The sequence below is a fragment of the Triticum urartu genome, chromosome 3, assembly GCF_003073215.2.
Source record: "Triticum urartu cultivar G1812 chromosome 3, Tu2.1, whole genome shotgun sequence".
NCBI lineage: Eukaryota > Viridiplantae > Streptophyta > Magnoliopsida > Poales > Poaceae > Triticum > Triticum urartu.
Genome location: NC_053024.1, coordinates 270248670 through 270537027, shown reverse-complemented (window position 1 = coordinate 270537027; position 288358 = coordinate 270248670).

Here is a 288358-nt window from a genome sequence, read left to right as displayed (position 1 = left end):
AAAATTGATGTTTACATTAAATTACTAATGCTCATGAGGAGTTTCCGGAATTATTGTTCGTTGCTTCCGGCCTCTTTTAACCTTTACTAGATAGGTAGTTTTCTTTTGCTTCACCTCTTGCCATGCTAACAACATTTAATCTTGTTGGGTACATAAACGAGAGAGAACTAAATAAGTCATGTGGTTTTTCGTCAATATGCAACTCGTTGCATATTGAGCTCCACTTAACTTGTAGTGTTGTTTGTGCATTTTGCCATGCCATGTTTCATTAAACCGGACATGCATCATACTTGATTGTGCATCATACCATGTTCATGTGTTGGTTGTTTACTATGTTGTGTGCTTCTTTTCCGGTGTTTGCTTCTTCGGGTTGGTTCCGTTAACGTCGTGTTGTGAGGATTCGTTCGACTACATCCGTTTGTCTTCTTCATGGACTCGTTCTTCTTCCTTGCGGGATTTCAGGCAAGATGATCATACCCTCGAAATCACTTCTATCTTTGCTTGCTTAGTTGCTCGCTCTTTTGCTATGCCTATGCTGCGATACCTACCACTTGCTTATCATGCCTCCTATATTGTTGAACCAAGCCTCTAACCCACCTTGTCCTAGCAAACCGTTGATTGGCTATGTTACCGCTTTGCTCAGCCCCTCTTATAGCGTTGTTAGTTGCAGGTGAAGATTGAAGTTTGTTCCTTGTTGGAACATGGAGTTGTTGTTCCTTGTTGGAACATGTTTACTTGTTGGGATATCACTATATATCTTATTTAATTAATGCATCTATATACTTGGTAAAGGGTGGAAGGCTCGGCCTTATGCCTGGTGTTTTGTTCCACTCTTGCCACCCTAGTTTCCGTCATATCGGTGTTATGTTCCCGGATTTTGCGTTCCTTACGCGGCTGGGCTATAATGGGAACCCCTTGACAGTTCGCCTTAAGTAAAGCTCTTCCAGCAATGCCCAACATTGGTTTTACCATTCGCCACCTAGCCTTTTTTCCCTTGGGTTTCGCGGACTCAAGGGTCATCATTATTTTACCCCCCCGGGCCAGTGCTCCTCTGAGTGTTGGTCCAACCTGTCAGCTGCCGGTGACCACCAGGGGAAACTCTGGGCTGGCCTACCCGTACCTAGGACAATCTGAGTGTGCCCTGAGAAAGAGATATGTGCAGCTCCTATCGGGATTTGTCGGCACATTCGGGCGGTGTTGCTGGTTTAGTTTTACCCTGTCGAAATGTCTTGTTGTACCGGGATACCGAGTCTGATCGGAACGTCTCGGGAGGAGGTCTATTCTTCGTTAACCGCGAGAGCTTGTGATGGGCTAAGTTGGGACACCCCTGGAGGGATTTGAACTTTCGAAAGCCGTGCCCACGGTTATGGGCAGATGGGAATTTGTTAATGTCTGGTTGTAGATAACTTGAACCTTAACTGAATTAAAATGAATCAACTGCGTGTGTAACCTTGATGGTCTCTTTCCGGCGGAGTCCGGGAAGTGAACACGGTGTTGGAGTTATGTTTGACGTAGGTTGTTTAGGATCACTTCTTGATCATAGTTTCATTGACCGTGCTTTACCCTTCTCTTCTCGCTCTCATTTGCGTATGTTTGCCACCATATATGCTAGTCGCTTGCTGCAGCTCCACCTCATACCTTTACCTTACCCATAAGCTTAAATAGTCTTGATCGCGAGGGTGCGAGATTGCTGAGTCCCTATGGTTCACAGATACTTCCAAAACCAGTTTGCAGTGCCGATGAGTCCTTGCAGATGACGCAACCAAGCTCGGGAGGAGCTCGATGAAGATCTTGTCCTTTGTGTTGTTTCGTTCTAGTTGGTCAGTAGTGGAGCCCAGTTGGGGTCGTTCGGGGACCTTTGTCGCATTTGGGGTTCTTCTTTTATTTTGGTTCCGTATGACGGACCTTGATTGTATTTGTATGTTGTAATGCTTTATTCATGTAATTGTGTGAAGTGGCGATTGTAAGCCAACTATGTATCTCTTTCCCTTATGTATTACATGGGTTGTGTGAAGATTACCTCACTTGCGACATTGCTTTCAATGCGGTTATGCCTCTAAGTCGTGCTTCGACACGTGGGAGATATAGCTGCATCGAGGGCGTTACAAGTTGGTAATCAGAGCCTTCCCCGACCTTAGGAGCCCCCACTGCTTGATCGAATTAGCGGACGAGTTGAGTCTAGAAAAATGTTTTGAGTCATTTAGGAATTATATATCAGAGAGTTTAGGAATTCTTTTTACTTCCCAGTCTCCCCATCGCTCTGGTAAGGCATCCTGACGTAGAGTTTTGACTCTTCTCTTCTCAAATTTCACTAAAAAAAATTTAGGATCACGCGGGTATCTTGGAATCGTTCCGATGGTTTTATGACGAGAACATTGTCTTGGTGCCTCCTGTCAGGGGTTTTGTGGAAGTGTCCCGGGGAGTTGAGCTCTGAGGTGTTGTCGTCATAATTTTATTGTTGCAGTTCTGGAATACCTGAGTTTAGTACGCCGACATCGAAAATCTCTTTTATGCAGTCCATTGGTGAGATAACCTCGACGCCACCCAGTACTGGGGTAGGAGTTCGGGAGTATCGCCATAACTTGTATAACGGATGCTTTTCGAAGGTTGAGGTAGACGATTTTCGAAGGTTTCTTGGTTATGTGTTGAAGGATGGATACATCTGGATGTAGGATTTGCTAGATTTGGATGAGATATTATGCTTCCCCTGTATCCCCAACACCTGATTGCATAACCGGAAAGGTTCGGGAGTTTCATAGGTGGGAATTCAAGTAGCTCTTAGGATATCTTTCCAATAGATGTATGATTTGAAATTGGGGTTCGACGTCTAGTGGTCCGCCTATTCACGGTCGGTTTTATAGTGGTCTCGTTGTGTCTTAAAGAGTCCTTGGCTATGCCGACTCGGGGACGCTTTGTATGTCATGTGCACTGCCTTGTACATGATGGTGCTGTACGATCGAGCCCGTGTAGGCCCCACCACGAAAACTTCGGACGAAATCTCTATCATATGTCTGTTCCGGCTTATTCCACAAGCCAATCCTTTGTTTTTGTTTTGAGTTGTGGTATTCGAGTTGCTTCGAAGTCAAATGTGGATTCCATACCTTTCCTAAGCGGTGTTCTCATATTTCTTTGAGAATACAAATCCTTCTCGTTTATTGAGATTGTCATGTCAATCCTTTTTCACCGGTGTTTTTCTCTTCATGTGGATTCGATCACTTCAACATTTGCAAGATCCAACCTCAGCTCTTCTCAACGGTGTTCGTTTCATTCTCAACGGTGCTTTCCCACCCTCCCTCCCTTGTTTTCTTCAAGGACTCAGATTTCTTAATCGAGTATCTATCTTATTGATGTGAAGCCTCTCCATTCTTTTGCTTCAATATTCTTATCCGGTGATTCTCATGAAGATACTAACGGAGCTTCTAGTTCATCATTCTTCTTTCTTTTATCTTCTCCGGTGGTTTGAAGTCAAGCTTTGTTGACCTTACCCTTTCCTCATTTCAATGTTTTCTCATGCCGGTGCAATTCTTAATCGTTCACCTCTCGCTATTCTATTGTCCCGGAGTGCTCAAGATATCTCAGAAGGCTCGTTTTGTTCATTCAAGATCAGTTCAAACTATTCCGAGGTTGTTATCTCATTCAAGCCATTTAACTCAACCGGTGCATTCTCTCTTTTAAATCATTCTATGGTGTTTCTTTTCAGTGGGCCCTAACCCACAGGTCTTTCCCCAGGATCTTACCTGACTCTTCTTATTTCCCGGAGATATCCTCAAATTTCTTGTCAAAGTTTGACGTAAGAATGATTCATCATCAGTCAAATGTCTTCTCCAAGATCTTTCAAATTCTTTTCATCATTGGCTTAACCTCTTCGTTTTGATTCTTCTGGAGTGTCTCAATAATTCATGGTGGTGTTTCTTGTCATCATTCTTAACATTTAAAGACCAAGGAATAATTTTCTCTTCAATCATATCCATTCTCGTGAAGATTCGTGATTCTAGCTTGTTGCCTTCCTCTCATAATTGCTTTCGATTGTGAGAATTCTTTTCACCCAGCCGGAGTAATTCAAGAGTCTTTCTAGTTTGTTTCTCCGAAGCCCATCATTTTAGAAGATTTATTAATTCTCAGCTTTCAGTTATCATTCTCCAATCCTACCGGTGCATCGTTCAAGTGATCTCTAATCAGTTCATGATCCTTTTGTTCTCTGGTCTCTAAATTCTCTCAGGCATCTTCGTTCATTTGAAATTTTACCCGGTGTTTCCTTATTTATTTTCGTTCATTTCAAATTCCTACCGGTGGTTCGTTGAAGACCTTCCCAAGTTTATGTTATATCTCTCTTAATCGTTGCTACGAGAATAAGTTGTATGCAATCTGTTGCTTGTCATCAATTTAAATTGGTGAAGGATAAGCATAATATAATTCTTATTCTTGTTTCATCCTAATGATTAATTCTTTATTCCGAAGGCCCTTCAAATTCTCGCTTTCATTTGTTTCATTTTATATTTTTCCCGGGGTTCCAACCTCTTTCAACTATGTAATCACGGAGATCTATCTAAATCTTTACAAGGCTCCACCTTGTGTTTTCAACTACCCTTTCTTTCCGTTTGATCATTCTTTTGTTTAACAGAGTTCTTCGTGGAGGTTCTACATAATGGTCCATCAAGGATTTAATTCCTTCTCCAAATTTTTATCGAGATTCTTTCCTAAGAAGCTCACGCTTTTCTTCATATTGTAATTCGGAGTGCAATTCTTTCTTTCGTATCATTGGAGGTGGTATTATGTCATTCTTGATAATTTGAGTTCATGTTTCATGATTCACATGTTGTTAAGAATGAGATATTTTAAATCCATTAATCTCGTCATTGGAGTTATCTTGGGTTATATTTCACCTTAAAGCCTTCCCTAAGGAGTGTTGCTAATTATGGTGATTATAAGTGACCCAAGTTCTTCATTTATCCTCCTGGTGAAATAGCGTTCTCGTCTCCTTGTTCATTCCAATTCATTTTCCGTGAGTGGCAGGCTGTCACCTCATAATTTGAGTTGTATTCCATAAGACCATATCAAGCTTATTATTTTCGTTGTTGGTTTTCCAACAACTCCGTTCAACCCTTCTCCTAAAGATGCCTTTTCAGGCTCTTTTGTAGCAGAAGTTGGCATTGTCTTCTACATTCGTTTGTCTCAATTATCTTTACTCTACTCTTTCGTTCCGGAGGCATTTTCTTGTTGCTCTCTGCAACCCATCTTCTTGTTTTGTCAGGATCGTGTTCTTTTCGTCCTTATCCTTTTAACCGGAGTGTCGTGCCTGCTTTTCGAATTTTTCCCATTCTGCCAAGTTTTGCCTCCCTTCTCAGACGGAGTGCTGCTCAAATTATATCATTCTTAATCCTTCTCTATCTTGTTTTAACCGGAGTGGTTTCAATATACATCTTGCCCTTCAACCTCAAGGTTTTTCGCAATGTTCTTTGTCCCTCTTTTCTAACAGAGTGTTTTCAAATTTGTCATCTCCGTTATTCTTTTTCTCGAAATGTCTTAACCTTTTCAAGGTTCTTTGGTCTCACTTGTTTGTCAAAGGAGCAACTTAGTTTTACCTTTTCTCTTTCTCTTCCGTTTTTCCCTCCGGTGCTACTCTAGATCTCGGGACGATATCCTCTCGCAGTGGTGGAGTGTTGTAACGCCCCAAGACCGGACCTTCAGATGCCTTCCATGGTTTCCGAGTTTCGTTGTGTGATTTGTTTGGTTCTTTGCATTCATCATTGCATCATGTTGCATTTCATCATGTCATCATGTGCATTGTGTGTTTTTCATACATATTAAGTTGTTACATCTTCCATGCATGAATCTTGCTTCATCACCTTCTCCTTCCCTCTACATCCTTCTTTTGGCAAGTGTCACGTTCCCTTCTCTTTTAATGTTCATCTTTGCCTCAATATTCTAACACCATGCACCTAGCCTCTCTGTCAAATTTCATCTCTTTCGAAATTGTTTTGGTTAGGGTTTAAAATGGTTCAAGTTTGAATTTAATTCAAACTTGAATTATTTTTATTTCCTTTAAAATCTCCAAACCAATTTTGTTCAATAGAGCACATTTTCAGGATCATGAATATATTTTTATATTTCTCTAGCTCCTCTCCTTTTCCCCTGCTTTTCCTTGTTGTATTTCTGTCTGAAGAAATAGAAAAGCAGCAGCAGCAGCTACCTGGGCTTCGGCCACCCGGCCGGCCCATTAGCTCAGCCAGCGCCGGCCCATCCCTCTCCTAAGGCCCGGCCTCCCTCGCCCTATCTCTCCTAACCCTAGATGGCCCAAAGCCCAGCTCCTGCACCTCACCCCATCTCCACCTCGCGCCGCCAGGAGAGGATTGATCCCTCTTTTTCCTTCTTGCATCGCTCCAGAGAAACCTTCTCCCTCTCAATCCCTCGCGTTCTCCTAGTGTCGAAGCACGCAGAAGGACAGCGCCGCGCTCGAGACCTCTCTCTCCCTCGAGCCTGATCCCCTCGCTCGCCTCCCTCCTCCTCCCTCTCGCTCCTCTGCACGACCTCGTCCCCTGCTCTCTTCCACAATCGCCAGGAAGCTGCCGCATCGCCAGGAGGCCGCCGCATCGCCGGGGACGCCGAGCGCCACCTACCCCACTGACGACCAAAGCCACCGGAGTGCCGCACACCTCGCCCTCGCGTCTCCGACCTCCTCGTCGTACTGCTGTGGCGCCCGCATCTCCCGCCGTTCTGCGCCAACGACGCCTCCGGTGACCCCTTCCTCTACAGGTCGCCGCCGCCGACTAGCGCCAGCAATTGGCAGCAGCGCCGCCCCGGTGCACCTCGTTGCCGGAGAACCACCAACGACACCAACAGCGAGCCCATCTCCTCTGTCCATCCCCGTTGCTTCTCCTCGTGCCTCGTTCTAACGTTGTCCGCGATGTCCGACCCCCTGCATCACCTCCTGGCCCATCTCGTTCATATCCACCATGGCCACTTTGGCCTTGCTGGCTGTTCTGCTCGGTCGCATCAGCCGTAGTCGCCTCCATGTTCTGTTCCTTGCGGGCGGAAGACCCATGCCCTTTCGATCGCAGCATGCCTTCACTGGGTTGTCTCCGCAAGGCCCCTTTGCGAATCACTGCCAAGCCCAAGACCATCTCCGAGCACGAAGCCTCAAGTCCAAGGACTATCACATTCGTGGATCCCTTTCGCCAAGTACCACGACCGGTGAAGACCAAGACAGAGACCTCCTCGAGCAGGAGCATTTTTGGGATTGTCAGGACCACCTCAAGTTCGACTACGTTTTGCCGCCCGACCGAGACCGACAAGTACCACTATGACCGGAGACCTCGGACCCGCCAAGTACCCCTTCGACGCGTGTACCCCTACCGCACGGTTATGCCAAGTTCATCTACGGAACGTGTATGTCTCCAATGTGTACCACTACGGGCGTAGACGCCAAGACTATTTCGGGATTCACCAAGTACCACTACCGCCGTTGTAATTTTGACAAGAAATGTGTACCACTACCGTCGCCAGTACCTCTACCGTCGTCATGTACCCCTACTTCCACTACCGTCGCGAGAACAACTACTTCCTCTACGAACTCGAACCGCTCAGAGAATGCTCCCTTGTAAGGTATAACCGCCGAAACGACGCCCGTGGACAAATGCTTGTGATGTGTTGTATGATATGCTCCTATTTGGCCATGTTCGCACCGTGTCTGTTTTGTCACTCGTTTCCTTGCCACCGATACGTGGGAAACCCGGTATCCGGGATCACTCCCCGTACCTCTTTCACATTCCGCACATCTCACATTTGTTTCTTGCACCGGCATCTCAACTAGTTGTCGGATCATCGGAACATTGCCGTGGCACCGTTTCCGTTTTCGCCGCCAAGACACCCTTTTATTTCCGTCGTGGCGACCAAATGCCTCATATCTTATCATGTCGACTTTTTCATAAATTTTGCATATAAACTTGCAATGTCATCTGCATCATCATAACAACATCAAGAATGTTTAAAATTGTTGTTTACATTAAATTACTAATGCTCATGAGGAGTTTCCGGAATTGTTGTTCGTTGCTTCCGGCCTCTTTTAACCTTGACTAGATAGGTAGTTTTCTTTTGCTTCACCTCTTGCCATGCTAACAACATTTAATCTTGTTGGGTACATAAACGAGATCAAACTAAATAATTCATGTGGTTTTTCGTCAATATGCAACTCGTTGCATATTGAGCTCCACTTAACTTGTAGTGTTGTTTGTGCATTTTGCCATGCCATGTTTCATTAAACCGGACATGCATCATACTTGATTGTGCATCATACCATGTTCATGTGTTGGTTGTTTACTATGTTGTGTGCTTCTTTTCCGGTGTTTGCTTCTTCGAGTTGGTTCCGTTAACGTCGTGTTGTGAGGGTTCGGTCGACTACATCCGTTTGTCTTCTTCATGGACTCATTCTTCTTCCTTGCGGGATTTCAGGCAAGATGATCATACCCTCGAAATCACTTCTATCTTTGCTTGCTTAGTTGCTCGCGCTTTTGCTATGCCTATGCAGCGATACCTACCACTTGCTTATCATGCCTCCTATATTGTTGAACCAAGCCTCTAACCCACCTTGTCCTAGTAAACCATTGATTGGCTATGTTACCGCTTTGCTCAGCCCCTCTTATAGCGTTGTTAGTTGCAGGTGAAGATTGAAGTTTGTTCCTTGTTGGAACATGAAGATGTTGTTCCTTGTTGGAACTTGTTTACTTGTTGGGATATCACTATATATCTTATTTAATTAATGCATCTATATACTTGGTAAAGGGTGGAAGGCTCGGCCTTTGTCCTGGTGTTTTGTTCCACTCTTGCCGCCCTAGTTTCCGTCATATCGGTGTTATGTTCCCGGATTTTGCGTTCCTTACGCGGTTGGGCTATAATGGGAACCCCTTGACAGTTCGCCTTAAGTAAGCTCTTCCAGCAATGCCCAACATTGGTTTTACCATTCGCCACCTAGCCTTTTTTTCCCTTGGGTTTCGCGGACTCAAGGGTCATCATTATTTTACCCCCCCCCCCCGGGCCAGTGCTCCTCTGAGTGTTGGTCCAACCTGTCAGCTGCCGGTGACCACCAGGGGCAACTCTGGGCTGGCCTACCCATACCTAGGACAATCTGAGTGTGCCCTGAGAAAGAGATATGTGCAGCTCCTATCGGGATTTGTCGGCACATTCGGGCAGTGTTGCTGGTTTAGTTTTACCCTGTTGAAATGTCTTGTTGTACCGGGATACCGAGTCTGATCGGAATGTCTCGGGAGGAGGTCTATTCCTTCGTTGACCGTGAGAGCTTGTGATGGGCTAAGTTGGGACACCCCTGCAGGGATTTGAACTTTCGAAAGCCGTGCCCACGGTTATGGGCAGATGGGAATTTGTTAATGTCCGGTTGTAGATAACTTGAACCTTAACTTAATTAAAATGAACCAACCGCGTGTGTAACCGTGATGGTCTCTTTCCGGCGGTGTCTGGGAAGTGAACACGGTGTTGGAGTTATGTTTGACGTAGGTTTTTTAGGATCACTTCTTGATCATAGTTTCATCGACCGTGCTTTGCCTTCTCTTCTCGCTCTCATTTGCATATGTTAGCCACCATATATGCTAGTCGCTTGCTGCAGCTCCACCTCATACTTTTACCTTACCCATAAGCTTAAATAGTCTTGATCACGAGGGTGCGAGATTGCTGAGTCCCTGTGGCTCACAGATACTTCCAAAACCAGTTTGCAGGTGCCGGTGAGTCCTTGTAGATGACACAACCAAGCTCGGGAGGAGCTCGATGAAGATCTTGTCCTTTGTGTTGTTTCGTTTTAGTTGGTCAGTAGTGGAGCCCAGTTGGGGTCGATCGGGGACCTTTGTCGCATTTGGGGTTCTTATTTTATTTTGGTTCCATAGACGGACCTTGATTGTATTTGGATGTTGTAATGCTTTATTCATGTAATTGTGTGAAGTGGCGATTGTAAGCCAACTATGTATCTCTTTCCCTTATGTATTACATGGGTCGTTTGAAGATTACCTCACTTGCGACATTGCTTTCAATGCGGTTATGCCTCTAAGTCGTGCTTTGACACGTGAGAGATATAGCCGCATCGAGGGCGTTACAATCTCCCACATGTCAGGGCACAACTTAGAGGCATAGCCGCATGGTAGTTTTGTCGTAAGAGGGGTAATCTTCACACAATCCCATGTACTAAATAAGAAAGGGATAAAGAGTTGGCTTACCATCGCCACTTCACACAATATATAAATAATTCATACAACATCCAAATACACTCATAGACCGACTACGGTCAAATCCAAAAGAAAAGGAAGATATACCCCAAATGCTAGATCCCCGATCGTCCCAACTGGGCTCCACTACTGATCAACTGGAAAAGACACAAAACAACGATCAAGATCTTCATCGAGCTCCCACTTGGGATCCGTTGCGCCACCTACACTGGTATCATCGGCAGCTGCAACTGTTTGGAAGTATCTGTGAGTCTCGAGGACTCAACAATCTCACACCCGCGAGATCAAGACTATTTAATCTTATGGGTAGGAAAGGGGTAATGGGGTGGAGATGCAGCAAGCACTAAGCATATATGGTGGCTAACATACGCAAATAAGAGCGAGAAGAGAAACAACATAGCGGTCAAGAAGCTAGAAGTGATCAAGAAGTGATCCTGCAACTACTTACACACAACCATAACACAAGAACCGTGTTCACTTCCCGGACTCCGTCGGAAAGAGACCATCATGGCTACACACGCAGTTGATGCATTTTAATTAAGTTAAGTGTCTAGTTCTCTACAACCGGACATTAACAAATTTCCATCTGCCACATAACCGCGGGCACGACTCTCGAAAGTTTATACCCTGCAGGGGTGTCCCAACTTAGCCCATCACAAGCTCTCATGGCCAACGAAGGATATTCCTTCTCCCGGAAAGACCCGACCAGTCTCGGAATCCCGGTTACAAGACATTTCGACAATGGTTAAACAAGACTAGCAAAGCTGCCCGATGTGCCAACAATCCCAATAGGAGTCGCACGTATCTCATTCTCAGGGCACACCGGATAGGTCAAGCTACGAGTAAAACTGGACCTCAGGTTGCCCCAAGGTGGCCCCGCAGGTTGCCCAGTTCGGACCAACATTTAGAGAAGCACTGGGCCGGGGGGGGGGGGTTAAAATAAAGATGACCCTCGGGTTGGCCGACCCAAGGGAAGGGTAATAGGTTGTTAGGCAAATGTAAAACCAAGGTTGGACCTTGCTGGAGGAATTTTATTGAAAATGAATTGTCAAGGGGTTCCCATAACACCCAACCGCGTAAGGAATGCAAAATCAAGGAACATAACACCGGTATGACGGAAACTAGGGCGGCAAGAGTGGAACAAAACACCAGGCATAAGGCCAAGCCTTCCGCCCTTTACCAAGTATATAGATGCACTAATTAAATAAGAGATATTGTGATATCCCAAGATATCCATGTTCCAACATGGAACAAACTTCAGCTTCACCTGCAACTAACGACGCTATAAGAGGGGCTGAGCAAAAGTGGTAACTTAGCCAAACAACGGTTTGCTAGGAAGGAGGGTTAGAGGTTTGACATCGCAATATGGGAGGCATGATATAACAAGTGGTAGGTAGCGCGACATAATGATAGAGCAAACAACTAGCAAGCAAAGATAGAAGTGATTTCAAGGTTATGGTCATCTTGCCTGAGATCCCGCAAGGAAGAAGAATGAGTCCATGAAGAAAGCAAACGGACGTAGTTGAACGAATCCTCACAACTCCGGATCAGAATCAAAGCTAACGAGAGAAACAACCCGGAAAGAAGCAAGCAGTATAGTAAACAACCATCACATGAATGTGGCATGATGCACAATCAAGCATGATGCATGTCCGGTTTAAAGAGGCATGGCATGGCAAAGTGCAACAAACAATACTACAAATTAAGTGGAGTTCAATATGCAACGAGTTGCGTGTTGACGAAACACCACATGACTTATTTAGTTCTCTCTTGGTTATGTACCCAATAATACTAAATGTTGTTAAACATGGCAAGAGGTGAAGCATATGAAAACTACACATTTAAGCAAGTTTAAATGAGGCCGGAACGACAAGCAACAAGTCCGGAAAATTCCTCATATGCATATTATGAATTTGGTACTGTTCTTCCCAAAACCATATTTTAGAGTTGTTAAACATGCAAGATGAGTGCACCATGTTAAACTAGGCATTTTAATACCCCATTTACATATAAAGTTTATTAAATTTGGAGCTACGGTTATTTAGTTATGAAATAAAGCATTTTTACATGGCATTAGAGCAAAATTAATCAAACCACATTTTAAACGTTTTAAACATGCATGATAGTTGGATATTGTGAAACTAGATGAAATTGTAGTCATTTTACATATATAAATTATTTACATGCGATGCACGGTTTGTGAGTTTCTATATGAATGAAGTTTGAGGGCTTTTTTCAAAAAACAGACGTTCACTGGATAATGCTAAATTCGCAGATGTGAAAAAAATACTACACTGGGCCGAATCTGCTGGCCCAACAGCAGGAAAAAAATAGAGGGGCGTCGGCGGGGTGGACTCACCATGGGCCAAGCCCAGGCGGTGGAGAGGTAGGTCGGGGTGGACTGGACCGGCTCGCATGTTGGGCTGGCAGAGGCAAGGTGGAGCGCGCTGGGCCTAGCGAGGAGGAAGACGTGGTCAATGCTCGAGGCGTTCGTCGTCTCATGACGAATAGGAGGCGGTCGAGGCAGGGGGCCATGGGCGCAGGAACTTGGCGCTGGCCTCATCCTCGAATGAGAGTAAGCAGGTGCGCGACGGCGCCGGGGACAGCAAGGAGGTGGGCTCTGGCCGGTGGGTCGAGGGACTTGGCCGGCGGCGCAGCTTGGAGCAGATTTGGTGCGGGGATGAAGCTGCAGCGGCGCATCATGGGCTCCATGGAGGGTAGTGGCTGACACTGTTGCCTGAAGAAAGAAAATGCAGAAGTGGATTCAGAGAGGAAACACGGGGAGGAAAGGAAAGAGATACGGTGGGCAAGCGAGAAAGGCGACTCATCTGCTCGGTTTCGACGGCGACGGTTGGCCGGAAGGAGGCGGAGATGAAGGGACACGGGGCCATGGGAGGAGCTCTTACTATTCCCTCTCGAGAAGCTCGAGGGTTGCAGGGACGAAGATGACCGCATCTTGAGGCGCGTGCAGACGACGGGGACGGGGCCGAGATGGCGGGATCCGGGGAAGCTCGAGCAGGAGGCATGCTCGAGGGTAAGGAGTTCAGGTGGCTGCGGCTGGACGGGTGTATCGAGCCGAGGTCGGGTGATGGTTGGGTGGATGAGGAAGGAGGAGGCTTCTGCTTTGCAATGGTTGGGCGGCAGTGCAAATCGAGGGAGATGGTCGGAGCGAGGTGATTGGCCTGGTGGAGAAAAACAAGGAGGGTGGAGACGGCGCTGGTTGGGCAGGTGGATCGGGAGGAGATCCCAAGGAAGAGCGGTCAGTGGGTGGCTGCGGCCGCGGCTAGGGTAGGATCCCTAGAAATTATGTGGTTTGTCTAGATATATATAGTAGGTGGGTTTGACTTAGGGGTATATCATCCCTCCGATCGTAACCGGACGGGCGAGAAAAATAGGCTAGGGAGCCCAATTAAGAAAACGAAGATGTTTTACAGATGTTAGTGGATGATCCGAATGCAACGGTGATGACTGAGCGGTTCGGGTTCGGGGCAGTTTCGGACATGCGCGAGGGGTCAATTCACTGTGCAAAGAGGGGTTAGGTGAACGAGGTCAAGTGTGTTGTTGGGCTGAGAAGAAAGAGGAGGAATGCAACCCGGCAACCGTTTCCGGAGACCGAAAACGTCCGACGTTAGACCGGCTATAATGCTGCCATAGTTAACCGTTGGGGCCTCAAACGAACTCCGAATGCGATGAAACTTGGCAGGTGACCTACTAACAACATAACAACACCACACGCCAACTTTCACCCCAATCCGAGAACATTTTCCGGCCACTTATAAAATACTATTTCGGAGGTGCCGCGGGCGCGTGCAAGTGTGTCTGGGCTCAGAACGGACAACAGAAGGAACTAGGGAAACCCGGACAGATGCAAGTTTCAAAAACATGCAAATGCAATGCAGATGATGACATGGCAAGATGCAACATGCAAGCGAATGACAAGGCAACAACACGAATAACTGGAAGACACCTGGCGCAATGGTCTCGGGGTATTACAACACTCCACCACTACAAGAGGATCTCGTCCCAAGATCTCAGGATGGCACCGGAGGAAACGGAAGAGGATGGGAAGAGGTAAGACTAAGTTGCTTCTTTGACAAATGAGTGAAACCAAAGAACCTTGCGAGGTTGAATAAATTGAAAGAAATAAAATAACGAAGATGAACGAAGTTGAAAACACTCCGTTAGAAAAGAGGAACAAGGAACATTACTAGAACCTTGTAGGTTGAAAGACATAAGAAAAAAGGGTTGCAATGGACAAAAGGTACATTCAAGCACTCCGGTAGAAACAATATGTACAAGGAACGATAAAGATCAATTATGACAACACTTCAGTCAAAACAAGATAGAGAAGGAATAAGAATGATATAATTTGGACAGCACTCCGGTCAAGAAGGGAGACAAAACTTGATAGAATGGGAAGAACTTGAAAAGAGGGCACGCCACTCCGGTTGGAAATGGATAAGCATGAAAAGAACACGGTCCTCACAATCCGAGATGATGAGTGAAGAGAGCAACATCACAATGCCTCCGGAAGGAAGAATAGAAGATATATCATTGGAATCACAGAATGGAGAAGAAAAAGCCAGCTTCTGCCACAATTGAGCTTGGAAAGCACCCTTCCAAGAAGGTTAATACGGAGTTGCTGGAAAATGAACAATGAAAAGAATAAACTTGTTGTGGGCTTATGGAAAACACGTCGATATCTTGAGGTGAAATTCTGCCACTAACAAAAAACAATAGATTAGATTGATATGAACAAGGAGACGAGAACTTGGGTCCTTTATGAGCACCATAAATAGCAACAATCCCTAGGGAAAGCTTTAGGTGAAATATAACCCAATATAACTCCAACAAAAAGATTGATTAGTTGAAAAGATCTCTTGAACGAAGCAAAAATGATGGATTTAGAATATCTCCTTCTTGGTATTTGAGAATTATGAAACACGAAGGGAAATTATCAAGAATGACATAACACCACCTCACAAGATAAGAGAGAAAGAATTGCACTTCGGAATGCAAGATGAAGAATGCTTGAACTTCTCAAAGAAAGACATGTGTCGAACATCACGTTTATTTCAGAGTATAGCTTGGCGGATCTTAACTTCAAGAGAAATCTTGAAGAACAATTGGAGAATGAAAAGAATCCTTGACGAAGCACCATGTAGAGCCTCCATGAAGAACTCCGGTAATAAAAGGATGATAAAAAGAAAGAGAAGTTGAAAACACAAGGTGAAAACCTTGCGATGATTTAGATGGAGCTTTGCGACGGGATAAAGCGAAAAACTTGGAACTCCAGAAAATAAAAGATGAAGAGCTTGGAATAAGAGGGAATTAATTCATCTCGAGGAAATAAGAATAAGAATTATGTTATGCACATCCTCCACCAATTAAATTGATGGTACACAATGGATTTGACATACTACTCACTCTCATTGGAAAGGATAAAGGAGAGATATAGCGTAATCTTGGTAAGGTCTTCAACGTACCACCGGTAGGACATGAAAAGAAAAAATGAATTGATATGCTAACAAGAGGAAAGGAATCTTGAATGAACCACCGTAAGAATTGAAAATGAAAGTAGCAAGGCACAATTCAACGGAAAGAATTAGAAAATAAGAGAAAGATACTTGAGTGAATTTAGTTCCATGAGAACAAAGAGATCACAAACTGATTAAAGAGTACTTGAATAATGCACTGGAAGAAATTGAATATGAATGAAGAAATAACAATTTAGGAGAATTGGTGAACAAGAGATGAACGTAGAGGATGATTAAATTTTGGAATGATGGCCTTTGAATGATCAAGAAACAAAAACAACTCATGAAATGCTCCGGATGGGTATGAAAAAACATTCTCACAATTGAAAACAATTATGAGGATGGCATCAAGCTAGAACCATGAATCTTTGGAAGAACGGGTAAGGATTTAAGAGGAACTCTTCTTCAGTCTTCAAATGCAGAGAATGACGATGAGAAACACCACCACGAATTGTTGAGATACTCCAGGAGAATTAAAAACAAGGAGGTTGAGCCAACAATGAAAATAATTTGGAAGATCTTGGAGAAATACATTTGACTGATGAAATTAATTCTTACGTCAAACTTCGAAAGGATTTGGGAATAGCTCCGGATAAATTAGAAGAGTCAGGTAAGATCCGGGGAAAAACCTGTGGGTTAGGGCTCACTCAAAAGAAACACCGTTGAACGAATTTGAAGAGAGATTGCACCGGTTGATTTAAATGGCTTGAATGAGGTAATAACCTCAAAAGAACTTGAGAGAATTGAGAATGTAAACTTGAATCTTCTCAGATATCTTCAACACTCCGGAACAATTGAATAGCAAGCAGGGAATGATTATGAGGTGCACCGACATGGAATCGCATTTTAAACGAGGACAAGGATATGATCAACAACGCTTGAATTGAATCCACCGGAGAAGAAAACGAGTGAAGAGTGACGAACTTGAAGCTCCCTTAGCATCTTCATAAGAAACACCGGGTAAAACATTGAATGAAAAGGCTGAAGAGAATTCTCACAAATAAAACGATACATGATTAAGAAATCTGAATCCTTGAAGAAAAGGGTGGGAGGGCAGGAAAAACAAAGACAACTTGGACAGATGGAATGGATACCGTTGGGAAAACTTCGAATTGATCTCGCGAATGGGAAAAAAAGATAGGATCATCTTGAATAGAATCAGACCGGTTGGGAAGAATTGACATGACAATCTTGATGATCACGAAGGATTAGCATCCACATAGAAATATGAGAACACCGCTTAAGGAAGGTATGGAATCAACACTTGACATTGAAGCAACTCTAATACCACAACTCAAAACAAAACAAAGGATTGGCTTGCAGAATAAGCCAGAACAAACATATGATAGAGATTTCATCCGAAGTTTTCATGGTGGGGCCCCTACGGGCTCGATCGTATAGCGCCATCATGTACAAGGAAGTGCACATGACATACGAAACATCCCCGAGTCAGCATAGCCATGGACTCTTTAAGACACAACGAGACCACTGTAAAACCAACCGTGGATAGGCGGACCACTAGACGTCGAACCCCAATCTCATATCATGCATTTGTAGGAAAGATATCCTAGGAGCTACTTGAATTCCCACTTATAAACTCCCGAAACTTTCTGGTTATGCAATCAGGTGTTGGGGAGCAATATATCTCACCCAATTCTAAAGATCCCTACATCGAGCTGTATTCATCCTTCAACATATAACCAAGAAACCTTCGGAAATCGTGTACCTCAACCTTCGAAAAGCATCTGTTATACAAGTTATGGAAATACTCCCGAACTCCCGCCCTAGTTGTCACAGCCCTAGCTTTACCCTGGCCTTGGACTAGTTTGGTTGCTGCATCATGTTTAAATTCAATTGAAATTTGAATTGAGGAATTTTCCAAGCCTCAGAAAACCTCTAAAAATAACCAACATTTAAATCTCATCAAATGAGTCCAAGAAAAATGTTCCTGTTATTCTGTGAAAATATTGGCATGAGGTGAAATTCAAGCCAATATTTTGGGAGTCACAGAAATAATTTATTTGGGCCTTTGATTTAAATCAATAATATATTTGGGTTGGAATTATTTCTGTTATATAAGAAATAATGTCCAAATAATCCCAAACTGAGATGTTTCATGTTGGGTTTATTCCATATAGTGAGCATGAGCAGTTTGGTGATTTTTGGAAGTGTCTAAGTATTTTTAATAAAGCCACAAAGTTGCAGAATAATAGAAAACAGGAAATATAAAAAAAGAGAGGAACCTTACCGTGCAGCCCACCACTGTAGTGGCCTACTGGCCAAAGCCAGCCCGGCCCACCAGGGGCAGCACTGTCTTTTTCCTCCTGCCAGGAGAAGAAGCAGCTGCGTGCCCGATGGCCGGCGAGCCGCGCTGGCTCCTCTGTGCCTGCGTGCCCCCCCTCGACTGCCTGGTCGCCGCCACGCACACCCCCCGACCCCCTCGTCCTCTCCCCTCTCTCCCTGGACCTCTTTCCCCTCCTCTGTCTCCCTCTCCCTCTCTTCCCGAGCACACCAGAGGGCGCCGCCGTGCTCTACCACGGCCACTGGCCACCCCACGCCTCGCCGACGCGCCAAGAAGCCCTGCCTCATTTCCCTCTTCCTCCTCACCAAGGCGGAGGGCGCCGGAAGCCCTGTGATGCCGCCAACATCATCTTCTTCCTCGCCGGTCGCCGGAGATCCTCCTTGCCGCCCGATTGCTCCGGACCGTCTCCGAGCTCGCTGACCTCCCCGTCCGACTCTCCGTGAGCCTCCGACCCTGCCATCCCTCTCTTCTTCCCCTTAGGTCTCCGTAGCCACCAGACCGCCTACGCCCGAACCCGCCGCCGCCTACGCTCACCGCCGACGCGACTCCGGCGACCAAATGGTCCGCCCGACGCGTCCAACGCACTCACCGCGTCGTGTAGATCACGTAGGAGCTGGCCCCGTTCTTCCAGAGCCACCGCAATGATGAGTTCGGCCTCGCCCGAACTCCCGCAGCCGCAAGGCTCGTCGCTGGCGTCGATTCCGACCGTCCCAGGCCCGACAACCACCACCACTCGACACACCGTCGCGCCAGCTTTCCAGAGAGCCCAGCCAAGCTTCGAACGAAGCACCACAGCTCGACTCCGAGCACCTTCGCCGCGCCTGGCCAACGCCGGCGGCCTAACTCCGGCGAAGCCGACATGGCGATGTCATTAGCCTCTAATGACACCTTAACTAACACCCTAGTGCCACTGCCGTGTGGGCCCCGACGCCAAAAATTAATTAGTTTAATTTCTGTTTAGATTAGTGCTAATCGGTGTGGACCCCACATGTCAGCTTTGACTTGGTTAAGTCAACGTTGACCGGTCCCACCTGTCATAGACCCAAACCATCCTGAGACACTGACCAGTGGGTCCTAGTGTCAGGTTTGACCTGGGCTGATGCTTATGACTTGATGACATCATTCTGACGTTAGGCTGACGCAGTAATGCTTTCTGGATTTTAAATAAATCAGAAATGATTTATTTAATTCAAAAAATGTCCGAAACTTCAAAAAATCATAGAAATTCAACCGTAACTCCAAATGAAATAATTTATATATGAAAAATTATCAGAAAAATCCAATCTATCCATTTATACTACGTTCATGCATGTTCAACCAACTTATACCCACTGTATAAGTGAAAACATGATAATGGCATTTTAAATGCTAAATATGGAGTTTGCATATGAACCCTTGGTCCATATGGACTTCATTTAAATTGTTGCTAGATGCATTAGTGCAAAACACATTCATACTGCCATGTCATAGCATGCATCATATTGTTGCATATCGTCATGTGATGATTGAGTTCTTTCTCTGTTGCCGGTGTTTGTCCCCTCTCGATAGACGTTGTACCGACGCTGTGATCGTTGACACTGATGAAGACCCAATGATATCTTCAGAAGTGCCAGGCAAGCAAAACCCCCTTGTTCATTCTGATACAAACCACTCTCTCACTCCTGCTCTCTTTTACTGCATTAGGACAACAACGATTCAACTGTTACATGTTACGGTAGTTGAACCCCTTTCCTCTGCATGACCTGTCATTGCCACAGTAAATAGATGAAACCCACTAGCATGAGTAGGAGTTGTTTGAGCCCTGATGTGCCTACTCATTCATGCTTGTTTGTCATGCCTGCTATTGCATAGAGTTGTGTCAGGTCTGATTCATCGGGAATGAATCGGAGGTGTGTGAACATGTCCTACTGTGTGTGAGCTAAGTGTGTGAACATGTTTCGGTAAAGGTAGCGGTGAGAGGCCATGTAGGAGTACATGGTGGGTTGTCTCATTGAAACCGTCCTCAGGAACTGAGTTTTGTGTCTGTGATCCATGAACAACTACTACCACTCATTGGGATCCTTAATTGACCCTCTTGGCTTCTTAATCACCCTAGTACTCTGTCCAGGAGTTGCAACTAGTTTCTGGTGTTTGTAGGATATGTGTTGGCGGTCGTGCGTAGCACTGACCCCAGGGGTGGGCTATGTTGCGGTAGATACACCGTGGCACGGTGTACCGGGCGCCCGTTTGGTGTCTCGGGAACCCTGTTCACATCGTTCGGGGCCGTATGTGGAAACCTCAGCCGGACTCCCTGCGGATGGAACCTGGATAGGCGATAAACCTGGACTAGAGACTTAAGTGTTTAGGTAGCCCATGGCCGACACCCTTGTTGGGCTTCCACTTGAAGGTTGCCGAGTACATGTCGTGTAAACGATGGTAAGTGGTGGGAGCATGTGTGAATAAGTACACCCCTGTATGGTTATCATTACCTATTAGAATAGCCGGATTCCTCGGATATGGAAACTTGGACCACTTGCATAGTTCATAGACAAGTGAAAGTGGATACCCTAAAACTCGCAAGATAAGCGTGAGTGCTATGGATGGCCTTCTCGTAGGGAGACGGGAGCGGATCCATAGTGGTGTATTGAATGGTGAATATGTGGACTCGTGTGCGCCACCTCAAAAGAGTTGCTTGCAGTCGTAGTTCAGGTTAGCCACTGAGTCAAAGCTGGCTTGCTGCAGTTAAACTCCACCACCCCCCTTGTTGATACCGATGCATATGTAGCTAGTTCTAATGTAAGTCTTGCTGAGTACCTTTGTACTCACATTTGCTTAATTTATGTTTTGCAGAGAGAGACTTCAGTCTCGCTAGTTGTTCCGCGTGGACTTCAACATTTAGCTTGATACCTCAGCTACGATCTTGTGCCCTCGGCAGGATCTGGTAGATAGTCAGGCTTCTTACCTTTTTTCCATCTGTAGATGTCTGTACTCAGACATGTTAAGCTTCCGCATGTGATTGATTTGTATGCTGTGATTGTTGGGTCATGAGACCCATGTTTGTAATATCTCGCTCCTCGGAGCCTAAGGAATAAATACTTGAGTTGTAGAGTTATGTTGTGATGCCATGTTGTATTTACACATATCGAGCATATTGTGTGTATGATTGAAATACTTGGTATGTGTGGGATCCGACAATCTAGTTGTTTATCCTTGGCAGCCTCTCTTATGGGGAAATGTAGCCTAGTGCTTCCATGAGCCATAGTAGTCCGCTACAGCCCGGTTCACCGGAGTCTTGCTAGCCTAGCACTACTGCTCAGGACACTTGACTAGCCGGCACGTGTTTCACTTTGGTGTCTGTCCCTTTGGGGAAATGTCACGCGGTGACATCCGGAGTCCTGCCTAGCCTGCTACAGCCCGGGTTCCCAGAGTCCTGTTAGCCCAATGCTACAGCCCGGATTCACACGCTGCTAACCGACATGCTCGATGTGATTCATGTATGCCTGTCCCCATAGGTTGGTGCCGCTTTGGGTTCACGACTAGCCATGTCGGCTCGGGTTCTCTGTCATATGGATGCTAGCGACACTATCATATACGTGAGCCAAAAGGCGCAAACGGTCCCGGGCCATGGTAAGGCGACACCCGTGGGGATACCGTGCGTGAGGCCGCAAAGTGATATGAGGTGTTACCGGCTAGATCGATCTGACTTGGAATCGGGGTCCTGACACCAGTACTGGGTGGCTTCGAGGTTATCTCACTAACAAGTGCATAAAAGAGATTTTCGATGTCGGCAAACTCAGGTATTCTAGAACTGCAATGATAAAATTGTGACGACAACACCTCGGAGCTCAACTCCTCGGGACACTGCCACAACCCCTAAATGTCAGGAGGCACCAAGAACAATGTTCTCGTCACAAGACTATCGGAACGATTCCAAGATACCCGCGTGATCCTAATTTTTTTCGTGAAATTTGAGGAGGGAAAAGTCAAAACTTCTACATCAGGAGGCCTCACCAGAGCGACGAAGGGACTGAGGAGTAAAAGAATCCTACTCTCCAATATGTATAATCCTACGTGATACTTGAATTCCCATATTGTATCATGTGTCTGTTGGAAACATATCCTACGTGATACTTGAATTCCCACTTATAAACTCCTAAAACTTTCTGGTTATGCAATCGGGTGTTGGGGATACAGGGGAAGCATAATATCTCACCCAAACTAACAATCCCTACATCCAGCTGTATCCATCCTTCAACACATAACCAAGAAACCTTCAGAAATCATGTACCTCAACCTTCAAAAAGCATTCGTTATACAAGATATGCCAATACTCCTGAACTCCCGCCCCCGTACTGGGTGGCGTCGAGGTTATCTCACCAACAACTACATAAAAGAGATTTTCAATGTTGGCGAACTCAGGTATTCCAGAACTGCAACGATAAAATTATGACGACAACACCTCGGAGCTCAACTCCCCGGGACACGGCCATAACCCCTAAATGTTAGGAGGCACCAAGAACAATGCTCTTGTCACAAGACTATCGAAACGATTCCAAGATACCCACATGATCCTAAAAAAATCGTGGAATTTGAGGAGAGAAAAGTCAAAACTTCTACGTCAGGAGGCCTCACCAGAGCGATGAAGGGACTAAGGAGTAAAAAATAATCCTACTCTCCGATATATATAATCCTAAGACTCAAAATATTTTGTTCTAGACTCAACAACGTCAGCGATTCGATCAAGCAGGGGGCTCCTAAGTCGGGGATGGCTCTGATTACCAACTTGTAACACCCACAATGCAGCTATATCTCCCACGTGTCGGGGCACAACTTAGAGGCATAGCCTCATGGTAGTTTTGTCGCAAGCGGGGTAATCTTCACACAATCCCATGTACTGAATAAGAAAGGGATAAAGAGTTGGCTTAAAATCGCCACTTCACACAATGCATAAATAATTCATACAACATCCAAATACACTCATAGACCGACTATGGTCAAATCCAACAGAAAAGGAAGATAAACCCCAAATGCTAGATCGCCAATCGTCCCAACTGGGCTCCACTACTGATCAACCGTAAAAGACACAAAACTTTGATCTAGATCTTCATCGAGATCCCACATGAGCTCGGTTGCGCCACCAGCACTGGTATCATCGGCAACTGTAACTCTTTGGAAGTATCAGTGAGTCACGAGGACTCGGCAATCTCACACCCACGAGATCAATACTATTTAAGCTTATGGGTAGGAAAGGGGTAATGGGGTGGAGCTGCAGCAAGCACTAAGCATATATGGTGGCTAACATATGCAAATAAGAGCGAGAAGAGAAGCAACGCAGCGGTCGAGAAGTTAGAAGTGATCCTGCAACTACTTACGCACAACCATAACACAAGAACCGTGTTCACTTCCCGAACTCCGCCGGAAAGAGACCATCATCGCTACACACGCGGTTGATGCATTTTAATTAAGTTAAGTGTCAATTTCTCTACAACCGGACATTAACAAATTCCCATCTGCCACATAACCATGGGCACGGCTCTCGAAAATTTATACCCTACAGGGGTGTCCCAACTTAGCCGATCACAAGCTCTCACGGTCAACGAAGGATATTCCTTCTCTAGGAAAGACCCGATCAGTCACGGAATCCCGGTTACAAGACATTTAGACAATGGTAAAATAAGACCAGCAAAGCCGCCTGATGTGCCAACAATCCTGATAGGAGTCGCACGTATCTCGTTCTCAGGACACACCAGATAGGTCAAGATATGAGTAAAACCAGCCCTCGGGTTGCCCCGAGGTGGCCCCGCAGGTTGCCCGGTTCGGACCAACACTTAGAGAAGCACTGGCTCGGGGGGGTTAAAATAAATATGACCCTCGGGTTGGACGACCCAAGGGAAGGTTAATAGGTTGTGAGGCAAATGTAAAACCAAGGTTGGGCCTTGCTGGAGGAGTTTTATTCAAAGCGAACTGTCAAGGGGTTCCCATAACACCCAACCACGTAAGGAACGCAAAATCAAGGAACATAACACCGGTATGACGGAAACTAGGGCGACAAGAGTGGAATAAAACACCAGGCATAAGGCCGAGCCTTCCACCCTTTACCAAGTATATAGATGCATTAATTAAATAAGAGATATTGTGATATCCCAACATATCCATGTTCCAACACGAAACAATCATCTGCTTCACCTGCAACTAACAACGCTATAAGAGGGGCTGAGCAAAAGTGGTAACTTAGCCAAACAACGATTTGCTAGGAAGGAAGGCTAGAGGCTTGACATGGCAATATGGGAGGCATGATATAACAAGTGGTAGGTAGCGCGACATAATGATAGAGCGAACAACTAGCAAGCAAAGATAGAAGTGATTTCGAGGGTATGGTCATCTTGCCTGAGATCCCGCAAGGAAGAAGAACGAGTCCATGAAGAAGACAAACGGACGTAGTCAAACGAATCTTCACAACTCCGGAACGGAACCGAAGCTAACAAGAGAAGCAACCCAGAAAGAAGCAAGCAATATAGTAGACAACCATCACATGAACATGGCATGACGCACAATCAAGCATGATGCATGTCCGGTTTAAAGAGGCATCGCATGGCAAAGTGCAACAAACAATACTACAAATTAAGTGAAGTTCAATATGCAACAAGTTGCATATTGATGAAACACCACATGATTTATTTAGTTCTCTCTCGGTTATGTACCCAACAATATTAAATGTTGTTAAACATGGCAAGAGGTGAAGCATATGAAAACTACACATTTAAGCAAGTTTAAATGAGGCCAGAACAACAAGCAACAAGTCCGGAAAATTCCTCATATGCATATTATGAATTTGGTACTGTTCTACCCTAAACCATATTTTATAGTTGTTAAACATGCAAGATGAGTGCACCATGTTAAACTAGACATTTTTCTACCACATTTACATATAAAGTTTATTAAATTTGGAGCTACGGTTATTTAGTTATGAAATAAAGCATTTTAACATGGCATTAGAGCAAAATAAATCAAACAACATTTTGACGATTTAAACATGCATGAAAGTTGGATGTTATGAAACTAGATGGAATTCTTGTCATTTTACATATATAAATTATTTACATGCGATGCACGTTTTGTGAGTTACTATATGCATGAAGTTTGAGGGCTTTTCTAAAAAATAGACGTTCACTGGATAATGCTAAATTCGAACATCGGAAAAAAATTACTACACTGGGCCAAATCTGCTAGCCCAACAGTAGGAAAAAAATAGAGGGGCATCGGCGGGGTGACCTCACCATGGGCCAAGCCCAGGCGGTGGATAGGTAGGCCGGGGTGGACTGGGCCGCCTCGCATGTTGGGCTGGCAGAGGCAAGGTGGAGCGCGTTGGGCTTAGCAAGGAGGAAGACGCGGTCAACGCTCAAGGTGTTCGTCGTCTCCTGATGAATAGGAGGCAGTCGAGGTAGGGGGCCGCGGGGGCAGGAACTTGGCGCTGGCCTCGTCCTCGAAGTAGAGGAAGCAGGTGCGCGACGGCGCCAGGGACAGCAAGGAGGTGGGCTCTGGTTGGTGGTTGAGGGACTTGGCCGGCGGTGTCGTGGATCTAAGACTGACAGTAGAATGGGGGGTAAGTATGAGGAGGCAAGATCTTAGCTATGGAGGAGTTGTACGCACGAGTTTATGAGTTCAGGCCCTTCTCGGAGGAAGTAAGAGCCCTACGTCTTGGAGCCCAGAGGCAGTCGACTGAATATATGTGTGTGAATTACAGAAACTACGAACCCCTGTCCCAGAGGAGGGGGGTGGCATATATAGAGAGCACCAGGACCCCAGCTCCCCTCCGTTACACATGATTCAATGTTCATAAAGGAAGGCGTTACTGGTAACATCTACAGTAAAGCATCATAAATTCTCATAATGCTATGGTTTAAGTCCTGACCGTTGCAGAGTGGAGGGTTCCTCATCTTCTGGTGGTCGAGTGTCTTCAAAGTGGTCGAGTGAGTGCATCTCCACGGTCGAGTGGTTGATGGTTTCTCTTTGGCTGTTTCTGATTCTTTGTAGAGATGTCCTTGGGGAGGGGAAGTTGGACAGGTCCATGACCCTACCCTAGGTACATAGCTTCATCACTAGCCCCCGATTGGATCATGGTTGGAGTGAGGAAGGGGTTGAGAATACTTCCGACCCACTCTTTGTGCTATGAATATGCCTTTTCTGGAACAATGAGTTGAGGTGACGGCGTCGACTCCTTTCTCAATCGCCTTGGTCAATTCTTGGTTGTTGTCGAGTGAACTTTCATGGTAAAATTCCGAATGATGATGTAGAGGGTGTTTGTCTTCAATCTGACAGGTTGTTCTGCTCTCCACGAATCTCGCGTGATTCGAATTTTGGGAAGTGCGCCAGACGGGCGGAACCGAAGTTATCGGGGCGGATTGGGCAAGTCTCCTCGATCCCCGCACCACCTTTTTCGCCACGTACTATCCGCGCGACTATTGTGGGATTTGTTTAGATCGCTTGGGTCCACCAGTCAGCCACTCAGTGAAAAGCCTTATAAAAGGTCTCGGGCCAGGCCTCTGCTCCGCGTGCTCCCATTCTCTCTTCTCTTTCCCTCGATCTCTCGCCACTCTCGCTTCCGCTTCGTCGCCGAACCTCTGTTCGAGCTTGACTTGTCACCATGGGGAAGGAGAAGAAGGCCGCGCTGGAATGCGCAAAGAAGGCGACCGCGAAGGCGAAGGGCAAGCGGACCAGCCGGGGCGGATCCTCGTCGAGGTCCGGCCTGCTGGCGGGCTGGATCCAGGGCGACTGGATCCGCTCGGCAATCACGCAGGACGACCTTGACGACCTGGTGGAGGGGGGATTGATCCCTCACAAGTCGGCTCGGCTCCCGGGGGACGAAACCGAGCCGCATCCTAGGGAGGGTGAGTGTGTCCTCCTCGCAACCCACATAGATCGCGGATTCTCACTGCCTCCCCACCCTTTCTTCCGGGGTTTTTTGAACTTCTTTGGGGCTCAGCTCCACTATTTCACTCCGAACACCATAGTCTATCTGGACGCTTTCGTGTCCATGTGCGAAAACTTCTTGGGCTGTCGACCGCACTGGGGGCTTTTCAAACACATCTTCACTTGCCGTTCCCAGTCGATCAAAAAGGCCAAGTCGAGTGATGAGAGGACGCGGGTGATCCAGATGTGCGGTGGTCTGGGGATCCGGATGAGGAGCAAGAGTACTTTCCCAGCCATGATCCTTCCTGACTCGGTCCGGGGCTGGCAGTCGACTTGGTTTTACTGCAAGGATTAGCCAACCCCTGGCCAGTCGACTGGACTTCCTCCTTTTTCCTTGGCTCGAGTGGAGAAGCCTGCTCCCCTGAAGGTAGTTCCAGAAGAGAAGGTGCAGGTCAAGGAGCTGGTTGAACGGGTCGTCTAGCTTGTCCGCGACGGAGTGACGGAGTGACCGGGATGGATCTGCTGGAGGTATTTCTTGGTCGACGCATCCAACCTCTTCAGGCGCGCGATCATCCGATGTGGATGTACTCCGGGCTCGAGGATACCACTCGGATCCACCCGGAGGAGGTTAGCGAGGATATCTTGGAGAACTGGTTGAGGTGAATCACTGGCAACAAAGACAACCCTCGGGGATCTAGGAGGTGTTGGAAATATGCCCTAGAGGAAATAATAAAATGATTATTATATTTCCTTGTTCATGATAATTGTCTGTTGTTCATGCTTTAATTGTATTATCCGGAAATCGTAATACATGTGTGAATACATAGACCACAATGTGTCCCTAGTGAGCCTCTAGTTGACTAGCTCGTTGATCAACAGATAGTCATGGTTTCCTAGCTATGGACATGGGGATGTCATTGATAACGGGATCACATCATTAGGAGAATGATGTGATGGACAAGACCCAATCCTAAACATAGCACATGATCTTATAGTTCGTTTGCTACAGTTTTTACAATGTCAAGTATCTTTTCCTTAGACCATGAGATCGTGTAACTCCCGGATACCGTAGGAGTGCTCTGGGTATACCAAACGTCACAACGTAACTGGGTGACTATAAAGGTATACTACGGGTATCTCCGAAAGTGTCTGTTGGGTTGACACGGATCAAGACTGGGATTTGTCACTCCGTATGACGGAGAGGTATCTCTGGGCCCACTCGGTAATGCATCATCATAATGAGCTCAAAGTGACCAAGTGTCTGGTCACGGGATCATGCATTACGGTACGAGTAAAGTGACTTGCCGGTAACGAGATTGAACGAGGTATTGGGATACCGACGATCGAATCTCGGGCAAGTAACGTACCGATTAACAAAGGGAATTGTATACGGGGTTGGTTGAATCCTCGACATCGTGGTTCATCCGATGAGATCATCGTGGAGAATGTGGGAGCCAACATGGGTATCCAGATCCCGCTGTTGGTTATTGACCGGAGAGCCGTCTCGGTCATGTCTACATGTCTCCCGAATCCGTAGGGTCTACACACTTAAGGTTCGGTGATGCTAGGGTTGTAGAGATATGAATATGCAGTAACCCGAAAGTTGTTCGGAGTCCTGGATGAGATCCTGGACGTCACGAGGAGTTCCGGAATGGTCCGGAGGTGAAAAATTATATATAGGAAGTGCAGTTTCGGCCATCGGGAGAGTTTCGGGTTCACCGGTATTGTACCGGGACCACCGGAAGGGTCCCGGGGGTCCACCGGGTGGGGCCATCCATCCCGGAGGGCCCCATGGGACAAAGTGGGGAGGGGAACCAGCCCATAGTGGGCTGGTGCACCCCCCTAGGCCCACCCCATGCGCCTAGGGTTGGGAACCCTAGGGTCGGGGGGCGCCCCACCTGGCTTGGGGGGCACTCCACCCCTTGGCCGCCGCCCCCCTGGGAGTTCCCATCTCCTAGGGCCGGCGCACCCCCTAGGGGGCCTATATAAAGTGGGGGAGGGAGGGGGCAGCGGCACCCTTGTGTCTTGGCGCCTCCCTCTCCCCTGCTACACCTCTCCCTCTCGCAGTATAACGGCGAAGCCCTGCTGCAGTGACGCCATGCATCCACCACCACGCCGTCGTGCTGCTGGATCTTCATCAACCTCTCCTCCCCCCTTGCTGGATCAAGAAGGAGGAGACGTCACGCTGACCGTACGTGTGTTGAACACGGAGGTGCCGTCCGTTCGGCGCTAGGATCTCCGGTGATTTGGATCATGTCGAGTACGACTTCCTCATCCCCATCCTTGAACGCTTCCACGCGTGATCTACAAAGGTATGTAGACGCAATCCGATCACTCGTTGCTAGATGAACTCATAGATGGATCTTGGTGAAACCATGGGAATTTTTTTTGTTTTCTGCAACGTTCCCCAACAGTGGCATCATGAGCTAGGTCTATGCGTAGTTCTCCTTGCACGAGTAGAACACAATTTGTTGTGGGCGTAGATGTTGTCAACTTTCTTGCCGCTACTAGTCTTATCTTTCTTCAGCGGTATTGTGGGATGAAGCGGCCCGGACCGACCTTACACGTACGCTTACGTGAGACTGGTTCTACCGACTGACATGCACTAGTTGCATAAGGTGGCTAGCGGGTGTCTGTCTCTCCCACTTTAGTTGGAGCGGATTCGATGAAAAGGGTCCTTATGAAGGGTAAATAGAAGTTGACAAATCACGTTGTGGCTATTACGTAGGTAAGAAAACGTTCTTGCTAGAATCCTTTTGCAGCCACGTAAAACTTGCAACAACAATTAGAGGACGTCTAACTTGTTTTTGCAGCAAGTGATTTGTGACGTGATATGGCCAAAGTTGTGATGAATGATGAATGATATATATGTGATGTATGATATCATGTTCTTGTAATAGGAATCACGACTTGCATGTCGATGAGTATGACAACCGGCAGGAGCCATAGGAGTTGTCTTTATTTTTGTATGACCTGCGTGTCATTGAGAAACGCCATGTAAATTACTTTACTTTATTGCTAAACGCGTTAGCCATAGTAGTAGAAGTAATAGTTGGCAAGCAACTTCATGGAGACACGATGATGGAGATCATGATGATGGATATCATGGTGTCATGCCAGTGACAAGATGATCATGGAGCCCCAAGATGGAGATCAAAGGAGCTATGTGATATTGGCCATATCATGTCACTATTATTATTTGATTGCATGTGATGTTTATCATGTTTTTGCATCTTGTTTACTTAGAACGGCGGTAGTAAATAAGATGATCCCTCATAATAATTTCAAGAAAGTGTTCCCCCTAACTGTGCACCGTTGCGACAGTTTGTTGTTTCGAAGCACCACGTGATGATCGGGTGTGATAGATTCCAACGTTCACATACAATGGGTGTAAGACAGATTTACACATGCAAACACTTAGGTTGACTTGACGAGCCTAGCATGTACAGACATGGCCTCGGAACACAGAAGACCGAAAGGTCGAGCATGAGTCGTATAGAAGATACGATCAACATGAAGATGTTCACTGATGTTGACTAGTCCGTCTCACGTGATGATCGGACACGGCCTAGTTAACTCGGATCATGTTATACTTAGATGACTGGAGGGATGTCTATCTAAGTGGGAGTTCATTATATAATTTGATTAGATGAACTTAATTATCATGAACTTAGTCTAAAATCTTTACAATATGTCTTGTAGATCAAATGACCAACGTTGTCCTCAACTTCAATGCGTTCCTAGAGAAAACCAAGCTGAAAGACGATGGCAGCAACTATACGGACTGGGTTCAGAACCTGAGGATCATCCTCATAGCTGCCAAGAAAGATTATGTCCTACTAGCACAGCTAGGTGACGCACCCGTCCCACGGAACCAAGACGTTATGAACGCTTGGCAGACACGTGCTGATGATTACCCCCTCGTTCAGTGCGGCATGCTTTACAGCTTAGAACCGGGGCTCCAAAAGTGTTTTGAGCGACACGGAGCATATGAGATGTTCGAAGAGCTGAAAATGGTTTTCCAAGCTCATGCCCGGGTTGAGAGATATGAAGTCTCCGACAAGTTCTTCAGCTGTAAGATGGAGGAAAATAGTTCTGTCAGTGAGCACATACTCACTATGTCTGGGTTACATAACTGCTTGACTCAGCTGGGAGTTAATCTCCCGGATGACACGGTCATTGACAGAATCCTCCAGTCGCTTCCACCAAGCTACAAGAGCTTTGTGATGAACTTCAATATGCAGGGGATGGAAAAGACCATTCCTGAAGTATTTGCAATGCTGAAATCAGCAGAGGTAGAAGTCAAAAAGTACCATCAAGTGTTGATGGTGAATAAAACAACTAAGTTCAAGAAAGGCAAGGGTAAGAAGAACTTCAAGAAGGACAGCAAGGGAGTTGCCGCGCCCGGTAAGCAAGCTACCGGGAAGAAGCCAAAGAATGGACCCAAGCCCGAGACTGAGTGTTTTTATTGCAAGGGAAGTGGTCACTGGAAGCGGAACTGCCCCAAATACTTAGCGGACAAGAAGGCCGGCAAAATGAAAGGTATATGTGATGTACATGTAATTGATGTGTACCTTACCAGTACTCGTACTAGCTCCTGGGTATTTGATACCGGTGCAGTTGCTCACATTTGTAACTCAAAGCAGGAGCTACGAAATAAACGGAGACTGGCGAAGGACGAGGTGACGATGCGCGTCAGGAATGGTTCCAAGGTCGATGTGATCGCCGTCGGCATGCTACCTCTACATTTACCCACGGGATTAGTTTTAAACCTCAATAATTGTTATTTAGTACCAGCTTTGAGGATGAACATTGTATCAGGATCTCGTTTAATTCGACATGGCTACTCATTTAAATCCGAGAATAATGGTTGTTCTATTTATATGAGAGATATGTTTTATGGTCATGCTCCTATGGTGAATGGTTTATTCTTAATGAATCTCGAGCGTAATGCTACACATATTCATAGTGTGAATACCAAAAGATGTAAGGTTGACAATGATAGTCCCACATACTTGTGGCACTGCCGCCTTGGTCACATAGGTGTCAAAACGCATGAAGAAGCTCCATGCAGATGGACTTTTAGAGTCTCTTGATTACGAATCATTTGACACGTGCGAACCATGCCTCATGGGTAAGATGACCAAGACTCCGTTCTCAGGAACAATGGAGCGAGCAACCAACCTATTGGAAATCATACATACTGATGTGTGCGGTCCAATGAGTGTTGAGGCTCGTGGTGGCTATCGTTATGTTCTCACCCTCACTGATGACTTGAGTAAATATGGGTATATCTACTTAATGAAACACAAGTCTGAAACCTTTGAAAAGTTCAAGGAATTTCAGAGTGAGGTTGAGAATCAACGTGACAGAAAAATCAAGTTTTTGCGATCAGATCGTGGAGGAGAATACTTGAGTCACGAATTTGGCGCACACTTAAGAAAATGTGGAATAGTTTCACAACTCACGCCGCCTGGAACACCTCAGCGTAATGGTGTGTCCGAACGTCGTAATCGCACTCTATTGGATATGGTGCGATCTATGATGTCTCTTACCGATTTACCGCTGTCATTTTGGGGCTATGCTTTAGAGACTGCCGCATTCACTTTAAATAGGGCTCCGTCGAAATCCGTTGAGACGACACCGTATGAATTATGGTTTGGGAAGAAGCCTAAGCTATCGTTTCTAAAAGTTTGGGGATGCGATGCTTATGTCAAGAAACTTCAACCTGAAAAGCTCGAACCCGAGCCGGAAAAATGCGTCTTCATAGGATACCCTAAAGAAACTATTGGGTATACCTTCTACCTCAGATCCGAAGGCAAGATCTTTGTTGCCAAGAATGGGTCCTTTCTAGAAAAAGAGTTTCTCTCGAAAGAAATAAGTGGGAGGAAAGTAGAACTTGATGAACTATTACCTCTTGAACTGGTTAGTGGCGCTGCTCAAGAAAATGTTCCTGAGGTGCCTGCACCGACTAGAGAGGAAGTTATGATGATGATCAAGATACTTCTGATCAAGCTCCTACTGAAATTCGAAGGTCCACAAGGACACGTTCCGCACCAGAGTGGTACGGCAACCCTGTCTTGGAAATCATGTTGTTAGACAACGGTGAACCTTCGAACTATGAAGAAGCGATGGCGGGCCCGGATTCCGACAAATGGCTAGGAAGCCATGAAATCCGAGATAGGATCCATGTATGAAAACGAAGTATGGACTTTGACTGACTTGCCCGATGATCGGCGAGCCATAGAAAATAAATGGATCTTTAAGAAGAAGACAGACGCGGATGGTAATGTGACCATCTATAAAGCTAGGCTTGTCGCTAAGGGTTATCGACAAGTTCAAGGGGTTGACTACGATGAGACATTCTCTCCCGTAGCAAAGCTGAAGTCCGTCCGAATCATGTTAGCTATTGCCGCATACTATGATTATGAGATATGGCAAATGGACGTCAAAATGGCATTCCTTAACGGTCATCTTAAGGAAGAACTGTATATGATGCAGCCGGAAGGTTTTGTCGATCCTAAGAATGCGGACAAGGTGTGCAAGCTCCAACGCTCGATTTATGGGCTGGTGCAAGCATCTCGGAGTTGGAACATTCGCTTTGATGAGATGATCAAAGCGTTTGGGTTTATGCAGACTTATGGAGCAGCCTGCGTTTACAAGAAAGTGAGTGGGAGCTCTGTAGCATTTCTCATATTATATGTAGATGACATACTTTGGATGGTAAATGATATAGAGCTTTTGGACAGCATTAAGGCCTACTTGAATAAGAGTTTTTCAATGAAGGACCTTGGAGAAGCTGCTTATATATTAGGCATCAAGATCTATAGAGATAGATCAAGATGCCTCATAGGTCTTTCACAAAGCACATACCTTGATAAGATATTGAAGAAGTTCAATATGGATCAGTCTAAGAAGGGGTTCTTGCCTGTGTTGCAAGGTGTGAAATTGAGCTCGGCTCAATGTCCGACCACGGCAGAAGAAATAGAAAGAGATGAGTGTCATCCCCTATGCCTCAGCCATAGGTTCTATTATGTATGCCATGCTGTGTACCAGACCTGATGTAAACCTTGCCGTAAGTTTGGTAGGTATGTACCAAAGTAATCCCGGCAAGGAACACTGGACAGCGGTCAAGAATATCCTGAAGTACCTGAAAAGGACTAAGGAAATGTTTCTCGTCTATGGAGGTGACGAAGAGCTCGTCGTAAAGGGTTATGTCGATGCTAGCTTCGACACAGATCTGGATGACTCTAAGTCACAAACCGGATACGTGTATATTTTGAATGGTGAGGCAGTAAGCTGGTGCAGTTGCAAGCAAAGAGTTGTGGCGGGATCTACATGTGAAGCGGAGTACATGGCAGCCTCGGAGGCAACACACGAAGCAGTCTGGGTGAAGGAGTTCATTACCGACCTAGGAGTCATACCCAATGCGTCGGGCCCGATGACTCTCTTCTGTGACAACACTGGAGCTATTGCCCTTGCCAAGGAGCCCAGGTTTCACAGGAAGACCAGGCATATCAAGCGTCGCTTCAACTCCATTCGTGAAATTGTTCAAAATGGAGACATAGAGATTCGTAAAGTACATATGGACCTGAATGTAGCAGATCCGTTGACTAAACCTCTCCCTAGAGCAAAACATGATCAACACCAGAATTCCATGGGTGTTCGATTCATCACAATGTAACTAGATGATTGACTCTAGTGCAAGTGGGAGACTGTTGGAAATATGCCCTAGAGGCAATAATAAAATGATTATTATATTTCCTTGTTCATGATAATTGTCTATTGTTCATGCTTTAATTGTATTATCCGGAAATCGTAATACATGTGTGAATACATAGACCACAATGTGTCCCTAGTGAGCCTCTAGTTGACTAGCTCGTTGATCAACAGATAGTCATGGTTTCCTAGCTATGGACATGGGGATGTCATTGATAACGGGATCACATCATTAGGAGAATGATGTGATGGACAAGACCCAATCGTAAACATAGCACAAGATCGTATAGTTCGTTTGCTACAGTTTTTACAATGTCAAGTATCTTTTCCTTAGACCATGAGATCGTGTAACTTCCGGATACCGTAGGAGTGCTCTGGGTATACCAAAAGTCACAACGTAACTGGGTGACTATAAAGGTATACTACGGGTATCTCCGAAAGTGTCTGTTGGGTTGACACGGATCAAGACTGGGATTTGCCACTCCGTATGATGGAGAGGTATCTCTGGGCCCACTCGGTAATGCATCATCATAATGAGCTCAAAGTAACCAAGTGTCTGGTCACGGGATCATGCATTATGGTACGAGTAAAGTGACTTGTCGGTAACGAGATTGAACGAGGTATTGGGATACCGACGATCGAATCTCGGGCAAGTAACGTACTGATTGACAAAGGGAATTGTATATGGGGTTGCTTGAATCCTCGACATCGTGGTTCATCCGATGAGATCATCGAGGAGCATGTGGGAGCCAACATGGGTATCCAGATCCCTCTGTTGGTTATTGACCAGAGAGCCGTCTCGGTCATGTCTACATGTCTCCCGAACCCGTAGGGTCTACACACTTAAGGTTCGGTGACGCTAGGGTTGTAGAGATATGAATATGCAGTAACCCGAAAGTTGTTAGGAGTCCCGGATGAGATCCTGGATGTCACGAGGAGTTCCGGAATGGTCCGGAGGTGAAAAATTATATATAGAAAGTGCAGTTTCGGCCATCGGGAGAGTTTCGAGGTCACCGGTATTGTACTGGGACCACCGGAAGGGTCCCGGGGGTCCACCCGTCCCGGAGGGCCCCATGGGCCAAAGTGGGGAGGGGAACCAGGCCATAGTGGGCTGGTGCGCCCCCTAGGCCCACCCCATGCGCCTAGGGTTGGGAACCCTAGGGTGGGGGGGCGCCCCACCTGGCTTGGGGGGCACTCCACCCCTTGGCCGCCGCCCCCCTAGGAGTTCCCATCTCCTAGGGCCGGTGCACCTCCCTAGGGGGCCTATATAAAGGGGGGAGGGAGGGGGCAGCGGCACCCTTGTGTCTTGGCGCCTCCCTCTCCCCTGCTACACCTCTCCCTCTCGCAGTATAACGGAGAAGCCCTGCTGCAGTGACGCCCTGCATCCACCACCACGCCGTCGTGCTGCTGGATCTTCATCAACCTCTCCTCCCCCCTTGCTGGATCAAGAAGGAGGAGACGTCACACTGACCATACGTGTGTTGAACACGGAGGTGCCGTCCGTTCGGCGCTAGGATCTCCGGTGATTTGGATCACGTCGAGTACGACGTCCTCATCCCCGTCCTTGAACGCTTCCACGCGTGATCTACAAAGGTATGTAGATGCAATCCGATCACTCGTTGCTAGATGAACTCATAGATGGATCTTGGTGAAACCGTAGGAATTTTTTTTGTTTTCTGCAACGTTCCCCAACAGGAGGGTGATTCCATTCGACAACTCGCACCAGCCGGAGCAGGTATATTTCTGTTTTATCAAGTATCTTTCCGATTCACCATGTGATGTCCTGTTTGTGGTCGACTGAATGTCCTTTGATTGTTATCCTTTCAGGCCCTCATTGAAATGTACTCGATGCCCAACGGAGTGCAGGACCCGGGCGCTGAAGAAGAGGGGAGCGGGGGCGAGAGCGGCGAGGAGCATTCCGAAGCCGAGGAGGACGAGGAAAGCAATGAATCGACTGATGAGGAAGAAGTCGACTCGCCTCCTCGCAGGGAGAGGAGGTCCAACCACACTCATGACCCGGCAAGCGCTCCGGACTTGGTGGCTGCGCCAATCGGGCAGTCCTCGAAGCGCCCCAGGACGTCTTCCCCGACGCCGACTGAGAAGGCTCCAAAGCAATCTAAGGTCGCGCCGCCCCCAGCGCCGAAAGTGCCGAAATCCATCTCCTCCAAACTGCCAAAAGCTTTGCCCAGGATCAAAGTGACCGTTCCTACTATCTCCGGGTAACCATCTGACTTGTCCTTTATGTGGATTCGATTAACTTGGTGTAACCGATTGAATGCTGGCTTTTGCAGTGCTGCTACGTCAGGGACCTCTTCGTACCAGCACTGGGACGAGGAAATGGAGGATGCGGTAACCTCCAACCCAGGTATAAACTCTTGCGATTTCGATTCTTGATCCTTTTAGGGTCGAGTGGTTCACTTGGGGTCGAATGTTCTGTCTTGCAGCTCCACCCAACATCATTGATCTTCCGGATGACGACGAAGATATGGCTCCTAAGCCTAGGAAGAGCAAGAAGGTAACAGCTGGCAGGGTGACTCGGCAAGAACCTATTGCAACGCCTCCCGTCCGTCAAGCTGAAGACGCGGGCAGGGCCACTATGACATTCACTGCACCCTTGCCGAGTGGGCATCCCACGCGGTCGACCGCGCCTATGGTTCCTTCAACTATCCAGCTCCACACCATGGAGCTTCAAGCAGGCGCACCTGGGTCGTCTGCACACTTTTTCACCAGCTACCCCGTCCCAAACAACCAGTCAGAAGCGGCTGCAGAAGCCATCCAAAAGGCTGATATGATAGTGCATGAGAGCAGTCAGGCTGCCTACGACGCTAGTGCTGCCCTTCGGGCCAATGTCCAGGTGAGTAGACTTTCCGACAGTTTTTGTTCTCGAAAAATCTTCTTCTGCACAATCTCCTATTGTTAGCATCGAATTAGAGCACCCACTGGGTGTCGCTGTCGTTTTTGGTAGTTTTGCTCTTCCACTCGGTCTAGGTGAGTGGGATCAGAACTGGTGGGGGCACGCTAAGTGCACCCACTGGGTGTAGTCCCCGAGACCGCGGCCGACTACTGGTAGTCGACTGTGGTCTGAGTTCTTCTTTCTTGATGACGCAATTGTTCTTTCCGTCTCTTTTTTTACTCCTTGCACTCGACTCCGGCGGGCCGGTCGAGTCGGATTAGAACCGGTGGGGGCACGCCAAGTGCACCCACGGGGTGTAGTCCCCGAGACCGCGGTCGACTGCTGGCAGTCGTCTAGGGTCTAAACAGCTTGTTGCCCACTTCTTTAAGTTTTATTCACTCGGAAATGAACTGCCTTCGAAACTATCGAATGATCTATCTCTTGCCTCCTGCAGAAGTCTTGTACTCTTATCTCCAAGTTTGCCGAACTCGACGAGAAGCAGAGGCAACTCAACTTAGACTAGGAATTGGCTCAGCAAAATCTGAAAAAAGCTCAAGACGAGGCCGCTGGTATGGAAGGTAACTGATTGCCGACTGAATTTCAATATATCTCTTTGATCTCTTCTTTGATTCGATTATTCCTTTTGCAGAGAAAATGAAGATGGCTCTGGAAAAGAAGGACTCGAACCTCGCCGCTGCGCAAAAAGAAGCCCAAGACAAAACCGCTCTCGTAGACAAGAAGCTTGCTTCAGTCGGAACGCTTGAAGGAGAGGTGAATAGACTGAAATCTTGTCTTAATGAAGCTAACCGCGAAGTGACCAGCCTGAAGAAGGACAAGGTCGTCCTGAACAAAAAGTTGGAGTCTGCGATCCGCAAGAGGAATGACACAGAAGCTTATCTGAGGACCCTCGCCAAGAAGCTTTGTCTCATGCTGGAAGGTATTTCTTTTAATCCGACTATGTCGATGCTTGCAATTGGGTCCTGCTCGGTTCATGGACTGGCTTTTGGCTGCAGAACTCTGCCAAGACTTCGACGAAGAAACTGGAAGGGTCGAGACGGGTCTGGACCCGATCGCTTCTCCAGTCTGCGAAGAAACTGCGATGAACATGCTCCGACTGGAGTCCCGTATCGCCAGCACCACAAGCTACCTCGCACGCCTGAAGGAGGTTGTCTCTCAAATCGACTCGATGCTTTGGCCGGGGGCGACGCTTCAGAATGATCTGGAATCTCTGATGACTCGTCTGAACGAGATCCCTAACCAAGTGCAAGAATGGAAGAAATCCTCCACCCGGTGTGGTGCTGATGTGGCGCTGTCCTTGGTGCGAGTCCATTGCAAGGAGGCTCGTGAAGACAAGCTGGCTGCAATCAAAGTTGCTAACACCAAAAAGCATGACTTCCAGTCCTTCATGGAGACTTTCGTCGCTGCCGCCACTCGGATCGCTGATGGGATCGATCTGGACTAATTCGTGGAGCCTACCAGCCCTCCTCCGGCCGAGTGAACAATCTTATGAAACTTGGATATGCTTTAAATTTGCCTCGGAATGCCGGGTGGTTTCTGTAACTGTTAAACTCCTTCGGGCTTGGTGCCCAAGTACTTTTTATTCGCTGCTGGGAACCTTTTAGGATTTATTTGAATTTGGTTTATCTCCGAATGTGCTTGTGTTTGCGTCCGGATGGACTTTGCTCACTGCACCTCGTCGCCTTTGTGGATAGGGATGGAGCGGACGTTGTATTTGTGCATGAAGGAAATATGCCCTAGAGGCAATAATAAAGTTATTATTTATTTCCTTATATCATGATAAATTTTTATTATTCATGCTAGAATTGTATTAACCGGAAAGGTAATACTTGTGTGAATACATAGACAAACAAAGTGTCACTAGTATGCCTCTACTTGACTAGCTCGTTAATCGAAGATGGTTATGTTTCCTAACCATAGACATGAGTTGTCATTAGATTAACGGGATCACATCATTAGGAGAATGATGTGATTGACATGACCCATTCCATTAGCTTAGCACCCGATCGTTTAGTATGTTGCTATTGCTTTCTTCATGACTTATACATCTTCCTATGACTATGAGATTATGCAACTCCCATTTACCGGAGGAACACTTTGTATGCTACCAAACATCACAATGTAACAGGGTGATTATAAAGGTGCTCTACAGGTGTCTCCAAAGGTACATGTTGGGTTGGTGTATTTCGAGATTAGGATTTGTCGCTCCGATTGTCGGAGAGGTATCTCTGGGCCCTCTCGGTAATACACATCACTTAAGCCTTGCAAGCAATGCAACTAATAAGTTAGTTGCAAGATGATGTATTACGGAACGAGTAAAGACACTTGCCGGTAACGAGATTGAACTAGGTATTGAGATACCGACAATCGAATCTCAAGCAAGTAACATATCGATGACAAAGGGAACAACGTATGTTGTTATGCGGTCTGACCAATAAAGATCTTCGTAGAATATGTAGGAGCCAATGTGAGCATCCAGGTTCCGCTATTGGTTATTGACCGGAGATGTGTCTCGGTCATGTCTACATTGTTCTCGAACCCGTAGGGTCTGCACGCTTAATGTTACGATGACAGTTTCATTATGAGTTTATATATTTTGATGTACCGAAGGTTGTTCGGAGTCCTGGATGTGATCACGGACTTGACGAGGAGTCTCGAAATGGTCGAGACATAAAGATCGATATATTGGACGACTATATTTGGACACCGGAAAGGTTCCGGGTAAGATTGGGACAATACCGGATCACCGGGAGGTTATCGAAACCCCCCGGGAGGTATATGGGCCTTATTGGGCCTTAGTGGAAAGGAGGGGAAAGGAGCAAGGGAGGGGGCGCCCCCCCCAAGCCCAATCCGAAATGGGAAGGGGGCCGGCCCCCCTTTCCTTCCTCCCTCCTTCCTCTTCCTTCCCTCTCCTACTCCTAATAGGAAAGAGAAGATTTCAACTCGGGGTGCATTGTGGAGCAAGTCACTTGGCAGAACAGCCTCGGCTCCATAAACTAAGAAGAAAGGAGTTCTTCCAGTCGACCGATTAGGAATTGTCCTTAAGCCCCACAGAACTGACGAAAGTTCATCGACCCGAGCACCTGCTGCGTGTTAGAGATCACGCATCAGTCGGGGTTTTAGTCCTTTGAGAATTAGGCCATTGGCTCTTTCTGCTTGTCCGTTCGACTGCAGGTGAGCGACAGAAGCATAGTCGACTCGAGTGCCCTGAGAGGCGCAGAAAGCTCTGAACCCATCAGAATTGAAGTTCGACCTGTTGTCAGTGATGATGCTGTGTGGGACTCCATATCTGAATGTCAATTCCCTGATAAAACTGACAGCGGTGCTAACATCAAGGTTCTTGATAGGTTTGGCTTCGATCCATTTGGTAAACTTGTCGACTGCAACGAGCACGTCAGTGAAGCCGCTTTTGCCGGTTCTCAGCGGTCCAACCATATCCAGGCCCCAAATAGCGAAGGGCCAGATGAGGGGGATGGTCTTCAGGGCTGACTCTAGCTTGTGAGACATATCGGAGTAAAATTGACAGCCTTCACATCTGTCGACTATATCTTTCGCCATCTCATTTGCTCGTGGGCAATAGAATCCAGCTTGGTATGCTTTAGCCACGATGGCCCGAGAGGACGCATGGTGACAACAGGTCCCCGAGTGGATGTCATTGAGGATCATTCGACCTTCTTCTAGTGTTATGCACTTCTGACCGACTCCAGTCACACTTTCCCTGAACAGCTGCCCTCTTATCACAGTAAAAGCTTTGGATCGACAGACGATCTGTCGAGCTTCTTCTTCATCCTCTGGGAGCTCTTTCCTGAGGATGTACGCATTGTAGGGCACCGTCCAGTCGGGAGTAATGGCCAGAACCTCCATGATCAGGTCGACCACAGGTGGGACCTCGGCTTCAGTCGGATCCGTGGCGCTCGTGGGTTGCGGGGGCTCTTCAGTGAAAGGGTCTTCCTGAACTGTCGGTGTGTGAATATGCTCCAACAACACATTGCTGGGAATGGCTTCTCTCTTGGAACCTATCTTTGCCAATTCATCGGCTGCTTGATTTTTCAATCGGGGGACGTGGTGGAGTTCTAACCCCTCGAACTTCTTCTCAAGCTTTCTCACCACGTTGCAGTAACCAGTCATGGCTGGACTTCTAACGTCCCACTCCTTCATCACTTGATTAACTACCAAATCTGAGTCGCCATAGACCATGAGGCGACGGACGCCGAGTGAGATGTCCATGTGCAACCCATACAGGAGTGCTTCATATTCTGCTCATCGTTGGAGGAATCAAAGTGAATCTGGAGGACATATCCGAGCTTGTCTCTTCGGGGGGATACCAGAACCCCGTTAAACATTTTCAAAATCCCCAAAAACCTAACACAAAAAAGTTACGGCGCTTTCAAGATCTAGAGGCAAAAAAATTCAAAAAAAAGGTTTTGAAATTTTTTTTATTTTTTTTTTCAAAAAATGATACGTAATATGACCGGGAAGTTTGAAATATTTTTCAAAATTTCATCATAGTCATGAACATGAACAAAGTCCTAGACATCAACAAGGTATAATAGGATTGATATGCTAGATATACCAACAAGTGCCTGTGAAGTGAGCTGTTGCTGGGGTTGGATAGACCTCTGAAGTTAAGCGTGCTTGGGCTGGATTAGTGTGAGGATGGGTGACCTTTTGGGAAGTTTGACCACGGAGTGCGATTTGACCTGAGATTAAGCATATTGACCTGAGATTAAGACATAATGACCTGAGAATAAGAAAAAAATGAAAAAAAATTGAAATTTTTTGAAAAAAAATTAAAAAAAAGATCAGAAAAAAAGTTTGAAAAAAATTGTTACTAATGGCGCACTTCTACGTGGTGCGCCATTAGTATAGTAGATACTAATGGCGCATCGTGGGCCATACTAATGGCGCACCAGCGGTGCGCCATTAGAAAAATATTCTAATGACGTGATGCTAGTGGCGCACCAGTAGTGCGCCATTAGTAGCGAAAATAGGTGCGCCACTAGCAGCCCTTTTTCTAGTAGTGGCGGATCCTAAGGAGAAGGTTGCAGTCGACTTGCACCTCGTCGTCCTTGCGGATGGGGGTGGGTCTCAAACTTAGGCGAGTGTTGGACTGCCTTTAAGCCTCTTATTGAGAGAACTTAGGCGAGTGCTTGACTGCAGCTAAGCCCCTCGAGTGGGAGGATTGCTCTCCACTCGGTAGGATTTTTTCAAACTTAGACGAGTGCTGGACTGCTGTTAAGTCTCTTAGTGAGAGAACTTAGGCGAGTGCTCGACTGCAGCTAAGCCCCCGAGTGGGAGGATTGCTCTCCACTCGGTAGGATTTTTCCAAACTAGGCGAGTGCTGGACTGCCGTTAAGTCTCTTAGTGAGAGACTTTAGGCCAGTGCTCGACTGCAGCTAAGCCCCCGAGTGGGAGGATTGCTCTCCACTCGGTAGGATTTTTCCAAACTTAGGCGAGTGCTGGACTGCCGTTAAGTCCCTTAGTGAGAGAACTTAGGCGAGTGTTCGACTGCAGCTAAGCCCCCCGAGTGGGAGGATTGCACTCCACTAGGTGTGATTTTTCAAACTTAGGCGAGTGCTGGACTGCCGTTAAGTCTCTTAATGAGAGAACTTAGGCGAGTGCTCGACTGCAGCTAAGCCCCTGAGTGGGAGGGTTGCTCTCCACTCGGTGGGATTTTTCAAACTTAGGCGAGTGTTGGACAGCCGTTAAGTCTCTTAGTGAGAGAACTTAGGCGAGTGCTCGACTATAGCTAACCCCCGAGTGGGAGGATTGCTCTCCACTCGGTGGGATTTTTCAAACTTACGCGAGTGTTGGACTGCCGTTAAGTCTCTTATTGAGAGAACTTAGGCGAGTGCTCGACTGTAGCTAAGCCCCCGAGTGGGAGGATTGCTCTCCACTCGGTGGGATTTTTTCAAACTTAGGTGAGTGCTCGACTGCCTTTAAGTCTCTAAGTGAGAGAACTTAGGCGAGTGCTCGAATGCAGCTAAGCCCCCGAGTGGGAGGATTGCTCTCCACTCGGTAGGATTTTTTCGAAATTAGGCGGACCGGACTCGCGACTAAGCCCACCCACTGGGGGATTTCAAAAGTTAATAAGAACAACACAATCGAATGAGAGAACCGTAAGCTCTTGTCTTGGATAAACAAATTACAAAAGGTGTTGCTTATTACATTTTATTCAAGCGAGTGTTTAAGTATAAAAGGGGCGGAGCAGCTCCGCGTTCCAAGCCCGTGGCTCGTCTTTCTGATGCTTGATTCTGTAAAGATGATATGCTCCATTGTGGAGAACTTTGGTGATGATGAAGGGGCCTTCCCAAGTTGGAGTGAGCTTGTGTGGTTTCTGCTGATCCACTCGAAGAACCAAGTCTCCTTCTTGAAAGGCCCGACCCCTCACATTCCTGGCGTGGAATCGATGCAAGTCTTGCTGATAAATGGTCGAGCGGATCAAGGCCATCTCTCTTTCCTCCTCTAGGAGATCGACTGAATTTTGTCGGGCCTGCTCTGCTTCTGCTTCGGAGAAGATTTCAACTCGGGGTCCATTGTGGAGCAAGTCACTTGGCAGAACAGCCTCGGCTCCATAAACTAAGAAGAAAGGAGTTCTTCCAGTCGACTGATTAGGAGTTGTCCTTAAGCCCCACAGAACTGACGAAAGTTCATCGACCCAAGGACCTGCCGTGTGTTAGAGATCACGCACCAGTCGGGGTTTCAGTCCTTTGAGAATTAGGCCATTGGCTCTTTCTGCTTGTCCGTTTGACTGCGGGTGAGCGACAGAAGCATAGTCGACTCGAGTGCCCTGAGAGGCGCAGAAAGCTCTGAACTCATCAGAATTGAAGTTCGACCCGTTGTCAGTGATGATGCTGTGTGGGACTGCATATCTGAATGTCAATTCCCTGATAAAACTGACAGCGGTGCTAACATCAAGGTTCTTGATAGGTTTGGCTTCGATCCATTTGGTAAACTTGTCGACTGCAACGAGCACGTGAGTGAAGCTGCTTTTGCCGGTTCTCAGCGGTCCAACCATATCCAGTCCCCAAACAGCGAAGTGCCAGACGAGGAGGGTGGTCTTCAGGGCTGACGCTAGCTTGTGAGACATATCGGAGTAAAATTGACAGCCTTCACATCTGTCGACTATATCTTTCGCCATCTCATTTGCTTGTGGCCAATAGAATCCAGCTTGGTATGCTTTAGCCACGATGGCCCGAGAGGACGCATGGTGACCACAGGTCCCCGAGTGGATGTCATTGAGGATCATTCAACCTTCTTCTAGTGTTATGCACTTCTGACCGACTCCAGTCACACCTTCCCTGAACAGCTGCCCTCTTATCACAGTAAAAGCTTTGGATCGACAGATGATCTGTCGAGCTTCTTCTTCATCCTCTGGGCGCTCTTTCCTGAGGATGTGCGCAATGTAGGGCACCGTCCAGTCGGGAGTAATGGCCAGAACCTCCATGATCAGGTCGACCACAGCTGGGACCTCGAATTCAGTCGGATCCATGGCGCTCGTGGGTTGCGGGGGCTCTTCAGTGAAAGGGTCTTCCTGAACTGTCGGTGTGTGAATATGCTCCAAGAACACATTTCTGGGAATGGCTTCTCTCTTGGAACCTATCTTTGCCAATTCATCGGCTGCTTGATTTTTCAATCGAGGGACGTGGTGGAGTTCTAACCCCTCGAACTTCTTCTCAAGCTTTCTCACCGCGTTGCAGTAACCAGTCATGGCTAGACTTCTAACGTCCCACTCCTTCATCACTTGATTAACTACCAAATCTGAGTCGCCATAGACCATGAGGCGACGGACGCCGTGTGAGATGGCCATGTGCAACCCATACAGGAGTGCTTCATATTCTGCTCATCGTTGGAGGAATCAAAGTGAATCTGGAGGACATATCCGAGCTTGTCTCTTCTGGGGGATACCAGAACCCCGTTAAACATTTTCAAAATCCCCAAAAACCTAACACAAAAAAAGGTACGGGGCTTTCAAGATCTAGAGGAAAACCTAACTCATCAGAATTGAAGTTTGACCCGTTGTCAGTGATGATGCTGTGTGGGACTCCATATCTGAATGTCAATTCCCTGATAAAACTAACAGTGGTGCTAACATCAAGGTTCTTGATAGGTTTGGCTTCGATCCATTTGGTAAACTTGTCGACTGCAACGAGCACGTGAGTGAAGCCGCTTTTGCCGGTTCTCAGCGGTCCAACCATATCCAGTCCCCAAACAGCGAAGGGCCAGACGAGGGGGATGGTCTTCAGGGCTGACGCTAGCTTGTGAGACATATCGGAGTAAAATTGACAGCCTTCACATCTGTCGACTATATCTTTCGCCATCTCATTTGCTCATGGCCAATTGATTCCAGCTTGGTATGCTTTAGCCACGATGGCCCGAGAGGACGCATGGTGACCACAGGTCCCCGAGTGGATGTCATTGAGGATCATTCGACCTTCTTCTAGTGTTATGCACTTCTGACCGACTCCAGTCACACTTTCCCTGAACAGCTGCCCTCTTATCACAGTAAAAGCTTTGCATCGACAGACGATCTGTTGAGCTTCTTCTTCATCCTCTGGTAGCTCTTTCTTGAGGATGTACGCAATGTAGGGCACAGTCCAGTCGGGAGTAATGGCCAGAACCTCCATGATCAGGTCGACCATAGCTGGGACCTCGACTTCAGTCGGATCTGTGGCGCTCGTGGGTTGTGGGGGCTCTTCAGTGAAAGGGTCTTCCTGAACTGTCGGTGTGTGAATATGCTCCAAGAACACATTTCTGGGAATGGCTTCTCTCTTGGAACCTATCTTTGCCAATTCATCGGCTGCTTGATTTTTCAATCGGGGCACGTGGTGGAGTTCTAACCCCTCGAACTTCTTCTCAAGCTTTCTCACTGCGTTGCAGTAACCAGTCTTGGCTGGACTTCTGACGTCCCACTCCGTCATCACTTAATTAGCTACCAAATCTGAGTCGCCATAGACCATGAGGCGACGGACGCCGAGTGAGATGGCCATGTGCAACCCATATAGGAATGCATCATATTCTGCTCATCGTTGGAGGAATCAAAGTGAATCTGGAGGACATATCCGAGCTTGTCTCTTCGGGGGGATACCAGAACTACTCCAGCACCAGAACCGTTCAACATCTTGGATCCATCAAAGAACATGGTCCAGTTCTTAGAGTGAACTTGAGTCGGCAGTTGTTGTTCGATCCACTCGGCGAGGAAATCTGCTATTGCTTGGGACTTGATAGATTTCTTTGCCTCAAACTTGATATCCAAGGGAAGGAGTTCAATCGCCCATTCTGCCACTCGACCAGTTGCGTCTCTGCTGTGTAGAATCTCTGACAATGGAGCGTCGCAGACGACTGTAACAAAGTGATCTGAGAAGTAGTGTGCAACCTTCTTTGTGGTCATGTAAATTCCATAGACAAGCTTCTGATAGTGAGGATATCTCTGCTTTTACGGGGTCAAGACTTCAGAAATATAATAAACTGGGTGTTGCACTTTGTACGCTTTTCCTCCTTCTTCCCGCTCGACCGTAAGTACTGTACTGACGACTTGTCGAGTGGCTGCTATATAAAGCGGTAGAGGCTCTTTGCTGACTGGAGCAGCAAGCACTAGCTGGGTGGAAAGCAGGGCTTTTAGCTCTGCGAATGTTGTATCAGCTTCTGGAGTCCACTCGAACTTATCTGATTTCTTCATCAGTAGGTAAAGAGGCAGTGCCTTTTCGCCGAGGCGAGAAATGAATCGACTTAGGGCGGCCAAGCAACCCGTGAGCTTCTGGACATCATGCACACGCACAGGCCATTTCATTCGGAGTATAGCGCCTACTTTCTCTGGGTTAGCATCGATTCCTCGTTCGGAAACAAGAAAACCGAGTAACTTGCCGCCTAGAACTCCAAACATTCACTTTGATGGATTGAGCTTGATATCATACCTTCCGAGGTTGGCAAAGGTTTCAGCGAGGTCGGTCAGCAGGTCGGAACCTTTACATGACTTGACCACAATGTCATCCATGTATGCTTCCACATTCCGACTGATCAGAGTGAGAAGGCACTTCTGAATCATCCGCATAAATGTGGCTCCGGCATTCTTCAAGCCAAATTGCGTTGTGACATAACAGAAGCACCCAAACTGGGTGATAAAAGCTGTCTTTATTTTGTCGGGTCCGTACAGACGGATCTGGTGGTACCCGGATTAGGCATCCAAAAATGACAAACACTCGCACCCAGCAGTCGAATCGACTATCTGATCGATGCGAGGGAGAGGGAAGTGATCTTTCAAGCAGGCCCGATTGATATGCTTTAAATCAATGCACATGCGGAGTGAGTCATCTTTCTTTGCGACCATGACAACATTGGCTAACCACTCGGAGTGGTAAATCTCTCGGATAAACTCAGCTCCCAAAAGCCGAGCCACTTCTTCGCCGATTGCTTTTCTTTTCTGGACGGTGGACCATCGAAGATGCTCTTTGACTGGTTTCACTTTTGGGTCGACTCGCAAATGATGCTCAGCCAGTCCCCTGGGAACACCTGGCATGTTAGAAGGCTTCCATGCAAAGATGTCCCAGTTCTCACGGAGGAACTGGATGAGCGCTTCTTCCTATTTTGTGTCGAGTGTGGTCGAAATGTGGGTCGGAGCTGCATTGGGGTCCGTTGGGTGAATGTGAACAGACTTCGTCTCGCCAGATGACTGGAATGCTGAATCCGTGGATGGCTTCCTGGCTCGCAGCAAGTCACTCGGGTCTGCATTTTTCTGGTATTCTTGCAATTCTACCACGGCCATCTGGGCATCGGCGATCTTTGAGCCCTTCTGGAAACACTCTTCCGCCTTTTTCCGATTACCAGAGATAGTGATCACTCCTTTGGGACCAGGCATCTTCAGTTTGAGGTACACATAACAAGGTCGAGCCATGAATCGTGCATAAGCTGGCCTGCCCAGAATTGCATGATACGCACTCTGAAAATCCACGACTTCAAATGTCAACTTTTCTTTGCGGTAATTTTTGGCATCACCGAAAACCACGCCGAGTGCAATCTGACCGAGGGACGCAGCCTTCTTGCCTGGGATGACCCCGTGGAAACTCATATGGCTTTCACTGAGTCTGGACATCGGAATGCCCATTCCGTTCAACGTTTCTGCATACAGAATGTTCTGCCCACTGCCACCGTCCATCAGGACCTTTGTCAGTCGAGTGCCTTCGACCACCGGGTCGACCACCAGCGCTTGCCTCCCAGGGCTGGCGATGTGCGTTGGATGATCAGACTGGTTGAACATAGTGGCATTTTGCGACCATTTCAAGTAACTGGGTGTCACCGGAGCGACCATGTTCACTTCTCTATTGATGACTTTCAATCAACCTTGTTTTCAACATCAGCAAAAATCATCAGAGTGGAATTCACGTGAGGATAACCATCATCATCTTCTCCTTCACTCTCAGCCTTGTCTGCCTCCTTCTCCTTTTCCTTGGGCTGTTTCTCTTGGAATTGCTAGATCAGGAGCCAACATTGTCGAGTAGTATGCTTTGGGTAAATGAAATTACCTTCTTCGTCTCTTTTGGTGTGGATATGGCACGGCAGATCCAACACGTCATTTCCATCTTGATCTTTTACTTTCTTGGGGGTCCACGGCCCTTTGGGCTTCCCCTTGAACTTTCCTTGAACCACAGCCAAGGCCTCACTCGGAGTAGCTAGTTCGGCCTTGCGTTTTTGTTTCCGACTGGAGTTTCCTCCTCCGGTTTCATGGGCGACTGCTTTGTGCTTGCCGCTCTGCAGTCGCTCTTCTTCTTCACCATTGGCATACTTGGTGGCAATTTCCATCATCCGAGTCAGAGTCATGTTTCCTGTCCGACCAAATTTCAGATTCAACTCCCGGTACCTGACGCCTTCCTTGAAAGCACAAATTGCCTGATGATCATACACATCTTCCACCGTGTGGTGCAGGGTGATCCACCTCTGGATATAATCTCTCGAAGTTTCATTCGGTTTCTGGATGCAACACTGTAATTCTGTCAAACCTGCTGGCCGTATGAAAGTACCCTCAAACGTTGTAACAAACACTCGGGCGAGATCTTCCCAAGTATAGATGCTGCCAGGCACCAACTGATTCAGCCACGCTCTAGCCGAGCCCTCCAACATCAGAGGAAGGTGTTTCATGGCCACCTCATCATTGCCGCCACCAATGTGGACAGCCACTCGGTAGTCTTCGAGCCAGGTGTCAGGCTTGGACTCTACGGTGAACTTACTGACTCCATTCGCCAACCTGAAGTTGGGGGGAATCACTGCAGCTCTGATAGCTCTGCTGAAGCACTCTGGGCCAGAGACATGCACTCTATTGCTGGTTTGCGGGCCTCTGTCATGACCATCTCGGTGAGCTCTGTTCCTGTCGACCAAGCCCTGCATGAGAATAGATCTCGCATCAAAGCCTGGCTCCCTGGGGTTGACTGGAATACCTCTTCTGACGCTGTTAGGGCGTCTGTCTTCATGTGGCCGCGACACGTATGACCCACTCCTTGGAGGAGGCGTGGGCACTCGACGGCGACCATCGCGATCGGCTCGACGATCATACTGCTCCTGGTTTCTGTACTGATCACGCCGCTCTCCACGTCCCTCACGCCTTGGGGGCGATCTCGGGCTATGGGCCGACTGTACCGTATCTGCGACCACAGATTTGCTATGGATCCTATCCCGCGACTGAGACACGACCGTATTCTGCTCTCCCGCTGCCCGGAGCAAGGCCCTGATCTGCGCCAGACCTCGGCCAGCTTCTGACTGGGAAGGTTGAATCAACTCTGCTATACGGGCAGCAGCTGCTAGGTTTTGGATCGGTGTTTGGTATACCTGAGACGGAGGTGGAAAAAGTTGGCGTCGGCTGGAATCAGGAGCACGTTGACGAGCGTGATCGTCGAGTGCGCGCTGGAGGTTCTCCAGCCGAGTGCGCTCAGCCAGATTGGCCAGGCGAGCCTGCTCCACACTACTAGGGAAAAGCCTACCAGCAGCGAGGGTTTTGGGCCTCTCAGTAGCGCGGGCACCGGCGCTACTAATAAGGCGCTACAGCTAACGTATAGCAGTAGTGCCGGTTGTCCCACGCTACTGCTATACATGAATAGCTGTAGCGCTCTTTGGTAAAGGGCTCTACTGATATTATCTGGAGCACTGTTTGCTGGGACGCGCTACTGACAATGCGGCGCTAATGCTAAATTTCCCCCCTCGCTACTACTAGTTTATTTATTAGTTTTTTTGCTGCATATCTGTTTTGTATTTGTTTTGTATTTGAATAGGCTTTATACAATAATCTTTAGCATATCATACACATACAAATGTAATCATAGCATATACATACAATTAGTCTCATCGAATCAGGTCATCATCATAATCATCATCCAACACAAAGTGGTCTCTCTTCATCATCTCGAAAATAGCGATACAAGTCTCGAATGATATGCAAATACATCGTCATCCATCTAAACAATGATATACGCGAGAAGAGCTATCACTTTGAGAACATGAGTTCGTATCCCTCTTTCGCATTAGCGTGAACCTCTAAACTAACTACTGTCTGTCGCTCGGAAACCGGAAGGGCCTGACACTCCGGCCACTTGTCGTATATATACTCCTGGCATAGCACTTCTTCGCCATCTATGATCTATGCACCTGCATCATCACATGAGTCGATGATATGCAACATATATAGTTGAGCAACAGAAAGAGACATACTTGGCAAAAATAAAAACAACATATCATAAGCATAAATAACAAAGTTCATCGTACCCCAAAATGCCCTAACTAGAGTGATTTTCGCTAGTCGAGGAGGAGGACGGTTTAATTACATCACAAATAAAGTTTCACCGTGCATAACTCAAAGTTTTGTCATACAGAAAGTATGGACTAAACGGACACATTGTCGTTCCATCCATCCAAGTCAGGGAGATAGTCCCCGAGCCTAGTGAAAGGCTTCAGGTCGAGACGCTGAGAGGCTATCCATGTTCGGACGTCTTCCCGCGACATTTTTCCTTCTCCGTAGAACATCCCTGTTTTTCCGACGACCTCCTTCATCATGATTTGGGCAAGTTTGTGCTGGATGTTATAGAACTCAGCTCGAAGTCAATGATCCTCGATATCTCCTATGTCCTTTGCCCATTGAAGAATATGGGCATCGCCGGATCTAGGTGACATGCGAAGGTTCTGGTGATCCCGTCGGTACTCCAGCATGTGGTGTAGGACATAGAATTCATCATTAAGAGAATCGTTCGGTTGCTGAATGCAGCAGAAGTCGATCTTATGGCCGAAGGCGACCCTGCCGCCCCTTCTCTTCTTGTCCCTGACCTCTCCACCCTTTTCTTGGTAGTAAAACATAGCACTGTCGAGAACATCCTTGATGTGGGTGTAATCCTTTTCGTGAATGTTCTTCGACGAGTCCAAGTAAAGAGCGTGGGAGAATCGGGGATAGAGGATGATGAGGACGGCGCGCCCGCCGCTGCGCAAAATAAGTCCTCAAATTAATTAGCCTCCACCGTGCAAATGAATGATTGAAATCGAAGGAAGGATAGCAGCACAGATGACTTACACAGGATGATAAGGCACGAGAATCGCCTCCTTGTCCTTATTAGCGAGCATGAAATTGACGATGTAATCCCTCACGTATTCACGGTGATTTGCGCAGACTCCCAAGAAGCCCTCGTGCATGTAGTACGGGTCAGCGACACAGATATGAGATATCTTGTTATCCCCGATGATGTAGTTCATGTGCAAGGCATAAAGGCAGACAAACATAAAATCCAGCTTCTTCACGTGAAACATGTCGAATATGTAATCGAATCGGAGGAAGAACTTATCCGCGGGGAAGCTGTCGACGTAAGACATTTGCCGCGGAACGTTAACCACGTAGAGTGGGTATCCTGGATCTTTCGAGGCGATGAGGTCTTTCTCTACCCGCAGCACATCGTCATGAAGTCTGTTTAGATCGCCGAATCTGGCCCATAGCGCTGTTGCAGGTAGGATTGGTTGACCAGGGATATGCCATTTATCCGCACCGGGGATATCTATACGGTCCTGAAGCCGAGGCTGCTGAGGCGGCTGGATCATAGAAACAGCTATTTTGCCTTTCCTCGCTCTCTTCCTAAACTTCTTTACTACCGGAAGGTCGTCCATAATATGTGGAGACGGCAATTCAGGCACCGACTCATGACACTCAAACCCTGAGGAGGCGCCAGTAGAGACATACTATTCAGCAGCGGCATCGTCGTCCTCATCCTCATCCATGGCGACGTCATCAGCGACTAATGGAGCCTCCTCCTTACCCCGTCCGCTATCACCCAACCCGACACCCCACGATAATTGGGTAGGTGGGGTGTTGATGTTCATACCTTGCTGAGGCTGCATGCTCGTGGGTGTGCTCTCGGCCGCCTCCAGACGAAGCAGACTCTTTGGCCACAACAGGACCCACCCAGCATTGCAACAATCACCAAGCCGCCGCGGTGTCTCGTCGTCATCCCCCAGTAGTACTGGAGGAGGCAAATTCTCGTGGCCCGGTTTGACACTGGCAACGGAAACCTTGAAGACGTTCGGGGGGATCGGCTGGCTGTGGAACAATGGTTCCTTCGGCTCCATTATCGTCGCCTTCCCCACGTCCACTTTCTGTTCGCCGATGGTGTACAATATGGTGCACGGGGTTTCATCGGCCTGCAAAGAAAAGTCTGCGACGTGAGACATCCGAAAGGCAACGAAAACGGGAGACTATACATTTATATTGAAGGGGGCTGGTGTGACAGATACCGTGAGGGCGTCGAGCTCAGCCAAAGACGAAGCACCGCCTAGCACGTCCGGTGCGGGAGCCGGTGCGGGAGCAGGTGCAGCTGCAGGTGCTGGTGCAATGCTAGTCGAGCTACTCCCCGCCAAGAAGTCAGCAAGGGGAAAGTCCGCTGCATCTTTTTTTGGATTTTGCCTGGTCCAATTGAAAATGGCCGGAACCAAGGTAGTAGAAATATCTAAAGCCACCTGTTTTGCGGCAGCTACCGCTGTTGCGACTGTCTCAGTTGATTTCTTCTCAACCGCAATCTCAACCCTCTTGTCGATGTTTTCTTCATTTAACCTTTGTCTTTCCTTTCTCTCCTCCGTGGTCTCACGGTAGTACTTCTTCCACATGGCGCCGTCTCCGACACCGTGCACACATCCATACGACGGTCGAGTATCCATCGGTTGTTGTTTCAATATGTTCAATGCCCGGTTGAATGGAGTGTCCCACTTGGGCCTCGCCAATGCCTCAGACGGCGAGTCGCTTTCGGCCGCAATCCTGTGCTGCTCTCTTTGCAAAAGGCACAACGATCGTTTACAAATATGACTAACGTGTGCAGTCGAATTGATCAGAAACTAAAATTACCAGCAGTCTCATGAACTCCGTAATTACCGGTGTTGTCTCGTAAAACTTTTTCACTGGGTCCCAACGGTGCCGGGCCCTGAGGACGTCACGCTCCTGCGGGACGATGAACTCCGCCAAGGGGTCTGGGATGCCCAGACTCGTGGCTTCCGCGTCCTCCTTGGCCCATTTGGACCTCTTTCCGCCGTAACCACGACTTCCGAGGTGGTGGCTCCCAATGTTCCTCTCTTGAAGCCCCTTCATGTACTTAGACCTTTTTTTGGCATCTTCGGCCTCGCAAGCCTCCTTGAATATTTGAAACTGCTCTTCCGTGATTGTTGGATTATCCTTTACAATCTCGGAGTAGGGTTCCTTCTTGTCGATGATCCTTGCTTTCACTCGATTTTTCCAGGCGGCCAACACGTCGCTAAACTTGGTCATGGCGTGTTTGTTTATCTTCTTCATTGCCGGGTCCTCATATGGATCTTTATAATCCTTCTCATTCCGGCCCGTGAACAAGAATATCTGGTGAAACTTCTTTAGGAGGGAGCTCCTCATATTTTCTATCTTCTGTAGTTTCTCATCGTTGATGGTGGCGGTTGTCTGTACGATGCAGCCTATTTGATTGCCGTAGCATCGACGCGCTTCCTCGGGCGCCGTTGGCTCAAAATTGCCGTCGTCCACCTCCGTCACCACCACTCTAGTAGTCCTGAGTTTGTTAGAAACCCGTTGCCTCTTTGCTTTCGATTCTACACCGGCTCCGCTCCCCGAGGCAGCGCCAGTCTCGATGCCTGTCTGAGTTTGAGCATCGGTCTCAGTCTCAGCACTGGTCTGCATGTCGGTCTCAGTCCCCGATGCCACCGGTGGGCCCAACAATAACATCGGTTGATCATCGGTAAGGCTAAAAAATTCGTCTGCCACCCGGTAGGCGTCGTCGCAATCACCAGAACCCTGTCCTTCATCGTTGCTAGCCATGTTTCCTATGATTAAATCTAGTCAATTAATTCTAGACCTAATAAAATGAATAATGACATAAAAAAGGCCTATTGTTTTGCAGGAACGTTGACTCCTTCATGGTGCGGCAAATCACACGGGCACTTGATATGTCCTAGTTTGTAGCACAAGTCATGCCGAAATTCACGAAAAATTTCGGCATGACCTTTGCTAAAAAGTGGACAAATCGAGAACCTGAAATTTGCCGGAATGGAAATGAATCAACATTCCCGCAAAATATATATAGGCCACTCAGCTTCATTGAAACAACAAAGCCACTTGGGCACAAACAACATGACCACTTCAATGAAAAGATATAATCAACAATAAAAGTCTAGGAAGGGATCATCTTTAAAATAAAACTTGCCTAAATAACCTAGATAATTAACCTAATCAAACTAGTTAACCTGACTAGTTCTCTGTCAAAGCCCTAACTAAATTTTTGCACTAATCTAGGTAATTAACCTAATTAAACTAGTTAACCTAACTACTTCTCTGTCAAAGCCCTAACTAAATTTTTGCCCTAACTTAGATAATTAACATAATTAAACTAGCTAACCTATGCATGAGAGAGAGAGAGAGGAGGGGTGGGGGCTTACAGAGGATGGCTCCGGTGGTGGCGAGGGAGGCAGTGGTGGCGAGGGAGGCAGGGGCGTCTCCGGTGACGGCGAGGGAGGTAGTTCTGGCGAGGGAGGATCCGGTGGCCGACGGCGGCTCCGGTGGCGTTGATGAGGCCGCGCGGCTCTGTGGCGTTGGGGGCGGCTCCGATGGCGTCGACGGCGCACGGCTCTGGTCGCTCCGGGGGCGTCGACGTCGGAAGGAGACGGCGGCGAAGTGAAGCGACGACGAATCGGGGAGATGGCGGTGGGGTGGGTCGAGAGATTTGGGGGGCAAGTGGTGGCCGGGGGGAAACGGTTTTTTGGTTAAGTCAAAACTAACAGCAGCGCGTTTCGCAGAACGCGCTATAGCTAAGGTAGCGATAGTGCTTCTTCCAAAACGCGCTACTGCTATACATATGTAAGTTTCTCTCTTTTTTATTTCCTTTTCTGTTTCTATAGCGGGGGTCCTCGAAACGCGCTGCAGCTGCATTAGCTACAACGCCTCTTACTAACACACGCTACAGCTAAGCCTTTCTCTGTTTTTTCGCTTTTTCATTTATTTTGCTTTACATTTTATTTTTTTCTTTCTCCTTTTTCTGTTTCTTTCATTTTCATTTACTTTTCTATTTGTTTTTCATTTTATTTTATTTCCATTAGCAGTAGCGCTGTTACAGGGAAACGCGCTGCTACTCATGCCCTAGCGGTAGCGCGCTTCCTGCAAGGCCGCTGCTGCTATGCGTAGCCCATCGTTCCAGCAATGGGAATATTAGTAGTTGCGCTTTTACGGGCACATGCGCTACTGCTAGAATCATATCTGCAGCGCGGTTTATTTTGAACCGCTACTGCTATCTAGCACTAGCGCCCTTTTTTAACCCGCGTTGTTGCTAAATGTCTGTGTATAAGCTTTTCCCTAGTAGTGCCAAGGCCTGGGCCTCGGGTGTATCTCCAACTATAGGAGTATGCAAGGCATCCATGTTGCGGCGATGAAGTTCTTCTCTTTGCTGCAAGGGGAGAGGCTCGGGGCGGTACTCCTCATGAACGCGCGACGGATCGCCGTTCCCGTTGCCTTCGTCTTCACGATCGAAGCCAGGAGGGCTGCGTAGTCCATTGACCACCAGGACTTCTGTCGCCGAGTCATTGCTACCGCACTCGGATGCAGTCTCTACGAAGCCAGTCGACAGATCGAACAGGCCGTAGAGAGACTCGTCGGGCTCGATCGCCGCGACTTGAGGGGTGGCGGACTGGCGGGCCGCCGCATGCTTCACCCACCGTTGAAGCCTCGACCAGCCGGTGCGCTTGCTCCGGCGGGTCGTAGGGAGGGGGAAAGCCGTTGGAGTCGACTGGCACTGGGTCGACGGTTGCCGTAGGAGGACGCCGCAGACGCACGCATGAAAGTGCGTCGCCCCGCGGGCGGGGAGCACGTCGACGTCGAGTGGTGCCTCCTGAAGCCAACCGGAGTCGTCAGCGGCAAACACGAGCGCGCCGAGACGGATCTCGCGGCCATCAGCCAAACCTCCACCTGGAATCATGATGATGGGGATTGGAAAAATTGCAACTTCTCCAATAAGTCGCTAAGACACCTGCCCCACGATGGGCGCCAGCTGTCGTGGGTCTAAGACTGACAGTAGAATGGGGGGTAAGTATGAGGAGGCAAGATCTTAGCTATGGAGGAGTTGTATGCACGAGTTTACGAGTTCAGGCCCTTCTCGGAGGAAGTAACAGCCCTACGTCTTGGAGCCCTGAGGCGGTCGACTGAATATATGTGTGTGAATTACAGAAAGTACGAACCCCTGTCCCTGAGGAGGGGGTGGCTTATATAGAGTGCGCCAGGACCCCAGCTCCCCTCCGTTACACAGGATTCAATGTTCATAAAGGAAAGGCGTTACTGGTAACGTCTACAGTAAAGCATCATAAATGCTCATAATGCTATGGTTTATGTCCTGACCGTTGCAGAGTGGAGGGTTCCTCATCTTATGGTGGTCGAGTGTCTTCAAGGTGGTCGAGTGAGTGCATCTCCACGGTCGAGTGGTTGATGGTTTCTCTTCGACTGTTTCTGATTCTTTGTAGAGATGTCCATGGGGCTGGTAAGTTGGACAGGTCCATGACCCTACCCTAGGTACATAGCTTCATCAGGCGGCGTGGCTTGGAGCAGATCGAGCACAGGGATGGAGCTCTAGTGGCACGTCTCGGGCTCCATGGATGGCAGTGGCCGACGCTGTTGCCTGAAGAAAGAAAATGCAGAAGAGGATTCAAAGAGGAAACATGGGGACGAAAGCAAAGGGAGACGGAGGGCATGCAAGCGAGGCGACTCATCTGCTCGGTTCCGATAGCGACGGTTGGCCAGAAGGAGGCGGAGATGAAGGGACACGGGGCCACGGGAGGAGCTCGAACGATTCCCTCTCGAGAAGCACGAGAGTTGAAGGGACGAAGACGACCGTGGCTTGAGGTGCGTGCGGACGACGGGGACGCGGCCTAGACGGCGGGATCTGGTGAAGCTCGGGCAGGAGACGTGCTCGAGGCTGAGGAGTTCAGGTGGCTGCAACTGGACGGGTGTATCGAGCCGAGGTCGGGTGATGGTTGGGTGGATCGGGAAGGAGGAGGCTTCGGCTTTGCAGTGGTTGGGCGGCGGCACAAATCGAGGGAGATGGTCGGAGTGAGGGGATTGGCCTGGTGGAGAAAAACAAGGAGGGTGGAGACGGCACTCGTTGGGCCCGAAGGAGGCCGGAACAAACAGATGATAGATCCCATATCGTATCATGTGTGTGTTGGAAACGTATCCTACGTGATACTTGAATTCCCACTTATCAACTCCTAAAACTTTCTGGTTATGCAATCAGGTGTTGGGGATACAGGGGAAGCATAATATCTCACCCAAACTAACAATCCCTACATCCAGCTGTATCCATCCTTCAACACATAACTAAGAAACCTTCGGAAATCGTGTACCTCAACCTTCGAAAAGCATCCGTTATACAAGTTATGGCAATACTCATGAACTCCCGCCCCAGTACTGGGTGGCGTCGAGGTTATCTCACCAACAACTGTATAAAAGAGATTTTCGATGTCGGCGAACTCAGGTATTCCAGAACTGCAATGGTAAAATTTTGATGACAACACCTCGGAGCTCAACTCCCCGGGACACTGCCACAACCCCTAAATGTCAGGAGGCACCAAGAATAATGCTCTCGTCAGAAGACTATCGAAACGATTCCAAGATATCCGCGTGATCCTAAAAAAATTCATGAAATTTGAGGAGAGAAAATTCAAAACTTCTACTTCAGGAGGCCTCACCAGAGCGACGAAGGGACTGAGGAGTAAAAGGAATCTTACTCTCCGATATATATAATCCTAAGACTCAAAACATTTTGTTCTAGACTCAACAATGTCAGCGATTTGATCAAGCAGGGGGCTCCTAAGTCGGGGATGGCTCTGATTACCAACTTGTAACACCCACAATGCGGCTATATCTCCCACGTGTCGGGGCACGACTTAGAGGCATAGCTGCATGGAAGTTTTGTCGCAAGAGGGGTAATCTTCACACAATCCCATGTACTGAATAAGAAAGGGATAAAGAGTTGGCTTACAATCGCCACTTCACACAATAAATAAATAATTCATACAACATCCAAATACACTCATAGACCGACTACGGTTAAATCCAACAGAAAAGGAAGATAAACCACAAATGCTAGATCCCCGATCGTCCCAACTGGGCTCCACTACTGATCAACATCCAAATACACTCCTAGACTGACTACGGTCAAATCCAACAGAAAAGGAAGATAAACCCCAAATGCAGAGGCAAGGTTGAGCGCGCTGGGCCTAGCGAGGAGGAAGACGCGATCAATGCTCGAGGCATTCGTCGTCACCTGAAGAACAGGAGGCAGTCGAGGCAGGGGGCCATGTGGGCAGGAACTTGGCGCCGGCCTCGTCCTCGAAGCAGAGGAAGCAGGTGCGTGACGTCGCCGGGGACAGCAAGGAGGTGGGCTCCGGTCGGTGGGTCGAGGGACTTGGCCGGCGGCGCGGCTTGGAGCAGATCGGGCACAGGGATGGAGCTCCAGTGGTGCGTCTCGGGCTCCATGGATGGCAGTGGCCGACGTTGCTGCCTGAAGAAATAAAATACAGAAGTGGATTCGGAGAGGAAACACGGGGAGGAAAGCAAAGGGAGACGGCAGGCATGCAAGCGAGGCGACGCATCTTCTCGGTTTCGATGGCGACGGTTGGCCGGAAGGAGAAGGAGATGAAGGGACACGGGGCGACGGGAGGAGTTTGAACGATTACCTCTCGAGAAGCATGAGCGTTGCAGGGACGAAGACGACCGTGGCGTGAGGCGCGTGTGGACGACGGGGATGGGGCCGAGACAGCGGGATCCGACAAAGCTCGAGCAGGAGACGTGCTCGGGACTAAGGAGTTCAGGTGGCTGCAGCTGGACGGGTGTATCGAGCCGAGGTCGGGTGATGGTTGGGTGGATCGGGAAGGAGGAGGCTTCGGCTTTGCAGTGGTTGGGCGGCGGAGCAAATCGAGGGAGATGGTCGGAGCAAGGTGATTGGCCTGGTGGAGAAAAACGAGGAGGGTGGAGACGGCGCTGGTTGGGCCGGAAGGAGGCCGGAACAAACATATGATAGATCCTGAAAGTGCTAGTGATCGACTAGAGGGGGGTGAATAGGCGATTTTTATGAAAGTCTTCAAAACATGGAAGTTTCGAAGACAATCGATAGAAATGAACCTATTAACATGCAGCGGAAGGTAGACTACACTAGGCAAGCCATAGTCAAGTATTCAATGAAGTGAAAGCACAAAGATTAATAGCAGCTAGGCAGTATGGATCAGGATGGAAGATAGTATGAAGCCAATCAGAACAAGCAGTCACACAGTGAAGACAAATAGATAATGCAAAGAGGCACTGACTTCACAAGGACCAACTGTAAATAAAGAGATGGAAAGGATAGAACCAGTTGCTCGTTGAAGACAATGGTTTGTTGGACCAATTCCAATTGCTCTGACAACTGTACGTCTGGTTAGGGAGGCTGAGATTTAACTCAGAAGACCGTGTCTTCACCTTATTCCCCTTGAGCTAAGGACACCCAGTCCTCGCCCAATCACTCTCGTAAGTCTTCAAGGGAGACTTCCAAACCTTCACAGACTTCGTTCACCGGCGATCCACAATGACTCTTGGATGCTTAGAATGCTACGCCTAACAGGCTGGAGGATTCACAGTCCTCAAGTGTAACAAGTCTTCAGATCACACAGACAGGAAGACTTCAGTGATGCCTAACACTCTTTGGCTCTGGGTTTTTAGGGCTTTTTCCTCGCAAGGATTTCTCTCTCAAAGGCTTCGAGGTAGGTTGCTTTCAAACGACAAAAGTCGTGCACTAACTCTGACATGTGTTCCAACGGTCAGATTTCAAACACACGCGACAACTTTACTTGGGCTACAAGTAAAGCTGACTCATCCAGCTCTGGATAAGATTTTCTCTCATTGTCTTCGCTCGAAGACATAGGATTTTGGTTAAGCATCACTTCAGTCACTCTGACTTTGTTCACTGGGACCCCACTTAACAGTACGGTGGTTCCTATGACTCAACAAAGAAGAAAAGGAAACGACGAAATAGCTAAGTCTTCGCGCTCCATAGTCTTCACTCAATGTCTTCTCTTGTCATAGTCCTCAATGTGAATATCTGCACATACCACCTTTGTCTTCAACGTCTTCATACATTTGTAGGGGTCATCTCCGGTAGGAAAACTGAATCAATGAGGGACTACTACCTGTGTTATCCTACAATTCTCACAAGCACATTAGTCCCTCAACCAGGTTTGTCGTCAATACTCAAAAACCTACTAGGGGTGGCACTAGACGCACTTACAATATCCCCCTTTTTGGTGATTGATGACAAACTGGTTGAAGTTTTCAACGGGGATAAAAGTATGTGAATGTCACATCCCTAGCTTAGCCTTTGCTTGTCCTTGCATGATCATCATGTTAGATTTTCTCAGAAAGTTGAAATGGGGATGACAGAACCCTCGGCACCCCCTTGGAAACAACTAGGCTTTACTAAAATCTTTTTCAATGAATCTGAAATGCCCTTCTAAAAAGTCCACCCTTTTTGTCTTGGGTTAGAACCTCTGACAAAATGGGTTCACATTTTTCTAGGACAGATAAGTCATTGGATTAAAACTTTATATATTTGCATTCGGGCATTTAAATGCTATAAAATAATTTAAAGGCCGAAATAATTCTGGAAATAAGTGTGGGTTGTTGGAAATAATCTAAACAGAGCCCCTAATTATTTTCAGGATTTTTGAAGATGCCTAAGTATTTTTAATAAAGCCACAAAGTTACAGAAAAATAGAAAATAGAAATTAAAAGAGAGGGAGGGAACTTACCTAGACGCAGCCCACCAGTCGGCCCACCTGACGGCCCAGCGCTATGCTGGCCCATGCCAGCCAGCTGCTTCGTCCCCGCCAAGCAGGCAAAGAGGTGACGCTGGCGAGCACGAGCTCGCCACGGCGCCACCTGCTTGCCGCCCACGCCCCTGGACACCTGGGCGAGCCCCATGTCGCTGCCACGACCGTACAGACACCTCACTCGCTCCCCTGCCTCTCTCCCTCGCTCTCCCGCACCATGGCCGACGATGCCGTGCCCGCGCCACCATGAAACTCGTGTCCGCCGTTGTCCCCGTGCCGCGCTGCCGTGTCCAACAGCTTCGCCATCGTCGTCTCCGTCAAGAAGCCCGAGCCCCGAGCGCTCGCATGCCCTGCTTCGTCCTCTTCGAGCTCGACTTCACCAAGCACCGCCGCAGATCCTCTTCGACGTCACCGCCGCAACAGTTCATCCCCGGCCGCGCCGTCTGCTCCTACGTGATCGCCGGAGCACGAAACCTGCACTGCCCCGCCGCGTCTGGCCTTGCCGACGGCTAAACACCGGCGAGTTTGACCCCGTTTGACCCTGTTTGACTCCGTGTGGGCCCAGGTTGATTCCTCCCTGAGTCCATGACAGGTGGGGCCCGTCTGCTAATTAAGCTAGGCTTAGTGCTAACTAGAAATTAGTTAGGCTAATTACACTGACACGGGGGTCCCACTGGTCAGGTTTGACCTGGACCAGCTCCGTTGACCGCTGATGTCACCATGACGCACTGCTAGCGCAATAACTATTTTCTGGAGTTACTTTTACACAGGAAATTCTAGAAAATACTACAAACTTCGAAAATTCATAACTTTTAATCTGTAACTCAAAATGCAAAGATTTATATATGAAATTTGATCAGAAAAATTCAATCTTCCCATCTGTAATGGTTTCATGCATGACAGAACACTTTAACCTTGCTGTTTAGGTGATATAAGCTAATGCACTTATATGACTTCATAACATGAGCTTCCATTTGAATCCTTGATTCAAATAGACTCAACCAACATGTTTTACAATGTATTAGCCAGGACACATCATATTGCCATGTCATAGCATGCATCATACTGTTGCATATCGCCATGTGATGGTTGTGTTCTGTGGTGTCTTTCGTGGTAGGTTCTGCCTCCGAGGATACCTTTGATTATCCGACTGAAGGGAAGTACCCTACTACTACTCCATTAGGCAAGCAGCCCCATTGATCTTATCGATACAATCCCATGTTGTCGCTCCTGCTCTCATTTACTACATTAAGACAACAACATTTCAAACTGCTTTGTGCTGCGGTAGTTGAACCCTTATCCTCTGCATGACCTGTCATTGCCACAGTAACTAGATGAAACCCACTAGCATGTGTAGGAGTTGATTGAGCCATGTATGTGTTTCCTACCTTGCTATGCCTGTTATGCTTAGAGTTGTGTCAGGTCTGGTTCATATGGGTCATGGGCTAGAGTGAAATGATTACGTCGGTAATGTGAGGGTTGTGTTGAACATGATTTGGTAGAGGTATAGATGAGAGGCCATGTAGGAGTACATGGTGGGTTGTTTCATTGAGGCCGTCCTTAAGAACAGAGATCTATATTTGTGATTCAAGAATCAGTTACTACCATACATTGGGCCCGAAACCAATGGACCCTCTCGGCTTCTTAACCACCCTAGCTCTTTGTCCAGGAGTTGCAACTAGTTTCTGGTGTTTATAGGTTATGTCTTGGCGGCCGTGCGTAGCGCTGACCCTAGGGGTGGGCTATGATGCGATAGATACACCGTGGCATAGTGTACCGAGTCGCCCGTTTGGTGTCTCGGGAACCCTGTACACATCGTTCGGGGCCGTATGTGGAAACCTCGGCCGGCTCCCTGTGGATGGAACCTGGATAGGTGATAAACCTGGACTAGAGACTTGAGTGTTTAGGTAGGCCGTGGCCGACACCCTCGTTGGGCTTCCGCTTGAAGGTTGCCAAGTACATGTTGTGTAAACGACGATACGTAGTGAGAGCGTGTATGAAGGAGCACACCCCTTCAGGGTTAACATCATGTATTCGAATAGCCGCGTCCGCGGTAAAGGACTACTTGGTTGCCTATACAGTTCATAGACAAGTTAATGGTTACTACTAAAAGACTCAAGATAAGTGTGAGTACCGCGGATGGCCCTCTCGTAGGATGACGAGGCAGGATCCATAGTGGTGTATTGATATGGTGAATATGTGCACTCTGTGTGCCACATCAAAAGAGTTACTTGCAGTCATAATTTAGGATAGCCACTGAGTCAAAGCTGGCTTGCTGTAGTCAAACTCCACCACCCCCTTTGTTGATATTGATGCATATGTAGCTAGTTCTGGTGTAAGTCTTCTTGGGTACATTTGTACTCATGTTTGCCTATTTTATGTTTTGTAGAGAGATGTCAGTCTCGCTAGTAGTTCCGTGTGGACTTCGATGTTTAGCTTGATACGTCGGCTACAATCTTGTGCCCTCGGCAGGGTCTTGTAGATAGTCAGGCTTCTCAGCCTTCTTCACTTGTAGTTGTCTGTACTTAGGCAAGTTAAGCTTCCGCATGTGCTTGTTGCTTGCATTCTCTGTATGTTGGGGTCATGAGACCCATGTTTGTAATGCCTGGCTCCTCGGATCCTAATGAATAAATACTTGAGTCGTAGAGTTATGTTGTGATGCCATGTTGTATTTACACATATCGAGCATATTGTGTGTATGATTGAAATGCTTGGTATGTGTGGGATCCGACAACCTAGTTGTTTATCCTTGGTAGCCTCTCTTATGGGGAAATGTAGTCTTGTGCTTCAATGAGCCATAGTAGTCCGCTACAGCCCGGTTCACCGGAGTCCTGCTAGCCCAGCAGTACTGCTCCGGAACACTTGACTGGCCGGCATGTGATTCACTTCGTTCCTGTGTCTGTCCCTTCGGGGAAATGTCACGCGGTGACCTCCGGAGTCCTGTCTAGCCTGCTACAGCCCAGGTTCCCGGAGTCCTATTAGCCTAGTGCTACAGCCCGGATTCGTACACTGCTGACCGACATGCTCGATGTTGATTCATGTATGCTTGTCCCCGTAAGTTAGTGCCACTTTGGGTTCATGACTAGTAATGTCGGCCCGGGTTCTCTGTCATATGGATGCTAGAGACATTATCATATACGTGAGCCAAAAGGCGCAAACGGTCCCGGGCCATGGTAAGGCGACATCCGTGGGAATACCGTGCGTGAGGCCGCAAAGTGATATGAGGTGTTACAGGCTAGATCGTTGTGACTTAGAATCGGGGTCCTGACAGTGAAATTGTAAAGGATTTAGGTATTGTCTTCATAAGTAGTAGGAAGGCTCCCCCTGAAGATGTTCATATAAGTATTTTGCTTTTGAATGCAAATGCACATGGCAGGTTGTACTTGCCGAGCTCCTCTTCTACTTATGAAGACAATTCATCATGCATGAAAGAATATAACGAAGATAATGATATGCATAATGAGAAATGGACGACTGCAAAATGACTTCATGCGGAATTTATCGTCGCACATGCGGAATTTATCATCGCATCACATAGTGTCGAAAAGGTAGCAGACGACCATCAAGTTTAAGTGTAACAACTCAAAACGAACCAAATGTTTCAAAAGCGAGAGTTGTAAGCACTTGGCAAATGTAGCAAAAGTAAAGCAACCACCCATATGGACCCACTTGAAGACTATCAACTCATATGCTTCTCCCCCTTTTGTCAGTAATGACCAAAAAGGTTTGAAGACATAGAGCTTCTACTCGTTCCCATGAGGAGTAGGTGAAGCAACAGGGTCGTCGTTGAGGTTCGGTGGTGCAGAAGAACTTGGTGCAGTGTCGACACGCGCTGAAGTTGGAGGTGGTGAAGTAGCGTCATCTTGATCATCTATGACTCTGGCATTCACCGTTGCAGCTGAGGAGGAATAATCAGAATCTTCGAGTGAGGGAGTCCGACGTAAGTGAGCATTCCTTGGAGGAGTTGAGTCAAACTTGAATCTCTCTGTGAAGCCATCGTCTTGTAGATCAGCTTCAGCACTAATCAATGTCAAGCTCTTCCAAGACCTCTGACAGGTTTGATGTGCAACAAAGGCATTCTTGGTGGCAAGATTTCGAATGCGATTGACGTCCACCAAGAGGCTTTGCATCTGACGCTTAAGCCAGTCATGATGCTTATCATGTTTCTGATGTAGAGCGACGAGAAGCTCTCGGTCATTGAGAACACGAGATCGCTTCCGAGGCTATAAGTGCATCTAGTACCCCTTAGTGATTTTGGTGTATTGAAGACTTATAGGTTGAGGGACTAATGTGTTTGTGAGTATACACAGGTCGATAAGTCTATAAGGAGTTTGATATTTACAGAGAAAGTCGACCCCTAAAAATGAAGTTCTTCGACTGAAGACTTTGGTATTCTGAAGAGTTTGTGAAGACTTTGAAAGTGAAGAAATTGGTGTGACCTTCAAGACTTGGTATTCGTTCGAGGAACATGAAGCGTGAAGACTTTTGTTTTCATAGTTTCATTTTATCTTTTTTGAGTCATAGGAAACACCGTACTGTTAAAGGGGGTCGAGGAAATACTAAGGAAAAATTTCCATGTGATGCTCAACTCAAAATCCTACACCTACCAATCCCTTCGAGTGAAGCCATTGGAAATCTCATACAGTTCAGTCAATTTCTTCAGTGACAGAGACGAAGTTCTTCTGGTCTCTAAGGAATTTGTTCTGACTGAGGAGTTAGGAATTCGCTAGTGCGGATTGCCTACATAGTGAGGAACATGATAGCCCTGAGGATTTTGCTACTTAAAATTCCGACCGTTGCTGTGATATCCGCCAGCTGTCCCAAAATATCTATCCACCTAATGGTCATATCATTGAAGGGCATTTATGTCTTATCATGTCGGGCTGCTCCCTAGGCTATAAATAGCCGCCCCCTATAGCCACTAGCTGGTTGGCTGCTCCAAGAGAAACTGACACTTGTCATTTGAGAGCAACCCATCCTCCGAGGACTTTGAGAGAAAATCATCAGGTGAGGAAAAACGAAAAACCCAAAATCCAAACACCTACAAACCCCAAGTGATTGAGCATCACTGAAGAGATTGATCATGCATGGATCCGACGCTTGTTACCTTTGAAGACTGTGCTTCTTCCAGATGGTTAGGCATCATGGTCTAGAGCATCCAAGAGGAATTGTTGATCGCCGAGTGACCAAGTTTGTGAAGGTTTGGAGGTCGCCTGAAGACTTACCACGAGTGATAGGGCGAGGTCTGTGTGACCTTAGCTCAAGGAGAATACGGTGATGACCGGGTGTCCTGAGCTGCGTGTTCAAGACTAGGTGTCCGGGACTGTGTGTCCTCGAGTTAAATACTCAGCCGCTCCAACCAGACGTACAACTGAGACAACAGTTGGAATTGGTCTACCAAATCATTGTTCCTTGGCAGTCACAAAGTTGAGCAGACCCGCATCAGGGAAGCAGTCAAGAGCTTCTTCAAGGCCAGGTAATCTAGCAATGGCTTCGCAGTCTAGACGCATATGGGGGAAGATGCGCCCCTAATTGTACAAGATGGAAGAATAGTAGCTGCGCTGCTGATAACTCCATAATCGATCTGAGGAGATTCTTGGCCTTGTGTAGGGGTTCTTGTCACTGTCAAAGAATGTGTTGTGTGCCTTGAATCCATTCAGATTAAACGATCCTGGTGACATTGCAGTACCTGGAAACCGTGGTAGCCTTGGCTTTGGCTTCTGGAGCTGAGGCCCGTGCTCCACATGATAGTCAAATTGAGGTCTAGGATTAGGCGGAGGAACCAGAATTGGCCAGCAGACGGTAACAAGCTGACCACGATCATATGCTTGCTCGATGGTGTCTGGCCTAGGAAGTGGTACATGAGCAGAGGCATTGGCTTCAAGCTGCAGATTTGCATCAGGTGCAGCATTAGCTTCAGGTGCAGTGACATTTGGCACCACATTAGCATCAGGCGCCACATTAGCTTCAGCCATGACAACATCATTGGCTTCAGTGTTGATGTTGGTGGCCATCTCAGTATTGGTAACCGCCACTTCTGGAGCTGGAGGGTCAGTCACATTCTCCTCGAGTATAACTTCAGGGTTGGACGGGGGTGTAGCAACATGTTCTTCTTCTCTTGGTTCTTCTTCTTGGTCATCGGCTGATGCAGCCGGAATATCTTCAGCCGTTTTGGCTTCAGATTCAGGGATGTTCGCAGTAGGAGAGGCTTCATGCAAGACTTCGCGTGAAACGGATTGGCGCTCTTCTCCTTCTGGAACACTTGACAAAGTGACCTGTGGCCTTGGTCCTTTGCGAAGCCTGCGAAACGCTGGCGACGCCTGTGGAAATGGAGTTGGATGGACCTCAAGGTCTTCATTGTCAATCACCGGAGTGGTGACCTGGGTTGGGGGAGTAACTGGTGTTTCTTCATCACGAGGGGATTCTTGAGGGTGATTAGCCCATGAGTCATCCTGAGCAATTGGTGTCAATGGACGACCAATGCTGATGAGTTTGCTGTTCGTGAGAACAGGCGATGATACCAAATTATGCTCGATCTGAGGAAGGACTTCATCATCTTCAACATTATCTTGATGACCAATGTCTTCAGCTGCGGTGGGGTCAACAGCTAGAATGTCTTCAACTACTGGAGCCTCTGTGGAAGAAGGCTCATGAATGATCAACTGGTGCTCACGATGTTCATACGCAGGACGAGCCACTGAGATTGGCTCGACAACAAGGGGCTCTGTGGGAGCAGACCGGTCTCTCTTCTTTGTCTTTCGCTTCTTGATCGGTCGAGCATCATCAGTGGTGGCTTTGGACTTGCACTTTCTGGCTTTGACTTCAGCTGCTCTAGTTTTTTGGTACTCTGAAGCCACTGTGGGGACCTTAGGCTTCGAGCCTGTCATATTGGCCGGGAAGACAATGTGAGGTTCTTCCTGCCTTGATGCTTCTGGTTGGGCCATAGTAGGCTTCTTCTTATTCTTGGCAGCCATTCTGGGGTCGATGCCTGGTCACCCCAAAGCCTTGCGCTTTTCAGCTTCATTGTAGCCTTGAACACATTTGGCAGCAAGATTCTTCATGCGCTCACGAGAACCTTTTGCTTCTTCTCGTTTCTTGTGGAATGCCTCCTTGAGCTCATGCATCATGACCTTGAAGTTTTGAATGTCTTCAACATTGAGCTTGGCCATGTGCTTCTTGAACTAAGCCTTTTCATAATCAATCTTGTGCTTCAGCTCAACAATCTTCTGTGCAAGAGCCAGCTCAGGAGCAATGGCTCCATGGAAAGAGACGCTAAGGCCAATTGGGAGTTGAAGGTCATCAAAACTGAGATCTGGGCTGTCAAACCACTCATCAATAAAATTGTACAGGATTTCCACATCAAAGAGGGGAAGATCATTGAAGATTTCCGCCTCTTGCTTACTCTTTATCAATTGCTCAAGAGCATCATCACCAAGATCGTCGTCGCTACATAGATCAATGGCGTCATTCTCGTTTCTCAAAACAGCAGCAGCGGTCAATGCTTGACCAGTTGGTTGCATGGGCTTCTTCAACTTGTCAGACTTGGAGATGCGAGAGAGATCTTCGGACTGCACACTGGCTTCAGGAGGTGCAGTGGCCAGAGCCTTCGCCCGTGAGACCTTTGGTGCGGAGGAGGGCTTTGAAGCCTTTGGTTTCTTTTGCTTCACTGGCTTCGCTGGTGCAGGCGCTTCGTCAGATTCAGCGTCATCTGCAGAGTGATCCACAGCTGCCCCTTGAACCTGAATGTGAGTGATGAGACCTTCTAAGTTGTAGAAGGGCCCAACAAGATTGGCGTCAGCTTCGCGTGTGCCATCGGCACATGGCGCAGAGGGGCCTGGGTTGAAGTCTAATCCCAAAGACTTCTTGTTCTCCTTGGCCGAGTTCTTTGCAAACTGATAGTTGCGCTTGAACAGATTGTGTTCTCGACACCATAGCAATGATGATGGGTCGGCATCAGTAGGTTGTGGCCCTCGGACCATGCAAGGGTAAAATCCTTGAGAAATGGCTTCAGTTCAGGTCATGGGTTGAAGATTTTTATAGAGAATATCTCCCCAAGGACGCGTGATAGCATTCTTTTCAACATACTCCTTGGTGACGAATCTGTACTTGAACCATTGCTCGGCCCAGTATCTTTGAATCCATTGGATTTGTGTCTTGCGCTAACCATAGCTTTCTTCGGGGTCAGTTTTGTATAGTTCATAGAGATCTTCGGGCAGGTCCATTGATGTACCTCCACGGCGCTGTTTGCACCCTTCCTTGCTGATTTCTCTGTTGCCATGAAGTTTAGACTGAAAGCCTTCAACACTGTCAAAGTCTTCTTTCTGCTGGTCTGACAGGAACTGGCTTCAGGAGAATTTATGTGATGCTGTAAGAACTCACTTGAGGAACTGCTAGACGGAGTAGGAGATGAGGCCGAGCAGTTTGATCTTCCGTGCCCTAACTTGGCGACGGAGGACACCTACGGCGACGGCGAAGAAGACGATGTCCCCGGACGGCGTGATGATGGCGTCAATGAGGTCGTGGCAGCCAAGTGCTTTGTTGCCGGCGTCGTCGAGGGCTAGGGGTGGCGCTAGGGTTTGTGCGAGGAAGAGAAGTGGAAGAATAGATAATGACTGGGGTGTGGTGAGTATTTATAAGGACAGGGACGGTGCAACATTATTACGCAGGTGCCCCTGGCAGTTCACATCTGAAGGACACATGGCGATCATGCAACTTATTGCAGGTTGTTCCATGTTCCCACGTACGCCTGGGTTGTCGGGTGGTCGTTCCCGCTTCTCCGGGTTTTAGGCAAAAATGATTGAGCATTTAAAACAGATTTGATGTTTATTTCTGTATCTTTTGCTGACAAGGATGCAGCGAAGACATTCGGCAGTTTCAATAGAATGCATATGATTTTGGATAGATAGATTTGAGACGGGAGCATAGAAAGGTTAGGGTCCGATCACATTCACTTAGTTCAAAAGATTCAACGAGAAGACATAGCTATAAGTGAATGCTGTAGAGGACAGAACGCAATCATATGAGTATATCCGAATAAGACCAAATCAATATAGTGAAGGTAAACATGAAACCATGTTAATATTGAAGACACTCCAAATGCGAAGACTTCGCAAATGTAACGCCAATAGAAAATACTCCAAAGAAAGGTTTGGTGGTGGCGTTACCCACCGTATAGGAAGTATTAGACCCAGACACAGCGCACAATTATCGTGGCGCTCTGAAGTCAAATTCCGCATTAATGTATTCACACTTAGAGTGTAAGTCTTCATTAGTTGAAGATATATGTTGCTTCGTGTGTTGCACATCTAAGACATCAACATGCATAAGTGTTAGGATGTGTGCATGATCACATGACATTTGAGGATTCCAAGATATTTAGCTCACACCGCAACTTGCAAAACCTTTTCTCATCCAAGGGCTTTGTGAAGATATCTGCCAGATGCTCTTCAGTGTTGACGTGAATGATATCAATATCTTCCTTCATGACATGATCTCTGAGAAGGTGATGAAGGATTTGAATGTGCTTTGTCTTCGAGTGCTGAACTGGGTTGTTGGCGATCTTGATGGCGCTTTCATTGTCGCAGTAGAGTGGCACTTGCTTCAGATGAATGCCATAGTCTTTGAATGTTTGCTTCATCCATAGAAGCTGAGCGCAGCAAGATCCAGGAGCAATGTATTCAGATTCATCAGTGGAGAGAGATACAAAGTTCTGCTTCTTTGAAGACCAACACACAAGTGATCGTCCTAGAAAGTGACATGTGCCTGATGTAGACTTGTGATCCACTTTGTCACCAGCATAATCAGCATCTGAGAATCCAACTAGATCAAACTTTGAGCCCTTTGGACACCATAATCCTAGTGTTGGGGTGTAAGCCAAATATCGAAGAATTCGCTTCACAGCTAAGTGATGCGATTCCTTTGGTGTCGCTTGGAATCGGGCACACATGCAAACACTAAGCATGATATCTGGCCTAGATGCACATAAATAAAGTAAAGAACCAATCATGGAGCGGTATATCTTTTGATCAAACTCTTTACCATTGGCGTCAGAATCCAGATGACTCTTGGTAGGCATTGGCGTCGTATAACCTTTTGCAGTCTTGCATTCCAAACTTCTTCAAGCAATCTTTGAGGTATTTCTCTTGAGATATGAAGATGCCATTTCGTTGCTGTCGTATTTGAAGACTAAGGAAGAACTTCAGCTTACCCATCATGGACATCTCATATTGCTCTTGCATCATGTATCCAAACTCATCACTGTATTTCTGATTAGTGCAGCCGAAGATAATGTCATCCACATATATTTGGCACACAAACAGTTCACCATCATATGTCTTCACGAGAGTGTGGGATCCAAGGAACCAGGTTTGAAGCCTTTGCTCTCGAGGAAGACTTTGAGTGTGTCATACCAAGCACGAGGGGCTTGTTTGAGGCCATACAGTGCCTTGTTGAGCTTGTAAACCATGTCAAGATGTTTTGGATCTTCAAAACTAGGCGGTTGTGCAACATACACTTCTTCTTTAATCTTGCCATTGAGAAAGGCGCTCTTCACAACCATTTGATACAGAAGGATGTTATGATGATTTGCATAGGCTAGAAATATGCGTATAGCTTCAAGCCTAGCCACAGGAGCAAATGTTTCATCGAAGTCAATTCCTTCAACTTGAGTGTTTCCTTGAGCAACGAGACGAGCCTTGTTTCTGACAACTTGACCATGCTCATCTTGCTTGTTGCGATATATCCATTTAGTGCCTATGATATTGTGTTTACGAGGATCAGGACGCTTGACCAGTTCCCATACATTATTCAGCTCGAACTGTTGAAGCTCTTCTTGCATAGCTTGAATCCATTCAGGTTCCATGAAGGCTTCATCAACTTTCTTGGGTTTAGATATTGAGACGAATGCAAAATGCCCACAGAAATTTGCTAGTTGTATTGCCCTTGAACGAGTGAGTGGACCAGGTGCATTGATGCTATCAATTATCTTCTCAATATGTACTTCATTTGCAACACGAGGATGAACTGGACGAAGATGTTGCTCTTGCTGATCATTGTCATCGTGTGAAGGATTGTCTTCAGGCTGAGCATTGTCTTCAGGTTGATTAGGTGCAGAGATGATAAGTTCCTCTTCAGGTTGTACTTCAGACGGTATGATTTCTCTAGTTCCCATAAGCTTGATGGATTCACTGGGTGGAGTTTCATCTAGCACATTTGGCAGGTGCTCTCTTTGTGAGCCGTTAGTCTCATCGAACCGCACATCCACAGTTTCAACCACTTTATAGTGAAAGATGTTGAAGACTGTGTAGGAGTGCGAATCCTTTCCTTAACCAAGCATAAAACCTTCATGTGCTTTTGGTGCAAATTTTGAAGTGTGATGTGGATCCTTGATCCAGCACCTAGCACCAAATACTCTGAAATAACTCACATTTGGCTTCTTACCAGTGAGGAGTTCCTGGGATGTTTTTTTCAGAAGCTTGTGAAGATAAACACGGTTGATGACATGGCATGTAGTATCAATAGCTTCAGGCCACAACTTTCTTGGTGTCTTGTATTCATCGAGCATCGTCCGAGCCATCTCAATGAGTGTTCTGTTCTTGCGTTCCACGATGCCATTCTGCTGCGGCGTGTACGGAGCTGAGAACTCATGAGTGATGCCCAATTATCGAGATAAGTGTCGAGGCCGGTGTTCTTGAATTATGTGCCATTGTCACTTCTGATGTGCTTGATCTTGACGCCATATTTGTTCATGGCTCGATTGGCGAAGCGTCTGAAGACATCCTGCACTTCAGTCTTGTAGAGGATTATATGCACCCATGTATATCTTGAATAATCATCAACAATGACGAAGCCATAGAGACAAGCAGTAGTAGTAAGGGTAGAGTAGTGAGTAGGGCCGAAGAGGTCCACGTGCACCAGTTCGAAGGGTTGAGTCATTGCCATGATTGTCTTCGAGGGATGCTTGGCCCTCGTCATCTTTCCAACTTCGTAGGCATCGCATAAGTGATCCTTCTTGAACTTGACGCCCTCGATTCCTATGACGTGCTTCTTCTTTGCAAGAGTATGCAAGTTCCTCATGCCAGCATGCCCTAGCCTCCGATGCCAGAGCCAGCATTCTGAAGCTTTTGCAAGAAGACATACGGCAAGCTGTGGTCCTGCTGAGAAATCTACCATGTACAAATCATCTTTCCGATACCCTTCAAAGACTAGAGACTTGTCAGATTCCATTATAACAAGGCAACAATATTTTCCAAATATCACAATCATGTTCAAATCGCAAAGCATTGAGACAGACATTAAGTTGAAACCAAGGGATTCAACAAGCATCACTTTATCCATGTGCTGATCCTTTGAGATTGCAACTCTACCTAGACCCAATACCTTGCTTTTACCAGTATCAGCAAATGTGATGTGACTTTTATCAGATGTACGTAGGGTTGAGTCCATGAGAAGACTTCGTTTGCCAGTCATGTGATTAGTACATCCACTGTCAATAATCCATTATGAAGCAGCTGGTGTCATACCCTACAATGCAATTAGAGGGATAGGCTTCACGAAGAGCATTGTGAAGCATAAACATTTGACGAGCAAGGGGATTATTAAAGCTTAGATCGAGGTTAGTGCTGATAGGACAAGTAGAAAACGACTTAGGAACAAAATACATAATAAGACCATTTGGGCATTTGATCTTGCGCCCTACAAGATGTTTTAGGTCCCCAACAATAGCTTCAGACGCATTTGATTTTCGGCTGGAGACCTTTCCCTGCAAAAGAGAGTTAAGCTTTCTTAGCCACCCACGTCTTCAAGGGTGGCTTCGAAGCAATGAGTCTAAGTGTAGCATTTGAGAACTTTGGCTTTGGAGCCCTAGCAAATAGTCTTGCAGGTGGAGAATAGTACTCATAAGAATAAGCAGAGTAGTTCTGGGTCTCATTGAAGGAAATATGCCCTAGAGGCAATAATAAAGTTATTATTTATTTCCTTATTTCATGATAAATGTTTATTATTCATGCTAGAATTGTATTAACCGGAAACATAATACATGTGTGAATACATAGACAAACAAAGTGTCACTAGTATGCCTCTACTTGACTAGCTCGTTAATCGAAGATGGTTATGTTTCCTAACCATAGACATGTGTTGTCATTTGATTAACGGGATCACATCATTAGGAGAATGATGTGATTGACATGACCCATTCCATTAGCTTAGCACCCGATCATTTAGTATGTTGCTATTGCTTTCTTCATGACTTATACATGTTCCTATGACTATAAGATTATGCAACTCCCGTTTGCCGGAGGAACACTTTGTGTGCTACCAAACGTCACAACATAACTGGGTGATTATAAAGGAGCTCTACAGGTGTCTCCAAAGGTACATGTTGGGTTGGCGTATTTCGAGATTAGGATTTGTCACTCCGATTGTCGAAGAGGTATCTCTGGGCCCTCTCGGTAATGCACATCACATCAGCCTTGCAAGCATTGCAACTAATGAGTTAGTTGCGAGATAATGTATTACGAAACGAGTAAAGAGACTTGCCAGTAACGAGATTGAACTAGGTATTGAGATACCGACGATCGAATCTCGGGCAACTAACATACCGATGACAAAGGGAACAACGTATGTTGTTATGCGGTCTGACCGATAAAGATCTTCGTAGAATATGTAGGAGCCAATATGAGCATCCAGGTTCCTCTATTGGTTATTGACCGGAGACGTGTCTCGGTCATGTCTACATTGTTCTTGAACCCGTAGGGTCCGCACGCTTAAGGTTTCGATGACAGTTATATTATGAGTTTATGAGTTTTGATGTACCGAAGTTAGTTAGGAGTCCCGGATGTGATCACGGACATAACGAGGAGTCTCGAAATGGTCGAGACATAAAGATTGATATATTGGACAGCTATATTTGGACACCGGAAGTGTTCCGGGTGATTTCGGAGAAAACCGGAGAGCCAGAGGGTTACCGGAACCCTACCGGGAGAAGTAATGGGCCATATGGGCCTTAGTGGAGAGAGAGAGGGGCAGCCAGGGTGCGCCGCGTGCCTCCTCCCCCTGGTCCGAATTGGACTAGGAGAGGGGGGCGGCGCCCCCCTTTCCTTCTCTCTCCCCACTTCCCTCCCCCTCCTAGTAGGAGTCCTACTCCTACTAGGAGCAGGACTCCTCCTTGGCGCGCCTATAGGGCCAGCCGGCCTCCTCCCCTTGCTCCTTTATATACAGGGGCAGGGGGCACCCCTAGACACACAAGTTGATCCACGTGATCATATTCTTAGCCGTCTGCGGTGCCCCCTTCCACCACAATGCTTGATAATATTGTAGCGGTGCTTAGGCGAAGCCCTGCGATGGTAGTACATCAAGATCGTCACCACGCCGTCATGCTGACAGAACTCTTCCCCGACACTTTGCTGGATCAGAGTCCGGGGATCATCATCGAGCTGAACGTGTGCTAAAACTCAGAGGTGCCGTAGTTTCAGTGCTTGATCGGTTGGGCCATGAAGACGTACGACTACATCAACCGCATTGTGCTAACGCTTCCGCTGTCGGTCTACAAGGGTACGTAGATCACACTCTCCCCTCTTGTTGCTATGCATCACCATAATCTTACGTGTGCGTAGGAATTTTTTTGAAATTACTATGTTCCCCAACAGTGGCATCCGAGCCTAGGTTTTATGTGTTGATGTTATATGCACAAGTAGAACACAAGTGAGTTGTGGGCGATATAAGTCATACTGCTTACCAGCATGTCATACTTTGGTTCGGCAGTATTGTTGGATGAAGCGGTCCGGACCGACATTACGCGTACGCTTACGCGAGACCGGTTCTCCCGATGTGCTTTGCACATAGGTGGCTAGCGGGTGACAGTTTCTCCAACTTTAGTTGAACCGAGTATGGCTACGCCCGGTCCATGCGAAGGTTAAAACAGCACCAACTTGACAAACAATCGTTGTGGTTTTGATGCGTAGGTAAGATTGGTTCTTGCTTAAGCCCGTAGCAGCCACGTAAAACTTGCAACAACAAAGTAGAGGACGTCTAACTTGTTTTTGCAGGGCATGTTGTGATGTGATATGGTCAAGAAATGATGCTAAAATTTTATTGTATGAGATGATCATGTTTTGTAACCAAGTTATCGGCAACTGGCAGGAGCCATATGGTTGTCGCTTTATTGTATGCAATGCAATTGCGCTGTAATGCTTTACTTTATCACTAAGCGGTAGCGATAGTCATGGAAGCATAAGATTGGGGAGACGACAACGATGCAATGATGGTGATCAAGGTGTCGCGCCGGTGACGATGGTGATCATGACGGTGCTTCGAAGATGGAGATCACAAGCACAAGATGATGATGGCCATATCATATCACTTATATTGATTGCATGTGATGTTTATCTTTTATGCATCTTATCTTGCTTTGATTGACGGTAGCATTTTAAGATGATCTCTCACTAATTATCAAGAAGTGTTCTCCCTGAGTATGCACCGTTGCGAAAGTTCTTCGTGCTGAGAAACCACGTGATGATCGGGTGTGATAGGCTCTACGTTCAAATACAACGGGTGCAAAACAGTTGCACACGTAGAATACTCAGGTTATACTTGACGAGCCAAGAATATACAGATATGGCCTCGGAACACGGAGGCCGAAAGGTCGAGCGTGAATCATATAGTAGATATGATCAACATAGTGATGTTCACCATTGAAACTACTCCATCTCACGTGATGCTCATACATGGTTTAGTTGATTTGGATCACGTGATCACTTAGAGGATTAGAGGGATGTCTATCTAAGTGGGAGTTCTTAAGTAATATGATTAATTGAACTTTAATTTATCATGAACTTAGTCCTGGTAGTATTTTGCAAATTATGTTGTAGATCAATAGCTCGCGTTGTTGCTTTCATATGTTTATTTTGATATGTTCCTAGAGAAAATTGTGTTGAAAGATGTTAGTAGCAATGATGCAGATTGGATCCATGATCTGAGGTTTATCCTCATTGCTGCATAGAAGAATTATGTCCTTGATGCACCGCTAGGTGACAGACCTATTGCAGGAGCAGATGCAGACGTTATGAATGTTTGGCTAGCTCAATATGATGATTACTTGATAGTTTAGTGCACCATGCTTAACGGCTTAGAATCGGGACTTCAAAGACATTTTGAACGTCATGGACCATATGAGATGTTCCAGGAGTTAAAGTTAATATTTCACGCAAATACCCGAGTTGAGAGATATGAAGTCTCCAACAAGTTCTATAGCTAAAAGATGGAGGAGAATCGCTCAACTAGTGAGCATGTGCTCAGATTGTTTGGGTACTACAATCGCTTGAATCAAGTGGGAGTTAATCTTCCAGATAAAATAGTGATTGACAGAATTCTCTAGTCACCATCACCAAGTTAGTAGAACTTCGTGATGAACTATAATATGCAAGGGATAACGGAAACGATTCCCAAGCTCTTCGTGATGCTAAAATCGACGAAGGTAGAAATCAAGAAAAACATCAAGTGTTGATGGTAGACAAGACCACTAGTTTCAATAGAAGGGCAAAAGGAAGAAGGGGAACTTCAAGAAGAACGGCAAGCAAGTTGCTGCTCAAGTGAAGAAGCCCAAGTCTGGTCCTAAGCCTGAGACTAAGTGCTTCTACTGCAAAGGGACTGGTCACTGGAAGCGGAACTACCCCAAGTGATTGGCGAATAAGAAGGATGGCAAAGTGAACATAAGTATATTTGATATACATGTTATTGATGTGTGCTTTACTAGTGTTTATAGAAACCCCTCAGTATTTGATACTAGTTCACTTGCTAAGATTACTAACTCGAAACAGGAGTTGCAGAATAAACAGAGACTAGTTAAGGGTGAAGTGACAATGTGTGTTGGAAGTGGTTCCAAGATTGATATGATCATCATCGCACACTCCCTATACTTTTGGGATTTGTGTTGAACCTAAATAAGTGTTATTTGGTGTATGCATTGAGCATGAATATGAATTGATCATGTTTATTGTAATACAGTTATTCATTTAAGTAAGAGAATAAATTGTTGTTCTATTTAGATGAATAAAACCTTATATGGTTAGACACCCAATGAAAATAGTTCGTTGGATCTCGATTGTAGTGATACACATAATCATTATATTGAAACCAAAAGATGCAAAGTTAATAATGATAGTGCAACTTATTTGTGGCACTACCGTTTAGGTCATATTGGTGTAAAGCGCATGAAGAAACTCCATGCTGATGGGCTTTTGGAATCACTTGATTATGAATCAGTTGATGCTTGCGAACCATGCCTCATGGGCAAGATGACTAAGTCTCCGTTCTCTGGAACAATGGAGCGAGCAACATATTTGTTGGAAATCATACATACTGATGTATGTGGTCTGATGAATATTGAGGCTCGAGGCAGGTATCATTATTTTCTGATCTTCACAGATGATTTGAGCAGATATGAGTATGTCTACTTGATGAAACATAAGTCTGAAACATTTGAAAAGTTCAAAGAATTTCAGAGTGAAGTGGAAAATCATCATGACAAGAAAATGAAGTTTCTACGATTTGATCGCGGAGACAAATATTTGAGTTACGAGTTTGGCCTTCAGTTAAAAAACAATGTGAAATAGTTTCACTACTCACGCCACCTGGAACACCACAGTGTAATGGTGTGTCCAAACGTCATAACCGTACTTTATTAGATATGGTGCGATCTATGATGTCTCTTACCGATCTACCACTATCGTTTTGGGGTTATGCATTAGAGACAGCTACATTCATGTTAAATAGGGCACCATCTAAATCCATTGAGATGACACCATATGAACTATGGTTTAGCAAGAAACCTAAGCTGTAGTTTCTTAAAGTTTGGGACTGCGATGCTTATGTGAAAAAGTTTCAACTTGATAAGCTCGAACCCAAATCGGAGAAGTAAATCTTCATAGGATACCGAAAAGAAAATGTTGGGTACACCTTCTATCACAGATTCGAAGGCAAGTTATTCATTGCTGAGAATGGATCCTTTCTAGAGAAGGAGTTTCTCTCGAAAGAAGTGAGTGGGAGGAAAGTAGAACTTGATGAGGTAACTGCACCTGCTCCCTTATTGGAAAGTAGTTCATCACAGAAATCTGTTCCTGTGACTACTACACCGATTAGTGAGGAAGCTAATGATGATGATCATGTAACTTCAGATCAAGTTACTACCGAACCTCGTAGGTAAACCAGAGTGTGATCCGCACCAGAGTGGTACGGTAATCCTGTTCTGGAGGTCATGTTACTTGACCATGATGAGCCTAAGAACTATGAGGAAGCGATGATGAGCCCAGATTCCGCGAAATGGCTTAAGGCCATGAAATATGAGATGGGATCCATGTATGAGAACAAAGTATGGACTTTGGTTGACTTGCACGATGATCGGCAAGCCATTGAGATTAAATGGATCTTCAAGAGGAAGATGGACGCTGATAGTAGTGTTACTATCTACAAAGCTAGACTTGTCGAAAAAGGTTTTTGACAAAGTTCAAGGTGTTGACTACGATGAGATTTTCTCACTCGTGTCGATGCTTAAAGTCTGTCTGAATCATGTTAGCAATTGCCGCATTTTATGAAATCTGGCAAATGGATAACAAAACTGCAATCCTTAATGGATTTCTTAAAGAAGAGTTGTATATGATGCAACCAAAAGGTTTTGTCAATCCTAAAGGTGTTAACAAAATGTGCAAGCTCCAGCGATCCATCTATGGACTAGTACAAGCATCTCGGAGTTGGAATATATGCTTTGATGAGTTAATCAAAGCATATAGTTTTATACAGACTTGCGGTGAAGCCTGTATTTACAAGAAAGTGAGTGGGAGCACTACAGCATTTCTGATAAGTATATGTGAGTGACATATTGTTGATCGGAAATAATGTAGAATTATTCTGTACATAAAGGAGTGTTTGAAAGGAGTTTTTCAAAGAAAGACCTCGGTGAAGCTGCTTACATATTGAGCATCAAGATCTATAGAGATAGATCAAGACGCTTGATAAGTTTTTCAATGAGTACATACCTTGACAAGATTTTGAAGTAGTTCAAAATGGAACAGTCAAAGAAAGAGTTCTTGCCTGTGTTACAAGGTGTGAAATTGAGTAAGACTCAAAGCCCGACCACGGCAGAAGATAGAAAGAGAATGGAAGTCATTCCCTATGCCTCAGCCATAGGTTCTATAAAGTATGACATGCTATGTACCAGATCTATTGTATACCCTACACTGATTTTGGCAAGGGAGTACAATAGTGATCTAGGAGTAGATCACTAGACAGCTGGTCAAAATTATCCTTTGTGGAATAAGGATATGGTTTCTCGATTATGGAGGTGACAAAAAGGTTCGTCGTAAGGGTTACGTTAATGCAAGTTTTGACACTGATCCGGATGACTCTAAGTCTCAATCTGGATACATATGAAAGTGGGAGCAATTAGCTAAAGTAGCTCCGTGCAGCATTGTAGACATAGAAATTTGCAAAATACATACGGATCTGAATTTTGGCAGACTCGTTGACTAAGCTTCTCTCACAAGCAAAACATGATCACACCTTAGTACTCTTTGGGTGTTAATCACATATAGATGTGAACTAGATTACTGACTCTAGTAAACCCTTTGAGTGTTGGTCACATGACGATGTGAAGTATGGGTGTTAATCACATGGTCATGTGAACTATTGATGTTAAATCACATGACGATGTGATCTAGATTATTGACTCTAGTGCAAGTGGGAGACTGAAGGAAATATGCCCTAGAGGCAATAATAAAGTTATTATTTATTCCCTTATTTCATGATAAATGTTTATTATTCATGCTAGAATTGTATTAACCGGAAACATAATACATGTGTGAATACATAGACAAACAAAGTGTCACTAGTATGCCTTGCCTCTAGTTGACTAGCTCGTTAATCGAAGATGGTTATGTTCCCTAACCATAGACATGTGTTGTCATTTGATTAACGGGATCACATCATTAGGAGAATGATGTGATTGACATGACCCATTCCATTAGCTCAGCACCCGATCGTTTAGTATGTTGCTATTGCTTTCTTCATGACTTATACATGTTCCTATGACTATGAGATTATGCAACTCCCGTTTGCCGGAGGAACACTTTGTGTGCTACCAAACGTCACAACGTAACTGGGTGATTATAAAGGAGCTCTACAGGTGTCTCCAAAGGTACATGTTGGGTTGGCGTATTTCGAGATTAGGATTTGTCACTCCGATTGTCGGAGAGGTATCTCTGGGCCCTCTCGGTAATGCACATCACATAAGCCTTGCAAGCATTGCAACTAATGAGTTAGTTGCGAGATAATGTATTACGAAACGAGTAAAGAGACTTGCCGGTAACGAGATTGAAATAGGTATTGAGATACCGACGAACGAATCTCGGGCAAGTAACATACTGATGACAAATGGAACAACGTATGTTGCTATGCGGTCTGACCAATAAAGATCTTCGTAGAATATGTAGGAGCCAATATGAGCATCCAGGTTCCGCTATTGGTTATTGACCGCAGACGTGTCTTGGTCATGTCTACATTGTTCTCGAACCCGTAGGGTCCGCACGCTTAAGGTTTTGATGACAGTTATATTATGAGTTTATGAGTTTTGATGTACCGAAGTTAGTTCGGAGTCCCGGATGTGATCACGGACATAACGAGGAGTCTCGAAATGGTCTTGATATATTGGGCGGCTATATTCGGACACCGGAAGTGTTCCGGGTGATTTCGGAGAAAATCGGAGAGCTAGAGGGTTACCGGAACCCTACCGGGAGAAGTAATGGGCCATATCGGCCTTAGTGGAGAGAGAGAGGGGCAGCCAGGGTGGGCTGCGCGCCTCCTCCCCCCTGGTCCGAATTGGACTAGGAGAGGGGGGCGACGCCCCCCTTTCCTTCTCCCTCCCCACTTCCTTCCCCCTCCTAGTAGGAGTCCTACTCCTACTAGGAGGAGGACTCCTCCTTGGCGCGCCTATAGGGCCGGCCGGCCTCCTCCCCTTGCTCATTTATATACAGGGGTAGGGGGCACCCCTAGACACACAAGTTGATCCACGTGATCATATTCTTAGCCGTGTGCGGTGCCCCCTTCCACCATAATCCTCGATAATATTGTAGCAGTGCTTAGGCGAAGCCCTGCGACGGTAGTACATCAAGATCGTCACCACGCCGTCGTGCCGACAGAACTCTTCCCTGAAACTTTGCTGGATCGGGGTCCGGGGATCGTCATCAAGCTGAACATGTGCTAAAACTCGGAGGTGCCGTAGTTTTGGTGCTTGATCGGTCGGGCCGTGAAGACGTATGACTACATCAACCGCGTTGTGCTAACGCTTCTGCTGTCGGTCTACAAGGGTACGTAGATCACACTCTCCCCTCTCGTTGCTATGCATCACCATGATCTTGCGTGTGCGTAGGAATTTTTTTGAAATTACTACGTTCCCCAACACTTATGAACATGGCGGTTTTATGAAACACGCTCATATTTATAGGCCCGAGTATGGTTTCCCTGCAAAACATTTGTGTTAGTGCGATTCAGGTAAGTCCTCTGTCTGTATGTAGCCTTTGGACCAAATGAAGCCTGTGGTCTGGGGTTTGTCTTCTTCCCTTGTGGTGTCATGATGACATTCACAGGAAGATTCTCCAGACACCTTTTCGGCACCCAGACTTTCTTCATAGGTGGCCCATTCATGTAGTTAGTACCAATATACTTGGCAAACACTTCACCGTTCTGATTATTAAACAGTTTATAGTTTGCATCAAAGGATTCATTAATGATGATGGGATTAGCACAAGTGAAGCCAGATAGGGTGGATCGATCCACTGAAGGTTCCTTTGCAGCAACCCTTGTGGTTTTGGGGTACTACTCAGGTTTCCAGTAAGATCCATCAACATTCATTTTCCTTTCGAACCCAACACCCTCTTTCCTAGGGTTTCGGTTCAGAATCTGCCTTTTGAGGACATCACATAGTGTCTAATGCCCTTTGAGACTTTTGTACATCCCTGTTTCAAGAAATGTCTTCAACCTAGCATTTTCATCAGCAATAGCAGTGGCATCCTCAGCAAAGGGGTTAGTTACCACATCAACAGTTGAAGATATTGCAACAGTAGCAGCACTAGAACATCCAGCAACAGAAGTAGCATTATCACGCTCAAGGCATTTAAGACATGGTGGTTCAAATCCTTCCTGAGCGGGACTGATCTGTTCGGCGTGAAGTGACTCGTATTCCTTTTGAAGATCTTCATGGGCCGCTCTCAATTTCTCAAGTTATTGCTTCCTTTGAAGATAATCATAGGAAAGCTTTTCATGAGTTGTTGAGAGCGTTTCATGACGACTTTCAAGTTCCTCATACTTAACATGAAGATTTTTATGTCTTCAATTAAGGACTGAGATCGAGTCATTTCAGCGTCCAACAGGTCATCACTTTTGTCTAACAGTTTTTGAATATGTTCCATAGCTTTTTGTTGTTTAGTTGCAATTTTAGCAAGTGTTTTGTAGCTGGGTTTGGAATTATAATCAGAGTCATCTTCACTGGATGTTTGATAGTGAGTATTGTGTGAGTTTACCGTGGCACCGCGTGCCATGAAGCAATAGGTGGGAGCGTGGTTGTCCTTGTCATTAGCATCGGCATTGGTGACGAAGTCATTGTCTTCAGTATTGAAGATGGACTTGGCAACGTAGGCTGTAGCCAGACTTGCAACGCCAGAATCGGACTCCTCCTCAGACTCCACCTCTGCCTCCTCAGAAGCAGACTCCTCCTCTGAATCCATTTCCTTGCCAACAAACGCACGTGCCTTGCCAGATAAGCTCTTCTTGTGTGATGAAGACTTTCAGGAAGACTTGGAAGAAGACTTTAAGTATTTCTTCTTCTTCTTCTTGTCATCAGAATCATATTCTTTGCTCTTCTTGTTCTTGTTGTTCTCATTGTTCCACTGCGGACACTCCGAGATGTAGTGACCAGGTTTCTTGTACTTGTGGCATGTTCTCTTCTTGTAGTCATGAGCATAAGCTTCACCATTCCTTGAGCTGGATCGTGAAGACTTTCTGAAGCCTTTCTTCTTGGTGATATTTTGGAACTTCTTCACAAGCATAGCAAGCTCCTTTCCAATGTCTTCAGGATCATCAGAACTGCAGTCAGATTCTTCTTCAGATGAGGAAACAGCTTTTTGCCTTCAAGGCACGAGTTTGGCCATAGTTGGGACCGTAGATATCTCTTTTCTCAGAAAGCTGGAACTCATGTGTGTTGAGCCTTTCAAGTATGTCAGACGGATCGAGTGTCTTGAAGTCAGGGCATTCTTGAATCATCAGGGCTAGGGTGTCAAATGAGCTGTCAAGTGATCTCAGGAGTGTCTTGATGATTTCATTCTTGGTGATCTCAGTAGCGCCGAGAGCTTGGAGGTCATTTGTGATGTCAGTGAGGCGATCAAACGTAAGCTAAACATTCTCATTGTTGTTTCTCTTGAAGCGGTTGAAGAGGTTGCGAAGGACACTGATCCTTTGATCTCTCTGCGTTGAGACGCCTTCGTTGACCTTGGAGAGCCAGTCCCAGACTAGCTTAGATGTTTCCAAAGCACTCACACGGCCATACTGCCCTTTGGTCAGATGACCACAGATGATGTCCTTGGTAGTGGAATCCAGTTGAATGAACTTATTGACATCAGCAGCAGTGACACCTTCACCAGCCTTGGGGACGCCATTCTTGACGACATACCAAAGGTCGACATCAATGGCTTCAAGATGCATGCGCATCTTATTCTTCCAGTAGGGATATTCAGTTCCATCAAAGACGGGGCACGCAGCAGAGACTTTATTATCCCTGTAGTCGACATAGCTAAAACTCCAGGTGGTTAAACCGAATCACACAGAACAAGGGAGTACCTTGCTCTGGTACCAATTGAAAGTGCTAGTGATCGACTAGATGGGGGTGAATAGGTGATTTTTATGGAAGTATTCCAAACATGGAAGTTTCAAAGACAATCGATAGAAATGAACCTATTAACATGCAGTGGAAGGTAGACTACACTAGGCAAGCCATAGTCAAGTATTCAATGGAGTGAAAGCACAAAGACTAATAGCATCTAGGAAGTATGGATCAGGATGGAAGACAATATGAAGCTAATCAGAAAAAGCAGTCACACAGTGAAGACAAATAGATAATGCAAACTAGCACTGCCTTCACAAGGACCAACTATAAATAAAGAGATGGAAAGGATAGAACCAGTTGCTCGTTGTAGACAATGATTTGTTGGACCAGTTCCAGTTGCTGTGACAACTGTATGTCTGGTTAGGGAGGCCGAGATTTAACTCAGAAGACCGTGTCTTCACCTTATTCCCCTTGAGCTAAGGACACCCAGTCCTCGCCCAATCACTCTGGTAAGTCTTCAAGGGAGACTTCCAAACCTTCACAGACTTCGTTCACCGGCGATCCACAATGACTCTTGGATGCTCAGAACGCGACGCCTAACCGGCTGGAGGATTCACAGTCCTCAAGTGTAACAAGTCTTCAGATCACACAGATAGGAAGACTTCAGTGATGCCTAACACTCTTTGGCTCTGGGTGTTTAGGGCTTTGCCCTCGCAAGGATTTCTCTCTCAAAGGCTTCGAGGTGGGTTGCTCTCAAACGACAAAAGTCGTGCACTAACTCTGAGCAACCAACCAATTTATGGTGTAGGGGGTGGGCTATTTATAGCCACTAGGCAACCCGACCTGATTTGTCCGAAATGACCCTAGGTCACTAGGGAACTGACACGTTTTCCAACGGTCAGATTTCAAACACACGCGGCAACTTTACTTGGGCTACAAGTAAAGGTGACTCATCCAGCTCTGGATAAGATTTGCTCTCATTGCCTTCGCTCAAAGACATAGGATTTGGTTAAGCATCACTTCAGTCACTCTGACTTTGTTAACTGGGACCCCACTTAATAGTACGGTGGTTCCTATGACTCAACAAAGAATAAAAGGAAACGACGAAACAACTAAGTCTTAGCGCTCCATAGTCTTCACTCAATGTCTTCTCTTGTCATAGTCTTCAATGTGAATATCTTCACATACCACCTTTGTCTTCAATGTCTTCATACACTTTTACGGGTCATCTCCGGTAGGAAAACCAAATCAATGAGGGACTACTACCTGTGTTATCCTACAATTCTCACAAACACATTAGTCCCTCAACCAGTTTTGTCGTCAATACTCCAAAATCAACTAGGGGTGGCACTAGATGCACTTACAGATCCCATATCGTATCATGTGTCTATTGGAAAGATATCCTACGTGATACTTGAATTCCCGCTTATAAACTCCTGAAACTTTCTGGTTATGCAATCAGGTGTTGGGGATACAGGGGAAGCATAATATCTCACCCAAACTAACAATCCCAACATCCAGCTGTATCCATCCTTCAACACATAACTAAGAAACCTTCGGAAATCGTGTACCTCAACCTTCGAAAAGCATCAGTTATACAAGTTATGGCAATACTCCCGAACTCCCACCCATTACTGGGTGGCGTCGAGGTTATCTCACCAACAACTTCATAAAAGAGATTTTCGATGTCGGCGAACTCATGTATTCTAGAACTGCAACGATAAAATTGTGACGACAACACCTAGGAGCTCAACTCCCCGGGACACTGCCACAATCCCTAAATGTCAGGACGCACCAAGAATAATGCTCTCGTCACAAGACTATCGAAACGATTCCAAGATACCGACGTGATCCTAAAAAAAATTCGTGAAATTTGAGGAGAGAAAATTCAAAACTTCTACATCAGGAGGCCTCACCAGAGCAACGAAGGGACTGAGGAGTAAAAAGAATCCTACCCTCTGATATATATAATCCTAAGACTCAAAACATTTTGTTCTAGACTCAACAACGTCAGCGATTCGATCAAGCAGGGGGGTCCTAAGTCGGGGATGGCTCTGATTACCAACTTGTAACACCCACAATGCGGCTATATCTCCCATGTGTCGGGGCACGACTTAGAGGCATAGCCGCATGTTAGTTTTGTCGCAAGAGGGGTAATCTTGACACAATCCCATTTACTGAATAAGAAAGGGATAGAGAGTTGGCTTACAATCGCCACTTCACACAATACATAAATAATTCATACAACATCCAAATACACTCATTGACTAACTACGGTCAAATCCAACAGAAAAGGAAGATAAACCCTAAATGCTAGATCCCCGATCGTCCCAACTGGGCTCCACTACTGATCAACATCCAAATACACTCATAGACCGACTACGGTCAAATCCAACAGAAAAGGAAGATAAACCCCAAATGCAGAGGCAAGGTGGAGCGCGCTGGGCCTAGTGAGGAGGAAGACGCGGTCAACTCTCGAGGCGTTCGTCATCTCCTAATGAACAGGAGGCGGTCGAGGCAGGGGGCCGTGGGCGCAGGAACTTGGCGCTGGCCTCGTCCTTGAAGCAGAGGAAGTAGGTGCGCGATGTCGCCGGGGACAGTAAGGAGGTGGGCTCCGGTCGGTGGGTCGAGGGACTTGGCCGGCGGCGCGGCTTGGAGCAGATCGGGCGCAGGGATGGAGCTCCAGTGGCGCGTCTCAGGCACCATGGATGGCAGTGGCCGATGCTATTGCCTGAAGAAAGAAAATGCAGAAGAGGATTCAGAGAGGAAACACGGGGAGGAAAGCAGAGGGAGACGGCGGGAATGCGAGCAAGGGGACTCATCTTCTCGGTTTCGACGACGACGGTTGGCCGGAAGAAGGCGGAGATGAAGGGACACGAGGCCACGGGAGGAGCTCGAACCATTCCCTCTCGAGAAGCTCGAGGGTTGCAGGAACGAAGACGACTGTGGCTTGAGGCGCATGCGAACGACGGGGACTGGGCCGAGATGGCGGGATCCGGCGAAGCTCGAGTAGGAGACGTGCTCGGGGCTGAGGAGTTCAGGTGGCTGCAGCTGGACAGGTGTATCGAGCCGAGGTCGGGTGATGGTTGGGTGGATCGGGAAGGAGGAGGCTTCGGCTTTGTAGTGGTTGGGCGGTGGCGCAAAACGAGGGAGATGGTCGAAGCGAGGTGATTGGCCTGGTGGAGAAAAACGAGGAGGGTGGAGACGGCGCTAGTTGGGCAAGTGGATTGGGAGGGGATCCCGAGGATGAGAGGTCAATGGGTGGTTGCGGCGGCGGCTAAGGTAGGATCCATAGAAATTAGGTGGTTTGTCTAGATATATGTAGTAGGTGGGTTTGACTTAGGGGTGTATCATCCCTCCGATCGTGTAACGCCCTCGAAGCGGCTATATCTCCCACGTGTCGAAGCATGACTTAGAGGCATAACCGCATTGAAAGCAATGTCGCAAGTGAGGTAATCTTCACACAACCCATGTAATACATAAGGGAAAGAGATACATAGTTGGCTTACACTCGCCACTTCACACAATACATGAATAAAGCATTACATCAACCAATACATACAAGGTCCGACTACGGAACCAAAATAAAAGAAGACTAGCCCAAAAGCTACAAAGATCCCCAATCGACCCCAACTGGGCTCCACTACTGATCAACTAGAACGAAACAACACAAAGGACAAGATTTTCATCGAGCTCCTCCTGAGCTTGGTTGCGTCATCTGCACGGACTCATCGGCACCTGCAAGCTGGTTTTGGAAGTATCTGTGAGTCACGGGGACTCAACAATCTCGCACCCTCGTGATCAAGACTATTTAAGCTTATGGGTAAGGTAAAGGTATGAGGTGGAGCTGCAGCAAGCGACTAGCATATATGGTGGCTAACATACGCAAATGAGAGCGAGGAGAGAAGGCAAAGCACGGTCGAACAACTATGATCAAGAAGTGATCCTAGAACAACCTACGTCAAGCATAACTCCAACACCGTGTTCACTTCCCGGACACCGCCGGAAAGAGACCATCAGGGTAACACACACGGTTGATGTATTTTAATTAAGTTAAACTTCAAGTTTTCTACAACTGGACATTAACAAATTCTCATCTGCCCATAACCACGGGCACGGCTTTTGAAAGTTCAAATCCCTGCAGTGGTGTCCCAACTTAGCCCATCACAAGCTCTCACGGTCAACGAAGGATATTCCTTCTAGCGGGAAGACCCGATCAGACTCGGAATCCCGGTTACAAGAAATCCTCGACAATGGTAAAACAAGTCCAGCAACACCACTCAAATGTGCCGACAAATCCCGATAGGAGCTGCACATATCTCATTCTCAGGGCACACTCAGATGAGACTAGCTACGAGTAAAACCAACCCTCAACTTTCCCCGAGGTGGCCCCGCAGCCAGCTCGGTTCAGACCAACACTCAGAGGAGCACTGGCCCGGGGGGGTTAAAATAAAGATGACCCTCGAGAGAGTGACTCCCAAGGGAAAAGTAGGTGGTGGTGAGGCAAATGGTAAAACCATGGTTGGGCATTGCTGGAGGAGTTTTATTCAAGGCGAACTGTCAAGGGGTTCCCATTATAACCCAACTGTGTAAGGAACGCAAAATCCGGGAACATAACACCGATATGACGGAAAGTAGGGCGGTAAGAGTGGAACAAAACACCAGGCATAAGGACGAGCCTTCCACCCTTTACCAAGTATATAGATGCATTAATTATATAAGAGATATTGTGATATCCCAACCAGCAAACATGTTCCAACAAGGAACATCATCTCCATGTTCCAACAAGGAACAAACTTCAATCTTCACGTGCAACTAACAACGCTATAAGAGGGGCTGAGCAAAGCGGTAACATAGCCAAACAACGGTTTGCTAGGACGAGGTGGGTTAGAGGATTGGTTCAACAATATGGGAGGCATGATAAGAAAGTGGTAGGTATCGCAGCATAGGCATAGCAAAAGAGCGAGCAACTAGCAAGCAAAGATAGAAGTAATTTCGAGGGTATGGTCATCTTGCCTGAAATCCCGCAAGGAAGAAGAACGAGTCCATGAAGAAGACAAACGGATGTAGTCGAACAGGTCCTCACAAACGCGACGTTATCGGAACCAACTCGAAGAAAGCAACACCAGAAAGAAGCACACAACATAGTAAACAACCAACACATGAACATGATATGATATGCGGGATGTGGTATGTGATGCATATGCATGATTTGGAAAGGAATGATTGAACCTGGCCTCAACATGGAAATCCAAGAGTGCCACTGGAATGGTGAGGTGATTTCGGTTGAGATCGATATAAAGATCACCGGAATCGGATGCACGGTTTGGAAATGGCAAGCAAAACAAATATGGCACCGGTCTGCGATATTTAGCAAGTGACCAACTAAATGCAACAAGATACATATGCTACAGCACTCAAACATGGCAACACAATACATGGCAGGGATCCACTCAAGATGCTTGACAAAAGATGAACACTGAGCTACGGCTAATTCATCCATTAACAGGTTCAAACAGGCATGGCAAAAGTGCAAATGATAACAGGTTTCAGACTTGGTGAAATTAACACAAGTCTGGAATTCAACATCAGGAAGCACACTTTAGAGCATGAAAACTATATGCTACAGGTCCTTAACATGGCAAAGCAAGGCATGACATGAAGCTACTCAAAGCACTTAACAAAAGTCCCTTAGTGACCTTGAGCCAAAAGGGATCATAAAATACAAATGCAAGCATGTGAACATGGCAAAAAAATAAACAGATCTCAGACTTCGAGAAAAACTGGAGCATGCAAAACAGTTAACGAGTAGGCATGTTTACGAGCTCGATGCACTCACTACAGAGCATGGCATGACAAACTAAGCCTACACCCATCAAGAAGACATGGTATAGAAGCTAGACATGGCAAGTACAACATCATAGCATGCACGGATCAATAGCAACATCCTCAGCAAAATCGCTAAACAAGCTAACAATCTGTTAGGATCATTTTGTAGCAAAAGTAGAGCTCGATTGACTCAAGCTAGGGTGATCCATAATTGCAAACAAATACATGGATGGATAGAGCACAACAATATTAACAAAACATCCTTACTCATCATCCTCAAAAGAGGCACGGATCACTAGGAAACAACATGAACATATGGCATAACGACAAAATCAGGACAAGGACCTAGTGAAATTCTAAGTCCCTAAAATCGGCATTACAGATTACGCTACTTTGCAAGCTTGTTTAAGTCACCACAAATATCACAAAAATACATGGCAAGCACCACTGTAAAGATGGCATGGCATATAAAAAAACACATGTAGAGCTCAGGATCATATCATGCACACATTAAACATGGCAAAAATGACAAATAGCTATTTGATGAAACAGATCTGACAAATTCATCACATAGCCCTCTTCTAACAGCATTTCGGGCTTCAAGATGAGCTCAAATGAAAATGATGCAGTGAGATTAAATGATGTACTCGTCGAGACGAACATTTTGATATGCCACACGCCCAAATCGGATCTACGGATGCGGAGATACTACATGATGAAGATTGCCAAAAAAATTAGTGTTGTAGGGGAAAAAGTTAACCGGGAGATTTCAGATCTGAGATCCAGATCTAGGGTTCCTGTAGCTTCACGTGAACCGAGGTTCGCCGGCCAGAGCTTTGAGGTCACCGGACTTGGGGTTCACCGGAGACGAAGGAGAGGCGGAGAGGTCGCCGGGCGGAGGGGCTCGCCGGCTGGAGTCGAGGAGGAGGGGCTCGCGGCGGCGGCGCTTGCCTGCGTTGGCGGCGGAGGCAGTCGGCAATGACGCGACGATGCCAGGCAGCGGAGTGCGGCGCCGGTTGGGGGGGAAAAGGCGGCGCGAGGCGGCGGATGAGGCGGGGCGACGGCGGAGCGCGCCGGCGACGAAGGCTGAGACGCAGCAGGGAGGCGGGCGACGCGCAGGGGCTCAGGCCCGGTCGCGGCTCAGGCAGGCCGGCCTCGGGCCCCGTGGGCCGGCGGCGCGCGCGGTGAAGAGAGAGAGGTGGCCGGCTGAGGTGGCGGCGCGCGAGTGGAGGGGAGCGGCGGTGGAGTGACGTGGCGGAAGCTGATTCGCCGGAGTGAGGTGGCTGGTGGACACGTCCGGCGCGGACGGACATGTCCGGCGGCGCGGAGGGAAGTTAGGGTAGGGTTTGATCTGCGCGGAATTTTTGGGGAGAGCCACATATATATAGGTAGAGGGAGCTAGGAGAATCCAAATGAGGTGCAGTTTTCGGCCACGCGATCGTGATCGAACGACCGAGATGATGGAACAGGTTTAGGTGGGTATTGGGCCACTTTGGAGGGGTGTTGGGCTGCAACACACACGAGGCCTTTTCGGTCCCTCGGTTAACCGTTGGAGTATCAAACGAAGTCCAAATGACACGAAACTTGACAGGTGGTCTACCGGTAGTAAACCAAGGCCGCATGACAAGTCTTGGTCCAATCCGAAAACGTTTAACACCCACACACGGAAAGAGGTAGAAAGGGACACCGGATGACATAGGAGCGCCGGATTGCAAAATGGACAACGGGGAAAATGCTCGGATGCATGAGACGAACATGTATGCAAATGAAATGCACATGATGACATGATATGCAATGCATGACATGCAAGCAACGACAATGCAACAACAGCGAATAACTGGAGGACACCTGACACAACGGTCTTGGGGCGTTACAACACTCCGCCACTACGAGAGGATCTCATCCCGAGATCTAGAATGGCACCGGAGGGAAAACGGAAGAGAAAGAGAAGAGGTAAAACTAAGTTGCTTCTTTGACAAACAAGTGAAACCAAAGAACCTTGCAAAGGTTGAACAAATTCGAGAAAAAAATACAAGGAAGTTGAACAAAGTCGAAAACACTCCATTGGAAAAGAGGGACAAAGAACATTGCGAAAACCTTGAGGATGAAGGGCAAGATATATATTGAAACCACTCGGGTTAAGAGGATAAGCATGAAAAGATCATGATCTTCACAATTTGAGATGATGATTGAAAAGAGCAACATCACAAGGCCTCCGGAAGAAATAGTAGAAGATAGATAATTGAAATAAAAGAATGGAGAAGAAAAATGCCATCTTATGCCACAAAAGAGCTTGAGAAGGCATCCTTAGGAGACGGGTCGAGCGGAGTTGTTGGAAAACCAACAACGAAAGGATAAGCTTGATATGGTCTTGTGCAGTACATCTCAAATTAAGAGATGACAACCTGCCACTCATGGGAAAAAGAATTGGATTGGTATGAACAAGGAGACGAGCAAATATTTCACCGGGAGGATAAATGAAGAACTTGGATTATTGATAAACAGCATAAGAGCGACAATCCTTAAAGGAAAGCTTTAGTTGAAATACACCCAAAGATAACTCCAAAGAAGAGGTTGATGGATTTAAAATACCTCATTCTTAACAACATGTGGAACATGAAACATGAACTCAAATTATCAAGAATGACATAATACCACCTCCAATGATACGGAAGAAAGAATTGCACTCCGGATAGCAAGATGAAGAATACTTGAACTTCTTTGAAAATAAACTTGATGAACACTTCGAAAAGGAATTAAATCCTTGACGATCCATCATGAAGAACCTTCATGAAGAACTCCGGCAACAAAAGAAATGATCAAACGGAAGGAAGGAGAGGTCGAAAAACACAAGGTGAAACCTTGTATTGCTTTAGATGTATCTCCGAGATGATATAATTGCGAGAGCTTGGAACTCTGGAAAAGAAAGATGAGCTATTGAAACCAAGAATTTAATGAGCCTCCAGAATAGGGAATTGAGTTCACTCGATGAAACAAGAATAAGAATTACATTATGCGTATCCTTCACCAATTTAATTGTTGAGAAGCAACGAATTTGGCATACTACTTATTCTCTTGGAAAGTATTAAGATAGATATAGCGTTAAGTTGAGAATGGCTTCAACGAAACACCGGTGGAATCGAAACAACGAATGAATTGATATGATAACGAAGGAAGAGACATCTTGAACGATCCACTGTAAGAATTGAAAATGAATGAAGATAACATAAAGAAACACCGGGAAGAATTAGAAAATGAACAAAGGTGCTTGAGAGAATTTAGATACAAGTGAAACAAAGAGATCACAAGCTGATAAGAGAATACTTGAATGATGCACCGGTAAGATTTGGAGAGTGAGGGCTGAAAGCTGAGAATGAATAACTCCAAAATGACCGTCTTTGGGGAATCAAACTAAAAAGAATCTTGAATTGCTCCGGATAGGTGAAAAGAAATCTCACAACCGAAGAGAATTATGAGAGGATGACAACAAGCTAGAATCACGAATCTTTGAAGAGAATGGAGCAAGATTGAGAGAAAAGTCTTCTTCGGTCGTCAAATGATGAGAAAGACGACGAGAAACACCACCGTGAATTGTTGAGACACTCCAGAATAAAGAGGAATAGAAAAGTTGAACCAATGATGAAAAGAATTTGGAAGATCTTGGAGAAAGAAATTGGACTGATGATAACTCATTCTTACGTCAAACTTCGAAAAGAAATTTTAAGGATATCTCTAGGAGAATTTGAAGAGTCAGGTAAGATCCTGGTAAAAGACCTGTGGGTTAGGGCCCACTCAAAAGAAACACCGTTGAAATGATTTAAAAGAGAGGTTGCACCGGTTGAATTAAATGACTTGAATGAGATAACAACCTCGAAAGATCTTGAACGAATGTAGAGTGGAAAACAGGAATCTTCGAGATATCTTGAGCGCTCCGGAACAATTAAATAGCGAGAAGTGAATGAATATGAGGTGCACCGGCATGAGAAGGTATTTGAAACGAGGAAAAAGGGATATGAGATCAACACTGAAAGCTTGATTTGAAACCACCGGAGATAAAAGAATGAAGAATGACAAACTTGAAGCTGCATTAGAATCTTCATGAGAATTACCGGATAAGAACATTGACGGAAAAGGAATGGAGAGGCTTCCCATCAATAAAAGGATAGTTGAGTAAAAATTCTCAGTCCTCGGAGAAAACAAGGGAGGGAGGGCGGGAAAAAAACAAAGGCAACTTGGAGACGGCTGAAACAAACACCGTTGAGAAGAACTGAGAATTGATCTTGCTAATGTTGAAATGATCGGATCCACTTAAAGAGAGACACACCGGTTGAAAAGGAGTGATATGACAATCTCGATTATCGAGAAGGATTAGTATTCCCATAGGAATATGAGAACACCACTTAGACAAGGGATGGAATCAACATTTGACTTAGAAGCAACTCGAATACCACATCTCAAAACAAAACAAAGGATTGGCATGCAGAATAAGTCAGAACAAACATATGATAGAGATTTCGTCCGAAGTTTTCGTGGTGGGGCCTACACGGGCTTGATCGTACATCACCATCATGTACAAGGCATTGCATATGACATACGAAGCGTCCCCGAGTCAGCATAGCCAAGGACTCTTTAAGACATAACGAGACCACTGTAAATCCAACCGTGGATAGGCGGACCACTAGACGTCTGTAACACCCCGGATGTAACTTTCCCAATTTGTACTCCAACTCTTGCCGTTTCCGGCGTTAAGTTATATTAATATTCTCGGGTTCGGGTCTTTGTCTCCGTGTGTTGTTGTCATTGTCATGCATCTCATATCATGTCATCATGTGCATTTTATTTGCATACGTGTTCGTCTCATGCATTCGAGCATTTTCCCCGTTGTCCGTTTTGCATTCCGGCGCTTCGTTCTCCTCCGGTGGTCATTTCTAGCTTTCTTTCATGTGTGGGGTTTAAACATTTCCGGATTGGACCGAGACTTGCCAAGCAGCCTTGGTTTACTACCGGTAGACTGCCTGTCAAGTTTCGTATCATTTGGACTTCGTTTGATACTCCAACGGTTAACCGAGGGACCGAGAAGGCCTCGTGTGTGTTGCAGCCCAACACCCCTCCAATTTCGCCCAAAACCCACCTAACTCTGCTCCATCATCTAAAGCGTTCGATCACGATCGCGTGGCCGAAAACCGCACCTCATTGGACTCTCCTAGCTCCCTCTATGCCTATTTAAAGGCCCTCCGATTTTCGGATCTCCTCCTACCTCCGAAACCCTAAAAATCATCTCGCGCGCTGGACGTGTCCATTTCGGCCGGACACGCCGCCGCCGCCCGCCGCCAGTGGCAGAGCGCCACGTGGCCGCCGCCGCGCCACTCCCACCGCGGCCCGCGGGAGCCCGGAGCCGGCCCTCCCGGCCCGCCGCCGCCGCCGCCCCGCGTCGCCGCCATCGCCGGCCCCGGACCGGCCTCTCCTCTCCACTCCGGCGACGTCGGCGACGAACTCCGGCATGAACATTGCAGATCCGGCTGCCTCGGTTCACGTGCCTCGGGTCAAACCCTAGATCTGGGGTTGTTTTTTCTCCAAGTCCCTATATTTTTAGTACAAGTGCACATGTTCGAGGCCCCGTAACTTTGCATCCGTAGCTCTGATTCATGCATATAGCATATAAAAATGTTCATCTCAGATAGTACATCATTTCATTCCATTGCATCATTTTCATTTGAGCTCATCTTGATGCCCGAAATGCTGTTAGAAGAGGGCTACTTGAGTTAATTGTCAGATCTGCTACTCCGTTTAGCACTTTTGTCATTTTTTCCATGATTAATGTGTGCAGGCTATGCCCATGAGTTCTACATGTGTTTTGTTAAGGGTTTTGTCATCTCTCAAGAGGTGCAACCCATGTATTTTTAGGATGTGTGTGGTGACTTGTGCAAGCTTGCAAAGTGGTGCACTTGCTAAGTCTGTTTTCAGGGACTTAGTGATTTCACCAAGTCCTGGAGCTATTTATCTCATGTTGTCATATGTTCTCGTTGTTTCCTAGTGATCCGTGCCTCTTTTGAGGATGATCAGTAAGGGAGTTTTGTTAATATTGTAGTGCTCTATCCATCCATGTCTTTCTTTGAAATTATGGAGCAACCTAGCTTGAGTCAATCGAGCTCTACTTTTGCTACTTTGTGAATCTGGGCAGATTGTCAACTTGTTTGCAATTTTGTCGATGATGTTGTAGTTGATCCGTGAATGCTATGCTATTGTTCTTGCCATGTATAGCTGGAATTTTGTGCGTTCTTGATGGGTGTATTCTTGTCTTGCCATGACTTGCAACGTAGTGAGTGCATCGAGCTCGTAAACATGCCTACTTGAGTTATATTTCAGCATGTGCCAGTTTTCACTAAGTCTGTAAACTGATTATGTTTTTGCTATGTTCACATGCTTGCAATTGTATTTTCTGATCCCTTTTGGCTCAAGGTCACTAAGGTAATTTGTTAAGCTCTTTGAGTAGCTCCATGTCCATGCTTTACTTTGCCATGTTTAGGTCCTGTAGCATGTAGTTTTCATGCTCCAAAGAGGGCTACCTGATCTGAAATTCCAGACAAGTGTTAATTTCACCAAGTCTGAGATCTGTTTGCCATATGCGTTTTGCCATGGTTGTTTGAATCTGTTAATGGATGAATTGGCCATAGCTCAGGGCTAGACTTTTGTTAAGCAGCTTGTGTGAATTCCCTGCCATGTATTTTTTTGTCATGTTTGGGTGCTGTAGCATGTTCATTTCATTGCATTTAGATGCCTACTTGCTGTAAATCGCAAACCGGTGTCATTTTTGAATCGCTTGCCATTTCCAAACCGTAACTCCGATTCCGGCGTTCTTTATATCTTTTTCAAGCGATTTCGTCTCATCTTTCCAATGGCACACTTGGTTTTTAAGTTGAGGCCAGGTTCATGCATTGTCCTGTCATATCTTGCATTTTGCATCCCGCATCGCATCCCGCATAGCATATCATCTTTGCACTGTGTTGTTTGAGTTTGCACGTGGTCGATTGTATCCTTGTTGCTTGTTTGTCTTGTTTGGGTAGAGCCGGGAGACGAGTTCGCTAACGAGGAGCGTTGAGTTTGCTTTTGAGGATCCAGTCAACTCTGACAACTGTGCAGGCAAGATGATCATACCCTCGAAATCACTACTATCTTTGCTATGCTAGTTTGCTCGCTCTTTTGCTATGCCAATGCTACGATGCCTACCACTTGCTTTAAAGCCTCCCAAATTGCCATGTCAAACCTCTAACCCACCATGTCCTAGCAAACCATTGATTGGCTATGTTACCGCTTTGCTCAGCCCCTCTTATAGCATTGCTAGCTGCAGGTGAAGATTGAAGGCCGTTCCTTGTTGGAACATTTATTTGCTTGTTGGGATATCATTATGTTATCTTGCTATCTTAATGCATCTATATACTTGGTAAAGGGTGGAAGGCTCAGCCTCTCGCCTAGTGTTTTGTTCCACCCTTGCCGCCCTAGTTTCCGTCATATCGGTGTTATGTTCCCGGATTTTTGCGTTCCTTATGCGGTTGGGTTATAATGGGAACCCCTTGATATTTCGCCTTGATTAAAGCTTTTCTAGCAATGCCCAAACTTGGTCTTACCATATGCCACCTAGCCTCTTTTCCCTCGGGTTTCCGGAGCCCAAGGGTCATCTTATTTTAAACCCCCCCGGGCCAGTGCTCCTCTGAGTGTTGGTCCAAACTAGATTCCTGTGCAGCGCCCCCTCGGGGAAACTCGAGGTTTGGTTTTAGTTGTATGGAGCGCTCATCTGAGTGTGCCCTGAGAAAGTGATATGTGCAGCTCCAATCGGGATTTGTCGGCACACTCGGGCGCTGTTGCTGGTCTTGTTTTAACCTGTCGAAGTGTCTTGAGTAACCGAGATACCGAGTCTGATCGGAACGTCTTGGGAGGAGGTCTATTCCTTCGTTGACCGTGAGAGCTTGTCATGGGCTAAGTTGGGACTCCCTGGAGGGATTTGAACTTTCGAAAGCCGTGCCCGCGGTTATGGGCAGATGGGAATTTGTTAATGTCCGGTTGTAGATAACTTGAACATTAATTTAATTAAAATGAATCAACTAAGTGTGTTACCGTGATGGCCTCTTCTCGGCGGAGTCCGGGAAGCGGACACGATGTTGGAGTAATGTTTGCGCAGGTGGTTCTCTAGTTTCTCGCTCGTGCTTTGCCTCCTCTTCTCGCTCTCTTTTGCGGATAAGTTAGCCACCATACTTGCTAGTCGCTTGCTGCATCTCCACTCATATTATACCTTGCCTTACCTATAAGCTTAAATAGTCTTGATCGCGAGGGTGCGAGATTGCTGAGTCCCTGTGGCTCACATATTACTATTACACCAGATGCAGGGCCTGATGATTCCGCTCCAGGAGAGGCGTATGAGATCAAGTGGGAGTTCGACGAAGACTCTCAACGTTACTATGTTTCCTTTCCCGATGATCAGTAGTGGTGCCCAGTTGGGGGTGAACGGGACCGTGTCGCATGTTGGGTTCTCTTTTATTTTGGCGTCGTAGTCGGGCCATGAGTGTTTGGATGATGTAATGTTATTTATGTACTTGATTGACATGGCGAGTGTAAGCCAACTAAGTTATCTCCCCTTTCATTATTATATTACATGGGATGTTGTGAAGATTGCCTAACTTGCGACATATGACTTCAATGCGATTATGTCTCTAAGTCGTGCCTCGACACGTGGGAGCTATAGTCGCATCGAGGGTGTTACAAGTTGGTATCAGAGCCTTCCCCGACTTTAGGATCCCCAATGCTTGATCATTTTTAGCGGCCGAGTTGTGTCTAGAAAAATGTTTTGAGTCATTTAGGAATTATATATCGAAGAGTTTAGGAATTCTTTTTACTTCCCAGTCTCCTCATCGCTCTGGTAAGGCATCCTGACGTAGAGTTTTGACTCTTCTCTTCTCAAATTTCACTAAAAAAATTTAGGATCACGCGGGTATCTTGGAATCGTTCCGATGGCTTTATGATGAGAACATTGACTTGGTGCCTCCTGTCAGGGGTTTAGTGGAAGTGTCTCGGGGAGTTGAGCTCTGAGGTGTTGTCATCATAATTTTATCGTTGCAATTCTAGAATACCTGAGTTTAGTACACCGACATCGAAAATCTCTTTTATATAGTTCGTTGGTGAGATAACCTCGACGCCACCCAGTACTGGGGTGGGAGTTCGGGAGTATCGTCATAACTTGTATAACGGATGCTTTTCGAAGGTTGAGGTAGATGGTTTCCGAAGGTTTCTTGGTTATGTGTTGAAGGATGGATACAGCTGGATGTAGGGTTTGCTAGTTTGGGTGAGATATTATGCTTCCCCTGTATCCCCAACACCCGATTGCATAGCCGGAAAGGTTCGGGAGTTTCATAGGTGGGAATTCTTGTAGCTCTAGTTCTTCTTCCACGGATATTGGTTTGAGATTGGGATTTCTTACCGATTATTCGTTCTTGATCCGTACCTTATTGATTTATTTCTCTACCTTAATTCTGCGTGGCTTCTCAATTTATGGATATGTGACCATTTCAAGAGGAATGCATTCGTTCATTTTGTTCGGATGTGAAGACTATATGTTGCAATTTTCATTCCGTTGGTTTCAGCTTCAATATTTCTCTATCAATGTGCTAATGGACGTCAACCTCTTTAGGATGGCTCCTCCAACGCGCACAACTCCGAATCCTGATCCGCCACCACCTCCCCCTCCTCCAGAGGCATGGCAAGCTGTGATGGCTGCAACCAATGCAAACACACAGCTGATCATGCAAATTCTTGAAGAGCGCAATCAAGGCAACCAAGGGAATCAAGGCAGCAATCAGAATAACTTTGCTACACTCAACCAGTTCCTTGCTAATGGGCCAAAGACTTTCAGCAATTGTGTTGACGCAACCGATGCTGACGATTGGCTTGTGGATCTGTGCAAGCATTTCGAGTGCAGTAACGTCAGGCTTGAGGACTTTGTCAAGTTCGCTTCCTTCCAACTCAAAGATCAAGCTGCAGAATGGTTCCAGCAGTACAAGGATTCCCGAGGTGGACGTGTTATCACTTGGGATGATTCCCGTCTTGATTTCCGAGCTCATCATATTCCGCAGAGCATGGTTGAAAGCAAGCGTGAGGAATTCTGCAATCTGAAGCAAGGCTCTTTGTCTGTCTATGACTACAACAAGTTGTTTCAGAAGCTCGCCCGCTTTGCCAAGCAGGACGTCCCTGATGAGAAGAGCATGATATACTAGTTCAGGGGTGGTCTCAGAGAAGAAATTCAGCTAGCTCTTGTTCTCTTTGAGACCTTGAGATACGATGAGTTCTACAACATGGCATTGAAGCAAGAGGCTGCTCAGTTGAGGTGTGATGCTTCCAAGAAGCGATTCAGAGATGTTACTCCTTCTTCCTCTACTCAAGTGGCCAAGCAGCAGAAGTATTGGCTTCCTCCTCCTCCGTTCCGTCAGCCGTATCAGCAGAAGAGCAAAGGTGGAAGTGGTTCTTCCCACCCACCCAACCTTGGCCTTCAGAACAAGACTTCGTCTCAAGCTCCAAGATCGAGTGCTCCGTATCACCGTCCGCTTTCAGAGGTCACGTGCAACAAGTGCCAACAGAAGGGTCACTATGCCAACAAGTGTTTCAACCAGAGGCATCTTCCTCCTCCTCCTCCTGTCAGATCGGCAAGTACAGCTGTGGTCAAGCATAACCCCAAGTTCGCCAAGGTCAATATGGTGAATGCAGCTCAGGTAGAGGACTCACCAGATGTCATCATGGGTAACCTTCCTGTTAATGATATTCCTGCAAAAGTTCTTTTTGACACGGGTGCATCGCATTGCTTCATTTCCAAACCTTTTGCATCAAAGTATGAGTGTGATTATCAGTATTTGCAAAGTTCCTTGCAAATTGTGTCACCGGGCAAGCAGATGACAGCTAACACCTGCGTCCCGGAGGTTACTATCATATTGGGTGACTACAAGTTCCTTTCTTCCCCAATTGTTCTTGGTAACTCGAATATTGATCTTATTCTTGGAATGGATTGGCTTTCTAAGCACAAGGCTCAGCTTGATTGTGCAGCCAGGCAGATTCAATTGACTCATTCATCTGAGGATGTTATTGTCTTTGCCGCTCGGGATAATACCATCCGTCTATTTTCACTCAATGAGAAGGGTGAATTGGATGCTATCTCTCAAATTCCAGTCGTTTGCGAATATCAAGACGTCTTTCCAGAAGAGCTTCCAGGAATGCCTCCGCGCCGGCCAGTTGAATTCGTTATTGATCTTGAGCCTGGCACGGAACCTGTGTGCAAACGTCCTTACAAGCTCGGACCTGAAGAGTTGAAGGAGCTGAAGAAGCAACTCGATATTCAAGAGAAAATGGGTCTCATCCGGCCTAGTTCTTCTCCGTGGGGTTGTGGTGTTCTTTTTGTGAAGAAGAAGGATGGAACGGACCGACTTTGTGTTGATTACCGTCCAGTAAATAAGAAGACCATCAAGAACAAATATCCACTTCCCAACATCAATGAGCTGTTCGAACAACTCAAAGGTGCTCGAGTATTCTCCAAGCTTGATCTCCGTATGGGTTATTATCAGATTCGTATCCGTGAGCAAGATATTCCCAAGACGGCTTTCAGGACAAGCTTTGGTTCATATGAATACACTGTCATGTCTTTTGGTCTCGTCAACGCTCCTCCGACGTTCTCTCGCATGATGAACTTCATCTTCAACGCCTACACCAATGACTTCATTTTGGTCTATCTCGATGACATTCTGGTTTTCTCCAAGAATAAGGAAGATCATGCCAAGCACTTGCGTTTGGTTCTTGATAAGCTCAGAGAACATCAGTTCTACGCCAAGTTCTCCAAGTGTGAATTTTGGCTTGATGAGGTTCTTTATCTTGGTCATATCATCTCTACCAAGGGCATTGCCGTGAATCCTGAGAAGGTGTCTGCAATTGTGAATTGGGAACCTCCTCAGAACGTGAAGCAACTCCGTAGCTTCCTCGGTCTTGCAAGCTATTGCCGAAGATTCTTTGAAAACTTTTCTAAGATCGCGAAGCCTCTCTCTAATCTTCTTCAGAAGCACATCAAGTACGTTTGGTCTCCGGAGTGTGATATTGCTTTCAACACTTTGAAAGAGAAATTCATCACTGCTCCAGTTCTGACTCCGCCTGATGAAACCAAGCCGTACAAGGTCTTTTGTGATGCCTCTCTCCAAGGTCTTGGCGCAGTTTTGATGCAAGAGAAGAAAGTTGTTGCTTATACCTCTCGCCAGTTGAAGCCTAATGAGAAGAACTACCCCACTCATGATCTCGAGTTGGCGGCAGTTGTGCATGCTCTTTTGACTTGGAGACATCTTCTATTGGAAGAAAAGTGGACATTTTCACTGATCACAAGAGTCTCAAGTACATCTTCACTCAGCCTAATCTCAACCTCAGGCAAACTCGATGGGTCGAAATGATTCAATAGTATAATCCGAGTATCGAGTATACTCCAGACAAGGCCAATGTGATTGCTGACGCTTTGAGCAGGAAAGCTTACTGCAAAAGTCTGATTCTCAAGCCTTATCAACCCGAGCTTTGTGAAGCCTTCCGCAAACTTAACCTGCAAGTTGTTCCTCAAGGTTTCCTTGCCAACCTTCAAGTCTCTCGTACCTTGGAAGACCAGATTCGCCAAGCCCAGCTTCTTGATGCTATGGTGAAAAAGGTGAAGATTGGGATTGCCAAGAGCTAGTCCAAGTACAAGTGCTACCGCCTTGATGACAAGGACACTCTCTTCTTCGAGGATCGTATTGTTGTGCCCAAAGGTGACCTCCGTAAAGTGATCATGAACGAGGCTCGCAATTCTCTCCTCTCCATCCACCCTGGGAGCACGAAGATGTATCAGGACCTTAAGCAGGCTTATTGGTGGACTCGAATGAAGCGCGAGATTGCTCAATTCGTGAATGAATGTGATGTCTGCAGAAGAGTGAAGGAAGAACACCAAAGGCCAGCAGGTCTCCTCCAACCTCTTGCCATTCTAGAATGGAAGTTTGACCACATTGAAATGGACTTCGTGACTGGGTTTCCAAAGTCCAAGCGTGGCAATGATGCTATATTCGTTGTCATCGATAAACTCACCAAAGTGGCTCACTTTCTGCCTATCAAAGAGTCGGTCACTGCAGCTCAATTGGCGGAACTCTATACCTCTCGTATTGTCTCTCTGCATGGTATTCCTCAAGTGATCTCTTCAGACCGTGGCAGCATATTTACCTTGAAGTTTTGGGATTCTTTCCAGAAGGCCATGGGCACGAACATCCGCTTCAGCACAGCTTTCCATCCTCAAACTAGCGGTCAAGCGAGCGTGTCAACCAGATTCTTGAAGACATGCTCAGGGCTTGTGTGATCCCCTTCGGCATGAAGTGGGAGGATTGTCTTCCTTATGCTGAATTCTCCTACAACAACAATTTTCAAGCAAGTTCGGGCAAGGCCCCTTTTGAAATTCTGTATGGCAGGAAGTGCCGTACCCCTCTCAACTGGTCTGAAACCGGTGAACGACAGCTTTTGGGTAATGACTTAATCACAGAGGCAGAAGAAATGTGCAAAGTCATTCGAGATAACCTCAAAGCAGCCCAATCCCGTCAGAAGAGCTACTATGATAGTAAGCACCGTGATTTGGCTTTCGAGATCGGAGATCATGTTTACCTCCGTGTCTCTCCTATGAAAGGTACTCGTCGCTTCGGTATCAAAGGGAAGCTTGCCCTTAGATATGTGGGACCTTTCAAGATTGTCGGCAAGAGAGGCGACCTCGACTATCAACTCGAGCTTCCTTCAAACTTTGCAAATGTTCATGACGTGTTCCATGTCTCTCAGCTTCGAAAGTGCTTCAAGACGCCTGACCGCACAACCAACTTCGAGGACATTGAGCTCCAAGAAGATCTCTCTTATCGTGAGCACCTAGTTGCTATTCTTGAAGAGACTGAACGCAAGACTCGCAACAAGTGAATCAAATTTCTCAAAGTCAAGTGGTCACACCATTCCGACCGTGAAGCTACCTGGGAACGCGAGGATCACCTCCGTTCTGTGTACCCGGCGTTCTTTCAGTCCTAGATCTCGGGACGAGATCCTTTCGTAGTGGTGGAGTGTTGTAACACCCCGGATGTAACTTTCCCAATTTGTACTCCAACTCTTGCCATTTCCGGTGTTAAGTTATATTTATATTCTCGGGTTCGGGTCTTTGTCTCCATGTGTTGTTGTTGTCATGCATCTCATATCATGTCATCATGTGCATTGCATTTGCATACGTGTTCGTCTCATGCATTCGAGCATCTTCCCCGTTGTCCGTTTTGCATTCCGGCGCTTCGTTCTCCTCCAGTGGTCATTTCTAGCTTTCTTTCGTGTGTGGGGTTTAAACATTTCTGGATTGGACTGAGACTTGTGAAGCGGCCTTGGTTTACTACCGGTAGACCGCCTGTCAAGTTTCGTATCATTTGGACTTCGTTTAATACTCCAACGGTTAACCGAGGGACCGAGAAGGCCTCGTGTGTGTTGCAGCCCAACACCCCTCCAATTTGGCCCAAAACCCACCTAACTCTGCTCCATCATCTAGAGTGTTCGATCACGATCGCGTGGCCGAAAACTACACCTCATTTGGACTCTCCTAGCTCCCTCTATGCCTATTTAAAGGCCCCCCGATTTTCGGATCTCCTCCTACCTCCGAAACCCTAAAAATCATCTCGCGCGCCGGACGTGTCCGTTTCGGCCGGACACGCCGCCGCCGCCACCCGCAGCCAGTGGCAGAGCGCCACGTGGCCGCCGCCGCGCCACTCCCACCGCGGCCCGCGGGAGCCCGGAGCCGGCCCTCCCGGCCCGCCGCCGCCGCCGCCCCGCGCCGCTGCCATCGCCGGCCCCGGACCGGCCTCTCCTCTCCACTCCGGCGACGTCGGCGACGAACTCCGGCGTGAACATTGCAGATCCGGCCGCCTCGGTTCGCGTGCCTCGGGTCAAACCCTAGATCTGGGGTTGTTTTTTCTATAAGTCCCTATATTTTTAGTACAAGTGCACATGTTCGAGGCCCCGTAACTTTGCATCCGTAGCTCCGATTCATGCATATAGCATATAAAAATGTTCATCTCAGAGAGTACATCATTTCATTCCATTGCATCATTTTCATTAGAGCTCTTCTTGATGCCCGAAATGCTGTTAGAAGAGGGCTACGTGAGTTAATTGTCAGATCTGCTACTCCGTTTAGCACTTTTGTCATTTTTGCCATGATTAATGTGTGCAGGCTATGCCCATGAGTTCTACATGTGTTTTGTTAAGGGTTTTGTCATCTCTCCAGAGGTGCAACCCATGTATTTTTAGGATGTGTGTGGTGACTTGTGCAAGCTTGCCAAGTGGTGCACTTGCTAAGTCTGTTTTCAGGGACTTAGTGATTTCACGAAGTCCTGGAGCTGTTTATCTCATGTTGTCATATGTTCTCGTTGTTTCCTAGTGATCCGTGCCTCTTTTGAGGATGATCAGTAAGGGAGTTTTGTTAATATTGTAGTGCTCTATCCATCCATGTCTTTTTTTGCAATTATGGAGCACCCTAGCTTGAGTCAATCAAGCTCTACTTTTGCTACTTTGTGAATCTGGGCAGATTGTCAATTTGTTTGCAATTTTGCCGATGATGTTGTAGTTGATCCGTGCATACTATGCTATTGTTCTTGCCATGTCTAGCTGGCATTTTGTGCCTTCTTGATGGGTGTATGCTTGTCTTGCCATGACTTGCTACGTAGTGAGTGCATCGAGCTCGTAAACATGCCTACTTGAGTTATATTTCAGCATGTGCCAGTTTTCACTAAGTCTGTAAACTGATTATGTTTTTGCTATGTTCACATGCTTGCAATTGTATTTTCTGATCCCTTTTGGCTCAAGGTCACTAAGGGACTTTTGTTAAGCTCTTTGAGTAGCTCCATGCCATGATTTACTTTGCCATGTTCAGGTCCTGTAGCATGTAGTTTTCATGCTCCAAAGAGGCCTACCTGATCTGAAATTCCAGACAAGTGTTAATTTCACCAAGTCTGAGATCTGTTTGCCATATGCGTTTTTGCCATGCTTGTTTGAATCTGTTAATGGATGAATTGGCCGTAGCTAAGTGCTAGACTTTTATTAAGCATCTTGTGTGCATCCCTGCCATGTATTTGTTTGTCATGTTTGGGTGCTGTAGCATGTTCATTTCATTGCATTTAGATGCCTACTTGCTGTAAATCGCAGACCGGTGTCATTTTTGAATCGCTTGCCATTTCCAAACCGTAACTCCGATTCCGGCGTTCTTATATCTTTTTCAAGCGATTTCGTCTCATCTTTCCAGTGGCACACTTGGTTTTCCAAGTTGAGGCCAGGTTCATGAATTTCCTTGTTGCATCCCGCATCGCATCCCGCATGGCATATCATCTTTGCATTGTGTTGTTTGAGTTTCCACGTGGTTGATTGTATCCTTGTTGCTTGTTTGTATTGTTTGGGTAGAGCCGGGAGACGAGATCGCTAAAGAGGACCCGTTGAGTTTGCTTTTGAGGATCCAGTCAACTCTGACAACTGTGCAGGCAAGATGATCATACCCTCGAAATCACTACTATCTTTGCTATGCTAGTTTGCTCGCTCTTTTGCTATGCCAATGCTACGATGCCTACCACTTGCTTTAAAGCCTCCCAAATTGCCATGTCAAACCTCTAACCCACCATGTCCTAGCAAACCATTGATTGGCTATGTTACCGCTTTGCTCAGCCCCTCTTATAGCATTGCTAGCTGCAGGTGAAGATTGAAGGCCGTTCCTTGTTGGAACATTTATTTGCTTGTTGGGATATCATTATGTTATCTTGCTATCTTAATGCATCTATATACTTGGTAAAGGGTGGAAGGCTCAGCCTCTCGCCTAGTGTTTTGTTCCACCCTTGCCGCCCTAGTTTCCGTCATATCGGTGTTATGTTCCCGGATTTTTGCGTTCCTTATGCGGTTGGGTTATAATGGGAACCCCTTGATATTTCGCCTTGATTAAAGCTTTTCTAGCAATGCCCAAACTTGGTCTTACCATATGCCACCTAGCCTCTTTTCCCTCGGGTTTCCGGAGCCCAAGGGTCATCTTATTTTAAACCCCCCCGGGCCAGTGCTCCTCTGAGTGTTGGTCCAAACTAGATTCCTGTGCAGCGCCCCCTCGAGGAAACTCGAGGTTTGGTTTTAGTTGTATGGAGCGCTCATCTGAGTGTGCCCTGAGAAAGTGATATGTGCAGCTCCAATCGGGATTTGTCGGCACACTCGGGCGCTGTTGCTGGTCTTGTTTTAACCTGTCGAAGTGTCTTGAGTAACCGAGATACCGAGTCTGATCGGAACGTCTTGGGAGGAGGTCTATTCCTTCGTTGACCGTGAGAGCTTGTCATGGGCTAAGTTGGGACTCCCTGGAGGGATTTGAACTTTCGAAAGCCGTGCCCGCGGTTATGGGCAGATGGGAATTTGTTAATGTCCGGTTGTAGATAACTTGAACATTAATTTAATTAAAATGAATCAACTAAGTGTGTTACCGTGATGGCCTCTTCTCGGCGGAGTCCGGGAAGCGGACACGATGTTGGAGTAATGTTTGCGCAGGTGGTTCTCTAGTTTCTCGCTCGTGCTTTGCCTCCTCTTCTCGCTCTCTTTTGCGAATAAGTTAGCCACCATACTTGCTAGTCTCTTGCTGCATCTCCACTCATATTATACCTTGCCTTACCTATAAGCTTAAATAGTCTTGATCGCGAGGGTGCGAGATTGCTGAGTCCCTGTGGCTCACAGATTACTATTACACCAGATGCAGGGCCTGATGATTCCGCTCCAGGAGAGGCGTGTGAGATCAAGTGGGAGTTCGACGAAGACTCTCAACGTTACTATGTTTCCTTTCCCGATGATCAGTAGTGGTGCCCAGTTGGGGGTGAACGGGACCGTGTCGCATGTTGGGTTCTCTTTTATTTGGCGCCGTAGTCGGGCCATGAGTGTTTGGATGATGTAATGTAATTTATGTACTTGATTGACGTGGCGAGTGTAACCCAACTAAGTTATCTCCCCTTTCATTATTATATTACATGGGATGTTGTGAATATTTCCTAACTTGCGACATATGCCTTCAATGCGATTATGTCTCTAAGTCGTGCCTCGACACGTGGGAGCTATAGTCGCATCGAGGGTGTTACAACGTCAAACCCCAATTTCATATCATACATCTGTCGGAAAGATATCCTAAGAGCTACTTGAATTCCCACTTATAAACTCCTGAAATTTTCCGGTTATGTAATCAGGTGTTGGGGATACAGGGGAAGCATAATATATCACCCAAATCTAACAAATCCTACATCCAGCTGTATCCATCCTTCAACACATAACCAAGAAACCTTCGGAAATCGTCTACCTCAACCTTCGAAAAGCATACGTTATATGAGTTATGGCAATACTCCCAAACTCCCGCCCCAGTACTGGGTGGCATCGAGGTTATCTCACCAACAACTGCATAAAAGAAATTTTCGATGTCGGCAAAACTAATCTCAGGTATTCTAGAACTACAACGATAAAATTGTGACGACAACACCTCGGAGCTCAACTCCCCGGGACACTGCCACAACCCCTAAATGTCAGGAGGCACCAAGAAAAATGTTCTCGTCACAAAATCATCGGATCGATTCCAAGATACCCGCGTGATCCTAGAATTTTTTTTAGTGAAAATTTGAGAAGAGAAGAGTCAAAACTATACGTCAGGATGCCTCACCAGAGCGACGAAGGGACTGAGGAGTAAAAAGAATTCCTAACTCTCCGATATATATAATTCCTAAATGACTCAAAACATTTCTAGACTCAATAACGCCAGCGATTCGATCAAGCAGGGGACTCCTAAGGTCGGGGAAGGCTCTGATTACCAACTTGTAACGCCCTCGATGCGGCTATATCTCCCACGTGTCGAAGCACGACTTAGAGGCATAACCGCATTGAAAGGAATGTCGCAAGTGAGGTAATCTTCACACAACCCATGTAATACATAAGGGAAAGAGATACATAGTTGGCTTACACTCGCCACTTCACACAATACATGAATAAAGAATTACATCAACCAATACATACAAGGTCCGAGTACGGAACCAAAATAAAAGAAGACTAGCCCAAAAGCTACACAGATCCCCGATCGACCCCAATTGGGCTCCACTACTGATCAACTAGAACGAAACAACACAAAGGACAAGATCTTCATTGAGCTCCTCTTGAGCTTGGTTGCGTCATCTGCACGGACTCATCGGCACCTGCAAGCTGGTTTTGGAAGTATCTATGAGTCACGGGGACTCAACAATCTCGCACCCTCACGATCAAGACTATTTAAGCTTATGGGTAAGGTAAAGGTATGAGGTGGAGCTGCAGCAAGCGACTAGCATATAAGGTGGCTAACATACGCAAATGAGAGCGAGGAGAGAAGGCAAAGCACGGTCGAACAACTATGATCAAGAAGTGATCCTAGAACAACCTACGTCAAGCATAACTCCAACACCGTGTTCACTTCCCGGACACCGCCGGAAAGAGACCATCAGGGTAACACACACGGTTGATGTATTTTAATTAAGTTAAACTTCAAGTTTCTACAACTGGACATTAACAAATTCTCATCTGCCCATAACCACGGGCACAGCTTTTGAAAGTTCAAATCCCTGCAGTGGTGTCCCAACTTAGCCCATCACAAGCTCTCACGGTCAACGAAGGATATTCCTTCTAGCGGGAAGACCCGATCAGACTCGGAATCCCGGTTACAACACATCCTCGACAATGGTAAAACAAGTCCAGCAACACCACCCGAATGTGCCGACAAATCCCGATAGGAGCTGCACATATCTCATTCTCAGGGCACACTCAGATGAGACTAGCTACGAGTAAAACCAACCCTCAACTTTCCCCGAGGTGGCCCCGCAGGCAGCTCGGTTCGGACAAACACTCAGAGGAGCACTGGCCCGGGGGGGTTAAAATAAAGATGACCCTCGAGAGAGTGACTCCCAAGGGAAAAGTAGGTGGTGGTGAGGCAAATGGTAAAACCATGGTTGGGCATTGCTGGAGGAGTTTTATTCAAGGCGAACTGTCAAGGGGTTCCCATTATAACCAAACCGTGTAAGGAACGCAAAATCCGGGAACATAACACTAATATGACGGAAACTAGGGCGGTAAGAGTGGAACAAAACACCAGGCATAAGGACGAGCCTTCCACCCTTTACCAAGTATATAGATGCATTAATTATATAAGAGATATTGTGATATCCCAACAAGTACACATGTTCCAACAAGGAACATCATCTCCATGTTCCAACAAGGAACAAACTTCAATCTTCACCTGCAACTAACAACGCTATAAGTGGGGCTGAGCAAAGCGGTAACATAGCCAAACAACGGTTTGCTAGGACGAGGTGGGTTAGAGTATTGGTTCAACAATATGGGAGGCATGATAAGCAAGTGGTAGGTATCACAACATAGGCATAGCAAAAGAGCGAGCAACTAGCAAGCAAAGATAGAAGTGATTTTGAGGGTATGGTCATCTTGCCTGAAATCCCGCAAGGAAGAAGAACGAGTCCATGAAGAAGACAAACGGATGTAGTCGAACGGGTCCTCACAAACGCGACGTTATTGGAACCAACTCGAAGAAAGCAACACCGGAAAGAAGCACACAACATAGTAAACAACCAACACATGAACATGATATGATATGCGGGATGCGGTATGTGATGCATATGCATGATTTGGAAAGGAATGATTGAACCTGGCCTCAACATGGAAATCCAAGAGTGCCACTAGAAAGGTGAGGTGATTTCGGTTGAGATCTCTATAAAGATCTCCGGAATCGGATGCAAGGTTTGGAAATGGCAAGCAAAACAAATATGGCACCGGTCTGCGATATTCAGCAAGTGACCAACTAAATGCAACAAGATAAATATGCTACAACACTCAAACATGGAAACACAATACATGGCAGGGATCCACTCAAGATGCTTGACAAAAGATGAACACTGAGCTACGGCTAATTCATCCATTAACAGGTTCAAACAGGCATGGCAAAAGTGCAAATGATAACAGGTTTCAGACTTGGTGAAATTAACACAAGTTTGGAATTCAACATCAGGAAGCACACTTTAGAGCATGAAAACTATATGCTACAGGACCTTAACATGGCAAAGCAAGGCATGACATGAAGCTACACAAAGCACTTAACAAATGTCCCTTAGTGACCTTGAGCTAAAAGGGATCATAAAATACAAATGAAAGCATGTGAACATGGCAAAAACATAAACAGATCTCAGACTTTGAGAAAAACTGGAGCATGCAAAACAGTTAACTAGTAGGCATGTTTACGAGCTCGATGCACTCACTACAGAGCATGGCATGACAAACTAAGCCTACACCCATCAAGAAGACATGGCATAGAAGCTAGACATGGCAAGTACAACATCATAGCATGCACGGATCAATGGCAACATCCTCAGCAAAATCGCTAAACAAGCTAATAATCTGTCAGGATCATTTTCTAGCAAAAGTAGAGCTCGATTGACTCAAGCTAGGGTGCTCCATAATTGCAAACAAATACATGGATGGATAGAGAACAAAAATATTAACAAAACATCCTTACTGATCATCCTCAAAAGAGGCACGGATCACTTGGAAACAACATGAACATATGGCATAACGAGAAAATCAGGACAAGGACTTAGTGAGATTCTAAGTCCCTGAAATCGGCATTACCGATTACGCTACTTTGCAAGCTTGTTTAAGTCACCACAAATATTACAAAAATACATGGCAAGCACCACTGTAAAGATGGCATGGCATATAACAAAACACATGTAGAGCTCAGGATCATATCATGCACACATTAAACATGGCAAAAATGACAAATAGCTATTTGATGAAACAGATCTGACAAATTCATCACATAGCCCTCTTCCAACTGCATTTCGGGCATCAAGATGAGCTCAAATGAAAATGATGCAATGAGATGAAATGATGTACTCGTCGAGACAAACATTTTGATATGCTACATGCCCAAATCGGAGCTACGGATGCAGAGATACGATATGATGAAGATTGCCAAAAAAATTCGTGTTGTAGGGGAAAAAGTCAACCGTGAGATTTCAGATCTGAGATCCAGATCTAGGGTTCCTGTAGCTTCACGCGAACCAAGGTTCGCCGGCCGGAGCTTTGAGGTCACCGGACTTGGGGTTCACCGGAGCCGAAGGAGAGGCGGAGAGGTCGCCGGGCGGAGGGGCTCGCCGGCCGTAGTCGAGGAGGAGGAGCTCGCCGGGGCGGCGCTTGCCTGCGTTGGCGGCGGAGGCAGCCGGCGATGACACGGCGACGCCAGGCGGCGGAGTGCGGCGCCGGTTGGGGAGGAAAAGGTGGCACGAGGTGGTGGACGAGGTGAGGCGACGACGGAGCGCGCCGGCGACGAAGGCCGAGACGCGGCAGGGAGGCGGGCGACACGCGGGGGCTCAGGCCCGGTCGCGGCTCGGGCGGGCCGGCCTCGGGCCCCGCGGGCCGGCGGCGCATGCGGTGAAGAGAGAGAGGCGGCCGGCTGAGGTGGCGGCGCGCGAGTGGAGGGGAGCGGCGGCGGAGTGACGTGGCAGAAGCTGATTCACCGGAGTGAGGTGGCCAGTGGACGTGTCCGGCGCGGACGGACATGTGCGGCAGCGCGGAGGGAAGTTAGGGTAGGGTTTGATCTGAGCGGAATTTTTGGGGAGAGCCACATATATATAGGTAGAGCGAGCTAGGAGAGTCGAAATGAGGTGCGGTTTTTGGCCACGCGATCATGATCGAACGGCCGAGATGATGGAACAGGTTTAGGTGGGTATTGGGCCACTTTGGAGGGTTGTTGGGCTGCAACACACACGAGGCCTTTTCGGTCCCTTGGTTAACCGTTGGAGTATCAAACGAAGTCCAAATGGCACGAAACTTGACAGGCGGTCTACCGGTAGTAAACCAACGCCGCATGACAAGTCTCGGTCCAATCCGAAAACGTTTAACACCCGCACACGAAAAGAGGTAGAAAGGGACACCGGATCACATAGGAGCGCCGGATTGCAAAACGGACAACGGGGGAAATGCTCGGATACTTGAGATGAACATGTATGCAAATGAAATGCACATGATGACATGATATGCAATGCATGACACGCAAGCAATGACAATGCAACAACAGCGAATAACTGGAGGACACCTGACACAACGGTCTCGGGGCGTTACGGATTGTAACCGGACGGACAAGAAAAATAGGCTAGGGAGCCCAATTAAGAAAATAGAGATGTTTTACAGATGTTAGGGGATGATCCGAATGCAACGGTGATGACTGAGCGGTTCGGGTTCGGGGTAGTTTCGGACACGCGCGAGGGGTCGATGCACTGTGCAAAGAGGGGTTAGGTGAACGAGGTCAAGTGTGTGGTTGGGCTGAGAAGAGAGAGGGGGAATGCAACCGGCAACCGTTTTCGAAGACCGAAAACGTCCGACGTTAGACCGGCTATATTGCCGCTATAGTTAACCGTTGGGGTGTCAAACGGACTCCGAATGCGATGAAACTTGGCAGGTGACCTACTAACAACCTAACTACACCACATGCCAACTTTCATCCCAATCCGGGAACATTTTCCGTCCAATTATAAAATACTATTTCAAAGGTGCCGCGGGCGCGTGCAAGTGTGTCTGGGCTTAGAACGGACAACAGAAGGAACTGGGGAAACCCGGACGGATGCAAGTTTCCAAAACATGCAAATGCAATGCGGATGATGACATGGAAAGATGCAACATGCAAGCGAATGACAAGGCAACAATACGAATAACTGGAAGACACCTAGCGTAACGGTCTCGGGGTGTCATAGACCCCTTCTTCCTTGCCGCTGTACATAGTGTGGGCAGAATGGCCTCCGGTTGCCCACCGAACCACACCCCAAGAACCTGAAGTTATAATTTACTTTTTCCACATGCATTTCTCTAGCAACATGTGGGCTTTTTCCGCTTCTTCACTCGAATCTAGGTGTTGGATCAAACAGGAAAGTAGTGGGGAAAGTTGTATAGCATGAATCTAGGTCGTAGTTCAAAGAGGAAAGGAATAGGGGAAATTAGTGGGGAAAGTTGTATAGCATGAATCTAGGACGTTGTTCAAAATGGAAAGGAAGGGGGAAAGTAGTGGTGAAAGTTGTATGGCATGAATCTAGGACGTGGTTCAAAGAGGAAGGGGGGGGTAGTGGGGAAAGTTGTATAGCATGAATCTAGGACGTGGTTCAAAGAGGAAAGGAAGGGGGAAAGTACTAGTACAGACTGGCTATCCAACACCTACATTGGTCGAAAAGGGAAAACAATGACAAATGCAGTATGCACATCTGTAACGAACTGATATTTTTATTTTGGGGGACAAGGCTGTAGAGTTTGAGCAGGACTAGATTTGCTGCGCTCACATATGGAAGGGTGTCTAAAGATAACAAAACTGGGACCAACACAAATATGCTCCTTGGTTGTTTGTTCTTTGTTGCAAGAGACTATGCATCACCCCTTCATACATCGGTAGATGCACATGGTGCTGGTGTGTCCACTGTCCCATGCAACTCTTTAGCTATTGTTAATCTAAGGCCCTGCTTGGTTAAAGAGTCCTAGGAATTTTTTAGTCCCAACTAAAAAGTCTGTAGTCCCTACCTGCTCGGTTCAAGATACTAAACATGGACTAGAGGTTATTAAATGACATGCTAAAAGACCATGTTACCCCTAGTAATGAACAAATAGAGATAAGGTGCGATGTGGGGCATGGGCAACTGCTGGAAAAAGTCCCAAAAACACTCTCCCTCGGGGTCTTCTTTCTTTAGTCCCAAATTCCCACTTTTAGTCCCTAAAAGTCCCTCCTGTTTGGTTTAGATGGGACTGAAAGGGACTTTTTTTAGTCCTACACCAAAAGGTCGATGTAAACAAACACCCTCTAATAATGCCGCTGCAAAATTGATGCAATGCCATAGTTAAACAAAATTACATGTTTAATGAATTTTATTGTTAATATAATCTCTCTGCTAATATGAATCAATGCCACCGTTTGAGAAATGCTACTGTCTTGCTTTCTTTTCCATTTAGATAAGTTCGATGCTTCTTTTTATTGGCCTCTGTGTCATCCACCGTTATTGACCACTAGTTGTTTCCTTTGCACCTCTGTGTAAACATGGTTATCTACTTCACCCCGTTGCTATTGTGACCTTTTGTTGCACTGCACAAAACACTTTTGTTTTAAGAGTGTTTTGTGCAGTTCAACCAAAATGTCACACCAACAACGTTGCTTGATTGCTTGATCTTAGTGGAACTGCACAAGAGGAGATCTTACTTCCTATCCGTGTTGGCAAATTTGGTTCAGATTTTCTTCTTGTGAGTTGTTTGAATTACGTGTCATGAGAGGTCAGTACTAGCCTTCTTTCACATGATTGTGTAATGTGCTTTCATATGTTGTGCTACTTGTACACTAATATTGCTTGATTTTAGTGAATAGCACAAATGAAGACAAGACTTCCAATCTGTATGTGCACTGTAATATCCCATTGATGTAAGATAAGGATATTTCACAACTGTTGGCCTATATTTTGCCACTTCCATTAGAAAATTAATGTCTTTGTTTAGTACTATACTTGTGCTCCCTAATTGACATGCCAAATCTTACATTGAAGGCGAAGCTTGTCTGCTATTGAACCAAGTGATGAAGGGGAAGAACAAGCGGAAGAAAAACAAAAATCAACTCCCGGTGCTGTAATGAAGCACCCAAACTGTGATGACACAAGTAATGATATAGTTTTGCATCTTAATTTATTGCTATGGCTGGAACAAGCAATTGCTTTGCCACTGATTTGATGCCACTCTTAATGTAATATGTAATTATCTCTACTTTTGCAAACAGGGATCTTATTTGAAGATACCATATATTTTAGTGGAACTACACAAGAAGATGTTGGGAACATTAAACTAATCGAGGAGTATATAGTCCGCATGGCAACCATAGTAGATAACAACATATGGTTCCAGAGAAGTGCTTGATTTGTATGCTCTACACAATAAGACTCCAGACAAAGGTTGGTACTCGCCCACGGATTTCATCCATATGATTGAGCTTTGTCATCTCTATTGGGATTGTGCTACTGTTTAGATACCGTCATGAGAAAGTCGTATTGTCCTTGAGAAGTGCTTCATCTGTGTCGTTTTAAATATTTCCTTTACTTTTTTTCGAGCAAACAGGGATGCTAGCATTTAGTTGTCCTCTTGTCTTTGCACATCAGGATCAACCTCCTTTGAAGAAGAATATGGAGTACGTGAAGTGACTAGTTCTGATTATGCCAGGATGCAGAAGCCCTGTCTATCTTCTCATCAGAAGGAGCGTTTGAAGGATGGCTACATTACTCCCCACAAGACCAAACTAACTTTATCTCAGAAGGACTAACAGATCTCCATCCTTTTTGCTATGATGCGCAAGTACAATGTTGTTCTAGGATTCTTTCCGGTGAGTTCCATTTCTTAAAAGTGTTCTCTACATGGACCATGTAGGTGCCTGTTTAAATTGTCAATTCATAGTACACTTTGCTTTATACTAATCACTTATTTTGTATTTGTGCAATCAGGGGTGCTCAGCTTGATTTCAATGGGAACTACACAAAATGTTCATGAACACATCGAATCATTTATTTGCACCACAAGAAAGGAGGTTCCAATATGTTCAAGGCGTTGCAACATATAAAGGTGAAATCGTCCAAGCTACGCGCGAATTTGGTTGATTTTGGTGGAACTACACAGAAAGAACAACTAGTTTATTTAGCATGAGGTGCCATGTCAATGTCTGAACTGATGGCAAACCATGCCCATTCCCCAATCATAGGCATTTGATATTTTGGAATGGGAAAACTTTGTCATGTTTCCTCATTGATGTGTGGAAAACAACACACATTTGACATTTTGGTATGGGACAAGCTTGTCAAATTTTGATTAGTTGGAATGGGACGCCCAACATCGATCGATTTATCTTTATTCTTTAGTTGTGAAGTAAATATTGGCTCTGACATGTGAATCGCTAAGATGCATAATCATCGATTGTTTTGAATGTTCTCTATTAATTGCCAGGCATGTGTGTTTGAATGCAATGTACAGGAACGCTAAAAAGCTGCTCAAGCTCTTTGTACTCCCTTTGTTCCTTTTTACTTTGCATATTAGATTTATTTCATGTGAGTTGATTTTACATTGTGAATGTTCATACTTTTTTCGATAATATTGGTCAAAGTAGAGATACTTTCATTACAGACAAAACTTGTATGCAGACTAAAAAGGACCAGAGGGGGTACATGTGAAACTGTTGTAAACGAGGTGATCAACCTGGGAATAATGCTAGCATGTATTGTTTTGCATGTTCATCCAATGCCAGTGATACAAGAATTCGAACTAATCAAACTAAATTCATTCATACATGGTCGGATTTCATATAAACGTGCCAGATTTCATTACATTTCATACATTCTTGAACTAAAAAGGGGTGCGTTGGAGGTATAATTAATTAACCGAAGCTACCCACCTATGTCTGGCTGAGCCGAACAGAAGCTTCTTCTCCAGCGGACCGAGCTTCAGTTACTTAACTGCAGGTGTAGTTGCGTAATAGACATGTGGCCCATATGCCTATTGGGCCCACGTATCAGTGACCCAACTGCACCAGCAGTTAAGTAACTAAAGCAGCGTCCTTCTCCAACATAGCTCTTCGCCTCCATGTCGCCGCCAAGAAACTAATCGGCCGTCAATGGTCAACCCTCCTAGCTTGACTTGAACCAGAGGGTAGTAGCGGTGGCCTTACTTGGACCCGAGCGGCGGCGACCTACCATGTTCTACTCTTCCTCGTTTTCTATGTGGCGCGACATCGACGAAGCTAGTGATGTCCTCTGTCTCGCTGCTGGCGGGGTGTGCCTCGGCGGAGCAGGGGAAATCCCCCCTCGTTGCCGGCAAGGTGGGGCCTCGTCTAAGCCAGTGATGTCCTCTGCCTCGTTGTTGGCGCGGCGGATCCTCAGCAGAGAAGGGCCTCGCCGAAGCTGGCGAAATCCTTTGCCTCGGTGCCGGCGGGGCGAGGCATTGACGGAGCCGACGGTGTCCTCTACCTCATTGTTGGCTCCGCGGGGCCTTGGCTGAGCAGGGCCTTGTGGACGCGAGTGGAGCGGGGACTCATAGAGGAGATGGTGGCTGTAGGAAGCGTCGTCCTGTGCCTCCCGGAACTGCTCCTCACGCTTCTGCCTCACCGTGTCCATGTATTGGGCCCGGGCCTCGGCGATGGCCATGGTGCAATGCACCGGCGAGGATGGCGCGGAGGAGGGGGTTGGCGCCAAATCGTCGACTACCATGTTCTCCATTGGGACGTCATCATCCTCTGGCTGCCTGCTAGCTTGGTCTGTTGTCTGCCCGTCTCGAAGAGCGCTGGAGCGCGAGGAAGCCATGGTGGGAAATAGTGGTGTGGATAGGAGAAGGGAACGGAGGAGGATGATTGCGGCTATGGCTGGTGCAGCAGTTTATATAGAAATGGTTGGCGGCAGAGGGATGGACGTGTGGCACTCGAGTAGCTGCCTCGGCAACCACGTATCATTAATGTGGGTAGCAGACGGGCGGTCGGACGACACGTGTGTCGTTTGAAGGCGGAGCAATCGTCTGCACTGGGAAGCGGGGCGGGTGGCACTGACCGTTTCGGGCAGAAAGCACGCGCTGGCGAGGGAGGCGGTCTGGGTGGGCCAGGGCAGTCAGACTCGTGCATGGCAGCGGGTCGGCCCAATAGCTGGACATGCTGGCTCGCCAATGAGTTCCCCGAGCTGAGCAACGACAATCAGACGATGGACATAGCTTCTGACAAGCACTACTGGAATCAGCTACTTTGCCATCTGCCAGCTCTTTGCCGTCAGCTAGCAGACGGCAAAGAAGCTCTTTGCCACCAGCTACCCAAAAGCAGACGGCAAAGAAGTTGCTGATGGCAAAGACCTTCTTTGCCATCAGCCAGTTCTTTGTCGTCCGCTAGCAGACGTCATAGATTCTTTGCCGTCGGGTAGCAGACGGCAAAGAGGGAGGGGACCCCATTGACGAGGTGCTTAAAAAAACTTAACGGCCCCCCTCTTTGCCGTCTGCTAGCGGACGGCAAAGAGCCAAAAAGCGGACGGCAAAGGGGGGGCGGACGGCAAAGATTTAACATATCAACGGTCGCGCCCCACCCCGCCTCTCTCTCTGTTTCTCTCCCTCTCACACGCGCGCCGCCGCCCCCACCACTCGCCCGACCCGTCGCCCCACCACCCCGCCGCCCCAGGCCCCCCGCCCCGTGCCACTGCCGTCGGCGCCGTCGCCCTACCACCCGGCGCCCCACGTCCCTCTGTCGCCACCCGCCGCCCAGCCGTCTCGGCCCGCGCCCCACCGCCCTGGCCGGGCCTCGCCCCGCCACTGGCCACCGCCGTCGCCACTGCCGCCCGGCGCCGCCGCCCCAGGCCGCCCCGCCCCCCCTCCACCGCCACCTCCTCCACCGCCCTGCCCCAGTGAAGCTCTCCTCTCTTTTTCCTTTTTCTATTTTTTAGTTTTAGGTTTATGTTTTAGTTTAGTTAGTTTTAAGGTTTAGATTTAGTTTTTCTTTTTTCTGTTTTTTTAGTTTTAGGTTTATGTTTAGTTTAGATTTAGTTTTAGTTTTAGTTTAGTTTAGTTAGTTTAGGTTTAGTTTAGTTTTAGGAAAGAAGAAGAAGAAAAAAAGAGGAGAGGAGGAGAAGAAGAAGAGAAAAAGAAAGAAGAAGAAGAAGAAGAAGAAGAAAAAAGAAGAGAGGAGAAGAAGAAAGAAAAGGAGAAAAAAGGAAGAAGAAGAAGAAGAAGGAAAAAAGAGGAAGAAAGAGAAAAGAAGAAGAGGAAGAAGAAGAAAAGGAAAAAAGAGGAAAAAACCCCGACCCGACACGGCACCCCGACCCCCTGACCCACACCCCGACCCAGACCGACCCCGACCCCGACCCCGACACCCCGACCCCCGACCCCACCCCGAAACAGCACCCCGACCCCGACACGGCACCCCGACACCGACATGACACCCCGACCCCCCGACCCCGAAACAGCACCCCGACCCCGACATGGCACCCCAACACCGACACGATACCCCGACCCCCGACACCTCCCGAAAAGGTGTTTGGCCTTCCAGATGCCGACGGGGTCATATATTTGTGAATTATTAGTTAGGTCATATATTTTTCGATTTTGTTATGAAAAACATCATATATAATTGTGTCGATCGGGTAGTTTGAACTGTGCAGTTGTTTCATCGCTGCGAGGTTTGGTGTTCGACGACCTCGCCGTGCGTTTGACGAGCTCTGCCCCTTCATTCGTGGGTGAGCACAAATGACATGTCCTCCTCCCCCATTAATTATTTGATCTATTCCGAGGAAACTTGATAGCTAGCTATATATGTGTCTTGGATCATCAGTATGCATAACCAGATGTGTCTCCCGTTCGAAAGCGTCATACTTATAAATATGCATGCATTTGCATATTTATAACCTTGATTCTCTCAAATTGTCCAACGGTATCCATGGAGAGCCCGAGTATGTGTAGATTGGGTTCATTTTCCCATATGCTTTGCTCCGGATCCGACGCATAAATTTCGTCAGTTCCTCCCCTATTGTTCTCCGAGTACACATCCTCTCTGTTTATTGCAGAGACGTGTATCAGGAGAACAACGGGGAGGTGCTGCCGAAATTTTGCGTCGGATCCAGAGCATAGCATGGGAAAATGAACCTAATCTACACATACACGGGTGGGATTAGGACCTATCATTACCTATTAGAGTGTAGATTGCATGGACGTAATAAAATTGACAAAGTAGATCAACTGATGAATATATACATGGTGAATTACATATATAATTGTTGTGTGTCCAGTAGCTCTGAAAGTAAAGATGAGTGATCCTGCGTGGATGTATACCGGTCACACGGGTCAGAACAAATGGAGCGCTGAATGGTTCATAAAAACCAAGGGGTTTGTGCAAGCCGCATTTGCAAATGGTTAGAAGAAAACCTAGTGCCCCTGTTTCCGGTGCGGCAATTGGGAAAAGAGGACAGCGGCTGAAATGGGCAAACACCTGCAGAACAGTGGTTTTACGCCCGATTATACGGTGTGGACATTTCATGGTGTGTCTGCCCAACGTGACCGAGCTGAGGCGGATCGTCGTCGCACCGACGAGCATGGTACTGGGATGGAAAACATGGTGCAAGACTATGATGATGCTCGGAATAAGGACGAGGAGATGGAGGAATCTGCAAAGGCCTTCAATGAAATGTTGGAGTCTTCAAAACGTCCGCTCCACAAGCACACTGAGTGTTGTCAGTTGGATGCCATCTCACAAGTAATGGCTCTGAAGCCTCAGTTCAACTTGGGCAGAGAATGCTATGACGCAATTATGACAGTATTTGGACGATTTCTACCCAAAGGCCATGTAATGCTTGCAAACCTATACTAGTCGGACAAAATCCTGCATGCACTGAAGATGCCCTATGAGAAGATACATGCCTGTGAGAAAGGATGTGCCTTATTTAGGCTTGACTATGCGGACTTGAACTATTGTCCCATTTACATGTCTTCCAGGTATATTGTGGTAGACAACGGTATGGGTGAGAAGACACAGACCAAAATCCCCGTTAGTGTTCTTCGGTATATGGCAATCGTACCAAGACTTCAATGTATTTTCATGGTCGAAGAGACGGCCAGACAGATGACATGGTACAAAACAGGCAAAAGAACCGAACTAGATGCAGATGGGAATCTGATGATGGTACAAGCATTGGCTGGTGTTGCGTGGAAAAAGTTTGATGAATTACATGCTAACAAAGTGGCAGATCCGAGGCATCCTCGAGTCGGCATCAACACAGATGGGTTCAGTGTGCTTGGTATGACGGCAGCCCAATACAGTTGTTGGCCCGTATTTTTCTTTCCACTCAATCTCCCCCCCGGACAGATTATGCAAAGAAAGAACATTTTCCTGTCATTGATAATTCCATGGCCCAACTATCCAGGGAAAAATATGAATGTGTACATGCAGCCGCTTAAGTAATGGCTCTGAAGGCTCAGTTCAAGACATACGACGCCTATAGCAAACGGAACTTCATAATGCTTGTCTGGTACATGTACTCGACGCATGACTTGCCGGCGTATGCGCTATTCGTTGGCTGGTGTGTGCATGGAAGGTTCCCGTGCCCCACATGCAAGGGAGCTCTTGAGTTTCGTTGGCTTCAGGCTGGTCGCAAGTTTTCTTGCTTCGTCATGCATAGACAGTTCCTGGATCCTCGCCAGAAGTTCAGGAAAGACAAGAAGAACTTCATCAGAGGTAGAGTTGTCAAAAAGTCTGCACCACCTGCATTGACAGGCCAACAGACCCTGGATCAGTTAAACACTCTCAAGCCAGATCCACAGCGTCGAGGGTACTTCAAGGGGTATAATACTAAGCACGCGTGGACTCACAAAACATGCTTATGGGATCTGCCTTACTTCAAAGACCTCCTTTGCCCACACAACATCAACGTGATGCACACTGAGAAGAATGTCGCCGAGGCACTTTTTGGTACATTGTTCGGCATAGATGGGAAGTCAAAGGATAATACTAAGGCTAGACTCGATCTGGAGGTGCTATGTGATAGGCCGTTACAAAACATGAAAGAACCGAAAGCAAAGCAGAACTGGACGAAGCCAAAGGCATGGTTCAATCTTGGATGGCCAGCTATGAGGCAAATTATCTTGTGGGTGCAACAACAGTTGATGTTCCCCAATGGGTATGAAGCGAATCTAAAGAGGGGAGCGAATCTTGATAAATTGAAGATATTTGGTCTCAAGTGTCATGATTGGCACATATGGATTGAGCGGGTAATGCCGGTGATGTTGCGTGGCTTCATCCCTGAGGATGAATGGCTAGTACTGGCAGAACTCAGCTATTTCTTCCATGTTCTTTGAGCGAAAGAACTATCGCCTCATCCTCGGTCTCGCCGAACAGTGCCTCACCATCATGCGGTTCCACCAGTGGTTAAGGCGGCCCTCGCGGGCGGAGCGGTATGAGTCGAGCAGTGCCTCCTACTCCGCCCGCTCCACGGGGATCTGCTCCTCCGCCTGCAGGTGCTCATAGAGGAGATGGTGGCTGTAGGAAGCGTCAGCATGCGCCTCTTGAAACTGGTCCTCATGCTTCTGCCTCACCGTGTCCATGTATTGGGCACGGGCCTCGGCTATGGTCATGGTGCAATGCACCGGCGAGGATGGCGCGGAAGAGGGGGTTGGCGCCGAATCGTCAACTACCATGTTCTCCATTGGGACATCATCATCCTCCGGCTGCCTGCCAGCTTGGTCCGTTGTCTGCCCGTCTTGAAGAGCGCTGGAGCGCGAGGAAGCCATCGTGGGAAATAGTGGTGTGGACAGGAGAAAGGGAACGGAGGCGGATGATTGCGGCTATGGCAGGTGCAGCAGTTTATATAGAAATGGTTGGCGGCGGAGGGATGGACGTGTGGCACTCGAGTAGCCGCCTCGGCAACCACGTATCATTAATGTGGGTAGCAGACGGGCAGTCGGATGACACTTGTGTGGTTTGAAGGCGGAGCAATCGTCTGCACTGGGAAGCGGGGCGGGTGGCACTGACCGTTTCGGGCAGAAAGCGCGCGCTGGCGAGGGAGGCGGTCTGGGTGGGCCAGGGCAGTCTGACTCGTGCATGGCAGCGGGTCGGTCCAGTAGCTGGACATGCTGGCTCGCCAATGAGTTCTCCGAGCTGAGCAACGACAATCAGACGATGGACATAGCTTCTGACAAGCACTACTGGAATCAGCTACTTTGCCATCTGCCAGCTCTTTGCCGTCAGCTAGCAGAGGGCAAAGAAGCTCTTTGCCATCAGCTACCCAAAAGCAGACGGCAAAGAACTTGCTGATGGAAAAAACCTTCTTTGCCATCAGCCAGTTCTTTGTCGTCCGCTAGCAGACGGCATAGACTCTTTGCCGTCGGCTAGCAGAAGGCAAAGAGGGTGGGGACCCCACTGACGAGCTGCTTAAAAAAACTTAACGTCCCCCCTCTTTGTCGTCTGCTAGCGTACGGCAAAGAGCCAAAAAGCGGACGGAAAAGGGGGGGCGGACGGCAAAGATTTAACATATCTAACGGTCGCGCCCCACCCCGCCCTCTCTCTCTGTTTCTCTCCCTCTTCACACGCGCGCCGCCCCGCCCCCACCTCGCCGCCCCCGTCGCCCCCCCCCCCCCCCCCGCCCCCCCCCCCCCCCGCCCCCGTCCCCCCCCGCCCGCCGCCCCCACCGCGCCCCGCCCCCCCGCCCCCCGCCCCCCGCCCCGTCGCCACTGCTGCCCGGCATCGTCGCCCCACCACCCGGCGCCCCACCGGTCCCCGCCCGTCGCCCCCGCCGCCCTGCCGTCTCGGCGCCGCTGCGCCCCGGCGCCCCGCCGCGCCCCACCGCCCCGCCCGGCCCCCACTGCCGCCCGGCGCCGCCGCCCCAGGCCGCCCCGCCCCCCTCCTCCACCGGCCACCTCCTCCACCGGCCCTGCCCCAGGTGAGCTCTACCTCTTTTTTCCTTTTTTCTTTTTTTAGTTTTAGGTTTATGTTTAGTTTAGATTTAGTTTTATAGGTTTAGTTTTAGGTTTAGATTTAGTTTTTTCCTTTTTTCTGTTTTTTAGTTTTAGGTTTATGTTTAGTTTAGATTTAGTTTTTTAGTTTAGTTTATTTAGGTTTAGGTTTAGTTTAGTTTTAGGAAAGAAGAAGAAGAAGAAAAAAAGAGGAGAGGAGGAGAAGAAGAAGAGGAAAAAGGAAAGAAGAAGAAGAAGAGGAAGAAGAAGAGGAAGAAGAAGAAAAGGAAAAAAGAGGAAAAAAAGGAAGAAAAGGAAGAAGAAGAAAAGGAAAAAAGAGGAAGAAAAGAAGAAAAGGAAGAAGAGGAAGAAGAAGAAAAGGAAAAAAGAGGGAAAAAAACCCCGACCCGACCGGCACCCCGACACGACACCCCGACCCCGAGACCCCGACCCCGACACCCCGACCCCGACCCCGACCCCGACACCCCGACCCCGACCCGACCCCGACACCCCCCGACCCGACCCGACCCCGACCGACCCCGACCCCGACCGCCTGACCCACACCCCGACCCCGAGCCTGACCCGACACCCTGACCCCGACACCACACCCCGACCCCAACACCCCGACACCGACACGGCACTACCCCGACATCCCGACACGACACCCCGACCCCCCGACCCCGAAACAGCACCCCGACCCCGACATGGCACCCCGACATGGCACCCCGACACCGACACGATACCCCGACCCCCGACACCTCCCGAAAAGGTGTTTGGCCTTCCAGAGGCCGACGGGGTCATATATTTGTGAATTATTAGTTAGGTCATATATTTTTTGATTTTGTTATGAAAAACATCATATATAATTGTGTCGATCGGGTAGTTTGAAATGTGTAGTTGTTTCATCACTGCGAGGTTTGGTGTTCGACGACCTCGCCGTGCGTTTGACGAGCTCTGCCCCTTCGTTCGTGGGTGAGCACAAATGACATGTCCTCCTCCCCCATTAATTACTTGATCTATTCCGATGAAACTTGATAGCTAGCTATATATGTGTCTTGAATCATCAGTATGCGTAACCAGATGTGTCTCGCGTTCGAAAGCGTCATAGTTGTAAATATGCATGCATTTGCATATTTATAACCTTGATTCTTTCAAATTTTCCAACGGTATCCATGGACAGCCCGAGTATGTGTAGATTCGGTTCGTTTTCCCATATGCCTTGCTCCGGATCCGACGCATAAATTTCGTCAGTGCCTCCCCTGTTGTTCTCCGGAGAACAGCGGGGAGGTGCTGCCGAAATTTTGCGTCGGATCCGGAGCATAGCATGGGAAAATGAACCCAATCTACACATACACGGGTGGGATTAGGACCTATCATTACATATTAGACTGTAGGTTGCATGGACATAATAAAATTGACAAAGTAGATCAACTGATGAATATATACATGGTGAATTCCAGATATAATTGTTGTGTGTCCAGTAGCTCTGAAAGACAAGATGAGTGATCCTGCGTGGATGTATACCGGTCACACTGGTCAGAACCAATGGAGCGCTGAATGGTTCACAAAAACCAAGGGGTTTGTGCAAGCCGCATTTGTGAATGGCCAGAAGAAAACCTGGTGCCCCTGTTTCTGGTGTGGCAATTGGGAAAAGAGGACAGAGGCTGAAATGGGCAAACACCTGCAGAAGAGTGGTTTTACGCCCGATTATACGGTGTGTACATTTCATGGTGTGTCTGCCCAACATGACCGAGCTGAGGTGGATCGTCGTCGCACCGACGAGCATGGTACCGGGATGGAAAACATCGTGCAAGACTATGATGATGCTCGGAATTCGGACAAGGAGATGGAGGAATCTGCAAAGGCCTTCAATGAAATGTTGGAGTCTTCAAAACGTCCGCTCCACGAGCACACTGAGCATTGTCAGTTGGATGCCATCTCACAAGTAATGGATCTGAAGGCTCAGTTCAACTTGGGCAGAGAACGCTATGACGCAATTATGACAGTATTTGGATGCTTTGTACCCAAAGGCCATGTAATGCCTGCAAACCTATACCAGTCGGACAAAACCCTGCGTGCATTGAAGATGCCCTATGAGAAGATACATGCCTGTGAGAAAGGATGTGCCTTATTTAGGCTTGACTATGCGGACTTGAACTATTGTCCCATTTGCATGTCTTCCAGGTATATTGTGGTAGACAACGGTATGGGTGAGAAGACACAGACCAAAATCCCCGTTAGTGTTCTTTGGTATATGCCAATCGTACCAAGACTTCAACGTCTTTTCATGGTCGAAGAGACGGCCAGACAGAAGACATGGCACAAAACAGGCAAAAGAACCAAACTAGATGCAGATGGGAATCTGATGATGGTACACACATCGGATGGTGTTGCGTGGAAAAAGTTTAATGAATTACATGCTGAAAAAGGGGCAGATCCAAGGCATCCTCGAGTCGGCATCAGCACGGATGGGTTCAGTGTGCTTGGTATGATGGCAGTCCAATACAGTTGTTGGCCCGTATTTGTCTTTCCACTAAATCTCCCCCCCCGAACAGATTATGCAAAGAAAGAACATTTTCCTGACGTTGATAATTCCATGGCCCAACTATCCGGGGGAAAATATGAATGTGTACATGCAGCCGCTTAAGGATGAATTGCAAAAAGCCTGGGATAATGGGTTCAAGACATACGACGCCTATAGCAAACGGAACTTCATAATGCGTGTCTGGTACATGTACATGCGCTATTCGTTGGCTGGTGTGTGCATTGAAGGTTCCCGTGCCCCACATGTAAGGGAGCTCTTGAGTTTCGTTGGCTTCAGGCCGGTCGCAAGTTTTCTTGCTTCGACATGCATAGAAAGTTCCTGGATCCTCGCCATAAGTTCAGGAAAGACAAGAAGAACATCATCAAAGGTAGAGTTGTCAAAAACTCTGCACCACCTGCATTGATAGGCCAACAGACCCTGTATTAGTTAAACGCTCTCGAGCCAGATCCACAGCGTCCAGGGTACTTCAAGGGGTATAATACTAAGCACGCGTGGTCTCACAAAACATGCTTATGGGATCTGCCTTACTTCAAAGACCTCCTTTCCCCACACAACATCGACGTGATGCACACTGAGAAGAATGTCGCCGAGGCACTTTTTGGTACATTGTTCGGCATACATGGGAAGTCAAAGGATAATACTAAGGCTAGACTCGATCTGGAGGCGCTATGTGATAGGCCGTTACAAAACATGAAAGAACCGAAAGCAAAGCAGAACTAGACGAAGCCAAAGGCATGGTTCAATCTTGGAAGGCCAGCTATGAGGGAAATTATCTTGTGGGTGCAACAACAGTTGATGTTCCCCGATGGGTATGCAGCGAATCTAAAGAGGGGAGCAAATCTTGATAAATTGAAGATATTTGGTCTCAAGAGTGATGATTGGCACATATGGATTGAGCGGGTAATGCTGGTGATGTTGCGTGGCTTCATCCCTGAGGATGAATGGCTAGTACTTGCAGAACTCAGCTATTTCTTCCGTGTTCTTTGTGCGAAAGAACTATCACCTGGCATGCTAGAAGAAATGGAAGAGTTGGTGCCGGAGTTGATCTGCAAGTTAGAGAAGATCTTTCCATCGGGCTTCTTTAATCCAATGCAGCATTTGATTTTCCATCTCCCGACCGAGGCAAGATTGGGGGGGCCCGTGCAAAATCGTTGGTGCTACCCAACTGAGAGGATGCAGAAGACGCTTCGGGAAAAATGTAAAAATAAACGTAGAATTGAAGCATCGATGGCTGAGGCATTCATCATAGAGGAGGCGGAAAACTTCGAAACACCACACTACGAAGCCAAAAATCGTCATTTGCATAATCCGAAGCCTCGGTACAATGCTGACGACCCTAAAAAGGGTGGATCCAACCTCAGCCTATTCAAAGGGAATCTTGCACCAGCTAGTGTTTCACATCAAGTATCTTTGGATAATGAAGAATGGCGGACCATTTCGTTGCATATCTTCAACAACCTGATAGAAGTGTGGCCGTACATCGAGTAAATTCTCGGTACATTGTTTCGCAACTTCTATTTCCTTTGAACTGCTCTTATTCTTGGATATGTCATACAGTCGATATGTCGCCATATTCTCATATGGAGCGGAGATCCAAAAGGATTCTGTCGAAGAGTATGAGCTTCTCGCAAAGCAAGGAGGCGGCTATCCCGGTTTCATCTCTTGGTTCAAACAAACGGTAATTTCTATTAGACAATTTCATTTCATTCGCTAATTTGTGCATAATGCAACAATCCTTTCATATTAAACTTGTAGGCTAATTCAGAGTCTATGGACGCCGAATTGAGACGAGTCGCTAATGGTTTTGACTATAAGGTCCGTTCATTTGACAAGTACGACATCAACGGGTATCGCTTTCGTACGTATGGAAAAGAGCTATCTATGGCCGATCGAAAGTCTACAAATTGTTGTGTATCTGCTATCGGCGAAGGAGGTACCGAGTATTATGGGAGAGTTGAAGCAATTTATGAACTTCTGTTCTATGGTGAAAACCCGCCGAATGTCGTAGTCTTCAAATGTTATTGGTTTCAGCCAAAGGAGACTAGAAGGACTCATGAACATATAGGGCTAGCTGAAATCAACCAAAGCACCCATTTAGATGTTCCTGATGTCTATATTACGGCACAACAGGCGACCCAAGTATTCTATCTACTGTGGGCCTGCCAAACTAATCCAAATCTAAAAGGTTGGGATGTCGTTTATGAAGTGCCACCATGTGCTAGAATTTCTCCCCCAAAGGAAGAGGATTATGAACCTCACATTAACCCAGACACATATGCAGGAGAATTCTTCCAAGAGACACGTCTTTCCAAAAAGCGTTTCAAGAACCGCTATACTTCATCCCAAAACATTGAAGTAGACAGCGACAGTGAATCCGACATCACCCCAGAGGAGGAACAAGAAGAGCCGGAACAAGAAGAGGTTACTGTTGCGGATGACCTGTCAATGCTTGACCGATTACATCAAGGTGGCCTTGCACATGTTGATGCCAATGAACCCTATGAGCCCATCATTGATTATAGTGATGATGATGATTATGCATTTATTGATGATACTGATCGAGATTATTAGTAGTGTCAGGTATTCAATTTTTTTAATGTTGTACTTAATGATGATACACTCAAGTGATATACATATTATTATTCATGTTGGTACTTTTTTTATGTTGTACTAATTTCGTTTATTCTTTGTCATGGCAGGTGTTGAAAGATGGTGGGCGCTGGTCGGGAGCGCGCCGAGGCCCCTTCTTCATCGGCGTGTGGTGCGAGGTCTTCCATTCCACACGCACCTCTCCGCCGAGCGTTGCTGGACAGTATGGCGACACCGCCGGGCCCTTCTTCGTCGACCGCGGTGCCCAGCAGGGGACGAGGTAAGAAGAAGAGAGGAGGTGGAGCACGTGGTCGCGGGAGAGGAGGTAGGGTGACTCTTACGGTGCCTTCCTCGGCGCCGCCCCCAGCTGTTTCACCCGGGCACGTGACTGCTAGGGTGGACTCGTCTGAGGAGGAGGCTACACGGACTCCGGTCCATGGGTCTTCGGCCTACGAGCCTCGGGTTGACGGGCCTTCGGCCCACGAGAGTTGGGCTCACGAGACCCCGGAGGAGCACACGTCTGGATGGGGTACCTGGTCGGGTCAGCCTGAGGAGCCGAGTGGCCATGCTGATGATTGTGGGCAGCCGAGTGGCCATGCTGATGATGACAGGGAGCCGACTGATTTTGAATAGGAGGGGGAGGAGGGGGGCAACGTCTACCAGCATGGTGCTACACGGCTCCCGTCCGTGCCGGCGACCCGCGAGCAGAGGTGGTTGATTTTCCCTGATGGGGAGAGGTAAGTGCATTTAATCTTTTTGTACCTTCTGCATTCACGTTTCTTCAAATAACTAATGTGTTGGCCTTGTCATGCTGCAGGGGTTGGGACCACCATGAAAGTGTCCGCCGGCCCAACTCCGTCCTTGGAGTTCTGATTCGGCAAAACTTCCCGGGGTTTGTCACATTGCCTGGTGAGGGTCGGCTTCCAGGTTGGATTGAGTTGGGAGCACTACTTGGCTGCCCCGGCCCTGCCGGGTGAGATTATCGACGGTGTCTTGTGCAGGACGAGGGCAGACGTGGTGATCGGAAAGTTCTGGGTAATTTCTCCTTTACACAATTAAAAGTCTTCAACTAGCTAGTTATTAATTATACTAATCAATATTGTCTCATTTGATTGCAGACATTCTACAGGTGTGAGGAGGGATATGAGGAGGAGGCGGCAAATGTTATCGACAAGGAGTGCAAGCGCCTACTTCAGAACTTACGGCATGAGGCTCGGGTGCAGGCTGTTCGAGACTACTACGCCGGGCATGGTATCAAGAAGCCCAAGCAGGAGTGCCGCGATAAGTTCTTGAGTAAGGAGCAGTACATGAAGGTAATTCTTAAGGCCATGTACTTACTTCCTTCATTTAATAATTCATAGCCGTAGCGCTCAAGTTTCTATTTGCTAACTTAGGCCCCTCCGAGATGGTGTGCGGATCAGATGGATTGTTGGGAGGTGTTGGTCAATGCGTGGTGCTCAAAAGAATGGCGGGCCACCCACAACGAGGCCAAGGACAAACGTGCCCAAATGGAAGGTGTGCCACACCACCAAGGCAGCTCCAACTTATTTCAGTATGGGCGGAACTGGGTATGTGGTTTGCTTCATGATTCATGCAATTCATACATCATGCTAGCTTTAGCCCTTTAATTACTAATTTACTTTGTTTCTCTCTTTCAGGCACGCTACAATAAGGCGGATAAGGTGCCAGAGGTGTACGACCTGTATGCCATGGCCCACACTGGCCCTTACAAGAAAGTCAAGGCATTCTCTGCGTCTGACCTCGATGATCCAAAGAACTTCACCAACATCTCCGCCCACGACAAGCTCATGCAATATAGAGATCAGGGGAAGGTGAGGAAAGGGGAGGACTTTAACCCGAGCCAGGGTCCCATTGATACAGAGCTGCTGATGATATCTGGTGGCGGGAGGTCCCATGGCTCCATAGCCATGGGAGATGGACTTATCCATTGTCCTGGCACTCTCCCGGAGATCAAGGCGCGCCAGTCGAGCTCCGCTCCTGAGATAAGGCCTCGTGAACGGCCAGTCCAACTCACCTTCAAGGTTAGTTATCTTTCTCCATTACATTGTGTGCGCTTCCATCATTGATTACAAATGGTCATGTGAGTGGTGTTGCAGGCTGCTATATAGAGTGAGAGAGATAGAACGGAGAAACTTCTTGCGGAGGCGGCGGAGAGGTAGCGGGAGTTGGAGGAGAGGACGACAAAGATGTTGGAGGAGGAGAGGGCACGAAATGACATGCAGGCAAGGGCCATGTACGAGCTCCTTGTGGTAAGTTTCTTCTGCAGATTACTTGCTAGTCTTAACATTTGAGTCTCATTACTAACTAGTATGACTCTGTTGTGAAAACCAAATATGCAGTCTGTGTGCGAGAAGTCCGGTCAGACCGCTCCGCCGATGCCAGTGATTGCTCCTGGGAGCACGGTGAGTTTAATTTGAATGGACATTACTTGCTAGTCTTAACATTTGAGTGTCATAATGCTAACGAGACATTGGAAATGATCTTTGATGCAGCTTAACTCTAGAAACGCATCGCACGATCCTTCTCCAGCTAGCGGCGCGAGCCAGCCCGCTCCTACACCTCCCTGATCATGGTAAGTTTCTCTAGTGTATTGCTTAACAAATGCATAAAGACCTAGACTTACCTTTATTTCCTCCAATATTCTTACCATAATGACCTAGAGTTAGCTTCTTTTCCTCCAAAATGACTTAATAAGCTTACTAACTCATAAACCATCCATTTTACCTAAGTTAGCTCTGAAACGATATGTACTTAGCTTACTTATGTCAAAAATTGCATAATTAGCTTAGTTAGCTCATAAACGATCCATTTTACCTAAGTTAGCTCTAAAATGATTCATTTTACCTTAGTTAGCTTACAAGTCATCCAATTTATCCAAGTTAGCTCTAAAATGACCCTGTTTACGTATATTAGCTCCTAAATGATCCATTTTACCTACGTTAGCTTTAAAATGACCCATTTCACCTAGGTTAGCTCCAAAATGACCCATTTCACCTAGGTTAGCTCCAAAATGACCCATTTCACCTTCAGTTAGCTAAAAAACGATCCATTTCACCTTAGTTAGCTCAAAAACGTGGCATTTCACCTTAGTTAGCTCATAAACGACCCATTTCAACTAAGTTAGCTCCAAAATGATCCATTTCACCTAGGTTAGCTCATAAACGACCCATTTCACCTAGGTTAGCTCATAAACGACCCATTTCACCTATGTTTGCTCATAAACGACCCATTTCACCTAGGTTAGCTCATAAATGACCTATTTCACCTAGGTTAGCTCATAAACGACCTATTTCACCTAGGTTAGCTCATAAATGACCCATTTCACCTAGGTTAGCTCATAAACGATCCATTTCACCTAGGTTAGCTCATAAACGATCCATTTCACCTAACTTAGCTCATAAATGATCCATTTCACCTAAGATAGCTCATAAACGATCCATTTCACCTAGGTTAGCTAATAAACGATCCATTTCACCTACGTTAGCTCATAAACGATCCATTTCAACTAATTTAGCTCATAAATGATCCAGTTCACCTAAGTTAGCTAATAAATGGCATATACTTCTTCTTCTAGTCTTCTTCTTCTTCTATTCTTTTTCTTCTAGTCTAATTCTTCTTCTAGTCTTATTTTTCTAACTTTATTATTTGTCACTTTGCAGGTTTCATTCACTTCACGGAAGCCAGCTTGCTATGATGGATTGCTTGTTTTTTCCTTTGATGCACTTCTTGTATTCTGCTCGCTTGCTATGATGGAATTAACTTGCTATGATGAAACTAGATTGCTATGATGAAACTTTGCATATTGTAATATGTATGGATCGATGGAACTATGTGCAACCTACTATGTATGTATGGATGGATATATATATGTGCTGGATATTTATTATGTTGGATATATCTGTGCTGGATATTTATTGTGAAAGAGTCCTGTGATATATTTGCTGTGATAATTGTTGGATATAAGAAAAATAGAATAAAAAAGAGGCAGTGCAGGCTCTTTGCCGTCCGCGGCAGACGGCAATGACCCCTCTGCCGTCGGTGGCAGACGGCAAAGGGGGCACGTGGCGCCCACCTGTGCTTCCTGAGAGATGGGCCATTTGGCAAATTTGCCTACCGTGGCGGATGGCAAAGCTAAGCTGATGGCAAAGACTTCGCCTTCGCCGTCCGCCGTGGCAGACGGCAAAACACAGCGGGCGCTGACGCATTGCTGACGTCAACTGGCGGACGGCAAAGAGGCGCTCAAATTTGCCGTCAGCTGGCGGACGGCAAAGGCCGCCGTTAGCCACCTAACGGACTAACGCTAGTATTTTGCCGTCCCTCCTCTTTGCTGTCCGTCGCTGTACGCAAAGGACTCTTTGCCGTACGCCATAAAAAGCAGACGCCAAAGGACCTGTTTGCCGACCCTGTCTTTGTTGTTCCTGTTTGTCGTCTGCCGCTGACGGCAAAGCTCTTTGCCGTCTGCCGTCGGTGCCTTTGCCATCCACCGTGGCTGACGGCAAGATACTGGATTCCTGTAGTGAACGAGCCAGCGCCACTCTCCAAGCCGGTCCATGCTGTTTTTGCCATAGAGCAAGTGAGACCGCACTTTGACGCCCTAATGGGAGAAGAGCTACCAGCATAGGAGGACATGTGCTGCAACCACTGTCTCCTGAAACGAGCATCAGTGAACAAGTGAACGACAATGCCATCGCGGACATGTGGCCCTATCATCCTGGCTTCCCGAATGAGCAGCGGGCGCTGTATCAGACCATCCGTAGGTCCCACGATGCCCTCTCCATCGTCCTTCAAGTTGTTGCACTCACGGTGGTGCCACTATCTCGCGTTGTCAATATGGTCAACGGACATGAGGAATGAGGAGATGAATTTACTTGGAGAGGATGACAGTGGGGACCCAATAGGGCCATAGCCGCACGTACGCAAGTGCCTCCATATTATATACAACTATATTTTTTGCATCCTCATAGTTTCCTGACATCACGGTCCCACACCATTGTCAACTACGTAGTCAATAAACAAGAGAATTGCACAAGGAGAGTCCGACAGTTGCGACCAAGCAGCTCGAGCAGTATTTGTATTTTTGAGTTGTGAGCACTTCAGAGTTTTTCTTGAGCGATGTTTTCGTTGTTGTTCAGAGGAGAGCAGGGTATTAACTGGGCGGGCTGTGGCCCGTCTAGGCCAGCCCAGATATTAATCGTTTTCAAGCTGAAAATGGCTAGCCCAGCTATACTTTTTTTTTGAGGAATACCCAGGCAAGGTCAACTTGTTATTCTCCGCCCCGCTGGGCTGCAAATCTTTCCTAGGAGGGATGCATTAGGCTTAACAAGAAAATGGGCTTTAAGAAATAAGAAATGGGATGTAATTATAAAAACTGGGTAGTAACTATAAAAAATGCACCAAACACGTAATTAGTTTATAAAATATTATTTTTTGATTTTGAAAATTTTAATTTCATTAATTGTTTCGCGCATAATATTTCATTGGATTTTTACGTAATACAAATTTATATTGAAAATGTATTTAATCTGACTATTAATTTCGGGATAAAAATATTTCGGATCCCATCAAACTATGGGAAATTTTATTGAATTCTGTTTTGAACGGTTGGTTGAAATTATCAATCGTTGTCCTAGCTAGAAAATGGGTTGTACTTTTAACAAACTGTAAATGGGATGTAGTAAATTCCATTAGAATTCAAAAATGGGTTGTACATTCTTACAAATTGCAAATGGGTTGTACATTCTTACAAATTGCAAATGGGTCGTAGTAAATTCCATTATAATTCAAAAATGGGATGTACATTCTTACAAATTGCAAATGGGATATAAGTTCTCTGCCACACACTTGTGGGCCTACTAAGTTGATGAGTCCCCTAAAAAAGTAAGTTGACGCGTATGCAAGGCTTTGTCAACTTATAGTCAACACACGGTTCTAGCAGCAGTGGTCGTTGTATGTCGTGCTTCTTCTTCAATCTCGGATACTCTAGTTTCAGCCGCCCAAAAAATGATTCCTCCCCCTGACATCTAGGCGCACCGTTTTGGAGGCTGACCTGCGGGCCTACTAAGTTAACACGTACCAAGGGCTTTGTCAACTTAGTCAATATAAACGATTCTAGCTGCAGTGACCGTACGATGTCCATCCAACAGCCGTCGTGCTTCTTCAACCTCTAGTCTTCTTGCTCCAGCCACCGAAACCAGTGTCACTCGTGCTGCCTGCTCTTGCCTCTCGTGTCCGCCTGTGCTACCACCCCTGGCCATACCATCCCACTATACTCACCCACACCTCCTATTATTCTCCGGCGACGGCAGCCTCACACCGCAGCCGAAGCAATCAACCCACGTACTCCCCTCCGCGCGGGCATCCACTGTCGCGTCTTCCCCAGCTCCGCGTCGTCCCCTTCCTAGGCCTCGACATTGTCCACCGTCCTGTACGTGGAGAGGCTGGCATCTGGGTCGACGGCCGCAGCAAGGAAGTGCCTCCTTATTACGCAGAAAATAATGATTCCTCCACCTGACAGCAGGGACCCAATGGACGAGCCACCATATTACGGAAAAAAAGTTTCCCCCTGACTGCTGGGACCCACTAGCTACATATTCGCATGCCAGGAAGTGCGTCCATATTACGGGCAAAAAAATGATTCGCTCCCTGACTGCTAGGACCCACCAGCTGCATCTTCGCACGCAAGGAAGTGCCTGACAGTCAGGACCCACCTGGTCGAAGCGTACATAGCGTTGTCATTCTTGTCACGAACGTGTACGTACAGACTGGTCGATCGGTCTGTCTACAGGCTGCAGCGATGAACCATGGCAGTGTAAGGAAGGGCACGTGTCATATTAGAGGCGTGCACGTGTCGTAGTAGAGGCACTCACGTAGCATGTACACATACTTACATCGGCTAGGGTGCAAGAGAGTAAATACGGCCACATACGTATGTACAGGCAGGGTCTCGAGCGCGTACTCGCGCATATATATACGGACTGCTAGGGCTTGTGTACATGGAGAGGCAACAGACGGGAGCAATGTCGTCCTGTTCATCTCGCAGCGAACTGGCTGGGTCGGAACGGAGAAAAAACGTCGTGTCCATGGGGAGGCAACGGAATACGTGGTGTTCATCGGGAGCCAACCGGCTTGGATGGAGTAGCCGATGGAAACAAGGGCTCCCATACCGCAGAACAAAGGAAACAACCTTGTGTTTGACCGGCCATGGTAGAAATTCATCGGGAGGGGTCTGGCATACCGCAAAATAGAGGAAATAGACTTATTTTGGACCTCCTACGGTCGAAACGGGGTCCTATTTATCGGGAGGAGTGTGGCGTACCACAAAACGGAGGAAACAGACTTGTTTTGGAGTGCTACGGTCGAAACAGGGGTCTTGTTCATCGGGAGGGGTGTGGCGTACCACAAAACAGGACTCCACGAGATACTGTTCATCTCCACCGTCGACCTCCTCCAACCTCCATGGGCTACTGTACATCCACCGTCGACCTCCTCCAGCCTCCACCTGCGACTGTTCATCCACAGACTCATGTTCATCCAGCCTCCACCGCTGCTTCACTGGCTACTGTTCAACCAGCTCTCTTCACGGGGTCCTGTTCAACCACCTGTAACGCCCTCGATGCGGTTATATCTCCCACGTGTGGAAGCACGACTTAGAGGCATAACCGCATTGAAAGCAATGTCGCAAGTGAGGTAATCTTCACACATCCCATGTAATACATAAGGGAAAAAATACATAGTTGGCTTACAATCGCCACTTCACACAATACATGAATAAAGCATTACATCATCCAAATGCAATCACGGTCCGACTATGGAACCAAAATAAAAGAAGAACCCCAAGTGCGACAAGGTCCCTGATCAACCCCAACCGGGCTCCACTACTGATCAATTAGAACGAAACAACACAAAGGACAAGATCTTCAAAGAGCTCCTCCTTGAGCTTGGTTGCATCATCTGCACGGTAACCTCGGAACCTGCAAGCTGGTTTTGGAAGTATTTGTGAGTCACGGGGACTCAGCAATCTCACACCCTCGCGATCAAGACTATTTAAGCTTATGGGTAAGGTAAAGGTATGAGGTGGAGCTGCAGCAGCGACTAGCATATTTGGTGGCTAACATACGCAAATGAGAGCGAGAAGAGAAGGCAAAAGCACGGTCGAGAATCTATGATCAAGAAGTGATCCTAGGGCAACCTACGTCAAGCATAAATCCAACACCGTGTTCACTTCCCGGACTCCGCCGAGAAGAGATCACCACGGTTACACACGCGGTTGATGTATTTTAAATTAAGGTCAACTTCAGGTTTTCTACAACCAAACATTAACAAATTCCCATCTGCCAATAACCGCGGGCACGGCTTTCGAAAGTTCAAATCCCTGCAGGGGTGTCCCAACTTAGCCCATCACAAGCTCTCACGGTCAACGAAGAATATTGCTTCTAGAGGGAAGACCCGATCAGACTCGGAATCCCGTTTACAAGACATCCTCGACAATGGTAAAACAAGTCCAGCAACACCACCCGAATGTGCCGACAAATCCCGATAGGAGCTGCACATATCTCATTCTCAGGGCACACTCAGATGAGACTAGCTATGAGTAAAACCAACCCTCAACTTTCCCCGAGGTGGCCCCGGAGGCAGCTCGGTTCGGACCAACACTCAGAGGAGCACTGGCCCAGGGGGGTTAAAATAAAGATGACCCTTGGGCAGGTATACCCAAGGGAAAGAAAAGGCTAGGTGGCGAATGGTAAAACCAATGTTGGGCATTGCTGGAGGAGTTTTATTCAAGGTGAGCTGTCAAGGGGTTCCCATTATAACCCAGCCGCGTAAGGAACGCAAAATCCGGGAACATAACACCGATATGACGGAAACTAGGGCGGCAAGAGTGGAACAAAACACTAGGCATAAGGCCGAGCCTTCCACCCTTTACCAAGTGTATAGATGCATTAAGTAAATAAGATATATTGTGATATCCCAACAAGTAAATATGTTCCAACAAGGAACAACATCTCCATGTTCCAACAAGGAACACACTTCAATCTTCACCTGCAACTAACAACGCTATAAGAGGGGCTGAGCAAAGCGGTAACATGGCCAAAAAACGGTTTGCTAGGACAAGGTGGGTTAGAGGCTTGGTTCAACAATATGGGAGGCATGACAAGCAAGTGGTAGGTATCGCAGCATAGGCATAGCAAAAGAGCAAGCAACTAGCAAGCAAAGATAGAAGTGATTTCGAGGGTATGGTCATCTTGCCAGAGATCCTGCAAGGAAGAAGAACGAGTCCATGAGGAAGACAGACGGACATAGACGAACGGATCCTCCCAAACGCGGCGTTATCGGAATCAACCCGAAGAAGCACACCGGAAAGAAGCAAACAATCATGGTAAACAACCACCACATAAACATGGCATGATGCACAACCAAGTATGATGCATGTCCGGTTTAATGAAGCATGGCATGGAAAAATGCACAAACAATCCTACAAATTAAGTGGAGCTCAACATGCAACTCCGTTGCATATTGATGAAACACCACATCAATTATTTAGTTCACTCCCGGTTATGTACTCAACAATGTTAAATGTTGGTTAACATGGCAAGAGGTGAAGCATGAGTAAACTAAACGTTTAGGCCAGTTTAAATGAGGCCGGAACAACAATCAACAATTCTGGTAAATCCTCATATGCATTTAGCAATTTAAAGCAAACAACAGTCTTAACATTTTAAATGTTATTATCATGATGCGAAAGACATATGCAAGTTTTTAGCAATTTTTATGAAAATGTTGATAAGAGCATTAAGAAGCATTTGGTCGTCATGGCGGAACAAAAAGGGTGCCACAGCAACTACAACGGAAATGGTGCCACGGCAACATTCCGGGTGATCCGACAACTCATTGAGATGTCGGTGCAAGAGAAAATGTGGATGAACGGATCATGCGAGGATAGTGGGGTGATCCCGGATACCGGGTTTTCCCATGGGTCGACGGCATGGCAACCGAGGAGGAACGTGCAATGACAACTCAGACACGGTTCGAACATGAGCATCTCAAACATCGCAAGCATTCATTTCACGGACGTCGTCTCGGGTTATACCTTCGAGGTGTGCAAACGGGACGGTTCTCGTTCAGTGCCAAGTAGAGGAAGTAGTCGTTCTCGGGACGTTCGTAGTGGAAGCAGTGGGGTACACGACGACGGTAGAGGTACTCGCGACGGTAGTGGTACACGTTATCGTAGAAGGACTTGACGAATCCAAGTCACTAGGGGTCGACGGTAGTCGTTCACGTTTTCGAGGAGGAAGTAGAGGTTCTCGTGATCACGGCGACGGTAGTGGTATGTGTCATCGGTAGCTGAACTTGGCGATCTAGAGAGGGTACTTGCTGGTCCCACAACACTGTAACCGTTCATGTCAAAGAACTTGATGTTCACGGGTCTTCCAAAACGGTGTGGTACTTGGCGAAGTGCACGTCGACGGTAGTCGAACTAGACGGTTTTTGTTCATGGGTCTTCGGCGTCGGTAGTCGTTCTAGGCGCCGGGTGTCGAGGAACTTGGCGTTCTTGGGATTCCGAAAAAAGGCGGTAGAGGTACTTGACGCGTCACAATGTAGTCGAACTTGACGAAAAACGGGTCTCCTCGGGGACTTGATGCATCCAAGTTCTTATGGTTTGTAGATGTACTCGACGTTCTGAGTCTGGGTCTTGCCGGTCTTGATGGTCCGAAATGAACAAAACACAAATGACCCTGGGTGGCAGCATCAAGGAAGCGATGGTAGTGGTATGCGGCAGGAAGTAGCAGCGGGTCCTGGTGGCCGGCATCGCCGGATCTCGTGGATAGGAGGCTGGTGATGAAGCAACAGCGGCGGGCGTCGGGCCATGGACGTCTCTGCCGAAGCCAAAACCATGACAGGGCAACCGGGGATGAGGCAGAGGAGTAGTCAAGCGAAGGGGCGCTGGCTGGCGTTGGACTCGGCGGCCTGCAGGTCCCTGTCGCCCAGACCTTCGGTGCTCAACATGGCGGCGAGGAGGAGTCTCTCCGGCGAGTTGTGGGCGGCCAATGGTCCAGGAGAGGCCGCGGGCAGCAGGATTCAGCCGGAGGCGACGCCCTACAGCGCGGGGGTGTGGTGGTGGCGGCGGGAGCTTCAAGCTCGGCTAGCTGTGGCCATGGAGAACAGCGGCGCTGAGGCGAGGTGACGCGCGCGTAGAGGCAGGCGCGAACCATGGAGATCGGGCGCGCGGGACTCTGAAGGCAAGGAGGAGGCCATGGATCGGGCGAGAGGAGGTCGAGCAGGGAGCGAGAGAGGAGGATGGGATCGGGCAGCGCGGCGCTAGAGGGAAGGAGATGGGTTCGTGGGAGAGAGGGAGGTTGCGAACGAGGCTCTCTGGTGGCGGCGCTAGGAGGAGAGCCAGGTGCGGACTAGGGTTACCGCACGGCACGGCTGGGCCTTAGAGGCCGGCCCAGAAGAGAGGGGGGTGGTGAGAGGCCTGGCAGCTGTGCTTGTGGGAGAGGATGGCCTAGGTGGGCCAGTTTGGAGGGAGGCCCAAGTGGGCTGCGGCGGGCCTAAAGTTACAGTTTTCTTTTCTCTAATTTTCTACAAGGAGAAAATAAAGAGAAAAGCACAGGGGAAAAGGAGAGGTGCATGAGAAATATAAAAATATCCTCATGACCCTGAATTCATGCCCTATTTAACAAAATTGGTTTGGAGATTTTTAAAGGAAGTAAAAATAATTCAAGTTTGAATTTAATTCAAACTTGAAACATTTTTAACCCTAACCAAAACAATTTCAAACGAGATGAAAATTGACAGAGAGGCCAGGTACATGGTGTTAGAATATTGGGGAAGAGATGAACATCAAAAGAGAAGGGAAAATGGCACTTGCAAAAATGGAAGAAAAGGGAGGGAAGGAGGAGTGACGGTGCAAGAACCACACATGGAGCATGCAACAAAACAACATGCATGAAAATGACAATGCACATGACGCAAAAATGAATGCAACAGACGAAACAAAACACACAGCGAAACCAGGAAACCCTGGAAGGCATCTGAAACTCCGGTCTTGGGGCATTACAATACTCTACCACTACGAGAGGATCTCGTCCCGAGATCTAGAATGGCACCGGAGGAAGAACAGAAGAGAAAGAGAAAAGGTAAAACTAATTGCTTCTTTGACAAACGGGTGAAACCACGAGCCTTGAAAAGGTTAAGCCATTTCGAGAAAAGAATACAACGGAGATGAACGAAGTTGAAACCACTCCATTAGGAAAGAGGAACGAGGAAGAACAAAGTTGAAAGCACTCTAGTAGGGAAGAGTAATAAGGAAGAACAAATTCGGACAGCACTCCGGTTGAAAAGAGATGCAAGGCTTGATAAGGCGAAAAGAACTTGAACAAAGGGGCACAATACTCCGGTTAAAACAAGATAGGGAAGGAATAAGAATGATATAATTTGGACAACACTCTGCCTATAAATGGAAGGAATTGAACTTGACAAGATGGGAGGATACTTGAAAAGAGGACACAACACTCCAGTTAAAAGTATAAGCACGAAAAGAACACGATCCTGATAAAACAAGAACATGGGTTGAAGAGAGCAACATCACAATGCCTCCGGAACAAAAGTAAGAATGGAATGGAATGAACAAAGGGAACCAAGATCTTGAGAGAGCACGCTTACAACAAATGCTAGAACGGAGTTGTTGGAAAGAAAACCAACAACGAAAAGAATAAGCTTGATATGGTCTTATGGAATACATCTCAAATTATGAGGTGACAACCTGCCACTTACGGGAAAAGAATTGGATTGATATGATCAAGGAGACGAGAAAACTTATTTTGCCGGGAGGATAAATGAAGAACTTGGATCATTTAAAAGCACCATATATAGCAACAATCCTTAGGGAAAAGCTTTAGGTGAAATATAGACGAAGATAACTCCAATGATGAGATTGATGGATTTAAAATATCTCATTCTTGATAACTTGTGAATCATTGAACACGAAGGAAAATTATCAAAAATGACATAACACCACCTCAAAAGATAAGATAGAACGAATTGGACTTCGTATTACAAGATGAAAAAAACTTGAGCTCCTCTGAAAAAATCTCGATGAACACTTCGAGAAGGAACTAAATCCTTGATGAACCATCATGTAGAACCTCCATGAAGAACTCTTTTAAACAAAAGAATGATCAAACGGAAAGAAAGGGTAGTTGAAAACACAAGGTGAATCCTTGTACCAATTTAAATGAATCTCCGTGGTGAAATAATTGAAAAAGGTTGGAACTCCGGGAAAAAGAGAAGATGAAACAATTGAAACCGAGAATTTGATGAGCCTCCGGAATAGGGAATTGAGTTCACTCGATGAAACAAGAATAAGAATTACATTATGCTTATCCTTCACCAATTAAATTGATGACAAGCAACGGATTTGACATGCTACTTATTCTCGTAGAAAGGATTAAGATAAATATAGCGCAAACTTGAGACGGTCTTCGACGATCCACCGGTAGGATTTGGAAACAACGAATAAATTGATAGAAAAAAACAACGAAATAGAATTCTTGAATGGACCACCATAAGAATTAATAATGAACTAAGTAAAGGGGTGAATCAAGAAGCAAGATAACGAAGAGATCCCGAACTGATTAAAGAAAACTTGAATGATGCACCGGTAAGATTTGGAGAGCGAGAGCTGAAAGCTGGAATGAATAAATCTAAGATGCTGGGCTCCGGAGAAACAAACTGAAAAGAATCTTGAATTGCTCCAGATAGGTGAAAAGAATTCTCACAATCCAAAAACAACTATGAGAGGATGGCAACAAGCTAGAATGATGAATCTTTGAGAGAACGGATAAGATATGGATGAAAACCTCTTCTTCAGTGTTAAAAATCTGATGATTACGACGAGAAACACCACCATGAATTGTTGAGATACTCCGGAATGACGATTTTAAAGGTTGAACCAACGATGAAAAGAAATGAAAGATCTTGGAGAAAGACATTTGACTGATGACAATTCATTCTTACGTCAAACTTCAAAAGAATTTAGGATAGCTTCGGGAAATAAGAAGAGTCAGGTAGGATCCTGGGAAAATACCTGTGGGTTAGGGCCCACTCAAAAGAAACACCGTTGAATGATTTAAAAGATAGATTGCGCCGGTTGAATTAAATGACTTGAAAGAGATAACATCCTCGAAAGATCTTGAACGACTGCAGAGTGGAAACACGAATCTTCGAGATATCTTGAGCACTCCGGAACAATTGAACAGCGAGAGGTGAATGATTAAGAATTGCACCGGCATGAGAAAGCATTGAAACGAGGAAAGGATATGATCAACAAAGCTTGACTTGAAACCACGGGAGATGAAAAGAATGAAGAATGATGAACTTGAAGCTCCGTTAGAATCTTCATGAGAATCACCGGATAAGAACATTGACGGAAAAGGACTGGAGAGACTTCACAAGAATAAAAGGATACTTGATTAAGAAATCTGGGTCCTTGAAGAGAAAGGGAGGGTGGGCGTGAAAACAAAGGAAATTTAGGACGGATGAAGCAAACACCGTTGAGAAGAACTGATAATTAATCTTGCGTATGTTGAAAAGATCGGAACCACTTGAAGAGAGACACACGAGTTGAAAAGGATTGACATGATAATCTCAATTATCAAGAAGGATTGGTAATCACATCGGAGTATGAGCACACCGGTCTGGAAAGGTATGGAATCAACTCTTGACTTCGAAGCAACTCGAATACCACAACACAAAACAAAACAAAGTTTTGGCTTGCAGAATAAGCCAGAACAAACATATGATAGAGATTTCGTCCGAAGTTTTCGTGGTGGTGCCTACACGGGCTCGATCGTACAACACCGTCATGTACAAGGCAGTGCACATGACATATGAAGCGTCCCCGAGTCGGCATAGCCAAGGACTCTTTAAGACACAATGAGACCACTGTAAAACCAACCGTGAATAGGCGGACCACTAGACGTTGAACCCCAATTTCATATCATACATCTGTCGGAAAGATATCCTAAGAGCTACTTGAATTCCCACTTATAAACTCCCGAAATTTTTCCAGTTATGCAATCAGTTGTTGGGGATACAGGGGAAGCATAATATCTCACCCAAAACTAACAAATCCTACATCCAGCTGTATCCATCCTTCAACACATAACCAAGAAACCTTCGGAAATCGACTACCTCAACCTTCGAAAAGCATCCGTTATACGAGTTATGGCAATACTCCCGAACTCCCGCCCCAGTACTGGGTGGCGTCGAGGTTATCTCACCAACAACTGCATAAAAGAGATTTTCGATGTCGGCGAACCTAAACTCAGGTATTCCAGAACTGCAATGATAAAATTGTGACGACAACACCTTGGAGCTCAACTCCCCGGGACACCGCCACAACCCCTAAATGACAGGAGGCACCAAGAACAATGTTCTCGTCACAAAACCATCGGAATGATTCTAAGATACCCGCGTGATCCTAAAAAAATTTAGTGAAATTTGAGAAGAGAAGAGTCAAAACCTCTACGTCAGGATGCCTCACCAGAGCGACGAAGGGACTGAGGAGTAAAAAGAATTCCTAACTCTCCGATATATAATTCCTAAATGACTCAAAACATTTTTCTAGACTCAACAACGGCCGCTAATACGATCAAGCAATGGGGGCTCCTAAGGTCGGGGAAGGCTCTGATTACCAACTTGTAACGCCCTCGATGCGGCTATATCTCCCACGTGTCGAAGCATGACTTAGAGGCATAACCGCATTGAAAGCAATGTCGCAAGTGAGGTAATATTCACACAACCCATGTAATACATAAGGAAAAAAATACATAGTTGGCTTACAATCGCCACTTCACACAATACATGAATAAAGCATTATATCATCCAAGTGCAATCAAGGTCCGACTACGGAACCAAAATAAAAGAAGAACCCCAAGTGCGACAAGGTCCCCGATCAACCCCAACTGGGCTCCACTACTGATCAACTAGAATGAAACAACACAAAGGACAAGATCTTCAAAGAGCTCCTCCTTGAGCTTGGTTGCATCATCTGCACGGTAACCTCGGAACCTGCAAGCTGGTTTTGGAAGTATCTGTGAGTCACGGGGACTCAGCAATCTCACACCCTCGCGATCAAGACTATTTAAGCTTATGGGTAAGGTAAAGGTATGAGGTGGAGCTGCAGCAGCGACTAGCATATTTGGTGGCTAACATACGCAAATGAGAGCGAGAAGAGAAGGCAAAAGCATGGTCGAGAATCTATGATCAAGAAGTGATCCTAGGGCAACCTATGTAACGCCCCGAGACCATTGCGCCACGTGTCTTCCCGTTATTCACTGTTGTTGCCATGTCATTTTCTTGCGTGTTGCATCTTATCATGTCATCATGTGCATTGCATCATCATGTTTTTAAAACTTGCATTCGTCCCGGTCTCCTCGTTCCATCCGTTGTCCGTTCCGAGCCCAGACACACTTGCACGCGCCCAAGGCACGTCCGAAATATTATTTTCTAATTGGCCGGAAAATGTTCTCGGAATAGGATGAGAGTTGGCGTGTGGTCTTATTATAGTGTAGATAGACCGCCTTCCAAGTTTCATCGCATTCGGAGTTCGTTTGATGCCCCAACAATTAACAATAGCGACAATATAGTCGGTCTAACGTCGGACGTTTTCGGTCTCCGAAAACAGTCACCGGGCCTCTCTCTCTCTCTTTTCTTCTCTCAGCTCGAGCCCTTCTGCACCGCCCACTACCTACCGACAGGTCCAACCTAACCTCTCTCGTCAGCCCGCGGCCCTCCTCGCGCGCGCGTCCGAAAATTGTCGCGGACCCGACCCGAGCTGTCGCCACCGTTGTGTCCGGAGCATCCCCAAACGTCTACAAAACGTCAATGTTTTCTAATTTGGACTTCCTAGCTATTTTATTCGCGATCATTCGATTGCGATCGGAGGGATCCGATAGCCCCAACTTAATCCACCTGCCATATAAATACACAAGGTCCAACCCTAAAAATCAGGTACCTTGTCCCATCCTACCTAGCTCCGCCGCCACTCCCTCGGGATCCTCTCATTCCAAACTGCCCAACCATAGCGCTGCCTCCACCTACCAATCCATCGATCCACCCAACCAGAGCCCTCCCATGGCTCCCTTCGATTCCTCCTTCCTCCTGGCCGAGGAACCAGCGCCGCTCGCCGATCTCCTGCCCGATGCCTCGTCCCCGCCGACGACCAAGCCCAGCAACAGCTCCTCGCGCGCCCCTGCTCCTCGACATCCTCTGCTCCTCGACATCCTCTGCTAGCAGCCGCCTCCCCTCCTGACTCCCGTGCGGGTCTAGCACCAAAGGAGAGCAGCTCCTCGAGCCTTCGATCTAGCGGGCAGGTGCCGAGAGCCAACTCACCCCGCCCCCGTCAGCTCGCCGTACGGTCTCTGGAGACCTCGTTGCCGGCAAGCCTCGTCGGAGAACCTCCCAGGCCGGATCCCGCCGCCCTGCTCTGTTTTTCCTGGCCATCTCCTTCTCCTCCTTCCTCTAACCTCGCTCTATCTCCAGCCTTGTACAGGGACCCCCATGGCCACCGGATCTGGGTGCCCCCCGTCGTCCTGCCCGTTTTCGGCCTCCCCTACCGCTGCCTCGCCCAGATCAGGCAGATCCGGCGAGCTGTTCGCCGCTGCCGTCCGCATCAGCTGCCTGCTCATTCCTCGCTTCAGGGACGAGCCAAGCACTGCCCCGTTGACCGCCCTTTTCCTTCGCCTACGTGAACCGCGACCACGCCTGGGCCGCATCTCGCGTAAGGCCCAGCCATGCCCCTTCAACCATCCAGTCCACCAGATCCGGTCCACCTCACCACCCAAGGGGCCGAGGCCCATGGTGAGGCCAGCTGCGCGTCCAAGCCGGCCTCAAGGCCCAATGTGAGGCCCAGTCCGCCCCAGTTTCGGCCCGTAGTATTTTTTTTCCGTTGCTGCGAATTTTAGCTATTTTCCACAGGATTGTTGTTTTACAGAAAAGCCCTTGTTGATCATGCATTTAATAACTTCACAACCGTGCATCGGATCTAAATAAATTATATATGAAACTTGCTTAAAATTATGTGTAGATTAATAATATGCCACTTTCTTGCCATGTTAAAATGCTTAAAATGTTGTTTGTTTAAATTTGCTCAAATAACTTGTTAAAATGGTTTATTTCATAACTAAATAACCGTAGCTCGGTTTCTAATAAACTTTATATGTAAATGGGGTAGAAAAATTCCTAGTTTAACTTGGTTCACTTGTTTTGCATGTTTAATAACTCTAAAATTGTGTTTAGGACAGAACAGTACCAAAACCTAAATTATGCACATGGGGATTTTTCCGGAATTGTTGTTCGTTGCTTCCGGCCTTATTTAAACTTGACTAGATAGGTAGTTTTACTTTGCCTCACCCTCTTGCCATGCTAACAACATTTAATATTGTTGGGTACATAAATGAGAGAGAACTAAGTAAGTCATGTGGTGTTTTCTTCAATATGCAACACCGTTGCATATTGAGCTCCATTTAATTTGTGGGATTGCTTGTGCACTTTGCCATGCCATGCCTCATTAAACCGGACATGCATCATACTTGTTTGCGCATCATACCATGACTATGTGGTGGTTGTTTACTATGTTGTGTGCTTTTTCCGGTGTTTGCTTCTTCGGGTTGGTTCCGATAACGTTGCATTGTGAGGATTTGCTCGACTACATCCGTGTGTCTTCTTCATGGACTCGTTCTTCTTCCTTGCGGGATTTCAGGCAAGATGACCATACCCTTGAAATCACTTCTATCTTTGCTTGCTAGTTGCTCGCTCTTTTGCTATGCCTATGCTGCGATACCTGACACTTGCTTATCATGCCTCCCATATTGTTGAACCAAGCCTCTAACCCACCTTGTCCTAGCAAACCGTTGATTGGCTATGTTACCGCTTTGCTCAGCCCCTCTTATAGCGTTGTTAGTTGCAGGTGAAGATTGAAGTTTGTTCCTTGTTGGAACATGGAGATGTTGTTCCTTGTTGGAACATGTTTACTTGTTGGGATATCACAATATATCTTATTTAATTAATGCATCTATATACTTGGTAAAGGGTGGAAGGCTCGGCCTTATGCCTGGTGTTTTGTTCCACTCTTACCGCCCTAGTTTCCGTCATATCGGTGTTATGTTCCCGGATTTTGCGTTCCTTACGCGGTTGGGTAATAATGGGAACCCCTTAACAGTACGTCTTGAATAAAACTCCTCCAGCAATGCCCAACATTGGTTTTACCATTCGCAACCTACCACCTTCCCTCGGGTTCTGCAGACTCAAGGGTCATCTTTATTTTAACCCCCTCGGGCCAGTGGTCCTCTGAGTGTTGGTCCGAACTAGAGTCCTGTGCAGCGCCCCCTCGGGGAAACTCGAGGTTTGGTTTTAGTTGTACGGAGCGCTCATCTGAGTGTGCCCTGAGAATGAGATATGTGCAGCTCCTATCGGGATTTGTGGGCACATTCGGGCGGTGTTGCTGGATTTGTTTTAACTTGTCGAAGTGTCTTGTAGAACCGGGATACCGAGTCTGATCGGAACGTCTCGGGAGGAGGTCTATTCCTTCGTTGACCGTGAGAGCTTGTGATGGGCTAAGTTGGGCACCCCTGCAGGGATTTGAACTTTCGAAAGCCGTGCCCGTGGTTATGGGCAGATGGGAATTTGCTAACGTCCGGTTGTAGAAAACCTGAAGATTATCTTAATTAAAATGAATCAACCGCGTGTGTAACCGTGATGGTCTCTTTCCGGCGGGGTCCGGGAAGTGAACACGGTGTTGGAGTTATGCTTGACGTAGGTTGTTTTAGGATCACTTCTTGGTCATACCTTCTCGAACATGCTTTGCCTTTTCTTCTCGCTCTCATTTGCGTATGTTAGCCACCATATATGCTAGTCGCTTGCTGCAGCTCCACATCATACGTTTTACCCTTCCTATAAGCTTAAATAGTCTTGATCGCGAGGGTGTAAGATTGCTGAGTCCCCGTGACTCACAGATACTTCCAAAACCAGCTTGCAAGTGCCGATGAGTCCGTGCAGATGACGCAACCAAGCTCAGAAGGAGCTCGATGAAGATCTTGTCCTTTGTGTTGTTTCGTTCTAGTTGATCAGTAGTGGAGCCCAGTTAGGGTCGATCGGGGACCTTTGTCTCCTTTGGGGTTCTTCTTTTATTTTGGTTCTGTAGTCGGACCTTGATTGTATTTGGTTGATGTAATGCTTTATTCATGTAATTGTGTGAAGTGGCGATTGTAAGCCAACTATGTATCTTTTCCCTTATGTATTACATGGGTTGTGTGAAGATTACCTCACTTGCGACATTGCTTTCAATGCGGTTATGCCTCTAAGTCGTGCTTCGACACGTGGGAGATATAGCTACATCGAGGGTGTTACAACTTGGTATTAGAGCCTTCCCCGACCTTAGGAGCCCCCACTGCTTGATCGTTTTTAGCAGCCGTTGTTGAGTCTAGAAAAATGTTTTGAGTCATTTAGGAATTATATATCAGAGAGTTTAGGAATTATTTTTACTTCCCAGTCTCCTCATCGCTCTGGTAAGGCATCCTGACATAGAGTTTTGACTCTTCTCTTCTCAAATTTCACTAAAAATATTTTAGGATCACGCGGGTATCTTAGAATCGTTCCGATGGTTTTGTTACGAGAGCATTTTCTTGGTGCCTCCTGTCAGGGGTTTTGTGGCAGTGTCCCGGGGAGTTGAGCTCTGAGGTGTTGTCATCACAATTTTATCGTTGCAATTCTGGAATACCTGAGTTTAGTATGCCGACATCGAAAATCTCTTTTATGCAGTTCGTTGGTGAGATAACCTCGACGCCACCCAGTACTGGGGCGGGAGTTCGGGAGTATTGCCATAACTTGTATAACGGATGTTTTTCGAAGGTTAAGGTAGATGGTTTCTGAAGTTTTTCTCAGTTATGTGTTGAAGGATGGATACAGCTGGATGTAGGAATTGCTAGATTTGGGTGAGATATTATGCTTCCCCTGTATCCCCAACACCTGATTGCATAACCGGAAAGTTTTGGGAGTTTATAAGTGGGAATTCAAGTTGTTCTTAGGATATCTTTCTGACAGATGTATGATATGAGTTGGGGTTCGACGTCTAGTGGTTCGCCTATTCACGGTCGGTTTTACAGTGGTCTCGTTGTGTCTTAAAGAGTCCTTGGCTATGCCGACTCGGGGACACTTCGTATGTCATGTGCGCTGCCTTGTACATGACGGTGCTGTACGATCGAGCCCGTGTAGGCCCCACCACGAAAACTTCGGACGAAATCTCTATCATATACTTGTTCCGGCTTATTCTGGAAGCCAATCCTTTGTTTTTGTTTTGAGTTGTGGTATTCGAGTTGCTTCAAAGTCAAGTGTTGATTCCATACCTTTCCCCAAATGGTGTTCTCATACTCCGATGTGAATACCAATCCTTCTTGATCATCAAGATTGTTTTGCCAATCCTTTTTCACCGGCATGTTTCTCTTCAAGTGGATCCAATCATTTCAACATCAGTAAGATCAATTATCAGTTCTTCTCAACGGTGTTTGTTTCATCCGTCTCCAAGTTGCCTTTGTTTTTCCCGCCCACCCACCCTTTTTCTTCAAGGAATCCGATGTTTTAATCAAGTATCCTTTATATTCTCGTGAAGTCTCTCCATTCCTTTTCCGTCAATGTTCTTATCCGGTGATTCTCAGGAAGATTCTAACGGAGCCTCAAGTTTATAATTCTTTGTTCTTTTATCTCCCCCAGTGTGTTCAATGCAATCTTTCGATGGTGATCACATCCTTTTCCTCGTTTCAAATGCTTTTCTTATGCCGGTGCACCTCATAATCATTCACCTCTCGCTATCCTATTGTCCCGGAGTTCTCAAGATACCTCAGAAGGCTCGTCTTTTCATTCAAGATCAGTTCAACCTATTTCGAGGTCGTTATCTCATTCAAGCCATTTAATTCAATTGGTGCAACCTCTCTTTTAAATCATTTCAACGATGTTTCTTTTCAGTGGGCCCTAACCCACAGGTCTTTTCCCAGGATCTTACCTGACTCTTCTTATATTCCCGGAGCTATTCTCAAATTCTTTTCCAAGTTTGACGTAAGAATGAGTTATCATCAGTCAATTGCCTTTCTCCAAGATCTTTCAAATTCTTTTCATCATTGGTTCAACCTTTCTAATTTCCATTCCAGAGTGCCTCAACAATTCATGGTGGTGTTTCTCATCATCATTCTCAGATTTTGAAGACTGAAGAAGAATTTTCTCTCAATCTTGCTCCATTCTCTTCAAGATTCGTGGTTCTAGTTCAAGGCCATCCTCTCATAATTGTTTTCGATTGTCAGAATTCTTTTCACCCATCCGGAGTAATTCAGAGTATTTTCAGTTGGATTCTCCGGAGCCATCATCTCATAATTATTCATTCCCAGTTTTCAGTTATCATTCTCCTAATCTTACCGGTGCATCAATCAATTATCCTCTAATCAGTTCTTGATCTCTTCATTCTCAGGTAACCAAATCCCCTTAAGCTTCTTCGTTCATTTGCTAATTCTTCCCGGTGACTTCCTTATCTTTTCTTTGTTCATTTTTAATTCTTACGGTGGTTCGTTCAAGATTTCTCTTCCTCATCAATTCATTCTTGTTTTTCAATCCTTCCGGTGGTTCGTTGAAGACCTTCTCAAGTGTGCGCTATATCTATCTTAATCCTTTCAATGAGAATGAGTAGTATGTCAAATCCGTTCATTGTCATCAATTTAATTGGTGAAGGATAAGCATAATGTAATTCTTATTCTTGTTTCACCCAAGTTATTAATTCCTTATTCCGGAGTGGTTCATCATATCATATTCTCAGTTCGAGATGCTTTATCTTTTCTTTCCCAGAGTTCCAAGCTCTAATTATCACGGAGATCCATCTAAATCATTGTAAGGATTCACCTTGTATTTTCAATTTCTCTTCCTTTTTATTCTTTTGTTACCGGAGTTTCTTCATGGAGGCTATACATGAGGGTTCATCAAGGATTTATTTCCTTCTCGAAGCGTTCATCAAGATTCTTTTCTAAGGAGCTTAAGTTTCTTCATCTTGCAAATCCGGAGTGCAATTCTTTCTTCCATATTATTGGAGGTGGTATTATGTCATTTTGATAATTTGAGTTCATGTTTTAATGATTCACATGTTGTCAAGAATGAGATATTTTAAATCCATCAATCTCGTCATTGGAGTTATCCTGGGTTATATTTCACCTAAATCTTTCCCTAAGGATTGTTGATATCTATGGTGCTTATAAATGATCCAATTTCTTCATTTATTCTTTCTGGTAAGTTATACTTTCTCGTCAATTTCTTCATATCTATCCAATTTTTTTCCCGTGAGTGGCAGGTTGTCACCTCGTAATTTGAGATGTATTACATAAGACCATATCAAGCTTACTCTTTTCATTGTTGGTTTTCCAACAACTCCGTTCAACTTTTCTTCGTAGGCATGCTCTTTCAATTCTATTTGCGAGAGTTGTCATTTCTTTCTCCGATCTCTTATTGTGATGATCTATCTTCTATTCTTTCGTTCCGGAGGCATTGTGATGTTGCTCTCTGCAACCCATCTTCTTGTTTTGACAGGATCGTGTTCTTTTCATCCTTATCCTTTTAACCGGAGTGTCGTGCCCGCTTTTCGAGTTCTTTCCATCCTGTCAAGTTTTTTGCCTCCCTTCTCAACCGGAGTGCCGCCTGAAATCGTTCTTACCCATTGTGCCATTCTTTCAATAGTTCCGGAGGCAGCGTATTGTTGTTTTCATCAAGTATCCCCTCATCTTGTCAAATTCATGTTCAATTCCTTTCGTTTACAGTCGGAGTGCTCTCCAAATTATACCATTCTTAATCCTTCTCTATCTTGTTTTAACCATAGTGGTTTCAATATATATCTTGCCCTTCAACCTCAAGGTTTTTTTCGCAATGATTCTTTGTCCCTCTTTTCTAACGGAGTGTTTTCGACTTTCTTCACCTTCTTTGTATTCTTTTATCGAATTTGTTCAACCTTGCAAGGTTCTTTGGTTTCACTCGTTTGTCAGAGAAGAAACTTAGTTTTACCTCTTCTCTTTCTCTTCCGTTTTTCCCTCCGGTGCCATTCTTGATCTCGGGACGAGATCCTCTCGTAGTGGTGGAGTGTTGTAACGCCCCGAGACCATTGCGCCACATGTCTTCCCGTTATTTGCTGTTGTTGCCATGTCATTTTCTTGCGTGTTGCATCTTATCATGTCATCATGTGCATTGCATAATCATGTTTTTAAAACTTGCATTCGTCCCGGTCTCCTCGTTCCTTCCGTTGTCCGTTCCGAGCCCAGACACACTTGCACGCGCCCAAGGCATGTCCGAAATATTATTTTATAAGTGGGCAGAAAATGTTCTCGGAATGGGATGAGAGTTGGCGTGTGGTATTATTATAGTGTAGATAGACTGCCTACCAAGTTTCATCGCATTCGGAGTTCGTTTGATGCCCCAACGATTAACTATAGCGACAATATAGTCGGTCTAACGTCGGACGTTTTCGGTCTCCGAAAACAGTCGCCGGGCCTCTCTCTCTCTCTTTTCTTCTCTCAGCTCGAGCCCTTCTGCACACCCCACTACCTACCGCCAGGTCCAACCTAACCTCTCTCGCCAGCTCGCGGCCCTCCTCGCGCGCGTGTCCGAAAATTGTCCCGGACCCGACCCGAGCTGTCGCCACCGTTGTGTCCGGAGCATCCCCAAACGTCTACAAAACGTCAACGTTTTCTTATTTGGACTTCCCAGATATTTTATTCGCGATCGTTCGATTGTGATCGGAGGGATCCGATAGCCCCAACTTAATCCACCTGCCATATAAATACACAAGGTCCAACCCTAAAAATCAGGTACCTTGTCCCATCCTACCTAGCTCTGCCGCCACTCCCTCGGGGTCCTCTCATTCCAATCTGCCCAACCACAGCGCTGCCTCCACCTACCAATCCATCGATCCACCCAACCAGAGCCCTCCCATGGCTCCCTTCGATTCCTCCTTCCTCCTGGCCGAGGAACCAGCGCCACTCACCGATCTCCTGCCCGAGGCCTCGTCCCCGCCGACGACCAAGCCCAGCAGCAGCTCCTCGCACGTCCCCGCTCCTCGACATCCTCTGCTCCTCGACTTCCTCTGCTAGCAGCCGCATCCCCTCCCGACTCCCGTGCGGGTCCAACACCAAAGGAGAGCAGCTCCTCGAGCCTTCAATCCAGCGGGCAGGTGCGGAGAGCCAACTCACCCCGCCCCCGTCAGCTCGCCGTACGGTCTCTGTAGACCTCGTCGCCGGCAAGCCTCGCCGGAGAACCTCCCAGGCCGGATCCCGCCGCCCTGCTCTGTTTTTCCTGGCCATCTCCTTCTCCTCCTACCTCTAACCTCTCTCTATCTCCATCCTTGTACAGGGACCCCCATGGCCACCGGATCTGGGTGCCCCGCCATCGTCCTGCCCGTTTTCGGCCTCCCCTGCCGTTGCCTCGCCCGGATCAGGCGGATCCGGCGAGCTGTTCGCCATTGCCGTCCGCATCAGCTGCCTGCTCGTTCCTCGCTTCAGGGATGAGCCGAGCGCTGCCCGGTTGACCGCCCTTTTCCTTCGCCTACGTGAACCGCGACCACGCCTGGGCCGCATCTCGCGCAAGGCCCAGCCGCGCCCCTTCAACCATCCAGTCCACCAGATCCGGTCCACCTCAATACCCAACAGGCCGAGGCCCATGGTGAGACCAGCTGTGCGTCCAAGCCGTCCTCAAGGCCCAATGTGAGGCCCAGTCCGCCCCAGTTTCGGCCCGTAGTATTTTTTCCGTTGCTGCGAATTTTAGCTATTTTCCACAGGATTGTTGTTTTAGAGAAAAGCCCTTGTTGATTTATTCATTTAATAACTTCACAACCGTGCATCGGATCTAAATAAATTTTATATGAAACTTGCTTAAAATTATGTGTAGATTAATAATACGCCACTTTCTTGCCATGTTAAAATGCTTAAAATGTTGTTTGTTTAAATTTTCTCAAATAACTTATTAAAATGGTTTATTTCATAACTAAATAACCGTAGCTCGGTTTCTAATAAACTTTATATGTAAATGGGGTAGAAAAATGCCTAGTTTAACTTGGTTCACTTGTTTTGCATGTTTAATAACTCTAAAATTGTGTTTAGGACAGAACAGTACCAAAACCTAAATTATGCACATGGGGATTTTTCCGGAATTGTTGTTTGTTGCTTTCGTCCTCATTCAAACTTGACTAGATAGGTAGTTTTACTTTGCTTCACCCTCTTGCCATGCTAACAACATTTAATATTGTTGGGTACATAAATGAGAGAGAACTAAATAAGTCATATGGTGTTTTCTTCAATATGCAACTCCGTTGCATATTGAGCTCCATTTAATATGTAGGATTGCTTGTGCACTTTGCCATGCCATGCCTCATTAAACCGGACATGCATCATGCTTGTTTGCACATCATGACATGACTATGTGGTGGTTATTTACTATGTTGTGTGCTTTTTCCGGTGTTTGCTTCTTCAGGTTGGTTCTGATGACGTTGCATTGTGAGGATTCGTTCGACTACGTCCGTGTGTCTTCTTCATGGACTCGTTCTTCTTCCTTGCGGGATTTCAGGCAAGATGACCATACCCTCGAAATCACTTCTATCTTTGCTTGCTAGTTGCTCGCTCTTTTGCTATGCCTATGCTGCGATACCTAACACTTGCTTATCATGCCTCCCATATTGTTGAACCAAGCCTCTAACCCACCTTGTCCTAGGAAACCGTTGATTGGCTATGTTACCGCTTTGCTCAGCCCCTCTTATAGCGTTGTTAGTTGCAGGTGAAGATTGAAGTTTGTTCCTTGTTGGAAGATGGAGATGTTGTTCCTTGTTGGAACATGTTTACTTGTTGGGATATCACAATATATCTTATTTAATTAATGCATCTATATACTTGGTAAAGGGTGGAAGGCTCGGCCTTATGCCTGGTGTTTTGTTCCACTCTTGCCGCCCTAGTTTCCGTCATATCGGTGTTATGTTCCCGGATTTTGCGTTCCTTACGCGGTTGGGTAATAATGGGAACCCCTTGACAGTTCGTCTTGAATAAAACTCCTCCAGCAATGCCCAACATTGGTTTTACCATTCACAACCTACCACCTTCCCTTGGGTTCTGCAGACTCAAGGGTCATCTTTATTTTACCCCGCCCCCTCCCGGGCCAGTGCTCCTCTGAGTGTTGGTCCGAACTAGAGTCCTGTGCAGCGCCCCCTCGGGGAAACTCAAGGTTTGGTTCTAGTTGTATGGAGCGCTCATCTGAGTGTGCCCTGAGAACGAGATATGTGCAGCTCCTATCGGGATTTGTCGGCACATTCGGGCGCTGTTGCTGGATTTGTTTTAACTTGTCGAAGTGTCTTGTAGAACCGGGATACCGAGTCTGATTGGAACGTCTCGGGAGGAGGTCAATTCCTTCGTTGACCGTGAGAGCTTGTGATGGGAAAAGTTGGGACACCCCTGCAGGGATTTGAACTTTCAAAAGCCGTGCCCGCGGCTATGGGCAGATGGGAATTTGTTAACATCCGGTTGTAGAAAACCTGAAGATTATCTTAATTAAAATGAATCAACCGCGTGTGTAACCGTGATGGTCTCTTTCCGGCGGGGTCCTGGAAGTGAATACGGTGTTGGAGTTATGCTTGACGTAGGTTGTTTTAGGATCACTTCTTGGTCATACCTTCTCGAACGTGCTTTGCCTTCTCTTCTCGCTCTCATTTGCGTATGTTAGCCACCATATATGCTAGTCGCTTGCTGCAGCTCCACATCATACCTTTTACCCTTCCTATAAGCTTAAATAGTCTTGATCGCGAGGGTGTAAGATTGCTGAGGCCCCATGACTCACAGATACTTCCAAAACCAGCTTGCAGGTGCCGATGAGTCCGTGCAGATGACGCAACCAAGCTCAGAAGGAGCTCGATGAAGATCTTGTCCTTTGTGTTGTTTCGTTCTGGTTGATCAGTAGCGGAGCCCAGTTGGGGTCGATCGGGGACCTTTGTCGCATTTGTGGTTCTTCTTTTATTTTGGTTCCGTAGTCGGACCTTGATTGTATTTGGTTGATGTAATGCTTTATTCATGTAATTGTGTGAAGTGGCGATTGTAAGCCAACCATGTATCTTTTCCCTTATGTATTACATGGGTTGTGTGAAGATTACCTCACTTGCGACATTTCTTTCAATGCGGTTATGCCTCTAAGTCGTGCTTCGACACGTGGGAGATATAGCTGCATCGAGGGCGTTACAAGCTACGTCAAGCATAACTCCAACACCGTGTTCACTTCCCGAACTCCACCGAGAAGAGACCGCCATGGTTACACACGCGGTTCATGTATTTTAAATTAAGGTCAACTTCAGGTTTTCTACAACCAGACATTAACAAATTCCCATCTGCCCATAACCGCGGGCACGGCTTTTGAAAGTTCAAATCCCTGCAGGGGTGTCCCAACTTAGCCCATCACAAGCTCTCACGGTCAACGAAGGATATTCCTTCTAGCGGGAAGACCCGATCAGACTCGGAATCCCGGTTACAAGACATTTCGAGAAGGTAAAACAAGACCAGCAAAGCCACCCGAATGTGCCGACAAATCCCGATAGGAGCTGCACATATCTCGTTCTCAGGGCACACTCAGATGAGACTAGCTACGAGTAAAACCAACCCTCAAGTTTCCCCGAGGTGGCCCCGCAGGCAGCTCTGTTCGGACCAACACTCAGAGGAGCACTGGCCCGGGGGGGTTAAAATAAAGATGACCCTTGGGCAGGCCTACCCAAGGGAAAGAAAAGGCTAGGTGGCGAATGGTAAAACCAATGTTGGGCATTGCTGGAGGAGTTTTATTCAAGGCGAACTGTCAAGCCCATTATAACCCAACCGCGTAAGGAACGCAAAATCCGGGAACATAACGCCGATATGACGGAAACTAGGGCGGCAAGAGTGGAACAGAACACCAGGCATAAGGCCGAGCCTTCCACCCTTTACCAAGTATATAGATGCATTAATTAAATAAGATATATTGTGATATCCCAACAAGAAAACATGTTCCAACAAGGAACAACATCTCCATGTTCCAACAAGGAACAAACTTTAATCTTCACCTGCAACTAACAACGCTATAAGAGGGGCTGAGCAAAGCGGTAACATGGCCAAACAATGGTTTGCTAGGACAAGGTGGGTTAGAGGCTTGGTTCAACAATATGGGAGGCATGACAAGCAAGTGGTAGGTATCGCAGCATAGGCATAGCAAAAGAGCGAGCAACTAGCAAGCAAAGATAGAAGTGATTTCGAGGGTATGGTCATCTTGCCTGAGATCCCGCAAGGAAGAAGAACGAGTCCATGAGGAAGACAAACGGACGTAGACGAACAAATCCTCACAAATGCGGCATTATCAGAATCAACCCGAAGAAGCACACCGGAAAGAAGCAAACAATCATGGTAAACAACCACCACATAAACATGGCATGATGCACAACCAAGTATGATGCATGTCCGGTTTAATGAAGCATGGCATGGAAAAATGCACAAACAATCCTACAAATTAAGTGGAGCTCAACATGCAACTCCGTTGCATATTGATGAAACACCACATCAATTATTTAGTTCACTCCCGGTTATGTACTCAACAATGTTAAATATTGGTTAACATGGAAAGAGGTGAAGCATGTGTAAACTAAACATTTAGTCAAGTTTAAATGAGGCCGGAACAACAAACAACAATCCGGTAAATCCTCATATGCATTTAGCAATTTAAAGCAAACAACAGTCTTAACATTTTAAATGTTATTATCATGATGCGAAAGACATATGCAAGTTTTTAGCAATTTTTATGAAAATGTTGATAAGAGCATTAAGAAGCATTTGGTCATCATGGCGGAACAAAAAGGGGGCCATGGCAACTACAACGGAACAGGTGCCACGGCAACATTCCGGGTGATCCGACAACTCATTGAGATGTCGGTGCAAGAGAAAATGTGGATGAACGGATCATGCGAGGATGGTGGGGTGATCCCGGATACCGGGTTTTCCCATTGGTCGACGGCATGGCAACCGAGGAGGAACGTGCAATGACAACTCGGACACGGTTCAAACATGAGCATCTCAAACATCGCAAGCATTCATTTCACGGACGTCGTCTTGGGTTATACCTTCGAGGTGTGCAAACGGGACGGTTCTCGTTCGTTGCCAAGTAGAGGAAGTAGTCGTTCTCGGGACGTTTGTAGTGGAAGCAGTGGGGTACACGACAACGGTAGAGGTACTCGCGGCGGTAGTGGTACACGTTTTCGTAGAAGGACTTGACGAATCTGAGTCACTAGGGGTCGACGGTAGTCGTTCACGTTTTCGAGGAGGAAGTAGAGGTTCTCGTGATCACGGCGATGGTAGTGGTATGTGTCATCGGTAGCTGAACTTGGCGATCCAGAGAGGGTACTTGCCGGTCCCACAACACTGTAACCGTTCATGGCAAAGAACTTGATGTTCACGGGTCTTCCAAGACGGTGTGGTACTTGGCGAAGTGCACGTCGACGGTAGTCGAACTTAACGGTTTTTGTTCATGGGTCTTCGGCGTCGGTAGCCGTTCTAGGCGCCGGGTGTCGAGGTACTTGGCGTTCTTGGGATTCCGAAAAAAGGCGGTAGAGGTACTTGACGCGTCACAATGTTGTCGAACTTGACGAAAAACGGGTCTCCTCGGGGACTTGATGCATCCGAATTCTTATGGTATGTAGATGTACTCGACGTTCTGAGTCTAGGTCTTGCCGGTCTTGATGGTCCGAAATGAACAATACACAAATGACCCCGGGTGGCAGCATCAAGGAAGCGATGGTAGTGGTATGCGGCAGCAAGCAGCAGCGGGTCCTGGTGGCCGGCATCGCCGGATCTCGTGGATAGGAGGCTGGTGACGAAGCAACAGCGGCGGGCGTCGGGCCATGGACGTCTCTGCCGAAGCCAAAACCATGACAGGGCAACCGGGGATGAGGCAGAGGAGTAGTCAAGCGAAGGGGCGCTGGCTGGCGTTGGACTCGGCGGCCTGCAGGTCCCTGGCGTCCAGACCTTCGGTGCTCAACAAGGCGGCGAGGAGAAGTCTCTCCGGCGAGTTGTGGGCGGCCAATGCTCCAGGAGAGGCCACGGGCGGCTGGATTCGGCCAAAGGCGACGCCCTATAGCGCGGGGGCGAGGTGGTGGCGGCGGGAGCTTCGAGCTCGGCTGGCTATGGCCATGGAGGACGGCGGTGTTGAGGCGAGGCGACGCGCGCATAGAGGCAGGCGCGAACCATCGGGATCGGGCGCGCGGGAATCTCAAGGCGAGGAGGAGGCCATGGATTGGGCGAGAGGAGGTCGAGCAGGGAGCGAGAGAGGAGGATGGGATCGGGCAGCGCGGCGCTGGAGGGAAGGAGATGGGTTCGTGGGAGAGAGGGAGGTTGCGACGAGGCTCTCTGGTGGCGGCGCTAGGAGGAGAGCCAGGTGCGGGCTAGGGTTACCGCGCGGCGCGGCTGGGCCTTAGAGGCCGGCCCAGAAGAGAGGGGGGTGGTGAGAGGCCTAGTAGCTGGGCTTGTGGGAGAGGATGGCCTAGGTGGGCCGGTTTGGAGGGAGGCCCAAGTGGGCTGCGGCTAGCCTAAAGTTACAGTTATCTTTTCTCTAATTTTCTACAAGGAGAAAATAAAGAGAAAAGCACAGGGGAAAAGGAGAGGTGCATGAGAAATATAAAAATATCCTCATGACCCTGAATTCATGCCCTATTTAACAAAATTGGTTTCGAGATTTTTAAAGGAAGTAAAAATAATTCAAGTTTGAATTTAATTCAAACTTGAACCATTTTTAACCCTAACCAAAACAATTTCAAACGAGATGAAATTTGACAGAGAGGCTAGGTACATGGTGTTAGAATATTGGGGAAGAGATGAACATCAAAAGAGAAGGGAAAATGGAACTTGCAGAAATGGAAGAAAAGGGAGGGAAGGAGGAGTGACGGTGCAAGAACCACACATGGAGCATGCAACAAAACAACATGCATGAAAATGACAATGCACATGATGCAAAAATGAATGCAACAGACGAAACAAAACACACAACGAAACCCGGAAACCCTGGAAGGCATCTGAAACTCCGGTCTTGGGGCGTTACACGATCCCTCCATGGGCTACTATTCATCGAGCCCTCCAACGGCTACTGTTCAACCAGCCCTCCATGGGGTCCTGTTCATCCACCCCCAACCGGCTCGATCGGGGTCCTGTTCATCCAGCGACAATGACCTCTACTACCCCGGAGTCCTGTTCATCCAACCCCCAGTGGGAATTGTTCATCCAAACCCCCCAACAACGCTCACTGTTCATCTAGAGGCAGCATCGATGGGCTTCAGTTAGCACAAGTAGCGAAGGAATCACTTGGGTTTAGTTAACAACAACGGATCGATCACTCGGGTTCAGTAGCATAGCTAGTACAATCGCTAGGGTTCAGTTAGAGCGCAACGCCTCGCACACACGCGCATACGTACGAGAGCAACGCGCTTCGCTCGGCCCCCGACCACCCGCCGTAACCGGGAACTCCCCTGATATTTTCCTTGCCCTCGCTTCTATGCTGCTTTTTTCTATCAAGGACGGCCCAAAGAATGTCATGCAACTGCGTCTCCGGCCAGCCCAGGACGAAAAACCCATTTTCTGTCATGATTTTTTGTCATAGAAGTAGGAGCGCACCACATCTATGATGACACCGGGTTTTGTCAGAATTATCGTCATAGAAGTGTCACAAGCATGACAGAAAAAAATTCATTCAGCCCAAAATGTCACGGATGTGTCTTTTTATGTAGTGACACACACACACACGCACGCGCATGGTAGTTGTGTCTCTGTGCCTCGCTCACACACACTCGATACATCTTTATTTCTGTAGACCCCTCGATATGTAGACTTCTTGCACGCGCACAGCTGTAGTGACGATGACGCTGAACCCAGTGTGCCATGTTTTTACCGGCCTCATGTGATAGCGTTCACCATGTTTTCTATTAATTAACAAGTCAACCTTTTCTTCGTTAATACTTGTGAATTTGAGATCATTCGGGGTAGATATAAAATATATCACTTCAACCCAATTTTCGCAATAACCATTTAAAAAGAAACTAGCAACATGCCCATGCGTTGCACGGAACATCAAGATGCACTTGTATGAGTAGTTTATCTTGTGAGAGAAAAGGATGAACGAGGGAAGGCCTTATTTGGAAATGTGGAGAGGGGTGTGGGTATCTTTTGGGAAAATTTCGATAGTTTCCTTGCTATCTCTCAAATATAAATCGGACGACCTATATTGCAGGATGTCTGGCACACCATCATCGCTAAGGGAGTCCTGGATTAGGGGGTCTCCGGATAGCCGGACTATATCCTTTGGCCGGACTGTTGGACTATGAAGATACAAGATTGAAGACTTCGTTAAGTGTCCGGATGGGACTTTCCTTGGCGTGGAAGGCAAGCTTGACAATACGGATATGTAGATCTCCTCCCTTGTAACCGACTCTGTGTAACCCTAGCCTTCTCCGGTGTCTATATAAACCGGAGGGTTTAGTCTGTAGGACAACAAAAATCATGCCATAGGCTAGCTTCTAGGGTTTAGCCTCTAAGATCTCGTGGTAGATCAATTCTTGTAATACTCATATCATCAAGATCAATCAAGCAGGACGTAGGGTATTACCTCCATGAAGAGGGCCCGAACCTGGGTAAACATCGTGTCCCCCGCCTCCTTTTACCATCCGCCTTAGACGCATAGCTCGGGACCCCCTACCCGAGATCCACCGGTTTTGACACCAACATTGGTGCTTTCATTGGGAGTTCCACTGTGCCGTCACCTTAAGGCTTGATGGCTCCTTTGATCATCGGTAACGATGCGATCCAGGGCAAGGTTTTCCTCCCTGGACAGATCCCCGTATTCGGCGGCTGGGCACTGCGGGCCAACTTGCTTGGCCATCTGGAGTAGATCGAGAGCTACGCCCCTAGCCATCAGGTCAGGTTCGGAAACCTAAACTACACTGCTGACATCCGTGGAGACTTGATCTTTGACAGATTCGAGCCCATGTCAGGTGCGCCGCACGATCACGACGAGCATGATTTAGCTCTGCCATCGAACAGTGTTCGGGAGATCACACGTACAACTACTCCGGCCTTCAATCCGGAGAAAATTGCGCCATCCGAGGACGGAGGGATAGACCCCGCCATGGAGGCCGCACTCTCAGTGGCAATGGATCCGGATACTGACTTCACCCCTTACGAGAACTGTGTTGCCGAACCACTGGATTCGTCTCCGGTCACGGACTCCGAGCCGCCTGCATCCGTGCCTATCGAATTCGATTGGGCGCCGATCATGGAGTTCACCTCCGCGGATATCTTCCAGCACTCGCCATTCGGCGATGTGCTAAATTCACTAAGGTCTCTCTCCTTGTCAGGAGAACCTTGGCCGAACTATGTCTGGCTAGAATGGGATGCGGACGACGAAGAAATTCGCTGCCCACCCACCACCCACTTAGTAGCCACTCTCGACGATCTAACCGACATGCTCAACTTCGACTATGAAGACATCGACGGTATGGACGATGATGTAGGAGACGAACAGGAGCCACCGCCCACAGAGCGCTGGACCGCCACCTCATCATATGATATATACATGGTGGACACCCCCAAAGAAGGAAATGGCGATGAGACAATGGAGGATGACCCCTCCAAGAAGCAACCCAAGCGCCGACGTCAGCGGAACCGCTCTAAGTCTTGCAATAGAAAAAGTAGTGATACCGGCACAGGAGACAATAACACTCCAGATAGTGCCAAAGACAACAACAATCCCCTCCAGCACGATTTAGAGCGGGAGGGTGAACAAGCTAGCCCTCCAGAGCAGGCAGCAGATGGAGAATCGGAGGAGGACAATTACATGCCTCTGTCAGAAGACGAAGTGAGCCTCGGCGACGAAGAATTTAGCGTGCCTGAGGATCCCGTCGAGTAGGAGCGCTTCAAGCGCCGGCTTATGGCCACAACAAATAGCTTGAAGAAAAAGCAACAACAGCTTCAAGCTGATCAAGACTTGCTAGTAGACAGATGGACCGAAGTCCTTGTGGCCGAGGAATATGAACTCGAGCGCCCCTCCAAGAGTTAACCAAAGCGTAGGTTGCTACCTCACCTCGACGACGAAGCATTGAAACCTACATCACCTGTGTATGATGCGGCTGACCGGCCACCTCGTGGCCGATCCAGAGAGGCGTTTCAGCCTGAAGTTCAGCCCGCACCACACCGCCACTCAAACAAAAATACCAAGGCCCAGGGAAACACAGGGGACCTGCGAGACGTATTGGAAAACAAGGCAATACATGCAAGATCGATCTACGGATCACGGGGGCGTGCACCAATAGCGACGATGATCGTCATGCCGGATACACTAAAAGCAAATCCGGCCGAGACGAACACGGCAGACAAGACTCATATGAACCGCGTCGCGATATAGCCCGGCACAGAGGTGCCGCACACGCCTTATGCTTCACTGATGAAGTAATGGATCATGAATTCCTAGGAGGGTTTAAACCCGTAAACATCGAATCATACGATGGTACTACAGACCCCGCGGTATGGATAGAAGACTTCTTCCTCCACATTCACATGTCCCGGGGGGATGACCTACATGCCATCAAGTATCTCCCGCTAAAACTCAAAGGAACGGCTCGGCATTGGCTCAATAGCTTGCCGGCAAAATCCATCGGAAGTTGGGAGAACCTGGCAGAGGCATTCCTGGACAATTTGCAGGGCACTTATGTGCGACCACCGGACGCTGTCGATTTAAGTCATATAACTCAGCAGCCAGGGGAATCGGCCAGGAAATTCCGGACCTAGTTCCTAACCAGGAAGAACCAAATTGTCGACTGTCCGGATCCAGAGGCCTTAGCGGCATTTAAGCATAATATCCGTGACGAATGGCTCGTCCGGCACCTCGGCCAAGAGAAGCCAAAATCCATGGCAGCCCTCACGACACTTATGACCCGCTTTTGTGCGGGCGAAGATAGCTGGTTGGCTCGTAGTACCAATACAGCAAGCGAACCTGGTATATCAGAAGCCAGGGATAGCAACGGCAAACCACAACGCAACAAACACAAGCGCCGCAAATATGGTGAAAACGCCAAAAATATGGCAGTTAATGCCAGGTTCATGGGCTCAAAGGCTGGTCAGTGGAAAGGGCCACCCAAAAATACAAATCCGGGTCCATCCAATCTGGACTGCATAGTCACTCGCCAATGCCAAATTCATGGCACCCTAGAAACGCCAGCCACCCATACCAACAGAGAATGCTTGGTCTTCAAACAAGCCAGCAAGGCAGGCGCCAAAGACGAAGAGGGGTGTCGAAGTGACGATAGCGATGAAGAGCCCAGATCACCGAACACAGGAGGGCAAAAGGAATCCCCCCCATATTCAATCGGTGAATGTGGTAAATACCACCCAAATTACCAACTTGGACCAGATATGCACCCTTAGGGATGGCGGCTCAACGGAACTAGCCGTCCCATAATATAAGCTTGGGCCGGTCACCTTCAACCGCACGGATAGTCATGTTAACGCCGATCAGGGCAATCCAACCGCACTAATCCTCGACCCAATAGTAGATGGGTTCCACCTCACTCGAGTCCTTATGGACGGAGGTAGCAGCTTAAATCTGCTTTACCAGGACACAATGCGCAAGATGGGCATCGATCGTTCAGCGATCAAGCCCACTAAAGCCACTTTTAGAGGCATCATACCAGGTATGGCGGTTAGCTGTACAGGCTCCATTGCCCTCGAGGTAATCTTTGGATCACTAGAAAATTACCGTATCAAAGAGTTAATCTTCAAAGTCGCCCCTTTCCACAGTGACTATCAAGCACTGCTCGGGCGAACCACGTTCGCTTGATTCAACGCTGTGCCACATTATGCCTACCATAAGCTCAAAATGCCCGGCCCACACGGCGTCATCACGGTTCATGGCAAGGCCGAACCTTCCTTCGGCACCAACAAATACATCACTTCCTTAGCAGCAGAAACAACGAGCAGCACCTTGCAGCCGAACCTCGAGTCGACACCCAGGCTCCCGGACACCGTCAAGGGGCTCCGAACTACTTCGCGGAAGGATACCCGGGCTTGTCCAGAGCTCAACTAAACACTCCGGCGAAGGCCATGACATGCCGAACTCAGCGGTTCAACCGCCCTCCGGCACGCAAACATTTCTTATATTTCCTTCGCAGGTTCACCTTTGCACCGACTAGGATGGACTCCACAGAGGCAGCTTGAACGCGTCAGAGATCCTGAGACATTCCCCGCAGCAAACGTCCGGCTATAATACGTATCCGCACTCAACCTCTTCCCCCTGGTCACAACAGGTTCTGCTATCACAACTCCTTTTTTTATCACATTACTTGTACCCATAAGCATAGACGTATTATTCAAATACAACATGTGGATTTATATGACGTTTACCTGCTGATTATTTCTTATCAATATCATTTCGTCAAGTCACATCTGTACACAGCGATATGCCTTAAATATGCCAGGGGCTTCGTTTTTCCCGTAACACGGCAATAAAAGTCCGAACACGTTCATGGAAGTTCGGCACCCCGAACCTATAGCATTATATGCATCAGCTCCGAATCATGTCTTGGTTCAATAGTTGGGTTTGCCCGGCTCCCATGTTTTGGTACCTTTCGTTCTGCTATATCGGCTAAGGTAGAACTGGGCGAACTACTGCGATTGTGTCCCGGTTCGTCTGGATGAGCACCTCAGTAGAGAAAGCCGAGAACTGACTGTCATGATACCGCGAGAGCTGGTCAGCTGTTCGAGCGGTCACAAAATCTTTAAGGATTTCTCCCGCATAATGCCATAACCAATGCAGCGTGCGATGGATCGGCTTTTTCTCCGATCAGGGGCCTATAGAGCCCCTAGTACGATCTTCCGAACACAAAGGGCTGCTCCGACCATACTAAAGCTCCTATGGCAAAGTGAGAGTGATAAAGCCCTATAGTCCAATTGCCTGGTTCGTTGTGCTGAGGACCTCCTTCGGAGGACCCAAAACTGGGATAAAGAGTGCTCAGGTTTATCCCGAACACCCCCGTACTTCTTACATGGGGGCAGAAGCCGACGACAGGCCAACTCTCAGTCTTAACATAAAAACGGCTGCATAGGAGGGTAAACTTTTATATAACAGGCGACATATAAACGACCTTGTTCAAACATTACAAAGGACAACATGATCGGCATTCATGGAAATATAATGTCCTTGGTGCATAGCTCCGCTGCAAGGTAGGATCCTTTCAGGGCACTCTTATAATATAATTCGGGCTTGCGGTGCTCCTTCCCCTCTGGCGGTCCCTCATTCACTAGCTTTTCGGCATCCACCTTCCCCCAGTGCACCTCTGCAAGGGCGAAGGCCATTCGCGCTCCTTCTATACAGACCGACCGCTTGATGACGTCAAGTCTAGGGCAAGCGCTTACAAGCCGCCTCATGAGCCCGAAGTAGCTGCTTGGAATCGGCTCGGCAGGCCATAGCCGGATAACCATATCTTTCATGGCTAGTTCTGCCGCCTTATGCAGTTTGATCAGCTGTTTTAGTTGATCAACAAAAGGCACCGGATAATTCGGCACCAAATACTACGACCAAAAGATCTTATCTGTAGTGTTCCTTCCTTCAGCTCGGTAGAATTGAGTGGCATCTGATATGCTGTGAGGTAGCTCGGCAAATACACCTGAGAAGTCCGGATTCACAATCAGAAACATAGTTTTCCCTTCAAATACTTGCTTTACATGGGAAAATCCTTACCCGCCGCGATCTTCCTCGCCTCTTGGATCCCCTGTAGGGCGCTTTGGCTTTCCCCCCGGGCATCGCTCGTGGCTTGACGCGCCTTGGTGAGTTCAGACTCTTTCTCCGTTAAACTCTGCTCCAAGGTCTCGCATTTACTTATGACCTCTTTCAGCTCCTACTCAGCTTTAATAACTCTGGCCTCGTGTGTCTCACGAAGAATTCGCTTCGTGGCCGCCTTTTCCTCGGCATCGGCAACGACCCTTTTGAGGGCCTCGACTTCGGTCATAACCCCTAGCACAAATTATGCGGCTTATTTCATACTGAACATTTATTTCACAATAAATGCGCGCAACGCTTGTGCATACCTTGTTTATTCCTCAACTGCATTGTCAATTGGCCAATTTCTTCTATGGCTCGCTCCAGACTTTGATTCAGTCCGGAGATCTCCGCAGTACGAGAGGCAGCAGCCGCTATAGGTATCTTCTTGAAATAGAAGAGAAATCAATATCATTCAATGAGTCTTCCTGTGATCATCAATGTGATCCCCTGTCCAGTTCTTTCTTTCACCGAACAGTGTATCAGGGGCTACTATCTATACTATGACACTCTTCGGCAACTTGTAAAACATTCCTCAAAGCCTCTTATAAGGCTCATACAGGCTTCGTTCAGTCCACTCTCAGTTGACTGAATCTTCTCAACACCGCACCCATAAGGGCATGGTATTCGTCAACAATGGAGGCGTATCGTAACGCCACCAACAAAGCATCCGACACCTTTGGATGGACAGAGGTCACCGGCGGAACAGGCACGCCCCCTCCAGCCGAAGGAGGCTTCCTTCTTGATTCTGGAGCCGTATAGGCCTCTGGAATCGCATCCGGTGGGGAGCCGAACTCAGGATCGTCCCAGCCGTCAGACCCAATGGGAATCTTTTCCCCCATGTGTCCGGCCCATGCGGTTTGACCTCCAGGCGCCGCCATCACGGTTTCTTCCTTTCGTCCTTGGCCGGGGTCCTTTTGGGACGAAGCCTCGGTGTTATGCACCTATTCGGAGGAAGGAGCCTTTGGGGGCGTCCCGCTCTCCATAGAATTTGAGCTCAGCAGGTCCTCTAATGAGGATTGTTTGGTACGGGACCTCATCAGACTACCAAAAAATATGGCTTAAGGTTACTATACTAAGCCACGATGAGTCCGGACGCTTAAACATACTCGGATTTTATATACTTACGAGTTCACCAGGGGCTGGGCCCTGGGATCCCATGCCGGGCTGCTGTCGGGGGCGGCAGTGGACTCCTCCGGAAGAGAAGCCCTTCCCCTTTTGGGCAGTTCGGCCTCCAAGGGTGCGGAGGCCGTCCTCTTCCTTCTTCCCCCCGCAGGGGATTCATCTTCCTCCTCCTTTTCATCCTCTTCGGAGGAGGAATGGTTATCAGAGCTTTCGGGTATTTTGTCCAAAGTGCCGTGACGACGAAGGCCGCCCCGGGTCTTTTTGGCCTCTTTCTCGGCCGTCTTCTTCGGCACCTTGTAAGGCGCCGGGACCAGCATCTTCGTCAGAAGTGGGATGGCCGGGTCTTTGGGCAGCGGGGCTGGACAATGGATCCGCTCCGCCTTCTTCGTCGAGCTCCGGGATAGTTGAATAAACACACGTTAAGCGCTTCCTTTGGGTCATGCGGATAGAAAAGTTTGATAAACTCACCAAACTTGCAGGGTGGGACAGTTGGTACCCGCGGTCTTCGGCGGAGTCCGGCCATGATTTGCTGGACTTGAAAAGCACCTTCCAAATGTCCTTGTGCGAGGAGCCGAAGAACCCTCGCAAGGTTTAGTTCCTGGCCGGATCGAATTCCCATAGATTGCATGTCCGGTGTTGACAAGGTAGTATCTTTAACACGCGTCTGGAACACCGACAGTTCGTTGGACGAGGACTAGTCCAGGCCTTTCTTGACCGAGGATGTAAGCCGCAGAGGGGCCCCGAATCGAAACTCGGGCGATGTGGCCCATTCCTTGCCGCACGACTCAGTGATGTTAAACCAATGTTGTTGCCACTCCTTGACAGAATCATTAAAGGTTGCCGTTGGCCATATGACATTGGGCATCTTGCTCACCATAGCGCCCCCGCACTCGGCGTGCTCGCCGCCCACCACCTTGGGATTCACATTAAAAACCTTCAGCCGTAAACCGAAGTGCGGCGAAATGCGGAGGAAAGCCTCGCACACGACAATGACTGTCGATATGTTGACAAAGGAATTAGGGGACAGATCATGAAGATCGATCCCATAATAGTACATGATGCCGTGAACGAATGGTTGGAGGGGAAACTCTAGCCCGCAGACAAAGTGAGGGAGGAATACAACCCTCTCGTGGGGTTCCGGAGTGGGGACGATCTATCCCGCCGTCGGAAGACGGTGGCTGATTTTCTTGGCCAGATACCCGGCCTCCCGAAGCTTTTTGATATCCTTCTCTCGGACGGTAGAGGCCATCCATTTGCCTCCTGCTCCAGATCCAGACATCTTTGGAAGGCCTTTTGTGGGTAGAGAAGGTGAACGCTTGGGCGCTAGAGCCTGAGCAGAAGGGAATGAATCAGGAAGAAGGCGTGGGTGAAAAGAGTGAATCCTTGTCCCTATATAAGGGCAGAAGAGGCGGTGCACCTCCCCACTCACTTGGTAAAACCTCTTATTCCCCAAACACTGTAATTGGTGGCGCGGTTACCCACATCCGTATTGATAAGAGTCTCGTCATAAGTGGACACAATCTCTGCTTTGACTAGACGTGTCAAGAAAATCACCTCACGATATGTGCAGTGCTGGTTGAGAAAAATGGTTTGAATAATGATCGGGCCATGACATGATGTCATGTTGCTAAACGTGTTAGCAGATTAGATTTGTGGAAATATTATTCTCTCTACAGTGGTATGTGGAACTTATTTTGCAGAGCCGGACACTATCCTCATGTTCAAGATCTTCTATGGAGTATTCGGAGGAAGAACCCGTCTTGCAATGCCGAAGACAAAACTGTGCGTCGGACTCATCGTCATTGAAGCCTGGTTCAGGGGCTACTGAGGGAGTCCTAGATTAGGGGGTCTCCGGACAGCCAGACTATATCCTTTGGCCGGACTATTGGACTATGAAGATACAAGATTGAAGGCTTCGTCTCGTGTCCGGATGGGACTTTCCTTGGCGTGGAAGGCAAGCTTGGCAATATGGATATGTAGATCTCCTCCCTTGTAACTGACTCTGTTTAACCCTAGCCCCCTCAAGTGTCTATATAAACCAGAGGGTTTAGTCCGTAGGACAACAACAATCATACCATAGGCTAGCTTCTAGGGTTTAGCCTCTACAATCTTGTGGTAGATCAACTCTTGTAATACTCATATCATCAAGATCAATCAAGCAGGATGTAGGGTATTACCTCCATCAAGAGGGCCCGAACCTAGGTAAACATCGTGTCCCCACCCTCCTGTTACTATCCACCTTGGATGCACAGTTCGGGGCCCCCTACCAGAGATCCGCCGGTTTTGACACCGACAATCGCCAACTTTGTTTTCTATAAGAGGAGACATAGAGATATATCTCTAGCACCGTCCACAACGAACATCTGATGGACTGGTTAGCACCGGATGCTCGCATCGCGATGACCTGAGTTCGAATTCTATCCTAAACTTTAGATTTCTATATTTTTTTAATATATATACTTTTTTCGCTATTGTACTTACAGTGGAACCCATAGAGTACTTAGAATACAAGATTAAGAATGGATTTGTTTCTTTTCAACTTTCTATACGAATTTGTAGCCACCTTGCAAGTCATGTAAACTATACATGCAATTAACTTTTTATAGAGGGAGAATCATACATGCAACTAACTCAAATGGATTGGATACGACTCTATTATTTCGAGCACAAGAGCATTTCCAACGGCAACCGGCAAATTTCCTCCCACTTCCTTCTGCAGAGGACGACATCCAACGCCAGAGGGATATATTTTCACAACTCTAACCAACCAGAGAAAATTCATGCAAACACGGACTGATTTCATATAAGCATGAAGGATTTCGTATAAAAAAGTCAGTTCTTCATATAAACATGACGGATTTCATTACATTTACATGAACTAAGTGGTGCTAATACGGCTCTCGTGGTATAATTAATACCTAATTTAAATGGCTGCCCACAGATCCCTTTGTCTTCCTCAGTCCGGCAGACACTTGCGGGGTCGACGAAGGTCCTCCCAAGAGATGAAGCAGCCAAGAAACCACCTGTATATGCAGTCGTCGCCTCGACGGTGGCCTTCATGGGACCCAAGCGACGGCGGCCTCCCGTGTTCTACTTCTCCTCGATCATGGCAGCGGACACGAAGAAGCTGGCCACCGACTCGGCGCTCTCCATGCACCCCGCTTCTTTCTCTGCCTGCATGGCGCTATCGCAGGCACGGGAGGCATGCCCATAGAAATGGGAGGCGTGACCACCACAGACACGGGAGGCACGGCCGAAGACACTGGTGGCGTGGTATGAAGCGACAGCGATGATGCTCATGCCGCCGTGATCGCCACCGTGCTGGCATGGAGCAACTTGCCACTCCTCATCGAGCTGAAAAAGAGCGGCGAGTTGCTAAACCATGCGCCGGCTTGGGACGGCAACTGGCTTCGTCGGGCCAGGAGAGGTAGGTGAAGTACTGAGCGGCCTCACTCATATCCGCAGGGCTCAGCAGGCCACCCAGCCGGGTAGTATGCCGGAGAATGGCTCCTCGGAAGCCATCGGAAGAGTGGAGAAAATGGTGAAGGAGGAGATGGGAGAGCTGTAGAGGGGTGCAATTGTTGCCCGCTGTCTGGCCTTGTTTAAATAGAGGGCGGACGGTAGGAACTTGGCCAGCATCTGGCCTTGTTTAAACTAAGGGCAGACGGGAGGATCTGGGCCGGTGTTGCGTTTAATTTCGGCCCGCTCATGAATGGACGTGTGACCAGAGTAGGTTTCTTGGTTTGCATGCGGGTTTAACAGAGGCGTTTGATGGAGGCGAGGAGGCGTGTTCAGCCGGGCGTGCAGTGCGGTGCAGTACTATTCGATTTACAGCTACTAGTAAACCATGGCAGTTCCCAATACGGCTTTAATGTTAACGAGGGAGAGGGTAGAGATTCCTAAAATGTTGAACGAACAATGATCCATCCTCGTTCAATTAGCATCCTGAATGCATGAGGGAAGTAATGGCAGGAGGACGGGCAAAGAGGCAGCACGATGTGAACGCATAGTAGTTTGCACTCATATAAAGGCACCCCCTCCATTCCAATGCATCTACCACATCGTACGCACCTAAGCACCTACACTAAGCGCAAAAACTGCTCACCTCCAGAGCCGTGGCAGCAATGAGCATGATCGGCCAGCGGCTATGCCAGATGGTCCACGGCGCCGGCCTATGGCATGGCACCGAGAATCATCTCCAGAGGATGTTGGCGACCGGTTGGTTCATGGCCATCACTGACGCGAGCTAGGACTCTCAGTTGGACAAGATGATCGTTGCCACTATCAACAAGTTCACCATCATCAAAAAGCTCACAGACGACATCGTTGTACTCCTCCAGCCCGCGCACACGGGCTCCTCATTGCCTACCACCCTAATCGGCCTCCATAGCGAGAACCTCTTTCAAGCACTGGTGGCCCTGTGACTGCCCGCCGAAGCAACGGAGAATGTCCACCTGGAGGTCATGCTCGACCTACGCATGCACGTGTACGAGGAAGTCATGTACATAGCTATCTACAAGGCCGGTGAGGACGCTACGATGTTGGCCTTCGTCAACCGGCTGGAAGCCTTGGACACCATCATTGAGAAGCACCTTGACCTCGCCACAAAAGCCGCCACTCCTAAGCCGTCGGTTGGTGGCCCGGCGCACTGAGTCGAGGAGGAGGAGGTTGTACGTTCATGGATGCATCTTTCTTCTTGCCTCCTGTAACCACCACTGCGATCGCATCATCGTGGCCTGAATTCTTATTGTGCTATTGCATTCTCGTTCCAGTCAATACAAACATGTGTGATCCCTTTACTCAAATTTGGAGGCAATTATATGCATCACTGTAACTAGTACTCCATCCGTCAATTTATAGGTCTTGCTTACCTTTTCCATCAACTTTGTAATTTACGTTCGATGCTTGAACTGGCCTACGAACTACTCCTAAATTCAAAAACTGAGACCGAACCTATAAATTCAAAACTACTCGTGCAGCATGCCTGTCATGTTCACAAGTCCAAAACGAGAAACTGGAACACATACCTGAGGCATGTCCCTTCCCCGTCGCATACCACACCGTCGTTCCCCCGGGTCAATGTGCATTGGCTAGGCTTTATATCACTACAACATGTGGGACCGCATCTGACCAAACCGACGATGCGCCTACCTAGCTACTACCGTGCTTATCTGGCGGGAAAAGGCCCGCCCTAGCGTTTCCAATCGTTATTTCTATCTATCGATCGTGCCAAGGAGCAGAACCAAATGATACAATTTATACATGTTTCTCTACTCCCATAAAAGATTCACTTGGTGATGGTGGTGTGTCTACCATCCGTCATTTCTGACCATTAGATCTGCATCTAATGGATGTGAGGTAAGTTGTGGCATTTTTGCAACAATAGCCCACTTTTCTGCTCTAATTTGTAGAAAATCCATTATTATCTTGAAAACAACCACATCCCTGCGTCACCTCATCAAAACAGCTTGAGAAATATTTTTTGAGTGAAAAGTAATATATTTTTAGTGGTATATATGTATATCGAAACAAGAGTGTTCTCTTTCAAGTTTGTGATTAGGTACTATTCTACTTTGGATCTATTGAAATGCACAAGCACATTGCTAGTAAAAGGAAAATCCATGTCGCGTTCGCGTCGCACCCCCACACACCCAGGTATCGGGCGTACTCCACGGCCCGTCTAGCACGCCACATACCTAGGGAAGGCGTGTTGCCTTGCATTTTCACTTTGATGTGGGACCGCAGTGGACCAAGCCGATTATCGGCAAATCGCACCCCGCCCGTCGTGTTGGAAAACATAAACGAGGAGGGGAAGATCTAAGTGTAGCATGGAAGCCAAGAAATTTGGTGTCAGATGGGATTCATTAATAGAGTAGGAGCACTCCGTACTAATTCTACTACAAAGTTTGTCCTACTACTACTACAACCACTATACAACTAGGTACGTGCACGACACAACATAATAGGAACAAAAAACGAGAAGATCTTCTTTTGGGTGATTTATCTTTGTTTCAGTCAACGTAGTATGAATACTATGATGTGTGGGGCACCCATCAAGCCGCATGGCACGTCTGGAGGTCTTATTTAGATCTTTTTGTGTGGATCAATCACACTGTCGTGCTGGTCGTTCGAGAAGAACATGTATGGTTACTTATAGTAGATCTGAATCACAGCCACCTAGACCATTGGATCAACATCAATCAACAGTTTATATCGTGTGCGTGCAAATACATGCATTGACTCCAGAAAAATAATGAATATAGAATGTATAATACATATACCGCATATTGGGTTTCTCTAAATTTAAACTTTGTATACTTTCAACAATTTGTAGGAAAAAGTATTAACATATACACCACCAAATATATATCATTTGATTCATCATTGATTTTATTTCCACATCGTGTAAATTTGTTAGTGTAAATTTTCATATTGTTTTCACCAAATTCGGTCACGCTTTATAAAATTTGGCTGCAGTCAAATCTATATATGTGCAGAGTAAATTACAAACGAACGGAGTGGAATATATATATATATAACTATACAAATAAAAAATATACTAATATAGTCTATAGATATAAATAAGGCTACTACCCTTTTTCAATGTTAGAACTCGCATTGTTGTGTACACATTGTTTTGTTTTCGCTATAATTTGCATTTGCGGGGTGTGTGTAGGACTACCACCTTTTGTTCACTACCAGCAACCCCAACATTATCCTTAATTAATTCATATTGGTAATTAACATTGCATTATCTTAGTTCTAGACGATTCTTCGGTTGCTTGGAGGAACTCCATCTCGTTATTCAGGTTGATTTTGTGCATACAACAAGATCATCGTCCATCGAAGATTTTTTTAGTAACGATCGTCGATTTGTATCACCGCGTACGGTATAGCTGGATCATCAATGTCAAAATCCACCAAGTCGATACTTATCCCCACTCTCATTGAAAGATTGGGATCGTAAGACTACCACCTAGACAATTCCTTCCCTATAACATACACATGAGCACCCATCTCATTATTCAGGTCCACGCCTCCCTCTCTCTCTGGAAACACACACACCTCTCCACACGATGCGTGTCTCTTGGTCTCTTTTCCATCCCATGAACAAAAGGGAAACCACCATTCTCTTCTTCTTGCTACCCCCGTCTATGTAGTTAGGTCTCCTTGCAACAAACAAGCATTTCTCTATCTCTCTACTATCTCTTTCTACCACACATAACCTTCCACCCCTAGCCAATCATGCTGTCGAGGTCTATCCAGCTCTCTCACACGCAAACGGACAATGTTTGTGTGTCCCTTCATCGCACACACACTATTGCTCTCCCATATCCGCAACCTTGTAACCTTGTCGACCCCAATGTTACACGCACCTCTCTCTCTAATACACACACACACCCTCTTTCCCTCCCTTTCAGACACTCCTCTCTCTACGACACACAAAGTCTTCGAACACGCATATGCCCCTCTCTCATTAGGTAGCGCTGCCCCCACCCCCTCTTTGTCACACAAATTTTCTCTCTCTATATATATCTCTCTCTCAATAATACATGCATAGTCTATATTGAAACCAAGTACAAAAATGAGCTCCGATTACAAAAATAAAATCCGCTCCCAAACAGAATAAGAAAATAGGGTGAGATCATGCACACAAATGTTTGTTGCATGCATGAATGTCACTGATATGGATGTACTACTCGTACATCCCACAGACCCATTTCATACAAATTACATTAAACCCTTCTCAAAATATGGTGCACATGTGATGTGTGTTGTACTGCTCTTGCCAGCCTTCCTCTGACACGTTCCAACATATTGTGTTCCTTCCGATTCTATTTTTCTCTGCGGACCATGTGAAACCATGAAAAGGTCACCCCCCGCCCCCACTGGTACTATAGCTTGAAGCTCCCATACAGACACAACACTACTAGGAAAAGGCCTACTAATGGCGGACCAGTTTTGCCTACTAATGGCGCATCACTGGTGCACCATTAGTATCACGCCACTAGTATTTATTACTAATGGCGCACCACAGGTGCGCCATTAGTATCTGGTATACTAATGGCGCACCACCCAGTGCACCATTAGTATATAACACCATGCGCCATTAGTATGCCTCCCAGGGCCATATTTAACCATGTGCTTTGGCACACTAATGGCGCACTGCGGATGGATGCACCATTAGTATACTTGGCATACTAATGGCGCACTCTGTAGTGATGCGCCATTAGTATGAATATTAGGGTTTTTTTTTACTTTTCTGATTTTTGCACAGGTTACAAAATATATTATTTGACTGAATATAGACAGTAGCACACAGCAACAGCAGATTCATCGAATACAATAGAAGATTAGTCTCTGAATACAATTCATCATATTAGTCTCCGAATTCAAAAGACCAAACAAAGATAAAACACTACAAGTCTCGAGACCGCGAGTATCGAGTTTGTCGAAAGTAATACTAATCCTAAGAAGTCCTACTAATCATCATCATACAACTTCTACTCGTTATTCATAACAAGTCATACGATCATCATCTTGATAGTCATCGAACCAACCCTACTTAATTGTTCTTAGCACATGATCATCAGTATTAGGCAGGACCTAAATACCCTATTTAAGCTAAAATAGCATAAAACAATATAGACCCTGACTCTCCATTATGGAGAAGGGAGAACATCCTGTCTCCAATTCTTGCACTTCGCTTCCTTTTGCTTCCAAGAAGCTCCTTACGACTGTCCATACATTTTTTCCATCCTTTGATTTTCATGTCTCCACTTCTTTTAGAAATCTCGTATGGACAGTTGAGATTCGTAGGATGACCTGGCTGTATGTTCAAAACATTAACACTACCTTTCTGATACATCATATGAGGCACACAATTCTCTGGGATTATCTGTTGAAAAACATAGTAATAACTTCATATTTAGCAATGATGTACTAGTTTTAGAAGTATGCAAAAGATGCACGGATGTCGTAATAGTAAAAATCTTACCAGGGTATCTCCATGTTAGTTACCGTAGTTGAACACATGCACTAGTGGCACATATTTACCATAATGTTGAGGAGTTTGATTGTGGATAGCGTAATTCTCAATGTCAGTACAAAATCCGACCAGATGATTTTTCTCCTTGTAAGTTGTTAATTCGGAGCCATCGGTGTATTGGGTTTTCTCTACCATCTCCCGCACATTCTTTGAACAATAAAAATAAGCTGTCAATGGAAATAAGCTGTCAACTATTATGAAATAAACAATATAAATTTGCTAATAACTATGTTTGAGAAACTCACATAGCGGTAGAACTGGAGGCATATCAACAAGGACCCAAATGTCCATATTGTCTTGGTTGATGTCAGGATTACCAAGATCCATGGTGATAAGCATACCCTCATCAAAACCATACATCTTGCAAAATAATTCCCAATTTTTGCAAACAAAATGGGTTACGCTCCGAGAATTATATAGATTTACTTCAAAGTCCACATCGTGATGAGTCCTTAGGTGAATTTTCTTTGTTTCAGAAATTTCATGGTCTTCAAAATCCATCCTCTCCAAGACATAGCGTCTTGCATGGCATGGGATAAGCTATACTCGAATTGTAAAAGATGAAAATTACACATTGAAATAGTTGAAGTGATGCTTAATTATGAAAATAACACTTGTCGTCGTTGTGTACTGTTTCAACTTCGAAGGTCTCCTCGAGCTTAATGCTGAAGCTCCGATCATCGTCCAGGTGAGGCATGTTGCACAGACCTCAATTGTCGTGGCACCAGTCGCACTCCACTAGGAGAATTTCGTCGTCCGATGATGATGACGACATATCCTACGTTCATAATTCAAAACTACATCATTTAGGGTTTGTCGACACCGAGGCATCCTAAAAGCTAAGCTTTTATCATTTAGGGTTTGTCGACGTTGAGGCACCCTAAAAGCCTAAGCTTTCATCATTTTGGTTCTTATCGACACCGAGGCACCCTAAAAGCCAAGGTTTTATCATTTAGGGTTTGTCGACATCGAGGCACCCTAAAAGCCTAAGCTTTCATCACTTAGGTTTTGTCGACGCCGATGCATGCATTAGTCGTCAGTACCCCACATGTCCTATTTTTAGCAAAGTCATGCTAAAATTCACGGAAAATTTCGGCATGGCCTTTGCTAAAAATAGGACATATGGAGTACCCGAATTTGCCGGAACAGAAGTTAATCGACATTCCGGCAAACTCAAGGGCCTCTCGGGGTACCTGCAAATTCATCACGACACAATGGTCGGAGAAAAAACCCAGCAAACTAGCAAGATGATCATCATGTTTAAAATTCATTACTTGTCAAATACAGAAGAAGGAACAATTTATTTGTGACATAGTTGGCCCATACAGAAGAAGCAACACCCTGAACTAGCCTAAAAACAAGTGAAGTTTCACCCATATAAGAACAACTTTATAAAAACAGAGAAGTTGCTATGTTTTTTCTACTGCTAGAAAAAACATCACTCAATGGAAATGAAAATCTCAGTACCAGCATTTTGAACATTGAAATGAAATACAGTAGTAGTATTAGTAGTATATGGAGTAGTATCTTGTCTAGTAGTAGTATTAGTTGTATATGGAGTAGCAAGTTTCACCTCAGAGACCACAAAAGCTATGTTTTTTCTCAATTCAGATAGCTAAGTGGAAAACCACGTCAAGTCCTATTTTCATACTCTATTTCTCAATGCATGCAATTGGTTTCATCTGGACTACATCATAGAACCACCAATAAAGGACACTGAAAAAATATATAGAGATGCCTACGGTTCCTATCCTTGAGTAGCATGATTAGAGATGAGTGGATCTCCTAAAGGTGTCATAAGCACCTGTTGTTACTCTTGGAAGCAATGCAAACATGTAAAAGTTATTACTGTTGACAATACTACTCAAATATCCAACTATCAGGACACAAGGCATGATAATCCATCTAATCTAATGAAATCTGAACTCAACTTGATCATGGTTCATGCCCTCAGACACATCAGCACCTCAAGAATGCCATGACAAAAATGAAAAGGACCAAGACAATCACCACACAAGTGAACAGAGAACTCGGGGCCTCTTTGACAAAAATGAAAAGGACCAATACAATGAAAAGGACCAGTGAGATGAAAAAACTAAGGTAAGGGGGGACATCAAAACGCAGAAGTGCATAACACAAGCTCACTGACATAGACACACATAATAGCCGCACAACAGCATAGACATTAAACATGTGCAGAGATCACAATCAACAGAGGCATAATAGTAGAAATTACAGGTGTAGATTGCTCTGTTCAACAAACTTTCTATCAGTCCAACAATGTTTCTGAATCTAAACCTTTTCAGTTAACAGAACCTAAACCTGACAATGTTCAGTTAACAGAAAGGGAGGAGGGGAACCGGTGCAGCTCACCGAGAGGAAGACGATGGCGAGCTCGTGAGGGGATCGACAGTGAGGCCGCGGCGGCCAGAGGTGGAAGAAGGCGCAGACGCCCTAGACGGTGGAGGCGTCGGTGTCATAGAGGTGCCGGAGACCTTGCCCTGTGAGACAGAGAAGGGGACGTTAGCCCCGGCGCAGGCGGGGGGCAAGGGGAGGAGGAGGAGGGGAAGGGGAGGAGGAGGGTCGGGGGGCGTACGGTGCTGCGTCGCTGCTCGGCGCCGACGGCGAGGAGGAAAGCGAAGACGTTGAGGGTCGGGGCAGCGGGGGTGGGGGCGCGGGGGCGCGTGGGCGGCGGGGGTGGAGTCCGGCGGGGGTCGGGGCGGCGGCGTCGTGGGTCTGGCGAGGGAGAGAGGGACGAAAGGGGATCTCTGGCGAGGGAGAGGGAGGACTTAGCTATAGGGGGAAGCTTACTAATGGCGCACCACCCGTCGGTGCGCCATTAGAAATCTTTTTTTAGATAGCAATGGCGCACCACCACCGCTGCGCCATTAGAAGTTTTTTAGATAGCAATGGCCAGGCCGGTGCGCCATTAGTATATTTATTATTTTTTTTTAATAAATGAATATGAATATGAAACAGTAATATTTTTTTATAAAAACAGTAATAATTGTTGTTTAAAAACAATTGTAGTCTACAATTTTTTATAATTATTTTTTAGAAAATGAATATGAATATGAAACAGTAATAATTTTTTATAAAAACAGTAATAATTTTTTAAAAAATATCATCAAATTTGTTATTTGAAAATATCATGGCGGCGCGGTGGAGCGGGGGAGGGGGGGGTCGGCGGCGGTGGAGCGGGGGAGGGTGCGGTGGGTCATCGGCGGCGGTGGAGCGGGGGAGGGTGCGGGGGGTCGTCCGGGCGGGAGCGGGGGGAGGGTGCGGGGGGTGCTTCGGCGGCGAGGGGGATCTGGCGAGGGGGATAGCTATCGAGAGGGAGGGGGATCGAGATCGAGTGTCCTCATGAATATTCAATATTTTTTCATATGGAATATGAAAAAATATTCATGAATTCAAAAGGTGCCCATGAAATTTAAAAATATTCATGATATCATAAAGTAAAAAAAAGTGCCCATTACTAGTTTAAACTAGTAATGGCGCACTATGCAACTGTGCGCCATTAGTAGTTTTGAAAAAAGTAAAAAAAATACAGTAGTGGCGCACTCTACGGCTGGTGCGCCATTAGTAGTTCTAACTACTAATGGCGCACTCTGCCCGGATGCGCCATTAGTATGTTTGAAAAAATGAAAAAAAAACATTTTGTTACTAGTGGCGCACCGTGTGCCTGATGCGCCATTAGTGTCTTCCACACTAATGGCGCACCAACAGATGGTGCGCCATTAGTATATAGTAATGGCGCACCACATGTCTGGTGCGCCATTAGTGTCATTTCCATCTATAGCCATTTTCCTAGTAGTGCAACACCCACCAGAGCGAGCAGCCGTTGCCAAAGTGGATGGCTCCGCGGACCGGGAAGAGGGCAGAGTCTCCGTCATCGCTGAGGTGGAGCACGCCCTCTATGGCCGCGAGTACTGCGTGCTGACTATCCACGTGGAGGACAGTGTGATCTAGTGGCTCGCCCTCGTCGGCCACGAGGGGTAGTTGTGCTCCAGTAGCATGCCCTGGTCGGTCACGAGGAGGTGCATCACGTCCTCGCCGCTCACAATGTGGACTAGTAGGTTCTCCAGCAGCATGCCTGCGAGCATCACATCATCAAGAGCACGCCCGCGAGCATCGCAACATCACCGCTCTCAACGTGGACGAGCGCGTGCTCCGGCAGCACACCCACGAACATCGCATCCTCGCCGCTCACAATGTGGACAAGCACATTCTCCAGCAGCATGCCCGCGAGCATCGCATCATCGCCGCCAGCGAACATCACATCGTCGCCACTCTCAATGTGGAAGAGCGCGTGCTTCGGCAGCACACCTGCGAACATCGCATCCTCGCCGCTCAAGTGAACGAACATGTGCTCTAATAGCACAACCGCGAGCATGGCATCCTCACAGCTCACGAGGTGGTTGAGTGCGTACTCCATACAGTACCTCAGGAGTTGGTACGTGAGCACCGCGCCCTTGGCTACAAGGAGTACTGCATGGTGCCCATCATGGTTTAGGAAAATCCCGTGACTCTGCCGCTCCCTGGAGGAGCGCGAGCTATAGTGGGCGCTCGAGGAGTCCCGCGCCGATATGCAGGTGGCGGCGGACGTGCAAGATTATCCTTCGAGCTCACCTCCTCTTACGAAGACGCCTTCACCGCCCCCGTCATACGTCCTCTGCCTCGGCTCCGGTAGAAATTATAGTTTAGTTTTATGGAACATTAATATTTGGACTAATGCAAAAAAACAACCTATGACTAACATGCATAAATAGATGACGTGGAGGCATTGCATGATGGAGTATATTGCAATTTATTGATTGCATGCATGATTAGCTTATGTGTCTTGGTTGCATGACTAGGAAAGGCTAGAGAAAATAAGTAGATAATGTGTTTAGAGTGCAGTCCACTAAATGGGAGCATGTAAATATCTTTAGAGTGCACTCCACTTTTTTCAGACGCTTAGGTGCACCGGATGCCGTGCCATGCTACAAAATGTTAGAAAAAAAATCTATTATTATCTTGAAACTAGCCACACCCGCCCCTCACCTCATCAAACCAGCCTAATGAATATGTCGTCAGTGAAGCATAATTTATTATTACTGATATGTATATTAAAACTAGAGTGTTTATATTTCAAGTTTGTGAACAAGTATTATTCTACTACTTTGGATCCATTGCAACGCAGGGGCCGGCACATTGGTAGTAGTAAGAAACAAATTCCAGGTTTGCACGAGTTGATACTGCGGGAGCACCACAAGGCCTGGCGCAGGAGTTACATTTCCCTCTCGGGGCCTACGGGACCTAGTTTCGGCGGCTAGTGCACCTGCCTTTGAGTCATTGATATGTGGACCCTAAATGCGGCTGGCCCGCATGTCATTCTCATAAAATCAGAGGGGTGATGGGACTGAGAGGGGTGAGGCGCATGTCGGCGGACATGTGGTGTCATGGGTTCGAGCGGCGTCGTGGGAATCGAGTGGGAAGAGGCTTGCCTGCTCCCCTCCCTTGCTCCGATCTGTACTCCCGCACCACTAATTTTCATCCAATGGTAATAATAGATTTCCTCGTATGGGTCATCTATAGCCTCAAAAATAGGTAAACAAAGGTCGTATTTCCAGGAAAAATTTCCTGCATGAATCTGTACATGCATGCAAGACCCTTTCCTTTCTTGCTCGTCCTCTAAGCATGGCAACAGGTGCCTGCCTAATGCATGTAGCACACTGCGCCACCAGCGAGTAGCACCTCCTCCATACCAACATTGGCGTCTGGGGCATGCACATGCAGCTGCTCCCGTTGTATTTTACCCGCATGTTCGACTTCAGTGCCACATTGATCTTGGATGAGACCATGGATCTTGTGGCCAAGAAAAGTCTCTACCCGACCGACGCATGACGAGGTGCTTGTCTATTGTGACGTGACGCACGGCATTTACTAGCTCGCGCTCCGGATGAGCTCGGGCAGGAGCTAGTGATCTACCCGGGGCACATAGCTCGACTTGGGCTCGAGATTCCGACCGCTTGCACCGTACTGAGGACGTACCACTCAACGGTGAGGCTCGAATGCTGGATACATTTAGGCATGTGCTTGTGGGCGGGAGCAACCTGCTCAATGGATACCGGTTTGCGAATGTGATGTACTCGACGTAGTTGAGCTAGTGAGCCTGGAGGCATTCCCTCCGTCGTACGTTGAAGCACCGCTCAACGGCGTGCGGCCACAGGCTAGCGTAGGTTAGCTATGGAGAAGCAGCGTTGGTGTGGTTCGAGATGCCCAACTGGCCACTGTTGCAGCGGCGTTCGCGACTCACTCCTTCTAGATGAACCGGTCGGTGGTGGCCTGGCCGTGGGAAGGATGCCACAGCTGGAGTTCCGGGTGTTACGAGGCGTAGATGGCCACATGGGCGGGTAATACCAATATTACATAAGTAGAAGGCAAAGACTTGCCTTTATTTTATTTATTTTATTTGTGGCTGAGGAGTGATGCCCGGGACAAAATGTGTCACAGCCGCTAGATGAAAATTGGATGGTGCTAGAGTACGGATCGGAGCCAGGAGCCGAGCATGCAAGCCGCGTCCAATAGCGTGTGGTTGTGGTAAAAACTTGATGGTCACCGCAGTTCAGCTGGCCCCCATGTCATGCACAGAAAGGAAGAGGAGGGGTGGGGCCGAGAGGGGTGAGGCACACATCGGGGGACGTGGTGCCATGGGTTGGAGCGGCATCGTGGGAATCGTGTGTGATAGTGGTAGAAACGTGATGGTTTCCGTGGTTTACATTCCATGGATAAGTTGTCATGTCTACTAACACATCATTGCATACCGCTCACTGCAAGGAGTAGTAGTAGAGAAAACTAGGCGGATAAATAGTTCATTGTAGTCAAGCGGACCTATATCAATGTACACATAGTACACTTGTTCCAAAGATTATGCACACCAGTGAAATAGTTCATCTATATCAATGTAAACACAGAGGAAATAGTTCATCCATCTATAATGCCCTGCTACTCGTGCAACTTCTTCTTTCTTCTTCTTCTTCTTCTTCTTCTTCTTCTTTTTCTTCTTCTTCTTCTTCTTCTTCTTCTTCTTCTTCTTCTTCTCATTTTCTGTGGGTGACGGTTTCGCAACAAGCTCTTTCGACCTTGTAGCTATCTCGAAACTCACACGGGCATCGAGGGCAGCATATTTTATCTGCTCGTTGGACAAGTGATAATTCTCCCATCCAGACAACCTTAATCACAGCGTCTCATCACCCTTCTCAAGATTTGTTCCGAGCACAAAATTTGCTACCTCGAACAGGGATGGTGCTTTTTTATCACAATCATCTACAGGAATTTTGGTTTATAGGTCAGTGATGTTTTTCAAGTCAAGGTTGTACGACACCAGCTTCTCTTTGTACCCTTTGATGGCTGCCCCACAAAAGTATATGTCCTTCCAAGACATATACCTAGTATGGAGGGTGCGTGTATGATGTGATAGACCAAGACCTCATCTTCGAGGCATAGCTGAAGGGCGGCGGCGCGTTGGATCTTCCCAGTGGCACTCTCCATGTACTCTGCGTCGAGACCGACGACCTTCATCTCCACCTTTTGGAGGGATTTGGATGTATTGTTGATGCACTCCCAAACAACCCTTGGGTGGTCAGTGACAGTGGCAACTATGATCAACGAGCCTTCGGCGAGGACATGTTTGATGCTAAAAACCTGCATAGGGATCTCTTTCGCCATTTGGAACCGCTGGACTAGAGGGCTATGGTTTGGAGAATTAGGATTAAGATGGCTTTGGAATTACTCAAGGAGGATGTGAATCCAATGGGGTTTGAATGCAAATGAACGAGAGCTGAAGAAGCCGAGGAAAATCGGTTCTCGATGGAGAAGTAAATGGAAGAAGTGGCATGCAGGCAGTTGATTACACGGCTAGGTAGACCAACCTGCAAAAGGAAAAGGCTATGCAGATAGCGTACTGAGGAGTGGTCCATGTCCGTGTACGTGCCCATCCTTCTTCGCTACATATGCCACTGGTTAGTTGAGGTCACTCTTTCAAATCACCGCGGCGAAACATTTTATGATTACTTTTTATTACTGCACCCCTCCTGACAGGTGGGATCTGTGCAAAACCCACTTGGGCGGACGAACAGATATACAAACATATCCATCTCTTTGCACACACAAAATATGTCGTAGCTAGTTCGGATTGATATTGGCATGTGCATGCGAGACAAAACCTTTTCTGGTTAAGGAATATATGTGGTTATCCTAAAAAAAGAAAAAAGCCCTTCTTCGCACTTCCGCATGCACGAGAATTTGGTTCTGCTCTCAATTTGGATGCTAGCTGGAGGATGAAGTCAACCCAGAGGCATGCTTAGCATGGGAGACCTATTTTCCGCTATACTACAGTACTACTCTGTATGTTACTACTAGTAGTAGTACAACTGTGGTACACTGGTTGATCAAAATAATGTTCATCCGGTCCTCTCAGTGAAGTGACAAGACCATGCGCCCGAGGTGACACTAGTCCAGGCGGTGTGTTCAAGTTACCAAAGTAAGCCTCCCCTTGTGCATTGTGCAGTCACTGTCACCGCCGATGTATAGCATGCCTCGCCTCGTCTCCCTCTCCCCTAGCACCACTACATCTCCATCTCCGTCTCGCTGGAGATCCTTAGGTCACTCTTCATCATCTCACTGTGCCCCCGCATACCCTTGCCTTGCTTGCCTCCACCAGTACCACTATTCCCTCGCTTGCCGCTCAGCACCGAGAGCCTTCTCCGCTATAAATCAAGCCCCCAAAAACCCCACCTTCCAAACTCCACCGTGGCCGAATGCGAACCACGCAGCACCCATACGAACCGCAATTGGAGCAATATCCCAAGTGAAATCCTCGACCTCTTTTGTTCGTGTATGGATATCTTGAGCACCTGCGGCTGGCTGCAAGCTCGAGGGACATGCATGCGGCCATCGTCGAAGTGAGGTCTCAGCTTTTAAACACACCCTGCTTTCTGCTATCTAGTCTAGCGAGATTTCCTCACCATGATACAGAACTGTACATGATGCCCCTCGACTTCAATCTGACCTCCATTAGGCGAAACTTCTTTGCATGTATGTAGTGGGTCACCGTACATCATTTCCCTCGACTTCGATCAGAGCACCATCGCCCGAAACTCCTTGGCAGGTATGTACTGGGTCGGATCAACTCCCACTAGATGACTTCCGTCAGAGAAGACAGGAAAAATTTGTTGCTCGTGAACTTCCAGACCTCCCATGAGATTATCCTTCCTCCGTTGGAGTATGTGGAGTTTTACCGCCGCGGTCCAAGTCATCTAGATTACCACGTCAGTTGGACAGACATTGTTTTGTTGAAGATTGTAATATGCCAATTGCCCACACGACATGTGGATTACCCAGACTTCAAGCTAATTGCCTTGTTTGACCGCGGACTCGCCTGTCTATCCACCGGTCCCTTCTTTAGCTAGAGATGACTCAGCTCGCAGCAGATCGTCAAAGCTGACACATGCTTCTGTGGTTCTATTGAAAACAATGGCATCATCTACGCAATTGACAAAGCATATGGCACCATGTATTGCTAGGACGGTGCACGTAAGTTGTTTTCAAGTGATTTTAATGATAACGCCATGACACTGTTTGAACTTTTTGTGAGGATTGGCATATCCCTGTTTGAGCAGAATTTGAGTAGAACTATGGAAATGTATTAGAGACACCGTAAATCATCTATATTTGGAACGAGTTAATTCATGCGATGTGACCATGTCATTACAGCCAATTTGTACCCTCGAATAATCAAACGGTTAGGAAGATATGGATATTCTCCTTATTTCATAGTAATCTATATACTACTAAATATGAGTGTGTATCAATAGCCATGTTAGTTTCCTCATTTTCATGATGTAGAAACATACATCACATTGTTGGTTTCATCTAACCAAACATTAGGGAAGTAAATGTGCATATGGAGAACTCTATATTTGGAAGTAGTGAAATCATGTAATGCTTACCATGTGTACATACCTATATTCGCCCTTCAGGAATCAATGGATAGAACAATATCCTCACAAAAAAATTCCAACAGAACATGAGTATATAATAATGCATGGCCTGTTAGTTTCCCTGAAGAATTTGTTTGTGATGACAGAACATGATTACATAACATGCATGACATGGTAGTTTCCTGTGAAGAATCGATTGCGAGATAACATGAGTATAACCATGTATGTAACTTCTATATTTTCAAACCGATTATACATTTTCCTGTATTTTCCTCTCAGTTCCAACAAGGACATATCAATGTTGTTTCTTGCATTATCCTACTCATATTCTAAACAATGTTGATCTTAAATTAACAATACCTGTCCTTTTTGATATGATGCAGTGTCCCTACATTTACTGCCCTTTGTAATCACACCACCTTTGCTAAAAACAAGGAAGCACAACTGGTTCCTCTCTCGATCATACGACGGCAAAAGACTACTAACCATTCGCACACATGAGTCGGAAAAGTTATATTGCAAAAATCCCACTGTGTACAAGCACCGTGAAATACGTGAGTATCCTGACAGTGGCTGTTACATCTATGAGCAGGATACCAACTTGTTGGGGCCTTCAGGATTTTTGAGTTGGAGGCGGGTACACAGCCTTGGTTCACACTCTCCGTTTCTTGGACTCGATTATCTGATTAACAAGGAGATCACCGTTGGCAAGGACCTTGATGGCAGAGAGGCTCTGTTTGCTAGGGAAAATTGTGTCTACATGGCGAGCCCTAGGACTTTGGGAGCAGACTCCCTTGATTGTCAATGATACAACGTGCAGCCAAAAGAAGGTGAGAATGACAAAGGCATCTGGATTAAATTTGATCCTTGAATGTATCAAGTCCGACAGGTAGTGATGTGGTTCCTGCCTTCAGGTTGATAGGTAATTGGGTTGTTGCGTCGAAAAGGTGGAGTACTGGTGTCTCCGAATCACCGGTGGCTGAAGCGGAGCTGTAAATTATGATCGTTTTGGATCATCCCTCTTCGAATGACTTGTTGCCTTTGTTGCTTGTTCTGGCTAGGTAGTTCTCTCTTTTGTTATGCATATTCCTTGTCATTTGGTCATCCTTGTTTATGTTACTCTTGCAATGTAATAGTTTCCTCTATTTAGAATGTCATTCTCGTCTGGATCACGAGGGTCTGAGCGCTGCAGATGGGTGCGTTTTGGTGGTGTAGCAAGACTTCTTATGAACTATCATGTCTTGTTGTTTATGCTAGTAGTAGTCACTAGTTAGTGTTTGAACGTTGTATATGTCGTAGTTTCGAACTGTTTATTGTCTCGAACTACTGGTGGGCTAAATGAGGGCATCACCATTCTCAAGTGTTCAGAGTATATCTTCTTTTTTCAAGTTATAATTTGAACTCGGTGTCTTTTTAATGATGTACACTTGTTTGCGCCAATGAGGTGTCGTTGAATATGGGCCTAGTAGTAATGCAATGCCAAACATTTCAATTATGACTCTTAGGCCGGGCTCTCAAAAAATAAAGAAAGGGGACTCTTAGGCCGACATGTGGATGCCACCGGTGTTTAGGTGCTCTTGCGCGCCGAGAGCATATTGGCGCGTATTCGAAATTCATGCCACCTTTTAATCCCCAATCTCCCGCCCCTCCCCCACCTCTGGAATCTCGATTCCTACTCCAGTTCCCGAAAATCCCCCTCATGTACTCCCTATACTCAAACGCACTATCATGTCACCGGTCAACATGAATCTCCATGCCGGAGATCCTGAGGTCCGTCCTGCCTTCGGTTGTTGCGTGCTTTCGCTCAACAGTGGCATGGCGGCGCTTGACAAACAGTTTGCTCGCAAAGTGCTAATGGTAACCTTCAAAGGCAACCAGCCTCCCATCTTGTCGGACAACCTTGTCAAAGCTCTTGGCATTGTGCATGGCATCCAAATAAGTGACTTGCTCGTCGAAGTCTGTCTACCACCGGCTGATTTTTTGCCAGGTTCCGGATAACTTTCGAGTGCAGTCGTGTGTTAGAGTCTTCCTGGCGTTTGTTCTGTGATGGCGAGCTGGTGAGCTTTGATCGGCGGCACCCAGGATAGGGCCCGGTGCCCTCTGAGCTTGAGTTTTTAACAAAGGTTACCTTCCAGTCCATGCCTCGACGTTCTTGGAATAGTTAGTCCATGAATGAGCTTGTCAACAACCTGGAGGTGAGCTCCCAAGTATGTTTGTTCCTCTAGACAGCTGGTCTCAGATGGTTATGGCATGGATGAAGAAGCCGTCCACCATACCGAAGGTGATTGGTGTTGAGATAACGGGGCAGGAACCGGGGTTGTACTATTCATCGCCACCAAGGCAGCCACGGACCACCTTAGGGATGTACCTGTATCGAGTGTTCGTGCATGTCGAAGAAGTGGTCAATCCATCAATCGAAGTCCCGCCACTACCACTGGTGCCAGGGTCCATCGATGACGTCCATTACAGGAGTCAATGTCTGTCAGGACCCCGATTCCAAATCACATCGATCTAGCCGGTAACACCTCATATCACTTTGCGGCCTCACGCACGGTATTCCCATGGGTGTCTCCTTACCATGGCCTGGGACCGTTTGCGCCTTTTGGCTCACGTATATTATAGTGTCGCTAGCATCCATATGATAGAGAACCCGGGCCGACATGACTAGTTGTGAACCAAAGGGGCACTGACTTACGGGGACAGGCATACATGAATCAACATCGAGCATGTCGGTCAGCAGCGTGCGAATCCAAGATGTAGCGCTGGGCTAACAGGACTTCGGTGAACCGGGCTGTAGCAGGCTAGGCAGGACTCCGGATGTCACCGCTTGACATTTCCCCGAAGGGACAGACACAGGAACGGAGTGAATCACATGTCGGCCAGTCAAGTGTTCCGGAGCAGTAGTGCTGGGCTAGCAGGACTCCGATGAATTGGGCTATAGCGGACTACTATGGCTCATGGAAGCACAAGACTACATTTCCCCATAAGAGAGGCTACCAAGGATAAACAACTAAGTTGTCGGATCCCACACATACCAAGCATTTCAATCATACATACAATATGCTCGATATGTGTAAATACAACATGGCATCACAACATAACTCTACGACTCAAAGTATTTATTCATTAGGTTCCGAGGAGCGAGATATTACAAACATGGGTCTCATGACCCAACATTCAAAGCATACAAGTCAAAGCACATGCAGAAGCTTAACATGTCTGAGTACAAACATCTACAAATGAAAAAGGCTGAGAAGCTTGACTATCTACCAGATCCGGTCAAGGGCACAAGATCATAGCTGAGGTATCAAGCTAAATGTCGAAGTCCACACGGAACTACTAGCGAGACTGACGTCTCTCTACAAAACATAAAATAGGAAAACGTGAGTACAAATGTACCCAGCAAGACTTACATCAGAACTATCTAGATATGCATCGGTATCAATAAAGGGGGTGGTGGAGTTTAACTGCAGCAAGCCAGCTTTGACTCGGTGGCTATCCTGAACTACGACTGCAAGTAACTCTTTTGAGGTGGCACACACGAGTCCACATATTCACCAATCAATACACCACTATGGATCTGCTCCCGTCTCCCTACGAGAACGCCATCCATAGCACTCACGCTTATCTTGCGCATTTTAGAGTATCCACTTTGTCACACCCTAGCAAGTTCATGCATTAGAGTGATTGCATCATGTTTATTTTTCCCAGAAAGATGAAATGGGGATAACAGAACCCCCAGCACCCCCTTAAACCAACTAGGGTTTCAAAAAATTAGTTTCAATGAACCGACAATGCCCTTCACAAAATGTTCATCATTTCTGGTTTGGGCTAAAACCCCTGGCAAAAATGGTGCACTCCTTTCTAGGACATTCTAGATTCATTGGATTAAATCATAAGTATTTGCATTTGGGCATTTAAATCCTCAAATAATTCTGGAAATAAGTGTGGGCTGTTGGAAATAATCTAAAAGGAGCCTATGATTATTTTTAGGATTTTTGTAAGTGCCTGGCTATTTTTAATAAAGCCACAAACTTACAGAAAAATAGAAAAAGAAAAAAAACAAAACAGAAAACAGAGAGAGAGAGAGAAACCCACCTGGGCTTACCTCACCTAGCAGGCCCACCTGCGGGCCCCGCCCAGTCACCGCTCCAGCGAGCAGCTTGGCCTGGCCAGGCAGGGAGGCAGGTGCTTGACGCCGGCGCCTGCGCGCGCCACGCAGCTGCCCGCCGCCCTGCTTCCTCCTCTCGCAGTGCTGCCGCCCTGGATCGGTCACACACCTCTCCCCCGAGCTCGCAGACACGCCTCTCTCTCCCCAGCTCCTCTCCCTCGCTCCCCGAAGTCATGGCCGACGCAGTCGCCGCCGTCTTGCCGTCGTAGCCGTAGCCACCGTCGTCCCCGTGCCGCGTCACCGTGTCCACTAGCTCCGCCGTCGTCAACTACGTCGAGCAGGCTGAGCCCCGAGCGCTCGCCCGCTCTGGAGTCGCCGCTGACCCCGTCTCCCCCAACTCGGGCTGCGGAGATCGCCATCGTTGCCCCTCTCAGCTCCGGCCTCCCCCGAGCCCACTTCGACGCTTGCTGCAATCGCCGTGAGCCCAGCTCCGTCCTCCCCCTCTCCACTAACTCCCTCCTGCACCATGTGCACCACACCACGCTCACTCGAGCACCCACCACCGCCGAGCTCGTCGCCGATGTGGCTCCGGCCACCCACCGGCCACACCATTACGACCAGCGCACTCACCGCACTCGCAGGAGCCCGTAGCACCACTCCACGCGCCTCGTCGTGCCCCGTAGCCTCGGTTTCGACCTCGCCCGAACTCCGGCGACGGCCAAGGTCATCGCCGGTGACGTTTCCGGCCACCACAGCTCCACCCACTGCCACCACTCTATGCGGCTTGCTCCCAGCTACGCGTAGATGCTCTCGGCCGCCCGTTTGGTCGTCGAAGACGCAAACCCGAGCCCCTCCGCCGCGTTTGGCCTCGCCGGCAGCTAATCGCCAGTGGGTTTGACCCATTGACTTTGACTAGGTGGCCCAGGTTGACTCCCTAAGTCTATGACAAGTGTTCCCCCCCTCTGCTAATTAACCTAGGGTCAGCGCTAACTAATTTTAGTTAGTTTAGGTCACTGACATGCGGGCCCAGGCCCCACTGACAGTTAGTTAGTATTAACTTAACCCTGTTAATTTGCTATTTCACTGGCATGTGGGTCCTTGCCGTCAGGTTTGACCTGGGCTGGCGCCTTTGACTCGCTGACGTCACAGTGACGCAATGCTGATGCAATTATTCATTTTCTGGATTTATTCTTATATAGGAAATTCCAGAAAATAGCCAAAACTTCTAAAAATCATAGAAAATCAATCATAGCTCCAAATCAAACAAATTATATATGAAAAATGATCAGAAAAATTCAATCTTTCCATCTGTAATGGTTTCATGCATGACAAAACACTTTAACCTTGCTGTTTAGGTGAAACAAGCTAATACACTTATTATGCATAAGAACTTAAGTTTCCATTTGAATCTTTGATTCAAATGGACCCATTTCAACTTGTTTCACATTGCATTACGCAGGACACATCATTTTGCCATGTCATAGCATGCATCACATTGTTGCATATTGCCATGTGTTGATTATATTCTGTGGTGTCTTTCGTGGTAGGTTCTGCCTCCAAGGATATCTCCGAGTATCCAACTGAAGGGCAGTACCCTACTACCACTCCATCAGGCAAGCAGCCCCATTGATCATATCATACAATCCCATGTTCTCGCCTTTGCTCTCATTTAGTACATTAAGACAACAACGTTTCAAACTGCTGTGTGCTGCGGTAGTTGAACCCTTATCCTCTGCATGACCTGTCATTGCCACAGTAACTAGATGAAACCCACTAGCATGTGTAGGAGTTGATTGAGCCATGTATGTGTTTCCTACCTTGCTATGCCTGCTATGCTTAGAGTTGTGTCAGGTCTGGTTCATCTGGGTGATGGGCTAGAGTGAAATGATTATGTCGGTGATGTGAGAGATGTGTTGAACTTGATTTGGTAAAGGTATCGATGAGAGGCCATGTAGGAGTACATGGTGGGTTGTTTCATTGAGGCTGTCCCTAAGAACTGAGATATGTATGTGTGATTTAAGATTTAGCTACTACCATACTTGGGCCCGAAACCAATGGACCCTCTCGGCTTCTTAATCACCCTAGTACTCTGTCCAGGAGTTGCAATTAGATTCTAGTGTTTGTAGGTTATGTGTTGGCGGCCGTGCGTAGCGCTGACCCTAGGGGTGGGCTATGATGCGGTACATACACCGTGGTCGGGTATGCCGGGCGCCCGTTTGGCGTCTCGGGACCCTGTTCACATCGTTCGGGGCCGTATGTGGAAACCTCGGCCGGACTCCCTACGGGTGGAACCTGGATAGGCGATAAACCTGGACTAGAGACTTGAGTGCTTAGCTATGCTGTGGCCAACACCCTCGTTGGGCTTGCGCTTGAAGGTTGCCGAGTACATGCCGTGTAAACGATGATAAATGGTGAGAGCATGTATGAAGAAGTACAACCCTGTAGGGTATAAAACTATTCGAATAGCCACGTCCGCGGTAAAGGACTACTTGGTTGCCTATATAGTTCATAGACAAGTTAATGGTTACTACTAAAAGACTCAAGATAAGTGTGAGTACCGAGGATGGCCCTCTCGTAGGAAGACGAGGGAGGATCCCTGTTGGAGTATTGTGTTGGTGATTAGTGAACTCGTGTGCGAAAACTATTTTACTAGTGGTGTCTCATAGGATAGCTTAGCCAAGAGTCAAAGCTGGCTTGCTGCAATAACTCCACCACCTTCTTGAGAATGAGCATGTATAGTAGGTTCTAATGTAAGACTTGCTGAGTACCTTTGTGCTCATGTTTGCTTTAATTACTGTTTTCAGACGACAACACCGCCCCCTCCGATGGGTTTTATGTAGAGCTCGACGTCGATGAGTAACTTGCCACCCAGGTGGTGATCCTGGCCATGGAGGGCCCTATGTAGATACACAAGCTTCGAGAACCCTTCTTTCTTTCTAGTGTCTGTACTCAGACTATTTGATTCCGCATGTGATTGTATGCTTGTATGACTTGAGTGTCGGGTCATGTGACCCCTACCTGTATGAACCTGTTATGTATGGCTCTCTGGAGCCTTTAAATAAAGTACTTGAGTTGTATAGTTTTGTTGTGATGCCATGTTCTATTTGCACATATCGAGCATATTGTGTGTATGATTGAAATGCTTGGTATGTGTGGGATCCGACAGTCTAGTTGTTTATCCTTGGCAGCCTCTCTTATGGGGAAATGTAGTCTAGTGCTCCTCAAGCCATAGTAGTCCGCTACAGCCCGGTTCATCGGAGTCCTGCTAGCCCAGCACTACTGCTCAGGACACTTGACTGGCCGGCATGTGTTTCACTTGACTGGCCTGCTACAGCCCGGGTTACCCCGAGTCCTGTTAGCCCAGTGCTACAACCCGGATTCACACGCTGATGACCGACATGTTCGATGTGATTCATGTATGCCTGTCCCCATAAGTCTGTGCCGCTTTGGGTTCATGACTAGCCATGTCAGCCCGGGTTCTCTGTCATATGGATGCTAGCGACACTATCATATACGTGAGCCAAAAGGCGCAAATGGTCCCGGGCCATGGTAAGGCGACACCCGTGGGGATACCGTGCGTGAGGCCGCAATGTGATATGAGGTGTTACCGGCTAGATCGATGTGACTTGGAATCGGGGTCCTGACAGCATTGGCATCAGAGCCGGACTGCCTGTAGGTTCGTTGAGCCAAACTGGTCGATGTCAAGTCTACAAATGCTTTAGTTATATGTAGGGGAATTGATTGTGGGAGGGAATATAAGGCTCTTTTACTCCTTTACCTTATGCCCTCTGATCTGAGTCATTCTCTTCTCGTTGTACGTGGGTTAAGGACTAGGCTCTCTTCTTCTATCAGGTTCACGTGTTACAAATCCGTAGTCGCTTATAGGATTATTGTTACCAGCCTCAGTATAGTTTCTACTGCTTTTAGTATGTTGCCAGTTGAATTAGAACCTTGATATGATGTTGTTGAGTGGTACTGCAAACTGTTGTGGATGTCTCAAATCTTTTTCTGAGCATTTATAGCCGTTATGCTGTCCGATTTCCCCTAGCAAATTCTAACGCCCTTGCATTATTTCGTGCTTTCAGATGGCCACCCATTCGCAGAACCAAGTGGTTCGTCTGACCCGGTGCCTTGATGTGCCCGGCCACACGGCCATGTTGGTTCGAGTGATGGTCGAGTCAGGTTATCGGTGGTATCCGGAATATACCGTCAAGGAGCAGTTCAGAGACTTCAACCAGAGCTAGTACCTTTGTACCGTCAGGATATATCCCTCTTATCCTAGAGCCACTAAGCCTCTTCACTGTTCCTATGGACTTGGGGTCACTATTGAGATGTCTGTGCAGGATGCAGCCTATTCAATGATGACTATCATTCGAGCCAGGACTGCCTTGCTTCAGAACACCGACTTCCGTTACATGCCAGCCTCGCTTCCTGGAGCACAGGGGTACTATCAGGCTTTGTACTATGACTCTACACATGAGGAGTCACTACTCCGCACCACTGCCGAGATGCTCGAGGAGAAGGACCGTGAAAATCGGGCCTTGTGTATGGAGCTTTTCAACTCTCGTGCTGATCACTGGGCCACTTAGACTTGGTTTGCACCTGCGGTACAGTCAGGATACATGGACCTGAGGGACCTGTACCCTATGCGGTCTGGATTGCCAGATTGTATGGAGTGGCGTGATGTAGGAGGATTCACCCCTCCTCGTGGTCCCCGTCTGCCACCACCTGTGGGACCAAGGCCACATCTGAGTCCCTATGGTCCGCAGGCTCCGCAGGACCGTCTGTTCCCCGATGATCATGTTCCACTTCCAGGCTTTGGTGGTGACTTTTATGAGGATTACTACAGAGCCGTCTGAGCTAGTAGTAGTTTCACTAGTACGGTAATAGTTGTATTCTCCACAGTCCTGCGTGACCATGGGATACGATGAGATGTAATGTCTTTCACCGTAGTTGTACTCTAGCCTGGGCTTGTACTAAACTATGTACAGTGTGTATGACCAATGGTATATATATGGCAGTTTCTATATTACCATGTCGTGCAGTGAACATCTTAGCATTCCATGTTATGCATTACATTCTGCACTTCCTTGCTAAGTTTGTGCCATCCTTGTCTAAACTATTGTCTTGTTTTTCCTAGGATGGTCAACACCTCCAGCAACCCTACTGCCCTGGCGCAGGAAGAAGCCAGTGCAGCTAGGGGTGAAAATCTGCCTCACCCGCCTTCTCTGGCCGAAGTTATGCTGGAGGCGGAAAGAAACAAGCGTGAGACTAACCGCTTGCTGGAGCGGATTGAGCAGAACACTGCACGCCATCAGCGAAACAACTTGGTGTCAATCAATGACTTCATCAAGTTGTACCCACCAAAGTTTAATCATTCCGTCGAGCCCCTCGACGCGGATGAATGGCTCCGCAGCATCACACACAAGCTATGTTCTGCTAACGTAGCCGAAGCTGATAAGGTTACATATGCTTCCTATCACCTCGAAGGCCCTGCTAGCCTTTGGTGGGAAAACTTTGAGGCTATGCGCCCGGTCGGCCAAATCACTGCTTGGGCTGAATTCAGTGAGGCTTTCCGTGAGCATCACATCCTGGAAAGTCTCATAGATCGCAAGAGGGAAGAGTTCTGCAATTTCACCCAAGGAAGACTGACTGTGGATGCATATAGTCGTGAATTTAGGAATCTGGCATGATATGCTCCTGAAGAGGTATCCACCGACGCTAAGAAGCAGGCAAGGTTCCGCAAGGGACTTAGCCCTGAGCTTCGCCGCGATCTTCGTCTGCACGAGTGCACCTCCTTTCAGAAGTTGGTCAATAGAGCCATTAGTGCTAAGACAGGCCAGTCTGACTATGACGCTTCACGCAAGCACTCTCATGATTTTGGTTCTTCATCCGACTCTGGATCTCAGAAGCGCCGGGTGTGGATCCCAAGCACGGCACTGCCACCCAGGTTCATTTCGAGTCCATCCATTGAGGCGCCTCGCCCCAACCAGTAGTTTGCACCGTCTAAGCCCTATGGTGGCCCCGCTACTAATGCTGCTCCACGCCCCAATGTTGTGACATGTTTCAAGTGTGGAGAGCCAGGTCACTACAGTCGAGAGTGTCCCCAGAACAACAACCCCAATCAGTCTGGAAAGTCCGTTGGTCATGGTAAGCCAGCGGGAAAGACATTCTATGCCAAGCCAGCCACCACTGCACGTGGCGATGTCAACTATGTCTCAGCTGAGGAGGCTCATGAGGATCCTAACGTCGTCCTTGGTACGCTCCTTGTTAATTGCCATCCGGCATCTGTTCTTTCAATACTGGAGCATCTCATTCGTTCATATCTGAGAGCTATGCTCAATTGCATAACATGACATTCTGTGACATGCCCACTACCATGGAAATTCAAACCCCTGGCTCTAGATGGCAAACCTCTAGAGTAAGCCATGGGAATGAAATTCTTGTCGATAGACTCATCTTCCTTGCATCCTTAATAGCTCTCAAGTCCTCGGACATAAACATAATCTTGGGTATGGACTGGATGTCAGCTCATTATGCTAAGATTGATTGTGCCACTAGAACCGTTCAACTTACTCACCCATCGGGCAAGAAGTCAATGTCTTAACTCGAGTGGCAAAGCGCCATCTTTACTCCCTAAATGCCAACCCCCTTCCAGACCTCGAAGATATTCCGGTAGTCTGAGACTTCCCAGATGTCTTTCCAGAAGAACTGCCAGGTGTTCCACCTGACAGGGATGTCGAGTTTGTGATAGACCTTGTTCCACGAACCGTTCCAATTTCTAGGAGACCCTATAAGATGGCACCCTTAGAACTAGCCGAGCTTAAAAACCAACTCGATGAGTCCTTGCAAAAGGGTTTAACCCGTCCTAGTTCCTCTCCTTGGGCTTGCCCGTCCTCTTCATCAAGAAGAAGGATGGAACAGATCGGATGGTTGTAGATTACCGACCTGTCAACTTGGTCACTATCAAGAACAAGTATCCGCTTCCCAGGATCAAAGATCTGTACGACCAGCTCGCTGGATCCTTAGTCTTTTCCAAGATGGATTTGAGTTTGGGCTACCATCAAATCAAAATCAGAAATGGGGACATTCCCAAAACGGCCTTTGTTACTCGTTATGGCCAATACGAGTACACCGTCATGTCCTTCGGTTTAACCAATGCCCCAGCCACCTTCTATCGGTTAATGAACTCGGTCTTCATGGAGTATTTGGATAAATTCGTCGTAGTATACCTCGATGATATACTCATCTACTCCAAGAATGAAGAAGAACATGCCGAACATCTAAGGCTGGTATTGACGAAACTTCGAGAGCATCGCCTTTATGCCAAATTCTCCAAGTGTGAATTTTGGTTGCCAGAAGTGACCTATCTAGGCCATGTAATCTCTAGTAAGGGTATTGTTGTCAATCCCAAGCGAGTTCAAGCCGTCCTTGATTGGACTCCACCTGAGACGGTCAAGCAAGTTCGGAGCTTTCTTGGCTTGGCGAGTTATTGCCGCCGCTTCGTCGAGAATTTCTCCAGGGTTGCTAAACCTCTAACTGAACTCCTCAAGAAAGATAAAAAGTTCGAGTGGACCCCACAGTGCGAGTTCAGCTTTCAGGAACTGAAAAGACGCCTAACATCTGCTCCCGTACTGGTACCACCAGATTTCTCCAAGGACTTTATTATCTATTGCGACGCCTTGCAACAAGGACTAGCTTGCATACTCATGCAAGATCGTCAGGAAATTGCTTATGCTTCACGACAATTACACCCACATGAGGAAAATTATCCCACACATGATCTAGAGCTTGCAGCTGTAGTCCATGCACTTAAAACTTGGCGACATTACCTTCTCGGTAATCGTTGCGAGATCTTCACCGATCACCAAAGTTTGAAATATATCTTCACCCAACCAGATTTGAATCTCAGGCAAAGACATTGGGTCGAGTTGATCTTGGATTAAGACTTGGGAATAACTTACACCCCGGGCAAAGCCAATGTCATGGCTGATGCACTAAGTCGTAAATCTTATTGTAACAACCTGATGTTACAACAGAGTCAACCACTTCACCATGAGGAATTTCGTAAGCTTAATGTTCACATTGTTCCTCAAGGATTCCTATCCACCCTGGTGGCGAAACCTACCGTTACGGATCAGATCATCAAGGCACAGAAGGTAGATCCGGGAATCTCCCGTATTAAGAGAAACATTAAGAAAGGAGTCGCGAATTGTTTCTCCGTTGATGATCAAGGTGTCGTATACTTTGGAAACCGCTTAGTGGTTCCCAAGGCACGAAACCTGAGGCGGCTAATCCTTAAGGAAGCTCATGAATCCCCTCCAACCATTCATCCTAGTAGTACTAAAATGTATCAAGACCTACACCAGAGGTTTTGGTGGAGTAGGATGAAGAGAGAAATTGCTCAATATATTGCTAGTTGCGATGTCTGTCATCGTGTTAAAGCAGAGCATCAACGGCCTGCTGGCACCCTTCAACCTTTGGCTATTCCTGAGTGGAAATGGGATAAAATCAGTATGGATTTCATTACTGGATTTCCCAGGACCAAGAGAGGGAATAATGTTATGTTCGTCGTAATCGATCGTCTTTCCAAGGTGGCCCAGTTTCTACCTGTTCGTGAGAGTATCACCGCTAGCCAGCTAGCTGATTTATACATCTCCCGAATAGTGTCTCTTCATGGTGTCCCATTGGAAATTAACTCAGACCATGGGAGTCTCTCCACCTCTCGATTTTGGGAAAGTTTGCAAAATGCTATGGGAACTCATCTCTCTTTTAGCACCGCCTTCCACCCTCAATCAAGTGGTCAAGTAGAGCGAGTCAATCAAATTCTGGAAGATATGCTCTGAGCTTCTGTCATCTCATTCGGAATGGGTTGGGAGATGCCTTCCATTCGCGGAGTTTGCTTATAACAATAGTTATCAAGCTAGCTTGGGCAAAGCTCCTTTCGAAGTTCTTTATGGACGAAAATGTCGAACGCCTCTTAACTGGTCAGAAACCGGGGAAAGACAACTCTTTGGCCCGGATATGATTGAGGAAGTAGAAGAGCAGGTTCGCGTCATTCGTGAGAAATTGAAAACATCCCAATCTCGTCAAAAGAGCCAATATGATTGTAAACATAAGCTCATGACTTATGAAGTCGGCGAGAAGGCTTACCTTCGGGTTACTCCGTTAAAGGGAACCCATCATTTCGGTATCAAAGGCAAATTAGCTCCTCGTTACATTGGTCCGTTTCGCATTCTTGCCAAACGAGGAGAAGTTGCCTACCAATTGGAACTACCTCCGCATCTTTCTAGAGTTCACGATGTCTTCCACGTTTCTCAACTCAGGCGTTGCTTCGCGGATCCTATCCGTGGAGTGGACCACGAAACGCTTGATCTACAAGATAATCTCTCATATCGGGAATATCCCATTCGTATCCTTGATCAAGCCGAGTGTACCACTCGACGCCATAACATCAAGTTTCTCAAGGTTCAATGGTCACACCATTCCGAGAAACAAGCCACTTGGGAAAGGGAGGATCGTCTTCGACTCGACTACCCCGCCTTCTTCCCAACAGATCCTAAATCTCGGGACGAGATTCTTTTGAGTGTGGGTGAGTTGTCACAACCTAGCAAGTTCATGCATTAGAGTGATTGCATCATGTTTATTTTTCCCAGAAAAGATGAAATGGGGATAACAGAACCCCCAGCACCCCCTTAAACCAACTAGGGTTTACAAAAATTGGTTTCAATGAACCCAAAATGCCCTTCCCAAAATGTTCATCATTTCTGGTTTGGGCTAAAACCCCTGGCAAAAATGGTGCACTCTTTTCTAGGACATTCTGAATTCATTGGATTAAATCATAAGTATTTGCATTTGGGCGTTTAAATGCTACAAAATATTTTAAATGCTCAAATAATTCTAGAAATAAGTGTGGGCTGTTGGAAATAATCTAAAAGGAGCCTATGATTATTTTCATATTTTTGTAAGTGCCTAGCTATTTTTAATAAAGCCACAAAATTACAGAAAAATAGAAAAAGAAAAAAGACAAAACAGAAAACAGAGAGAGAGAGAGAAACCCACCTGGGCTTACCTCACCTAGCAGGCCCACCTGCCGGCCCAGCCCAGCCACCGCTCTAGCGAGCTGCTTGGCTTGGCCAGGCAGGTAGGCAGGCAGGTGCTCGACGCCGGTGACTGCGCGCGCCACGCAGTTGCCCGCCGCCCTGCTTCCTCCCCTCGCAGTGCTGCCGCCCTAGATCGGTCACACACCTCTCCCCCGAGCTCGCAGACACGCCTCTCTCTCCCCAGCTCCTCTCCCTCGCTCCCCCGAAGCCATGGCCAACGCAGCCGCCGCCGTCTTGCCGCCGTAGCCACCGTCGTCCCCGTGCCGCATCACCGTGTCCACTAGCTCCGCCGTCGTCGACTACGTCGAGCAGGCTGAGCCCCGAGCGCTCGCCCGCTCTGGATTCGCCGCTGACCCCGTCTCCCCCAACTCTGGCCACCGAGATCGCCATCATCGCCCCGCTCAGCTCCGGCCTCCCCTGAGCCCACTTCGACGCTTGTTGCAATCGCCGTGAGCCCAGCTCTATCCTCCCCCTCTCCACTAACTCCCTCCTGCACCGTGTGCACCGCACCACGCTCACCCGAGCACCCGTCGCCACCGAGCTCGTCGCCGACGTGGCTCCGGCCACCCACCGGCCACACCATTATGACCAGCGCACTCACCGCACTCGCAGGAGCCCGTAGCACCACTCCACGCGCGTCACCGTGCCCCGTAGCCTTGGTTCCGACCTCGCCCGAACTCCGGCGACCGCCAAGGTCGTCACCGGCGACATTTCCGGCCACTCGAGCTCCACCCACTGCCACCACTCAATGTGGCTTGCTCCCTACTACGCGTAGATGCTCTCCGCCGCCCGTTTGGTCGCCGGAAACGCAAACCCGAGCACCTCCGCCGCGTCTGGCCTCGCCGGCGGCTAAACACCGGCGGGTTTGACCCATTGACTTTGACTGGGTGGGCCGAGGTTGACTCCCCTGAGTCTATGACAAGTGGGCCCCCCTCTGCTAATTAACCTAGGGTTAGCGCTAACTAATTTTAGTTAGTTTAGGTCACTGACATGCGGGCCCAGGCCCCACTGACAGTTAGTTAGTATTAACTTAACCCTGTTAATTAGCTGTTTCACTGACGTGTGGGTCCCAGCCGTCAGGTTTGACCTGGGCTAGCGCCTTTGACTCGCTGACGTCACAGTGACGCAGTGCTGACGCAATTATTCATTTTCTGGATTTATTCTTATATAGGAAATTCCAGAAAATAGCCAAAACTTCTAAGAATCATAGAAAATCAACCATAGCTCCAAATCAAACAAATTATACATGAAAAATGATCAGAAAAATTCAATCTTTCCATCTGTAATAGGTTCATGCATGACAAAACACTTTAACCTTGCTATTTAGGTGAAACAAGCTAATACACTTATTATGCATAAGAACTTAAGTTTCCATTTGAATCTTTGATTCAAATGGACCCATTTCAACTTGTTTCACATTGCATTACGCAATACACATAATTTTGCCATGTCATAGCATGCATCATGTTGTTGCATATTGCCATGTGTTGATTATATTCTGTGGTGTCTTTCATGGTAGGTGCTGCCTCCGAGGATATCTCCGAGTATCCAACTGATGGGCAGTACCCTACTACCACTCCATCAGGCAAGCAGCCCCATTGATCATATCGATACAATCCCATGTTCTCGCCTCTGCTCTCATTCACCGCATTAAGACAACAACGTTTCAAACTGATGTGTGCTGCGGTAGTTGAACCCTTATCCTCTGCATGACCTGTCATTGCCACAGTAACTAGATGAAACCCACTAGCATGTGTAGGAGTTGATTGAGCCAGGTATGTGTTTCCTACCTTGCTATGCCTTCTATGCTTAGAGTTGTGTCAGGTCTGGTTCATCTGGGTGATGTGCTAGAGTGAAATGATTATGTCGGTAATGTGAGAGATGTGTTGAACTTGATTTGGTAAAGGTATCGATGAGAGGCCATGTAGAAGTACATGGTGGGTTGTTTCATTGAGGCCGTCCCTAAGAACTGAGATCTGTATGTGTGATTTAAGATTCAGCTACTACCATACATTGGGCCCAAAACCAATGGACCCTCTCGGCTTCTTAATCACCCTAGTACTATGTCCAGGAGTTGCAATTAGTTTCTGGTGTTTGTAGGTTATGTGTTGGCGGCCGTGCGTAGCGCTGACACTAGGGGTGGGCTATGATGCGGTAGATACACCATGGCCGGGTATGACGGGCGCCCGTTTGGCGTCTCAGGACCCTGTTCACATCGTTCGGGGCCGTATGTGGAAACCTCCTCCGGACTCCTGTGGATGGAACCTGGATAGGAGATAAACCTGGACTAGAGACTTGAGGGCTTAGGTAGGCTGTGGCCGACACCCACGTTGGGCTTGCACTTGAAGGATGCCGAGTACATGCCATGTAAACGACGGTAAGTGGTGAGAGCATGTATGAAGAAGTACACCCCTGTAGGGTATAAAACTATTCGAATAGCCGTGTCCATGGTAAAGGACTACTTGGTTGCCTATACAGTTCATAGACAAGTTAATGGTTACTACTAAAAGACTCAAGATAAGTGTGAGTACTAAGGATGGCCCTCTCGTAGGATGACGAGGGAGGATCCCTGGTGGAGTATTGTGTTGGTAATTAGTGGACTCGTGTTCGGAAACTATTTTACTAGTGGTGTCTCGTAGGATAGCTTAGCCAAGAGTCAAAGATGGCTTGCTGCAATAACTCCACCACCTTCTTGAGAATGAGCATGTATAGTAGGTTCTGATGTAAGACTTGTTGAGTAACTTTGTACTCATGTTTGCTTTAATTACTGTTTTCAGATGACAACACCGCCCCCTCCGATGGGTTTTATGTAGATCTCGACGTCGATGAGTAACTTACCACCCAGGTGGTGATCCTGGCCATGGAGGGCCCTATGTAGATAGACAGGCTTCGAGAAGCCTTCTTTCTTTCTAGTGTCTGTACTCAAACTATTTGCTTCCGCATGTGCTTGTATGCTTGTATGACTTGAGTGTCGGGTCATGTGACCCCTACCTGTATGAACCTGTTATGTATGGCTCTCTGGAGCCTTTAAATAAAGCACTTGAGTTGTACAGTTTTGTTGTGCTGCCATGTTGTATTTGCACATATCGAGCATATTGTGTGTATGATTGAAATGCTTGGTATGTGTGGGATCCGACAATCTAGTTGTTTATCCTTGGAAGCCTCTCTTATGGGGAAATGTAGTCTAGTGCTCCTCGAGCCATAGTAGTCCGCTACAGCCCGGTTCACCGGAGTCCTGCTAGCCCAGCACTACTGATCAGGACACTTGATTGGCCGGCATGTGTTTCATTTCGTTCCTATGTCTGTCCCTTCGGGGAAATGTCACGCGGTGACTTCCGGAGTCCTGCCTAGCCTGCTACAGCCCGGGTTACCCGGAGTCCTATTAGCCCAGTCCTACAGCCCGGATTCACACGCTGATGACCGACATGTTCGATGTGATTCATGTATGCCTGTCCCCATAGGTCTGTGCCGCTTTGGGTTCACGACTAGCCATGTCGGCCCAGGTTCTCTGTCATATGGATGCTAGCGACACTATCATATACGTGAGCCAAAAGGCACAAACAGTCCCGGGCCATGGTAAGGCGACACCCGTGGGGATACCGTGCGTGAGGCCGCAATGTGATATGAGGTGTTACCGGCTATATCGATGTGACTTGGAATCGGGGTCCTGACGCACTTTCACTTGTCTATGAACTGTACAGGCAACCCAGAAGTCCTTTACCGTGGACACGGCTATTCGAATAGATCATTTATAACCCTGCAGGGGTGTACTTCTTCACACACGCTCTCGGCACTTACCACCATGTACACGTCATGTATCTCGGCAACCTTCAAGTGGAAGCCTGGCAAGGGAGTCGGCCCCGACCTGACCAACCACACAAGTCTCTAGTCCAGGTGTATCGCCTATTTGGGTTCCATCCGCGAGGAGATCCGGCCGGAGTTTCGCTCACAGCCCCAAAGATGTGTGCAGGGTTCCCGAGACACCAAATGGGCGCCTGTTACACCGTGCCATGGTGTATCTACCGCATCATAGCCCACCTCTAGGGCCAGTGCTACGCACGGCCTCCAACACATATCCTACAAAAACCAGAAACTAGTTACCACTCCTGGGCAGAGATCAAGGCGGTTAATAACTCTAGAGAGTCAATTAAGGATCCCAATGTGTGGTAGTAGCTGTTCATGGATCACAAACACAGAACTCAGTTCCTGAGGACGGCTTCAATGAGACAACCCACCATGTACTCCTACATGGCCTCTCACCGCTACCTTTACCAAATCGTGTTCACGCACTTAGCTCACACACATTAGGACATGTTCATCACCATTCCAATTCATTCCTGATGAATCAGACCCGACTCAACTCTAAGCAGTAGCAGGCACGACAAACATGCATGAATGAGTAGGCACATTAGGGCTCAAACAACTCCTACTCATGCTAGTGGGTTTCATCTATTTACTGTGGCAATGATAGGTCATGCAGAGGGAAAGGGGTTCAGCTACCGCAACATGTAACAGTTGAATCGATGTTATCCTAATGCAGTAAAAGAGAGTAGGAGCGAGAGAGTGGGAATGTATCGGAATGAACAAGGGGGGTTTTGCTTGCCTGGCACTTCTGAAGATAGTATAGCTCTTCATCGGTGTCATCGAGCTCATCGTCGGAACTACGTCCACTCAGAGGGGACAGATACCGGCAAACAGAGAAAGAACACAATCAATGCAATGCAACAATATGATGCACGATCATGACATGGCAATATGCTGTGGTTTGAGCTAATGCAACTGGCAACAATTTAAATGAAGTTGGTTTGAATCCAAGATTCAAATTCAAACTCCAAATGTGAAATTCAAATGCCATTTATATGATTTGTCCAATTCAGCAACTAAAAGTTTTTCCAACATGCATGAAAATGGTACAGATGGATAGATTGAATTTTTCTGACCATTTTTCATATATAAATTATTTCATTTGGAGTTACGGTTTAATTTCTATGATTTTTATAAGTTTCAAACATTTTCTGAAATAAATAAATCATTTCTAATTTATTTAAAACTCCAGAAAACACTTACTGCGTTAGCATTATGTCTATGTGACGACAGCGGTCAACTAGGCGACCAGGGTCAAACCTGACACGTGGGACCCATCAGTCAGTGACTCAGGGGTTAATTAAGGTTAGAACTAATCCTAACCAAAATTAATAATGGCTTGGGGCCCACTGCGCTGGCGGTTAGACGACGGCCATGAACCAGAGCGGCGGTGGCTCGCCAGAGTTGCGCTTGGAGCTACGGCTTGCTGCGATGAGGGCATCAGAAAGGAGCCCTTGCTCGCCCGCATCCAGGGAAGCACGCGGCTGGGCGTGGGGTGGCCTGGTTCACCGGCGGCGAGCTCATCCACGGTGGCCAGAGCTCGGGGATGAGACAGGCGAGGTCGCAAGCCATGTGGACGCTAGATGAGGTGCTCTACGGGCTCCTAGGAACTCCTGGAGTTCGACTATGCACCCAGATGCGACTGGAACAAGCCCTAGCCGCATCGGCGACATCGCCGGCGGAGCCGAGCTCTCAGGCTCAATGGGAACGACGGCTAAACAGGGAAATATAGCACAGGGAGAGAGGGGTTCGGTGTATTGGCTCACGGCGAGTGCAGGGGCGCCGAAGCGGGCTCGGGGAAGGGCTGGAGCAGGCGGGGCGTCGGCGGCGATCTTGGGCATCCGAGGGAGGAAGAAGAGGTCGAGGACGACGCTCCGAGGGCCTTCCGGTTGCGTGGATCGGCGGAGACGACATAGAGGTCGATGGAGGAGCTCCTTGGCGCGTCGGAGAGGCGAGGGGTGGACGGTGTCTGTGGCTATGGCGTGCGGCAGCGACGGACCCGTTCGGGTGGGTGAGAGGAAGAGGTCCAGGGGAGGGGAGAGGCCATGGGTGAGGGAGAGAGAGGTCGGGGGTGCGTGGCGTCTTCCAGACGCGTCGGGGCAGCGACGGGAAGCAGGAGGTGGTCGGGCGCGTGCTGGCATGCGTCGGCCACGCGCGCTGCCTATTGGCGTGGGGAGGAAGACGACAGGGAGCCGGGAAGGTGGGCTGGGCCAGCCACTTGGGCTCCAGGTAAGGCCAGGTACTCTCTCTCTCTCTCTGTCTTTCTCTTTTATAAATCTTTCTGTTTTCTTTTCTTTTGCAGTATGTTTTGACTTAGTTTAAATCACTGTTCAAGAACTCGGCCGAGTTACCATTTAAATGCCCATTTAATCGTTACTCAGTGCCTAACTGAGCCGAATAGCACATACTCAGTTCATTAAATGGTCAAGCCGATTAACTGGCTTTTAATCGGTTGTCAGATGATTAACCGATTGTCAAACCGATCGGTTATGGTTCAGGTAACTGAAGCGGCATCCACAAAAAAGGGGGAATAACTGAAGCGGCAATCCAGGCCATTATGAGTTGTGAGAACTATTTGAGTATTTGTGGTCAGTGAACCTTATTACCTATTATGCTATTTGTGTTGAACCTTGTAGTGAATTATTCCATGTTCACATGTGTGGCTGCTATTTATCTTGTTATGTGTGGCTGCATGTTGCCAAGTTGTGTGGCTATCATTTTAATTTATCTTATCATGTCTCGTGTGTGGCTGCTTTTTCCCCTTCGGCTTCTACTGTTGTGCCTAGGAGGAGAGGGACAATAAAGGGCATTACGGGGCACTTATCTTTTTTGAATCTTAAACCTGTAGGCACTAGCCAAATTTGAGCTCAAATAATGTAATCCTTCGAGTCCATGTCAGTGTTCTGCAACTCTATCTATATGCATATGCAAATGCTTATGAAATGCTCTTGGAATGCTCATGCATGCATGCAACTTGATCAGGGGCCCCAGCGCTTCATTTATTTCTCTATTGCTCAGGGTCATCACCTGGCTTTGTACAAGGGGTTACATGCAACGAAGGCAAGGCCTGTACAAAAGGGTGTCTACCGGGTAGGGACCGACAGCCGCGCCTTATGGGTAGAACTTGTGGAGATGCGCAATGTTCCATGAGTTTTGCAATTGAATGCCATCTCCGGTCTCTAGACGTACTGCGCCAGGTCTGGTGACCGGAACTACCCGGTAAGGGCCTTCCCACTTTGGCATCAATTTGTTTGTACCCTTGGCGGATTGAACGCGCCCAAGGACAAGGTCGCCTTCCTCAAAGCAACAGGCAGGAACCCTGCAGCTGTGATAGCAACGCAGGGCTTGCTGATAGCGTGCAGCACGCGTAGCAGCCCGAAGACGGTTCTCCTCGAGTAGCACGGCGTCGTCACACCGGTGCTGATATTGTGCTAATTCATCGTAGGAAAGCACTCGAGGTGACCCATAAATGAGTTCCATGGGGATAACCGCTTCTGCCCCATAGACTAGGAAGAAGGGAGTCTACTTGGTAGCTTGATTTGGTGTCATTCTGAGGGACCAGAGAACTACCGGCAGCTCACCGATCCACCGATTGTCATGCTTTTGCAGCGTACCAAAACTTCTTGTCTTGAGTCCTCGCAGCACTTCAGTGTTCACCCTCTCATCTTGGCCGTTGCTCCTGGGATGTGCGACAGAGGCAAATGAGATCTTGCTTCTGAGGGCATGAACAAATTGCATGAAGGCGCGGCTCGTGAACTGGGTGCCATTGTCAACAGTGATCCTTGCCGGGACTCCAAAATGACACACCAATTCTTTCAAGAACTTGATAGCTGACTGAGAATACACCTTTCTCATGGCAGCTACTTCCAGCCACTTCGTAAACTTGTCGATAGCAACGAACCAGAATTCAAAGCCCCCAAAATCTTGGGGAAAACGGCCGAGGATATCGAGCCCCTAGACCGAAAATGGCCATGACAAAGGGATTCTCTGAAGAGCATGGGCAGGCAAGTGGATATTCTTGGAATGGAACTGGCAGGCTTCACATTTGGTGACTAGCTCAACCGCATCTTGGAGGGTTGTGGGCCAATAGAATCCTTGTCGGAATGCTTTCCCAACTAATGCCCTTGATCCAATGTGGGAGCCGCACATGCCTTTGTGTATCTCAGCCAGCAGTTCCTTTCCTTCTTCCCAGTAGATACATTTCAATTTCACACCATTGGGCCTCCTTCTGTATAGAGTGCCATCGATAAACTGATACATATTGGCCCTCCGGACTACTCTTTTAGCCTCATCTTGGTCATCAGGAAGTTCTCTGCTACCTCTTTTAGCACTGCGTTGGTTTTCCCCGAAGAGGAAGGGATGATGCAGCAAAGTAGCATAAGTATTTCCCCTCAGTTTTTGAGAACCAAGGTATCAATCCAATAGGAGTCTACGCGCAAGTCCCTCGTACCTGCACAAACAAATAAATCCTCGCAACCAACGCAAATAGGGGTTGTCAATCCCTATAGGGCCACTTACGAGAGTGAGATCTGAGACATATGATAAAGTAATATTTTGGTATTTTTATGATAAAGATGCAAAGTAAAATAGAAAAGTAAATAACTAAGCAGTAGGAGATTGATATGATAAAGATAGACCCGGGGGCCATAGGTTTCACTAGTGGCTTCTCTCGAGAGCATAAGTATTCTACGGTGGGTGAACAAATTACTGGTGAGCAATTGACAGAATTGAGCATAGTTATGAGAATATCTAGGTATGATCATGTATATAGGCATCACGTCCGAGACAAGTAGACCGACTCCTGCCTGCATCTACTACTATTACTCCACTCATCGACCGCTATCCAGCATGCATCTAGAGTATTAAGTTAAAAACAGAGTAACGCCTTAAGCAAGATGACATTATGTAGAGGGATAGACTCATGCAATATGAAGAAAACCCCATCTTGTTATCCTCGATGGCAACAATACAATGCGTGCCTTGCTGCCCTTACTATCACCGGGAAAGGACACCGCAAGATTGAACCCAAAGCTAAGCACTTCTCCCATTGCAAGAAAGATCAATCTAGTAGGCCAAACCAAACTGATAACTCAAAGAGACTTGCAAAGATAACCAATCATACATAAAAGAATTCAGAGAAGATTCAAATATTATTCATAGATAGACTTGATCATAAACCCACAATTCATCGGTCTCAACAAACACACCGCAAAAAGAAGATTACATCAAATAGATCTCCACAAGAGAGGGGGAGAACATTGTATTGAGATCCAAAAAGAGAGAAGAAGCCATCTAGCTACTAACTATGGACCCGTAGGTCTGAAGTAAACTACTCACACTTCATCGGAGAGGCTATGGTGTTGATGTAGAAGCCCTCCGTGATCGATGCCCCCTCCGGTGGAGCTCCGGAACAGGCCCCAAGATGGGATCTCATGGATACAGAAAGTTACTGCGGTGGAATTAGGGTTTTGGCTCCGTATCTGATCGTTTGGGGGTACGTGGGTATATGTAGGAGGAAGAAGTATGTCGGTGGAGCAACAGGGGGCCCACGAGGGTGGAGGGCGCGCCTGGGGGGGGGGGGCAGGCGCGCCCCCCTACCTCGTGGCCTCCTGTTGATTGGCTTGACGTAGGGTCCAAGTCTCCTGAGTTGTATTCGGTGAGAAAATCACATTCCCGAATGTTTCATTCCGTTTGGACTCCGTTTGATATTCCTTTTCTTCGAAACCCTAAAACAGGCAAAAAACAGCAATTCTAGGCTGGACCTCCGGTTAATAGGTTAGTCCCAAAAATAATATACAAGTGGATAATAAAGCCCAATAATGTCCAAAACAGTAGATAATATAGCATGGAGCAATAAAAAATTATAGATATGTTGGAGACGTATCAAGCATCCCCAAGCTTAATTCCGGCTCGTCCTCGAGTAGGTAAATGATAAAAACAGAACTTTTGATGCGGAGTTCTACTTGGCATAATTTTAATGTAATTCTTCTTAATTGTGGTACGAATATTCAGATCTGAAAGATTCAAGACAAAAGTTCATATTGACATAGAAAATAATAATACTTCAAGCATACTAACAAAGCAATTATGTCTTCTCAAAATAACATGGCTAAAGAAAGTTATCCCTACAAAATCATATAGTATGGCTATGCTCTATCTTCACCACACAAAATATTTAAATCATGCACAACCCCGATGACAAGCCAAGGAATTGTTTCATACTTTTGACATTCTCAAAACTTTTTCAATCTTCACGCAATACATGAGCGTGAGCCCTGGATATAGCACTATAGGTGGAATAGAGTGGTGGTTGTGGAGAAGACAAAAAGGGGAAGATAGTCTCACATCAACTAGGCGTATCAACGGGCTATGGAGATTCCCATCAATAGATATCAATGTGAGTGAGTAGGGATTGCCATGCAACGGATGCACTAGAGCTATAAGTATATGAAAGCTCAAAAAGAACTAAGTGGGTGTGCATCCAACTTTCTTGCTCATGAAGACCTAGGGCAATTTTGAGGAAGCCCATCATTGGAATATACAAGCCAAGTTCTATAATGAAAAATTCCCACTAGTATATGAAAGTGATAACATGAGAGACTCTCTACTATGAAGATCATGGTGCTACTTTGAAGCACAAGTGTGGTAAAAGGATAGTAACATTGTCCCTTCTCTCTTTTTCTCTCATTTCTTTTCTCTTTTTTATTTCTTTATTTGGGCCTTTTCTCTTTTTTATGGCCTCTTTTCTTTCTTTTTATTTTTATTTTTCGTCCGGAGTCTCATCCCGACTTGTGGGGGAATCATAGTCTCCATCATCCTTTCCTCACTGGGACAATGCTCTAATAATGATGATCATCACACTTTTATTTTTCTTACAACTCAATAATTACAACTCGATACTTAGAACAAAATATGACTCTATATGAATGCCTCCGGCGATGTACCAGGATATGCAATTATGCATGAGTGACAAGTATGAAAGAATTATGAACGGTGGCTTTGCCACAAATACTATGCCAACTACATGAGCATGCTAAGCAATATGACAGTTATGGAGTGTGTCATAAACGGAATGGTGGAAAGTTGCATGGCAATATATCTCGGAATGGCTATGGAAATGCCATAATAGGCAAGTATGGTGGCTGTTTTGAGGAAGGTATATGGTGGGTGTATGATACCGGCGAAAGGTGTGCGGTATTAGAGAGGCTAGCAAAGGTGGAAGGGCGAGAGTGCGTATAATCCATGGACTCAACATTAGTCATAAAGAACTCATATACTTATTGCAAAAATCTACAAGTTATCAAAGCAAAGTATTATGCGCATGCTCCTAGGGGGATAGATTGGTAGGAAAAGACCATTGCTCGTCCCCGACCGCCACTCATAAGGAAGACCATCAATAAATAAATCATGCTCTGACTTCATCACATGATGATTCACCATACGTGCATGCTACGGGAATCACAAGCTTCAACACAAGTATTTCTCAAATTCACAACTACTCAACTAGCATGACTTTAATATCACCATCTCCATATCTCAAAACGATTATCAAGTATCAAATTTATCATAGTATTCAACACACACATAAGAGAATTTTTATTATTAATCTTGCATACCAAGCATATCAGGATTTTAAGAAAATTACCATGCTATTAAGACTCTCAAAGTAATCTAAGTGAAGCATGAGAGATCAATAGTTTCTATAAAACAAATCCACCACCGTACTCTAAAAGATATAAGTGAAGCACTAGGGCAAAATTATATAACTCAAAAGATATAAGCGAAGCACATAGAGTATTCTAACAAATTCCAAATCATGTATGGCTCTCTCAAAAGGTGTGTACAGCAAGGATGATCGTTGTAAACTAACAAATAAAGACTCAAATAATACAAGACGCTCCAAGCAAAACACATATCATGTGGTAAATAAAAATATAGCTCCAAGTAAAGTTGCCGATAGAAGTAGACGAAAGAGGGGATGCCTTCCGGGGCATCCCCAAGCTTTGGATTTTAGGTGTCCTTAGATTATCTTGGGGGTGCCATGGGCATCGCCAAGCTTAGGCTCTTGCCACTCATTGTTCCATAATCCATCAAATCTTTACCGAAAACTTGAAAACTTCACAACACAAAACTTAAAGTAGAAAATCTCATGAGCTCCGTTAGCGAAATAAAACAAAAAACCACTTCAAGGTACTGTAATGAACTCATTATTTATTTATATGGGTGTTATACCTACTGTATTCCAACTTATCTATGGTTTATAAACTATTTTACTAGCTATAGATTCATCAAAATAAGCAAACAACACACAAAAAACAGAATCTGTCAAAAACATAACAGTCTGTAGTAATCTGTAGCTAGGGCAAGATCTGGATCCCCAAAAATTCCAAAAAAAATTTCTGGACATGAGGAATTTATATATTAGTCATCTGCAAAAAGAATTAACTAAATAGCACTTACTAAATAAAAAAGACAGCATTTCTCGTGAGCGCTAAAGTTTCTGTTTTTTACAGCAAGTTCAACAAGACTTTCCCCAAGTCTTCCTAACGGTTCTACTTGGCACAAACACTAATTAAACACAAAAAAACACAACCAAAACAGAGTCTAAATAATTTATTTATTACTAAACAGGAGCAAAAATCAAGGAAAAAAATAAAATTGGGTTGCCTCCCAACAAGCGCTACCGTTTAACGCCCCTAGCTAGGCATAACAAGCAAGAATAGATCTAGGTATTGCCATCTTTGGTAGGCAATCCATAAGTGGATCTCATAATAGATTCATAAGTTAATTTAATTTTGTTTCTAGGAAAGTGTTCCATGCCTTTCCTTAACGGAAATTGGAATCTAATATTTCCTTCCTTCATATCAATAATTGCACCAATCGTTCTAAGGAAATGTGTACCAGGAATAATAGGACATGAAGGATTGCAATCAATGTCAAGAACAATAAAATTTACGGGCACATAATTCCTATTTGCAACAATAAGAACATCATTAATTCTTCCCATAGGTTTCTTAATAGTGGAATCCGCAAGGTGCATGTTTAGAGAGCAATCATCAAAATCACGGAAACCTAACAAATCACACAAAGTCTTTGGAATCATGGAAACACTAGCACCCAAATCACATAAAGCATAGTATTCATGACCTTTAATTTTAATTTTAATAGTTGGTTCCCACTCATCATAAAGTTTTCTAGGGATAGAAACTTCCAATTCAAGTTTTTCTTCATAAGATTGCATCAAGGCATCAACGATATGTTTAGTAAACGCTTTATTTTGACTATAAGCATGAGGAGAATTTAGCATGGATTGCAACAAGGAAATACAATCAATCAAAGAGCAATTTTCATAGTTAAATTCCTTGAAATCCATAATAGTGGGTTTAGCAACATCTAGGGTTTTAATTTCTTCAATCCCACTTTTATCAAATTTAGCATCAAGATCAAAAGATTCAGAATTCTTGGAACGCCTTCTAGGTAAAGGTGGATCATATTCAGTCCCATCATTATCAAAATTCATATTGCAAAACAAAGATTTAATAGGGGACACATCAATAACTTTTAGATCTTCATCATTATTTTCATAGGAACTAGAAGAACACGCTTTTATAAAGGCATCTTTCTTAGCACGCATCCTAGAGGTTCTTTCTTTGCACTCATCAATGGAAATTCTCATGGCTTTGAGAGACTCGTTGATATCATGCTTAGGTGGAATAGATCTAAGTTTCAAAAAATCAACATCAAGAGCAATTCTATCAACATTCCTAGCCAAATCATCAATCTTAAGCAATTTTTCTTCAATCATAGCATTAAAATTCTTTTGTGAAGTAATAAATTATTTAATATTAGAATCAAAATCAGAGGGCATCTTATTATAATTTCCATAAGAATTGTTGTAGGAATTACCATAATTATTAGAGGGATTACTAGGATAGGGCCTAGGATTGAAATTTCCTCTATATGCGTTTTTACCAAAATTGTTCCTACCAACAAAATTCACATCCATAGATTCATTATTATTCTCAATCAAAGTAGACAAGGGCATATCATGAGGATCAGAAGAAACACTCTTATTAGCAAATAATTTCATAAGTTCATCCATCCTTCCACTCAAAACATTAATTTCTTCTATTGCATGCACCTTTTTATTAGTAGATCTTTCAGTATGCCAATGAGAATAATTAAACAAAATATTATCTAGGAGTTTAGTAGCTTCTCCAAAAGTTATTTCCATAAAAGTGCCTCCCACGGCCAAATCCAAAAGATTTCTAGAAGCAAAATTCAATCCGGCATAAAATTTTTGTATAATCATCCACAAATTTAAACCATGAATAGGGCAATTACATATCATTAATTTCATTCTCTCCCAAGCTTGTGCAACATGTTCATGATCAAGTTGCTTAAAGTTCATAATATCGTTTCTAAGAGAGATGATCTTAGCAGGAGGAAAAACTCAGAGATAAAAGCATCTTTGCACTTATTCCATGAATCAATACTATTTTTAGGCAAGGACGAAAACAAAGCTTTAGCATGATCTCTAAGAGAAAAAGGAAATAGCTTCAATTTAACAATATCATTATCCACGCCTTTTTTATTTTGCATGTCACACAAATCAATGAAGCTATTTAGATGGGTAGCGGCATCTTCACTAGAAAGGCCGGAGAATGGATCTTTCATGACAAGATTCAGCAAAGCAGTATTAATTTCACAAGATTCAGCATCAGTAAGAGGAGCAATCGGAGTGCTAATAAAATCATTGTTGTTGGTATTGGTGAAGTCACACAATTTAGTATTATCTTGAGCCATTGCGACAAACAAGCAAACTAACACACAAGCAAACAAAAAGCAAGCGGACAAAAAGGGCAAATAGAGAAAGAGAAGGAGGATAGAGAGAGAGGGCGAATAAAACAGTAAGGGTGAATTGGGGGGAGAGGAAAACGAGAGGCAAATGGCAAATAATGTAATGCGGGAGATAAGGGTATGTGATGGGTACTTGGTATGTTGACTTTTGCGTAGACCTCCCCGGCAACGGTGCTAGAAATCCTTCTTGCTACCTCTTTTAGCCCTGCGTTGGCTTTCCCCGAAGAGGAAGGGATGATGTAGCAAAGTAGCGTAAGTATTTCCCTCAGTTTTCGAGAACCAAGGTATCAATCCAGTAGGAGGCTACGCGCAAGTCCCTTGTACCTGCACAAACAAATAAATCCTCGCAACCAACGCAAATAGGGGTTGTCAATCCCTATAGGGGCACTTATGAGTGTGAGATCTGATAGATATGAAAAGATAATATTTTTGGTATTTTTATGATAAAGATGCAAAGTAAAATAAAGGCAAAGTAAAATAGCAAAGTAAATAACTAAGTAGAAGGTTTCACTAGTGGCTTCTCTCGAGAGCATAAGTATTCTACGATGGGTGAACAAATTACTGTTGAGCAATTGACAGAATTGAGCATAGTTATGAGAATATCTAGGTATGATCATGTATATAGGCATCACGGCCGAGACAAGTAGACCGACTCCTGCCTGCATCTACTACTATTACTCCACTCATCGACCGCTATCGAGCATGCATCTAGAGTATTAAGTTAAAAACAGAGTAATGCCTTAAGCAAAATGACATGATGTAGAGGGATAGACTCATGCAATATGAAGAAAATCCCATCTTGTTATCCTCGATGGCAACAATACAATACGTGCCTTGCTGCCCTTACTGTCACCGGGAAAGGACACCGCAAGATTGAACCCAAAGCTAAGCACTTCTCCCATTGCAAGAAAGATCAATCTAGTAGGACAAACCAACTGATAATTCGAAGAGACTTGCAAAGATAACCAATCATACATAAAAGAATTCAGAGAAGATTCAAATATTATTCATAGATAGACTTGATCATAAACCCACAATTCATCGGCCTCAACAAACACACCGCAAAAAGAAGATTACATCGAATAGATCTCCACAAGAGACGGGGAGAACATTGTATTGAGATCCAAAAAGAGAGAAGAAGCCATCTAGCTACTAACTATGGACCCATAGGTCTGAAGTAAACTACTCACACTTCATCGGAGAGGCTATGGTGTTGATGTAGAAGCCCTCCGTGATCGATGCCCCCTCCGGTGGAGCTTTGGAACAGGCCCCAAGATGGGATCTCATGGATACAGAAAGTTACGGCGGTGGAATTATGGTTTTGGCTCCGTATCTGGTCGTTTGGGGGTACGTGGGTATATATAGGAGGAAGAAGTACGTCGGTGGAGCAACAGGGGGCCCACGAGGGTGGAGGGCGCGCCTGGGGGGGGGGGGCAGGCGCGCCCCCCTACCTCGTGGCCTCCTGTTGATTGGCTTGACGTAGGGTCCAAGTCTCCTGAGTTGTATTCAGTGAGAAAATCACGTTCCCGAAGGTTTCATTCCGTTTGGACTCCGTTTGATATTCCTTTTCTTTGAAACCCTAAAACAGGCAAAAAACAGCAATTCTGGGTTGGGCCTCCGGTTAATAGGTTATTCCCCAAAATAATATAGAAGTGGATAATAAAGCCCAATTATGTCCAAAATAGTAGATAATATAGCATGGAGAAATCAAAAATTATAGATACGTTGGAGACGTATCATTCTCCTGTTTGGAGAAAGTGGATTATGTGCCTTGCCCAAGTTAGAGCCTGAGGCTCGGCAACAAGGACTAGCGGCACCTCCTCAACTGCGGGGGCACGTTCCTCGTCCGTGGGGACCATAGGCCCGGCTGGAGGGTGCGGTCCAGCAAGTGATGAGGAGTTGTTTCCGGCAGGGTCCCTGCTAATAGCCCTGTGGGGCTCTACCGGGAGAGGCTTACCGGAGACTATCTTTCAACTTTTCCAGGCCATTGTTGCTGGGGATACGGAGGGCTGTGTAAGATGGAAAACAAAAGTTCCTAGTTCCATAGGAAGCTTCTGCGCAGCACACTTTGACAGATGATCAGCTATGCTGTTTTCCGCATGGGGCACGTGCTCCGTTTGCAATCTGTCAAAGTGCTCCTCCAATCTTCTCACTTCCTCAACGTATGCCTCCATGAATGGACTTTGGTAATCCTTGTTGACTTGTCTCACAAAAATCTGTGAATATCCTCAAATGATCAGCTTCTTGATTCCCAATTCAGCAGCAATCCTAAGCCCGGCAAGGAGCCCTTCATACTCTGCTGTCTTGTTGGTCGCCTCTTCCCGGGCAAAGTGCATCTGGACGACGTACTTCAAGTGCTCCCTGGAGGGGGCAATGAGAAGCACGCCAGCCCCTACACCTTGTAGGGAAAAGGCACCATCGAAATAGATGATCCATTCCTGGGGCGCTTCCTTGTCGGGGATAACTGTTTCTAGCACTTCCTCATCAGGTGTTGCCGTCCATTCTGCAATAAACTCTGCCAAAGCCCTACTCTAGATTGTTCATGTGCTCTCAAACTTCAGGCCAAAGCTAGATAACTCCAAAGCCCACTCCACTATTCTGGCAGTAGCCTAGGGGTTTTTCAATGCATTTATGTGCATAATTCAAATTTCAGGGTTCGTTTGGACATTTTTATGCATTAACTGTGTTTTCAATGCATTTATGTGCATAATTCAAATTTCAACTACATGCACATTCTCAAGTGCATATAAATTGGTTTAAAAATCAAATCGTTGTCCTTGAGTGCATGCTTAAGTCCCATGCAAGAAATAGGAATGAATGCCAAACACCCTGCCATCGTCACTCGGCCGCAAACATTGAGATACCTGGTTTTTAAATTCTAGTAACTCCAAAACTCATCTGAAATTCATGAAACTTGGCATGCTATCATAGAGCGGCATCAACATGTCGTGGTAAATTTTTTGTCCCATTTGGGGCAGGTTTGGGTATATGCTTCTCACAAACCAGAGCTTCTCACGACAAGCATGATGGTTTCGGTAGGGTACGCCCCACCTTTGGGGGACGAAACTATATACATTGCCTCTTATTGCTTTCAAAAAGTTTCTCATGCCAACATAGAACAACAGGAGTGTTGTGTTATTTTTTGTGATTTTTCGGGGTTCGTTTAAACATTTTTATGCATTAACTGAGTTTTCAATGCATTTATGTGCATAATTCAAATTTGAACTACATGCACATTCTCCAGTGCATATAAATAGGTTGAAAAATCAAATCTTTTGTCCTTCGGTGCATGCTTAGGTCGCATGTAAGAAATAGGAATGAATGTCAAACACCCTGCCACCGTCACTCGGCGGCAAGCATTGAGATACCTGGTATTTAAATGTTATTAAATCTAAAACTCGTCTGAAATTCATGAAACTTGGCATGCTATCATGGAGCGGCATCAACATGTCATGGTAAATTTTTTGTCCCATTCGGGGCAGGTTTGGGTATATGCTTCTCATAAACCAGAGCTTCTCACAACAAGCATGATGGTTTCGGTAGGGAAGACCCCACCTTTGCGGACGAAACAATATCCATTTCCTCTTATTTCTTTCAAAATTTTCTCGTGTCCACATAGAACAACAGGAGTGTTGTGTTATTTTTTGTTATTTTTCAGGGTTCGTTTGAACATTTTGATGCATTAACTGAGTTTTCAATGCATTTATGTGCATAATTCAAATTTGAACTACATGCACATTCTCCATTGCATATAAATTGGTTGAAAAATCAAATATGTGTCCTTGGGTGCATGCTTAGGTCCCATGCAAGAAATGGGAATGAATTTCAAAGTCCAGGGCGCCGTTCATTGCCGGCAAAACATTGAGATGTCAGGTTTTTAAATTCTAGTAAATCCAAAACTCATCTAAAATTCATGAAACATGGCATGCTATAATGGAGCGGCAATCAACATCCCGTGGTAAATTTTATGTCCCATTTGGGGCAGGTTTGGGTATATCCTTCTCACAAACCAGAGCTTCTCACAACAAGCGTGATGGTTTCGGTAGGAAACGCCCCACCTTTGGGGATGAAACGATATCTATTGCCTCTTATTGTTTTCAAAAAAAATCTCATGTCAGCATAGAACAACATGAGTGTTGTGTTATTTTTTGTGAGTCTTCTGTGTTCGTTTGGACATTTTTATGCACTAACTGAGTTTTTGTTGCATCTATGTGCATAATTCAAATTTGAACTACATGCACATTCTCCATTGCATATAAGTTGGTTGAAAAATCAATTCTTTTGTCCTTGGGTGCATGCTTAGGTCCCATGCAAGAAAGGGGAATGAATGTCAAACACCCTGCCACCGTCACTTGGCCGCAAACATTGAGATACATGGTTTTTAAATTCTATTAAATCCAAAACTCGTCTGAAATTCATGAAACTTGGCATGCTAACATGGAGCGGCATCAATGTGACGCCCCCGATTTGACCGTACACTAATCATACACGCAAACGTGTACGATCAAGATCAGGGATTCACGGGAAGATATCACAACACAACTCTACAAATAAAATAAGTCATACAAGCATCATATTACAAGCCAGGGGCCTCGAGGGCTCGAATACAAGAGCTCGATCATAGACGAGTCAACGGAAGCAACAATATCTGAGTACAGACATAGGTTAAACAAGTTTGCCTTAAGAAGGCTAGCACAAACTGGGATACAGATCGAAAGAGGCGCAGGCCTCCTGCCTGGGATCCTCCTAACTACTCCTGGTCGTCGTCAGCAGGCAGCACGTAGTAGTAGGCACCTCCGGTGTAGTAGGAGTCGTCGTCGAAGGTGGCGTCTGGCTCCTGGGCTCCAACATCTGGTTGCGACAACCAGGAAGAAGGGAAAGGGGGAAAAGGGGGAGAAAGCAACCGTGAGTACTCATCCAAAGTACTCGCAAGCAAGGAGCTACACTACATATGTATGCATTGGTATCAACTGGAATAAGGCTATCATAGGTGGACTGAACTGCAGAATGCCGAAATAAGAGGGGGATAGCTAGTCCTTTCGATGACTATGCTTCTGGCAGCCTCCGTCTTGCAGCATGTAGAAGAGAGTAGACTGAAGTCCTCCAAGTTGCATCGCATAGCATAACCCTAACCGATGATCCTCCCCTCGTCGCCCTGTGAGAGAGCGATCACCGGTTGTATCTGGCACTTGGAAGGGTGTGTTTTATGAAGTATCCGGTTCTAGTTGTCATAAGGTCAAGGTACAACTCCAAGTCGTCCTGTTACCGAAGATCACGGCTATTCGAATAGATAAACTTCCCTGCAGGGGTGCACCACATACCCCAACACGCTCGATCCCATTTGGCCGGACACACTTTCCTGGGTCATGCCCGGCCTCGGAAGATCAACACGTCGCAGGCCCACCTAGGCACAACAGAGAGGTCAGCACGCCGGTCTAAACCTAAGCGCACAGGGGTCTGGGCCCATCGCCCTTAGCACACCTGCACGTTGCGAACGCGGCCGGAAGCAGAACTAGCCCCCTTAATACAAGAGCAGGCTTACGTTCCAATTCGGCGCGCGCCACTCAGTCGCTGACGTCACGAAGGCTTCGGCTGATACCACGACGCCGGGATACCCATAACTACTCCCGCATAGATGGTTAGTGCGTATAGACCAAATGGCCAAACTCAGATCAAATACCCAGATCTCGTTAAGCGTGTTAAGTATCCGCGAATGCCGACCAGGGCCAGGCCCACCTCTCTCCTAGGTGGTCTCAACCTGCCCTGTCGCTCCGCCACAAAGTAACAGTCGGGGGCCGTCGGGAACCCAGGCCCACCTCTACCGTGATGGAGCCACCTGCCCCTTCAGCCCCCAACTCCGAACAGTACCACAAGTAATGTAACTGTGTAAAGTATATAGTATATGCCCGTGATCACCTCCCGAAGTGATCACGGCCCAGTAATATAGCAAGGCAGACGGACAAGAGTGTAGGGCCACTGATGGAACACTAGCATCCTATACTAAGATACAGTAGGATAGCAGGTAATGGTAACAACAGTAGTAGCAAGGACAGGCTATGCATCAGGATAGGAATAACGGAAAGCAGTAACATGCTACACTACTCTAATGCAAGCAGTATAGAGAAGATTAGGCGATACCTAGTGATCAAAGGGGGGGCTTGCCTGGTTGTTCTGGCAAGAGAGAGAGGGGTCGTCAACACCGTAGTCGTACTGGGTAGCAGCGGCGTCGGTCTCGGTGTCTAGCGGAAGAAGAGGGGGGAAGAAACAATGAATATAATGCAAACAGATGCATAATGATGCATGACAAGACAAGTAACGGTGCTAGGGGTGCCCTAACGCGGTATTAGGTGATACCGGTGAAGGGGGATAACATCCGGGAAAGTATCCCCGGTGTTTCGCGTTTTCGGACAGATGAACCGGAGGCGGAAAGTTGCGTGTTCGCTATGCTAGGGATGCGTGGCGGATAAACGGGCTGCGTATCCGGATTTGTCTCGTCGTTCTGAGCAACTTTTATGTAGAAAGTATTTTCATCCGAGTTACGGAGTAAAAGATATGATTTTCTAAAGATTTTATTAATTTCTAGAATTTAATTAATTAATTAATTAATTCGAAAATGAATTAATGACATCAGCATGATGTCATGCTGACATCAGCAGTCAATAGAGTTGACTGGGTCAAACTGACGCGTGGGTCCAGTGGGACCCACCTGTCATACTCTGTTAGGTTAATTAGGGTTTAGTTAAACTAATTACTGTTTACTTAAGCTAATAGGTTAATTAGATTAATTAATTAAGGTTAATTAACTTAATTAGTTTAGTTAATTAATTAATTAATTAAATTTATTTTAATTTTAATTATTATTTTATTTATTTATTTTTAGTTCTTCTTCTTCTTTTTTTAATAAAGTTCTGGGGCGTGGGCCCCTGTGTCATTGGGCCAAAGGGGCCACAGCGGTTCGGGCTAACGGGTGCTGGGGTGGGGATGGGCACAATGGGTGTCCAGCACCCGTTCATTTGAGCGCACGCCAGTGCGGGCGGACCCGGCAGGGGGGCCGGTGCAGGGGGAGGCCGGTGGCCACGGCGCCGGCCGGGGCGGCGAGGAAGCAGCACAGGCGAGGCCACGACGACCTGGGGAGGTAGCGGCACGGCGGGTGCGGTGGGTAGAGGAGGCAGCAGCAGCCGTGGAGCAGGGGCACGGGGCGTGGGATGGTCGAGGGAGCGGGGCGAGGAGGCCGTGAGCAGGAGCGGGCAGAGCACCGTCTCGGGCGCGGGCGTCCGGCAGCGATGGCCGTGGGCGCGGGTGGGCGCGCACGGGCGCGTGTAGGGGCGCCGGTCCAGTCGCGGCGCGGGGAAAAGGTCCCGGCCGTGAGCGCGCGGTATGGGGTCATCCGGAGCGCGTGGTGAGCGCGTGCGGCAGGAGGAAGAGCAGCAAGACCGGGGCACGCGGTGTGTGGCACCAGGGTTCGAGCACGTGGGCGGGAGGAGGACGGTGCCTCACCGACGTTGCAGAGACGAGGGTCGGCGAGGCTCGGTGGAGCCTTTGGGGAGGAGGACGGGGACGCGGCGACGCAGGGGAGGAGCGGCGATGACGTCCGGCGTGGTCGTCCCGGTCGGTGGCGATGGTCGGTCCGGCGCAGGGCGGCGACGGTGGGGCAGCGCAGGCGAGGCGGCGCCTGGCGCCGGCGATGACGACGGGGTCGGGGGCGCGTCCAGATCGAGGAGAGGGGGCGGTGAGGGTTGGTGGGTGGATCGGGCGCGGGGAGCTCTTCCCCCAGGCACGATGCGTGCGTGCGGCGCGAGGTGGAGAGGAACGAGGGGAGCAAGCGGGGTGGGGCGAGTGGGGGGTCTCGTCCCCGGTCCAGATTGGATCGGGAGGGAGGGAACGGCGTGGGCGGGGAGTGCTGGTGGTTGGGTTAGGGTTTCCTGGGGTGGGGGGATATGGGAGGCCGGTTGGGCTAGGGAGGAGTTGGGCCGGATGGCCCAGTTGGCCTGGGGCTTTCCATTTTTTATAAACCTTATTTTCTTTTATAGTTTCTGTTTATTTGTTTTCTTTTATTTCTCATTTTAGTAAAATACTACAGTGGCACCAAAATAGAGGTTGCAAACTAAGCCACAGCCACAAACCACTTAGCACCGAAACAAAATAGTTTTGAAATTGTTTAACATTTTGGAAGCATTTAAATAATTATTATTGTTACTATTTTATTCATTTTAGAGTGTTTAAACATTTTATAAAGGTGTGCTTTCTCCACCATAATTACCTATGCAATATTTGGTTCACTCCGAACATTTTAGTTTTAAAATTTGAAAACTTTTATTCTTTGGTTGATTTTGAATTTGAATTTGAATCAGTTTCGAACTAACACGAGATTAGGAACAGTAATCGAGGTGACGTGGCATCATTAGCAGAGGTTCACTGTAGCTTACATATCCGGGCGTCACAATCAACATGTCACGGTTAATTTTTTGTTCCATTTGGGGCAGGTTTGGGTATATGCTTCTCACAAACTAGAGCTTCTCACAACAAGCATGATGGTTTCGGCGGGAACGCCCCAACTTTGGGGACGAAAGGATATCCATTGCCTCTTATTGCTTTCAAAAATTTTCTCGTGTCAACATACAACAACAGTAGTGTTCTGTTATTTATTTATTTTTCGGGGTTCATTTGAACATATTTATGCATTAACTGAGTTTTCAATGCATTTATGTGCATAATTCAAATTTGAACTACATGCACATTCTCCAATGCATATAAATTGGTTGAAAAATGAAATCTTTTCTCCTTGGGTGCATGCTTAGGTCCCATGCAAGAAATGGGAATGAATGTCAAACACCCTGCCACCGTCGCTCGGGCGCAAACATTGAGATACCTGGTTTTTAAATTCTAGTAAATCCAAAACTCGTCTAAAATTCATGAAACTTGGCATGCTATGATGGAGCGGCATCAACATGTCGTGGTAAATTTGTTTGTCCCATTTGGGGCAGGTTTGGGTATACGCTTCTCCCAAACCAGAGCTTCTCACAACAAGCATGATGCTTTCCGTAGGGAATACCCCACCTTTGGGGATGAAATGATATCCATTGCCTCTTATTGCTTTCAAAAAATTTATCGTGTCAACGTAGAACAACATGAGTGTTGTGTCATTTTTTGTGATTTTTCGGGGTTTGTTTGAACATTCTTATTCAATAACTGAGTTTTCAATGCATTTATGTGCATTATTGAAATTTGAACTACATGCACATTCTCAAGTGCATCTAAATTGGTTGAAGAATCAAATCTTTTGTCCTTGAGTGCATGCTTAGGTCCCATGCAAGAAATGGGAATGAATGTCAAACACCCTGCCACCGTCACTCGGCCGCAAACATTGAGATACCTGGTTTTAAATTCTAGTAAATCCAAAACTCGTCTGAAATTCATGAAACTTGGCATGCTGTCATGGAGCGGCATCAACATGTCGTGGTAAATTTTTTGTCCCATTTGGGGCAGGTTTGGGTATATGCTTTTCACAAACCAAAGCTTCTCACAACAAGCATGATGGTTTCGTTAGGTAATGCCCCACCTTTGGGGACGAAATGATATCCATTGCCTCTTATTGCTTTCAATTTTTCTCTCGTGTCAACTTAGAACAACAGGAGTGTTGTGTTATTTTTTGTGATTTTTCAGCGTTTGTTTGAAAATTTTTATGCATTAACTGAGTTTTCAATGCATGTATTTGCATCATTCAAATTCGAACTACATGCACATTCTCTAGCGCATATAAATTGGTTGAAAAATTAAATCTTTTGTCCTTGGGTGCATGCTTAGGTCCCATGCAAGAAAGGGGAATGAATGTCAAACACCCTATCACCGTCACTCGGCCGCAAACATTGAGATACCTGGTTTTTAAATTCTAGTAAATCCAAAACTCGTCTGAAATTCATGAAACATGGCATGCTATAATGGAGGGCCATCAACATGCCGTGGTAAATTTTTTGTCCCATTTGGGGCAGGTTTGGGTATATGCTTCTCACAAACCGGAGCTTCTCCCAACAAGCATGATGGTTTCGGTAGGAAACGCCCCACATTTGGGGACAAAAGGATATCCATTGCCTCTTATTGTTTTCAAAAAATTTCTCGTGTCATAATAGAACAACAGGAGTGTTGTGTTATTTTTTGTGATTTCACGGGGTTTGTTTGGACATTTTTATGCATTAACCGAGTTTTCAATGCATCTATGTGCATAATTCAAATTTTAACTACATGCACATTCTCCAGTGCATATAAATTGGTTCAAAAATCAAATCTTTTGTCCATGGGTGCATGCTTACGTCCCATGCAAGAAATGGGAACGAATGTCAAACACCCTGCCACCGTCACTCGGCCACAAACATTGAGATTCCTGATTTTTAAATTCTAGTAAATCCAAAACTCGTCTAAAACTCATAAAACCTGGCATGCTATAATGGAGTGGCATCAACATGCCATGGTAATTTTTTCTCATTTGGGGCAGTTTTGGGTATATGCTTCTCACAAACCAGAGCTTCTCGCAACAAGCATGATTGTTTCGGTAGGGAACGCCCCACCTTTGGGGACGAAACGATATCCATCGCCTCTTATTGCTTTCAAAATTTTTCTCATGTAAACATAGAACAACTGGAGTGTTGTGTTATTTTTTGTGATTTTTTGGGGTTTGTTTGAACATTTTTATGCATTAACTGAGTTTTCAATGCATTTATGTGCATAATTCAAATTTGAACTACACTCACATTCTCAAGTGCATATAAATTGGTTCAAAAATCAAATCTTTTTTCCTTGGGTGCATGCTTAGGTCCCATGCAAGAAATGGGAATGAATGTCAAACACCCTGGCACCGTTTGAGATACCTGGTTTTTAAATTCTAGTAAATCCAAAACTCGTCTGAAATTCATGAAACTTGGCATGCTATTATGGAGCGGCATCAACATGTTGTGGTTAATTTTTTGATCCATTTGGGGAAGGTTGGGGTATATGGTTCTCAGAAACCATAGCTTCTCACAAACAAGCATGATGGTTTAGGTAGGGAACGCCCCACCTTTGGGGACGAAACGATATCCATTGCCTCTTATTTCTATCAAAAATTTTCTCGTGTCAACATAGAACAACAGGAGTGTTGTGTTATTTTTTTGATTTTTTGGGGTTCATTTGAACATTTTTAAGTATTAACTGAGTTTTCAATGCATTTATGTGCATAATTCAAATTTGAACTACATGCACATTCTCTGGTGCATATAAATTGGTCGAAAAATCAAATCTTTTGTCCATGGTAATGAATGTCGAACACCCTGCCACCCTCACTTGGCCGCAAACATTGAGATACCTAGTTTTTAAATTCTAGTAAATCCAAAACTCATCTGAAATTCATGAAACTTGGCATGCTATCATGGAGTGGCATCAACATGTCGTGATAATATTTTTATCCCATTTGGGGCAGGTTTGGGTATATGCTTCTCACAAACCAGAGCTTCTCACAATAAGCATGATGGTTTCGGTAGGGAACTCCCCTCCTTTAGGGACGAAACGATATCCATTGCCTCTTATTGCTTTCAAAAAAATTCTCATGTCAACATAGAACAACAGGAGTGTTGTGTTATTTTTGTGATTTTTCGGGGTTCGGCTAGACATTTTTATGCATTAACAGAGTTTTCAATGCATTTATGTCCATAATTTAAATTTGAACTACATGCACATGGTCCAGTGCATATAAATTGGTTTGAAAAATCAGATCTATGTCCTTGGGTGCATGCTTAGGTCCCATGCAAGATCAGGGCACCGTTGATTGCCGGCAAAACATTGAGACGAGGGCACCTTTGATTGCCGGCAAAACATTGAGATGTCTGGTTTTTAAATTCTAGTAAATCCAAAACTCGTCTGAAATTCATCAAACATGGCATGCTATCATGGAGCGGCATAAACACCCCGTGGTAAATTTTTGTCTCATTTGGGGACGCTTTGGGTATTTCCTTCTCACAAACCAGATCTTCTCACAACAAGCATGATGGTTTCGGTAGGAAATGCTCCACCTTTGGGGACGAAACGATATCCATTGCCTTTATTGTTTTCAAAAAAATTCTTGTGTCAGCATAAAGCAACAGGAGTGTTGTGTTATTTTTTGTGATTTTTTGGGGTTCGTTTGGACATTTTTATGCATTAACTGAGTTTTCAATGCATCTATATGTGCATAATTCAAATTTGAACTACATGCACATTCTACTATGCATATAAATTGGTTGAAAAATCAAATCTTTTATCCTTGGGTGCATGCTTAGGTCCCATGCAAGAAATGGGAATGAATGTCAAACACCCTGCCACCGTCACTCGGCCGCAAACATTGAGATACGTGCTTTTTAAATTCTAGTAAATCTAAAACTTGTCTGAAATTCATGAAACTTGGCAGACTATCATGGAGCGGCATCAACATGTTGTGGTAAATTTTCTGTCCAATTTGGGGCAGTTTGGGTATATGCTTCTCACAAACCAGAGCTTCTCACAACACACATGATTGTTTTGGTAGGGAACGCCCCACCTTTGGGGACGAAACGGTATCCACTGCCTCTTATTGCTTTCAAAAAAATTCTCGTGTCACCGTAGAACAACATGAGTGTTGTGTTATTTTTTTGATTTTTCGGGGTTCGTTTGAACATTTCTATTAAATAACTGAGTTTTCAATGCATAATTCAAGTTTGAACTACATGCACATTCTCCAGTGCATATAAATTGGTTTAAAAATCAAATCTTTTTTTCCTTGGGTGCATGCTTAGGTCCCATGCAAGAAATGGGAATGAATGTCAAACACCCTGCCACCATCACTCTGCCACAAACATTGAGATACCTGGTTTTAAATTCTAGTAAATCCAAAACTCGTCTGAAATTCATGAAACTTGGCATGCTATCATGGAGTGGCATCAACATGTCGTGATAAAATTTTTATCCCATTTGGGGCAGGTTTGGGTATATGCTTCTCACAAACCGGAGATTCTCACAACAAGCATGATGCTTTCGGTAGGGAACTCCCCTCCTTTAGGGACGGAACGATATCCACTACCTCTTATTGCTTTCAAAAAATTTCTCAAGTCAACATAGAACAACAGGAGTGTTGTGTTATTTTTGTGATGTTTCGGGGTTCGGCTGGACATTTTTATGCATTAACAGAGTTTTCAATGCATTTATGTCCATAATTCAAATTTGAACTACATGCACATGCTCCAGTGCATATAAATTGGTTTGAAAAATCAGATCTGTGTCCTTGGGTGCATGCTTAGGTCCCATGCAAGATCAGGGCACCGTTGATTGCCGGCAAAACATTGAGACCAAGGCACCTTTGATTGCCGGCAAAACATTGAGATGTCTAGTTTTTAAATTCTAGTAAATCCAAAACTCGTCTGAAATTCATGAAACATGGCATGCTATCATGGAGCCGCATAAACACCCCGCGGTAAATTTTTGTCTCATTTGGGGAAGGTTTGGGTATTTCCTTCTCACAAACCAGATCTTCTCACAACAAGCATGATGGTTTCGGTATGAAATGCTCCACCTTTGGGGACAAAACGATATCCATTGCCCTTATTGTTTTCAAAAAAATTCTTGTGTCAGCATAAAGCAACAGGAGTGGTGTGTTATTTTTTGTGATTTTTCGGGGTTCGTTTGAACATTTTTATGCATTAACTGAGTTTTCAATGCATCTATGTGCATTACTCAAATTTGAACTACATGCACATTCTCCTATGCATATAAATTGGTTGAAAAATCAAATCTTTTATCCTTGGGTGCATGGTTAGGTCATGCAAGAAATGGGAATGAATGTCAAACACCCTGCCACCGTCACTCGGCCGCAAACATTGAGATACGTGGTTTTTAAATTCTAGTAAATCTAAAACTTGTCTGAAATTCATGAAACTTGGCATACTATCATGGAGCGGCATCCACATGTTGTGGTAAATTTTTTGTCCCATTTGGGGCAGGTTTGGGTATATGCTTCTCACAAACCAGAGCTTCTCACAACACGCATGATTGTTTTGGTAGGGAACGTCCCACCTTTGGGGACGAAACGGTATCCATTGCCTCTTATTGCTTTCAAAAAAATTCTCGTGTCACCGTAGAACAACATGAGTGTTGTGTTATTTTTTCGATTTTTCGGGGTTCGTTTGAACATTTTTATTCAATAACTGAGTTTTCAATGCATAATTCAAGTTTGAACTACATGCACATTCTCCAGTGCAAATAAATTGGTTGAAAAATCAAATATTTTTTCCTTGGGTGCATGCTTAGATCCCATGCAAGAAATGGGAATGAATGTCAAACACCCTACCACCGTCACTCTGCCACAAACATTGAGATACCTGGTTTTATATTCTAGTAAATCCAAAACTCGTCTAAAATTCATGAAACTTAGCATGCTATCATGGAGCGGCATCAACATGTCATGGTAAATTTTTTGTCCCATTTGGGGCAGGTTTGGGTATATGCTCCTCACAAACCAGAGCTTGTCACAACAAGCATGATGGTTTCAGTAGGGAACGCCCCACCTTTGGGGAAGAAACGATATGCATTTCCTCTTATTGCTTTCAAAAAATTTCACGAATCAACATAGAACAACAGGAGTGTTGTGTTATTTTTTGTGATTTTAAGGGTTTGTTTGAATATTTTTATGTGCATAATTCAAACTGGAACTACATGCACATTCTCAAGCGCATATAAATTGGTTGAAAAATCAAATCTGTGTCCTTGGGTGCATGCTTAGGTCCCATGCCAGAAATGGGAATGAATTTCAAAGACCAGGGAACCATTGATTGCCGGCAAAAAATTGAGATATCTGGTTTTTAAATTCTAGTAAGTCCAAAACTCGTCTGAAATTCATGTAACATGGCATGCTATCATGGAGCGGCATCAACATGTGGTTAATTTTTTGTCCCATTTGGGCCTGGTTTGGGTATATCCTTCTCACAAACCAGAGTTCGGTAGGAAACGCCCCACCTTTGGGATGAAACGATATCCATTGCCTCTTATTGTTTTCAAAAAATTTCTCGTGTCAGCATAGAACAATAGGAGTGTTGTGTTATTTTTTGTGATTTGTTGGGGTTCGTTTGAACATTTTTATGCATTAACCGAGTTTTCAATGCATCTATGTGCATAATTCAATTTGAACTACATGCACATTCTCCAGTGCATATAAGTAGGTTGAAAAATCAAATCTTTTGTCCTTGGGTGCATGCTTAGGTCCCATTCAAGAAATGGGAATGAATGTCAAACACCCTGCCACCATCACTCGGCCGCAAACATTGTGATACCTGGTTTTTAAATTCTAGTAAATCCAAAACTCGTCTGAAATTCATGATACTTGGCATGCTATCATGGAGCGGCATCAACATGTCGTGGTTAATTTTTTGTTCCATTTGGGGCAGGTTTGGGTATATGCTTCTTAGAAACCAAAGCTTCTCACAACAAGCATGATGGTTTCGGTAGGGAATGCCCCACCTTTGGGGATGAAACAATATCCATTTCCTCTTATTGCTTTCAAAATTTTTAATGGGTCAGCATAGAACAACATGAGTGTTGTGTTATTTTTTGTTATTTTTTGGGGTTCGTTCGAAGATTTTTTATTCAATAACTAAGTTTTCAATGCATTTATGTGTATAATTCAAATTTGAACTACATGCACATTCTCCAGTGCATATAAACTGGTTGAAAATCAAATCTTTTATCCTTGGGTGCATGCTTAGGTCCCATGCAAGAAATGTGAATGAATGTCAAACACCCTGCCACCGTCACTCGGCCGCAAGAGATACCTAGTTTTAAATTCTAGTAAATCCAAAACTCGTCTGAAATTCATGAAACTTGGATTGCTATCATGGAGAGGCATCAACATGTCGTGGTAAATCTTTTGTCCCATTTGGGGCAGGTTTGGTTATATGCTTCTCACAAACCAGAGCTTCTCACAACAAGCATGATGGTTTCGGTAGGGAACGCCCCACCTTTGGGGTTGAAATGATATCCATTGCCTCTTATTGCTTTCAAAAATATTCTCGGGTCAACATTGAACAAGACGAGTGTTGTGTTATTTTTTGTGATTTTTCGGGGTTCGTTTGAACATTTTTATGTATTAACTGATTTTTCAATGCATTTACGTGCATAATTCAAATTTGAACTACATGCACATTCTCCAGTGCATATAAATTGTTTGAAAAATCAAATCTTTTGTCCTTGGGTGCATGCTTAGGTCCCATGCAAGAAATGTGAATGAATGTCAAACACCCTGCCACCGTTACTCGGCCGCAAACATTGAGATACCTCATCTTTGAATTCTAGTAAATCCAAAACTCGTCTGAAATTCATGAAACTTGGCATGCTCTCATGGAGCGGCATCAACATGTCGTGGTAAATCGTTTGCCCTATTTGGGGCAGGGTTGGGTATATGGTTCTCACAAACCAGAGCTTCTCACAACATACATGATGGTTTCGGTAGGGAATGCCCCACCTTTGGGGACGAAACGATATCCATTGCCTATTATTGCTTTCAAAAAATTCCCATGTCAACATAGAACAATAGGAGTGTTGTGTTATTTCTTGTGATTTTTCGGGGTTCGTTTGCACGTTTTTATTCAATAACTGAGTTTTCTATGCATTTATGTCCATAATTCAAATTTGAACTACATGCGCATGCTCCAGTGCATATAAGTTGGTTGAAAAATCAAATATGTATCCTTGGGTGCATGCTTAGGTCCCATGCAAGAAATGGGAATGAATTTCAAAGACCAGGGCACCGTTGATTGCTGGCAAAACATTGAGATACCTGGTTTTAAATTCTAGTAAATCCAAAACTCGTCTAAAATTCATGAAACTTGGCATGCTATCATGCAGCGGCGTCAACATGTTGTGGTAAATTTTTTGTCCCATTTGGGGTAGGTTTGGGTATATGCTCCTCACAAACTAGAGCTTCTCACAACAAGCATGATGGTATCCATTTCCTCTTATTTCTTTCCAAATTTTTCACGTGTCAACATAGAACAACAGGAGTGTTGTGTTATTTTTTGTGATTTTTTAGGGTTCGTTTGAACATTTTTATGCATTAGCTGAGTTTTCAATGCATTTATGTGCATAATTCAAATTTGAACTACATAGACATTCTCAAGCGCATATAAATTCATTGAAAAATCAAATCTCTGTCCTTGGGTTCATGCTTAGGTCCCATGCAAGAAATGGGAATGAATCTCAAAGACCGGGGCACCGTTGATTGCCGGCAAAACATTGAGATGTCTGGTTTTTAAATTCTAGTAAGTCCAAAACTCGTCTGAAATTCATGTAACACGGCTTGGTATCATGGAGCGGCATCAACATGTCATGGGAAATCATTTGTCCTATTTGGGGCTGGTTTGGGTATATGGTTCTCACAAACCAGAGCTTCTCACAACAAGCATGATGGTTTCGGTAGGGAACGCCCCACCTTTGGGGACGAAACGATATCCATTGCCTCTTATTGCTTTCAAAAAATTCTCATGTCAACATAGAACAATAGGAGTGTTGTGTTATTTTTTTTATTTTTCGGGGTTCGTTTGAACATTTTTATTCAATAACTGAATTTTCAATGCATTTATGTCCATAATTCAAATATGAACTACATGCACATGCTCCAGTGCATATAAGTTGGTTGAAAAATCAAATATGTATCCTTTGGTGCATGCTGAGGTCCCATGCAAGAAATGGGAATGAATTTCAAAGACCAGGGCACCGTTGATTGCCGGCAAAACATTGAGATACCTGGTTTTAAATTCTAGTAAATCCAAAACTCGTCTGAAATTCATGAAACTTGGCATGCTATCATGGAGCGGCAACAACATGTCGTGGTAAAATTTTTGTCCCATTTGGGGCAGGTTTGGGTATAATGTTCTCACAAACCAGAGCTTCTCACAACAAGCATGCTGGTTTCGATAGGGAATACCCCACCTTTGGGGATGAAACGATATCCAATTCCTCTTATTGCTTTCAAAAAAATTCTCGTGCCAACATAGAACAACAGGAGTGTTGTGTTATTTTTTTGTGATTTTTCGGGGTTCGTTTGAGCATTTTTATTCAATAACTGAGTTTTTAATGCATTTATGTGCATTATTCAAATTTGAATTACATGCACATTCTCATGTGCATCTAAATTTGTTGAAAAATCAAATCTTTTGTCCTTGAGTGCATGCTTAGGTCCCATGCAAGAAATGGGAAAGAATGTCAAACACCCTGCCACCGTCACTCGGCCGCAAACATTGAGATACCTTGTTTTAAATTCTAGTAAATCCAAAACTCGCCTCAAATTCATGAAAGTTGGCATGGTATCATGGAGCGGCATCAACATGCCATGGTAAATTTTTTGTCCTATTTGGGGCAGGTTTGGGTATATGCTTCTCACAACAAGCATGCTGGTTTCGGTAGGGAACGCCCCACCTTTGAGGATGAAACGATATCCATTGCCTTTTACTGCTTTCGAAAATTTTCTCGTGTCAACATAGAACAACAGGAGTGTTTGTTATTTTTTGTGATTTTTCAGGGTTCGTTTGAACATTTTTATGCATTCACTAAATTTTCAATGCATTTATGTGCATAATTCAAATTTGAACTACATGCAGATTCTCAAGTGCATATAAATTGGTTAAAAAATCAAATATTTTGTCCTTGGGTTCATGCTTAGGTCCCATGCAAAAAATGGGAATGAATGTCAAACACCCTGCCACCGTCACTCGGCCGCAAACATTGAGATACTTGATTTTTAAATTCTAGTAAATCCAAAACTCGTCTGAAATTCATGAAACATGGCATGCTATCATGTGGCAGCATCAACATCCCGTGGTAAATTTTTTTTGTCTCATTTAGGGCAGGTTTGAGTATATCCTTCTCACAAACCAGAGCTTCTCACAACAAGCATGATGATTTCAGTAGGAAATGCCCCACCTTTGGGGATGAAACGATATCCATTGCCTCTTATTGTTTTCAAAAAATTTCTCTTGTCAGCATAGAACAACAGGAGTGTTGTGTTATTTTCTGTCATTTTTCGGTGTCCGTTTGGACTTTTTTATGCATTAACTGAGTTTTCAATGCATCTATGTGCATAATTCAAATTTGAACTACATGCACCTTCTCTAGTGCATATAAGTTTGTTGAAAAATCAAATCTTTTGTCCTTGGGTGCCTGCTTAGGTCCCATGCATGAAATGGGAATGATTGTCAAACACTCTTCCACTGTCATTCATCCTCAAACATCGAGATACCTGGTTTTAAATTCTATTAAATCCAAAACTCGTCTGAAATTCATGAAACTTGGCATGCTCTCATGGAGCGGCATCAACATGTCGTGGTTAATTTTTTGTTCCATTTTGGGCAGGTTTGGGTATATGCTTCTCACAAATCAGAGCTTCTCACAACAAGCATGATGGTTTCGGTAGGGAACGCCCCACCTTTGGGGATGAAACAATATCCATTGCGTCTTATTGCTTTCAAAAAATTTCTCCTGTCAACGTAGAACAACATGAGTATTGTGTTATTTTTTGTGATTTTTCGCGGTTCGTTTGAACATTTTTATGTATTTATGTGCATAATTAAAATTTGAACTACATGCACATTCTCTAGTGCATATAAATTAGTTGAAAAATCAAATCTTTTGTCCTTGGGTGCATGCTTAGGCCCCATGCAAGAAATGGGAATGAATGTCAAACCCCCTGCCGCCGTCACTTAGCCGCAAACATTGAGATACCTGGTTTTAAATTCTAGTACATCCAAAACTCGTCTGAAATTCCTGAAACTTTCCATGCTATCATGGAACGGCATCAACATCTCGTGGTAAATTTTTTGTCCCATTTGGGGCAGGATTGGGTATATGCTTCCAACAAACCAGAGCTTCTCACAACAAGCATGATGGTTTCGGTAGGGAACACCCCGTCTTTTGGGACGAAATGATATCCATTGCCTCTTATTGCTTTCAAAAAATTTCTCGTGTCAACATAGAACAACAAGAGTGTTGTGTTATTTTTTGTGATTATTTATGGTTCGTTTGAACATTTTTATGCATTAAATGAGTTTTCAATGCATTTATGTTCATAATTCAAATTTGAACAACATGCACATTCTCCAATGCATATAAATTGGTTGAAAAATCAAATCTGTGTCCTTGGGTGCATGCTTAGGTCCCATGCAAGAAATGGGAATGAATTTCAAAGACCAGGGCACTGTTGATTGCCGCAAAACATTGAGATGTCTGGTTTTTAAATTCTAGTAAATCCAAAACTCGTCTGAAATTCATGAAACATGGCGTGCTATCATGGAGTGGCATCAACATCTTGTGGTAAATTTTTTGTCCCATTTGGGGCAGGTTTGGTTATATCCTTCTCACAAACCAGAGCTTGTCACAACAATCATGATGGTTTCGGTAGGAAATGCCCCACCTTTGGGGACGAAACGATATCCATTGCCTCTGATTGTTTTCAAAAAAAAATGTTGTGTCAGCATAGAACAACAGGAGCGTTCTGTTTTTTTGTGATTTTTTGGGGTTCGTTTGGACATTTTTATGCATTAACTGAGTTTTCAATGCATCTATGTGCATAACTCAAATTTTAACTACATGCACATTCTCCTATGCATATAAATTGGTTGAAAAATCAAATCTTTTATCCTTGGGTGCATGGTTAGGTCCCATGCAAGAAATGGGAATGAATGTCAAACACCCTGCCACCGTCACTCGGCCGCAAACATTGAGATACCTGGTTTTTAAATTCTAGTAAATCCAAAACTCGTTAGAAATTCATGAAACTTGGCATGCTATCATGGAGCAGCATCTCCATGTCTTGGTTAGTTTTTCGTTCCATTTGGGGTAGGTTTGGTTATATGCTTCTAACAAACCAGAGGTTCTCACAATAAGCATGATGGTTTCGGTAGGGAACGCCCCACCTTTGGGGCGAAACGATTTAGAATGCCTCTTTTTGCTTTCAAATTTTTTCTCGTGTCAACATAGAACAACAGGAGTATTGTGTTATTTTTTGTGATTTCTCGGGGTTCGTTTGAATATTTTCATGCATTAAATGAGTTTTCAATGCACTTATGTGCATAATTCGAATTTGAACTACATGCACATTCTCTAGTGCATATAAATTTGTTGAAAAATCAAATCATTTTTCCTTGGGTGCATGCTTAGGTCCCACGTAAGAAATGGGAATGAATGTCAAACACCCTGCCACCGTCACTCGGCCGCAAACATTGAGATACCTGTTTTTTAAATTCTAGTAAATCCAAAACTCATCTGAAATTCATGAAACTTGGCATGCTATCATGGAGCGGCATCAACATGTCGCGGTAAATGTTTTGTCCCATTTGTGGCAAGTTTGAGTATATGCTTCTCACAAACCAAAGCTTCTTACGACAAGCATGATGGTTTCTGTTGGGAACGCCCCACCTTTGGGGACGAAACGATATCCATTGCCTCTTATTCCTTTCAAAAAAATTCTCGTGTCAACGTAGAACAACATGAGTGTTACGTTATTTTTTATGATATTTCGGGGTTCGTTTGAACTTTTTTATTCAATAATTGAGTTTTCAATGCATTTATGTGCATAATTCAAATTTGAACTACATGCACATTCTCCAGTGCATATAAATTGGTTCAAAATCAAATCTTTTGTCCTTGGGTGCATGCTGTCGGTGTACTAGGGGTACCCTAGTATCCCGAACTTGTGCACGGGCAGTCGCAGCACCCCGCGGCAAGGCTTGCCGGGTGACCGCCAAGACCCTCCGCGGCTACTTTGAAGACCATTCAAGAACAAAGTACTCAAACCAAGGCCCCGGCAAGAGGAGCTTGCCGGGAAGGCCAACCAAGGCCCCGGCAAGAAAAGCTGGCCGGGAAGAAGACAAGACCCCGGCAAGAGGAGCTTCCCGGGAAGGCCACTCAAGGCATACCAAGAAAGCTTGCCGCGACGCGCCGCGCTTCCCGGCAAGGCCCGGTGAGCGACAAGCTCCCGAATATGACAAGGCGACGACCGCGGCAAGGAGCTTGCCGCGGGAAACCCCCACTTCGTGCCCGCGCTCCGGCACACCTGCCAACGTGTTGCTCTGGGACCCTCCCAAGCACACGTGGCAGAGAGGCCGTGCAGCTAGGGGTGCGCGGTGGCAAGCAGGCGCTGACAAGATAACCATCGTGGCAAGCAGGCGCTGACAAGGTAACCATCATGGCAAACGGTGGCGTCCCTAGCGGTCCATTTCGGTACTGTTTAGGCGACGCAGACGGGCAATTAATGCCCTTGTCCCCTGCCGCCAGGGTTAGGTATGATAACACTATATGGGTAGCTGTACCAACCACCACTTTTACATTTTTGCCCCCCGTTGCTATGTTGGTAACCCCTTGAGCATATAAAAGGAGGCCCGAGTGCAACGAGGGAGGGGGGTTAGCCAGTTCATCCACCCACGCTCGGTCTTGCTAGCCGCTGGAGTGTACTGTAGCACTCCGCGCTCCCGAGCTAGAAATCAATACAACACCACAAAGCAGGAGTAGGATTTTACGCATCCTTGCGGCCCGAACCTGGGTAAATCGCTCGTGTGTCTCGCCTCGATCTGGTCTTTGCGCGACCTCCGCCCCCGCCGAACCAAAAGGGACCTGGTCCGCCGGTTCCCATAGGTGCCCGTGGATCTAGCAGCCCCGGCATCTCTGGCACGCCAGGTAGGGGGCGTCGAAGTTGTGTGAACCAGATCCGGCATTCTCGCGGGCTAGATCTTCATCATCTTCAGCAACATGCCGCCGAAGAAGAAAGTTTCGGAGGCAGCCGCTCCGTCCGCGCCGAGCCAGCCACCGCCAGAGCAAACGGTTGGTGGGGCGGGCGCCGGCGGAAGGACACGCGTCGACGAGGGAACTCACGGTGCTGCCAGGTCCCAGGGCAAGGCTGCGTTGCCCATCGGCGGCGTAGCCGGCTCCCACAATGACCGAGCACACTCCAAGACCTCGGCGTCCGTGCATGCACCGCGCCCATCTCAAGAGGCGCGGGACCGGCAGCGTCGTGGTACTCATGGTACCATGCGTTCGCTAGATCAAGATCGAGCTGGTGGATCTCGGAGCGCTCAGGACCACCATGCACGTCAACCTGCTGGCGCGAGCGAGACACGGTCGCCTGGACGAGATACTGCTCCTTCTAACGTAGTTAGAAGTCCGAGCATATCCCGCTCCTCGCACCGTTCGCCACCGCCACCCACCACCGCAGCAGAAGCTTTGGCGCGAGCTCAGCTGCTCCTAGACTACCCTCCAGCGGCGGACAAGGTCGACGACTGGAGGGCCACTATCCAGAGTCTCATCGGCTTCGCCAACGGCGACACTCCACGACAGCCGAGCGCGTCTCAGCCGCGGCAAGCCAGCCAGGCACGAGCCAGAGATGACAAGACTGGTGGGGGTGCAACTACTGTGCACTCTACACCCCGAAGGCCAAGATCGTCGACTCGCCGGGTCCACCTCGACAGCGACTCCACCGCGTCGTCAGATCCGCGAGCTTGTCGCGATCAGCGCCAAGTTCTTCAAGAACGACAACAAGAAGACGCTCGTACTCGCATCGAGCGCCGGAGAGAAGCGCGGCGTCAATCAGACCAGCGCGCTGGGCCCTCTGTTGACATGCATGCGCCGGAGGAGCCAGGCGACTTGCCGTACGCGGTAGGCTGCCCTGCGTTCACTCGTGAGCTGCGGCAAGTCCAGTGGCCCAGTACGAAGAACTTCAAGCCAGATGTACCAGAGAAGTACGACGGCAAGTCGCATCCGTCGGAGTTCCTCAGCATCTACCCCATCGCGGTGCAGGCTGCTGGGGGACGGGACGATAAGATCCTTGCCAACTACTTCTCGTTGGTGCTCAAGCCCAACGTCAGGTCTTGGCTCATGCACTTGCCGGACAACTCCATATCCTCCTGGGCTGATCTATGCCATCAATTTGTCGGCGCCTTCACAGGCGGCCACAAACCTCATGGCCAAGAGAGTGATCTTCATCTGCTCGTCCAGAAGGAAGGAGAGCCCCTGCGCAAGTATATCCAGAGGTTCAGCCGTGTACAGCACAACATCCCAAATATCCACCCTGCCGCGGTAATCAGCGCGTTCCATCAGAACGTGCGTAACCGCAGGATGCGGGAGGAGATGGCGATGTGCAAGATTCGGGACGTCAGCGAGCTATATGCCCTGGCCGACAAGTGTGCACGCGCTGAGGAAGGGAGGAAATTCCCCGGAGAGAGCACTGGAGCAGGGGGATCTGGCAGCGAGGATGCCGCCCCGGCAAAAAACCGGCGGCGCAACAGCAGGAAAAAGCAGAACAAAGAAGTGCTGGTCGTTGAGCAGTCCGGCAGCGACGGCGGCGCCAAGCAAGCCAAGGTCAGTAGCTCCGGCAAGGAGGTTGCCGCATGCGCCAACTGCCAGGCTGTGGCGGCCACCGACAAGCAGGACGGCTTCGACCACCAATACTGCAAGATTCACCGCACCAAGGGCCATGACCTCCGGAGCTGCAAGAAAGTCGAGCAGCTCGTCCAGCAGCAAAGAGCTGAGTACGAGCGGTGCGACAAGGAGAGGGCCCAAGGAGGTGCTGGAGAATCCGGGAAGAAGCGCGCCGGACCGGGAGGACGCCGCGGCAAGGCCAAGCAGCGGCAAGGAGACAGGCCTCCCCGTGGCCGCGACAGTGATGAAGATGACGACGACGAAGGCATGGATGATGTTGAGACCAGTGAGCAGGAGTTTCAGAAAGCCACAGAGGTCTTGTGCGTTGACGGTGGTGCTTCTCTGCACACTTCACACCGCCAACTCAAGCAATGGGCACGGGAAGTCAATGTAGCGGAACCGCCTGTCGAATCGCGCAAGCTTCTGAAATGGTCCAGCACGCCTATCATCTTTGACATTGAGGACCACCCTGATCGCACAACTGCGGTCGGGTGCCTGCCGATGTTGGTTTCACCAACTATCCGCAACCTCAAGGTCACTAAGATGTTAGTTGACGGCGGGGCCGTCTTGAACCTGATCTCCTCCGCTGTGCTCCGGAAACTCCAAATCCCTGACAGTGAGCTCGAAGAGACCGGCACATTCCAAGGAATCAACCCGGGAAGGAGCAAGCCGAAGGGGAAGGTCACGCTGCAGGTAACATTTGGCAGCGAGCTAAACTTCAGGACTGAGAGGGTCACATTCGACGTTGCCGATATCCCATTGCCCTACAATGGGATACTTGGCCGTCCAGCACTCGCCAAGTTCATGGCAGCCTCTCACTACGCGTATAACATGCTGAAGATGCCAGGCCCGATAAGCGTCATTTCTGTCCCTGGCGACAAGAAAGATGCTCTTATCTATGCCGACAAGATCTACTGGGAAGCAGCAGCCGCGGCGGATCGCAATCCACTTGCCGCTGAAGCTCCCGGGGGGAAGAAGACCAAGCCCGGCAAGAGTTCTGATGCCCACTCCGGCAAGCGCACCTCTTCGGAGTGCTGCGCTGCCGTCGAGGACGCACCATCGAGCTCCACCGGCAAGACCAAGTCCGGCAAGAGTTCTGGTGCCCACTCCGGCAAGCGCACCTCTTCGGAGTGCTGCGCTGCCGTTGAGGACGCGCCATCGAGCTTCACCGGCAAGTGCAAGAAGACGATGGCGGCTCCGCCAAAGACGAAGAAGGTGTCCGCCAAGGAGGACGGCACTGGTGGTACCTTCACCATCAGTGCCACGCTCGGCCCCAAATAGGAAAGCGCGCTCGTTACTTTCCTGCGGGCGAATGTCGACGTGTTTGCGTGGCAACCGTTTGACATCCCCGATGTTCCCAGGAAAGTGATTGAGCACCACCTTGCCGTTTGTCCTCATGCGCGGCCCGTCAAGCAGAAAGTCAGGAAGCAGGCAGTGGAGCGCCAAGAATTCATTGCAGAAGAGATTAAGAAACTGGAAGCAGCAGGCCTTGTCAGAGGAGTGCTCCATCCCACGTGGTTGGCCAATCCTGTCGTTGTGCGCAAGGCAAACGGGAAATGGAGACTTTGCATCGATTTCATCGATGTTAACAAAGCTTGTCCCAAAGACCCATTTCCTTTGCCGCGCATTGACCAGATTGTTGACTCCACAGCCGGATGTGATTTGCTCTCATTTCTTGACGCATACTCAGGATATCATCAGATCTTCATGGCAGAAGAGGATGAGGAGAAGACCGCATTTATTACTCCATGTGGCATGTACTGTTTCGTACGGATGCCTTTCGGATTAAAAAATGCTGGTTCGACATTTGCAAGAGTAGTCCATATTGCTCTTGAGCCACAGATACACAGAAATGTGGAAGCCTACATGGATGATATAGTGGTCAAGAGCAAGGACAGAGCAACCCTGACTCAAGATTTGGACGAGACCTTTGCAAATCTGCGCAAGATCAACCTCAAGCTCAACCCTGAGAAGTGCGTGTTTGGAGTTTCCTCCGGCAAGCTTCTCGGGTTCTTCGTGTCTCTGCGGGGAATTGAAGACAATCCCGACAAGATCAAGGCCATTGAGCAGATTGAAGCACCAAGGCGCGTCAAGGATGTACAGAAACTTGCCGGTTGCATGGCTGCTCTCAGCAGGTTTATCTCTCGGTCTGCTGAGCGCGCCCTGCCGTTTTTCAAATTATTGAAAAAGGCAGGTCCAATGAAATGGACTCCGGAAGCGGAGGCTGCGCTGCAAGACCTGAAGAGATACCTGTTTTCCCCTCCAATACTTGTCGCACCTAAGCCGCAAGAAAAGTTGCTGCTGTACATAGCGGCAACCAATCAAGTGGTTAGTGCTGCGTTAGTAGCAGAGAGGGAGGCCGATGATGAGCCAGCAACCGCGGCAAGCACATCCAGCGACAAGCAGGGGGCTTCCCCGACAAGCTCTGGTCCCGACAAAGATGGATCTGCGCAGATGCAAGAGGAGACACGGAAGAAAATGGTGCAGCGCCCAGTTTACTTCGTCAGTTCCCTCCCGCAGGGGGCTAGGTCAAGGTATTCTGGTGTGCAGAAATTGCTTTTCGGCCTTCTCATGGCCTCGAGAAAGCTGCGCCATTACTTCCAAGCTCATGAGATCACAGTCGTCACTCGCTTTCCGCTGAAGAGGATACTGCAGAATCCAGAAGCGACAGGCAGGATTGTCGAGTGGGCACTGGAACTGTCAAGCTTTGGCCTCAAGTTTGAAAGTACTTCAACTATCCAAAGCAGAGCATTGGCAGAATTTATAGCAGAATGGACGCCAACACCAGATGAAGAAATTCCAGAAACGAGCATCCCCGACAAGGAAGCAAGCAAAGAGTAGCTGATGTACTTTGATGGTGCCTTTTCGCTGCAAGGCGCCGGTGCTGGTGTGCTGCTTATCGCACCCACCGGAGAGCACCTCAAGTACATAGTCCAGATGCACTTTCCCAAGGAGCAAGCAACAAACAATACTGCAGAGTATGAGGGATTGCTTGCCGGTCTCAGGACCGCGGCAGACCTTGGGATCAAGAAGCTCATTGTCAGGGGTGACTCACAGCTTGTCGTCCGCCAAGTAAACAAGAACTATCAGAGTCCGTTGATGGAAGCTTACGTTGACAAAGTGAGAAAGCTAGAAGAGCGCTTTGACGGCCTACAAATGGAGCACGTTCCGAGAGCTCAGAACATCATTGCTGACGGCCTGTCAAAGTGCGCCGCACTTAAGCTACCTATGGAACCAGGGATCTTTGTGCTCAAGCTGACTCAACCATCCGTAATACCATCAACTGGACAGAGCAAGAAGAGGAAGTTGATTCCTGGTGACTATTTGCCGGCAGAGCTTCCCGAAGCCGCCGCCAAGAAGGTCCCCAAGATCAACGCCAAGAATGCTGAAGAGCAGTCTGCTCCGGCAAGCCCTAGGGTTTGTTCCGTCAGAGCAGAAGCTCCCGATAAGCTTTGCTCCGGCAAGCTTGTCGGGGAACGTCAAGCTCCGGCCGAGACGCAGCTTCTCGCCGTAGAAGCGGATGTTCCCGCAGCAGTCTCCAAGAACAACGCCAAGAGCGCTGAGGAGCAAGATGCTCCGGTAAGCCCTAGGGCTTGTTCCGTTGAAGCAGAAGCTCCCGATGAGTTTTGCTCCGGCAAGCTTGTCAGGGAACGTCAAGCTCCAGCAGAGGTGCAGCTCCTCGCCGTAGAAGCGGACGTTCCCATAGCGGCAGATTTGCCTTTAGTCCTTGTTGTCGAGCCACAAGCTCCAACATGGGCGCAGCAGATTGTCCGTTTCCTTCAGACAGGAGAACTTCTCGAGGAGCAAGAAGAAGCGGAAAGAGTAGCCCGGCAGTCAAGTATGTACCAGTTTGTCGACAAGACACTGTACAGAAGAAGACTCAATGGTGTGAAATTGAAGTGTATTCACCGGGAAGATGGAAAAAAGCTGTTGGCAGAGATACACGGAGGCATATGTGGTCACCACATTGGCGCAAGAGCACTTGTCGGCAAAGCGTTCCGGCAAGGTTTCTTCTGGCCAACAGCCCTCCAGGATGCAACTGCACAAGTAACCAAGTGTGAAGCGTGCCAGTTCCATTCCATGCAGATACACCAGCCAGCTCAAGCTCTCCAGACGATCCCTTTATCCTGGCCATTTTCGGTCTGGGGGCTCGACATCCTCGGCCCCTTTCCCCGAGCTGTCGGGGGCTTTGAGTACTTGTACGTCGCAATCGACAAGTTCACAAAGTGGCCGGAAGTGGAACCAGTGAGGAAGGTGACCGCACAGTCAGCCATCAAGTTCTTCAGGTCGATTGTCTGCCGCTTCGGGATCCCTAACAGGATAATCACCGACAACGGTACACAATTCACGAGCCGCACCTTCATGCAATACGTCCAAGACCTTGGCGCCAAGATCTGCTTCGCTTCTGTTGCTCACCCGAGAAGCAACGGTCAGGCGGAGAGGGCAAATGCTGAAGTGCTGGGCGGGCTCAAGACCAGAACTTTCGACAGGCTGCACAAGTGCGGAAGGAACTGGATCGAGGAGCTACCGGTGGCTCTTTGGTCGATCAGAACGACGCCAAATCGAGCCACTGGACAGACACCCTTTGCTCTAGTCTATGGAGCAGAGGCAGTTACCCCCACGGAACTCGTATACGGGTCACCTCGAGTGCTCGCTTATGATGAGCTCGAGCAAGAGCGGCTGCGGCAAGATGACGCGCTGCTCCTTGAGGAAGACCGTCTCCAGGCTGCTGTGCGAGCTGCTCGCTACCAGCAAGCTCTGCGTCGCTACCATAGCCGCAGAGTCAATGCCAGGAGTCTCGAGGAAGGCGACCTTGTTCTTCGGCGCGTTCAGTCAGCCAAGAATTCCAACAAGTTGACGCCGAAGTGGGAAGGCCCTTACCGGGTGAAGCGTGTCACAAGGCCTGGCGCTGTCCGCCTTGAGACCGAAGATGGCGTACCAGTGAGCAACTCCTGGAACATCGAGCATCTTCGTAAGTTTTACCCGTAAGGCGCGGTTGTCGGACCCTGTCCGGCAACCACCTTTCTGTACAAGTCTTGCCGCTGTTGCATGTAATCCTTTGTACAGAGCCAGGCGCAGACCCTGAGCACCAGTAAATGAAGCGCTGATCACCCCGGGGTTAGAGCATGCATGCTAGGTCGAGTCTCGTCCTTGGTTAGGGTTGATAGTGCCTAACAGCGGCTAACCCCTAGCTTAGAGGTCAAGAGTCCGTCCCTTCGCTTTTCCTTCATTCGCAGGGCTCGCATATCCTGGCCGGACCGCTCGAGGGAGAGAAGGAGAAGAAGGGTGCACCGGCACCTGAGCCCCAGCAAACCGGTGTTGCTGGGGGCTGCGGGTGCCAAGATTCATCCACGGCAAGCCAGAGTTGCCGGGGGCTGCGATATCAGATAAGTCTTTCGTCCCTCTTCATGCATCCTCTTATGGACTGGGGAATGCGAAACCACGTTTCTTCCCGAAAACTGCCGTGCTCCCTCAACTCTAGGCCCTGGGGCTCGTTCCCGGGGCCGAGTTTGGTCGTAGTCGCGGCAGCAAAGGGATGAAACGAGGAGGCCGCACCCGCCTCGTTCCCGCCTCCGTCAAAGGCGCGAGAAAGGTCGAGCGGCGTGGGAAGGCGGCAGGGCCTGTTGCCGGGAGATGAAATGTCTGTCCGAGGGACACCAAGGATTTGCTCCTTGGCGTGGGTTCAACCCGCGAGACAAGTAACCCGGCAAACATCCCCTTTTCATTAAAAAACATCCCACTCAGGTACAGTCCATAGAGGATGAAAAACATGAAAGAGAGGATTACAAGTTTTAGATGCAGCTAAGGCCCGAGGGCTTACAAATTAAAAAGATAAGATGCCCGTAATCCCTTTCCTGTCCCCCTCTTCAGGAGGTAGGTCAAGGAGGCGAAAAGGGCAAAAGGAGCGCCTAGGCGAGCTACGGGTGCCAGAAGACACCAAGAGAACATCCCGGGGGCCATCCGAAGGCTGGACGGTGATGGCGGCGCCGGAAGCGGGGCTCGAAGACGGGGCGGCAGGACATCAGCACGCTGTCGAGGGCACCACGCCCTCGTACCTCGACCTGACGGCCTTGTCACCAACCCTCTTCCCCTTCCGCAGCCTCCCTACACCAGTCGCCCAAGGAGACGGCCCCGGGGAGTTCAAGGAGCCGGCGACACGGATGATGGAGTCGCCGGTGCCGCGCGGAGTGGCGCCCGACACCTAGTCGGACCCGCCATCCCGCCGCCCGTTACCCTCCTCGTCGCTGTCGCTCTCCTCCTCGTCACTATCGCTCGAGGAGGAGCCTTCACTATCGGAGGAGCTGTCCACGCAGCACTTCGCCCGAGTGCCGAAGCACCCAAAGACCTTGACGGAGAGGAGATCGCCCTCCATCAACTTAAAATGGAGGGCGAGCCCCCCCGTCAAGCTGTGGATATGGGCGAACGTCTTCCACCCTCGATCCAGATACATCACATTAGGGGCTGGGAATACAACGCGGACTCGTGTGCCGCTGATCCCACAGCCCCTCATGTGCAGTCTCAGCGTCTCGGGCGGGTCCGACTCCATCACGCTCGCAAACGGAGCTGGAAGCCGGAGGCGACGACGAGGCGCCCGGCGCAGCCTGACGAAGAACTCGCAAGGGTCGTCCCCTATATGGACCGCCGTGGGGAGAGGAGCCGCCGGCGGAGGCGAAGCTAGCGCGCCGCCCCGTCCGCCTCTTCCCCGAGGGCCTCGACCTCGTCCTCGACCTCGTCCATGACCTCGCCCCCTCCCTCTTCCCCTTGTGGCTGGCTCTGCCACCACGGGCGCGGGAGAGAGAGGGGTACGCTGTCTGGCGGCGACCCTCGCCGCCACCGATGAAAAGCCAGGGTTCCTTTCTCCATGGCGAATGAGAGAAAGGGGAGCAGAAGCTGAAGAAAGGAGGAGATGAGCGAGTGCGGGTTTCTACGCTCCCCTCCCGCTCTTTATAAAGGAGCGAGGTGGGGGCTCGGCCGCCCCGCTCAGCGAATCAAGGCACGGGGAGAGCAGGGAATCGGGGCCAACCCGCTGCCTCTGCTCGCGACGGCCCAGATTCCCACTCCCACCGTCCACGACTCCAAGCGCATGGGAGCCGCGTGGCGGGGATGCAGAGCTGAGGCGACAGATGAGGCGGCCTCGCCCCACCCCGTGATCGCGGGGAGCCGGCGCCTCGAAAACCGCGCGCCGGCCCCGTCTAGTAAATGCACCACGCCCCCACGCCTACCTCCGTTTAGGTAGGAGGGCACGAACCGTCCCCTTCATCATGGCTTGACGCATGCCCACGGGGCTGAGCCCCGCGCACTCCGCCCACGTCACCCACGACGCCGCGTTTGACGTGTGCCGTTCTGGGCGTGCGCAGTGGAAGCGGAGAGATATGCGGCGTGACTTAGGCCGCGCATGCCCGTGCACTGTTTTGGGCCTGGCCCAACAGCGCTCGGCACCGTGTCTGGCCCAGGCCCGGGGGCTCCTGTCGGTGTACTAGAGTAGGGGTACCCTAGTATCCCGAACTTGTGCACGGGCAGTCGCAGCACCCCGCGGCAAGGCTTTCCGGGTGACCGCCAAGACCCTCCGCGGCTACTTTGAAGACCATTCAAGAACAAAGTACTCAAACCAAGGCCCCGGCAAGAGGAGCTTGCCGGGAAGGCCAACCAAGGCCCCGGCAAGAAAAGCTGGCCGGGAAGAAGACAAGACCCCGGCAAGAGGAGCTTGCCGGGAAGGCCACTCAAGGCATACCAAGAAAGCTTGCCGCGACGCGCCGCGCGTCCCGGCAAGGCCCGGTGACCGACAAGCTCCCGAATACGACAAGGCGACGACCGCGGCAAGGAGCTTGCCGCGGGAAACCCCCACTTCGTGCCCGCGCTCTGGCACACCTGCCAACGTGTTGCTCTGGGACCCTCCCAAGCACACGTGGTAGAGAGGCCGTGCCGCTAGGGGTGCGCGGTGGCAAGCAGGCGCTGACAAGATAACCATCGTGGCAAGCAGGCGCTGACAAGGTAACCATCGTGGCAAACGGTGGCGTCCCTAGCGGTCCATTTTGGTACTGTTTAGGCGACGCAGACGGGCAATTAATGCCCTGGTCCCCTGCCGCCAGGGTTAGGTATGATAACACTGTACGGGTAGCTGTACCAACCACCACTTTTACATTTTTGCCCCCCGTTCCTATGTTGGTAACCCCTTGAGCATATAAAAGGAGGCCCGAGTGCAACGAGGGAGGGGCGTTAGCCAGTTCATCCACCCACGCTCGGTCTTGCTAGCCGCTGGAGTGTACTGTAGTACTCCGCGCTCCCGAGCTAGAAATCAAGACAACACCACAAAGCAGGAGTAGGGTTTTACGCATCCTTGCGGCCCGAACCTGGGTAAATCGCTCGTGTGTCTCGCCTCGATCTGCTCTTTGCGCGACCTCCGCCCCCGCCGAACCAAAAGGGACCCGGTTCGCCGGTTCCCATAGGTGCCCGTGGATCTAGCAGCCCCGGCACATGCTTAGGTCCCATCCAAGAAATGGGAATGAATGTCAAACACCCTGCCACCGTCACTCGGCCGCAAACATTGAGATAGCTGGTTTTTAAATTCTAGTAAATCCAAAGCTCGTGTGAAATTCATGAAACTTGGCATGCTATCATGGAGCGGCATCAACATCTCGTGGTTAATTTTTTGTCCCATTTGGGGCAGGTTTGGGTATATTCTTCTCACAAACCAGAGCTTGTCACAACAAGCATGATGGTTTCGGTAGGGAATGCCCCACCTTTGGGGACGAAACGATATCCATTGCCTCTTATTGCTTTCAAAATTTTTCTCGTGTCCACATAGAACAATAGGAGTGTTGTGTTATTTTTGGTGATTTTTCGGGACTCGTTTGAACATTTTTATGCATTAACTGAGTTTTCAATGCATTTATGTGCACAATTCAAATTTAAACTACATGCACATTCTCTAGTGCATATAAATTGGTTGAAAAATCAAATCTTTTGTCCTTGGGTTCATTCTTAGGCCCCATGCAAGAAAGGGGAATGAATGTCATACACCCTGCCACCGTCACTCGGCGGCAAACATTGAGATACATGGTTTTTAAATTCTAGTAAATCCAAAACTCGTCTGGATAATTCAAATTTGAACTACATGCACATGGTCTAGTGCATATAAATTGGTTGAAAAATCAGATCTGTGTCCTTGGGTGCATGCTTAGGTCCCTTGCAAGGAATGGGAATGAATTTCAAACACCAGGGCACCGTTGATTGCCGTCAAAACATTGAGATGTCTGGTTTTTAAATTCTAGTAAATCCAAAACTCGTCTGAAATTCATGAAACATGGCATTCTATCATGGAGTGGCATTGATACGTCTCTGTCGTATCTACTTTTCCAAACACTTTTGCCCTTGTTTTGGACTCTAACTTGCATGATTTGAATGGAACTAATCCGGACTGACGTTGTTTTCAGTAGAATTGCCATGGTGTTATTTATGTGCAGAAACAACAGTTCTCGGAATGACCTAAAACTTAACGGAGATTATTTTTGGAAATAATAAAAAATACTGGCAAAAGATCAAGACCAGGGGGCCCACACCCTAGCCACGAGGGTGGGCGCGCGCCTGGAGCTCCTCCGACCTCAACTCCAACTCTATATATTCGTGTTCGGAGTGAAAAAAATCAGGGAGAAATAGTCATCGCGTTTTACGATACGGAGCCGCCTCCAAGCCCTAAACTCTCTTAGGAGAGCTGATCTGGAGTCCGTTCGGGGCTCCGGAGAGGGAAATCTGTCGCCATCGTCATCATCAACCATCCTCCATCACCAATTTCATGATGCTCACCACCGTGCGTGAGGAATTCCATCGTAGGCTTGCTGGACGGTGATGGGTTGGATGAGATTTATCATGTAATCGAGTTAGTTTTGTTAGGGTTTGATCCCTAGTATCCACTATGTTCGGAGATTGATTTTGCTATGACTTTGCTATGCTTAATGCTTGTCACTAGGGCCCGAGTGCCATGATTTCAGATCTGAACCTATTATGTTTTCATGAATATATGTGAGTTCTTGATCCTATCTTGCAAGTCTATAGTCACCTACTATGTGTTATGATCCGGCAACCCTGAAGTGACAATAATCGGGACCACTCCCGGTGATGACCGTAGTTTGAGGAGTTCGTGTATTCACTATGTGTTAATGCTTTGGTCCGGTACTTTATTAAAAGGAGGCCTTAATATCCCTTAGTTTCCGCTAGGACCCCGCTGCCATGGGAGGGTAGGACAAAAGATGTCATGCAAGTTCTTTTCCATAAGCACGTATGACTATATTCGGAATACATGCCTACATTACATTGATGAATTGGAGCTAGTTCTGTGTCACCCTAGGTTATGACTATTACATGATGAACCACATCCGGCATAATTCTCTATCACCGATCCATTGCCTACGAGCTTTCCATATATTGTTCTTCGCTTATTTACTTTTCCGTTGCTATTGTTATCATCACTACAAAACACCAAAAATATTACTTTTGCTACCGTTACCTTTTACCATCGTTACCACTACTATCATATTACTTTCTACTAAACACTTTGTTGCAGATATTAAGTTTCCAGGTGTGGTTGAATTGACAGCTCAGCTGCTAATACTTTAGAATATTCTTTGGCTCCCCTTGTGTTGAATCAATAAATTTGGGTTGAATACTCTACCCTCGAAAACTATTGCGATCCCTTATACTTCTAAGTTATCAGGCATCAACATGTTGTGGTAATTTTTTGTCCCATTTGGGGTAGGTTTGGGTATATGCTTCTCACAAACCAGAGCTTCACACAACCAGCATGATGGTTTCGATAGGAAACGCCCCACCTTTGGGCACAAAACGATATCCATCGCCTCTTATTGTTTTCAAAAAATTTCTCGTGCTAGCATAGAACAACATGAGTTTTGTGTTATTTTTTGTGATTTTTCGGGGTTTGTTTGGACATTATTATGCATTAACTGAGTTTTCAATGCATCTATGTGCATAATTCAAATTTTAACTACATGCACATTCTCCAGTGCATATAAATTGGTTGAAAAATCAAATCTTTTGTCCTTGGGTGCATGCTTAGGTCCCATATAAGAAATGGGAACGAATATCAAACACCCTGCCACCGTCACTCGGCCGCAAACATTGAGATACCTGATTTTTAAATTCTAGTAAATATAAAACTCGTCTGAAATTCATGAAACTTGGCATGCTATCATGGAACGGCATCAACATGTCGTGGTAAATTTTTTTTCTCATTTGGGGCAGGTTTGGGTATATGCTTCTCACAAACCAGAGCTTCTCATAACAAGCATGATGGTTTCGGTAGGGAACGCCCCACCTTTGGGGACGAAACAATATACATTGCCTCTTATTGCTTTCGAAAATTTTCTCGTGTCAACATAGAACAACAGGAGTGTTGTGTTATTTTTTGTGATTTTTTCGGGTTCGTTTGAACATTTTTATGCATTAACTGAGTTTTCAATGCATTTATGTGCATAATTCAAATTTGAACTACATGCACATTCTCTAGTGCATATAAATTGGTTGAAAAAACAAATATTTTGACCTTGGGTGCATGCTTAGGTCCCATGCAAGAGATGGGAATGAATGTCAAACACCCTGCCACCGTCACTTGTCCGCAAACATTGAGATTCCTGGTTTTTAAATTCTAGTAAATCCAAAACTCGTCCGAAATTCATGAAACTTGGCATGCTATCATGGAGCGGCATCAACATATCGTGGTACATTTTTTGTCCCATTTGGGGAAGGTTTGGGTATATGCTTCTCACAAACCAGAGCTTCTCACACCAAGCATGATGGTTTTGGTAGGGAACGCCCCACCTTTGGGGACAAAACAATATCCAATGCCTCTTATTGCTTTCAAAAAAATTCTCGTGTCAACATAGAACAACAGGAGTGTTGTGTTATTTTTTGTGATTTTTCGGGGTTCGTTTGAACATTTTTATGCATTAACTGAGTTTTCAATGCATTTATGTACATAATTCAAATTTGAACTACATGCACATGTCTTGATAACCCACAAGTATAGGGGATGAATTATAGCCTCTTTTGATAAGTAAGAGTGGCGAACCCAGTCAGGAGCTAAAGGTAGAACAAATATTCCCTCAAATTCTATCGACCACTGATATAACTCTACGCACGTTTAACTTTCGCTTTACCTAGAACAAGTATGACACTAGAAATACTTTGTAGGTGTTGTTGGATAGGTTTGCAAGATAATAAAGAGTGCGTAAATAAAAAGTAGGGGCTATTTAGATGAAGACACAACTAAGTTAGTTTTAGTAGAAAGCTTGTTGTCACACAAGAAAGTTATTTGTCCCTAGGCAATCGATAACTAGACTGGTAATCATTATTGCAATTTTATTTGAGGGAGAGGCATAAGCTAACGTACTTTCTCTTCTTTGATCATATGTACTTATGATTGGAACTCTAGCAAGCATCCGCAACTACAAAAGATCATTAAGATAAAACCCAACCATAGCACTATAAGGAATCAAGTCCTCTTTATTCCCATATGCAAACAGCCTACTTACTCAGGTATGTGTTTCTATCACTCACGCAACCCACCATAAGCAAATCATGAACATATTGCAAACCCTACAGCGGGGATCCCTCATGCTTGCGCGACATTGAGAGAACCATAGGACAGCACTAATAATAAAACATGCAACTCAAACCAATCACAATCTTCAATTAACCCATAGGACAAAACGGATCCCGTCTGGTCCATGGCCTCCATGGCAGCGGAGGGGCATAGCACTATAGGTGGAATAGAATATGATGATGGAGGTTGTGTGGAGAAGACAAAAAGGAAGAAAGTCTCACATTGACGCGGCTAATCAATGGGCTATGGAGATGCCCATCAATTGATGTCAATGTGAGGAGTAGGGATTGCCATGCAGAGGATGCACTAAGAGCTATAAGTGTATGAAAGATCAAACTGAAACTAAGTGGGTGTGCATCCAACTTGCTTGCTCATGAAGACCTCAGGGCATTTGAGGAAGCCCATCATCGGAATATACAAGCCAAGTTTTATAATGAAAATTCCCACTAGTATATTAAAGTGATAACTCAAGAGACTCTCTATATGAAGAACATGGTGCTACTTTGAAGCACAAATGTGGTAAAAGGATAGTAACATTGTCCCTTCTCTCTTTTCTCTCATTTTTTTATTTTTTTTCCTTTTTTGTAGGCTTCTTTGGCCTCTCTCTTTTTTCGGGGGCTTCTTTGGCCACTTTTATTTTGATAAACTCACATGGGACAATGTTCTAATAATGATGATCATCACACTTTTATTTACTTACAAGTCAATATTACAACTCGATACTAGAATAAAGATATGACTCTATAAGAATGCCTCCGGTGGTGTACCGGGATGTGCAATGATCTAGCGTAGCAATGACATCAAAAAACGGACAAGCCATGAAAACATCATGCTAGGTATCTTACGATCATGCAAAGGAATATGACAACGAATGCGCAAGTCATATATATGATAATGATGGAAGTTGCATGGCAATATATCTCGGAATGGCTATGGAAATGCCATGATAGGTAGGTATGGTGGCTCTTTTAAGGAAGATATAAGGAGGCTTATGTGTGATAGAGCGTATCGTATCACGGGGTCTGGATGCACCGGCGAAGTTTGCACCAACTCTCGAGGTGAGAAAGGGCATTGCACAGTACCGAAAGGGCATTGGAAGGGTGAGAGTGCGTATAATCCATGGACTCAAAATTAGTCATAAAGAACTCACATACTTATTGCAAAAATCTATTAGTCATCGAAACAAAGTACTACGGGCATGCTCCTAGGGGGATAGATTGGTAGGAAAAGACCATCGCTCGTCCCCGACCGCCACTCATAAGGAAGACAATCAATAAATACCTCATGCTCCAACTTCGTTACATAACGGTTCACCATACGTGCATGCTATATGAATCACAAACTTCAACACAAGTATTTCTACAATCCACAACTACCCACTAGAATGACTCTAATATCACCATCTTTGTATCGCAAAACTATTGCAAGGAATCAAACATATCATATTCAATGATCTACAAGTTTTATATAGGATTTTATGACTAACCATGTGAATGACCAGTTCCTGTCATCTCTCTAAATAAATATAAGTGAAGCAAGAGAGTTTAATTCTTTCTACAAAAGATATTCCCACGCTCTAACAAACATAAGTGAAGCAAAAGATCATTCTACAAATGACGGTTTTCTATGTGAAGAGAAATAGGCAATCCAAACTTCAAATGATATAAGTGAAGAACATGAAGCATTCTATAAAGCCATACTCAAAAGATATAACTAAAGTGCAAAGAGCATTCTATAAATCAGCCATGGACTATCTCATACCAGCATGGTGTATCAAAGAAAAGTGATAACTAAATGCAAAAGATGCTCCAAGATTTACACATATCATGTGACGAATAAAAATATAGCTCTAAGTAAAATTACCGATGATTGTTAGAAGAATGAGGGGATGCCTTCCGGGGCATCCCCAAGCTTGGTTGATTGTGAGTCCTTGAATATTTCCTTGGGGTGCCTCGAGCATCCCCAAGCTTAGGCTCTTGCCACTCCTTATTCCTTCATCCATCGTGATCTCTCCCAAAACTTGAAAACTTCAATCACAAAAAACATAACAAAAAGTTCGGTAAGATCCGTTAGTATAATAAAGAAAATCACTACTCTAAATACTGTTGCAAACCAATTCATATATTTTTTGCATTGTAGCTATTGTAATATAAATTTTCCATGGCTTCATCCACTGATAGAAATTGATAGTTCCATCAAAACAAGCAAACTATGCAGCAAAGACAGAATCTGTCTTAAACAGGACAGTCTGAAATAATCTGAACATTAACCATACCTCTGGTACTCCAACAATTCTCCCAAAATTAGGAAACATAAAAAATTTGTATAGAAAGACAGTGCAAAACTTTTCAAAACAGTTTGACATTCCAGCAAAATATGTAAAATCATGCACTACAGCCAAAGTTTCTGTTCTGCACCGCACAAACCAACAAGCAAAGTAAACATCCTAAAGGCAAACCTTGGCACATTATTTTTATAATACAATGGAATTGTACAAGTGGGTAATTATTTTTTTTGAAAAGTTTCTGTAATCAAGATTCAAAAAGTTTCCATGAGCATGAACAAAGTTCAAGGAGCTCCCCCACTTCAACAATGCTTATCTCTCTCACTTTCACTTTCCTTTTTGAAAAGTTTTGGGTTCCCTTCTTTACTTTTTTGTTTTTAAACTATATAAAAGAACTCAATAGAAATAAATGACTATCTAAAACTTCCTTGTTGTCTCCCTGGCAGCGCTTTCTTTAAAGCCATTAAGCTAGGCATAAAGTGCTCAAGTAACGAATCCCCCTGGATCCCAAGGTATATCAAAGCCAATTTGAATCAACAATGATTTGTAATTTAGTAGTGAGCACAAATTAACATATATCATGCGACAATGAAGTATAACTCTCTTCGTATGCATTGGCATGTCATAAAAGAACATTTCATGCACACATAGTAAATGCCAATGCATAGTATAAGAAGTTTCTTGCAATTTTATCGTATTGGAAACATAGAGAGGCAGAGATGTAGTTCCTCTCTCATAATAATTGCAAGTAGGATCAGCAAGTACATGCATATTATATCTATCAAAATTATCATGTGCAATAGTAAAAGGCGACCCATCAATATAATCCTTAATAAGTGCAAAATTCTCTGATATAGTGTAGTCGGGAGAATTTAAAAAGATAATTGGACTATCATGCGTGGGTGCAATAGAAACAATTTCATGTTTAACATAAGGAAATATAGCAAGTTCATCTCCATAAGCAGAATTCATATTGGCATCTTGGCCACAAGCATAGCAAGCATCATCAAAAAGGGATATTTCAAAAGAATGAACCGGATCATAACAATCATCATAGGAATCATCCTTCGGTAGGAACGAAGGGAAATTAAACAATGTATGAGTTGAAGAGTTACTCTCATTAGAAGGTGGGCACGGGTAGCTAATCCGCTCTTCCTCCTTTTGTTCTTCGCTCTCCTCATCATCTTTTTCATCCAATAAGCTCACAGTTTCATCAATTTCTTCTTCCATAGACTCCTGCAAAATATTAGTCTCTTCTCGGACAGCGGAGACTTTCTCAATAAATTCATCAATATCATAATTGTATTTATAATTCTCATAGCAATATTTAAGGATAGCTCAATTTTCAGGTCTATAAACTAAATCATCAAAATCTTCACACTCTTTAAACAAATATTCAATTTCATAAGCACCCATAAAAGCAACGAATTCTTCTATTTGTTCCACATCATAGTAATCATATATACCATTAGCATAAGAAGCTAAGGTTTCATTATCAGTAAATTCACATGAAAAGGGAAGGTGTGGAGCCTTCATCCTAGAGCAACAAGTATAATCATATCTCAAGCATAGTTGCCGAGCATACCAATGCAACATATGAATTTGATCCCAGAATAGTTTCCCTTTTTGAGTCAAGCGATAATCCCTAAAGTATTCACGTTGATCCAACGTTACTCCCATTATAAAGTTGAATGGGGTTTTCTCAGGATTATCAAAGTAGTACATAATATCTTTCACATAATGAGCATCGAGGGTTTTAGGAGGTTCCCCATCTCCATGTGTAGCAAGTAAACTAATTTTTTTGGTGTTTCGTGTTCCATATCCATAACTAAAGATAGAGAACAACTTAGAACAACAAATAAAAATTACTTAGTGATAAAGCAAACAAGCACACACGAGACTATTCACCCCACGCTATTGCTCCCCGACAACGGCACCAGAAAAAGGTCTTGATAACCCACAAGTGTAGGGGATGAATTGTAGCCTCTTTTGATAAGTAAGATTGTCGAACCCAATGAGGAGCTAAAGGTAGAACAAATATTCCCTCAAGTTCTATCGACCACCGATACAACTCTACGCACGCTTAACGTTCGCTTTACCTAGAACAAGTATGAAACTAGAAATACTTTGTAGGTCTTGTTGGATAGGTTTGCAAGATAATAAAGAGCACATAAATAAAAAGTAGGGGCTGTTTAGATGAAGACACAACTAAGTTACTTTTAGTAGAGAGCTTGTTGTCACACAAGAAAGTTATTTGTCCCTAGGCAATCGATAACTAGACCGGTAATCATTATTGGAATTTTATTTGAGGGAGAGGCATAAGCTAACTACTTTCTCTTCTTGGATCATATGCACTTATGATTGTAACTCTAGCAAGCATCCGCAACTACTAAAGATCATTAAGGTAAAACCCAACCATAGCAATATAAGGCATCAAGTCCTCTTTATTCCCATACGCAAACAACCTACTTACTCGAGTCTGTCTTTCTATCACTCACGCCACCCACCATAAGCAAATCATGAACATATTGCAAACCCTACAGTGGGGATCCCTCACACTTGCGCGACACGAAGAGCACCAATAATAAAACATGCAACTCAAACCAATCACGATCATCAATTAACCCATAGGACAAAATGGATCTACTCAAACATCATAGGATATCCATACATCATTGGGAAATAATATATAGCGTTGAGCACCATGTTTAAGTATAGATTAAAACAGGTTAAAGAGGGGTTACACCGCTGCATAGAGGGGGGAAGAGTTGGTGATGGTGGCGGTGAAGTTGTTGGTGTAGATTGCGGTGATGATGATGGCCCCGGCGGCGTTCCGGCACCACCGGAGGAGAGGGGGAGAGGGACCCCCTTCTTCTTCTTCTTCTTCTTCTTCTTCCTTGACTTCTCCCTGGATGGGAGAAGGGTTTCCCCTCTAGTCCATGGCCTCCATGGCAGCGAAGGGGCGAGAGCCCCTCTGATATTGGATATGTCTCTCTATCTCTCTCTTTTTCTACGTTCCTGATTCTACCCTTTCACCATTTCTTAAATTCCCGGAGATCCGTAACTCCGATTGGTCTGAATTTTAGGCACAATTTTTATCCAGATATTAGCTTTCTTGCGGCAATAGAAGGGCACCAACCGCCTTACGGGGTGGCGAGGAGGGCCAAGTGCACGCCTGACCCCCTGGGGCGCGCCCCCTGCCTCGTGGCCCCCTCGGGCATCATCCCGCATTAATTATTCTTCCCAAAAATCACATATATTCCAAAAAAATCTCCGTCATTTTTACCCCGTTTGGAATCCGTTTGATATGGATTTTCTGCGAAACAAAAAACATGCAACAAACAGGAACTGGCACTTGGCACTGGATGAATATGTTAGTCCCAAAAAATAGTATGAAAAGTTGCGAAAAGTATATGAAAGTTGTATAATATTGGCATGGAACAATCAAAAATTATAGATACGATGGAGACGTATCAACATGCTCTAGTGCATATGAATTGGTTGAAAAATCAAATCTGTGTCCTTGGGTGCATGTGTATCATCCCAAATTTTCAATTTGGAATGTTATACATTAGATCATCACTACATATCATATTTCATATTTGGTTTGATCCTAGAAATTCTACGCAACTCAAGGACCCTCGGGGAGAGTTGGGGATTTCGTTATTTTCATATTTGAGTTTTCTCAAATTTTGAAAATAGGATCAGTTGATTTTATTTATTTTATCTTCAAATATTTCTATTATAAAAATATGAGAGGGAATAAAATGACTTTCCCAAAATAAAGAAATATTGAGGATTTAATAATTAAATCAAATAAGATTTTATTTTGGATTTTTTGCTATTTTATTTGAATTTAGGAAAACCGCGCGTTTTTCAAAATTGCATTTAGGCCCCAAATAAATGTTCATCTAGACCGGCTTGATTTTAGAAGTCGGGGAAAATTTATTTCGGGATTTTTGGAGTCCGTTTAGTATTTCTTTTATTTGTTTTTCTACGCGTAATTATTTATAAAAAAACACGAAACCGACTTTGGGCCGTGTTCGCCCAGGACTCTGTCCGGCCAGCCTTTATAATGTGCCGCCCTGAGCCCGTTAGCCCATAAGCCGCGCCGCGCCTAACCCTAACCCTGGCCGATCTGCCGCCGCTGCCACGTGACGCCGCCGCCGCTGCTGCGAGCCGCCGCTGCCGCCAGACTCCGCCGCCCGAGCCACCGCCGCCCAGGAGCCCGCAGCTGCCGACCCCGCCGCCCGCCACCTCCGCCGCCGATGCCGGAGCCACCGCCCCCGACCCCGCTGCCCCGCCGAGGATGACCTAGCCCCGCCGCCGGCGGTTTTCCTCGAGAAAACCGTTCGGTTTTCCATTGGTTTTCCGTTCATTTTTTTAGATCCGTTTTTTTTGGTTTAGTTTATTTAGCGAGTGTTCGCTCATTCGTTTGTTTTAACGGACGCGTTCACCATTTAATTCCAGAAAATGAACGTTCGTTCGTTAATCTGTCCGTCGTTTTTCTTTTTCTCGGATTTTCCGCGATTATTTCTCATCGCGATTTCTCATCCGATTTTCGTTCTAGTATAACTTTTCGCTCGTTTATCGGAATCAGGCGATTCAAGCGCCTGGAGTATCGTCTCGAAACCCTCTTTCCGTTTAACTAACTCAAACAAGTATTTGCTTCTGTAAAATTTGGCCAAGGTCCAGATTAGTAAACGAACTTTGTTCCTTTCGTCGTTTGACTTTCGTTGCTTCGTTCGATTTGATTCTTTTTGCAAACCGGAGTTCTTAGGTTGAACTTTCTGGTTAGTTCTCTTATTTGAGTTTTACCTATGCATTAGATGAGTACTTATTGTATGCTTGTTTGTTTGCGATAGAGTACCCAGAGTGCGCCGCTTGCTAATTTGAATCGCTAGGTTTCACGGATCATCAGCAAGGCAAGTAACACTTTGATCATACCTCTTTCATACCCAGTTTTATTGCATTAGATGAATCCTCAAACATGGCATGATTAGGATCTAATTAAATTGTGTGTTTTGGGAAGTAGATGAGGTAGTACCTATTACCTGTTTTCTTATCAAACCTTTGGGAGTTACTTCTAAGTTTGCTTATTATGCCATGCTATGCTAGTAGACGTTGATTGGGTGAGTGTATCCATGACAGATGTGAGATTGTTAATTTAATGGTTTATTTAAGGTGGCAACTTAAACACACATCTGGGTGGATTGAGGCACCTAGGTATTCCAGCGATTGCCTGTTTTTCTTTATGGACCGCCACCCAGGCTCAAAGGGATCATGAGATTATTCATAGTAGAAACTTCCGTGTGCAGCCACAAGCTACTATGGGCTCTAGCATAGTTGATTAAGTTGTGCGAACTCTTACAGTGGTAGACTAGCAGATGTAGCGGAAAGTAGGTGTAACGGTCTACTCGTTCGTAAGGTTCTAGCGCTTCTGAAAGACTATGTCTTGGTCATCTGTTTCTCAAACATCATGTAGTGCGAGAATCCCAACGGAGGAGATCGAGTCTTGTGGGGAAAAGTGCGCAAACCTCTGTAGAGTGTATAAACTAATCATGGTTAGTCGTGTCCCCGGTTATGGACGTCTTGAGTATCTAGTACAGGGATTATCATGTGAAACTCACCATGTTACTTTAATTAATTTGTTCGGTTTTAATGTTAATGCTTAATTGGGATTGGGAGGGTGTCTACCTCTCAATGTTTAACAACCACCATGATAGTTAAATAAAATGTATTCCATTGCAATAGGGAAAAATTGGCTTTATGCAAAACTGTGACCATAGAGCTTTCCACCAGCCATATATGCATGTAGTATAGCCTATTTCTTTCATTACTCTCTATGTGTTACATTGCCAGCATATTCCATGTGTTGGACCATTTCGGGCTACAACGTTCATGTTGCAGACTTTTCAGACAACGAGTAAGGTGCCTTTAGGTCGTCGTTCTATACTCAGCGATGCCGTTGGAGTTGATGGACTCACTTATCTTCCAAGCCTTCCACTATTATCGTTATTAGATGGCCTTAAGCCATATTTATTGTAATAATTTCTATTTTGAGACATTCGATGTAATAAGTGTGTGATTGCTACTCTGTTATAAATCCTTCAAGAACTGTGCGTGTCAGCATTACCAATCTAGGGATGAGAAGCACAGAGATAAGACCGTTTGAGGTCTGGTCGCTACAAGATGGTATCAGAGCACACGCTAACTATAGGACATGACCACTAAGCTAAAGCCCTAGATCACTACTCACTCTTCTCATTTCTGACTCCTCGTCTTTTCTACTCTTTTCGGATGGCGGATGCAAGGAACAAGTTTACACAACCGGATGAAGATACACCCTTTGGACGTCACTTGAAGGAAGTCACTAGATACCTGAACATCGGAGTACCAAGCTTCACCGGAACCTACAATGCCACTTTACCTGAAGAGGAGCGCTAGATGATTCAAGTTCAATTCCAGGAAGGACGTTCATGCCAGTCACTGAGCCCATAGAGTTTTCCTTTGATGCACGAACCTGGAGTCTAGGAAAGAGCATGGCAGCTCACATCGCCATGGGACGTATTGGAGAAGTTTACCGCAATGATCTCAAGGATACTATCAACCAGATTTGTGGGCGCCGAGATGAGCACTGGGAGATGATCAGCACCAAGAAGGATAGATAAATCGCGGCTTTTATTCAGGAGTTAAACCAGCACATTCGACGTCAGGAGAACCAGATGTGCACAGACATGATAGATCTGAAGAAGATGAGGACAAGAATCACGGAACTGGAGGAAGAACTCAAGGCTACATGTGAAGATTATGAGGAGGAAATCGTCGTACTAGTGGAGAAGAATGACGACCTGATCAAGAAGATCGGAATATTTATGGGAGACCCTACACTAGTAGAAGAAGACAAAGAACCCAAGGAGATTCGCCTAGAAGACTACATCATCATCGACGACACCGACTCGGACCCAGACGATAGCGATGATGACTATGTTGATGAAGCTGGAGCAGATATCATGGAGTCTGCAACCGAAGAATATTTCTAGTAGACCACCCCATCAGTAGTAGTATTCCACCATGTAAATAGAGTAGTCCGAGCACTTTTTCGATAGTTAGACTGACTGCATGCCCTTGTTTGATTGAATGAATTGATTTGCTTGCTTTTGCGTCATGTGCATATGGGTAGTGTTTTCTCTCTAGACCCCTCTCTATTCTTAAATCTCATCTTTTCTAAACCCATCAGATGCCTCCGAGACGTGATAATGGATTTGCCTTTCCACCAGAGCTCACCCAGTTGATCTAGCAGCAGAATATGTTGATGCAGTTGCTAGTCCAGAATCAGAATCAGGGGAACAACAACAACAACCCGCCACCACCGCCACCACCTGTTGATCACTTAACCCGTTTTCTTAGGCTGAATCCACTGGTGTTCTCTAGTAGCACCGAGCCTATAGTAGCAGATGATTGGCTCCGCGAGATTGGAAGGGAGTTAACCACTACAGGATGTACTGATGCTGAGAAGGTGCGCTTTGCCGCACATCAGTTGGATGGACTAGCAACATCATGGTGGGGGAATTACACCGTCACCTACCCTATAGCCACGGTGACATGGGATCAGTTTCAGTAGGCTTTCCGTACTGCCCATGTTTCAGCAGGAGCTATGGCCATGAAGAAGTGTGAGCTTCGCAACTTGCGCCAAGGAGGACGGACAGTTGGCCAATATGTGGATGACTTTAATAAGCTAGCACGTTATGCCCCAGATTACGTTGCTACGGATGCAGCTAAGCAGGAGAAGTTTCTGGAAGGACTGAATGATGAGTTGAGCATGCACTTGATGGTAGCAAGCTTCAACAACTACCAGGAGTTGGTAGATCGTGCTCTTATGATTGAAGGGAAGCAGCAGCAGATTGAGAACCGCAAGAGGAAGTATGGACAAGGGAAGTACAATTCAGGAGCTCAGCAGAAGCCAGATTTTACCCCTAAATCGGGAGGACCTTTTCAGCATACTCATGGAGGAGGAAGTTCGCATAATCATAATGGCCCCAAGAATGGTAATGGGAATGGAGGAAGCAACGGCCAGAACCGCACCAACCCGTCAACCCCAGCCAAGAGAGACCTGAGCCAAGTGACTTGCTTTAAGTGCCAGAAGACCGTACATTATGCCAATGAATGTCCTAAAGCCCAGAATGAAAATGGAAATGGAAGCTCTAGGAAGAAGCTGAACCCTTTCAACAGGGGATAGGTGAACCACGTAAACGTGGAGGAGGTTGAAGAGCAGACGGATGCAGTAATCGGTAAGTTTTTGGTTAAGTCTTTTACTACAATCATTCTTTTTGATACTGGTGCATCACATTCATACATATCAAGGGGATTTGTGGACAAGTATAACCTGCCCACTATGGTTCTTAGAACACCTATGCTAGTAATCTCACCAGGAGCGGAGTATATGGCCAGCCGAGGATGTTTTCAAGTGCCATTGAGTATAGGTAGGCATGTGTTTCCCTCGGATTCGATCATTTTGGAATCGCAAGGTTTGGATGTAATTCTGGGTATGGATTGGCTGTCGATGTATGGAGGAAACATCGATTGCGCTAGTAAGTCGATTTTGCTTACCACCCTAGAAGGAAGAAGGATCAAGTATGTATCCCGACATGTGCCTAAGAGGACTCAAGTAAATTCCCTAACAGGAATTGTACTGGAGGAAGTACTGGTGGTAAAGGATTTTCCAGATGTATTTCCAGAAGAGTTACCAGGCATGCCACCGGATAGAGACATTGAGTTTTTGATTGAGCTTTTGCCAGGCATAGGGCCAATATCTAAGAGACCATACATGATGCCCGCAAAGGATTTGGAGGAGATTAAGAAGCAGATTAAAGAGTTACTGGATAAAGGTTATATTCGCCCAAGTTCTTTGTCTTGGGGATCGCCAGTACTTCTAGTGGATAAAAAGGATGGATCATTAACGATGGTTGTTGATTATCGAGGATTGAATGAAGTAACAATCAAGAACAAGTACCCACTACCGATGATCAATGATCTGTTAGATCGATTGCAAGGAGCTAAGGTATTTTCCAAGATCGATCTGTGATCAGGATACCATCAGTTGAAGATTCCAGAACAGGATATACCTAAGACGGCTTTTACCACCAGGTATGGGTTGTACGAGTATACCATTATGTCCTTTGGTCTGACTAACACACCTGTCTATTTTATGAACATGATAAAAAAAGTGTTTACGGAGTTTTTGGATAAGTTCGTCGTAGTGTTCATTGATGATATTCTGGTTTACTCGAAGAATGAAAAGGAGCATAAGGAGCATTTGCGTTTGGTACTTGAGAATCTCAGAGAACATTAGTTATATGCCAAGTTTAGCAAATGTGAGTTTTGGTTGAAGGAAGTGGGATTCCTCGGACACGTTATATCCGGAAAAGGTATAGCAGTAGATCCCACCAAGGTTGCCACTGTGACAAATTTGGAAGCACCAACAACAGTTAGAGAGATCCGGAGTTTTCTTGGACTCGCATGATACTACTGGAGATTTATTGAAAATTTCTCGAAGATTGCGAAGCCTATGACGGAGTTGTTGAAGAAGAATACCAAGTTCAAATGGACTGAGGAATGTGAGGCCAGTTTCCAGGAGTTGAAGAAATGTTTGGTTACATCACCAGTGTTGATTTTGCCGGATCATAACAAAGATTATGAGGTGTATTGCGATGCTTCACGTTGAGGACTTGGAGCAGTGCTTATGCAGGAGGGAAGAGTTGTTTCATATGCCTCACGACATCTTAAGCATCATGAGTTGAATTATGCCACGCATGATTTGGAGTTAGCAGCCGTAGTGCAGGCCTTGAAGACTTGGAGACATTTTCTCATTGGAAACCATTGTGAGGTGTACACGGATCACACGAGTTTGAAGTACATTTTCACACAGAAGGAGCTAAATCTCAGGCAAAGGAGATAGTTGGAGCTCATTAAGGACTACGATATGAGATTGCATTATCATCCCTGAAAGGCTAACATAGTAGCCGATGCGCTGAGCCGTAAGAGCCATGTCAATACCCTAATGACGAGAGATCTAGCGAAGGTGTTAGTCGAGGACCTTCGTGAGCTATGTCTGGAGATAGTTCCGAGAGGCTATGTAGCAGCATTGGAGATTCAGTCTACTTTGATGGATAAGATCAGAGAAGCTCAGAAGACTGACAAGGAGGTTGCCTCTATAAAGGAGAAGATGAGCAAAGGAAAAGTTAAAGGATTTCATGAGGATGAGCACGATACCTTATGGTTTGAAGACCATGTTTATGTGCCCAACGACCCAGAGATCAGGAAGTTAATTCTGCAGGAGGCCCATGATTCACCATATTCGATTCACCCAGGAAATACCAAGATGTATTTGGATTTGAAGGATAATTTCTAGTGGACCAGAATGAAGAAGGATATTGTGGAGTATGTAGCAGTTTGTGATGTATGCCGGAGAGTAAAGGCAGAGCATCAGAAGCCAGCAGGATTGTTACAGCCATTGCCAATAGCCAAATGGAAGTGGGATAAGCTAGGCATGGATTTTATTACAGGATTGCCCAGAACGCGTTCAGGCTATGACTCGATTTGGGTTGTAGTCGATCGTTTGACAAAGGTAGCTCATTTCATCCCAGTGAAGACTACCTACACCAGCGCTAAGTTGGCAAAGATATACATGAACAGGACTATATGTCTGCATGGAGTTCCAAGGAGCATTGTATCAGATAGAGGAACCCAGTTTACCTCAAAGTTCTGGAATCAGTTGCACGAAACTTTGGGTACCAGGCTAGAGTTCCGCACAACTTTTCATCCACAAACAGATGGACAGACCGAGAGAGTCAATCAGATTTAGGAGGATATGCTAAGAGCTTGCGCGCTAGATTACGGATCTAGTTGGGATGAAAATTTGCCATACGCAGAGTTCTCTTACAACAACAGTTATCAATCCATCTTGAAGATGCCCCCTTTCGAAGCCTTGTACGGAAGGAGGTGCAGGACCCCATTGTCGTGGGATGAAGTTGGAGACCGCCAGTTGTTTGGACCGGATTTGATTAAGGAGTCTGAATAGAAGGTGAAATTGATTCGCGATAGGCTCAAGGTAGCCCAGTCCAGGCAGAAGAGCTACACAGATTCTAAACGCAAGGAGACAGTTTACGAATTCAGAGACCGAGTTTATCTTCGAGTATCTCCACTTCGAGGAGTTAAGCGCTTTGGAGATAAGGGAAAGTTAGCGCCACGTTTTGTAGGACCATACAAGGTTTTGGAGCGTATGGGAGAAGTAGCCTACAAGTTGGAATTGCCCGAAGGATTGTCAGGAGTCCACGACGTATTCCACATTTCCCAGTTGAAGAAGTGCCACGCAGAGATGGCTGATATACCGCTGAGAGATAAAGTGCCGCTGGAAGCGATTCAGTTGGACAGTGATTTGACCTATGAGGAGAAACCAGTCAAGATTCTTGAGTATGCCAGCCGAGTCACCCGCAGCAAGGTTATCAAGTTTTACAAAGTTCGGTGGAGCCACCACAACGAGGATGAAGCCACCTGGGAGCGAGAGGAAGATCTGCTGAAGGACCACCCTCACCTATTTTCTAGCCAACCCGAATCCCGAGGGCGAGATTCATCTTAAGGGGGGTAGGTTTGTAACATCCCAAATTTTCAATTTGGAATGTTATACATTAGATCATCACTACATATCATCATTCATATTTGGTTTGATCCTATAAATTTTACGCAACTCAAGGACCCTCGGGGAGAGTTGGGGATTTCGTTATTTTCATATTTCAGTTTTGTCAAATTTTGAAAATAGTATCAGTTGATTTTATTTATTTTATCTTCAAATATTTATATTATAAAAATATGAGAAGGAACAAAATGACTTTCCCAAAATAAAGAAATATTGAGGATTTAATAATAAAATCAAATAAGATTTTATTTTGGATTTTTTTGCTATTTTATTTGAAATTAGGAAAAATGCGGGTTTTTCAAATTACATTTAGGCCCCAAATAAATGTTCATCTAGATCATCTTGATTTTAGAAGCCGGGGAAATTTAATTCGGGATTTTTGGAGTCCGTTTAGTATTTCTTTTATTTGTTTTTCTGGGTGTAATTATTTATAAAAAACGCAAAACCGACTTTAGCCCATGTTCGGCCAGGACTCTGTCCGGCCGGCCTTTATAATGCGCCACCCCGAGCCCGTTAGCACGTAAGCCGCGCCGCGCCTAACCCTAACACTAGTCGATCCACCGCCGCCACCGCTTCCACTAGCCGCCGCTGCCGCCGACCGAGCCGCCGCCGCCCAGGAGCCCGCTGACGCCGGAGCCGCCGCCGCCGCCGACCCCGCTGCCCCGCCGAGGTTGACCCTGCCCCGCCGCTGGCGATTTTCCTCGAGAAAACCGTTCGGTTTTCCGCCGGTTTTCCGTTCGGTTTTTTATAGATCCGTTTTTTTAGATCATTTTTTTCCGGTTTAGTTTATTTAGCGAGCGTTCACTCGTTCGTTCGTTTTAACAGACGCGTTCACCGTTTAGTTCCAGAAAACGAACATTCGTTCGTTAATCTATTCGTCATTTTTCTTTTTCTCGGATATTCCGCGATTATTTCTGATCGCGATTTCTGATCCGATTTTCATTCCAGTATTACTTTTCGCTCGTTTATCAGAATCAGGCTATTCAAGCGCCTGGAGTTTTGTCTCGAAACCCTCTTTCCGTTTAACCAACTCAAACAAGTTTTTGCTTCTGTAAAATTTGACGGTCCAGATTAGTAAACGAAGTTTGTTTCTTTCGCCGTTTGACTTTCGTTGCTTCGTTCGATTTGATTCTTTTTGCAAACCGGAGTTCTTAAGTTGAACTTTCTGGTTAGTTCTCTTATTTGAGTTTTACCTGAGCAATAGATGAGTACTTATTGTATGCTTGTTTGTTTGCGATAGAGTACCCGGAGTGCACCACTTGCTACTATGAATCGCTAGGTTTCACGGATCATCAGCAAGGCAAGTAACACATTGATCATACCTCTTTCATACCCAATTTTATTGGATTAGATTAATCCTCAAACATTGCATGATTAGGATCTAATTAATTTGTTGGTTTTGGAAAGTAGATGAGGTAGTACCTATTACCTGTTTTCTTATCAAACCTTTGGGAGTTACTTCTATGTTTGCTTATTATGCCATGCTATGCTAGTAGACGTGGATTAGGTGAGTGTATCCATGACAGATGTGAGATTTTTAATTTAATGGTTTATTTAATGTGGCAACTTAAACACACATCTGGGTGGACTGAGGCACCTGGGTATTCAAGAGATTGCCTATTTTTCTTTATGGACCGCCACCCAGGCTCAAAGGGATCATGAGATTATTCATACTAGAAACTTCCATGGGCAGCCACAAGCTAATATGGGCTCTAGCATAGTTGATTAAGTCGTGCGAACTCTTACAGTGGTAGAGTAGCAGATGTAGGGGAAAGTAGGTGTAACGGTCTACCCGTTCGTAAGGTGCTAGCGCTTCTGAAAGACTATGTCTCGGTCATCCGTTTCTCAAACATCATGTAGTGCGAGAATCCCAATGGAGGAGATCGAGTCTTCTGGGGAAAAGTGCGCAAACCTCTGCGGAGTGTATAAACTAATCATGGTTAGCCGTGTCCCCGGTTATGGACCTCTTGAGTATCTAGTACATGGATTATCATGTGAAACTCATCATGTTACTTTAGTTAATTTGTTGGGTTTTAATTTTGATGCTTAATTGGGATTGAGAGGGTGTCTACACTCTCAATGTTTAACAACCACCATGATAGTTAAATAAAATTTATTCCATTGCAGTAGGGAAAAATTGGCTTTATGCAAAACTATGACCATAGAGCTTTCCTCCAGCCATATATGCATGTAGTATAGCCTATTTCTTTCATTACTCTCTATGTGTTACATTGCCAGCATATTCCATGTGTTGACCCATTTCGGGCTGCAACGTTCATGTTGTAGACTTTTCAGACAACGAGTAAGGTGCCTTTAGGTCATGGTTCTATACTCAGTGATGCCGTTGGAGTTGATGGACTCACTTATCTTCCAAGCCTTCCGATGTTATCGTTGTTAGATGGCCTTAAGCCATATTTATTGTAATAAGTTCTCTTTTGAGAAATTCGATGTAATAAGTGTGTGATTGCTACTCTGTTATAAATCCTTCAAGTACTATGCGTGTCAGCATTACTGATCAAGGGATGACACTGAAGCACAGAGATCAGACCATTTGAGGTCTGGTCGCTACAGCGTGCTTAGGTCCCATGCAAGGAATGGGAATGAATTTCAAACACCAGGGCACCGTTGATTGCCGGCAAAACATAGAGATGCCTGGTTTTTAAATTCTAGTAAATACAAAACATGTCTGAAATTCATGAAACATGGCATGCTATCATGGAGCGGCATCAACATGTCGTGGTAAATTTTTTGTCCCATTTGGGGCAGGTTTAGGTATATGCTTCTCACAAACCAGAGCTTCTCATAACAAGTATGATGATTTCGGTAGGAAACGCCCCACCTTTGGGGACGAAACGATATCCATTGCCTCGTATTGTTTTCAAATAAAATTCTCGTGTCAGCATAGAACAACAGGAGTGTTGTGTTATTTTTTGTGATTTTTCGGGGGTTTTTTGGACATTTTATGCATAAACCAAGTTTTCAATGCATCTATGTGCATAATTCAAATTTGAACTATATGCACATTCTCCAGTGCATATAAATTGGTTGAAAAATCAAATCTTTTGTCCCTGGGTGCATGCTTAGGTCCCATGCAAGAAATCGGAACGAATGTCAAACACCCTGCAACCATCACTCGGCCAAAAACATTGAGATACCTGGTTTTTAAATTCAAGTAAATCCAAAACTCGTCTCATATTCGTGAAACTTGGCATGCTATCATGGAGCGGCATCGACATGCCGTGGTAATTTTTTTGTCCCATTTGGGGCAGGTTTGGGTATATGCTTCTCACAAACCAGAGCTTCACACAACAAGCATGATGGTTTCGGTAGGGAACACCCCACCTTTGGGAACAAAACGATATCCATTGCCTATTATTGCTTTCAACAATTTTCTCGTGTGAACATAGAACAACAGGAGTGTTGTGTTATTTTTTATGCATTAACTGAGTTTTCAATGAATTTATGTTCATAATTCAAATTTGAACTACATGCACATTCTCCAGTGCATATAAATTGGTTGAAAAATCAAATATTTTGTCCTTGGGTGCATGCTTAGGTCCCATGCAAGAAATGGGAATGAATGTCAAACACCATGCCACTATCACTCGGCCGCAAACATTGAGATACCTCGTTTTTAAATTCTGGCAAATCCAAAACTCGTATGAAATTCATATAACTTGGCATGCTATGATGGAGCGGCATCAACATGTCATGGTAAATCTTTTGTCCCATTTGGGGCAGGTTTCGGTATATGCTTCTCACAAACTAGAGCTTCTCACAACAAGCATGATGGTTTCGGTAGGGAACGCCCCACCTTTGTGGACGAAACGCTATCCATTGCCTCTTATTGCTTTGAATTTTTTTTCTTGTGTCAACATAGGACAACAGGAGTGTTGTGTTATTTTTTGTGGTTTTTTAGGGTTCGTTTGAATACTTTTATGCATTGACTGAGTTTTCAATGAATTTATGTGAATAATTCAAATTTGAACTACATGCACATTCTCCAGTGCATATAAATTAGTTTAAAAATCAAATCTTTTTGTCCTAGGGTGCATGCTTAGGTCTCTTGCAAGAAAGGGGAATGAATTTCAAACACCCTGCCACCGTCACTCGGCCACAAACATTGAGATACCTGGTTTTTAAATTCTAGTAAATCCAAAACTCTTCTGAAATTCATGAAACTTGGCATGCTATCCTGGAGCGGCACCAACATGTCGTGGTAAAGTTTTTGTCCCATTTGGGGCAGGTTTGGTTATATGTTTCTCACAAACTAGAGCTTCTCACAAACCAGAGCTTCTCACAACAAGCATGATGGTTTCGCTAGGGAATGCCCCACCTTTGGGGACGAAACGATATCCATTGCCTCTTATTGCTTTCAAAAATTTTCTCGTGTCAACATAGAACAATAGGAATGTTGTGTCATTTTTTTGATTTTTTGGGGTTCGTTTGGACATTTTTATGCATTAACTGAGTTTTCAATGCATTTATGTGCATAATTCAAATTTGAACTACATGCACATACTCTAGTGCATATAAATTGGTTGAAGAATCAAATATGTGTCCTTGGGTGCATGCTTAGGTCCCATGCAACGAATGGGAGTGAATTTCAAACACCAGGGCACCGTTGATTGCCGGCAAAACATTGAGATGTGTGGTTTTTAAATTCTACTAAATCCAAAACTTGTCTGAAATTCATGAAACATGGCATGCTATCATGGAGCGGCATCAACATGTCGTGGTAAATTTTTTGTCCCATTTTGGGCAGGTTTGGATATATGCTTCTCACAAACCAGAGCTTGTTACAACAAGCATGATGGTTTCGGTAGGAAATGTCCCACCTTTGGGCACGAAATGATATCCATTGTCTCTTATTATTTTCAAAAAATTTCTCGTGTCAGCATAGAACAATAGGAGTGTTGTGTTATTTTTTGTGATATTTCGGGTTTCGTTTGAACATTTTTATGCGTTAACTGAGTCTTCAATGCATCTATGTGCAAAAGTTCAAATTTGAACTACATGCACATTCTCCTGTGCATATAAATTGATTGAAAAATCAAATCTTTTGTCCTTGGGTTCATGCTTAGGTCCCATGCAAGAAATGGGAATGAATGTCAAACACCCTGCCACCGTCACTCGACCGCAAACATTAAAATACCTGGTTTTTAAATTCTAGTAAATCCAATACTCGTCTGAAATTCATGAAACTTGGCATTCTATCATGGAGCGGCATCAACATGTCATGGTAAATTTTTTGTCCCATTTGGGGCAGGTTTGGGTATATGCTTCTCACAAACCAGAGCTTCTTACGACAAGCATGATGGTTTTGGTAGGGAACGCCCCACCTTTGGGGTGAAAATGTTATCCATTGCCTCTTATTGCTTTCAAAAAATTTCTCGTGTCAACATAGAACAACAGGAGTGTTGTGTTATTTTTTGTGATTTTTCGGGGTTCGTTTGAACATTTTTATACATTAACCGAGTTGTCAATGCATTTATGTGCATAATTCCAATTTGAACTACATGCACATTCTCCAGTGTGTATAAATTGGTTGAAAAATCAAATCTTTTGTCCTTGGCTGCATGCTTAGGGACCATGCAAGAAATGGGAATGAATGTCAAACACCCTGCCACCGTCACTCGACCGCAAACATTGAGATACCTGGTTTTTAAATTCTAGTAAATCCAATACTCGTCTGAAATTCATGAAACTTGGCTTTCTATCATGGAGCGGCATCAACATGTCATGGTAAATTTTTTGTCCCATTTGGGGCAGGTTTTGGTATATGCTTCTCAGAAACCAGAGCTTCTCACAACAAGCATGATGGTTTTGGTAGGGAACGCCCCACCTTTGGGGACAAAATGTTATCCATTACCTCTTATTGCTTTCAAAAAATTTCTCGTGTCAACATAGAACAACAGGAGTGTTGTGTTATTTTTTGTGATTTTTCGGGGTTCGTTTGAACATTTTTATGCATTAACTGAGTTGTCAATGCATTTATTTGCATAATTCAAATTTGAACTACATGCACATTCTCCAGTATGTATAAATTGGTTGAAAAATCAAATCTTTTGTCCTTGGGTGCATGCTTAGGTCCCATGCAGGAAATGGGAATGAATGTCAAACACCCTGCCATCGTCACTCGGTTGCAAACATTGAAAGACCTGGTTTTTAAATTCTAGTAAATCCAAAACTTGTCTGAAATTCATGAAACTTGGTAGGCTATCATGGAGCGGCATCAACATGTCATGGTATATGTTTTGTCCCATTTGGGGCAGGTTTTGGTATATGCTTCTCACAAACTAGAGCTTCTCATAACAAGCGTGATAATTTCGGTAGGGAACACCCCACCTTTGGGGACGAAACGATATCCATTGCCTCTTATTGCTTTCATTTTTTTCTCGTGTCAACATAGAACAATAGGAGTGTTGTGTTATTTTTTGTGATTTTTCGGGGTTCGTTTGAACATCTTTATTCAATAACTAAGTTTTCAATGCATTCATGTGCATAATTCAAATTTGAACTACATGCACATTCTCAAGTGCATATAAATTGGTTGAAAAATCAAATATTTTGTCCTTGTGTGCATGCTTTGGTCCCATGCAAGAAATGGGAATAAACGTCAAACACCCTGCCACCGTCACTCGGCCGGAAACATTGAGATACCTGGTTTTTAAATTATAGTAAATCCAAAACTAGTCTGAAATTCATGAAACTTGGCATGCTATCATGTAGCGGCATCAACATGTCGTGGTAGTTTTTTTGTCCCATTTGGGGCAGGTTTGGTTATATGCTTCTCACAAACCAGAGCTTCTCACAACAAGCATGATGGTTTCGGTAGGGAACGCCCCACCTTTGGGGAAGAAACGATATCCAATTCCTCTTATTGCTTTCAAAAAATATTCTCGTGCCAACATAGAACAACAGGAGTGTTGTGTTATTTTTTGTGATTTTTCGGGGTTCGTTTGAAAATTTTTATTCAATAACTGAGTTTTCAAGGCATTCATGTGCATAATTCAAATGTGAACTACAAGCACATGCTCTAATGCATGTAAATCGGTTTAACATTCAAATATGTGTCCTTGGTTGCATGATTAGGACCCATGCAAGAAATGGGAATGAATATCAAACACCCAGCCACCGTCACTCGGCCGCAAACATTGAGATACCTGGTTTTTAAATTCTAGTAAATCCAAAACTCATCTGAGATTCATGAAACTTGGCATGCTATCTTGGAGCGACATCAACATGTAAATTTTTTGTCCAATTTGGGGCAGGTTTGGGTGTATGCTTCTCACAAACCAGAGCTTCTCACAACAAGTATGATGGTTTCGGTAAGAAACGCCCCACCTTTGGGGACAAAACGATATCCATTGCCTCTTATTGTTTTCAAACAAATTCTCGTGTCAGCATAGAACAACAGGAGTCTTGTGTTATTTTTTTGTGATTTTTCGGGGTTTGTTTGGAAATTTTTATGCATTAACCTAGTTTTCAAAGCATCTGTGTGCATAATTGAAATTTGAACTATATGCACATTCTCCAGTGCATATAAATTGGTTGAAAAATCAAATCTTTTGGCCTTGGGTGCATGCTTAGGTCCCATGCAAGGAATGGGAACTAATGTCAAACACCCTGCCACCGTCACTCGGCCAAAAACATTGAGATACCTGGTTTTTAAATTCTAGTAAATCCAAAACTCGTCTCATATTCGTGAAACTTGGCATGCTATCATGGAGCGGCATCAACATGTCGTGGTAAATTTTTTGTCCCATTTGGGGCAGGTTTGGGTATATGCTTCTGTAACGCCTTGAGACCAATGTGCCAGGTGTCCTCAGGTTATTCGCTGTGGTTGTCTTGTCATTTCTTGCGTGTCATGCATTGCATATCATGTCATCATGTGCATTTCATTTGCATACATGTTCGTCTCATGCATCCGAGCATTTTCCCCGTTGTCCGTTTTGCAATCCGGCGCTCCTATGTCACCCGGTGTCCCATTCTACCTCTTTTCGTTTGCGGGAGTTAGACGTTTTTGGATTGAACCGAGACTTGTCATGCGGCCTTGGTTTACTACCGGTAGACCGCCTGTCAAATTTCGTGCCATTGGGACTCCGTTTGATACTCCAACAGTTAACCGAGGGACCGAAAAGGCCTCGTTTGTGTTGCAGCCCGACACCCATCCAAAGTGGCCCAAAAACCACCTAAACCTCCTCCATCATCTCGGTCATTCGATCACGATCGCGTGGCCGAAAACCGCACCTCATTTGGACTCTCCTAGCTCCCTCTACCTGTATATATGTTGCTCTCCCCAAAAATTCGCGGTACAAACCCTAAAATCCTTCCCCTCGCGCCGCCGGACGCGTCCACGCGCCGCCCGGACATGTACGCTCCGCCGGCCACCTCACCTCCACCAATCAGGGGCCGTCACATCGGCCATGCCGCATCTCCCCTCCAATCCCACCTCGCCATGTGGCAGCGCCTCCGCCGTCCCACCCGCGCGGCCCGCCGAGGCCCGTCTCCAGCCCCCACGGGCCCGAGCCGCCGTCCTGCGCCGGGGTCCTCGCGCGCCGCCAGGGAGTCAGTGCCCCGCCGCCTGTCTTCTCCGCCACCAGGGCGCCATCATCCCCGCCGTGAGCAACCCGTGCCTTGCCGCCTGTTCGCCGGAGTGCCGCGGCCATGCCCTCGCCGCGCCGCCGGCTGTGTCTTCTGGTGCCGCCCTGCCTCGCATCCGTCCGGTCTGGGCCGGCGCCGCCCAGATCCGGCGACCTCGATGCCGGATCCGGCCTCCCCTGCTCGCCGGAGCCACGGAGCTACCCGCCATCGCCGGCACCGCCGCGGGCATCTTCAACCTCCGGCCGGAACGACCCCTTTCACCCTCGGCCTGTACAGTGTCAACACCCAATCCAAACGCCGTGCCTCGCGACTGGATCTCGTCGTCCCGCACCCCCTCATCCTCCGTTGACTTTTCCCGGAGAGGTCCAAATTTCTTCTAAGTCCCCAGATCTGCTATGTTTTTACGCAAGCTTCATCGCATCGTATCTCTGCTCCGTAGCTTCGATTTGCGCGTGTAGCATATCAAAATGTTCGTCTCGACGAGTACATCATTTCATCTCATTGCATCATTTTCATTTGAGCTCATCTTGATTCCCGAAATGCTGTTGGAAGAGGGCTATGTGAGGAATTTGTCAGATCTGTTTCAGCAAATGGCATTTTGTCATTTTTGCCATGATTAATGTGTGCATGATATGATCCTGAGCTCTACATGTGTTTTGTTATATGCCATGACATCTTTACAGGGGTGTATGTCATGTATTTTGGTGATATTTGTGGTGACTAGCACAAGCTTGCAAAGTAGAGTAATCGTTAATGCTGATTTCAGGGACTTAAAATTTCACAAACTCCTTGTCCTGATTTTGTTCTTATGCCATATGTTCATGTTATTTCCTAGTGATACGTGCCTCTTTTGAGGATGATCACTAAGGATGTTTTGTTAAAATTGTGGTGATCTATCCATCCATGTCCTTGTTTGCAATTATAGGGCACCCTAGCTTGAGTCAATCGAGCTCTACTTTTGCTATGAAGTGAATCCTGGCAGATCGTTGACATGTTTAGCAATTTTGCGAAGGTTGATGCTATTGATCCGTGCATGCTATGTTGTTGTTCTTGCCATGTATAGCTCCTATGCCATGTCTTCTTGATGAGTGTATGCTTAGTTTGTTATGCCATACTTTGTAGTGAGTGCATCGAGCTCGTAAACATGCCTACTCGTTATCTGTTTTGCATGCTCCAATTTATCACAAAGTCTGAATCTGTTTATGTTTTTGCCATGTTCACATGCTTTCAATTGTATTTTCTGATCCCTTTTGGCTCAAGGTCACTAAGGGACTTTTGTTAAGTGCTTTAAGTAGCTTCATGTCGTGCCTTTCTTTTCCATGTTAAGTTCCTGTAACTTGTAGTTTTCTCACAACAAGCATGATGGTTTCGGTAGGGAACGCCCCACCTTTGGGGACGAAACGATATCCATTGCCTCTTATTGCTTTCAAAATTTTGGTTGTGCCAACATATAACAACAGGAGTGTTGTGTTATTTTTTGTGATTGTTCGGGGTTCGTTTGGACATTTTTATGCATTAACAGAGTTTTCAATGCATTTATGTGCATAATTCGAATTTGAGCTACATGCACATGCTCCGGTTCATATAAATTGGTTGAAAAATCAAACATGTGTACTTGGGTGCATGCTTAGGTCCCATGAAAGAAATGGGAATGAATTTCAAACACCAGGGCACCATTCATTGCCGGCAAAACATAGAGATGCCTGGTTTTTAAATTCTAGTAAATCCATAACAAGTTTGAAATTCATGAAACATGGCATGCTAACATGGAGAGATATCAACATGCCATGGTAAATTTTTTGTCCCATTTGGGTATATGAATCTCCCAAACTAGAGCTTCTCACAACAAGCATGATGTTTTCGGTAGGAAATGCCCCACCTTTGGGGACGAAACGATATCCATTGCCACTTATTGTTTTCAAAAAAATTCTCATGTCAACATAGAGCAACAGGAGTGTTATGTTTTCTTGTGGTTTCTCGGGGTTCATTTGGACATTTTTATGCATTAAGTGAGTTTTCAATGCATTTATGTGGATAATTCAAATTTGAACTAAATGCACATGCTCCAGTGCATATATATTGGTTGAAAAGTCAAATCTTTTTCCTTGGGTGCATGCTTAGGTCCCATGCAAGAAATGGGAATGAATGTCAAACACCCTGCCACCGTCACTCGTCTCCAAACATTGAGATACCTTGTTTTTAAATTCTAGTAAATCCAAAACTCGTGTGAAATGATGAAACCTCGAATGCTATCATGGAGCGGCATCAACATGTCGTGGTACATTTTTTGGCCCAATTTGGGGCAGGTTTGGGTATATGCTTCTCACAAACTAGAGCTTCTCACAACAAGCATGATGGATTCGATAGGGAACATCACACCTTTGGGGACGAAACGATATGCATTGCCTCTTATTGCTTTCAAATTTTTTCTTGTGTAAACATAGAACAACAGGAGTATTGTGTCATTTTTTGGTGATTTTTCAGGGTTCCTTTCGTCATTTCTATGCATTAACTGAGTTTTCAATGCATTTATGTGCATAATTCAAATTTGAACTACATGCACATGCTCTAGTGCATATAAATTGGTTGAAAAATCAAATATGTGTCCTTGGGTGCATGCAAGAAATGGGAATGAATTTCAAACACCAGGGAACCGTTGATTGCCGGCAAAACATTGAGATAATTTGTTTTTAAATTCTAGTAAATCTAAAACTCATCTGAAATTCGTGAAACTTGGCATGCTATCATGGAAGGGCACCCGAGATGTTGTGGTATTTTTCGTGTCCATTTTGAGGGAAGGCGCACTCGAATAATGACAGCCAATAAATGCATTTTGAGAAACTAGGTGCCACTTTAATGTTAACGTTTGTATAATTCGAACCGTGTGCGTTCTGTTAACCATTCACATGATGCCACGTGTCTTCGTTTTAGTGGCCATAGGAGGTGACGTGTGGACAGTTGCTGGACGGAACGGGAGGCGTCCGAGTGTAGTCCGGTGCGCAGGCTCACCGGAAGCGTACAAGCAGTTCAACGCAGTGTCTGTGCATCTGTTCAACGCAAACGGTTCAGATTACGGTACGCAAATTAAAGCCAGACTTCAGCGCTAAGCCAAGAGACACTTTGATTTGTCAAAATATGCAGCTAAACATCAATAGCACTATCTATTTTTTGCAACTAAAATTTAGTAATTAAGCATGATGGTTTCGGTAGGAAACGCACCACCTTTGGGGACGAAACAATATCCATGGCCTCTTATTGTTTCCAAAAAAATTCTCATGTCAACATAGAACAATAGGAGTGTTATGTTATTTTTTGTGATTTTTCGGGATTCGTTTGGACATTTTTATGCATTAATTGAGTTTTTAATGCATTTATGTGCATAGTTCAAATTATAACTAAATGCGCATGCTCCAATGCATATAAATTGGTTGAAAAATCAAATCTTTTTCCTTGGGTGCATGCTTAGGTCCCATGCAAGAAATGGGAATGAATGTCAAACACCCTGCCACCGTCACTCGTCCGCAAACATTGAGATACCTTGTTTTCAAATTCTAGTAAATCCAAAACTCGTGTGAAATGATGAAACCTCGAATTCTATCATGGAGCGGCATCAACATGTCGTGGTACATTTTTTATCCCATTTGGGGCAGGTTTGGGTATATGCTTCTCACAAACTAGAGCTTCTCACAACAAGCATGATGGTTTCGGTAGGGAACGCCCCACCTTTGGGGACGAAACGATATCCATTGCCTCTTATTGCTTTCAAAATTTTGGTTGTGCCAACATAGAACAACATGAGTGTTGTGTTATTTTTTGTGATTTTTTGGGGTTCGTTTGGACATTTTTATGCATTAACAGAGTTTTCAATGCATTTATGTGCATAATTCGAATTTGAGCTACACGCACATGCTCCGGTGCATATAAATTGGTTGAAAAATCAAACATGTGTCCTTGGGTGCATGCTTAGGTCCCATGCAAGAGATGGGAATGAATTTCAAACACCAGGGCACCATTGATTGCCGGCAAAACATAGAGATGCCTGGTTTTTAAATTCTAGTAAATCCATAACAAGTTTGAAATTCATGAAACATGGCATGCTAACATGGATCAACATCAACATGCCATGGTAAATTTTTTGTCCCATTTGGGGTAGGTTTGGGTATATGAATCGCCCAAACTAGAGCTTCTCACAACAAGCATGATGTTTTCGGTAGGAAATGCCCCACCTTTGGGGACGAAACGATATCCATTGCCACTTATTGTTTTCAAAAAATTTCTCGTGTTAACATAGAGCAACAGGAGTGTTATGTTTTTTTTGTGGTTTTTCGGGGTTCATTTGGACATTTTTGTGCATTAAGTGAGTTTTCAATGCATTTATGTGGATAATTCAAATTTGAACTACATGCACATGCTCGAGTGCATATAATTTTTTTGAAATATCAAATCTGTGTCCTTGGGTGCATGCAAGAAATGTGAGTGCATTTCAAACACCAGGGAACCGTTGATTGCCGGCAAACTTTGAGATACTTTGTTTTTAAATTCTAGTAAATCGAAAACTCGCCTGAAATTCATGAAACATGGCATGCTATCATGGAAGGGCACGCGAGATGTTATGGTATATTTCGTGTCCATTTTGAGAGAAGGCACACTCGAATAATGACAGCCAACAAATGCATTTTGAAAAAATAGGTGCCACTTTAATATTAACGTTTGTATAATTCCAACCGTGTGCGCTTTGTTAACCATTCACATGACGCCACGTGTCTTCCTTTTAATGGCTATAGGAGGTGCCGTGTGGATAGTTGCTTGACTGAACGGGAGGCGTCTAAGCATAGTCCGGTGCGTAGGCTCACTGGGAAGCGTACAAGAGGTTCAACGCAGGATCTGTGCATCTCTTCAATGCAAACGGTTCAGATTACGGTACGCAAATTAAAGCCATACTTCAGTGCTAAGCCAAGAGACACTTCGATTTGTCAAAATATGCAGCTAAAAATCAATAGCACTATCTATTTTTTGCAACTAAAATTCAGTAATTAAGCATGATGGTTTCGGTAGCAAACGCCCCACCTTTGGGGACGAAACGATATCCATTGCCTCTTACTGTTTTCAAAAAATTTCTCGTGTCAACATAGAACAACATGAGTGTTATGTTATTTTTTGTGATTTTTTGGGATTCGTTTGGACATTTTTATGCATTAAGTGAGTTTTCAATGCATTTATGTGCATAATTCAAATTTGAACTAAATGCACATGCTCCAGTGCATATAAATTGGTTGAAAAATCAAATCTTTTGGCCTTGGGTGCATGGTTAGGTCCCATGCAAGAAATGAGAATGAATGTCAAACACTCGGCCACAGTCACTCGTCCGCAAACATTGAGATACCTTGTTTTTAAATTCTAGTAAATCCAAAACTCGTCTGAAATGTTGAAACCTCAAATGCTATCATGGAGCGGCATCAACATGTCGTGGTCAATTTTTTGTCCCATTTGGGACGGGTTTGGGTATATGCTTCTCACAAACTAGAGCTTCTCACAACAAGCATGATGGTTTCGATAGGGAACATCCCACCTTTGGGGATGAAATGATATCCATTGCCTCTTATTGCTTTCAAGTTTTTTCTCGTGTCAACATAGAACAATAGGAGTGTCGTGTCAGTTTTTGTGATTTTTCGGGGTTCCTTTCGACATTTTTATGCATTAACTGAGTTTTCAATGCATTTATGTGCATAATTCAAATTTGAACTACATGCACATGCTCTATTGCATATAAATTGGTTGAAAAATCAAATATATGTCCTTGGGTGCATGCAAGAAATGGGAATGAATTTCAAACACCAGGGAACCATTGATTGCCGGCAAAACGTAGAGATACTTTGTTTTTAAATTCTAGTAAATCTAAAACTCGTTTGAAATTCATGAAACTTGGCATGCTATCATGGAAGGGAACCCGAGATGTTGTGGTATTTTTCTTGTCCATTTCGAGAGAAGGCGCACTCGAATAATGACAGCCAACAAATGCATTTTGAAGAAATAGGTGCCACTTTAATATTAATGTTGGTATAATTTGAACCATGTGCGTTCTGTTAACCATTCACATGACGCCATGTGTCTTTGTTTTAATGGCTATAGGAGGTGCCGTGTGGACAGTTGCTTGACTGAACGGGAGGCGTCTGAGTGTAGTCCGGTGGGAAGGCTCACCGGGAAGCGTACAAGTGGTTCAACGCAGGATCTGTGCATCTCTTCAATGCAAACGGTTCAGATTACGGTACGCAAATTAAAGCCAGACTTCAGTGCTAAGCCAAGAGACACTTCGATTTGTCAAAATATGCAGCTAAAACTCAATAGCACTATCTATTATTTGCGACTAAAATTCAGTAATTAAGCATGATGGTTTCGGTAGGAAACGCCCCACCTTTGGGGACGAAACGATATCCATTGCCTCTTATTTTTTCCAAAAAAATTCTCGTGTCAACATAGAACAACAGGAGTGTTATGTTATTTTTTGATTTTTCGGGATTCCTTTGGACATTTTTATGCATTAATTTAGTTTTCAATGCATTTATGTGCATAGTTCAAATTTGAACTAAATGCACATGCTCCAGTTCATATAAATTGGTTGAAAAATAAAATCTTTTTCCTTGGGTGCATGCTTAGGTCCCATGCAAGAAAAGGGAATGAATGTCAAACTCCCTGCCAACGTCACTCGTCCGCAAACATTGAGATACCTTGTTTTTAAATTCTAGTAAATCCAAAACTCGTCTGAAATGATGAAACCTGGAATGCTATGATGGAGCGGCATCAACATGTCGTGATAAATTTTTTGTCCCATTTGGGGCAGGTTTTGGTATATGCTTCTCACAAACTAGAGCTTCTCACAACAAGCATGATAGTTTCGATAGGGAACATCCCACCTTTGGGGACGAAACGATATACATTGCCTCTTATTGCTTTCATGTTTTTTCTCGTGTCATCATAGAACAACAGGAGTATCATGTCATTTTTTGTGATTTTTCAGGGTTCCTTTCGACATTTTTATGCATTAACTGAGTATTCAATCCATTTGTATGCATAATTCAAATTTGAACTACATGCACATGCTCTAGTGCATATAAATTGGTTGAAAAATCAAAAATGTGTCCTTGGGTGCATGCAAGAAATGGGAATGAATTTCAAACACCAGGGAACCGTTGATTGCCGGCAAAACGTTGAGATACTTTGTTTTTAAATTCTAGTAAATCTAAAACTCGTCTAAAATTCATGAAACTTGACATGCTATCATGGAAGGGCACCCGACATGTTGTGGTATTTTTCATGTCCATTTTTAGAGAAGGCGCACTCGAATAATGACAGCCAACAAATGCAGTTTTAAAAAATAGCTTCCTCTTTAATATTAACGTTTGTATAATTCAAAACGTGTGCGTTCTATTAACCATTCACGTGACGCCACGTGTCTTGGTTTTAATGGCAATAGGAGGTGCCGTGTGGACACTTGCTTGACTGAACAGGAGGTGTCCGAGCGTAGTCCGGTGCGCAGGCTCACCGGGAAGCGTACAAGCGGTTCAACGCAGGATCTGTGCATCTCTTCAACGCAAACGGTTCAGATTACGGTACGCAAATTAAAGCCAGACTTCAGCGCTAAGCCAAGAGACGCTTCGATTTGTCAAAATATGCAGCTAAAAACCAATAGCACTATCTATTTTTTGCAACTATAATTTAGTAATTAAGCATAGATTTCATTCATACTAGAGATTAAGCAGTCGTTCTCACCGGGAAGCGAGACAGCGTTGGACCCCCGCCCGCCTCGCTCCCACTGGTGTATATTAATGGCGCTGCCGAGCGGCCGCACCCCCATCCCCGCCACACGCATAATTCATGTCTCTCCGCCCGCATCCTCGACGCCGCTCTAAGTCCTCAAAGCCGTCAGTGTACGAGGATGCCGTCAAAGCACCGGAGCACGGCATGAATATGGAGACAGAGGTTTCCGTTGCTGCCGACGAGGTGGAGACCGAGGCTGCCAAAAAGTGGAGACGGTTCAAGAAAGAACCGCAAGCGACTCCAGCAGGCCTAGACTTCATCAACAACCTCCTCGATGGTATGTTGATAGTCATCCTATCCCTCCTCCCAATCAAATATCGGGCGAGGAAAGCCGCCCTTTCCTGGCGGTGGCACACCCTATGGCTCTGCACCCCTGTCGACCTCCTCGATGTCCACAAGCTCTGCCATGGCTATCGCCAAAGCTTGGATGCATTCTCCCAGATCCTCGGCAGTCACGATGGCCCAATCAAAGGCTTTATCACAGGCAAGTTCCATTCCAATGGCAAGGACCAAGCCAATCTTGACGAGTGGTTCTGATCCCCCGCCATAGATCAGCCCGAGAAGCTAAGTTATAATGATGGGCATCTGCGCTTGCTGCCAACGTCCGTGCTCCGCTTCGGGCCCACGCTACGCGTCGCCAAGTTCATGAACTGCCACCCCCCAATGACACGCCCGCTCTTTTTCTACCACGACTGAAGCACCTCGAGCTTGTCGCTGTCCGCATCCCAAAGGATGACATGGAGCGCGTGCTCCGCTGCTGTACTGCACTCGAGTTCCTTCGCCTTCAGGCGATGAATTGGTCGAGTACCTTGCACATCACCTCCAGGACTCTCCAGACTATTTATGTGTGTTGCTGGTGCTGCAACGAGAGATCACAAAAGGTGGACCACAATATGGTCATCCAGGACCCACCTTCACTTGAGAGATTACTTGTAGTTGATCAACAAGGTCGAACAAGAATCAATGTCATTTATGCGCCGAAATTGAAAGTGGTGGGCTATTCGTCTGTCAAATACTACAACTTTCAGGTACAACAATCGCTTATATACCTCTCCTTCTTGATATCAACATTATTTCTAGTTTTGAAGATGTATGTTTGTCTGTCATCCAGCGAAGCTTCACCTAGACTCTGGGCACCGTGAAGGTCTTGGCACTAGAATCTGTCAGCCCCAAGCTGGACCAAGTTGTCAGTTGCCTGAGATGCTTTCCGTGCCTGAAGAAGCTGTATATTGAGGTGATGTTCCTTTCCTGTTAAATGTTAACCATAAGGGAGTTCAATTTTTTGCGCCTTTTCCCAAGTTTACAATCATAATGTACTACGATTTCTGAAGGAATGTTGGAGGATTTTAGGACATACGCCCCACCCCATATTGGTTTCTTCCTTCATATGGTTACAATCATCCATAAGCATTTCTCCTTTGGATTCATCTGTACTAGTTTTCTTATGGAATTTTTCATCCAATCCAACCACTTGTGAAGAAGGCTACATGTTTCTAGATTGTAATCAAATGCCCATGTTAATCATGCAAGATCGAAGATGGCACGTTGGTGCATTTTACAAA